Consider the following 287,053-nt stretch of genomic DNA (forward strand, 5'->3'; position numbering starts at 1 on the left):
ACTCCTGAGTTTGGTTCCGAGGTGCAGTGTTGTCCCTGAGAGCGTAGTTGCCTCTTTGTTTGTACCAAACAGCTTTTGGAGGGGCTCAGGTCTCCCCGAGCGAGAGTGAGGGCTGAACTGTGGAATGCTGAGGAGCTGCCCGAGGGGCACTGGGCAGGAAGCCTGAGGGGGTTTAATCCCTGCACGTAGGAGAGCCCCTGTTAACAATCAAAGCCAAAGGGCAGCGTGCTGGTCAGAGATCCTGCAAAGGTCCTTCTGCTGCGCTCTGAGCCAGCAAATCCCAGTCCCCAAGTCGGACCAGAGCTGCCTCCATTTCTGGAAGTTTCTGCTTCCTTGGGCTCGTGTTCAGGTTAAACTCAGGGTGGTGCTTTGTTTCTGTTGCAGAATGAAGCTGTTTCTTCTCAGCCTACAGTTAAAAGACCCAGAAGTTCTCTGCTGGAAGATGAAATGGTCCAAATTGGTAAGGCTGATGTCAGGTGGTGAGGTTGTTTCTCCTGCGCTCTTCCTGGCGTGTGGTGCAACTCTCCCCCTCGGCTCACGGACGGGCTGTGGCGGCATCGCCCCTCGGTAGCGTCTGGCAGTGCTGGAGTGGGAACTCAGTCTCTTCCCGGCATCCCTGCGCTGCTGCTGGGCTGGGGCCGGGCGTTTAGCTCGGCCTCTCAGTTCCGGAGCTGCCTGGGATGCAGCCAGCTCCAGCTGCGATACGGCCGCTGCCAGCTGGCCAGAAGGAAATTGGTTTGATTGGAGCTGTTAGATCCCCAGAACCCTTTTTGGGTTTGAATTTGGGGTTCAGCGTGGCGATACCTCGTGCCCAGCGCAACGTGCTGGAGTTGCCAATAAGAAAATCTGAGCCTGTTCTACAGTACTGGAACACAGGGAATGTGGGGACGTAGGGGAGAAAGGAAACACTGACCTTTGGGGAAGCTCTTCCCCGTCACCTCATCAAGCTCCTCAGTTCCCTTTTGCAGTGACTGATGGCTTACGCTCTTCTCTCCTAGATGAAATGCCTTGTGGGACTCCCTTGGGCAACGGAACACTGTCCATCCGGGAGAACACAGCTCCTTGTGCGAGGTAAAACCCTTCTGTTTTCTCTGACTTTCTTCTCTGAAAGGTTTGCTTTCGATTCCATTCTTGAGGAAAGCAGCAGCTGCACCTTGGTGCCAGTGCACCCGGCTCTTAGAAGAGCTGGGGGCCGGGTGGAGTGAGCGGGGCCCCGTGCGGCTCTTTAGCCTTTGGTATCGCCCAGGGCTTGTGCCCCAGGACCTGCAGCCAAGGCAGATGTTGGGATTTTCACTTGTGCTTCTCTCTCTCCTGTCCCACGGGCGGCTGGGGACGGCAGGTCTGGAAGTCGTAAAGGTCTCGTGTCTGTCCCCTTCCCGAGCAGGGCAGCTGCTTTAACAATCAGCTGGGGGGTTCTGGGGCGGGGAGGTGCGTGTTGGAACCTCCTCCTGAGGCTGTTTCTTTTGCCCTTGTTCTTAGCCCAAGCGGGTTGGATGAACACTCCGTGCAGCTGGCTCTGGGCAGCACCTCACTGCCAAGGCCTCCCGTTAAGGAGAACACTCGGCGAGGATCCAGCACTCCCGGAGGGACCAGAGCGGGGAGGCTTTCCTGTGCTGCTGAGGAGGTGTGCTGGGGGAGAGAGGCGCCTTTGGCAATGCAAGGGCCTGGCAGTTGGAAGGAAACTGGTAGTAGTGTGCTGGGGCAGGACCCTCCTGCCAGTGTCGCTGGGACAGGGCACTGTACTGCCGGCTCAGCGAGCGCGTGTTTGTGTCAGAGTCATTGCACAGGTTTGTCCTTAACCCAGCTCAGTGGTGGCCTTCAGAGAGCAACTCTAAAGTAATGGCACGGGCTTAAACCCACTCAGCTGCTCATAATCCAATTGAGGGGGCCTTTGCCTATCCTTTCCTTTCGATATCTGAAGCAACTCTTGGAACATTCCTGATAAACCTAGCTTATGTGGGAGAAGAACTGGAGCAGCAGGCCCTGGCCAGCTGTGGAGTCCCATTAAGATACCCTGGGGACTCAGAGCACCCAGACTTGGATTGACAGGAATGTGATTTGCCTGAATTATGAGGCAGAGCACAGCTGAAGAGAAGAGCCTCCCATTAGAGGAGAGAGTTGCAGAAGGGATTCTTGTGGTTTATAGGAGGACACAAGTTCCTAGAGCAGGGCTGACACAAAGTGAAGGTGCTGTAAAGTAAACTGGAATAAGGTGCCAGTATTTTGGGAACAGCCTGTGCAGTTTGCTCTGTCCCCAGATTACAGACGTTCACTTCACACACTGAGGTCCTGATCTCCTTTTCTTATTCTTTCCCCCCACCTGGGAACTCTGGCAGGATGTTCATCAAGGAGGAAAGAAGAAGTGCAAACGGCACCCCAAAATCCTGATGGGACAATCCCCTGGACGCCCGGCTGATCCACTGGGGACAAGAGCCAACAAGTAATGGCAGGGAGAATAAGCACTACCTTTTTGGTGGTGGAATTTCTCTTCCTCTTGTTTGACACTGATGAGTTTTGCCTTGGTGGGGAATCCTGTGTTATCTGGGAATGTGAAACGTAATGTAAACACAGGGGATGCCCGGATTTTCTCTCTTCCTTCCACCTCCCCTGGTCCTTCTCACACAACTTAGAGGATGTTTTCTCTCTGGGGTACACTAAGGTGACAAATTTGACTCCTGCCCCTTTGGTCTGCCCAATAACATTGCATTAACTCTGGCTCCCCACTCACATGTAGACATTTGTGTAGGAATAAACTGTCTCCTTTCTGGTGAACTGATCCGTGCTGATAACAAATGCCATGCTTACAAATGTTGTGGCTCTTTATTGTTTTCTCCTGCACCAAAGGGCTCCGGCCTCCTGCTATGCTCCAGCGTCCTGCTATGCTCCAGCGTCCTGCTATGCTCCAGCCTTCTGCAGTGCTCCAGCCTTCTACAGTGCTCCGGCCTTGCCCTCTGCTCTAGCCATGTCTACTGCACCAGCCTTGTCCACTGCTCAGGCGTCTTCGAGTGCTCTGTCCTTTCCCCCTGCTCCAGTCTACTGCCATGTTCCATCCTTGCTCCATCTTCCATCCTTGCCCCCTCTTCCAGAATTGTCCAGTCAGCCAGTGACAACCGTGTGCCAGCTGGACAAAGAAAGATATGGGGGAGATCCCTTTCCATCTGGGACTCCAAAGACAGGTGAGTATCTCCATGATTCCTGTCTGTCCCACGTGGTAGGTAGACTGTAGCTGCACCACACAGCAGGACAAGGTAGTACCTGGTGGTCTGGACTGGTGGAGGGTGACACATTAGTGCACCCTCTTAGGTGCCCACTACTTAACTCAAGCTTGCGGTTCCCTGGTGCTCTTTAGTCCTTTTTTCCTGCTGTTGGTGACTCTGTGTGACAGCAGAGCTTGGGATCCACGTCAGCTGGTGGCTGTAACACCAGGTGTTGGAGGGCAGACACCTCGTATTGTCCCAGCCCTCATTTCCCTGCCCGTTGCTAAGAGAGTTTTGCCTGGGGCCTTTATGCTGCAGTCCTGTGGGGATTGCAGTGATTTGGGAGCAGGTGCTAGAATTTGGGGAAAGCCGGTTTTGTTGTGGCAAATGGCTCGCTGTGCTGAGCCTGGAGGAGCATCTGGCTTTGCCAGCAATCTCTCCTGTAGCCACGTGCAGCCGGGCCTGGCAACGCACTAAATGCCCTGCTTCAGCTCTGGGAGGCTGGTGCGTGGCATTCAAAGCCTTTGCCAGAGGGTGAACTTCCTAATCACAGGGTTGTGGTTCCAAGCTGGTTTCTATTTTATCACCCAGAACGCAAGAGCCGGTGGCAACTGGGAGCTGACTCCTTGTTTTCCTGTTGCCACTCTTCTCTGCAGGTATCAAACATGCAGCCGTGTGCAGCCCACAGTGGTCCCAGAAAGATCAGATCAGGTGAGAGTCTCTTCTGCTCAGGGTTCTTGTGCCTTTGGGCTCTGTGTGCGTTTCCCTCAGCTCACTGTATCTGGGTGCAAGTGCAGCTGCAGATGGTCGCGTTGCGCCGTGCGTCCAGCACCCGCCGGGCAGTGTTTCTCACGGGGAGATCCCGAAGCGCTGGATCATCCAGGAAGGGCTGGTTGCTGCCCCGTTTTCCAATGAATGAAACCCATAAGGAGAAACAAGAGGAGCCTGGCGCCTGGAGAGGGCTGACTGCAGGCTGAATATGAGCCAGCAGTGTGCCCAGGCGGCCAGGAAGGCCAATGGCATCCTGGCTTGTATCAGAAATAGTGTGGCCAGCAGGTGTGGGGAGGGGGGTCTTGTCTGGAGGGGGACACATTCTGAGAATTAGGCAGGATCCACAGCTCACTCCTCTCTCTCTCTTTGTCTCTCCCCCTCCCCGCAGGGACTACACACCAAGAGAAAACACTGAGAAGAACGGAATAGCAAGGCAACCAGCCAGCGCGAGGGTAAGCGTGGGTTCCTGGTTATTGCCCTTTTCAGGACAGTGGGGCTGTTTGTGATCAGAAAGCTTTGTGCTCCTGGCGGTGCTGACTCAGCCATTTCTGTGTTTGTCCTGGTTGGTGTTTCCTGGGCTTGGAAACGCCAGCTCAAGCCAATCTCTCTGCCTCCCTTGGCTCCGTTTCGTTTGGGGTGCAGCTATACCCGGGCGCATGCTGGGACTGTCAATACAGAGTCCCTTTGGAGTTTGCCTGTTGGGTGTGTGTGTGCAAACCCACTCCCGGGTCTACGCACGAGCCAGAGTCTCTGCGCCGTCCCCCAGCAAACAAATCTCTGCTTGCTTGCTAGCTTGATGTCCTTTTGTCTGACAGAAACAGAATGGACCTGAAGCCGGCAAAGAGGGATTCCCAAATGTGCCACTTGCTGTGCCCAAAAAGCCACCTGCCCCTGAAGGGAAGAAGTCAACATCCTGCAGCAAACCAGAGCCCTTTGCTCTGCTCACCAAGGTAGCGTAGCTGACACGGGGTTACCCAAAGCAGAGGCTGTGGAACAGCTGCAGGGAGCTCTGGCTTGGGAACCTTAAGCACGTGCCAGGAACCTGCTGCGGAGCGTCCTGGCAGCTGGGACTTCACGCCACAAAGCTCAGCGCTGGCGCTGGTTTTAAGGACCTGTTGTGCCACACGCGCTCCTTGCGCTGTGCTAACCTGAGGGCTGGGGGGCTTCTGCCCCCAGGACAAAACTGAGTCTGGGTTCCAACAGCCCCCCCGCAGCGATGCCAGCCTGACTGGTGCGGTTCCACTGGCTCTGCCTGCCAGCCTCTCCTACTGGGGGAGAGGACTGGAAAATGAAGCTTTAGCTTATCCGTGACATTGCATCGCTCGTGGGGGACCTGAGGCAGATCTTGCAGAGCCCTGTATGCCCACTGGGCACAGTGTCTCCCCGTGTAACAGTGGTCAGGGGGTCGTGCTCAGTGCAAGGGAAAGCAGGTGCTTTTCTTCCTGTGCCAGCCCGGGTCCTAGCAAGGCGATGCTGCAGCGGGTCGGGGTGTTTCCTACGGCCAGAGCCAGCGGTTTCTTTGCATTCCTTAAGCCAACTCCGCTGGAAACATCCATATTCCAAGCAGCTGTGTGCACAGCCGGGACTCCCGATTGCCTGACTCCCGTGTCGCTGCCTCAGTTTCCCCCTGTGACGCCAGATTCTTGCAGGCTCCTGTCTTAGCTGCCCTGGTCTGGAGAATGCCTCCTGCAGTTGTTGTAGCCCTGGGCATTGCGAGGGCCGCAGCGTCCCGCGGGGAAGGTGTTTGCTGTCCGTCTGTCCGTTAGCGTGCTCAGCGCCCTGGTTCACGAGGCCTTCCCCATTTCACGGCTCCTTTCAGGCCATGGAGGAGGAGATCGCTGCCGCCTTGGGCGAGGGAAACCCCAATGAGATCCTGAGCAGCGCCTTCAAACTAAGGGTCACTCGCGAGGACATCCAAACGCTGGAGAAGCAGGAGTGGCTGAATAACACGGTGAGGCCTCGCAGTACGGGCTGTGACCTTTAACTGGGCGTTTATGTCAAACTCCCCCTTTGTGGGGACAGAAGTCTTGTCAGAATCATTTGGTGACCTTTAGAGCCTGGAAATCTCGGCACAGTTCTTACTGTAGGTACTGAAGGGCCGGGAGGTTCGGGGAGTGCCTTTACTACTGGCGTTGGGCAGCTCCCAGGAGTTAGTCCCAAGTGCCAAATTCTGTGAGCAAAGCAGCTGAGAGTGGTTTGGAGAAAACCCACAGCTGGGGTTGGAGTAAGGGTGGCCAGCCAAGGCATGGGGCTGTATTTTTTTCCTTGGGAAGCCAGCGTCTTATTTGACTTCTTGAATTTACTCTTTGTGGTGCAGGTCATAAATTTCTACATGGCTCTTCTGGTGGACAGAAGCAACAGGGAAAAAGGTCCATCAGTCTTTGCTTTCGACACCTACTTCTATGTGAAACTGTGTTCGAGAGGCTACAGCGCAGTGAGAAGGTCAAGCAGAGGAGTGGATCTCTTCAGCAAGGACATCCTTCTTGTCCCCGTTTTCTTGACGTGTCATTGGACGCTCGGGGTGAGTCAAACCCGGCTTTTTCCTTAGAGCTGGGTGGGGAGGAAAAGCCTGCAAGGAAAGTCATCTGGGTTTTGGGCTGCTGGGCCTCACCTGAGGGTCGTCTCTTACCGCCAGGTCATAGATGTCAGAAAGAAGAGCGTCAGGCACTATGACTCCCTGGGACAAGACGGTTCCAAGATCTGCCGGCTGTTATTGTGAGTAACCGCTCGGGCGCTGCTTTTCCCTTGGGAGTTGGGAGAAGGTTTGGGGCTTTTGCCCCCGGAACACGACCAGAGGTTTTCCTGCCTCTGGTCAAGAACCCAACAGAAATGTTGGATTGGCTCTCGCCAGTTGTGTGCCATCGAGTGCTTCCCCGCTCTGGCATCGTCCCCCTCCGCCCCGGCTCTTCATACGCTCTTCCTCTTCCTCGCTTCGCTCCTTCCTCGTTGTCCCGCGGGTTCAGCCTCTGTGCTGCAGCGAGCGCTGGGACACGCTCTGTCTCCGTGTCTCTGCACCTCTGCTCTCCTGTGCCGTGGCTAAAGCGAGCAGCGGTCCCTGCTTGCCTCCCGCTTGCCCCAGCCACCTCCCCTCCTGTCCTTACTGTGGGTGAGCTGTAGTGCCCACGTTGTGCCTCAAGACCAGTGTCTTGGAGCAGCTTTCCCTGGGACCACCCCCGGCCTGGGAACTTCCTCGGCCCAAAAGCTTTTGTATTTCCTCTTCCCGGAGGTGCTCCCGGGATGTGGGTACCCGCTGGGCATTGCAGTTCCTTGCTTGGTTCTCCTGTTCCTCCTCTGACAACACGGGATTTGGGGGGTTTCTAAAGGAGCTTCTGCTTTTGTGGGAGTCTCCTTCAGGAGCTGGCTTTTTGTGGGACTAAAGGATGGAGATAAAGAGGGATCTTTTGTTCTCTTGTGGTTTAAACAGCAAATTCCTGCAAGAAGAAAGCCTGGAGAAAAGAAAGGTGGAGCTGGATTGTTCCCAGTGGACTCTTCACAGCATGGAGCCCCACGTAAGGGAGCGCTGCTTGGGTTTGGAAAGTGAACTGTGGCTCCTGGTCGTGAGGGTCTGAACCCGTCCGAGTTCAGCCCAAGTCACCAGCCCGAAGCTTCTCCTGTCCTGACGGCACCACCTCCTCTGTCTTCCTCTGCCTTCTCTAGGAAATCCCTCAGCAAGAGAACAGCGACGACTGCGGGGTTTTCACCTGCAGATATGCAGAGTGCATCTCCCGAGATGCGCCCATGACCTTTACTCAGGTGAGAGAAGGGTTCCAGCAGCTCCAGAGCTTTTTGCCCCGCATTGTTCCACGGGGATAACAGAGCCGGGGGAGTTGAGGCAGCAGCCTGGGGCAGGGGCTGAGGGATTGTAGCTCTCCTTGGGTGAGCGCTTGTTGGGGTCAGCATTTGGGGGTGGCCTCAGCAGGGCAGAGCTGCGTTCCCCGTCCTTAACGAGCCGGGTGTTTGTGCCTCCTTTCCACCCTGACTCCCTCCACTAACGGCTTTCTCTCTCCTCCTCTTTGCAGGGACACATGCCATACTTCCGCAGGAGGATGGTGTGGGAAATCATCCATCAGCAGCTGCTGTGACAGGGGCACTCTCAGTTTTGGAGGCAGGAACTCCAGGCTGGAATTCGTTTTGTTGTTGTGTTTTTTATCTGTTAATTCTGAAAAGAGAAATATTTATTTATTTTATTACAGTAAATATTTAAGTTCTATAAAAAAAGCTGTGCTGGCGTGAAGCTCTTTGCTGGGAACCGGAGTGGCGTTGACCCATCAGTGGGACCCGGGCAGGACGGGTCTCGGAGCACAGACTCTTCCCTAAGGGATTCTCACCCAGCCTGCAGGGACCATGGGGATGTCGTCCGGCAGCTGAGGGCAATCCCCTCCCTGCCACGGGAGGAGGCGGGGATCCCCTCTTTGGGGGAACTCAGATTTGTTGGGAAGAGAAAGCCAAACCTGTCCTCTGCCCCAGGGCTGCTGAACGCTGCGCTGTTTGAGCTGGTGGGACTGTCCCCTCCTGCTGCAGGGTGGTCACAGGGCGGGGGGACTTGGGTCCTGGAGCCCCTGCAAGGTGGTGAGACAACCCCAGGGGGAGAGGTGGCCTCGTGACTGGGGGAGGATTTGGGTGCAGGACCCCGTGTCTCCATAGGAAATGTCCCTTCGGAGGTGAGGAGCTGGTGCTTTCCCACGCTGAGGGGAGAGCATGGCTGGCGGGGCAGGATGCTCCCCACTGGCTTTGCAGGTTGCCTGCCTGTGCAGAAAGGACACGGGGGGCTCAGCCTGTGAGTCGGGCTCAGAGCGAGCCCCCTCCATGGCGCTGGGGATGGGGGACTGCAGGAGCTTGGCCCCCACCCCAGACCTCGTTCTGGCCTTACCCCACCGGTGTTTCCCTTCCAGCTGTGATAGATGAGCCTTTGTTCAGTAAACCACATGTACCTTGAAACAGGTTGTAACGTTCTGATTTTGTAAGAATGATTGTGTAACGTATATTGTTAGTTGCTAACGAAGCACAGAACTGAGTTATAGGTAACTTAGAAGTGGAAACCATAGAAATTAAGTAGCCAATGAATGAGCTTGCTGTTAAAGATGACCAAATATGGGAGAGGGGTCAACTAAGGGACAAGTGAGGAAGAGGAGCAACTTCATCCCATCAACCACTAGAAGGTAGAAGACGACCCCCTAACAACAACTGGCGCATGTGCAGAAGAAGCCTCAGTGAAACAATCGGGACCCGGAACTAAAGGACTATAAAAACCTGAATTGGGAGAGGGACGGTGCGTGCCGTTGGTAGAGCTGAGACTCTCCGGCCGCCCAGCGCTGTTTGCTTAATTGCCGCCTGCTAAATTAATAAAATTAAGTTTGTAACTGAATTAACTGGTTTCCGACTGGTGACTGGGAAACCCACGATAACAATTTGGTGCCGTGACTGGGACGGAGAACAACCGGACGTGAGCCTCTGAGCAGGGAGGCGCCCCGCTGTATCAGCGGCCCTGCCAGAGTATCCGCTCGGCTCTCCACCGACGAACCGAAATTCTCGGCAATAAGCAAAGAAAAGCCGGCAAAGCCCCTTAATCTTTGTGCACGAAGCCCCGGACGAAGACGCAGGACGCGTGAGTATAGGCCAGTTTACCGTTCGGTTGGGGCCAGGATTCCCAGGGTGGGAGAGGTACGAACCCCAAGAGGTGGGTAAGAGTACAGACCCCGGATGATGGGACAGAGGAAAAGCAGGCCCACTGCCACCATGGGTGGGGGAGATCCTGTGAATCTTTCCCCAGTACCCCCGAGTAGTCCATTGGGACTGATGATTAAGTACTGGGATGCTCACCCTTCTAGGCGGGGTAAGAGTAAAGTAAAGATGATACATTAATGTATGGAAGTCTGGGCAGGACAACCCATAAGGGGTGAATCTGCTCGCTGGCCCAGGTTTGGTTCCTTTGAGGATTGGGTATGTCAAGCTCTAAATTTGTGTGTAAACGAAAAGGAACCCTTTAGTTTAGAAGAAAGTGAATATGCAGCCCTTTGGATAATTTCTGAAACAAGGGCAAATTTATACGCTTTAAGTGAAAGAGAACCCCTTACGAGAAGTGGCAATGGGGGGATGAGAAAATGTTTAAAGAAGACTAGGGGTGTCAAGAACTTTATTTGCTGGGGATAAGGAGTAAGACAGAGCCCCTGGTAAAACTGAAAGTATGTCCCCAGCAGTAAGAAATTGAGTTCCTCGTGGACTCAGGGACGGAAAGATCCACCATCCAAAGTTTACCCCCGGGGATGTAAAATTTCCTCGGAGACAGTACAGGTAATTGGCACAAAAGGGGAACCCTTTGCAGTACCCGTGGTCAAGGAAATATTATTTGAAAGCAACTCCAAAATTGGCTTAGAATCATTGTTGCTGGTGCCTGAAGCCGACTATAATTTACTGAGACGAGACTTAATGGTTAAACTAGGAATTTCTTTGGAAATAAATAAAAAACCAATTACGAGTTAAATTACGCTCCCTTAAAGTCGAAGACGAAAAGCAAATGAACCCTGAGGTATGGTATACCCCAGAGACCACGGGAAGATTAAATATTAAACCTTTTGTGATTGTGATTAAGGACCCTGAGGTCCCGGTACAAATTAAACAATGCCCACTACCTGAGGAGGGTAGGAAGGGATTGAAACCAGAAATTAAAAGACTAACAACTTTTACGGGAATATGAGCCGGGCCAAGGAGTAACCCTCGTCCAGTATGTGGACGACTTGTTGTTGGTCAGAGAAGATGAGGAAACAATTAGACGGGAGAGTATTAAACTTTTAAACTTTTTAGGCTTACAGGGTTTAAAGGTGTTTAAACAAAAATTACAGTCTGTAGAAGAAGTAGTAAAGTACCTAGGACACAGACTCAGTAAAGGAACTAAGAAATTGGATCGTGAAAGGGTTAATGGAATACTCTCTATGCCTCTGCCCAGAAATAAACGACAAGTGTAACAATTATTGGGACTTTTTGGGCATTGTAGACAATGGGTTGAGAATTTTAGTGGAAAAGCAAAATTTTTATATGCTAAATTAGCTCACGATGGGTTGCTAAAGTGGACTCCAGAGGATGGAGAAAAATTGGAAACACTTAAGAGGGAACTGACAAATGCCCCATGCTCAGTTTACCCGACTTGCGGAGACCCTTTTTCTTATTTGTTAATACAGAGGGAGGTGTCGCATACGGGGTATTGGCTCAGGAGTGGGCAGGAAGCAAAAACCTATAGCCTATCAAACTATTAGACCCGATTAGTAGGGGATGGCCCACTTGTCTGCAAATAATAGCAGCCACGGCACTGTTGGTGGAGGAAGCTCTCAAAACTACCTTTGGAGGAGAGTTGAAAGTAATCTCCCCACAGAACATCAGGGGAGTATTACAACAAAAAAAGCGGACAAATGGATATTAATTGCTTCTCCAACGTTGTCTCTAGAAACTACCTCTCTGCAGAATCCAGCCCAATTTTTATATCTTGAACCATATTCACACACTAATAGCTTATACATTTAGAAGATTTGGGAATAGAGAGGGTTAACAAATTTACAAAGAAAAGACTAATCCATCAAGAGCTTACAAGCCATAAGGGGCCTTAAGAAAATTGCAGTGGTACGCTTGAGGGGACACCAGAAAGGGTTAACCCCGCAAATAAGAGCAAATAATTTAGCTGACGAAGAAGCTAAAAGAGCTGCTTTACTAATTCTGGAGACTAGGGACACAGATATATCGGATAAGAGGCAGAAAGAACTAAATCCACGGGTACCGAAATTCATACCACAGGAGTAAGAAAAACTAATAAAGATGGGAATACAAAAGAATAGTTCAGGAACCTGAGAATTACCTGACAGCCGAGAGGTTTTTCCTAAAACAATGGCCCTCAAAATTTTACAAAGAATACACAGCGGTACACACTGGGGCACTCAAGCCTTAATTGACCAATTTGTAATTAAGTATATGTGCATTGGTTTATATGATCTGGCTAAGCAAATTTTAAGGGGATGTATAACGTGTCAAAGGGTCAATAGACAATATCTAAGAAAAATAAAGCAGCTGAATCCTGTAGTTTCACAAAATATTTTTAACTAGTATTTTTAACAGTACTGCTGCCTACAACAATAGTTTTCCTCCTCCCAGGCACTGTCCCCCTCCCCTGTGCTGGCATCTTGCTTGTGCCAGTGTATCTGCGGGGTGGACTTGGCCAGGGAGATCACAGAGTTACAGCTGCGTGGTGGTGTGCTGACTTAGCAGGCAGCTCAGCTGCTTCCCCTGGCTGGTTCACCAAGCAAGCATGGAAGCTGCTTGCACTGGCTGGAGGGAAGCACAAGATGCACATGGAAAAAGCAGGAGGAAGAATCCTGGCCCATAGACCCTTTTCTAATACACAAATTGATTTTACCGATTTGACAACACAAACCACGGCCTGGGTGGAGGTTAAAACATTATTAGAAAAAAAAAATAGTTACTCCCCGATGTGGGATTGTTGAAACTGTAGATTTGGAATTGAGTGACAACACCACACACCATGGCACCCACAAAGTTCTGGCAGAGTTGAAAGAATGAATGGAGAAATTAAAAAACAATTAACAAAATTAAAATTGGAAACAGGGATGTCCTGGATTAGGTGTTTACCGTTGGCTCTATTAAATATCTAAACACAGCCGAGAACTGATGTGGGTGTTTCTCCCTTTGAAATGTTATATGGGATGTCATATGACATGAGTAACCCGGGGAATCATCCGCGATTGGAGGATTCCCTAGTAGAAACTTATATAACACAGCTAATGGCAAGAAGAAAGGAGTTCATAAGAAAAGGAATATTGGCACAACGCCCCCCTTGGATATGGCGATACACAAGATAAAACCAGGTGACAAAGTCCTGATAAAGACTTGGAAAGAAACTTCTTTAACACCTCAAAGGGAGGGACCTTTTCTTGTCTTACAACAGATACAGCCATTAGGACTGCTGAGTGTGGATGGACACATGCCAGTCGAGTGAAGGGACCTATTTCAGATTCAACATTGCAAGAGCCATCCTGGAAGGTCGCCAATTCCCCTGGAAGTCTCAGAATGACCCTAAAGAGATCTTAAACACTGATGTTCTTATACAGCTAAGTGATGAAGGAGAAACTTGTAACTATAAGTGTGTAAAAATTTTACAGTTAAGTGTGGAGTCAAACGTTGTAATTGTTATCCTTTTGTGTGTTTTATTTGTAAAATCTGCCAAGGACGTTGGTGGTCTCATTGTTATGAAGGAACCCCTCCTAGGGGAATTTATGGGAATAATTACACACAAAAATTGAAATTGACACAAGAAATATTTGAGTATAAAACAGCTTAAGGGGAAATTGAAAAATGGTCACCACAGTGGTGGAATATATATAGGTTACCAGAATATTATTGTTTCCACCCAAACGAGCCTGTTCCTCTTTCAGTAACTATTGTCCAGGTGTGTTGCCGGAGAGACCTAAGTGGAGTATGGTGCAGCTCCCCAGAGTAAAACGAATAACTGGGAGAAATTCAAACAAAGATGCGCTAAGAGAAAAATCTCGGAGCCTCCTGAAGAATACCCCTGCTGCAGGGAAGATGGAACACCCCGTGACTCGAAGCAACCGAGCCGACGGGCGAGGCAGAGGTGTAAAAACTCTGGAGGACGGAACCCCGAGATTAGAGTAACGCGCAAGCCTCAGAGGAGCTGCCCTAGTGCAAATCCCGGCTTAACACTGCCTCAGGAACACACCCACCTAGGAAAAGAAAAAGGGGGGCTAGAGGGCAATAAATGGGATCAAGAAAAACCTTGTAGGAAATCAGAATACCACTACCCATCCTGGCTGATTATTTTAATTATTGTATGTATCTGGGAGCAATTAATTAGACCATGTCAAGGACCCTTGTTAGGTGGGAGGATTCAAAGGTCCTTAATGCTAACGGAAAAATCCCTAAGATCATGATCTGAGGTGGTGTTACAGAACAGGAGAGGTTTAGATCTCCTATTTTTAAAACAAGGGGGATTTTGTGTAGCCTTAGGAGAAGAATGCTGTATTTATGCAGGTCATACCGGCATTGTTAGAGATACTGTGGCTAAACTTAGGGAAGGGTTGGAAAAGAGATGACGAGAAAGAGAATCTCAACAAGGCTGGTATGAATCCTGGTTTAACTCTTCCCCCGGTTGACTAAACTCTTACACTAAGCCACCAAAAATTACAATGGTTTACTGAACAAAATGGTGATAAAAAGAAAAAGGGGGGATTGTGATAGATGAGCCTTTGTTCAGTAAACCACATGTACTTTGAAACAGGTTGTAACGTTCTGATTTTGTAAGAATGATTGTGTAACGTATATTGTTAGTTGCTAACGAAGCACAGAACTGAGTTATAGGTAACTTAGAAGTGGAAACCATAGAAATTAAGTAGCCAATGAATGAGCTTGCTGTTAAAGATGACCAAATATGGGAGAGGGGTCAACTAAGGGACAAGTGAGGAAGAGGAGCAACTTCATCCCATCGACCACTAGAAGGTAGAAGACGACCCCCTAACAACAACTGGCGCATGTGCAGAAGAAGCCTCAGTGAAACAATCGGGACCCGGAACTAAAGGACTATAAAAACCTGAATTCGGAGAGGGACGGCGCGTGCCGTTGGTAGAGCTGAGACTCTCCGGCCGCCCAGCGCTGTTTGCTTAATTGCCGCCTGCTAAATTAATAAAATTAAGTTTGTAACTGAATTAACTGGTTTCCGACTGGTGACTGGGAAACCCACGATAACAGAAATCATCCCCTGTGTCCCACGCCATGGTCTCTCCTCCTGCCAGCCAAGAGCTGGTGGCTGTTCCTTCAGAGAGAGCTCAAGAAATGATTAAAAAGGCCAAAAAAAAGGAAAGAAAAAAAAATAATAATCCAAATATCATTTAAAAACCCAATTAAACCATCCAGGAAGCCAGGGAAAGAGGAGGGATGGGGAGCAGCGTGGCCCGATGCCGCGTTTCCTTCTGTGGCACCCTCAGAAATAGCTCCAGCTGCCATGAGCCTGGGCTTGCTCTCTGCTGCTTTCTTTACCTGCTGACTTGGGGAAGAGTTGACCTCCTGCAGCCACCTTTCCCTGCTTAGTAAGGCCAGAAGGTTATTAGCGGATCACTAATTGGGCTGGTGGCTTCCAGCAGGGCAAGTGGAAGGGAAACAGCGGTGGGGTAAGGCCAGAACGGGGTCTAGGGTGGGGGCCAAGCTCCTGCAGTCCCCCATCCCCAGTGCCATGGAGGGGGCTCGCTCTGAGCCCGACTCACAGGCTGAGCCCCCCATGTCCTTTCTGCACAGGCAGGCAGCCTGCAAAGCCAGTGGGGAGCATCCTGCCCCGCCAGCCGCGCTCTCCCCTCAGCGTGGGAAAGCACCAGCTCCTCACCTCCGAAGGGACATTTCCTAAGGAGACACGGGGTCCTGCACCCAAATCCTCCCCCAGTCACGAGGCCACCTCTCCCCCTGGGGTTGTCTCACCACCTTGCAGGGGCTCCAGGACCCAAGTCCCCCCGCCCTGTGACCACCCCGCAGCAGGAGGGGACAGTCCCCCCAGCTCACACAGCGCAGCGTTCAGCAGCCCTGGGGCAGAGGACAGGTTTGGCTTTCTCTTCCCAACAAATCTAAGGAGTTCCCCCAAAGAGGGGATCCCCGCCTCCTCCCGTGGCAGGGAGGGGATTGCCCTCAGATGCCGGACGACAGCGCCTCTGGGAATCACATTTGGGTGGAAAAACCCTGCAGGCAGACGCATTTTACACCAGAGAAGGGAGTGAGAAGATGTAAGAAGCCGCGCGGACACCAAGGCCAGGCCCCAGGGAGAGGAGGGCCGGAAGAATGCAGAGAGAGAGATTCCCCTGCTGCCCCTGGAGAAGACCAGGGTGCAGCGGGTGTCCCCTCGCAGCCCATGGATAAGGACGGGGAGCAGAGACATCTACGGCCTGTCAAGAGACTGGTCCAGGCCACAGCAGGTTTCCCGGGGCACTTGTGACCCTGGGGGGGACCAGGCCGGAGCAGTCTGGGCCCGAAGGTCAGATCTGCAAAGGGAAAAGGTCGCTGGGGTGTGGCAGGAGGACGTTTTGAGAGCTTTCGGCTCTCCCGGGCAGGAGCAGGAACGGGTCTCTGCCCCTTGAGCTTTGTCACCTCAACTGTGTAACTACGGTGTGACCTCCTGAGAGTCAAGAGGGGAAATGTGGATACTGAGGCGGGGCCCTCTCAGGATGTATCGCCCCTGGGAATTCTGTACCTAAACTGCCTAATTCTAGGATGGCCACCCCTCAGGCAGTCAGTATCTCTGATGATGTCTCTTCCCTGGCCCAGGGGATACATCAGTTATACGATCTTGAGAGGCACCGATCCCGTCCCTCAGCCCAGGGACAGCACAGGCCAAAAAACTGCTGCTTCCACTGAATTCTCTGGGCTGGCTGAGTCAGTGCAGAAAGGCTGTGTGTATTCCAGCCATGGATGAGCCATGGAGGCAGGGCCTTCCCCTTGCCGCTCCAGGAGATCCGGTCCCCCTTCAACCACTGCTCAGGGGTCTCCCTGAAGCCTTGAAAATCTCTCTGCAAAGCCTGAAGGAAAAGATTCTGCCAGCAGCTGATCAGAACACTCGCTACCCCAACCAGCAGCAACAGCCTGTTTTAACATGGGGGGAACTACTGCAAGAAATTGTCATTTCTGGCAGGAAGATGGGATGGGCAGAGGAAGGGTCAAATTCCTAGCGCTGGGTCTGCCAGGCAGGGCTTGTTTTGGACAAGGATCCCCTACCATCTTGACAAAGCAATCCTCAGCCCAGGGATCTGTGCAGAAGCCCATTAGCACTCAGTATACTTCACCCAGCCCTACATGGGCAATTCACTGATTATTCACACACTGATCAACTTGGTGGAGAGGCCAATTAGCAACTTTATGGAATTTGCTGATACCTCCAAAACACAGGAGGGGAATTCTTCTGTGCCTGCCACTCAGTCCTTACTCAGACCTGAGGGAGGATCCGATGGATTTACACTAGGAAGCACGGGGGGAATTTCAGGCCCACCCACTGGTGCAACATCCACCTGAGAATGGCCTGACCAGCACACTGACCCACCTGTTCTGGTCACCGCTGGTCCCAGGCCCAGACCTGTGCATTTCACAACGGATACGGGAGCTCAAGGAAGTGTCAGCACTGAACAAACAGCCAAAAGGTCAGGACTGACCCCTACCCAGGAGAAAAGAAATTGAAGAGGAGCAACTGGAGTCCCTCAAACCACACCAATCACTACTCTGTGTGTTTGGTCTCCAGGGGAGAACCCAATGTCCAAGATAAAGGTTGTCATTGGTCCACACTGAAATCATAGACTGGGATTTGATGTCCTAGCACAGCCTGCAAACTGCCTAATAGAACAGTGTGGAGCCTTGGAGCATATGTTCCTTCCAGCACTTCTCTTCTCCTTTAATCACAGGACTGCTCCAGGAAGAAAAAGAAAAGGGACAGCTGAGAAGACATGGGGTGCAGACCTCAGAGGTGCAAGTCTGAAATAGGACCTGTACCTGCAAGGAAGTGAAATACTGAAACCTGAAGCACACACTGGGAGTTTTGCTCTTCTGCTCTTAGTTTTGTCTGTCTGTCTGTCTGTTTCAATAGGAGTGACTGTTTGCAACTCAACTTTTAATAACAAGTGCTACATCGTGGCTGTAGTTGTTAAAAATCTGGAATATGGAATATACAGCCTCCAGCTTTTGAACAACATGTCAATGGCTCTCCAGTTATAAATCACACTGAACCAGACACTCTGATCTATAAAATGATACCAGGTTTTGCTTGTATGCTTCACTTTTCTCATGTGACTACCTGTTTGCCTTTACCACATACCCCTACTCAAGGGATCCCTAGAACAGCTCTCCCTCTGCACATGGGTAAAAATTTACATTGGCTCTGGAACCAGAATAAGCCTGTCATTTGGGGAGATTTTGAATGCAAGTGGCCACTTAATAATACATTACATGGAACCTCTATTTGGAGCCTAAATTGTTCCTATGTTCCCTTTTGTTGGGACAGTAAAACTTTGGGATGCAGAGGCAAACAACCCTGATCCTTCCAACAGCCACGCTCCAGACACCCATGGGCAGGTCCAGGAGATGGGAATGAGCCCCACTGGGGAAAGCGCTCGGTCCTGAGCTGTGTGGAACCAGGAAACACACGGGGGGGTTCTGAATTCCCTTCAGCACCCAGCAATCCATGGACATGCTTCACTGGAAGCAAGGGCCACCTGCCAACTCTTTCTGGTCTCAAGCCCATGAGGAGAGGGCAGATGACAGCAGGGATTGCTGCCCCAGCGGCCTCCACACAGGGTGTCAACACACCCTGATGTGAAAACACCTGTGGAACTGCACAACCATTACAAATGGTACCACTGGTGGGGACACAGAAAACAGTTGGTTCTGCTTAACTCCTTCATTGCAGCATTTAGTCAGTGCCACCTGCTGTTGTCACAATTGCACAGAGCCATCCCCTCCAGCACTGAGATGGAACAGTAGCACAAGCTGTAAAGATTTACAACAGACTAAGAAATCTTCCTGTCAGATCCCTCCAGCTATGGGCAGTTATGAGGACTCACCTATTTATGTTCCACCTCAGCTAACTCGGATATGCTCAGATGGGACTATTACAGGGATGTTAAATCCTGTTAATCCCAGTCTGCAGTGGGAACACCATCATCATGTCCTTCTTACTACCATGAGAAACTCATCTCTCAAGGATTGGGGCACCCCCGTACCAAACAAAGTACAGACACTGGGGATTGGACTGTGTCTCAGAAATGAACAGGATGGGCTGAAAGATTCTTTGCATTGGGAAGAGCTCATTCTAAAACCAGAATGATGCTGCCCGGTTTAACTGCACCCCCTGGGGGCCCTTACTGATATGACACCTTTGACTTGCTCAATACACAAGTACAAGCTGTATTGGAGGTTGCACTTCAAAACCAGCTTATGCTAGATACAGTGTTACTGAAGGAGCAAGGAGTGTGTGGATTCCTGAAAGCAAAGCAGGAGCAAGAAGCAAGCAGAGAACTTCACTGTGGGAGGAGCACCTGTAGAGTACAGGACTCCTGGCACAAACTCCAGCACTGGAATTTGCAGTCCATCCTAGCCAACCTGGGGAATGGGTTCTGATTAAGTCAGGGAAGGAATCCAAGCTGCAGACTGAGTGGGAAGGCCCTTTCCAGCTTCTACTGACAACTGAAACTGCAGTGAGGACAGCTGAGAGGCCGGACTCATTACATCCGGCTCAAAGGACCGGTGGATCCTCTCTCTGAGGACAAACATTGGTCTGTACAGCCCACCAAGAATCCTCTGCTCATCTAACTGAGGAAGCAATGATTTAAAGACTCTCTGAAGTACTGTTTCAGTAGCAGAGATTTTGTTCAGCTTTTGTTGCACTAGTATTTATCTCTTGTGTTTGGGGCTGTAAAAGGATGAAAATGTTCAAAATAATGTTAATATGTTGTTTATCCTTCACTATAATGAAAACAGGAGTGCTGGGTCATGCTCAAACCCCCTTAATAATCACATGAACTGACAAGTCAGCATTCCAGAGGGGACCGGGCTCCAGAGCATCATGTTTGACTCTTGCCAGATTTTGGACTCTGGGGGTCTAGAGAACCAAAGGGCACTGAGCAGTACAGAAACGTCCACGTGTCCTGAGCCAGACACCACCAGCCTTTGGGCCCGGCCATCCAGTCAGTTTTTAACCCAGCTGAGGGGCCACCTGTCCAGGCCAGTGGGAGCCAGTTTCTCAGTCACAATGCTGTGAGAAACCGTGTCAAAGGCTTTCCTGAAGTCCAGGGAGACACATCCACAGCCTTCCCCTTGTCCATTAAGCAGGTCACCTTGTCATAGAAGGGGATCAGGTTAGTTTGACAGGATCTGCCTTTTGTAAACCCATGTTGCCTGGGCCTGATCCCCTGGCCATCACACATGTGCTGCATGACAGCTCCCAAAATGACCCTCTCCATGATCTTCCCTGGGGCTGAGGTCAGACTGACAGGCCTGGGTGTTCCCCGGATCCTCCTTCCAGCTGTTCTTATATATGGGTGTCACATCTGCCAGCCTCCAGTGCAGTGGAACTTCCCCAGTCTGCCAGGATTGCTGAGAGATGATGGAAAGGGGTTTGGCTGGCACATCTGACAGCTCTCTCAGCACCCTGGGGTGAATCCCATCAGGCCCCAGTGACTTGTTGGTATCTAACTGGCCAAGTAGGTCGCTAATCGTTTCCTCCTTAACCATGGGAATTTTGCTGTTCCTCCCCTCTCTGTCAGCCAGATCCTGAGGATGAATACTCAGGAAATATCCATCTTTACTATTATAGACTGAGGTAACGAAGGAATGAAGGACCTCAGCCTTGTCCTCATCCCTTGTCCCTAATGTTCCCTCAGCATCCAATAAGGGCTGGAGATTCTCCCTGACCCTCCTCTTACTGTTAATGTACCTAGAGAAGGACTTTTTATTCTCTTGTACAGAACTGGCCAGGCTGAGTTCCAGTTCAGCTTTAGCCCTTCTGACTTTCTCCCTACATGATCTCACTAAATTCCTATAGTGGTCCCAAGACACCTGCCCCTTCTCCCAAAGCTCGGATTTTTCCCTCTTTTCATCAGCTTCCTCATCCTGGCCAGGTGGTCTATAGCAGACTCCCAGCACTGGATCTCCCTCATTTCCTTCTCCTCTGAGAGTCACTCAACCCTGTCATCACCATACTCCAGCTCCAGGCTGGCAAAACACTGTCTGACATACAGGGCTACCCCACCTCCTCTCCTACCCAGCCTGTCACGCCTGTGACACACCACTACAAGGTTGGACACTTCATGGGGAGGGTCCCTGCCTCTCTCGGAGCAAAGTTTGGGGGACTACAGAGGTTAATGGATGGACAGCAGATGGGAATTGAGAAAGTTTGTACTGGGAACCCCTAAAAGAGATGGTTACAATCTCAACAGGACACACTACCCACAACTGCCAAGAAAGGGCATGTAATCCTATAGTAACTCCTATCAGTGATGCTAATAGAACTGTCACTCCAGCCTCTGGACTAGGGAGAGAGGTCACAGGAAAAGATCCATGAGGCCGATTCAGAGCAACGGTAGAGAAATCTGACAATAGAAATTCAAACAAGGAAGAAGAGTGGACAAGAGCACAGAAACCTAGGACAGAGGCAAGGGGACTTTTCAATGATCCTACAAGAGGAAAAGGAGTTGTAATTGAGGATGGGAGACAGACATTTGGAGTAGAAAGAGGATATGGAGACACGAATGCCTGGCTGGAAGGGATAAAACACACTGTGGAAAGGTGAAACAAGAGGGATCGCCGGGCATGGGCCTCAGGTCCACCTAAACCACAAGTTGGACCTTTTCCCCTAGGATGGCCCAGTGACTGCACAGGAATGGAGTGCATTACTGCACTGGATCAGGAAAGAACAGCCTGGGGAAATGATACCTGGAAAACACACTCCCTCCTGTTCCCAGCCTTGCTGCATAGGGACATTCAAACACCCCCTGTTCTCACAGGAGGAGTTGGAAACCACACGGCCGGTCTCTGACGACAGGGCAGGGTGGCTGCACCCTTGTGGGGGGAGTTCTCAGGATGGAAGAGAACACTGAAAGTGACAAATGAGTATGTATAGACTCAACTGGAGTTCCTCAAGGGGTTCCTGGTGAATTTGAGGCTGGGAATCACATTGCTGGGGGGTTTGAATCATTCCTTTTTCGGTGGGTCACAGTAAATAAAAATGTAGATTGGATCAATTAGCTCTATTATAATCAACAAAGATTCATAAATTACACCAGGGATGGGCCACAGGATGATGTATAAGCCCTTCTGTTAGGGGTCTAATACAGAGATTAACAGAAACTGCAATAACTAAGGGATGCCAAAGCTCAGAAGAACCGGGGCTATGAACTACCTCTGTCATGGGCGGCACCTGCTTGTAGCTGGGGTGGTTCCTGCCCGTCACCATGTTCAACAGGCGGCTGAGGGCTGAGGAAAGAACACACAGAACAGGGATTTACAACCACGGCTGAGCTTCACACAAGCAAACTTGCAAAGCTAATTGCTGTAGTTCCCCTTCCAAGCCCCCCCGGGACCATCTCAGACACACACACAGCCACCGCAGAGCATCCCCCGCCTCTCCCAGCCGAGGCACCGCTCCTTATCCTGACACAGGGGGACAATTCCCTTCTGAGAGCTCCGTGCCGGGACTCCCGCAGGGGGCCTGGGAACACCTTTGCCACCTCACAGCCCGTCGCAAAACCTCTTTGCAGCGGGAGAGCAGCTGAAGCACCTGACGCGCTTTCCCTCCACCCGCTTCGCCCGCCATTCCCAGCCAGGGCTCGCGGAGGGAACCCGCCTCTCCCGCTCCCATCGTGCCAGGACAGCCAGCAGCGCCTGCACAGGCACCTTCCTGCCCTGGCCCTGCGCTCTGCGCGGCTGCTGGGAGCTGCTCCTGCTGCAGCCGGCGGCTCTCGCCACAAGACGCTCCCTCTCCTCAGGGACACACAGGGATCTCCAAGGTCGGGCCGGGGAGAGACCGAGCCCCGCTCCCGCCCTGGGCTCGAACGCCCAGCAGAGGCGGCCGAGGCGCCGCGCTGCGGGCTGGCTCGGAGAGGAGGGGGGGAGAGGTCCCGCGGGCCGCACCCCGAGAGCCCGCGGGGACTCAGCGACGGGGCGAGGCCCTCGGGCGGCCCTACGGCGTCGGGGCGGCTCGCTGACCTGGGGGGCGGCCTCTGGAGCGGCGCCGAGGACCCCCAGCACCCATCGCTACACGGGCCCCGGCAGCCCGCGGCGGAAAGGCGCCCGGCCTGGGCGACGCCCGGCACGGCCCGGCCCGACCCGGCCGCCCCTCCCACGAGTGTGCGGAGCGGCCGCCTCCATTGGCTCCTCCCGCTGCCTGGCTGGGGAGGGAGAGCCCAGGGAAGCGAAGGGGCGGGGGCCAGGGCCGGACACGCATGCGCGGTGCTGCTCCCCCTCCCGCGGGCGGGGCCTCCTTCGCCAGCGCCGGGATGGGCTGGGCTGGGAGGGACTGGGCTGGGCTGGGCTGGGCGGGACTGGGCTGGGCTGGGCTGGACTGGGCGGGACTGGGCTGGACTGGGCGGGACTGGGCTGGGCTGGGCTGGGCGGGACTGGTCCGTCCCCACCGCCGGGCGGGGCTTCGGCGGGGAGGTGGGCGCCGAGCAGCCGCTCGGCCCGGCCCCTGGGCAGGTTCCCCCTCCGGTCTCCTCCCCCCGGCTCAGCGGGTGAGAGGACGGAGGCTCCGGGGCTTACCGAGCCCTTCGCTCAGCGCTCTCCCGGCGCTCGGTGCCGGTCTCCTCTCCCGCTCCCGCAGCACCGACCGGCTCAGCCATGGCCGAAGGCTCGACTGAGCGAGAGCGGCGGGTGGGCAGGACGCGTGTCCCGGGAAACGGAGCGGGGAGTTGGGAAGCGTTGAACGGCCGAACCGGCTGCCCGGGCAACGGCGACAGGGAACCGGCCGCCGAACCCCCCGGGAAGGGCCGAACACACCGAGAAGGACCGAACCCCCCCGCACGGTGGGTTTTCTGCCCAAGTTGGGAAAAAAATGGCTCTGGAGTGAGGGTGGAGAAGGAAACCATCCCCTGTGTCCCACGCCATGGTCTCTCCTGCCAGACAAGAGCTGGTGGCTGTTCCTTCAGAGAGAGACACGGGATCCTGCACCCAAATCCTCCCCCAGTCACGAGGCCACCTCTCCCCCTGGGGTTGTCTCACCACCTTGCAGGGGCTCCAGGACCCAAGTCCCCCCGCCCTGTGACCACTCGGCAGCAGGAGGGGACAGTCCCCCCAGCTCACACAGCGCAGCGTCCAGCAGCCCTGGGGCAGAGGACAGGTTTGGCTTTCCCTTCCCAACAAATCTAAGGAGTTCCCCCAAAGAGGGGATCCCCGCCTCCTCCCGTGGCAGGGAGGGGATTGCCCTCAGCTGCCGGACGACATCCCCATGGTCCCTGCAGGCTGGGTGAGAATCCCTTAGGGAAGAGTCTGTGCTCCGAGACCCATCCTGCCCGGGTCCCACTGATGGGTCAACGCCACTCCGGTCCCCAACAAAGAGCTTCAGGCCAGCACAGCTTTTTTTATAGAACTTAAATATTTACTGTAATAAAATAAATAAATATTTCTCTTTTCAGAATTAACAGATAAAAAACACAACAACAAAACGAATTCCAGCCTGGAGTTCCTGCCTCCAAAACTGAGAGTGCCCCTGTCACAGCAGCTGCTGATGGATGATTTCCCACACCATCCTCCTGCGGAAGTATGGCATGTGTCCCTGCAAAGAGGAGGAGAGAGAAAGCCGTTAGCGGAGGGAGTCAGGGCGGAAAGGAGGCACCAACACCCGGCTCGTTAAGGACGGGGAATGCAGCTCTGCCCTGCTGAGGCCACCCCCAAATGCTGAGCCCAGCAAGCGCTCACCCAAGGAGAGCTACAATCCCTCAGCCCCTGCCCCAGGCTGCTGCCTCAACTCCCCCGGCTCTGTTATCCCCGTGGAACAATGCGGGGCAAAAAGCTCTGGAGCTGCTGGAACCCTTCTCTCACCTGAGTAAAGGTCATGGGCGCATCTCGGGAGATGCACTCTGCATATCTGCAGGTGAAAACCCCGCAGTCGTCGCCGTTCTCTTGCTGAGGGATTTCCTAGAGAAGGCAGAGGAAGACAGAGGAGGTGGTGCCGTCAGGACAGGAGAAGCTTCGGGCTGGTGACTTGGGCTGAACTCGGATGGGTTCAGACCCTCGCGACCAGGAGCCACAGTTCACTTTCCAAACCCAAGCAGCGCTCACTTACGTGGGGCTCCATGCTGTGAAGAGTCCACTGGGAACAATCCAGCTCCACCTTTCTTTTCTCCAGGCTTTCTTCTTGCAGGAATTTGCTGTTTAAACCACAAGAGAACAAAAGATCCCTCTTCATCTCCATCCTTTAGTCCCACAAAAAGCCAGCTCCTGAAGGAGACTCCCACAAAAGCAGAAGCTCCTTTAGAAACCCCCCAAATCCCGTGTTGTCAGAGGAGGAACAGGAGAACCAAGCAAGGAACTGCAATGCCCAGCGGGTACCCACATCCCGGGAGCACCTCCGGGAAGAGGAAATACAAAAGCTTTTGGGCCGAGGAAGTTCCCAGGCCGGGGGTGGTCCCAGGGAAAGCTGCTCCAAGACACTGGTCTTGAGGCACAACGTGGGCACTACAGCTCACCCACAGTAAGGACAGGAGGGGAGGTGGCTGGGGCAAGCGGGAGGCAAGCAGGGACCGCTGCTCGCTTTAGCCACGGCACAGGAGAGCAGAGGTGCAGAGACACGGAGACAGAGCGTGTCCCAGCGCTCGCTGCAGCACAGAGGCTGAACCCGCGGGACAACGACGAAGGAGCGAAGCGAGGAAGAGGAAGAGCGTATGAAGAGCCAGGGCGGAGGGGGACGATGCCAGAGCAGGGAAGCACTCGATGGCACACAACTGGCGAGAGCCAATCCAACATTTCTGTTGGGTTCTTGACCAGAGGCAGGAAAACCTCTGGTCGTGTTCCGGGGGCAAAAGCCCCAAACCTTCTCCCAACTCCCAAGGGAAAAGCAGCGCCCGAGTGGTTACTCACAATAACAGCCGGCAGATCTTGGAACCGTCTTGTCCCAGGGAGTCATAGTGCCTGACACTCTTCTTTCTGACATCTATGACCTGGCGGTAAGAGACGACCCTCAGGTGAGGCCCAGCAGCCCAAAACCCAGATGACTTTCCTTGCAGGCTTTTCCTCCCCACCCAGCTCTAAGGAAAAAGCCGGGTTTGACTCACCCCGAGCGTCCAATGACACGTCAAGAAAACGGGGACAAGAAGGATGTCCTTGCTGAAGAGATCCACTCCTCTGCTCCACCTTCTCACTGCTCTGTAGCCTCCCGAACGCAGTTTCAAATAGAAGGAGGTGCTGAAAGCAAGGACTGATGGACCTTTTTCCCTGTTGCTTCTGTCCACCAGAAGAGCCATGTAGAAATTTATGACCTGCACCACAAAGAGTAAATTCAAGAAGTCAAATAAGACGCTGGCTTCCCAAAGAAAAAATACAGCCCCGTGCCTTGGCTGGCCACCCTTACTCCAACCCCAGCTGTGGGTTTTCTCCAAACCACTCTCAGCTGCTTTGCTCACAGAATTTGGCACTTGGTTATCATTTGGTGTCATAAAAGCACCTTCCGCCCTCTCCCATCACCTGGGACTAACTCCTGGGAGCTGCCCAACGCCAGTAGTAAAGGCACTCCCCGAACCTCCAGGCCCTTCAGTACCTACAGTAAGAACTGTGCCGAGATTTCCAGGCTCTAAAGGTCACCAAATGATTCTGACAAGACTTCTGTCCCCACAAAGGGGGAGTTTGACATAAACGCCCAGTTAAAGGTCACAGCCCGTGCTGCGAGGCCTCACCGTGTCAATCAGCCACTCCTGCTCCTCCAGCGTTCGGATGTCCTCGCGAGTGACCCTTAGTTTGAAGGCGCTGCTCAGGATCTCATCGGGGTTTCCCTCGCCCAAGGCGGCAGCGATCTCCTCCTCCATGGCCTGAAAGGAGCCGTGAAATGGGGAAGGCCTCGTGAACCAGGGCGCTGAGCACGCTAACGGACAGACGGACAGCAAACACCTTCCCCGCGGGACGCTGCGGCCCTCGCAATGCCCAGGGCTACAACAACTGCAGGAGGCATTCTCCAGACCAGGGCAGCTAAGACAGGAGCCTGCAAGAATCTGGCGTCACAGGGGGAAACTGAGGCAGCGACACGGGAGTCAGGCGATCGGGAGTCCCGGCTGTGCACACAGCTGCTTGGAATATGGATGTTTCCAGCGGAGTTGGCTTAAGGAATGCAAAGAAACCGCTGGCTCTGGCCGTAGGAAACACCCCGACCCGCTGCAGCATCGCCTTGCTAGGACCTGGGCTGGCACAGGAAGAAAAGCACCTGCTTTCCCTTGCACTGAGCATGACCCCCTGACCACTGTTACACGGGGAGACACCGTGCCCAGTGGGCATACAGGGCTCTGCAAGATCTGCCTCAGGTCCCCCACGAGCGATGCAATGTCACGGATAAGCTAAAGCTTCATTTCCCAGTCCTCTCCCCCGGTAGGAGAGGCTGGCAGGCAGAGCCAGTGGAACCGCACCAGTCAGGCTGGCATCGCTGCGGGGGGGCTGTTGGAACCCAGACTCAGTTTTGTCCTGGGGGCAGAAGCCCCCCAGCCCTCAGGTTAGCACAGCGCAAGGAGCGCGTGTGGCACAACAGGTCCTTAAAACCAGCGCCAGCGCTGAGCTTTGTGGCGTGAAGTCCCAGCTGCCAGGACGCTCCGCAGCAGGTTCCTGGCACGTGCTTAAGGTTCCCAAGCCAGAGCTCCCTGCAGCTGTTCCACAGCCTCTGCTTTGGGTAACCCAGTGTCAGCTACGCTACCTTGGTGAGCAGAGCAAAGGGCTCTGGTTTGCTGCAGGATGTTGATTTCTTCCCTTCAGGGGCAGGTGGCTTTTTGGGCACAGCAAGTGGCACATTTGGGAATCCCTCTTTGCCGGCTTCAGGTCCATTCTGTTTCTGTCAGACAAAAGGACATCAAGCTAGCAAGCAAGCAGAGATTTGTTTGCTGGGGGACGGCGCAGAGACTCTGGCTCGTGCGTAGACCCGGGAGTGGGTTTGCACACACACACCCAACAGGCAAACTCCAAAGGGACTCTGTATTGACAGTCCCAGCGTGCGCTCGGGTACAGCTGCACCCCAAACGAAACGGAGCCAAGGGAGGCAGAGAGATTGGCTTGAGCTGGCGTTTCCAAGCCCAGGAAACACCAACCAGGACAAACACAGAAATGGCTGAGTCAGCACCGCCAGGAGCACAAAGCTTTCTGATCACAAACAGCCCCACTGTCCTGAAAAGGGCAATAACCAGGAACCCACGCTTACCCTCGCGCTGGCTGCTTGCCTTGCTATTCCGTTCTTCTCAGTGTTTTCTCTTGGTGTGTAGTCCCTGCGGGGAGGGGGAGAGACAAAGAGAGAGAGAGGAGTGAGCTGTGGATCCTGCCTAATTCTCAGAATGTGTCCCCCTCCAGACAAGACCCCCCTCCCCACACCTGCTGGCCACACTATTTCTGATACAAGCCAGGATGCCATTGGCCTTCCTGGCCGCCTGGGCACACTGCTGGCTCATATTCAGCCTGCAGTCAGCCCTCTCCAGGCGCCAGGCTCCTCTTGTTTCTCCTTATGGGTTTCATTCATTGGAAAACGGGGCAGCAACCAGCCCTTCCTGGATGATCCAGCGCTTCGGGATCTCCCCGTGAGAAACACTGCCCGGCGGGTGCTGGACGCACAGCGCAACGCGACCATCTGCAGCTGCACTTGCACCCAGATACAGTGAGCTGAGGGAAACGCACACAGAGCCCAAAGGAACAAGAACCCTGAGCAGAAGAGACTCTCACCTGATCTGATCTTTCTGGGACCACTGTGGGCTGCACACGGCTGCATGTTTGATACCTGCAGAGAAGAGTGGCAACAGGAAAACAAGGGGTCAGCTCCCAGTTGCCACCGGCTCTCGCGTTCTGGGTGATAAAATAGAAACCAGCTTGGAACCACAACCCTGTGATTAGGAAGTTCACCCTCTGGCAAAGGCTTTGAATGCCACGCACCAGCCTCCCAGAGCTGAAGCAGGGCATTTAGTGCGTTGCCAGGCCCGGCTGCACGTGGCTACAGGAGAGATTGCTGGCAAAGCCAGATGCTCCTCCAGGCTCAGCACAGCGAGCCATTTGCCACAACAAAACCGGCTTTCCCCAAATTCTAGCACCTGCTCCCAAATCACTTCAATCCTTGTCCTGCTGTGTGGTGCAGCTACAGTCTACCTACCACGTAGGACAGACAGGAATCATGGAGATACTCACCTGCCTTTGGTGTCCCAGATGGAAAGGGATCTCCTCCATATCTTTCTTTGTCCAGCTGGCACACGGTTGTCACCGGCTGACTGGACAATTCTGGAAGAGGGGGCAAGGATGGAAGACGGAGCAAGGGTGGAACATGGGAGTAGGATGGAGCAGGGGGAAAGGCCGGAGCAGAGGGGAAGGCCAGAGCACTGCAGAAGCCTGGAGCACTGCAGAAGCCTGAAGCATAGCACGACGCTGGAGCATGCAAGGACGCTGGAGCATGCCAGGACGCTGGAGCGTAGCAGGAGGCTGGAGCGTAGCAGGAGGCTGGAGCCCTTTGGTGCAGGAAAACACAATAAAGAGCCACAACATTTGTAAGCATGGCATTTGTTATCAGCACGGATCAGTTCACCAGAAAGGAGAGTTTATTCCTACACAAATGTCTACATATGAGTGGGGAGCCAGAGCTAAAGCAATAGAAATACCTAAAGTACACCGAGACTGTTAAATCCCTGGACACAAACATCCTGCACTGGTGTCACCACAAAACACAGCGGGCATTGCTGTGCAGAGGCCCTTCATACTCAGCTGGGTGACTCTGAACCTCGGCAGACCAAAGGGGCAGGAGTCAAATTTGTCACCTTAGTGCACCCCAGAGAGAAAACGTCCTCTAATTTGTGGGAGAAGGACCAGGGGAGGTTGAAAGGAAGAGAGAAAATCCGGACATCCCCTGTGTTTACATTACGTTTCACGTTCCCAGATAACACAGGATTCCCCACCAAGGCAAAACTCATCAGTGTCAAACAAGAGGAAGAGAAATTCCACCACCAAAAAGGCAGTGCTTATTCTCCCTGCCATTACTTGTTGGCTCTTGTCCCCAGTGGATCAGCTGGGCGTCCAGGGGATTGTCCCATCAGGATTTTGAGGTGCCGTTTGCACTTCTTCTTTCTTCCTTGCTGAACATCCTGCCAGAGTGGAGGGGGGGAAAGAATTAAAGAAGGAGATCTGGACCTCAGCATGTGAAGTGAACGTCTGTAAGCTGGCCAGGGCCTGCTTCTCCAGTTCTTCTCCCACGTGAGCCAGGTTTATCCTCAGCTGCATGTGCCAGAGCAGAGCACGCAAACCCCAGTGAGGCAAACCCAGCACACAAAAGGCGCCTGCTGTCAGGGGAAAAGAACCACCTACGGCTGCACAGGGTCAGGAAAGTCTCTGCTGACCTCTCCTGAAGACGCTGCTCTTCCAGCAGCATCGCTGACGGAAGCCCGGCGTTTCTTTGCTTTCTTGGATGGAATCTTCACCTCAGCAGGAACCTCTTCAACATTCTCCTCATGCCCAGAGATGCCATCATCTAAACAACAAAGGCAAGCCACATGAGAGGGTCATTTAAGAGGGGGTTAGGATTGCCATTTGCACGGCAGCCCACCTCCTTCATCCCACCCAAAGCACTGCCATTCATTCCAAGCTGCACACCCTCCTGCACTTTCAGACACCCCTCAGTTTTACAAGGGATGCCAAAGCTCAGAAGAACCGGGGCTATGAACTACCTCTGTCATGGGCGACACCTGCTTGTAGCTGGGGTGGTTCCTGCCCGTCACCATGTTCCACAGGCGGCTGAGGGCTGAGGAAAGAACACACAGAACAGGGATTTACAACCACGGCTGAGCTTCACACAAGCAAACTTGCAAAGCTAATTGCTGTAGCTCCCCTTCCAAGCCCCCCCGGGACCATCTCAGACACACACACAGCCACCGCAGAGCATCCCCCGCCTCTCCCAGCCGAGGCACCACCTGTTATCCTGACACAGGGGGACAATTCCCTTCTCTTAATGCTCCCTCAGCTTTGACACTTGTTCCCACCACCAAACACATGGCTTCAGCTAACGTGCAACGGGCAGTTTTTTCACCTGCACAAATAAATAAGCCCCCAAAAGTCGCCCCCTGCCCTTCCCCACCAAAGCAAAACTGACGAGTTTTGCCTCGGTTGCAAACCAGAGGAAGAGAAATTCCCTTGAACGGTGCAACAGAACAGCCAGCGCTGGGGAGCCTTTACCTTCAAGTCACGCTGCCAGCACTAGAACTAGATGCTGCCTCTTAACACACAGCAGCAAAGATTAAGTCTCCAGTCCCATTTACACCAGCTACAAAGTCACCACCAAACAGGCAGTGCTTATTCTCCCTGCCATTACTTGTTGGCTCTTGTCCCCAGTGGATCAGCCGGGCATCTGGCACATTTGTCCATCCGATATTTGAGCCATTGGAACATCATCCTTGTTCTTTGCTGCACATCCTGCCAGAGTGGAGGGGGGGAAAATGAATTAAAGAAGGAGATCAGGACCTCGGTGTGTGAAGTGAACATCCGTAATGTGGGGACAGAGCAAATTGCACAGGCTGTTCCCAAAATACCGGCACCTTATTCCAGTTTACTTTAGCAGCACCTTCACTTTGTGTCAGTCCTGCTCTAGGAACTTGTGTCCTCCTATAAACCACAAGAATCCCTTCTGCAACTCTCTCCTCTAATGGGAGGCTCTTCTCTTCAGCTGTGCTCTGCTTCATAAGTCAGGCAAATTACATTCCTGTCAATCCAAGTTGTGATCGGGTGCTCTGAGTCCCCAGGGTATCTTAATGGGACTCCACAGCTGGCCAGGGCCTGCTTCTCCAGTTCTTCTCCGACGTAAGCTAGGTTTATCCTCAGCTCCACGTGCCAGAGCAGAGCACACAAACCCCAGTGAGGCAAACCCAGCACACAAGAGGCACCTGCTGTCAAGGGAAATGAACCACCTACGGCTGCACAGGGTCAGGAAAGTCTCTGCTGACCTGTTCCACAGATGCTGCTCTTCCAGCAGCATCGCTGACGGAAGCCCGGTGTCTCCTTCCTTCTTCTGATGGTACCTGCACAGCAGCAAGAACCTCTTCACGCCCAGAGATGCCATCACCTAAACAACAAAGACAGGCCACATGAGAGGGTCATTTAAGAAGGGTCAGGATTGCCATTTGCATGGAAGTCCATCTCCTTAATCCCACCCAAAGCATTGCCATTCATTCCAAGCTGCACACCCTTCTGCAGTTTCAGACACCCTGCAGGTTTCCAAGGCCCCAGCCCAGCAGCAGCGCAGGGATGCCGGGAAGAGACTGAGTTCCCTCTCCAGCACTGCCAGACGGTACCGAGGGGCGATGCCGCCACAGCCCGTCCGTGAGCCGAGGGGGAGAGTTGCACCACACGCCAGGAAGAGCGCAGGAGAAACAACCTCACCACCTGACATCAGCCTTACCAAGAGGCTCGAGTTCCTCATCTGGAACAGTACTACTTGGTTCCTCTACCTCAGGCTCAGAAGAAAGGGCCCGACTCTGAAACAGAAACAAACAAAGCACCACCCTGAGTTTAACCTGAACACGAGCCCAAGGAAGCAGAAACTTCCAGAAATGGAGGCAGCTCTGGTCCGACTTGGGGACCGGGATTTGCTGGCTCAGAGCGCAGCAGAAGGACCTTTGCAGGATCTCTGACCAGCACGCTGCCCTTTGGCTTTGATTGTTAACAGGGGCTCTCCTACGTGCAGGGATTAAACCCCCTCAGGCTTCCTGCCCAGTGCCCCTCGGGCAGCTCCTCAGCATTCCACAGTTCAGCCCTCACTCTGGCTTGGGGAGACCTGAGCCCCTCCAAAAGCTCTTTGGTACAAACAATGAGTCAAAAGCACTCTCAGGGACAACACTGCACCTCGGAACCAAACTCAGGGGTCAAGCAGCTCCTGACTCGGTTTTACAGAGCCAAAGTGCTACGGGAAACCTCTCCCGGACCGGTGGACACCGAACCCAGCAGAGAGGGCTTTATCCAGAGGAGGCGGGCGATTGTTCTCACAAGGGCACGTATTTTGGGTGCTCCTTCCTCAGCTCCACGTGCCAGAGCAGAGCACACAAACCCCAGTGAGGCAAACCCTGCACACAAGAGGCGCCTGCTGTCAAGGGAAATGAACCACCTACGGCTGCACAGGGTCAGGAAAGTCTCTGCTGACCTGTCCCGCAGACGCTGCTCTTCCAGCAGCATCGCTGACAGAAGCCCAGCATCTCCTTCCTTCTGATGGTACCTGCACAGCAGCAAGAACCTCTTCACGCCCAGAGATGCCATCACCTAAACAACAAAGACAGGCCACATGAGAGGGTCATTTAAGAAGGGTCAGGATTGCCACTTGCATGGAAGCCCACCTCCTTAATCCCACCCAAAGCACTGCCATTCATTCCAAGCTGCACACCCTTCTGCAGTTTCAGACACCCCTCAGTTTTACAAGGGATGCCAAAGCTCAGAAGAACCGGGGCTATGAACTACCTCTGCCATGGGCGGCACCTGCTTGTAGCTGGGGTGGTTCCTGCCCGTCACCATGTTCCACAGGCGGCTGAGGGCTGAGGAAAGAACACACAGAACAGGGATTTACAACCACGGCTGAGCTTCACACAAGCAAACTTGCAAAGCTAATTGCTGTAGTTCCCCTTCCAAGCCCCCCCGGGACCATCTCAGACACACACACAGCCACCGCAGAGCATCCCCCGCCTCTCCCAGCCGAGGCACCACCCGTTATCCTGACACAGGGGGACAATTCCCTTCTCTTAATGCTCCCTCATCTTTGACACTTGTTCCCACCACCAAACACATGGCTTCAGCTAACGTGGAACGGGCGGTTTTTTCACCTGCACAAATAAATAAGCCCCCCAAAAGTCGCCCCCTGCCCTTCCCCACCAAAGCAAAACTGACGAGTTTTGCCTCGGTTGCAAACCAGAGGAAGAGAAATTCCCTTGAACGGTGCAACAGAACAGCCAGCGCTGGGGAGCCTTTACCTTCAAGTCACGCTGCCAGCACTAGAACTAGATGCTGCCTCTCTTAACACACAGCAGCAAAGATTAAGTCTCCAGTCCCATTTACACCAGCTACAAAGTCACCACCAAAAAGGCAGTGCTTATTCTCCCTGCCATTACTTGTTGGCTCTTTTCCCCAGTGGATCATCCGGGCGTCCAGGCGATTGTCCGATCAGGATTTTGAGGTGCCGTTTGCACTTCTTCTTTCCTCTTTGCTGAACATCCTGCCAGAGTGGAGGGGGGGAAAGAATTAAAGAAGGAGATCAGGACCTCAGTGTGTGAAGTGAACGTTTGTAATGTGGGGACAGAGCAAACTGCACAGGCTGTTCCCAAAATACTGGCACCTTGTTCCAGTTTACTTTAGCAGCACCTTCACTTTGTGTCAGCCCTGCTCTAGCAACTTGTGTCCCGCTATGAACCACAAGAATCCCTTCTGCAACTCTCTCCTCTAATGGGAGGCTCTTCTCTTCAGCTGTGCTCTGCCTCATAATTCAGGCAAATCACATTCCTGTCAATCCAAGTCATGATCGGGTGCTCTGAGTCCCCAGGGTATCTTAATGGGACTCCACAGCTGGCCAGGGCCTGCTTCTCCAGTTCTTCTCCCATGTGAGCCAGGTTTATCCTCAGCTCCACATGCCAGAGCAGAGCACACAAACCCCAGTGAGGCAAACCCAGCACACAAGAGGCGCCTGCTGTCAAGGGAAAAGAACCACCTACGGCTGCACAGGGTCAGGAAAGTCTCTGCTGACCTGTCCTGCAGACGAAGCCCGGCGTTTCTTGGCTTTCTTGGAACGTTTCTTCACCTCAGCAGGAACCTCTTCACACCCAGAGATGGCAGCATCTAAACAACAAAGGCAATCACATGAGAGGATGATTTAAGAGGGGTTAGGATTGTCCTTTGCATCAAAGCCCACTGTCCCAGTTTTGCAAGCAGCAGCCAGAACCTCTCTGCAGGCCCCAGACTCTCAACATGGGCCAATTCAAGGCCAGAGTCGCTGCTGACCAGGGCCGAGCCCATCGGTGATGGTCACAGCGCCTCTGGGAATCACATTTGGCAGGAAAAACCCTGCAGGCAGACGCATTTTCCACCAGAGAAGGGAGTGAGAAGATGTAAGAAGCCGCGCGGACACCAAGGCCAGGCCCCAGGGAGAGGAGGGCCGGAAGAATGCAGAGAGAGAGATTCCCCTGCAGCCCCTGGAGAAGACCAGGGTGCAGCGGGTGTCCCCTCGCAGCCCATGGATAAGGACGGGGAGCAGAGACATCTACGGCCTGTCAAGAGACTGGTCCAGGCCACAGCAGGTTTCCCGGGGCACTTGTGACCCTGGGGGGGACCAGGCCGGAGCAGTCTGGGCCCGAAGGTCAGATCTGCAAAGGGAAAAGGTCGCTGGGGTGTGGCAGGAGGACGTTTTGAGAGCTTTCGGCTCTCCCGGGCAGGAGCAGGAACGGGTCTCTGCCCCTTGAGCTTTGTCACCTCAACTGTGTAACTACGGTGTGACCTCCTGAGAGTCAAGAGGGGAAATGTGGATACTGAGGCGGGGCCCTCTCAGGATGTATCGCCCCTGGGAATTCTGTACCTAAACTGCCTAATTCTAGGATGGCCACCCCTCAGGCAGTCAGTATCTCTGATGATGTCTCTTCCCTGGCCCAGGGGATACCATCAGTTATACGATCTTGAGAGGCACCGATCCCGTCCCTCAGCCCAGGGACAGCACAGGCCAAAAAACTGCTGCTTCCACTGAATTCTCTGGGCTGGCTGAGTCAGTGCAGAAAGGCTGTGTGTATTCCAGCCATGGATGAGCCATGGAGGCAGGGCCTTCCCCTTGCCGCTCCAGGAGATCCGGTCCCCCTTCAACCACTGCTCAGGGGTCTCCCTGAAGCCTTGAAAATCTCTCTGCAAAGCCTGAAGGAAAAGATTCTGCCAGCAGCTGATCAGAACACTCGCTACCCCAACCAGCAGCAACAGCCTGTTTTAACATGGGGGGAACTACTGCAAGAAATTGTCATTTCTGGCAGGAAGATGGGATGGGCAGAGGAAGGGTCAAATTCCTAGCGCTGGGTCTGCCAGGCAGGGCTTGTTTTGGACAAGGATCCCCTACCATCTTGACAAAGCAATCCTCAGCCCAGGGATCTGTGCAGAAGCCCATTAGCACTCAGTATACTTCACCCAGCCCTACATGGGCAATTCACTGATTATTCACACACTGATCAACTTGGTGGAGAGGCCAATTAGCAACTTTATGGAATTTGCTGATACCTCCAAATCACAGGAGGGGAATTCTTCTGTGCCTGCCACTCAGTCCTTACTCAGACCTGAGGGAGGATCCGATGGATTTACACTAGGAAGCACGGGGGGAATTTCAGGCCCACCCACTGGTGCAACATCCACCTGAGAATGGCCTGACCAGCACACTGACCCACCTGTTCTGGTCACCGCTGGTCCCAGGCCCAGACCTGTGCATTTCACAACGGATACGGGAGCTCAAGGAAGTGTCAGCACTGAACAAACAGCCAAAAGGTCAGGACTGACCCCTACCCAGGAGAAAAGAAATTGAAGAGGAGCAACTGGAGTCCCTCAAACCACACCAATCACTACTCTGTGTGTTTGGTCTCCAGGGGAGAACCCAATGTCCAAGATAAAGGTTGTCATTGGTCCACACTGAAATCATAGACTGGGATTTGATGTCCTAGCACAGCCTGCAAACTGCCTAATAGAACAGTGTGGAGCCTTGGAGCATATGTTCCTTCCAGCACTTCTCTTCTCCTTTAATCACAGGACTGCTCCAGGAAGAAAAAGAAAAGGGACAGCTGAGAAGACATGGGGTGCAGACCTCAGAGGTGCAAGTCTGAAATAGGACCTGTACCTGCAAGGAAGTGAAATACTGAAACCTGAAGCACAGACTGGGAGTTTTGCTCTTCTGCTCTTAGTTTTGTCTGTCTGTCTGTCTGTTTCAATAGGAGTGGCTGTTTGCAACTCAAGTTTTAATAACAAGTGCTACATCATGGCTGCAGTTGTTAAAAATCTGGAGTATGGAATATACAGCCTCCAGCTCTTGAACAACATGTTGATGGTTCTCCAGTTATAAATCACACTGAACCAGACACTCTGATCTATAAAATGATACCAGGTTTTGCTTGTATGCTTCACTTTTCTCATGTGACTACCTGTTTGCCTTTACCACACACAAGTACTCAAGGGATCCCTAGAACAGCTCTCCCTCTGCACATGGGTAAAAATTTACATTGGCTCTGGAACCAGAATAAGCCTGTCATTTGGGGAGATTTTGAATGCAAGTGGCCACTTAATAATACATTACATGGAACCTCTATTTGGAGCCTAAATTGTTCCTATGTTCCCTTTTGTTGGCACAGTGAGACTTTGGGATGCAGAGGCAAACAACCCTGATCCTTCCAACAGCCACGCTCCAGACACCCATGGGCAGGTCCAGGAGATGGGAATGAGCCCCACTGGGGAAAGCGCTCGGTCCTGAGCTGTGTGGAACCAGGAAACACACGGGGGGGTTCTGAATTCCCTTCAGCACCCAGCAATCCATGGACATGCTTCACTGGAAGCAAGGGCCACCTGCCAACTCTTTCTGGTCTCAAGCCCATGAGGAGAGGGCAGATGACAGCAGGGATTGCTGCCCCAGCGGCCTCCACACAGGGTGTCAACACACCCTGATGTGAAAACACCTGTGGAACTGCACAACCATTACAAATGGTACCACTGGTGGGGACACAGAAAACAGTTGGTTCTGCTCAATTCCTTCATTGCAGCATTTAGTCAGTGCCACCTGCTGCTGTCACAATTGCACAGAGCCATCCCCTCCAGCACTGAGATGGAACAGTAGCACAAGCTGTAAAGATTTACAACAGACTAAGAAATCTTCCTGTCAGATCCCTCCAGCTATGGGCAGTTATGAGGACTCACCTGTTTATGTTCCACCTCAGCTAAATTGGATATGCTCAGATGGGACTATTACAGGGATGTTAAATCCTGTTAATCCCAGTCTGCAGTGGGAATACCATCATCATGTCCTTCTTACTACCATGAGAAACTCATCTCTCAAGGATTGGGGCACCCCCGTACCAAACAAAGTACAGACACTGGGCACTGGACTGTGTCTCAGAAATGAGCAGGATGGGCTGAAAGATTCTTTGCATTGGGAAGAGCTCATTCTAAAACCAGAATGATGCTGTCCGGTTTAACTGCACCCCCTGGGGGCCCTTACTGATATGACACCTTTGACTTGCTCAATACACAAGTACAAGCTGTATTGGAGGTTGCACTTCAAAACCAGCTTGTGCTAGATACAGTGTTACTGAAGGAGCAAGGAGTGTGTGGATTCCTGAAAGCAAAGCAGGAGCAAGAAGCAAGCAGAGAACTTCCCTGTGGGAGGAGCACCTCTAGAGTACAGGACTCCTGGCACAAACTCCAGCACTGGAATTTGCAGTCCATCCTAGCCAACCTGGGGAATGGGTTCTGATTAAGTCAGGGAAGGAATCCAAGACTCTCTGAAATATTGTTTCAGTAGCAGAGATTTTGTTCAGCTTTTGTTGCACTAGTATTTATCTCTTGTGTTTGGGGCTGTAAAAGGATGAAAATGTTCAAAATAATGTTAATATGTTGTTTACTCTTCACTATAATGAAAACAGGAGTGCTGGGTCATGCTCAAACCCCCTTAATAATCACATGAACTGACAAGTCAGCATTCCAGAGGGGACCGGGCTCCAGAGCATCATGTTTGACTCTTGCCAGGTTTTGGACTCTGGGGTCTAGAGAACCAAAGGGCACTGAGCAGTACAGAAACGTCCACGTGTCCTGAGCCAGACACCACCAGCCTTTGGGCCCGGCCATCCAGCCAGTTTTTAACCCAGCTGAGGGGCCACCTGTCCAGGCCAGTGGCAGCCAGTTTCTCAGTCACAATGCTGTGAGAAACCGTGTCAAAGGCTTTCCTGAAGTCCAGGGAGACACATCCACAGCCTTCCCCTTGTCCATTCAGCAGGTCACCTTGTCATAGAAGGGGATCAGGTTAGTTTGACAGGATCTGCCTTTTGTAAACCCATGTTGCCTGGGCCTGATCCCCTGGCCATCACACATGTGCTGCATGACAGCTCCCAAGATGACCCTCTCCATGATCTTCCCTGGGGCTGAGGTCAGACTGACAGGCCTGGGTGTTCCCTGGATCCTCCTTCCAGCTGTTCTTATATATGGGTGTCACATCTGCCAGCCTCCAGTGCAGTGGAACTTCCCCAGTCTGCCAGGATTGCTGGGAGATGATGGAAAGGGGTTTGGCTGGCACATCTGACAGCTCTCTCAGCACCCTGGGGTGAATCCCATCAGGCCCCAGTGACTTGTTGGTATCTAACTGGCCAAGTAGGTCGCTAATCGTTTCCTCCTGAACCATGGGAATTTTGCTGTTCCTCCCCTCTCTGTCAGCCAGATCCTGAGGATGAGTACTCAGGGAATATCCATCTTTACTATTATGGACTGAAGTAAAGAAGGAATGAAGGACCTCAGCCTTGTCCTCATCCCTTGTCCCGAATGTTCCCTCGGCATCCAATGAGGGCTGGAGATTCTCCTTGACCCTCCTCTTACTGTTAATGTACCTAGAGAAGGACTTTTTATTCTCTTGTACAGAATCACAGAATCACAGAATTATCAAGGTTGGAAAAGACCTAGAAGATCATCCAGTCCAACCATTCACCTATTACTACTAGCTCCCACTAAACCATGTCCCTCAATACAACATCCAGTCTTTCCTTGAACACCCCCAGGGTCGGTGACTCCACCACCTCCCTGGGCAGTGCATTCCAGTGCCTGACTACCCTTTCAGAGAAGTAGTGCTTCCTAATGTCCAGCCTGAACCTCCCCTGGCGCAGCTTGATACCATTCCCTCTAGTTCTGTCACTGTCTACACGGGAGAAGAGGCCGACCCCCAGCTCACTACAACCTCCCTTCAGGAAGTTATAGAGAGCTATAAGGTCTCCCCTGAGCCTCCTCTTCTCCAGGCTGAACAATCCCAGCTCCCTCAGACGCTCATCTTAAGGCCTGTGTTCCAGACCCCTCACCAGCTCAGTAGCCCTCCTCTGAACGCGTTCCAGGGCCTCAATGTCTTTCCTGCAGTGAGGGGCCCAAAACTGAACACAGTACTCGAGATGCGGCCTCACAAGTGCTGAGTACAGGGGGACAATTACCTCCCTGTTCCTACTAGTAACACTGTTTTTGATGCAAGCCAGGATGCCGTTGGCCCTCTTGGCCACCCGCGCACACTGTCGGCTCATGTTCAGCCGGGCATCAATCAGTACCCCCAGGTCCATTTCCTCCACACAGTCCTCCAGCCACTCCGCCCCAAGCCTATAGCGCTGCCTGGGGTTGTTGTGGCCAAAGTGCAGGACTCGGCATTTGCTCAGTACAGAACTGGCCAGGCTGAGCTCCAGTTCAGCTTTAGTCCTTCTGACTTTCTCCCTACATGATCTCACTAAATTCCTATAGTAGTGGTCCCAAGACACCTGCCCCTTCTTCCAAAGCTCTGATTTTTCCCTTTTTTCATCAGCTTCCTCCTCCTGGCCAGGTGGTCTATAGCAGACTCCCAGCACTGGATCTCACTCATTTCCTTCTCCTCTGAGAGACACTCAACCCTGTCATCACCATACTCCAGCTCCAGGCTGGCAAAACACTGTCTGACATACAGGGCTACCCCACCTCCTCTCCTACCCAATCCTGTCACGCCTGTGACAAAACAGTACAAGGTTGGACACTTCATGGGGAGGGTCCCTGGCCCTCTTGGAGCAAAGTTTGGGGGACAACGCGGGTTAATGGATGGACAGCAGATGGGAATTGAGAAAGTTTGTACTGGGAACCCCTAAAAGAGATGGTTACAATCTCAACAGGACACACCACTCAGAGATTAATAGAAACTGCAATAACTAAGAAGATGCCTCTAGGACCACCACCTTCTAATATGCTTCTCCTAGAGCAACAAGAAACAGAGAAGAGAGAATCTCAGGAAAAATCATGTGAAGCAATGCTGGCCAGGTTAGTGCTGTGGTTCTGGTATTCATGAAAAGCTCTGAAACCTGACACGAGGCTGCTGCCTCAGCCAGGAGAGGGTATAAAAGTTTGCTCAGGTGGTATTAAAGGTCTCTTGGATCCACCACCATTGGAGTCTGGGCCCAACCACCACACCCACCTCCTTCATCCCACCCAAAGCACTGGCATTCATTCCAAGCTGCACACCCTCCTGCAGTTCCAGACACCCCTCAGTTTTACAAGGGATGCCAAAGCTCAGAAGAACCGGGGCTATGAACTACCTCTGCCATGGGCGGCACCTGCTTGTAGCTGGGGTGGTTCCTGCCCGTCACCATGTTCCACAGGCGGCTGAGGGCTGAGGAAAGAACACACAGAACAGGGATTTACAACCAGGGCAAACTTGCAAAGCTAATTGCTGTAGTTCCCCTTCCAAGCCCCCCCGGGACCATCTCAGACACACACACAGCCACCGCAGAGCATCCCCCGCCTCTCCCAGCCGAGGCACCGCTCGTTATCCTGACACAGGGGGACAATTCCCTTCTCTTAATGCTCCCTCATCAGCCTGCACAGGCACCTTCCTGCCCTGGCCCTGCGCTCTGCGCGGCTGCTGGGAGCTGCTCCTGCTGCAGCCGGCGGCTCTCGCCACAAGACGCTCCCTCTCCTCAGGGACACGCAGGGATCTCCAAGGTCGGGCCGGGGAGAGACCGAGCCCCGCTCCCGCCCTGGGCTCGAACGCCCAGCAGAGGCGGCCGAGGCGCCGCGCTCCGGGCTGGCTCGGAGAGGAGGGGGGGAGAGGTCCCGCGGGCCGCACCCCGAGAGCCCGCGGGGACTCAGCGACGGGGCGAGGCCCTCGGGCGGCCCTACGGCGTCGGGGCGGCTCGCTGACCTGGGGGGCGGCCTCTGGAGCGGCGCCGAGGACCCCCAGCACCCATCGCTACACGGGCCCCGGCAGCCCGCGGCGGAAAGGCGCCCGGCCTGGGCGACGCCCGGCACGGCCCGGCCCGACCCGGCCGCCCCTCCCACGAGTGTGCGGAGCGGCCGCCTCCATTGGCTCCTCCCGCTGCCTGGCTGGGGAGGGAGAGCCCAGGGAAGCGAAGGGGCGGGGGCCAGGACCGGACACGCATGCGCGGTGCTGCTCCCCCTCCCGCGGGCGGGGCCTCCTTCGCCAGCGCCGGGATGGGCTGGGCGGGACTGGGCAGGACTGGGCGGGACTGGGCGGGACTGGGCGGGACTGGGTAGGGCTGGTCCGTCCCCACCGCCGGGCGGGGCTTCGGCGGGGAGGTGGGCGCCGAGCAGCCGCTCGGCCCGGCCCCTGGGCAGGTTCCCCCTCCGGTCTCCTCCCCCCGGCTCAGCGGGTGAGAGGACGGAGGCTCCGGGGCTTACCGAGCCCTTCGCTCAGCGCTCTCCCGGCGCTCGGTGCCGGTCTCCTCTCCCGCTCCCGCAGCACCGACCGGCTCAGCCATGGCCGAAGGCTCGACTGAGCGAGAGCGGCGGGTGGGCAGGACGCGTGTCCCGGGAAACGGAGCGGGGAGTTGGGAAGCGTTGAACGGCCGAACCGGCTGCCCGGGCAACGGCGACAGGGAACCGGCCGCCGAACCCCCCGGGAAGGGCCGAACCCCCCGCACGGTGGGTTTTCTGCCCAAGGTGGGCAAAAAATGGCTCTGGAGTGAGGGGGGAGAAGGAAACCATCCCCTGTGTCCCACGCCATGGTCTCTCCTCCTGCCAGCCAAGAGCTGGTGGCTGTTCCTTCAGAGAGAGCTCAAGAAATGCTTAAAAAGGCCAAAAAAAAAGGAAAGAAAAATAAATAATAATCCAAATATCATTTAAAAACCCAATTAAACCATCCAGGAAGCCAGGGAAAGAGGAGGGATGGGGAGCAGCGTGGCCCGATGCCGCGTTTCCTTCTGTGGCGCCCTCAGAAATAGATCCAGCTGCCGTGAGCCTGGGCTTGCTCTCTGCTGCTTTCTTTACCTGCTGACTTGGGGAAGAGTTGACCTCCTGCAGCCACCTTTCCCTGCTTAGTAAGGCCAGAAGGTTATTAGCGGATCACTAATTGGGCTGGCGGCTTCCAGCAGGGCGGCTGGAAGGGAAACACCGGTGGGGTAAGGCCAGAACGGGGTCTGGGGTGGGGGCCAAGCTCCTGCAGTCCCCCATCCCCAGCGCCATGGAGGGGGCTCGCTCTGAGCCCGACTCACAGGCTGAGCCCCCCGTGTCCTTTCTGCACAGGCAGGCAGCCTGCAACGCCAGTGGGGAGCATCCTGCCCCGCCAGCCGCGCTCTCCCCTCAGCGTGGAAAAGCACCAGCTCCTCACCTCCGAAGGGACATTTCCTAAGGAGACACGGGGTCCTGCACCCAAATCCTCCCCCAGTCACGAGGGTTGTCTCACCACCTTGCAGGGGCTCCAGGACCCAGGTCCCCCCGCCCTGTGACCACTCCGCAGCAGGAGGGGACAGTCCCCCCAGCTCACACAGCGCAGCGTTCAGCAGCCCTGGGGCAGAGGACAGGTTTGGCTTTCTCTTCCCAACAAATCTAAGGAGTTCCCCCAAAGAGGGGCTCCCCGCCTCCTCCCGTGGCAGGGAGGGGATTGCCCTCAGCTGCCGGACGACATCCCCATGGTCCCTGCAGGCTGGGTGAGAATCCCTTAGGGAAGAGTCTGTGCTCCGAGACCCGTCCTGCCCGGGTCCCACTGATGGGTCAACGCCACTCCGGTCCCCAACAAAGAGCTTCACGCCAGCACAGCTTTTTTTATAGAACTTAAATATTTACTGTAATAAAATAAATAAATATTTCTCTTTTCAGAATTAACAGATAAAAAACACAATAAAACGAATTCCAGCCTGGAGTTCCTGCCTCCAAAACTGAGAGTGCCCCTGTCACAGCAGCTGCTGATGGATGATTTCCCACACCATCCTCCTGCGGAAGTATGGCATGTGTCCCTGCAAAGAGGAGGAGACAGAAAGCCGTTAGCGGAGGGAGTCAGGGCGGAAAGGAGGCACCAACACCCGGCTCGTTAAGGACGGGGAACGCAGCTCTGCCCTGCTGAGGCCACCCCCAAATGCTGAGCCCAGCAAGCGCTCACCCAAGGAGAGCTACAATCCCTCAGCCCCTGCCCCAGGCTGCTGCCTCAACTCCCCCGGCTCTGTTATCCCCGTGGAACAATGCGGGGCAAAAACTCTGGAGCTGCTGGAACCCTTCTCTCACCTGAGTAAAGGTCATGGGCGCATCTCGGGAGATGCACTCTGCATATCTGCAGGTGAAAACCCCGCAGTCGTCGCCGTTCTCTTGCTGAGGGATTTCCTAGAGAAGGCAGAGGAAGACAGAGGAGGTGGTGCCGTCAGGACAGGAGAAGCTTCGGGCTGGTGACTTGGGCTGAACCTCGGACGGGTTCAGACCCTCGCGACCAGGAGCCACAGTTCACTTTCCAAACCCAAGCAGCGCTCCCTTACGTGGGGCTCCATGCTGTGAAGCGTCCACTGGGAACAATCCAACTCCACCCTTCTCTCACCGCTGCTCGCTTTAGCCACGGCACAGGAGAGCAGAGGTGCAGAGACACGGAGACAGAGCGTGTCCCAGCGCTCGCTGCAGCACAGAGGCTGAACCCGCGGGACAACGACGAAGGAGCGAAGCGAGGAAGAGGAAGAGCGTACGAAGAGCCGGGGCGGAGGGGGACGATGCCAGAGCGGGGAAGCACTCGATGGCACACAACTGGCGAGAGCCAATCCAACATTTCTGTTGGGTTCTTGACCAGAGGCAGGAAAACCTCTGGTCGTGTTCCGGGGGCAAAAGCCCCAAACCTTCTCCCAACTCCCAAGGGAAAAGCAGCGCCCGAGCGGTTACTCACAATAACAGCCGGCAGATCTCGGCACCGTCTTGTCCCAGGGAGTCATAGTGCCTGACGCTCTTCTTTCTGACATCTATGACCTGGCGGTAAGAGACGACCCTCAGGTGAGGCCCAGCAGCCCAAAACCCAGATGACTTTCCTTGCAGGCTTTTCCTCCCCACCCAGCTCTAAGGAAAAAGCCGGGTTTGACTCACCCCGAGCGTCCAATGACACGTCAAGAAAACGGGGACAAGAAGGATGTCCTTGCTGAAGAGATCCACTCCTCTGCTCCACCTTCTCACTGCTCTGTAGCCTCCCGAACGCAGTTTCAAATAGAAGGAGGTGCTGAAAGCAAAGACTGATGGACCTTTTTCCCTGTTGCTTCTGTCCACCAGAAGAGCCATGTAGAAATTTATGACCTGCACCGCAAAGAGTAAATTCAAGAAGTCAAATAAGACGCTGGCTTCCCAAAGAAAAAATACAGCCCCGTGCCTTGGCTGGCCACCCTTACTCCAACCCCAGCTGTGGGTTTTCTCCAAACCACTCTCAGCTGCTTTGCTCACAGAATTTGGCACTTGGTTATCATTTGGTGTCATAAAAGCACCTTCCGCCCTCTCCCATCACCTGGGACTAACTCCTGGGAGCTGCCCAACGCCAGTAGTAAAGGCACTCCCCGAACCTCCAGGCCCTTCAGTACCTACAGTAAGAACTGTACTGAGATTTCCAGGCTCTAAAGGTCACCAAATGATTCTGACAAGACTTCTGTCCCCACAAAGGGGGAGTTTGACATAAACGCCCAGTTAAAGGTCACAGCCCGTGCTGCGAGGCCTCACCGTGTCAATCAGCCACTCCTGCTCCTCCAGCGTTCGGATGTCCTCGCGAGTGACCCTTAGTTTGAAGGCGCTGCTCAGGATCTCATCGGGGTTTCCCTCGCCCAAGGCGGCAGCGATCTCCTCCTCCATGGCCTGAAAGGAGCCGTGAAATGGGGAAGGCCTCGTGAACCAGGGCGCTGAGCACGCTAACGGACAGACGGACAGCAAACACCTTCCCCGCGGGACGCTGCGGCCCTCGCAATGCCCAGGGCTACAACAACTGCAGGAGGCATTCTCCAGACCAGGGCAGCTAAGACAGGAGCCTGCAAGAATCTGGCGTCACAGGGGGAAACTGAGGCAGCGACACGGGAGTCAGGCGATCGGGAGTCCCGGCTGTGCACACAGCTGCTTGGAATATGGGTGTTTCCAGCGGAGTTGGCTTAAGGAATGCAAAGAAACCGCTGGCTCTGGCCGTAGGAAACACCCCGACCCACTGCAGCATCGCCTTGCTAGGACCCGGGCTGGCACAGGAAGAAAAGCACCTGCTTTCCCTTGCACTGAGCACGACCCCCTGACCACTGTTACACGGGGAGACACTGTGCCCAGTGGGCATACAGGGCTCTGCAAGATCTGCCTCAGGTCCCCCACGAGCGATGCAATGTCACGGATAAGCTAAAGCTTCATTTTCCAGTCCTCTCCCCGAGTAGGAGAGGCTGGCAGGCAGAGCCAGTGGAACCGCACCAGTCAGGCTGGCATCGCTGCGGGGGGGCTGTTGGAACCCAGACTCAGTTTTGTCCTGGGGGCAGAAGCCCCCCAGCCCTCAGGTTAGCACAGCGCAAGGAGCGCGTGTGGCACAACAGGTCCTTAAAACCAGCGCCAGCGCTGAGCTTTGTGGCGTGAAGTCCCAGCTGCCAGGACGCTCCGCAGCAGGTTCCTGGCACGTGCTTAAGGTTCCCAAGCCAGAGCTCCCTGCAGCTGTTCCACAGCCTCTGCTTTGGGTAACCCAGTGTCAGCTACGCTACCTTGGTGAGCAGAGCAAAGGGCTCTGGTTTGCTGCAGGATGTTGACTTCTTCCCTTCAGGGGCAGGTGGCTTTTTGGGCACAGCAAGTGGCACATTTGGGAATCCCTCTTTGCCGGCTTCAGGTCCATTCTGTTTCTGTCAGACAAAAGGACATCAAGCTAGCAAGCAAGCAGAGATTTGTTTGCTGGGGGACGGCGCAGAGACTCTGGCTCGTGTGTAGACCCGGGAGTGGGTTTGCACACACACACCCAACAGGCAAACTCCAAAGGGACTCTGTATTGACAGTCCCAGCGTGCGCCCGGGTATAGCTGCACCCCAAACGAAACGGAGCCAAGGGAGGCAGAGAGATTGGCTTGAGCTGGCGTTTCCAAGCCCAGGAAACACCAACCAGGACAAACACAGAAATGGCTGAGTCAGCACCGCCAGGAGCACAAAGCTTTCTGATCACAAACAGCCCCACTGTCCTGAAAAGGGGATCCTGGAGCACTGCAGAAGGCTGGAGCATAGCACGACCCTGGAGCATAACAGGAGGCTGGAGTATGCCGGGAGGCTGGAGCGTAGCGGGAGGCTGGAGCGTAGCGGGAGGCTGGAGCGTAGCGGGAGGCTGGAGCGTTCCAGGAGGCCGGAGCCCTTTGGTGCAGGAAAACACAATAAAGAGTCACAAAATTTGTAAGCATGACATTTGTTATCAGCACGGATCAGTTCACCAGAAAGGAGACAGTTTATTCCTACACAAATGTCTACATGTGAGTGGGGAGCCAGAGCTAAAGCAATAGAAATACCTAAAGTACACCGAGACTGTTAAATCCCTGGACACAAACATCCTGCACTGGTGTCACCACAAAACACAGCGGGCATTGCTGTGCAGAGGCCCTTCATACTCAGCTGGGTGACTCTGAACCTCGGCAGACCAAAGGGGCAGGAGTGAAATTTGTCACCTTAGTGCACCCCAGAGAGAAAACGTCCTCTAAGTTGTGTAAGAAGGACCAGGGGAGGTGGAAAGGAAGAGAGAAAATCCGGGCATCCCCTGTGTTTACATTACTTTTCATGTTCCCAGATAACACAGGATTCCCCACCAAGGCAAAACTCATCAGTGTCAAACAAGAGGAAGAGAAATTCCACCACCACAAAGGCAGTGCTTATTCTCCCTGTCATTACTTGTTGGCTCTTGTCCCCAGTGGATCAGCCGGGCGTCCAGGGGATTGTCCCGTCAGGATTTTGAGGTGCCGTTTGCACTTCTTCTTTCCTCTTTGCTGAACATCCTGCCAGAGTGGAGGGGGGGAAAGAATTAAAAGGAGATCAGGAGCTCAGTGTGTGAGGTGAACTTTTGTAATGTGGAGACAGAGCAAACTGCACAGGCTGTTCCCAAAATACAGGCACATACAGCTGCACAGGGTCAGGAAAGTCTCTGCTGACCTGTCCCGCAGACGTTGCTCTTCCAGCAGCATCGCTGACGAAGCCCGGCGTTTCTTTGCTTTCTTGGATGGAATCTTCACCTCAGCAGGAACCTCTTCAACGTTCTCCTCAAGCCCAGAGATGCCATCATCTAAATAACAAAGACAGGACACATGAGGGGTTGGGATTGCCATTTGCATGGCAGCCCACCTCCTTAATCCCACCCAAAGCACTGGCATTCATTCCAAGCTGCACACCCTTCTGCAGTTTCAGACACCCCTCAGTTTTACAAGGGATGCCAAAGCTCAGAAGAACCGGGGCTATGAACTACCTCTGTCATGGGCGACACCTGCTTGTAGCTGGGGTGGTTCCTGCCCGTCACCATGTTCCACAGGCGGCTGAGGGCTGAGGAAAGAACACACAGAACAGGGATTTACAACCACGGCTGAGCTTCACACAAGCAAACTTGCAAAGCTAATTGCTGTAGTTCCCCTTCCAAGCCCCCCCGGGACCATCTCAGACACACACACAGCCACCGCAGAGCATCCCCCGCCTCTCCCAGCCGAGGCACCGCTCCTTATCCTGACACAGGGGGACAATTCCCTTCTCTTAATGCTCCCTCAGCTTTGACACTTGTTCCCAGCACCAAACACATGGCTTCAGCTAAATGGAACAGGCGGTTTTTTCACCTGCACAAATAAATAAGCCCCCAAAAGTCGCCCCCTGCCCTTCCCCACCAAAGCAAAACTGACGAGTTTTGCCTCGGTTGCAAACCAGAGGAAGAGAAATTCCCTTGAACGGTGCAACAGAACAGCCAGCGCTGGGGAGCCTTTACCTTCAAGTCACGCTGCCAGCACTAGAACTAGATGCTGCCTCTCTTAACACAGAGCAGCAAAGATTAAGTCTCCAGTCCCATTTACACCAGCTACAAAGCCACCACCAAACAGGCAGTGCTTATTCTCCCTGCCATTACTTGTTGGCTCTTGTCCCCAGTGGATCAGCCGGGCATCTGGCACATTTGTCCATCCGATATTTGAGCCGTTTGAACATCATCCTTGTTCCTTGCTGAACATCCTGCCAGAGTGGAGGGGGGGAAAATGAATTAAAGAAGGAGATCAGGACCTCGGTGTGTGAAGTGAACATCCGTAATGTGGGGACAGAGCAAATTGCACAGGCTGTTCCCAAAATACCGGCACCTTATTCCAGTTTACTTTAGCAGCACCTTCACTTTGTGTCAGCCCTGCTCTAGGAACTTGTGTCCTCCTATAAACCACAAGAATCCCTTCTGCAACTCTCTCCTCTAATGGGAGGCTCTGCTCTTCACCTGTGCTCTGCTTCATAAGTCAGGCAAATTACATTCCTGTCAATCCAAATTGTGATCGGGTGCTCTGAGTCCCCAGGGTATCTAAATGGGAATCCACAGCTGGCCAGGGCCTGCTTCTCCAGTTCTTCTCCCACGTAAGCCAGGTTTATCCTCAGCTCCACGTGCCAGAGCAGAGCACAGAAACCCCAGTGAGGCAAAGCCAGCACACAAAAGGCACCTGCTGTCAGGGGAAAAGAACCACCTACGGCTGCACAGGGTCAGGAAAGTCTCTGCTGACCTGTTCCACAGATGCTGCTCTTCCAGCAGCATCGCTGACGGAAGCCCGGTGTCTCCTTCCTTCTTCTGATGGTACCTGCACAGCAGCAAGAACCTCTTCACGCCCAGAGATGCCATCACCTAAACAACAAAGACAGGCCACATGAGAGGGTCATTTAAGAAGGGTCAGGATTGCCATCTGCATGGAAGCCCACCTCCTTAATCCCACCCAAAGCATTGCCATTCATTCCAAGCTGCAGACCCTTCTGCAGTTCCAGACACCCTGCAGGTTTCCAAGGCCCCAGCCCAGCACCAGCGCAGGGATGCCGGGAAGAGACTGAGTTCCCTCTCCAGCACTGCCAGACGCTACCGAGGGGCGATGCCGCCACAGCCCGTCCGTGAGCCGAGGGGGAGAGTTGCACCACACGCCAGGAAGAGCGCAGGAGAAACAACCTCACCACTTGACAGCAGCCTTACCAAGAGGCTCGAGCTCTTCATCTGGAACAGTACTACTTGGTTCCTCTACCTCAGGCTCAGAAGAAAGGACCCGACTCTGAAACAGAAACAAACAAAGCACCACCCTGAGTTTAACCTGAACACGAGCCCAAGGAAGCAGAAACTTCCAGAAATGGAGGCAGCTCTGGTCCAACTTGGGGACCGGGATTTGCTGGCTCAGAGCGCAGCAGAAGGACCTTTGCAGGATCTCTGACCAGCACGCTGCCCTTTGGCTTTGATTGTTAACAGGGGCTCTCCTACGTGCAGGGATTAAACCCCCTCAGGCTTCCTGCCCAGTGCCCCTCGGGCAGCTCCTCAGCATTCCACAGTTCAGCCCTGACTCTGGCTTGGGGAGACCTGAGCCGCTCCAAAAGCTCTTTGGTACAAACAAACAGGCAACTGCGCTCTCAGGGACAACACTGCTCCTCGGAACCAAACTCAGGGGTCAAGCAGCTCCTGACTCGGTTTTACAGAGCCAAAGTGCTACGGGAATCCTCTCCCGGACCGGTGGACACCGAACCCAGCAGAGAGGGCTTTATCCAGAGGAGGCGGGCGATTGTTCTCACAAGGGCACGTATTTTGGGTGCTCCTTCCTCAGCTCCACGTGCCAGAGCAGAGCACACAAACCCCAGTGAGGCAAACCCTGCACACAAGAGGCGCCTGCTGTCAAGGGAAAAGAACCACCTACAGCTGCACAGGGTCAGGAAAGTCTCTGCTGACCTCTCCTGAAGACGCTGCTCTTCCAGCAGCATCGCTGACAGAAGCCCAGCATCTCCTTCCTTCTGATGGTACCTTCATCGGAGCAGAAATGGCTTCATGCCCAGAGATGTCATCACCTAAACAACAAAGGCAAGCCACATGAGAGTGTGATTTAAGAGGGGGTTAGGATTGCCATTTGCATGAAATCCCACCTCCTTCATCCCACCCAAAGCACTGGCATTCATTCCAAGCTGCACACCCTCCTGCACTTTCAGACACCCCTCAGTTTTACAAGGGATGCCAAAGCTCAGAAGAACCGGGGCTATGAACTACCTCTGTCATGGGCGGCACCTGCTTGTAGCTGGGGTGGTTCCTGCCCGTCACCATGTTCCACAGGCGGCTGAGGGCTGAGGAAAGAACACACAGAACAGGGATTTACAACCACAGCTGAGCTTCACACACACAAACTTGCAAAGCTAATTGCTGTAGTTCCCCTTCCAAGCCCCCCCGGGACCATCTCAGACACACACACAGCCACTGCAGAGCATCCCCCGCCTCTCCCAGCCGAGGCACCGCTCCTTATCCTGACACAGGGGGACAATTCCCTTCTCTTAATGCTTCTTCATCTTTTTTCACTTCCAGACCTGCCGTCCCCAGCCGCCCGTGGGACAGGAGAGAGAGAAGCACAAGTGAAAATCCCAACATCTGCCTTGGCTGCAGGTCCTGGGGCACAAGCCCTGGGGCGATACCGAAGGCTAAAGAGCCATACGGGGCCCCGCTCACTCCACCCGGCCCCCAGCTCTTCTAAGAGCCGGGTGCGCTGGCACAAGGTGCAGCTGCTGCTTTCCTCACAGCCTCAACCACCTCTGGAGATCTTCTGGCCCAAAGCTAACTCAGAGGAGAAATGTAACTGCTACTGATGGGCTGGGTAATTTAACCAGCTGTCACTTGGGAAGCAAGGCTTCCCTACGGAGCAGATCAAGGTCAACAGACCAGATGAAGAGCATCTACACCAATGCACGCAGCATGGGCAATAAACAGGAGGAATTACAAGTCCTTGTTACTAAGGGAGACCATGATGTGATTGCCATCACTGAAACGTGGTGGGATAATTCACATGATTGGAGCACTGCAAGTGCTGGATACAAACTATACAGGCGTGACAGGCTGGGTAGGAGAGGAGGTGGGGTAGCCCTGTATGTCAGACAGTGTTTTGCCAGCCTGGAGCTGGAGTATGGTGATGACAGGGTTGAGTGACTCTCAGAGGAGAAGGAAATGAGGGAGATCCAGTGCTGGGAGTCTGCTATAGACCACCTGGCCAGGATGAGGAAGCTGATGAATCGTTTTTTAAACAACTGGGAGAAGTCTCATGATCACCAGCCCTCATCCTTATTGGGCACTTCAATTTACCAGATGTCTCCTGCAGGTACAGTACAGCAGGGAGGCAGCAGTCTAGCAGGTTCCTGGAGAGTTTGGAAGACAACTGCCTGACCCAGCTGGTGAATGAACCCACCAGGGAAGGTGCCCTGCAGGCCTCCTTGTTTGTAAACAGAGAAGGCCTAGTGGGGGATGTGAAGGTTGGAGGATGCCTGGGGCACAGTGATCATGAGCTGACAGAATTCTTAGTTCTGGCAGAAGTCAGGAAGGGAGACAGCAGAACAAGCACCTGAGGCTTCTGTAGGGCTGACTCTGGTCTGTTCAGGAAGCTGCTCAATAAGATTCCATGGGAGGCAGCCCTGGAGGGCAAAGGAGCCCAAGAGGGTTGGTTGCTCCTCAAGAAGGAAATCTTGGTGGCACAAGAACAGGCTGTCCCAGTGTGTCGGAAGAGGAGTCTGCGAGGAAGGAAGTCAGCTTGGCTGAGCAGGGAGATCCAGCAAGAACTTCGGGAAAAGAGGGAAAAATCCGAGCTTTGGGAGAAGGGGCAGGTGTCTTGGGACCACTATAGGAATTTAGTGAGATCATGTAGGGAGAAAGTTAGAAGGGCTAAAGCTGAACTGGAGCTCAGCCTGGCCAGTTCTGTACAAGAGAATAAAAAGTCCTTCTCTAGGTACATTAACAGTAAGAGGAGGGTCAGGGAGAATCTCCAGCCCTTATTGGATGCTGAGGGAACATTCGGGACAAGGGATGAGGACAAGGCTGAGGTCCTTCATTCCTTCGTTACCTCAGTCTATAATAGTAAAGATGGATATTTCCTGAGTCCTCATCCTCAGGAACTGGCTGACAGAGAGGGGAGGAACAGCAAAATTCCCATGGTTCAGGAGGAAACGATTAGCGACCTACTTGGCCAGTTAGATACCAACAAGTCACTGGGGCCTGATGGGATTCACCCCAGGGTGCTGAGAGAGCTGTCAGATGTGCCAGCCAAACCCCTTTCCATCATCTCCCAGCAATCCTGGCAGACTGGGGAAGTTCCACTGCACTGGAGGCTGGCAGATGTGACACCCATACATAAGAACAGCCAGAACAATGATGGGCTGAGACCAACGGGATGAAGTTTAACATGGCCAAGTGCAGAGTGTGCTGCACATGGGACAGAACAACCCCCTGCAGCGCTACAGGCTGGGGGAGACTGGCTGGAGAGCTGTCAGGCAGAGAAGGCCCTGGGGGTGCTGGGTGACTGCAGGCTGAATATGAGCCAGCAGTGTGCCCAGGCAGCCGAGAAGGCCAATGGCATCTTGGCTTGTATCAAAACCAGTGTGGCCAGTAGGTCTGGGGAGGGGATTGTGCCCCTGTACTGGGCATTGGTGAGGCCACACCTCAAGTGCTGGGTCCAGTTCTGGGCTCCTCACCATAAAAATGATGTTGAAGTCCTTGAGCAAGTGCAGAGAAGGGCAACGAGGCTGGGGAAGGGGCTGGAGGGCAAATCATATGAGGAGCAGCTGAGGGAGCTGGGGGTGTTCAGCCTGGAGAAGAGGAGGCTGAGGGGAGACCTTATCACCACCTACACTGACCTGAAGGGAGTTTGTAGAGCGGTTGGCGATGGTGTCTTCAGCCAGGGGACAGGAGATGGGACAAGGGGCAACGGGCTCAAGCTGGGCCAGGGCAGGGTTAGACTGGATAGTAGAAAAAAGTTTTGAACTGGAAGAGTTTTCAGGGCCTGGAACAGGCTACCCAGGGAGGGGGTTGAGTCACCATCCCTGGATGTGTTCTAAAAAAGGACTGATCAGGTACTTCAGGGATATGGTTTAGCATAGGATGGGAATGGTTGGACTTGATGATCTTCAAAGGTCTCTTCCAACCTTGTGATTCTGTGAAAGCCCCTCTCCAGCTCTGCGCTTCTCTTTGCTGGGGTGAAGTAAGCATCCCCCAACCAAGAACTCAAAACACCACCAACAGAAAGGCCAGTCCTTCTAGTAAACCAGAATCTGGTTTATGACAAACGTTACCCAAATTCCTTTCAGAACAGGTTTGTTGGGGTTTTTGCTTTCGCCTGATTAAAACAAACCTCTTTTCCTGTCAAAAACAATATCCAGGAGCTTTTCATACGCGTTCCTGGTCTCAGCCTCAAGTTCCACGCTCCCTCCTACCCACAGACCATTGCCCTGATCTAATCTCCCCCATCTATGAAGCATCTGGGTTTATAAAGAAAAAATTTAAAACGAGTTGTGAGGGGAGGGAGGAAAAATAAAAAGCTACTGAAGACCTCCCTTAGGATAGCGGCCCAGCAATCCTTGGAAAAACATCCCTGTGCAGACACAGAGACAGGTGTAAGGCAGCACAGAGCAAGTTCAGCAATGAAATGGAAAGCAAACCTTTCAGAGAAGAAAGTCAAAGAGAACAAATGGTTTTACCTCTCCCAAAGAGCCACCTTCTCCCAAATGGACAGTGGATAGCCGTCCCAGGGCAGTTCATCTAGGAGAGAAGAGCGTAAGCCATCAGTCACTGCAAAGGGGAACTGAGGAGCTTGATGAGGTGACGGGGAAGAGCTTCCCCAAAGGTCAGTGTTTCCTTTCTCCCCTACGTCCCCACATTCCCTGTGTTCCGGTACTGTAGAACAGGCTCAGATTTTCTTATTGGCAACTCCAGCACGTTGCGCTGGGCACGAGGCATCGCCAGGCTGAACCCCAAATTCAAACCCAAAAAGGGTTCTGGGGATCTAACAGCTCCACTCAAACCAATTTCCTTCTGGCCAGCTGGCAGCGGCCGTATCGCAGCTGGAGCTGGCTGCATCCCAGGCAGCTCCGGAACTGAGAGGCCGAGCTAAACGCCCGGCCCCAGCCCAGCAGCAGCGCAGGGATGCCGGGAAGAGACTGAGTTCCCTCTCCAGCACTGCCAGACGCTACCGAGGGGCGATGCCGCCACAGCCCGTCCGTGAGCCGAGGGGGAGAGTTGCACCACACGCCAGGAAGAGCGCAGGAGAAACAACCTCACCACTTGACAGCAGCCTTACCAAGAGGCTCGAGCTCTTCATCTGGAACAGTACTACTTGGTTCCTCTACCTCAGGCTCAGAAGAAAGGGCCCGACTCTGAAACAGAAACAAACAAAGCACCACCCTGAGTTTAACCTGAACACAAGCCCAAGGAAGCAGAAACTTCCAGAAATGGAGGCAGCTCTGGTCCGACTTGGGGACTGGGATTTGCTGGCTCAGAGCGCAGCAGAAAGACCTTTGCAGGATCTCTGACCAGCACGCTGCCCTTTGGCTTTGATTGTTAACAGGGGCTCTCCTACGTGCAGGGATTAAACCCCCTCAGGCTTCCTGCCCAGTGCCCCTCGGGCAGCTCCTCAGCATTCCACAGTTCAGCCCTGACTCTGGCTTGGGGAGACCTGAGCCGCTCCAAAAGCTCTTTGGTACAAACAATGAGTCAAAAGCACTCTCAGGGACAACACTGCACCTCGGAACCAAACTCAGGGGTCAAGCAGCTCCTGACTCGGTTTTACAGAGCCAAAGTGCTACGGGAATCCTCTCCCGGACCGGTGGATACCGAACCCAGCAGAGAGGGCTTTATCCAGAGGAGGCGGGCGATTGTTCTCACAAGGGCACGTATTTTGGGTGCTCCTTCCTCAGCTCCACGTGCCAGAGCAGAGCACACAAACCAGCACACAAGAGGCGCCTGCTGCCAAGAGAAAAGAACCACCTACGGCTGCACAGGGTCAGGAAAGTCTCTGCTGACCTGTCCCGCAGACGCTGCCCTTCCAGCAGCATCGCTGACAGAAGCCCAGCATCTCCTTCCTTCTGATGGTATCTGCACAGCAGCAAGAACCTCTTCACGCCCAGAGATGCCATCACCTAAACAACAAAGACAGGCCACATGAGAGGGTCATTTAAGAGGGGTCAGGATTGCCACTTGCATGGCAGCCCACCTCCTTCATCCCACCCAAAGCACTGCCATTCATTCCAAGCTGCACACCCTTCTGCAGTTTCAGACACTCCTCAGTTTTACAAGGGATGCCAAAGCTCAGAAGAACCGGGGCTATGAACTACCTCTGCCATGGGCGGCACCTGCTTGTAGCTGGGGTGGTTCCTGCCCGTCACCATGTTCCACAGGCGGCTGAGGGCTGAGGAAAGAACACACAGAACAGGGATTTACAACCAGGGCTGAGCTTCACACAAGCAAACTTGCAAAGCTAATTGCTGTAGTTCCCCTTCCAAGCCCCCCCGGGACCATCTCAGACACACACACAGCCACCGCAGAGCATCCCCCGCCTCTCCCAGCCGAGGCACCACCCGTTATCCTGACACAGGGGGACAATTCCCTTCTCTTAATGCTCCCTCAGCTTTGACACTTGTTCCCAGCACCAAACACATGGCTTCAGCTAACGTGCAACGGGCGGTTTTTTCACCTGCACAAATAAATAAGCCCCCCAAAGTCGCCCCCTGCCCTTCCCCACCAAAGCAAAACTGACGAGTTTTGCCTCGGTTGCAAACCAGAGGAAGAGAAATTCCCTTGAACGGTGCAACAGAACAGCCAGCGCTGGGGAGCCTTTACCTTCAAGTCACGCTCCCAGCACTAGAACTAGATGCTGCCTCTCTTAACACAGAGCAGCAAAGATTAAGTCTCCAGTCCCATTTACACCAGCTACAAAGTCACCACCAAAAAGGCAGTGCTTATTCTCCCTGCCATTACTTGTTGGCTCTTGTCCCCAGTCGATCAGCCGGGCGTCCAGGCGATTGTCCCGTCAGGATTTTGAGGTGCCATTTGCACTTCTTCTTTCCTCCTTGATGAACATCCTGCCAGAGTTCCCAGGTGGGGGGAAAGAATAAGAAAAGGAGATCAGGACCTCAGTGTGTGAAGTGAACGTCTGTAATCTGGGGACAGAGCAAACTGCACAGGCTGTTACCAAAATACTGGCACCTTTTTCCAGTTTACTTTAGCAGCACCTTCACTTTGTGTCAGCCCTGCTCTAGCAACTTGTGTCCCGCTATGAACCACAAGAATCCCTTCTGCAACTCTCTCCTCTAATGGGAGGCTCTGCTCTTCAGGCAAATCACATGCCTGTCAATCCAAGTCATGATCGGGTGCTCTGAGTCCCCAGGGTATCTTAATGGGACTCCACAGCTGGCCAGGGCCTGCTTCTCCAGTTCTTCTCCCACGTGAGCCAGGTTTATCCTCAGCTCCACATGCCAGAGCAGAGCACAGAAACCCCAGTGAGGCAAACCCAGCACACAAGTGGCGTCTGCTGTCAGAGGAAAAGAACCACCTACGGCTGCACAGGGTCAGGAAAGTCTCTGCTGACCTGTCCCGCAGACGAAGCCCGGCGTTTCTTGGCTTTCTTGGATCCTTTCTTCACCTCAGCAGGAACCTCTTCACACCCAGAGATGGCAGCATCTATAACAACAAAGGCAGCCACATGTGAGGGTGATTTAAGAGGGGTTAGGATTGTCTTTTGCTTCAAAGCCCACTGTCCCAGTTTTGCAAGCAGCAGCCAGAACCTCTCTGCAGGCCCCAGACTCTCAACATGGGCCAATTCAAGGCCAGAGTCGCTGCTGACCAGGGCCGAGCCCATCGGTGGTGGTCACAGCGCCTCTGGGAATCACATTTGGCAGGAAAAACCCTGCAGGCAGACGCATTTTCCACCAGAGAAGGGAGTGAGAAGATGTAAGAAGCCGCGCGGACACCAAGGCCAGGCCCCAAGGAGAGGAGGGCCGGAAGAATGCAGAGAGAGAGATTCCCCTGCAGCCCCTGGAGAAGACCAGGGTGCAGCGGGTGTCCCCTCGCAGCCCATGGATAAGGACGGGGAGCAGAGACATCTACGGCCTGTCAAGAGACTGGTCCAGGCCACAGCAGGTTTCCCGGGGCACTTGTGACCCTGGGGGGGACCAGGCCGGAGCAGTCTGGGCCCGAAGGTCAGATCTGCAAAGGGAAAAGGTCGCTGGGGTGTGGCAGGAGGACGTTTTGAGAGCTTTCGGCTCTCCCGGGCAGGAGCAGGAACGGGTCTCTGCCCCTTGAGCTTTGTCACCTCAACTGTGTAACTACGGTGTGACCTCCTGAGAGTCAAGAGGGGAAATGTGGATACTGAGGCGGGGCCCTCTCAGGATGTATCGCCCCTGGGAATTCTGTACCTGAACTGCCTAATTCTAGGAGTGCCACCCCTCAGGCAGTCAGTATCTCTGATGATGTCTCTTCCCTGGCCCAGGGGATACATCAGTTATACGATCTTGAGAGGCACCGATCCCGTCCCTCAGCCCAGGGACAGCACAGGCCAAAAAACTGCTGCTTCCACTGAATTCTCTGGGCTGGCTGAGTCAGTGCAGAAAGGCTGTGTGTATTCCAGCCATGGATGAGCCATGGAGGCAGGGCCTTCCCCTTGCCGCTCCAGGAGATCCGGTCCCCCTTCAACCACTGCTCAGGGGTCTCCCTGAAGCCTTGAAAATCTCTCTGCAAAGCCTGAAGGAAAAGATTCTGCCAGCAGCTGATCAGAACACTCGCTACCCCAACCAGCAGCAACAGCCTGTTTTAACATGGGGGGAACTACTGCAAGAAATTGTCATTTCTGGCAGGAAGATGGGATGGGCAGAGGAAGGGTCAAATTCCTAGTGCTGGGTCTGCCAGGCAGGGCTTGTTTTGGACAAGGATCCCCTACCATCTTGACAAAGCAATCCTCAGCCCAGGGATCTGTGCAGAAGCCCATTAGCACTCAGTATACTTCACCCAGCCCCACATGGGCAATTTACTGATCAACTTGGTGGAGAGGCCAATTAGCAACTTTATGGAATTTGCTGATACCTCCAAATCACAGGAGGGGAATTCTTCTGTGCCTGCCACTCAGTCCTTACTCAGACCTGAGGGAGGATCCGATGGATTTACACTAGGAAGCACGGGGGGAAATTCAGGCCCACCCACTGGTGCAACATCCACCTGAGAATGGCCTGACCAGCACACTGACCCACCTGTTCTGGTCACCGCTGGTCCCAGGCCCAGACCTGTGCATTTCACAACGGATACGGGAGCTCAAGGAAGTGTCAGCACTGAACAAACAGCCAAAAGGTCAGGACTGACCCCTACCCAGGAGAAAAGAAATTGAAGAGGAGCAACTGGAGTCCCTCAAACCACACCAATCACTACTCTGTGTGTTTGGTCTCCAGGGGAGAACCCAATGTCCAAGATAAAGGTTGTCATTGGTCCACACTGAAATCATAGACTGGGATTTGATGTCCTAGCACAGCCTGCAAACTGCCTAATGGAACAGTGTGGAGCCTTGGAGCATATGTTCCTTCCAGCACTTCTCCTTTAATCACAGGACTGCTCCAGGAAGAAAAAGAAAAGGGACAGCTGAGAAGACATGGGGTGCAGACCTCAGAGGTGCAGGTCTGAAATAGGACCTGTACCTGCAAGGAAGTGAAATACTGAAACCTGAAGCACACACTGGGAGTTTTGCTCTTCTGCTCTTAGTTTTGTCTGTCTGTCCGTCTGTTTCAATAGGAGTGACTGTTTGCAACTCAAGTTTTAATAACAAGTGCTACATCATGGCTGTAGTTGTTAAAAATCTGGAATACGGAATATACAGCCTCCAGCTTTTGAACAACATGTCAATGGCTCTCCAGTTATAAATCACACTGAACCAGACACTCTGATCTATAAAATGATACCAGGTTTTGCTTGTATGCTTCACTTTTCTCATGTGACTACCTGTTTGCCTTTACCACACACAACTACTCAAGGGATCCCTAGAACAGCTCTCCCTCTGCACATGGGTAAAAATTTAGATTGGCTCTGGAACCAGAATAAGCCTGTCATTTGGGGAGATTTTGAATGCAAGTGGCCACTTAATAATACATTACATTGAACCTCTATTTGGGGCCTAAATTGTTCCTATGTTCCCTTTTGTTGGCACAGTGAGACTTTGGGATGCAGAGGCAAACAACCCCGATCCTTCCAACAGCCACGCTCCAGACACCCATGGGCAGGTCCAGGAGATGGGAATGAGCCCCACTGGGGAAAGCGCTCGGTCCTGAGCTGTGTGGAACCAGGAAACACACGGGGGGGTTCTGAATTCCCTTCAGCACCCAGCAATCCATGGACATGCTTCACTGGAAGCAAGGGCCACCTGCCAACTCTTTCTGGTCTCAAGCCCATGAGGAGAGGGCAGATGACAGCAGGGATTGCTGCCCCAGCGGCCTCCACACAGGGTGTCAACACACCCTGATGTGAAAACACCTGTGGAACTGCACAACCATTACAAATGGTACCACTGGTGGGGACACAGAAAACAGTTGGTTCTGCTCAATTCCTTCATTGCAGCATTTAGTCAGTGCCACCTGCTGCTGTCACAATTGCACAGAGCCATCCCCTCCAGCAGTGAGATGGAACAGCAGCACAAGCCGTAAAGATTTACAACAGACTAAGAAATCTTCCTGTCAGATCCCTCCAGCTATGGGCAGTTATGAGGACTCACCTGTTTATGTTCCACCTCAGCTAACTCGGATATGCTCAGATGGGACTATTACAGGGATGTTAAATCCTGTTAATCCCAGTCTGCAGTGGGAACACCATCATCATGTCCTTCTTACTACCATGAGAAACTCATCTCTCAAGGATTGGGGCACCCCCGTACCAAACAAAGTACAGACACTGGGCACTGGACTGTGTCTCAGAAATGAGCAGGATGGGCTGAAAGATTCTTTGCATTGGGAAGAGCTCGTTCTAAAACCAGAATGATGCTGCCCGGTTTAACTGCACCCCCTGGGGGCCCTTACTGATATGACACCTTTGACTTGCTCAATACACAAGTACAAGCTGTCTTGAAGGTTGCACTTCAAAACCAGCTTGTGCTAGATACAGTGTTACTGAAGGAGCAAGGAGTGTGTGGATTCCTGAAAGCAAAGCAGGAGCAAGAAGCAAGCAGAGAACTTCCCTGTTGGAGGAGCACCTGTAGAGTACAGGACTCCTGGCACAAACTCCAGCACTGGAATTTGCAGTCCATCCTAGCCAACCTGGGGAATGGGTTCTGATTAAGTCAGGGAAGGAATCCAAGACTCTCTGAAACATTGTTTCAGTAGCAGAGATTTTGTTCAGCTTTTGTTGCACTAGTATTTATCTCTTGTGTTTGGGGCTGTAAAAGGATGAAAATGTTCAAAATAATGTTAATATGTTGTTTATCCTTCACTATAATGAAAACAGGAGTGCTGGGTCATGCTCAAACCCCCTTAATAATCACATGAACTGACAAGTCAGCATTCCAGAGGGGACCGGGCTCCAGAGCATCATGTTTGACTCTTGCCAGATTTTGGACTCTGGGGTTTAGAGAACCAAAGGGCACTGAGCACTACAGAAAAGTCCACGTGTCCTGAGCCAGAATCCCACAGAATCACAAGGTTGGAAGAGACCTTTGAAGATCATCAAGTCCAACCATTCCCATCCTATGCTAAACCATATCCCTGAAGTACCTGATCAGTCCTTTTTTTGAACACATCCAGGGATGGTGACTCAACCCCCTCCCTGGGCAGCCTGTTCCAGGCCCTGACAACTCTGCCAGTAAAAAACTTTTTTCTACTATCCAATCTAACCCTGCCCTGGCCCAGCTTGAGGCCATTGCCCCTTGTCCCATCTCCTGTCCCCTGGCTGAAGAGACCATCGCCCACCGCTCTACAACCTCCCTTCAGGTCAGTGGAGGTGGTGATAAGGTCTCTCCTCAGCCTCCTCTGCTCCAGGCTGAACACCCCCAGCTCCCTCAGCCGCTCCTCATATGATTTGCCCTCCAGCCCCTTCCCCAGCCTCGTTGCCCTTCTCTGCACTTACTCAAGGACCTCAGTGTCCTTTTTATGTTGAGGAGCCCAGAACTGGACCCAGCACTTGAGGTGCAGCCTCACCAATGCCCAGTACAGGGGCACAATCCCCTCCCCAGACTTACTGGCCACACTGGTTTTGATACAAGCCAAGATGCCATTGGCCTTCTCAGCTGCCTGGGCACACTGCTGGCTCATATTCAGCCTGCAGTCACCCAGCACCCCCAGGGCCTTCTCTGCCTGACAGCTCTCCAGCCAGTCTCCCCCAGCCTGTAGCGCTGCAGGGGGTTCTTCTGTCCCATGTGCAGCACACTCTGCACTTGCCCGTGTTAAACTTCATCCCGTTGGTCTCAGCCCATCAGTCCAGTCTGTTCAGATCCCTCTGAAGAGCCTCCCTACCCGCAGGCAGATCAACACTTCCTCCCAGCTCAGTGTCATCTGCAAACTGACTGAGGGAGCATCCAATCCCTTCATCCAGGTCACGGATAAAGATGTTGAACAAGACTGGACCCAGGAGTGAGCCCTGGGGGACGCCACTCGTGACCGGCCTCAGCTGGATTTGGTTCCACTCACCAGCACCCTTTGGGCCCGGCTCAACCCTGTCATCACCATACTCCAGCTCCAGGCTGGCAAAACACTGTCTGACATACAGGGCTACCCCACCTCCTCTCCTACCCAGCCTGTCACGCCTGTGACACACCACTACAAGGTTGGACACTTCATGGGGAGGGTCCCTGCCCCTCTTGGAGCAAAGTTGGGGGGACTACAGAGGTTAATGGATGGACAGCAGATGGGAATTGAGAAAGTTTGTACTGGGAACCCCTAAAAGAGATGGTTACAATCTCAACAGGACACACTACCCACAATTGTCAAGAAAGGGCGTGTAATCCTATAGTAACTCCTATCAGTGATGCTAATAGTACTGTCACTCCAGCCTCTGGACTAGGGAGAGAGGTCACAGGAAAAGATCCATGAGGCCGATTCAGAGCAACGGTAGAGAAATCTGAAAATAGAAATTCAAACAAGGAAGAAGAGTGGACAAGTGCACAGAAACCTAGGACAGAGGCAAGGGGACTTTTCAATGATCCTACAAGAGTAAAAGGAGTTGTAATTGAGGATGGGAGACAGACTTTTGGAGCAGAAACAGGATATGGAGACACGAATGCCTGGCTGGAAGGGATAAAACACACTGTGGAAAGGTGAAACAAGAGGGATTGCCGGGCATGGGCCTCAGGTCCACCTAAACCACAAGTTGGACCTTTTCCCCTAGGATGGCCCAGTGACTGCACAGGAATGGAGTGCATTACTGCACTGGATCAGGAAAGAACAGCCTGGGGAAATGATACCTGGAAAACACTCTCCCTCCTGTTCCCAGCCTTGATCAATAAGGACATTCAAACACCCCCTGTTCTCACAGGAGGAGTTGGAAACCCCGCGGCCTGTCTCTCACGACAGGGCAGGGTGGCTGCACCCTTGTGGGGGGAGTTCTCAGGATGGAAGAGAACACTGAAAGTGACAAATGAGAAAGGTGGGAACTATGCATCATTCCAGGCTCTGAGAGCTGACTTGTGGTGGTACTGCAGAGGAAGACTTTTGAGGAATATTCTCCTCTCCAACTGGAAAGGCACATGTGCTATTGCACAGTTGCCCATCCCGTTCACCCTGGCATTCCAAGAGGATGAGGTTTCTAGAGAGACAGTGATCAGGGCCACAAGAAGCATATTAGGAACTTCCTTTGATGACAGAGTATGTATAGACTCAACTGGAGTTCCTCAAGGGGTTCCTGGTGAATTTGAGGCTGGAAATCACACTGCTGGGGGTTTGAATCATTCCTTTTTTGGTGGGTCACAGTAAATAAAAATGTAGATTGGATCAATTAGCTCTATTATAATCAACAAAGATTCATAAATTACAGCAGGGATGGGCCACAGGATGATGTATAAGCCCTTCTGTTAGGGGTCTAATTCAGAGATTAATAGAAACTGCAATAACTAAGAAGATGCCTCTAGGACCACCACCTTCCAATATGCTTCTCCTAGAGGAACAAGAAACAGATAAGAGAGAATCTCAGGAAAAAACATGTGAAGCAATGCTGGCCAGGTTAGTGCTGTGGTTCTGGTATTCATGAAAAGCTCTGAAACCTGACACGAGGCTGCTGCCTCAGCCAGGAGAGGGTATAAAAGTTTGCTCAGGTGGTATTAAAGGTCTCTTGGATCCACCACCATCGGAGTCTGGGCCCAACCACCACACCCACCTCCTTCATCCCACCCAAAGCACTGGCATTCATTCCAAGCTGCACACCCTCCTGCAGTTCCAGACACCCCTCAGTTTTACAAGGGATGCCAAAGCTCAGAAGAACCGGGGCTATGAACTACCTCTGCCATGGGCGGCACCTGCTTGTAGCTGGGGTGGTTCCTGCCCGTCACCATGTTCCACAGGCGGCTGAGGGCTGAGGAAAGAACACACAGAACAGGGATTTACAACCACGGCTGAGCTTCACACAAGCAAACTTGCAAAGCTAATTGCTGTAGTTCCCCTTCCAAGCCCCCCCGGGACCATCTCAGACACACACACAGCCACCGCAGAGCATCCCCCGCCTCTCCCAGCCGAGGCACCGCCCGTTATCCTGCCACAGGGGGACAATTCCCTTCTGAGAGCTCCGTGCCGGGACTCCACAGGGGGCCTGGGAACACCTTTGCCACCTCACAGCCCGTCGCAAAACCTCTTTGCAGCGGGAGAGCAGCTGAAGCACCTGACGCGCTTTCCCTCCACCCGCTTCGCCCGCCATTCCCAGCCAGGGCTCGCGGAGGGAACCCGGCTCTCCCGCTCCCATCGTGCCAGGACAGCCAGCAGCGCCTGCACAGGCACCTTCCTGCCCTGGCCCTGCGCTCTGCGCGGCTGCTGGGAGCTGCTCCTGCTGCAGCCGGCGGCTCTCGCCACAAGACGCTCCCTCTCCTCAGGGACACGCAGGGATCTCCAAGGTCGGGCCGGGGAGAGACCGAGCCCCGCTCCCGCCCTGGGCTCGAACGCCCAGCAGAGGCGGCCGAGGCGCCGCGCTGCGGGCTGGCTCGGAGAGGAGGGGGGGAGAGGTCCCGCGGGCCGCACCCCGAGAGCCCGCGGGGACTCAGCGACGGGGCGAGGCCCTCGGGCGGCCCTACGGCGTCGGGGCGGCTCGCTGACCTGGGGGGCGGCCTCTGGAGCGGCGCCGAGGACCCCCAGCACCCATCGCTACACGGGCCCCGGCAGCCCGCGGCGGAAAGGCGCCCGGCCTGGGCGCCGCCCGGCACGGCCCGGCCCGACCCGGCCGCCCCTCCCACGAGTGTGCGGAGCGGCCGCCTCCATTGGCTCCTCCCGCTGCCTGGCTGGGGAGGGAGAGCCCAGGGAAGCGAAGGGGCGGGGGCCAGGGCCGGACACGCATGCGCGGTGCTGCTCCCCCTCCCGCGGGCGGGGCCTCCTTCGCCAGCGCCGGGATGGGCTGGGCTGGGAGGGACTGGGCTGGGCTGGGCTGGGCGGGACTGGGCTGGGCTGGGCTGGGCGGGACTGGGCTGGGCTGGGCTGGACTGGGCGGGACTGGGCTGGACTGGGCGGGACTGGGCTGGGCTGGGCTGGGCGGGACTGGTCCGTCCCCACCGCCGGGCGGGGCTTCGGCGGGGAGGTGGGCGTCGAGCAGCCGCTCGGCCCGGCCCCTGGGCAGGTTCCCCCTCCGGTCTCCTCCCCCCGGCTCAGCGGGTGAGAGGACGGAGGCTCCGGGGCTTACCGAGCCCTTCGCTCAGCGCTCTCCCGGCGCTCGGTGCCGGTCTCCTCTCCCGCTCCCGCAGCACCGACCGGCTCAGCCATGGCCGAAGGCTCGACTGAGCGAGAGCGGCGGGTGGGCAGGACGCGTGTCCCGGGAAACGGAGCGGGGAGTTGGGAAGCGTTGAACGGCCGAACCGGCTGCCCGGGCAACGGCGACAGGGAACCGGCCGCCGAACCCCCCGGGAAGGGCCGAACACACCGAGAAGGACCGAACCCCCCCGCACGGTGGGTTTTCTGCCCAAGTTGGGAAAAAAATGGCTCTGGAGTGAGGGTGGAGAAGGAAACCATCCCCTGTGTCCCACGCCATGGTCTCTCCTGCCAGACAAGAGCTGGTGGCTGTTCCTTCAGAGAGAGACACGGGATCCTGCACCCAAATCCTCCCCCAGTCACGAGGCCACCTCTCCCCCTGGGGTTGTCTCACCACCTTGCAGGGGCTCCAGGACCCAAGTCCCCCCGCCCTGTGACCACTCGGCAGCAGGAGGGGACAGTCCCCCCAGCTCACACAGCGCAGCGTCCAGCAGCCCTGGGGCAGAGGACAGGTTTGGCTTTCCCTTCCCAACAAATCTAAGGAGTTCCCCCAAAGAGGGGATCCCCGCCTCCTCCCGTGGCAGGGAGGGGATTGCCCTCAGCTGCCGGACGACATCCCCATGGTCCCTGCAGGCTGGGTGAGAATCCCTTAGGGAAGAGTCTGTGCTCCGAGACCCGTCCTGCCCGGGTCCCACTGATGGGTCAACGCCACTCCGGTCCCCAACAAAGAGCTTCACGCCAGCACAGCTTTTTTTATAGAACTTAAATATTTACTGTAATAAAATAAATAAATATTTCTCTTTTCAGAATTAACAGATAAAAAACACAACAACAAAACGAATTCCAGCCTGGAGTTCCTGCCTCCAAAACTGAGAGTGCCCCTGTCACAGCAGCTGCTGATGGATGATTTCCCACACCATCCTCCTGCGGAAGTATGGCATGTGTCCCTGCAAAGAGGAGGAGAGAGAAAGCCGTTAACGGAGGGAGTCAGGGCGGAAAGGAGGCACCAACACCCGGCTCGTTAAGGACGGGGAACGCAGCTCTGCCCTGCTGAGGCCACCCCCAAATGCTGAGCCCAGCAAGCGCTCACCCAAGGAGAGCTACAATCCCTCAGCCCCTGCCCCAGGCTGCTGCCTCAACTCCCCCGGCTCTGTTATCCCCGTGGAACAATGCAGGGCAAAAAGCTCTGGAGCTGCTGGAACCCTTCTCTCACCTGAGTAAAGGTCATGGGCGCATCTCGGGAGATGCACTCTGCATATCTGCAGGTGAAAACCCCGCAGTCGTCGCCGTTCTCTTGCTGAGGGATTTCCTAGAGAAGGCAGAGGAAGACAGAGGAGGTGGTGCCGTCAGGACAGGAGAAGCTTCGGGCTGGTGACTTGGGCTGAACTCGGATGGGTTCAGACCCTCGCGACCAGGAGCCACAGTTCACTTTCCAAACCCAAGCAGCGCTCACTTACGTGGGGCTCCATGCTGTGAAGAGTCCACTGGGAACAATCCAGCTCCACCTTTCTTTTCTCCAGGCTTTCTTCTTGCAGGAATTTGCTGTTTAAACCACAAGAGAACAAAAGATCCCTCTTCATCTCCATCCTTTAGTCCCACAAAAAGCCAGCTCCTGAAGGAGACTCCCACAAAAGCAGAAGCTCCTTTAGAAACCCCCCAAATCCCGTGTTGTCAGAGGAGGAACAGGAGAACCAAGCAAGGAACTGCAATGCCCAGCGGGTACCCACATCCCGGGAGCACCTCCGGGAAGAGGAAATACAAAAGCTTTTGGGCCGAGGAAGTTCCCAGGCCGGGGGTGGTCCCAGGGAAAGCTGCTCCAAGACACTGGTCTTGAGGCACAACGTGGGCACTACAGCTCACCCACAGTAAGGACAGGAGGGGAGGTGGCTGGGGCAAGCGGGAGGCAAGCAGGGACCGCTGCTCGCTTTAGCCACGGCACAGGAGAGCAGAGGTGCAGAGACACGGAGACAGAGCGTGTCCCAGCGCTCGCTGCAGCACAGAGGCTGAACCCGCGGGACAACGATGAAGGAGCGAAGCGAGGAAGAGGAAGAGCGTACGAAGAGCCGGGGCGGAGGGGGACGATGCCAGAGCGGGGAAGCACTCGATGGCACACAACTGGCGAGAGCCAATCCAACATTTCTGTTGGGTTCTTGACCAGAGGCAGGAAAACCTCTGGTCGTGTTCCGGGGGCAAAAGCCCCAAACCTTCTCCCAACTCCCAAGGGAAAAGCAGCGCCCGAGCGGTTACTCACAATAACAGCCGGCAGATCTTGGAACCGTCTTGTCCCAGGGAGTCATAGTGCCTGACACTCTTCTTTCTGACATCTATGACCTGGCGGTAAGAGACGACCCTCAGGTGAGGCCCAGCAGCCCAAAACCCAGATGACTTTCCTTGCAGGCTTTTCCTCCCCACCCAGCTCTAAGGAAAAAGCCGGGTTTGACTCACCCCGAGCGTCCAATGACACGTCAAGAAAACGGGGACAAGAAGGATGTCCTTGCTGAAGAGATCCACTCCTCTGCTCCACCTTCTCACTGCTCTGTAGCCTCCCGAACGCAGTTTCAAATAGAAGGAGGTGCTGAAAGCAAGGACTGATGGACCTTTTTCCCTTTTGCTTCTGTCCACCAGAAGAGCCATGTAGAAATTTATGACCTGCACCACAAAGAGTAAATTCAAGAAGTCAAATAAGACGCTGGCTTCCCAAAGAAAAAATACAGCCCCGTGCCTTGGCTGGCCACCCTTACTCCAACCCCAGCTGTGGGTTTTCTCCAAACCACTCTCAGCTGCTTTGCTCACAGAATTTGGCACTTGGTTATCATTTGGTGTCATAAAAGCACCTTCCGCCCTCTCCCATCACCTGGGACTAACTCCTGGGAGCTGCCCAACGCCAGTAGTAAAGGCACTCCCCAAACCTCCAGGCCCTTCAGTACCTACAGTAAGAACTGTGCCGAGATTTCCAGGCTCTAAAGGTCACCAAATGATTCTGACAAGACTTCTGTCCCCACAAAGGGGGAGTTTGACATAAACGCCCAGTTAAAGGTCACAGCCCGTGCTGCGAGGCCTCACCGTGTCAATCAGCCACTCCTGCTCCTCCAGCGTTCGGATGTCCTCGCGAGTGACCCTTAGTTTGAAGGCGCTGCTCAGGATCTCATCGGGGTTTCCCTCGCCCAAGGCGGCAGCGATCTCCTCCTCCATGGCCTGAAAGGAGCCGTGAAATGGGGAAGGCCTCGTGAACCAGGGCGCTGAGCACGCTAACGGACAGACGGACAGCAAACACCTTCCCCGCGGGACGCTGCGGCCCTCGCAATGCCCAGGGCTACAACAACTGCAGGAGGCATTCTCCAGACCAGGGCAGCTAAGACAGGAGCCTGCAAGAATCTGGCATCACAGGGGGAAACTGAGGCAGCGACACGGGAGTCAGGCGATCGGGAGTCCCGGCTGTGCACACAGCTGCTTGGAATATGGATGTTTCCAGCGGAGTTGGCTTAAGGAATGCAAAGAAACCGCTGGCTCTGGCCGTAGGAAACACCCCGACCCGCTGCAGCATCGCCTTGCTAGGACCTGGGCTGGCACAGGAAGAAAAGCACCTGCTTTCCCTTGCACTGAGCATGACCCCCTGACCACTGTTACACGGGGAGACACCGTGCCTAGTGGGCATACAGGGCTCTGCAAGATCTGCCTCAGGTCCCCCACGAGCGATGCCATGTCACGGATAAGCTAAAGCTTCATTTCCCAGTCCTCTCCCCCGGTAGGAGAGGCTGGGAGGCAGAGCCAGTGGAACCGCACCAGTCAGGCTGGCATCGCTGCGGGGGGGCTGTTGGAACCCAGACTCAGTTTTGTCCTGGGGGCAGAAGCCCCCCAGCCCTCAGGTTAGCACAGCGCAAGGAGCGTGTGTGGCACAACAGGTCCTTAAAACCAGCGCCAGCGCTGAGCTTTGTGGCGTGAAGTCCCAGCTGCCAGGACGCTCCGCAGCAGGTTCCTGGCACGTGCTTAAGGTTCCCAAGCCAGAGCTCCCTGCAGCTGTTCCACAGCCTCTGCTTTGGGTAACCCAGTGTCAGCTACGCTACCTTGGTGAGCAGAGCAAAGGGCTCTGGTTTGCTGCAGGATGTTGACTTCTTCCCTTCAGGGGCAGGTGGCTTTTTGGGCACAGCAAGTGGCACATTTGGGAATCCCTCTTGGGAGGCTTCAGGTCCATTCTGTTTCTGTCAGACAAAAGGACATCAAGCTAGCAAGCAAGCAGAGATTTGTTTGCTGGGGGACGGCGCAGAGACTCTGGCTCGTGCGTAGACCCGGGAGTGGGTTTGCACACACACACCCAACAGGCAAACTCCAAAGGGACTCTGTATTGACAGTCCCAGCGTGCGCCCGGGTAATAACCAGGACCCCACGCTTACCCTCGCGCTGGCTGGTTGCCTTGCTATTCCGTTCTTCTCAGTGTTTTCTCTTGGTGTGTAGTCCCTGCGGGGAGGGGGAGAGACAAAGAGAGAGAGAGGAGTGAGCTGTGGATCCTGCCTAATTCTCAGAATGTGTCCCCCTCCAGACAAGACCCCCCTCCCCACACCTGCTGGCCACACTATTTCTGATACAAGCCAGGATGCCATTGGCCTTCCTGGCCGCCTGGGCACACTGCTGGCTCATATTCAGCCTGCAGTCAGCCCTCTCCAGGCGCCAGGCTCCTCTTGTTTCTCCTTATGGGTTTCATTCATTGGAAAACGGGGCAGCAACCAGCCCTTCCTGGATGATCCAGCGCTTCGGGATCTCCCCGTGAGAAACACTGCCCGGCGGGTGCTGGACGCACAGCGCAACGCGACCATCTGCAGCTGCACTTGCACCCAGATACAGTGAGCTGAGGGAAACGCACACAGAGCCCAAAGGAACAAGAACCCTGAGCAGAAGAGACTCTCACCTGATCTGATCTTTCTGGGACCACTGTGGGCTGCACACGGCTGCATGTTTGATACCTGCAGAGAAGAGTGGCAACAGGAAAACAAGGGGTCAGCTCCCAGTTGCCACCGGCTCTCGCGTTCTGGGTGATAAAATAGAAACCAGCTTGGAACCACAACCCTGTGATTAGGAAGTTCACCCTCTGGCAAAGGCTTTGAATGCCACGCACCAGCCTCCCAGAGCTGAAGCAGGGCATTTAGTGCGTTGCCAGGCCCGGCTGCACGTGGCTACAGGAGAGATTGCTGGCAAAGCCAGATGCTCCTCCAGGCTCAGCACAGCGAGCCATTTGCCACAACAAAACCGGCTTTCCCCAAATTCTAGCACCTGCTCCCAAATCACTTCAATCCTTGTCCTGCTGTGTGGTGCAGCTACAGTCTACCTACCACGTGGGACAGACAGGAATCATGGAGATACTCACCTGCCTTTGGTGTCCCAGATGGAAAGGGATCTCCTCCATATCTTTCTTTGTCCAGCTGGCACACGGTTGTCACCGGCTGACTGGACAATTCTGGAAGAGGGGGCAAGGATGGAAGACGGAGCAAGGGTGGAACATGGGAGTAGGATGGAGCAGGGGGAAAGGCCGGAGCAGAGGGGAAGGCCAGAGCACTGCAGAAGCCTGGAGCACTGCAGAAGCCTGAAGCATAGCACGACGCTGGAGCATGCAAGGACGCTGGAGCATGCCAGGACGCTGGAGCGTAGCAGGAGGCTGGAGCGTAGCAGGAGGCTGGAGCCCTTTGGTGCAGGAAAACACAATAAAGAGCCACAACATTTGTAAGCATGGCATTTGTTATCAGCACGGATCAGTTCACCAGAAAGGAGAGTTTATTCCTACACAAATGTCTACATATGAGTGGGGAGCCAGAGCTAAAGCAATAGAAATACCTAAAGTACACAGAGACTGTTAAATCCCTGGACACAAACATCCTGCACTGGTGTCACCACAAAACACAGCGGGCATTGCTGTGCAGAGGCCCTTCATACTCAGCTGGGTGACTCTGAACCTCGGCAGACCAAAGGGGCAGGAGTCAAATTTGTCACCTTAGTGCACCCCAGAGAGAAAACGTCCTCTAATTTGTGGGAGAAGGACCAGGGGAGGTTGAAAGGAAGAGAGAAAATCCGGACATCCCCTGTGTTTACATTACGTTTCACGTTCCCAGATAACACAGGATTCCCCACCAAGGCAAAACTCATCAGTGTCAAACAAGAGGAAGAGAAATTCCACCACCAAAAAGGCAGTGCTTATTCTCCCTGCCATTACTTGTTGGCTCTTGTCCCCAGTGGATCAGCCGGGCGTCCAGGGGATTGTCCCATCAGGATTTTGAGGTGCCGTTTGCACTTCTTCTTTCTTCCTTGCTGAACATCCTGCCAGAGTGGAGGGGGGGAAAGAATTAAAGAAGGAGATCTGGACCTCAGCATGTGAAGTGAACGTCTGTAAGCTGGCCAGGGCCTGCTTCTCCAGTTCTTCTCCCACGTGAGCCAGGTTTATCCTCAGCTGCATGTGCCAGAGCAGAGCACGCAAACCCCAGTGAGGCAAACCCTGCACACAAAAGGCGCCTGCTGTCAGGGGAAAAGAACCACCTACGGCTGCACAGGGTCAGGAAAGTCTCTGCTGACCTCTCCTGAAGACGCTGCTCTTCCAGCAGCATCGCTGACGGAAGCCCGGCGTTTCTTTGCTTTCTTGGATGGAATCTTCACCTCAGCAGGAACCTCTTCAACATTCTCCTCATGCCCAGAGATGCCATCATCTAAACAACAAAGGCAAGCCACATGAGAGGGTCATTTAAGAGGGGGTTAGGATTGCCATTTGCACGGCAGCCCACCTCCTTCATCCCACCCAAAGCACTGGCATTCATTCCAAGCTGCACACCCTCCTGCACTTTCAGACACCCCTCAGTTTTACAAGGGATGCCAAAGCTCAGAAGAACCGGGGCTATGAACTACCTCTGTCATGGGCGACACCTGCTTGTAGCTGGGGTGGTTCCTGCCCGTCACCATGTTCCACAGGCGGCTGAGGGCTGAGGAAAGAACACACAGAACAGGGATTTACAACCAGGGCTGAGCTTCACACAAGCAAACTTGCAAAGCTAATTGCTGTAGTTCCCCTTCCAAGCCCCCCCGGGACCATCTCAGACACACACACAGCCACCGCAGAGCATCCCCCGCCTCTCCCAGCCGAGGCACCACCCGTTATCCTGACACAGGGGACAATTCCCTTCTCTTAATGCTCCCTCAGCTTTGACACTTGTTCCCAGCACCAAACACATGGCTTCAGCTAACGTGCAACGGGCAGTTTTTTCACCTGCACAAATAAATAAGCCCCCAAAAGTCGCCCCCTGCCCTTCCCCACCAAAGCAAAACTGACGAGTTTTGCCTCGGTTGCAAACCAGAGGAAGAGAAATTCCCTTGAACGGTGCAACAGAACAGCCAGCGCTGGGGAGCCTTTACCTTCAAGTCACGCTCCCAGCACTAGAACTAGATGCTGCCTCTTAACACACAGCAGCAAAGATTAAGTCTCCAGTCCCATTTACACCAGCTACAAAGTCACCACCACAAAGGCAGTGCTTATTCTCCCTGCCATTACTTGTTGGCTCTTGTCCCCAGTGGATCAGCCGGGCATCTGGCACATTTGTCCATCCGATATTTGAGCCATTTGAACATCATCCTTGTTCTTTGCTGCACATCCTGCCAGAGTGGAGGGGGGGAAAATGAATTAAAGAAGGAGATCAGGACCTCGGTGTGTGAAGTGAACATCCGTAATGTGGGGACAGAGCAAATTGCACAGGCTGTTCCCAAAATACCGGCACCTTATTCCAGTTTACTTTAGCAGCACCTTCACTTTGTGTCAGTCCTGCTCTAGGAACTTGTGTCCTCCTATAAACCACAAGAATCCCTTCTGCAACTCTCTCCTCTAATGGGAGGCTCTTCTCTTCAGCTGTGCTCTGCTTCATAAGTCAGGCAAATTACATTCCTGTCAATCCAAGTTGTGATCGGGTGCTCTGAGTCCCCAGGGTATCTTAATGGGACTCCACAGCTGGCCAGGGCCTGCTTCTCCAGTTCTTCTCCCACGTAAGCTAGGTTTATCCTCAGCTCCACGTGCCAGAGCAGAGCACACAAACCCCAGTGAGGCAAACCCAGCACACAAGAGGCACCTGCTGTCAAGGGAAAAGAACCACCTACGGCTGCACAGGGTCAGGAAAGTCTCTGCTGACCTGTTCCACAGATGCTGCTCTTCCAGCAGCATCGCTGACGGAAGCCCGGTGTCTCCTTCCATCTTCTGATGGTACCTGCACAGCAGCAAGAACCTCTTCACGCCCAGAGATGCCATCACCTAAACAACAAAGACAGGCCACATGAGAGGGTCATTTAAGAAGGGTCAGGATTGCCATTTGCATGGAAGTCCATCTCCTTAATCCCACCCAAAGCATTGCCATTCATTCCAAGCTGCACACCCTTCTGCAGTTTCGGACACCCTGCAGGTTTCCAAGGCCCCAGCCCAGCAGCAGCACAGGGATGCCGGGAAGAGACTGAGTTCCCACTCCAGCACTGCCAGACGCTACCGAGGGGCGATGCCGCCACAGCCCGTCCGTGAGCCGAGGGGGAGAGTTGCACCACACGCCAGGAAGAGCGCAGGAGAAACAACCTCACCACCTGACATCAGCCTTACCAAGAGGCTCGAGTTCCTCATCTGGAACAGTACTACTTGGTTCCTCTACCTCAGGCTCAGAAGAAAGGGCCCGACTCTGAAACAGAAACAAACAAAGCACCACCCTGAGTTTAACCTGAACACGAGCCCAAGGAAGCAGAAACTTCCAGAAATGGAGGCAGCTCTGGTCCGACTTGGGGACCGGGATTTGCTGGCTCAGAGCGCAGCAGAAGGACCTTTGCAGGATCTCTGACCAGCACGCTGCCCTTTGGCTTTGATTGTTAACAGGGGCTCTCCTACGTGCAGGGATTAAACCCCCTCAGGCTTCCTGCCCAGTGCCCCTCGGGCAGCTCCTCAGCATTCCACAGTTCAGCCCTGACTCTGGCTTGGGGAGACCTGAGCCCCTCCAAAAGCTCTTTGGTACAAACAATGAGTCAAAAGCACTCTCAGGGACAACACTGCACCTCGGAACCAAACTCAGGGGTCAAGCAGCTCCTGACTCGGTTTTACAGAGCCAAAGTGCTACGGGAAACCTCTCCCGGACCGGTGGATACCGAACCCAGCAGAGAGGGCTTTATCCAGAGGAGGCGGGCGATTGTTCTCACAAGGGCACGTATTTTGGGTGCTCCTTCCTCAGCTCCACGTGCCAGAGCAGAGCACACAAACCCCAGTGAGGCAAACCCTGCACACAAGAGGCACCTGCTGTCAAGGGAAAAGAACCACCTACGGCTGCACAGGGTCAGGAAAGTCTCTGCTGACCTGTCCCGCAGACGCTGCTCTTCCAGCAGCATCGCTGACAGAAGCCCAGCATCTCCTTCCTTCTGATGGTATCTGCACAGCAGCAAGAACCTCTTCACGCCCAGAGATGCCATCACCTAAACAACAAAGACAGGCCACATGAGAGGGTGATTTAAGAAGGGTCAGGATTGCCACTTGCATGGAAGCCCACCTCCTTCATCCCACCCAAAGCACTGGCATTCATTCCAAGCTGCACACCCTTCTGCAGTTTCAGACACCCCTCAGTTTTACAAGGGATGCCAAAGCTCAGAAGAACCGGGGCTATGAACTACCTCTGCCATGGGCGGCACCTGCTTGTAGCTGGGGTGGTTCCTGCCCGTCACCATGTTCCACAGGCGGCTGAGGGCTGAGGAAAGAACACACAGAACAGGGATTTACAACCACGGCTGAGCTTCACACAAGCAAACTTGCAAAGCTAATTGCTGTAGTTCCCCTTCCAAGCCCCCCCGGGACCATCTCAGACACACACACAGCCACCGCAGAGCATCCCCCGCCTCTCCCAGCCGAGGCACCACCCGTTATCCTGACACAGGGGGACAATTCCCTTCTCTTAATGCTCCCTCATCTTTGACACTTGTTCCCAGCACCAAACACATGGCTTCAGCTAACGTGGAACGGGCGGTTTTTTCACCTGCACAAATAAATAAGCCCCCCAAAAGTCGCCCCCTGCCCTTCCCCACCAAAGCAAAACTGACGAGTTTTGCCTCGGTTGCAAACCAGAGGAAGAGAAATTCCCTTGAACGGTGCAACAGAACAGCCAGCGCTGGGGAGCCTTTACCTTCAAGTCACGCTCCCAGCACTAGAACTAGATGCTGCCTCTCTTAACACAGAGCAGCAAAGATTAAGTCTCCAGTCCCATTTACACCAGCTACAAAGTCACCACCAAAAAGGCAGTGCTTATTCTCCCTGCCATTACTTGTTGGCTCTTTTCCCCAGTGGATCATCCGGGCGTCCAGGCGATTGTCCGATCAGGATTTTGAGGTGCCGTTTGCACTTCTTCTTTCCTCTTTGCTGAACATCCTGCCAGAGTGGAGGGGGGGAAAGAATTAAAGAAGGAGATCAGGACCTCAGTGTGTGAAGTGAACGTTTGTAATGTGGGGACAGAGCAAACTGCACAGGCTGTTCCCAAAATACTGGCACCTTGTTCCAGTTTACTTTAGCAGCACCTTCACTTTGTGTCAGCCCTGCTCTAGCAACTTGTGTCCCGCTATGAACCACAAGAATCCCTTCTGCAACTCTCTCCTCTAATGGGAGGCTCTTCTCTTCAGCTGTGCTCTGCCTCATAATTCAGGCAAATCACATTCCTGTCAATCCAAGTCATGATCGGGTGCTCTGAGTCCCCAGGGTATCTTAATGGGACTCCACAGCTGGCCAGGGCCTGCTTCTTCAGTTCTTCTCCCACGTGAGCCAGGTTTATCCTCAGCTCCACATGCCAGAGCAGAGCACAGAAACCCCAGTGAGGCAAACCCAGCACACAAGAGGCGCCTGCTGTCAAGGGAAAAGAACCACCTACGGCTGCACAGGGTCAGGAAAGTCTCTGCTGACCTGTCCTGCAGACGAAGCCCGGCGTTTCTTGGCTTTCTTGGAACGTTTCTTCACCTCAGCAGGAACCTCTTCACACCCAGAGATGGCAGCATCTAAACAACAAAGGCAATCACATGAGAGGATGATTTAAGAGGGGTTAGGATTGTCCTTTGCATCAAAGCCCACTGTCCCAGTTTTGCAAGCAGCAGCCAGAACCTCTCTGCAGGCCCCAGACTCTCAACATGGGCCAATTCAAGGCCAGAGTCGCTGCTGACCAGGGCCGAGCCCATCGGTGATGGTCACAGCGCCTCTGGGAATCACATTTGGCAGGAAAAACCCTGCAGGCAGACGCATTTTCCACCAGAGAAGGGAGTGAGAAGATGTAAGAAGCCGCGCGGACACCAAGGCCAGGCCCCAAGGAGAGGAGGGCCGGAAGAATGCAGAGAGAGAGATTCCCCTGCAGCCCCTGGAGAAGACCAGGGTGCAGCGGGTGTCCCCTCGCAGCCCATGGATAAGGACGGGGAGCAGAGACATCTACGGCCTGTCAAGAGACTGGTCCAGGCCACAGCAGGTTTCCCGGGGCACTTGTGACCCTGGGGGGGACCAGGCCGGAGCAGTCTGGGCCCAAAGGTCAGATCTGCAAAGGGAAAAGGTCGCTGGGGTGTGGCAGGAGGACGTTTTGAGAGCTTTCGGCTCTCCCGGGCAGGAGCAGGAACGGGTCTCTGCCCCTTGAGCTTTGTCACCTCAACTGTGTAACTACGGTGTGACCTCCTGAGAGTCAAGAGGGGAAATGTGGATACTGAGGCGGGGCCCTCTCAGGATGTATCGCCCCTGGGAATTCTGTACCTAAACTGCCTAATTCTAGGATGGCCACCCCTCAGGCAGTCAGTATCTCTGATGATGTCTCTTCCCTGGCCCAGGGGATACATCAGTTATACGATCTTGAGAGGCACCGATCCCGTCCCTCAGCCCAGGGACAGCACAGGCCAAAAAACTGCTGCTTCCACTGAATTCTCTGGGCTGGCTGAGTCAGTGCAGAAAGGCTGTGTGTATTCCAGCCATGGATGAGCCATGGAGGCAGGGCCTTCCCCTTGCCGCTCCAGGAGATCCGGTCCCCCTTCAACCACTGCTCAGGGGTCTCTCTGAAGCCTTGAAAATCTCTCTGCAAAGCCTGAAGGAAAAGATTCTGCCAGCAGCTGATCAGAACACTCGCTACCCCAACCAGCAGCAACAGCCTGTTTTAACATGGGGGGAACTACTGCAAGAAATTGTCATTTCTGGCAGGAAGATGGGATGGGCAGAGGAAGGGTCAAATTCCTAGTGCTGGGTCTGCCAGGCAGGGCTTGTTTTGGACAAGGATCCCCTACCATCTTGACAAAGCAATCCTCAGCCCAGGGATCTGTGCAGAAGCCCATTAGCACTCAGTATACTTCACCCAGCCCCACATGGGCAATTCACTGATTATTCACACCCTGATCAACTTGGTGGAGAAGCCAATTAGCAACTTTATGGAATTTGCTGATACCTCCAAATCACAGGAGGGGAATTCTTCTGTGCCTGCCACTCAGTCCTTACTCAGACCTGAGGGAGGATCCGATGGATTTACACTAGGAAGCACGGGGGGAATTTCAGGCCCACCCACTGGTGCAACATCCACCTGAGAATGGCCTGACCAGCACACTGACCCACCTGTTCTGGTCACCGCTGGTCCCAGGCCCAGACCTGTGCATTTCACAACGGATACGGGAGCTCAAGGAAGTGTCAGCACTGAACAAACAGCCAAAAGGTCAGGACTGACCCCTACCCAGGAGAAAAGAAATTGAAGAGGAGCAACTGGAGTCCCTCAAAACACACCAATCACTACTCTGTGTGTTTGGTCTCCAGGGGAGAACCATGTGTCCAAGATAAAGGTTGTCATTGGTCCAAACTGAAATCATAGACTGGGATTTGATGTCCTAGCACAGCCTGCAAACTGCCTAATGGAACAGTGTGGAGCCTTGGAGCATATGTTCCTTCCAGCACTTCTCCTTTAATCACAGGACTGCTCCAGGAAGAAATAGAAAAGGGACAGCTGAGAAGACATGGGGTGCAGACCTCAGAGGTGCAAGTCTGAAATAGGACCTGTACCTGCAAGGAAGTGAAATACTGAAACCTGAAGCACAGACTGGGAGTTTTGCTCTTCTGCTCTTAGTTTTGTCTGTCTGTCTGTCTGTCTGTTTCAATAGGAGTGACTGTTTGCAACTCAACTTTTAATAACAAGTGCTACATCATGGCTGCAGTTGTTAAAAATCTGGAATACGGAATATACAGCCTCCAGCTTTTGAACAACATGTCAATGGCTCTCCAGTTATAAATCACACTGAACCAGACACTCTGATCTATAAAATGATACCAGGTTTTGCTTGTATGCTTCACTTTTCTCATGTGACTACCTGTTTGCCTTTACCACACACAACTACTCAAGGGATCCCTAGAACAGCTCTCCCTCTGCACATGGGTAAAAATTTACATTGGCTCTGGAACCAGAATAAGCCTGTCATTTGGGGAGATTTTGAATGGAAGTGGCCACTTAATAATACATTACATGGAACCTCTATTTGGAGCCTAAATTGTTCCTATGTTCCCTTTTGTTGGGACAGTAAAACTTTGGGATGCAGAGGCAAACAACCCTGATCCTTCCAACAGCCACGCTCCAGACACCCATGGGCAGGTCCAGGAGATGGGAATGAGCCCCACTGGGGAAAGCGCTCGGTCCTGAGCTGTGTGGAACCAGGAAACACACGGGGGGGTTCTGAATTCCCTTCAGCACCCAGCAATCCATGGACATGCTTCACTGGAAGCAAGGGCCACCTGCCAACTCTTTCTGGTCTCAAGCCCATGAGGAGAGGGCAGATGACAGCAGGGATTGCTACCCCAGCGGCCTCCACACAGGGTGTCAACACACCCTGATGTGAAAACACCTGTGGAACTGCACAACCATTACAAATGGTACCACTGGTGGGGACACAGAAAACAGTTGGTTCTGCTTAACTCCTTCATTGCAGCATTTAGTCAGTGCCACCTGCTGTTGTCACAATTGCACAGAGCCATCCCCTCCAGCACTGAGATGGAACAGCAGCACAAGCTGTAAAGATTTACAATAGACTAAGAAATCTTCCTGTCAGATCCCTCCAGCTATGGGCAGTTATGAGGACTCACCTATTTATGTTCCACCTCAGCTAACTTGGATATGCTCAGATGGGACTATTACAGGGATGTTAAAACCTGTTAATCCCAGTCTGCAGTGGGAACACCATCATCATGTCCTTCTTACTACCATGAGAAACTCATCTCTCAAGGATTGGGGCACCCCCGTACCAAACAAAGTACAGACACTGGGCACTGGACTGTGTCTCAGAAATGAACAGGGTGGGCTGAAAGATTCTTTGCATTGGGAAGAGCTCATTCTAAAACCAGAATGATGCTGCCCGGTTTAACTGCACCCCCTGGGGGCCCTTACTGATATGACACCTTTGACTTGCTCAATACACAAGTACAAGCTGTATTGGAGGTTGCACTTCAAAACCAGCTTGTGCTAGATACAGTGTTACTGAAGGAGCAAGGAGTGTGCGGATTCCTGAAAGCAAAGCAGGAGCAAGAAGCAAGCAGAGAACTTCCCTGTGGGAGGAGCACCTCTAGAGTACAGGACTCCTGGCACAAACTCCAGCACTGGAATTTGCAGTCCATCCTAGCCAACCTGGGGAATGGGTTCTGATTAAGTCAGGGAAGGAATCCAAGACTCTCTGAAACATTGTTTCAGTAGCAGAGATTTTGTTCAGCTTTTGTTGCACTAGTATTTATCTCTTGTGTTTGGGGCTGTAAAAGGATGAAAATGTTCAAAATAATGTTAATATGTTGTTTATCCTTCACTATAATGAAAACAGGAGTGCTGGGTCATGCTCAAACCCCCTTAATAATCACATGAACTGACAAGTCAGCATTCCAGAGGGGACCGGGCTCCAGAGCATCATGTTTGACTCTTGCCAGATTTTGGACTCTGGGGTTTAGAGAACCAAAGGGCACTGAGCACTACAGAAAAGTCCACGTGTCCTGAGCCAGAATCCCACAGAATCACAAATTGGAAGAGACCTTTGAAGATCATCAAGTCCAACCATTCCCATCCTATGCTAAACCATATCCCTGAAGTACCTGATCAGTCCTTTTTTTGAACACATCCAGGGATGGTGACTCAACCCCCTCCCTGGGCAGCCTGTTCCAGGCCCTGACAACTCTGCCAGTAAAAAACTTTTTTCTACTATCCAATCTAACCCTGCCCTGGCCCAGCTTGAGGCCATTGCCCCTTGTCCCATCTCCTGTCCCCTGGCTGAAGAGACCATCGCCCACCGCTCTACAACCTCCCTTCAGGTCAGTGGAGGTGGTGATAAGGTCTCTCCTCAGCCTCCTCTGCTCCAGGCTGAACACCCCCAGCTCCCTCAGCCGCTCCTCATATGATTTGCCCTCCAGCCCCTTCCCCAGCCTCGTTGCCCTTCTCTGCACTTACTCAAGGACCTCAGTGTCCTTTTTATGTTGAGGAGCCCAGAACTGGACCCAGCACTTGAGGTGCAGCCTCACCAATGCCCAGTACAGGGGCACAATCCCCTCCCCAGACTTACTGGCCACACTGGTTTTGATACAAGCCAAGATGCCATTGGCCTTCTCAGCTGCCTGGGCACACTGCTGGCTCATATTCAGCCTGCAGTCACCCAGCACCCCCAGGGCCTTCTCTGCCTGACAGCTCTCCAGCCAGTCTCCCCCAGCCTGTAGCGCTGCAGGGGGTTCTTCTGTCCCATGTGCAGCACTCTGCACTTGCCCATGTTAAACTTCATCCCGTTGGTCTCAGCCCATCAGTCCAGTCTGTTCAGATCCCTCTGAAGAGCCTCCCTACCCGCAGGCAGATCAACACTTCCTCCCAGCTCAGTGTCATCTGCAAACTGACTGAGGGAGCATCCAATCCCTTCATCCAGGTCACGGATAAAGATGTTGAACAAGACTGGACCCAGGAGTGAGCCCTGGGGGACGCCACTCGTGACCGGCCTCAGCTGGATTTGGTTCCACTCACCAGCACCCTTTGGGCCCGGCTCAACCCTGTCATCACCATACTCCAGCTCCAGGCTGGCAAAACACTGTCTGACATACAGGGCTACCCCACCTCCTCTCCTACCCAGCCTGTCACGCCTGTGACACACCACTACAAGGTTGGACACTTCATGGGGAGGGTCCCTGCCCCTCTTGGAGCAAAGTTGGGGGGACTACAGAGGTTAATGGATGGACAGCAGATGGGAATTGAGAAAGTTTGTACTGGGAACCCCTAAAAGAGATGGTTACAATCTCAACAGGACACACTACCCACAATTGTCAAGAAAGGGCGTGTAATCCTATAGTAACTCCTATCAGTGATGCTAATAGTACTGTCACTCCAGCCTCTGGACTAGGGAGAGAGGTCACAGGAAAAGATCCATGAGGCCGATTCAGAGCAACGGTAGAGAAATCTGACAATAGAAATTCAAACAAGGAAGAAGAGTGGACAAGTGCACAGAAACCTAGGACAGAGGCAAGGGGACTTTTCAATGATCCTACAAGAGTAAAAGGAGTTGTAATTGAGGATGGGAGACAGACTTTTGGAGCAGAAACAGGATATGGAGACACGAATGCCTGGCTGGAAGGGATAAAACACACTGTGGAAAGGTGAAACAAGAGGGATTGCCGGGCATGGGCCTCAGGTCCACCTAAACCACAAGTTGGACCTTTTCCCCTAGGATGGCCCAATGACTGCACAGGAATGGAGTGCATTACTGCACTGGATCAGGAAAGAACAGCCTGGGGAAATGATACCTGGAAAACACACTCCCTCCTGTTCCCAGCCTTGATCAATAAGGACATTCAAACACCCCCTGTTCTCACAGGAGGAGTTGGAAACCCCGCGGCCTGTCTCTCACGACAGGGCAGGGTGGCTGCACCCTTGTGGGGGGAGTTCTCAGGATGGAAGAGAACACTGAAAGTGACAAATGAGAAAGGTGGGAACTATGCATCATTCCAGGCTCTGAGAGCTGACTTGTGGTGGTACTGCAGAGGAAGACTTTTGAGGAATATTCTCCTCTCCAACTGGAAAGGCACATGTGCTATTGCACAGTTGCCCATCCCGTTCACCCTGGCATTCCAAGAGGATGAGGTTTCTAGAGAGACAGTGATCAGGGCCACAAGAAGCACATTAGGAACTTCCTTTGATGACAGAGTATGTATAGACTCAACTGGAGTTCCTCAAGGGGTTCCTGGTGAATTTGAGGCTGGAAATCACACTGCTGGGGGTTTTGAATCATTCCTTTTTTGGTGGGTCACAGTAAATAAAAATGTAAATTGGATCAATTAGCTCTATTATAATCAACAAAGATTCATAAATTACAGCAGGGATGGGCCACAGGATGATGTATAAGCCCTTCTGTTAGGGGTCTAATTCAGAGATTAATAGAAACTGCAATAACTAAGAAGATGCCTCTAGGACCACCACCTTCCAATATGCTTCTCCTAGAGGAACAAGAAACAGATAAGAGAGAATCTCAGGAAAAAACATGTGAAGCAATGCTGGCCAGGTTAGTGCTGTGGTTCTGGTATTCATGAAAAGCTCTGAAACCTGACACGAGGCTGCTGCCTCAGCCAGGAGAGGGTATAAAAGTTTGCTCAGGTGGTATTAAAGGTCTCTTGGATCCACCACCATTGGAGTCTGGGCCCAACCACCACACCCACCTCCTTCATCCCACCCAAAGCACTGGCATTCATTCCAAGCTGCACACCCTCCTGCAGTTCCAGACACCCCTCAGTTTTACAAGGGATGCCAAAGCTCAGAAGAACCGGGGCTATGAACTACCTCTGCCATGGGCGGCACCTGCTTGTAGCTGGGGTGGTTCCTGCCCGTCACCATGTTCCACAGGCGGCTGAGGGCTGAGGAAAGAACACACAGAACAGGGATTTACAACCACGGCTGAGCTTCACACAAGCAAACTTGCAAAGCTAATTGCTGTAGTTCCCCTTCCAAGCCCCCCCGGGACCATCTCAGACACACACACAGCCACCGCAGAGCATCCCCCGCCTCTCCCAGCCGAGGCACCGCTCCTTATCCTGACACAGGGGGGCAATTCCCTTCTGAGAGCTCCGTGCCGGGACTCCCGCAGGGGGCCTGGGAACACCTTTGCCACCTCACAGCCCGTCGCAAAACCTCTTTGCAGCGGGAGAGCAGCTGAAGCACCTGACGCGCTTTCCCTCCACCCGCTTCGCCCGCCATTCCCAGCCAGGGCTCGCGGAGGGAACCCGGCTCTCCCGCTCCCATCGTGCCAGGACAGCCAGCAGCGCCTGCACAGGCACCTTCCTGCCCTGGCCCTGCGCTCTGCGCGGCTGCTGGGAGCTGCTCCTGCTGCAGCCGGCGGCTCTCGCCACAAGACGCTCCCTCTCCTCAGGGACACGCAGGGATCTCCAAGGTCGGGCCGGGGAGAGACCGAGCCCCGCTCCCGCCCTGGGCTCGAACGCCCAGCAGAGGCGGCCGAGGCGCCGCGCTGCGGGCTGGCTCGGAGAGGAGGGGGGGAGAGGTCCCGCGGGCCGCACCCCGAGAGCCCGCGGGGACTCAGCGACGGGGCGAGGCCCTCGGGCGGCCCTACGGCGTCGGGGCGGCTCGCTGACCTGGGGGGCGGCCTCTGGAGCGGCGCCGAGGACCCCCAGCACCCATCGCTACACGGGCCCCGGCAGCCCGCGGCGGAAAGGCGCCCGGCCTGGGCGACGCCCGGCACGGCCCGGCCCGACCCGGCCGCCCCTCCCACGAGTGTGCGGAGCGGCCGCCTCCATTGGCTCCTCCCGCTGCCTGGCTGGGGAGGGAGAGCCCAGGGAAGCGAAGGGGCGGGGGCCAGGGCCGGACACGCATGCGCGGTGCTGCTCCCCCTCCCGCGGGCGGGGCCTCCTTCGCCAGCGCCGGGATGGGCTGGGCTGGGAGGGACTGGGCTGGGCTGGGCTGGGCGGGACTGGGCTGGGCTGGGCTGGACTGGGCGGGACTGGGCTGGACTGGGCGGGACTGGGCTGGGCTGGGCTGGGCGGGACTGGGCCGTCCCCACCGCCGGGCGGGGCTTCGGCGGGGAGGTGGGCGTCGAGCAGCCGCTCGGCCCGGCCCCTGGGCAGGTTCCCCCTCCGGTCTCCTCCCCCCGGCTCAGCGGGTGAGAGGACGGAGGCTCCGGGGCTTACCGAGCCCTTCGCTCAGCGCTCTCCCGGCGCTCGGTGCCGGTCTCCTCTCCCGCTCCCGCAGCACCGACCGGCTCAGCCATGGCCGAAGGCTCGACTGAGCGAGAGCGGCGGGTGGGCAGGACGCGTGTCCCGGGAAACGGAGCGGGGAGTTGGGAAGCGTTGAACGGCCGAACCGGCTGCCCGGGCAACGGCGACAGGGAACCGGCCGCCGAACCCCCCGGGAAGGGCCGAACACACCGAGAAGGACCGAACCCCCCCGCACGGTGGGTTTTCTGCCCAAGTTGGGAAAAAAATGGCTCTGGAGTGAGGGTGGAGAAGGAAACCATCCCCTGTGTCCCACGCCATGGTCTCTCCTGCCAGACAAGAGCTGGTGGCTGTTCCTTCAGAGAGAGACACGGGATCCTGCACCCAAATCCTCCCCCAGTCACGAGGCCACCTCTCCCCCTGGGGTTGTCTCACCACCTTGCAGGGGCTCCAGGACCCAAGTCCCCCCGCCCTGTGACCACTCGGCAGCAGGAGGGGACAGTCCCCCCAGCTCACACAGCGCAGCGTCCAGCAGCCCTGGGGCAGAGGACAGGTTTGGCTTTCCCTTCCCAACAAATCTAAGGAGTTCCCCCAAAGAGGGGATCCCCGCCTCCTCCCGTGGCAGGGAGGGGATTGCCCTCAGCTGCCGGACGACATCCCCATGGTCCCTGCAGGCTGGGTGAGAATCCCTTAGGGAAGAGTCTGTGCTCCGAGACCCGTCCTGCCCGGGTCCCACTGATGGGTCAACGCCACTCCGGTCCCCAACAAAGAGCTTCACGCCAGCACAGCTTTTTTTATAGAACTTAAATATTTACTGTAATAAAATAAATAAATATTTCTCTTTTCAGAATTAACAGATAAAAAACACAACAACAAAACGAATTCCAGCCTGGAGTTCCTGCCTCCAAAACTGAGAGTGCCCCTGTCACAGCAGCTGCTGATGGATGATTTCCCACACCATCCTCCTGCGGAAGTATGGCATGTGTCCCTGCAAAGAGGAGGAGAGAGAAAGCCATTAACGGAGGGAGTCAGGGCGGAAAGGAGGCACCAACACCCGGCTCGTGAAGGACGGGGAATGCAGCTCTGCCCTGCTGAGGCCACCCCCAAATGCTGAGCCCAGCAAGCGCTCACCCAAGGAGAGCTACAGTCCCTCAGCCCCTGCCCCAGGCTGCTGCCTCAACTCCCCCGGCTCTGTTATCCCCGTGGAACAATGCAGGGCAAAAAGCTCTGGAGCTGCTGGAACCCTTCTCTCACCTGAGTAAAGGTCATGGGCGCATCTCGGGAGATGCACTCTGCATATCTGCAGGTGAAAACCCCGCAGTCGTCGCCGTTCTCTTGCTGAGGGATTTCCTAGAGAAGGCAGAGGAAGACAGAGGAGGTGGTGCCGTCAGGACAGGAGAAGCTTCGGGCTGGTGACTTGGGCTGAACTCGGATGGGTTCAGACCCTCGCGACCAGGAGCCACAGTTCACTTTCCAAACCCAAGCAGCGCTCACTTACGTGGGGCTCCATGCTGTGAAGAGTCCACTGGGAACAATCCAGCTCCACCTTTCTTTTCTCCAGGCTTTCTTCTTGCAGGAATTTGCTGTTTAAACCACAAGAGAACAAAAGATCCCTCTTCATCTCCATCCTTTAGTCCCACAAAAAGCCAGCTCCTGAAGGAGACTCCCACAAAAGCAGAAGCTCCTTTAGAAACCCCCCAAATCCCGTGTTGTCAGAGGAGGAACAGGAGAACCAAGCAAGGAACTGCAATGCCCAGCGGGTACCCACATCCCGGGAGCACCTCCGGGAAGAGGAAATACAAAAGCTTTTGGGCCGAGGAAGTTCCCAGGCCGGGGGTGGTCCCAGGGAAAGCTGCTCCAAGACACTGGTCTTGAGGCACAACGTGGGCACTACAGCTCACCCACAGTAAGGACAGGAGGGGAGGTGGCTGGGGCAAGCGGGAGGCAAGCAGGGACCGCTGCTCGCTTTAGCCACGGCACAGGAGAGCAGAGGTGCAGAGACACGGAGACAGAGCGTGTCCCAGCGCTCGCTGCAGCACAGAGGCTGAACCCGCGGGACAACGATGAAGGAGCGAAGCGAGGAAGAAGAAGAGCGTATGAAGAGCCGGGGCGGAGGGGGACGATGCCAGAGCAGGGAAGCACTCGATGGCACACAACTGGCGAGAGCCAATCCAACATTTCTGTTGGGTTCTTGACCAGAAGCAGGAAAACCTCTGGTCGTGTTCCGGGGGCCAAAGCCCCAAACCTTCTCCCAACTCCCAAGGGAAAAGCAGCGCCCGAGCGGTTACTCACAATAACAGCCGGCAGATCTTGGAACCGTCTTGTCCCAGGGAGTCATAGTGCCTGACACTCTTCTTTCTGACATCTATGACCTGGCGGTAAGAGACGACCCTCAGGTGAGGCCCAGCAGCCCAAAACCCAGATGACTTTCCTTGCAGGCTTTTCCTCCTCACCCAGCTCTAAGGAAAAAGCCGGGTTTGACTCACCCCGAGCGTCCAATGACACGTCAAGAAAACGGGGACAAGAAGGATGTCCTTGCTGAAGAGATCCACTCCTCTGCTCCACCTTCTCACTGCTCTGTAGCCTCCCGAACGCAGTTTCAAATAGAAGGAGGTGCTGAAAGCAAGGACTGATGGACCTTTTTCCCTGTTGCTTCTGTCCACCAGAAGAGCCATGTAGAAATTTATGACCTGCACCACAAAGAGTAAATTCAAGAAGTCAAATAAGACGCTGGCTTCCCAAAGAAAAAATACAGCCCCGTGCCTTGGCTGGCCACCCTTACTCCAACCCCAGCTGTGGGTTTTCTCCAAACCACTCTCAGCTGCTTTGCTCACAGAATTTGGCACTTGGTTATCATTTGGTGTCATAAAAGCACCTTCCGCCCTCTCCCATCACCTGGGACTAACTCCTGGGAGCTGCCCAACGCCAGTAGTAAAGGCACTCCCCGAACCTCCAGGCCCTTCAGTACCTACAGTAAGAACTGTGCCGAGATTTCCAGGCTCTAAAGGTCACCAAATGATTCTGACAAGACTTCTGTCCCCACAAAGGGGGAGTTTGACATAAACGCCCAGTTAAAGGTCACAGCCCGTGCTGCGAGGCCTCACCGTGTCAATCAGCCACTCCTGCTCCTCCAGCGTTCGGATGTCCTCGCGAGTGACCCTTAGTTTGAAGGCGCTGCTCAGGATCTCATCGGGGTTTCCCTCGCCCAAGGCGGCAGCGATCTCCTCCTCCATGGCCTGAAAGGAGCCGTGAAATGGGGAAGGCCTCGTGAACCAGGGCGCTGAGCACGCTAACGGACAGACGGACAGCAAACACCTTCCCCGCGGGACGCTGCGGCCCTCGCAATGCCCAGGGCTACAACAACTGCAGGAGGCATTCTCCAGACCAGGGCAGCTAAGACAGGAGCCTGCAAGAATCTGGCGTCACAGGGGGAAACTGAGGCAGCGACACGGGAGTCAGGCGATCGGGAGTCCCGGCTGTGCACACAGCTGCTTGGAATATGGATGTTTCCAGCGGAGTTGGCTTAAGGAATGCAAAGAAACCGCTGGCTCTGGCCGTAGGAAACACCCCGACCCGCTGCAGCATCGCCTTGCTAGGACCCGGGCTGGCACAGGAAGAAAAGCACCTGCTTTCCCTTGCACTGAGCATGACCCCCTGACCACTGTTCCACGGGGAGACACCGCACCAGTCAGGCTGGCATCGCTGCGGGGGGGCTGTTGGAACCCAGACTCAGTTTTGTCCTGGGGGCAGAAGCCCCCCAGCCCTCAGGTTAGCACAGCGCAAGGAGCGCGTGTGGCACAACAGGTCCTTAAAACCAGCGCCAGCGCTGAGCTTTGTGGCGTGAAGTCCCAGCTGCCAGGACGCTCCGCAGCAGGTTCCTGGCACGTGCTTAAGGTTCCCAAGCCAGAGCTCCCTGCAGCTGTTCCACAGCCTCTGCTTTGGGTAACCCAGTGTCAGCTACGCTACCTTGGTGAGCAGAGCAAAGGGCTCTGGTTTGCTGCAGGATGTTGATTTCTTCCCTTCAGGGGCAGGTGGCTTTTTGGGCACAGCAAGTGGCACATTTGGGAATCCCTCTTGGGAGGCTTCAGGTCCATTCTGTTTCTGTCAGACAAAAGGACATCAAGCTAGCAAGCAAGCAGAGATTTGTTTGCTGGGGGACGGCGCAGAGACTCTGGCTCGTGCGTAGACCCGGGAGTGGGTTTGCACACACACACACCCAACAGGCAAACTCCAAAGGGACTCTGTATTGACAGTCCCAGCGTGCGCCCGGGTACAGCTGCACCCCAAACGAAACGGAGCCAAGGGAGGCAGAGAGATTGGCTTGAGCTGGCGTTTCCAAGCCCAGGAAACACCAACCAGGACAAACACAGAAATGGCTGAGTCAGCACCGCCAGGAGCACAAAGCTTTCTGATCACAAACAGCCCCACTGTCCTGAAAAGGGCAATAACCAGGAACCCACGCTTACCCTCGCGCTGGCTGGTTGCCTTGCTATTCCGTTCTTCTCAGTGTTTTCTCTTGGTGTGTAGTCCCTGCGGGGAGGGGGAGAGACAAAGAGAGAGAGAGGAGTGAGCTGTGGATCCTGCCTAATTCTCAGAATGTGTCCCCCTCCAGACAAGACCCCCCTCCCCACACCTGCTGGCCACACTATTTCTGATACAAGCCAGGATGCCATTGGCCTTCCTGGCCGCCTGGGCACACTGCTGGCTCATATTCAGCCTGCAGTCAGCCCTCTCCAGGCGCCAGGCTCCTCTTGTTTCTCCTTATGGGTTTCATTCATTGGAAAACGGGGCAGCAACCAGCCCTTCCTGGATGATCCAGCGCTTCGGGATCTCCCCGTGAGAAACACTGCCCGGCGGGTGCTGGACGCACGGCGCAACGCGACCATCTGCAGCTGCACTTGCACCCAGATACAGTGAGCTGAGGGAAACGCACACAGAGCCCAAAGGAACAAGAACCCTGAGCAGAAGAGACTCTCACCTGATCTGATCTTTCTGGGACCACTGTGGGCTGCACACGGCTGCATGTTTGATACCTGCAGAGAAGAGTGGCAACAGGAAAACAAGGGGTCAGCTCCCAGTTGCCACCGGCTCTCGCGTTCTGGGTGATAAAATAGAAACCAGCTTGGAACCACAACCCTGTGATTAGGAAGTTCACCCTCTGGCAAAGGCTTTGAATGCCACGCACCAGCCTCCCAGAGCTGAAGCAGGGCATTTAGTGCGTTGCCAGGCCCGGCTGCACGTGGCTACAGGAGAGATTGCTGGCAAAGCCAGATGCTCCTCCAGGCTCAGCACAGCGAGCCATTTGCCACAACAAAACCGGCTTTCCCCAAATTCTAGCACCTGCTCCCAAATCACTTCAATCCTTGTCCTGCTGTGTGGTGCAGCTACAGTCTACCTACCACGTGGGACAGACAGGAATCATGGAGATACTCACCTGCCTTTGGTGTCCCAGATGGAAAGGGATCTCCTCCATATCTTTCTTTGTCCAGCTGGCACACGGTTGTCACCGGCTGACTGGACAATTCTGGAAGAGGGGGCAAGGATGGAAGACGGAGCAAGGGTGGAACATGGGAGTAGGATGGAGCAGGGGGAAAGGCCGGAGCAGAGGGGAAGGCCAGAGCACTGCAGAAGCCTGGAGCACTGCAGAAGGCTGAAGCATAGCACGACGCTGGAGCATGCAAGGACGCTGGAGCATGCCAGGAGGCTGGAGCGTAGCAGGACGCTGGAGCGTAGCAGGAGGCTGGAGCGTAGCAGGAGGCTGGAGCCCTTTGGTGCAGGAAAACACAATAAAGAGCCACAACATTTGTAAGCATGGCATTTGTTATCAGCACGGATCAGTTCACCAGAAAGGAGACAGTTTATTCCTACACAAATGTCTACATGTGAGTGGGGAGCCAGAGCTAAAGCAATAGAAATACCTAAAGTACACCGAGACTGTTAAATCCCTGGACACAAACATCCTGCACTGGTGTCACCACAAAACACAGCGGGCATTGCTGTGCAGAGGCCCTTCATACTCAGCTGGGTGACTCTGAACCTCGGCAGACCAAAGGGGCAGGAGTCAAATTTGTCACCTTAGTGCACCCCAGAGAGAAAACGTCCTCTAATTTGTGGGAGAAGGACCAGGGGAGGTTGAAAGGAAGAGAGAAAATCCGGACATCCCCTGTGTTTACATTACGTTTCACGTTCCCAGATAAAACAGGATTCCCCACCAAGGCAAAACTCATCAGTGTCAAACAAGAGGAAGAGAAATTCCACCACCAAAAAGGCAGTGCTTATTCTCCCTGCCATTACTTGTTGGCTCTTGTCCCCAGTGGATCAGCCGGGCGTCCAGGGGATTGTCCCATCAGGATTTTGAGGTGCCGTTTGCACTTCTTCTTTCTTCCTTGCTGAACATCCTGCCAGAGTGGAGGGGGGGAAAGAATTAAAGAAGGAGATCTGGACCTCAGCATGTGAAGTGAACGTCTGTAAGCTGGCCAGGGCCTGCTTCTCCAGTTCTTCTCCCACGTGAGCCAGGTTTATCCTCAGCTGCATGTGCCAGAGCAGAGCACGCAAACCCCAGTGAGGCAAACCCAGCACACAAGAGGCGCCTGCTGTCAGGGGAAAAGAACCACCTACGGCTGCACAGGGTCAGGAAAGTCTCTGCTGACCTGTCCCGCAGACGTTGCTCTTCCAGCAGCATCGCTGACGGAAGCCCGGCGTTTCTTTGCTTTCTTGGATGGAATCTTCACCTCAGCAGGAACCTCTTCAACATTCTCCTCATGCCCAGAGATGCCATCATCTAAACAACAAAGGCAAGCCACATGAGAGGGTGATTTAAGAGGGGGTTAGGATTGCCATTTGCATGGCAGCCCACCTCCTTCATCCCACCCAAAGCACTGCCATTCATTCCAAGCTGCACACCCTCCTGCACTTTCAGACACCCCTCAGTTTTACAAGGGATGCCAAAGCTCAGAAGAACCGGGGCTATGAACTACCTCTGTCATGGGCGACACCTGCTTGTAGCTGGGGTGGTTCCTGCCCGTCACCATGTTCCACAGGCGGCTGAGGGCTGAGGAAAGAACACACAGAACAGGGATTTACAACCACAGCTGAGCTTCACACAAGCAAACTTGCAAAGCTAATTGCTGTAGTTCCCCTTCCAAGCCCCCCCGGGACCATCTCAGACACACACTCAGCCACCGCAGAGCATCCCCCGCCTCTCCCAGCCGAGGCACCACCCGTTATCCTGACACAGGGGGACAATTCCCTTCTCTTAATGCTCCCTCAGCTTTGACACTTGTTCCCACCACCAAACACATGGCTTCAGCTAACGTGCAACGGGCAGTTTTTTCACCTGCACAAATAAATAAGCCCCCAAAAGTCGCCCCCTGCCCTTCCCCACCAAAGCAAAACTGACGAGTTTTGCCTCGGTTGCAAACCAGAGGAAGAGAAATTCCCTTGAACGGTGCAACAGAACAGCCAGCGCTGGGGAGCCTTTACCTTCAAGTCACGCTGCCAGCACTAGAACTAGATGCTGCCTCTTAACACACAGCAGCAAAGATTAAGTCTCCAGTCCCATTTACACCAGCTACAAAGTCACCACCACAAAGGCAGTGCTTATTCTCCCTGCCATTACTTGTTGGCTCTTGTCCCCAGTGGATCAGCCGGGCATCTGGCACATTTGTCCATCCGATATTTGAGCCATTGGAACATCATCCTTGTTCTTTGCTGCACATCCTGCCAGAGTGGAGGGGGGGAAAATGAATTAAAGAAGGAGATCAGGACCTCGGTGTGTGAAGTGAACATCCGTAATGTGGGGACAGAGCAAATTGCACAGGCTGTTCCCAAAATACCGGCACCTTATTCCAGTTTACTTTAGCAGCACCTTCACTTTGTGTCAGTCCTGCTCTAGGAACTTGTGTCCTCCTATAAACCACAAGAATCCCTTCTGCAACTCTCTCCTCTAATGGGAGGCTCTTCTCTTCAGCTGTGCTCTGCTTCATAAGTCAGGCAAATTACATTCCTGTCAACCCAAATTGTGATCGGGTGCTCTGAGTCCCCAGGGTATCTAAATGGGAATCCACAGCTGGCCAGGGCCTGCTTCTCCAGTTCTTCTCCCACGTAAGCTAGGTTTATCCTCAGCTCCACGTGCCAGAGCAGAGCACACAAACCCCAGTGAGGCAAACCCAGCACACAAGAGGCACCTGCTGTCAAGGGAAAAGAACCACCTACAGCTGCACAGGGTCAGGAAAGTCTCTGCTGACCTGTTCCACAGATGCTGCTCTTCCAGCAGCATCGCTGACGGAAGCCCGGTATCTCCTTCCTTCTTCTGATGGTACCTGCACAGCAGCAAGAACCTCTTCACGCCCAGAGATGCCATCACCTAAACAACAAAGACAGGCCACATGAGAGGGTGATTTAAGAAGGGTCAGGATTGCCACTTGCATGGAAGCCCACCTCCTTAATCCCACCCAAAGCACTGCCATTCATTCCAAGCTGCACACCCTTCTGCAGTTTCAGACACCCCTCAGTTTTACAAGGGATGCCAAAGCTCAGAAGAACCGGGGCTATGAACTACCTCTGCCATGGGCGGCACCTGCTTGTAGCTGGGGTGGTTCCTGCCCGTCACCATGTTCCACAGGCGGCTGAGGGCTGAGGAAAGAACACACAGAACAGGGATTTACAACCACGGCTGAGCTTCACACAAGCAAACTTGCAAAGCTAATTGCTGTAGTTCCCCTTCCAAGCCCCCCCGGGACCATCTCAGACACACACACAGCCACCGCAGAGCATCCCCCGCCTCTCCCAGCCGAGGCACCGCCCGTTATCCTGACACAGGGGGACAATTCCCTTCTCTTAATGCTCCCTCATCTTTGACACTTGTTCCCACCACCAAACACATGGCTTCAGCTAACGTGGAACGGGCGGTTTTTTCACCTGCACAAATAAATAAGCCCCCAAAAGTCGCCCCCTGCCCTTCCCCACCAAAGCAAAACTGACGAGTTTTGCCTCGGTTGCAAACCAGAGGAAGAGAAATTCCCTTGAACGGTGCAACAGAACAGCCAGCGCTGGGGAGCCTTTACCTTCAAGTCACGCTCCCAGCACTAGAACTAGATGCTGCCTCTCTTAACACACAGCAGCAAAGATTAAGTCTCCAGTCCCATTTACACCAGCTACAAAGTCACCACCAAACAGGCAGTGCTTATTCTCCCTGCCATTACTTGTTGGCTCTTTTCCCCAGTGGATCATCCGGGCGTCCAGGCGATTGTCCGATCAGGATTTTGAGGTGCCGTTTGCACTTCTTCTTTCCTCTTTGCTGAACATCCTGCCAGAGTGGAGGGGGGGAAAGAATTAAAGAAGGAGATCAGGACCTCAGTGTGTGAAGTGAACGTTTGTAATGTGGGGACAGAGCAAACTGCACAGGCTGTTCCCAAAATACTGGCACCTTGTTCCAGTTTACTTTAGCAGCACCTTCACTTTGTGTCAGCCCTGCTCTAGCAACTTGTGTCCCGCTATGAACCACAAGAATCCCTTCTGCAACTCTCTCCTCTAATGGGAGGCTCTGCTCTTCAGGCAAATCACATTCCTGTCAATCCAAGTCATGATCGGGTGCTCTGAGTCCCCAGGGTATCCTAATGGGACTCCACAGCTGGCCAGGGCCTGCTTCTCCAGTTCTTCTCCCATGTGAGCCAGGTTTATCCTCAGCTCCACATGCCAGAGCAGAGCACACAAACCCCAGTGAGGCAAACCCAGCACACAAGAGGCGCCTGCTGTCAAGGGAAAAGAACCACCTACGGCTGCACAGGGTCAGGAAAGTCTCTGCTGACCTGTCCCGCAGACGAAGCCCGGCGTTTCTTGGCTTTCTTGGATCCTTTCTTCACCTCAGCAGGAACCTCTTCACACCCAGAGATGGCAGCATCTATAACAACAAAGGCAGCCACATGTGAGGGTGATTTAAGAGGGGTTAGGATTGTCTTTTGCTTCAAAGCCCACTGTCCCAGTTTTGCAAGCAGCAGCCAGAACCTCTCTGCAGGCCCCAGACTCTCAACATGGGCCAATTCAAGGCCAGAGTCGCTGCTGACCAGGGCCGAGCCCATCGGTGGTGGTCACAGCGCCTCTGGGAATCACATTTGGCAGGAAAAACCCTGCAGGCAGACGCATTTTCCACCAGAGAAGGGAGTGAGAAGATGTAAGAAGCCGCGCGGACACCAAGGCCAGGCCCCAGGGAGAGGAGGGCCGGAAGAATGCAGAGAGAGAGATTCCCCTGCAGCCCCTGGAGAAGACCAGGGTGCAGCGGGTGTCCCCTCGCAGCCCATGGATAAGGACGGGGAGCAGAGACATCTACGGCCTGTCAAGAGACTGGTCCAGGCCACAGCAGGTTTCCCGGGGCACTTGTGACCCTGGGGGGGACCAGGCCGGAGCAGTCTGGGCCCGAAGGTCAGATCTGCAAAGGGAAAAGGTCGCTGGGGTGTGGCAGGAGGACGTTTTGAGAGCTTTCGGCTCTCCCGGGCAGGAGCAGGAACGGGTCTCTGCCCCTTGAGCTTTGTCACCTCAACTGTGTAACTACGGTGTGACCTCCTGAGAGTCAAGAGGGGAAATGTGGATACTGAGGCGGGGCCCTCTCAGGATGTATCGCCCCTGGGAATTCTGTACCTAAACTGCCTAATTCTAGGATGGCCACCCCTCAGGCAGTCAGTATCTCTGATGATGTCTCTTCCCTGGCCCAGGGGATACATCAGTTATACGATCTTGAGAGGCACCGATCCCGTCCCTCAGCCCAGGGACAGCACAGGCCAAAAAACTGCTGCTTCCACTGAATTCTCTGGGCTGGCTGGATCAGTGCAGAAAGGCTGTGTGTATTCCAGCCATGGATGAGCCATGGAGGCAGGGCCTTCCCCTTGCCGCTCCAGGAGATCCGGTCCCCCTTCAACCACTGCTCAGGGGTCTCTCTGAAGCCTTGAAAATCTCTCTGCAAAGCCTGAAGGAAAAGATTCTGCCAGCAGCTGATCAGAACACTCGCTACCCCAACCAGCAGCAACAGCCTGTTTTAACATGGGGGGAACTACTGCAAGAAATTGTCATTTCTGGCAGGAAGATGGGATGGGCAGAGGAAGGGTCAAATTCCTAGTGCTGGGTCTGCCAGGCAGGGCTTGTTTTGGACAAGGATCCCCTACCATCTTGACAAAGCAATCCTCAGCCCAGGGATCTGTGCAGAAGCCCATTAGCACTCAGTATACTTCACCCAGCCCCACATGGGCAATTTACTGATCAACTTGGTGGAGAGGCCAATTAGCAACTTTATGGAATTTGCTGATACCTCCAAAACACAGGAGGGGAATTCTTCTGTGCCTGCCACTCAGTCCTTACTCAGACCTGAGGGAGGATCCGATGGATTTACACTGGGAACCGCGGGGGGAAATTCAGGCCCACCCACTGGTGCAACATCCACCTGAGAATGGCCTGACCAGCACACTGACACACCTGTTCTGGTCACCGCTGGTCCCAGGCTCAGACCTGTGCATTTCACAACGGATACGGGAGCTCAAGGAAGTGTCAGCACTGAACAAACAGCCAAAAGGTCAGGACTGACCCCTACCCAGGAGAAAAGAAATTGAAGAGGAGCAACTGGAGTCCCTCAAACCACACCAATCACTACTCTGTGTGTTTGGTCTCCAGGGGAGAACCCAATGTCCAAGATAAAGGTTGTCATTGGTCCACACTGAAATCATAGACTGGGATTTGATGTCCTAGCACAGCCTGCAAACTGCCTAATAGAACAGTGTGGAGCCTTGGAGCATATGTTCCTTCCAGCACTTCTCTTCTCCTTTAATCACAGGACTGCTCCAGGAAGAAAAAGAAAAGGGACAGCTGAGAAGACATGGGGTGCAGACCTCAGAGGTGCAAGTCTGAAATAGGACCTGTACCTGCAAGGAAGTGAAATACTGAAACCTGAAGCACAGACTGGGAGTTTTGCTCTTCTGCTCTTAGTTTTGTCTGTCTATCTGTCTGTTTCAATAGGAGTGGCTGTTTGCAACTCAAGTTTTAATAACAAGTGCTACATCATGGCTGCAGTTGTTAAAAATCTGGAGTATGGAATATACAGCCTCCAGCTCTTGAACAACATGTTGATGGTTCTCCAGTTATAAATCACACTGAACCAGACACTCTGATCTATAAAATGATACCAGGTTTTGCTTGTATGCTTCACTTTTCTCATGTGACTACCTGTTTGCCTTTACCACACACAACTACTCAAGGGATCCCTAGAACAGCTCTCCCTCTGCACATGGGTAAAAATTTACATTGGCTCTGGAACCAGAATAAGCCTGTCATTTGGGGAGATTTTGAATGCAAGTGGCCACTTAATAATACATTACATTGAACCTCTATTTGGAGCCTAAATTGTTCCTATGTTCCCTTTTGTTGGCACAGTGAGACTTTGGGATGCAGAGGCAAACAACCCTGATCCTTCCAACAGCCACGCTCCAGACACCCATGGGCAGGTCCAGGAGATGGGAATGAGCCCCACTGGGGAAAGCGCTCGGTCCTGAGCTGTGTGGAACCAGGAAACACACGGGGGGGTTCTGAATTCCCTTCAGCACCCAGCAATCCATGGACATGCTTCACTGGAAGCAAGGGCCACCTGCCAACTCTTTCTGGTCTCAAGCCCATGAGGAGAGGGCAGATGACAGCAGGGATTGCTGCCCCAGCGGCCTCCACACAGGGTGTCAACACACCCTGATGTGAAAACACCTGTGGAACTGCACAACCATTACAAATGGTACCACTGGTGGGGACACAGAAAACAGTTGGTTCTGCTTAACTCCTTCATTGCAGCATTTAGTCAGTGCCACCTGCTGCTGTCACAATTGCACAGAGCCATCCCCTCCAGCACTGAGATGGAACAGTAGCACAAGCTGTAAAGATTTACAACAGACTAAGAAATCTTCCTGTCAGATCCCTCCAGCTATGGGCAGTTATGAGGACTCACCTGTTTATGTTCCACCTCAGCTAAATTGGATATGCTCAGATGGGACTATTACAGGGATGTTAAATCCTGTTAATCCCAGTCTGCAGTGGGAACACCATCATCATGTCCTTCTTACTACCATGAGAAACTCATCTCTCAAGGATTGGGGCACCCCCGTACCAAACAAAGTACAGACACTGGGCACTGGACTGTGTCTCAGAAATGAGCAGGATGGGCTGAAAGATTCTTTGCATTGGGAAGAGCTCATTCTAAAACCAGAATGATGCTGTCCGGTTTAACTGCACCCCCTGGGGGCCCTTACTGATATGACACCTTTGACTTGCTCAATACACAAGTACAAGCTGTATTGGAGGTTGCACTTCAAAACCAGCTTGTGCTAGATACAGTGTTACTGAAGGAGCAAGGAGTGTGTGGATTCCTGAAAGCAAAGCAGGAGCAAGAAGCAAGCAGAGAACTTCCCTGTGGGAGGAGCACCTCTAGAGTACAGGACTCCTGGCACAAACTCCAGCACTGGAATTTGCAGTCCATCCTAGCCAACCTGGGGAATGGGTTCTGATTAAGTCAGGGAAGGAATCCAAGACTCTCTGAAATATTGTTTCAGTAGCAGAGATTTTGTTCATCTTTTGTTGCACTAGTATTTATCTCTTGTGTTTGGGGCTGTAAAAGGATGAAAATGTTCAAAATAATGTTAATATGTTGTTTACTCTTCACTATAATGAAAACAGGAGTGCTGGGTCATGCTCAAACCCCCTTAATAATCACATGAACTGACAAGTCAGCATTCCAGAGGGGACCGGGCTCCAGAGCATCATGTTTGACTCTTGCCAGGTTTTGGACTCTGGGGTCTAGAGAACCAAAGGGCACTGAGCACTACAGAAACGTCCACGTGTCCTGAGCCAGACACCACCAGCCTTTGGGCCCGGCCATCCAGCCAGTTTTTAACCCAGCTGAGGGGCCACCTGTCCAGGCCAGTGGCAGCCAGTTTCTCAGTCACAATGCTGTGAGAAACCGTGTCAAAGGCTTTCCTGAAGTCCAGGGAGACACATCCACAGCCTTCCCCTTGTCCATTCAGCAGGTCACCTTGTCATAGAAGGGGATCAGGTTAGTTTGACAGGATCTGCCTTTTGTAAACCCATGTTGCCTGGGCCTGATCCCCTGGCCATCACACATGTGCTGCATGACAGCTCCCAAAATGACCCTCTCCATGATCTTCCCTGGGGCTGAGGTCAGACTGACAGGCCTGGGTGTTCCCTGGATCCTCCTTCCAGCTGTTCTTATATATGGGTGTCACATCTGCCAGCCTCCAGTGCAGTGGAACTTCCCCAGTCTGCCAGGATTGCTGGGAGATGATGGAAAGGGGTTTGGCTGGCACATCTGACAGCTCTCTCAGCACCCTGGGGTGAATCCCATCAGGCCCCAGTGACTTGTTGGTATCTAACTGGCCAAGTAGGTCGCTAATCGTTTCCTCCTGAACCATGGGAATTTTGCTGTTCCTCCCCTCTCTGTCAGCCAGATCCTGAGGATGAGTACTCAGGGAATATCCATCTTTACTATTATGGACTGAAGTAAAGAAGGAATGAAGGACCTCAGCCTTGTCCTCATCCCTTGTCCCGAATGTTCCCTCGGCATCCAATGAGGGCTGGAGATTCTCCTTGACCCTCCTCTTACTGTTAATGTACCTAGAGAAGGACTTTTTATTCTCTTGTACAGAATCACAGAATCACAGAATTATCAAGGTTGGAAAAGACCTAAAAGATCATCCAGTCCAACCATTCACCTATTACTACTAGCTCCCACTAAACCATGTCCCTCAATACAACATCCAGTCTTTCCTTGAACACCCCCAGGGTCGGTGACTCCACCACCTCCCTGGGCAGTGCATTCCAGTGCCTGACTACCCTTTCAGAGAAGTAGTGCTTCCTAATGTCCAGCCTGAACCTCCCCTGGCGCAGCTTGATACCATTCCCTCTAGTTCTGTCACTGTCTACACGGGAGAAGAGGCCGACCCCCAGCTCACTACAACCTCCCTTCAGGAAGTTATAGAGAGCTATAAGGTCTCCTCTGAGCCTCCTCTTCTCCAGGCTGAACAATCCCAGCTCCCTCAGACGCTCATCTTAAGGCCTGTGTTCCAGACCCCTCACCAGCTCAGTAGCCCTCCTCTGAACGCGTTCCAGGGCCTCAATGTCTTTCCTGTAGTGAGGGGCCCAAAACTGAACACAGTACTCGAGATGCGGCCTCACAAGTGCTGAGTACAGGGGGACAATTACCTCCCTGTTCCTACTAGTAACACTGTTTTTGATGCAAGCCAGGATGCCGTTGGCCCTCTTGGCCACCCGCGCACACTGTCGGCTCATGTTCAGCCGGGCATCAATCAGTACCCCCAGGTCCATTTCCTCCACACAGTCCTCCAGCCACTCCGCCCCAAGCCTATAGCGCTGCCTGGGGTTGTTGTGGCCAAAGTGCAGGACTCGGCATTTGCTCAGTACAGAACTGGCCAGGCTGAGCTCCAGTTCAGCTTTAGTCCTTCTGACTTTCTCCCTACATGATCTCACTAAATTCCTATAGTAGTGGTCCCAAGACACCTGCCCCTTCTTCCAAAGCTCTGATTTTTCCCTCTTTTCATCAGCTTCCTCCTCCTGGCCAGGTGGTCTATAGCAGACTCCCAGCTCTGGATCTCACTCATTTCCTTCTCCTCTGAGAGACACTCGACCCTGTCATCACCATACTCCAGCTCCAGGCTGGCAAAACACTGTCTGACATACAGGGCTACCCCACCTCCTCTCCTACCCAATCCTGTCACGCCTGTGACAAAACAGTACAAGGTTGGCCACTTCATGGGGAGGGTCCCTGGCCCTCTTGGAGCAAAGTTTGGGGGACAACGCGGGTTAATGGATGGACAGCAGATGGGAATTGAGAAAGTTTGTACTGGGAACCCCTAAAAGAGATGGTTACAATCTCAACAGGACACACCACTCAGAGATTAATAGAAACTGCAATAACTAAGAAGATGCCTCTAGGACCACCACCTTCTAATATGCTTCTCCTAGAGCAACAAGAAACAGAGAAGAGAGAATCTCAGGAAAAATCATGTGAAGCAATGCTGGCCAGGTTAGTGCTGTGGTTCTGGTATTCATGAAAAGCTCTGAAACCTGACACGAGGCTGCTGCCTCAGCCAGGAGAGGGTATAAAAGTTTGCTCAGGTGGTATTAAAGGTCTCTTGGATCCACCACCATCGGAGTCTGGGCCCAACCACCACACCCACCTCCTTAATCCCACCCAAAGCACTGGCATTCATTCCAAGCTGCACACCCTCCTGCAGTTCCAGACACCCCTCAGTTTTACAAGGGATGCCAAAGCTCAGAAGAACCGGGGCTATGAACTACCTCTGCCATGGGCGGCACCTGCTTGTAGCTGGGGTGGTTCCTGCCCGTCACCATGTTCCACAGGCGGCTGAGGGCTGAGGAAAGAACACACAGAACAGGGATTTACAACCAGGGCAAACTTGCAAAGCTAATTGCTGTAGTTCCCCTTCCAAGCCCCCCCGGGACCATCTCAGACACACACACAGCCACCGCAGAGCATCCCCCGCCTCTCCCAGCCGAGGCACCGCTCCTTATCCTGACACAGGGGGACAATTCCCTTCTCTTAATGCTCCCTCATCAGCCTGCACAGGCACCTTCCTGCCCTGGCCCTGCGCTCTGCGCGGCTGCTGGGAGCTGCTCCTGCTGCAGCCGGCGGCTCTCGCCACAAGACGCTCCCTCTCCTCAGGGACACGCAGGGATCTCCAAGGTCGGGCCGGGGAGGCACCGAGCCCCGCTCCCGCCCTGGGCTCGAACGCCCAGCAGAGGCGGCCGAGGCGCCGCGCTCCGGGCTGGCTCGGAGAGGAGGGGGGGAGAGGTCCCGCGGGCCGCACCCCGAGAGCCCGCGGGGACTCAGCGACGGGGCGAGGCCCTCGGGCGGCCCTACGGCGTCGGGGCGGCTCGCTGACCTGGGGGGCGGCCTCTGGAGCGGCGCCGAGGACCCCCAGCACCCATCGCTACACGGGCCCCGGCAGCCCGCGGCGGAAAGGCGCCCGGCCTGGGCGACGCCCGGCACGGCCCGGCCCGACCCGGCCGCCCCTCCCACGAGTGTGCGGAGCGGCCGCCTCCATTGGCTCCTCCCGCTGCCTGGCTGGGGAGGGAGAGCGCAGGGAAGCGAAGGGGCGGGGGCCAGGGGCGGACACGCATGCGCGGTGCTGCTCCCCCTCCCGCGGGCGGGGCCTCCTTCGCCAGCGCCGGGATGGGCTGGGCGGGACTGGGCAGGACTGGGCGGGACTGGGCAGGACTGGGCTGGGCGGGACTGGGCTGGACTGGGCGGGACTGGGCGGGACTGGGTAGGGCTGGTCCGTCCCCACCGCCGGGCGGGGCTTCGGCGGGGAGGTGGGCGCCGAGCAGCCGCTCGGCCCGGCCCCTGGGCAGGTTCCCCCTCCGGTCTCCTCCCCCCGGCTCAGCGGGTGAGAGGACGGAGGCTCCGGGGCTTACCGAGCCCTTCGCTCAGCGCTCTCCCGGCGCTCGGTGCCGGTCTCCTCTCCCGCTCCCGCAGCACCGACCGGCTCAGCCATGGCCGAAGGCTCGACTGAGCGAGAGCGGCGGGTGGGCAGGACGCGTGTCCCGGGAAACGGAGCGGGGAGTTGGGAAGCGTTGAACGGCCGAACCGGCTGCCCGGGCAACGGCGACAGGGAACCGGCCGCCGAACCCCCCGGGAAGGGCCGAACCCCCCGCACGGTGGGTTTTCTGCCCAAAGTGGGCAAAAAATGGCTCTGGAGTGAGGGGGGAGAAGGAAACCATCCCCTGTGTCCCACGCCATGGTCTCTCCTCCTGCCAGCCAAGAGCTGGTGGCTGTTCCTTCAGAGAGAGCTCAAGAAATGCTTAAAAAGGCCAAAAAAAAAGGAAAGAAAAATAAATAATAATCCAAATATCATTTAAAAACCCAATTAAACCATCCAGGAAGCCAGGGAAAGAGGAGGGATGGGGAGCAGCGTGGCCCGATGCCGCGTTTCCTTCTGTGGCGCCCTCAGAAATAGCTCCAGCTGCCATGAGCCTGGGCTTGCTCTCTGCTGCTTTCTTTACCTGCTGACTTGGGGAAGAGTTGACCTCCTGCAGCCACCTTTCCCTGCTTAGTAAGGCCAGAAGGTTATTAGCGGATCACTAATTGGGCTGGCGGCTTCCAGCAGGGCGGCTGGAAGGGAAACACCGGTGGGGTAAGGCCAGAACGGGGTCTGGGGTGGGGGCCAAGCTCCTGCAGTCCCCCATCCCCAGCGCCATGGAGGGGGCTCGCTCTGAGCCCGACTCACAGGCTGAGCCCCCCGTGTCTTTTCTGCACAGGCAGGCAGCCTGCAACGCCAGTGGGGAGCATCCTGCCCCGCCAGCCGCGCTCTCCCCTCAGTGTGGAAAAGCACCAGCTCCTCACCTCCGAAGGGACATTTCCTAAGGAGACACGGGGTCCTGCACCCAAATCCTCCCCCAGTCACGAGGGTTGTCTCACCACCTTGCAGGGGCTCCAGGACCCAGGTCCCCCCGCCCTGTGACCACTCCGCAGCAGGAGGGGACAGTCCCCCCAGCTCACACAGCGCAGCGTTCAGCAGCCCTGGGGCAGAGGACAGGTTTGGCTTTCTCTTCCCAACAAATCTAAGGAGTTCCCCCAAAGAGGGGCTCCCCGCCTCCTCCCGTGGCAGGGAGGGGATTGCCCTCAGCTGCCGGACGACATCCCCATGGTCCCTGCAGGCTGGGTGAGAATCCCTTAGGGAAGAGTCTGTGCTCCGAGACCCGTCCTGCCCGGGTCCCACTGATGGGTCAACGCCACTCCGGTCCCCAACAAAGAGCTTCACGCCAGCACAGCTTTTTTTATAGAACTTAAATATTTACTGTAATAAAATAAATAAATATTTCTCTTTTCAGAATTAACAGATAAAAAACACAATAACAAAACGAATTCCAGCCTGGAGTTCCTGCCTCCAAAACTGAGAGTGCCCCTGTCACAGCAGCTGCTGATGGATGATTTCCCACACCATCCTCCTGCGGAAGTATGGCATGTGTCCCTGCAAAGAGGAGGAGAGAGAAAGCCGTTAGCGGAGGGAGTCAGGGCGGAAAGGAGGCACCAACACCCGGCTCGTGAAGGACAGGGAATGCAGCTCTGCCCTGCTGAGGCCACCCCCAAATGCTGACCCCAGCAAGCGCTCACCCGAGGAGAGCTACAATCCCTCAGCCCCTGCCCCAGGCTGCTGCCTCAACTCCCCCGGCTCTGTTATCCCCGTGGAACAATGCGGGGCAAAAACTCTGGAGCTGCTGGAACCCTTCTCTCACCTGAGTAAAGGTCATGGGCGCATCTCGGGAGATGCACTCTGCATATCTGCAGGTGAAAACCCCGCAGTCGTCGCCGTTCTCTTGCTGAGGGATTTCCTAGAGAAGGCAGAGGAAGACAGAGGAGGTGGTGCCGTCAGGACAGGAGAAGCTTCGGGCTGGTGACTTGGGCTGAACCTCGGACGGGTTCAGACCCTCGCGACCAGGAGCCACAGTTCACTTTCCAAACCCAAGCAGCGCTCCCTTACGTGGGGCTCCATGCTGTGAAGCGTCCACTGGGAACAATCCAACTCCACCCTTCTCTCACCGCTGCTCGCTTTAGCCACGGCACAGGAGAGCAGAGGTGCAGAGACACGGAGACAGAGCGTGTCCCAGCGCTCGCTGCAGCACAGAGGCTGAACCCGCGGGACAACGACGAAGGAGCGAAGCGAGGAAGAGGAAGAGCGTATGAAGAGCCGGGGCGGAGGGGGACGATGCCAGAGCGGGGAAGCACTCGATGGCACACAACTGGCGAGAGCCAATCCAACATTTCTGTTGGGTTCTTGACCAGAAGCAGGAAAACCTCTGGTCGTGTTCCGGGGGCAAAAGCCCCAAACCTTCTCCCAACTCCCAAGGGAAAAGCAGCGCCCGAGCGGTTACTCACAATAACAGCCGGCAGATCTCGGCACCGTCTTGTCCCAGGGAGTCATAGTGCCTGACGCTCTTCTTTCTGACATCTATGACCTGGCGGTAAGAGACGACCCTCAGGTGAGGCCCAGCAGCCCAAAACCCAGATGACTTTCCTTGCAGGCTTTTCCTCCCCACCCAGCTCTAAGGAAAAAGCCGGGTTTGACTCACCCCGAGCGTCCAATGACACGTCAAGAAAACGGGGACAAGAAGGATGTCCTTGCTGAAGAGATCCACTCCTCTGCTCCACCTTCTCACTGCTCTGTAGCCTCCCGAACGCAGTTTCAAATAGAAGGAGGTGCTGAAAGCAAAGACTGATGGACCTTTTTCCCTGTTGCTTCTGTCCACCAGAAGAGCCATGTAGAAATTTATGACCTGCACCGCAAAGAGTAAATTCAAGAAGTCAAATAAGACGCTGGCTTCCCAAAGAAAAAATACAGCCCCGTGCCTTGGCTGGCCACCCTTACTCCAACCCCAGCTGTGGGTTTTCTCCAAACCACTCTCAGCTGCTTTGCTCACAGAATTTGGCACTTGGTTATCATTTGGTGTCATAAAAGCACCTTCCGCCCTCTCCCATCATCTGGGACTAACTCCTGGGAGCTGCCCAACGCCAGTAGTAAAGGCACTCCCCGAACCTCCAGGCCCTTCAGTACCTACAGTAAGAACTGTACTGAGATTTCCAGGCTCTAAAGGTCACCAAATGATTCTGACAAGACTTCTGTCCCCACAAAGGGGGAGTTTGACATAAACGCCCAGTTAAAGGTCACAGCCCGTGCTGTGAGGCCTCACCGTGTCAATCAGCCACTCCTGCTCCTCCAGCGTTCGGATGTCCTCGCGAGTGACCCTTAGTTTGAAGGCGCTGCTCAGGATCTCATCGGGGTTTCCCTCGCCCAAGGCGGCAGCGATCTCCTCCTCCATGGCCTGAAAGGAGCCGTGAAATGGGGAAGGCCTCGTGAACCAGGGCGCTGAGCACGCTAACGGACAGACGGACAGCAAACACCTTCCCCGCGGGACGCTGCGGCCCTCGCAATGCCCAGGGCTACAACAACTGCAGGAGGCATTCTCCAGACCAGGGCAGCTAAGACAGGAGCCTGCAAGAATCTGGCGTCACAGGGGGAAACTGAGGCAGCGACACGGGAGTCAGGCGATCGGGAGTCCCGGCTGTGCACACAGCTGCTTGGAATATGGGTGTTTCCAGCGGAGTTGGCTTAAGGAATGCAAAGAAACCGCTGGCTCTGGCCGTAGGAAACACCCCGACCCGCTGCAGCATCGCCTTGCTAGGACCCGGGCTGGCACAGGAAGAAAAGCACCTGCTTTCCCTTGCACTGAGCATGACCCCCTGACCACTGTTACACGGGGAGACACCGCGCCCAGTGGGCATACAGGGCTCTGCAAGATCTGCCTCAGGTCCCCCACGAGCGATGCAATGTCACGGATAAGCTAAAGCTTCATTTTCCAGTCCTCTCCCCCGGTAGGAGAGGCTGGGAGGCAGAGCCAGTGGAACCGCACCAGTCAGGCTGGCATCGCTGCGGGGGGGCTGTTGGAACCCAGACTCAGTTTTGTCCTGGGGGCAGAAGCCCCCCAGCCCTCAGGTTAGCACAGCGCAAGGAGCGCGTGTGGCACAACAGGTCCTTAAAACCAGCGCCAGCGCTGAGCTTTGTGGCGTGAAGTCCCAGCTGCCAGGACGCTCCGCAGCAGGTTCCTGGCACGTGCTTAAGGTTCCCAAGCCAGAGCTCCCTGCAGCTGTTCCACAGCCTCTGCTTTGGGTAACCCAGTGTCAGCTACGCTACCTTGGTGAGCAGAGCAAAGGGCTCTGGTTTGCTGCAGGATGTTGACTTCTTCCCTTCAGGGGCAGGTGGCTTTTTGGGCACAGCAAGTGGCACATTTGGGAATCCCTCTTTGCCGGCTTCAGGTCCATTCTGTTTCTGTCAGACAAAAGGACATCAAGCTAGCAAGCAAGCAGAGATTTGTTTGCTGGGGGACGGCGCAGAGACTCTGGCTCGTGTGTAGACCCGGGAGTGGGTTTGCACACACACACCCAACAGGCAAACTCCAAAGGGACTCTGTATTGACAGTCCCAGCGTGCGCCCGGGTATAGCTGCACCCCAAACGAAACGGAGCCAAGGGAGGCAGAGAGATTGGCTTGAGCTGGCGTTTCCAAGCCCAGGAAACACCAACCAGGACAAACACAGAAATGGCTGAGTCAGCACCGCCAGGAGCACAAAGCTTTCTGATCACAAACAGCCCCACTGTCCTGAAAAGGGGATCCTGGAGCACTGCAGAAGGCTGGAGCATAGCACGACCCTGGAGCATAACAGGAGGCTGGAGTATGCCGGGAGGCTGGAGCATAGCGGGAGGCTGGAGCGTAGCGGGAGGCTGGAGCGTAGCGGGAGGCTGGAGCGTAGCAGGAGGCTGGAGCATTCCAGGAGGCCGGAGCCCTTTGGTGCAGGAAAACACAATAAAGAGTCACAAAATTTGTAAGCATGACATTTGTTATCAGCATGGATCAGTTCACCAGAAAGGAGACAGTTTATTCCTACACAAATGTCTACATGTGAGTGGGGAGCCAGAGCTAAAGCAATAGAAATACCTAAAGTACACCGAGACTGTTAAATCCCTGGACACAAACATCCTGCACTGGTGTCACCACAAAACACAGCGGGCATTGCTGTGCAGAGGCCCTTCATACTCAGCTGGGTGACTCTGAACCTCGGCAGACCAAAGGGGCAGGAGTGAAATTTGTCACCTTAGTGTACCCCAGAGAGAAAACGTCCTCTAAGTTGTGTAAGAAGGACCAGGGGAGGTGGAAAGGAAGAGAGAAAATCCGGGCATCCCCTGTGTTTACATTACTTTTCATGTTCCCAGATAACACAGGATTCCCCACCAAGGCAAAACTCATCAGTGTCAAACAAGAGGAAGAGAAATTCCACCACCACAAAGGCAGTGCTTATTCTCCCTGTCATTACTTGTTGGCTCTTGTCCCCAGTGGATCAGCCGGGCGTCCAGGGGATTGTCCCGTCAGGATTTTGAGGTGCCGTTTGCACTTCTTCTTTCCTCTTTGCTGAACATCCTGCCAGAGTGGAGGGGGGGAAAGAATTAAAAGGAGATCAGGAGCTCAGTGTGTGAGGTGAACTTTTGTAATGTGGAGACAGAGCAAACTGCACAGGCTGTTCCCAAAATACAGGCACATACAGCTGCACAGGGTCTCTGCTGACCTGTCCCGCAGACGCTGCTCTTCCAGCAGCATCGCTGACGAAGCCCGGCGTTTCTTTGCTTTCTTGGATGGAATCTTCACCTCAGCAGGAACCTCTTCAACGTTCTCCTCAAGCCCAGAGATGCCATCATCTAAATAACAAAGACAGGACACATGAGGGGTTCGGATTGCCATTTGCATGGCAGCCCACCTCCTTAATCCCACCCAAAGCACTGCCATTCATTCCAAGCTGCACACCCTTCTGCAGTTCCAGACACCCCTCAGTTTTACAAGGGATGCCAAAGCTCAGAAGAACCGGGGCTATGAACTACCTCTGTCATGGGCGACACCTGCTTGTAGCTGGGGTGGTTCCTGCCCGTCACCATGTTCCACAGGCGGCTGAGGGCTGAGGAAAGAACACACAGAACAGGGATTTACAACCACGGCTGAGCTTCACACAAGCAAACTTGCAAAGCTAATTGCTGTAGCTCCCCTTCCAAGCCCCCCCGGGACCATCTCAGACACACACACAGCCACCGCAGAGCATCCCCCGCCTCTCCCAGCCGAGGCACCACCCGTTATCCTGACACAGGGGGACAATTCCCTTCTCTTAATGCTCCCTCAGCTTTGACACATGTTCGAAGCACCAAACACATGGCTTCAGCTAACGTGCAACGGGCAGTTTTTTCACCTGCACAAATAAATAAGCCCCCAAAAGTCGCCCCCTGCCCTTCCCCACCAAAGCAAAACTGACGAGTTTTGCCTCGGTTGCAAACCAGAGGAAGAGAAATTCCCTTGAACGGTGCAACAGAACAGCCAGCGCTGGGGAGCCTTTACCTTCAAGTCACGCTGCCAGCACTAGAACTAGATGCTGCCTCTTAACACACAGCAGCAAAGATTAAGTCTCCAGTCCCATTTACACCAGCTACAAAGCCACCACTAAAAAGGCAGTGCTTATTCTCCCTGCCATTACTTGTTGGCTCTTGTCCCAAGTGGATCAGCCGGGCGTCCAGGGGATTGTCCCATCAGGATTTTGGGGTGCCGTTTGCACTTCTTCTTTCCTCCGTGATGAACATCCTGCCACAGTGGAGGGGGGGAAAGAATTAAAGAAGATCTGGACCTCAGCGTGTGAAGTGAACGTCTGTAAGCTGGCCAGGGCCTGCTTCTCCAGTTCTTCTGCCACGTGAGCCAGGTTTATCCTCAGCTGCATGTGCCAGAGCAGAGCACGCAAACCCCAGTGAGGCAAACCCAGCACACAAGAGGCGCCTGCTCTCAAGGGAAAAGAACCACCTACGGCTGCACAGGGTCAGGAAAGTCTCTGCTGACCTCTCCTGAAGACGCTGCTCTTCCAGCAGCATCGCCGACGGAAGCCCGGCGTTTATTTGCTTTCTTGGATGGAATCTTCACCTCAGCAGGAACCTCTTCAACAATTCTCCTCATGCCCAGAGATGTCATCATCTAAACAACAAAGGCAAGCCACATGAGAGGGTGATTTAAGAGGGGGTTAGGATTGCCATTTGCATGGCAGCCCACCTCCTTCATCCCACCCAAAGCACTGGCATTCATTCCAAGCTGCACACCCTCCTGCAGTTTCAGACACCCCTCAGTTTTACAAGGGATGCCAAAGCTCAGAAGAACCGGGGCTATGAACTACCTCTGTCATGGGCGGCACCTGCTTGTAGCTGGGGTGGTTCCTGCCCGTCACCATGTTCCACAGGCGGCTGAGGGCTGAGGAAAGAACACACAGAACAGGGATTTACAACCACGGCTGAGCTTCACACAAGCAAACTTGCAAAGCTAATTGCTGTAGTTCCCCTTCCAAGCCCCCCCGGGACCATCTCAGACACACACACAGCCACCGCAGAGCATCCCCCGCCTCTCCCAGCCGAGGCACCGCCCGTTATCCTGCCACAGGGGACAACTCCCTTCTCTTAATGCTCCCTCAGCTTTGACACTTGTTCCCAGCACCAAACACATGGATTCAGCTAAATGGAACAGGCGGTTTTTTCACCTGCACAAATAAATAAGCCCCCAAAAGTCGCCCCCTGCCCTTCCCCACCAAAGCAAAACTGACGAGTTTTGCCTCGGTTGCAAACCAGAGGAAGAGAAATTCCCTTGAACGGTGCAACAGAACAGCCAGCGCTGGGGAGCCTTTACCTTCAAGTCACGCTGCCAGCACTAGAACTAGATGCTGCCTCTCTTAACACAGAGCAGCAAAGATTAAGTCTCCAGTCCCATTTACACCAGCTACAAAGCCACCACCAAACAGGCAGTGCTTATTCTCCCTGCCATTACTTGTTGGCTCTTGTCCCCAGTGGATCAGCCGGGCATCTGGCACATTTGTCCATCCGATATTTGAGCCGTTTGAACATCATCCTTGTTCCTTGCTGAACATCCTGCCAGAGTGGAGGGGGGGAAAATGAATTAAAGAAGGAGATCAGGACCTCGGTGTGTGAAGTGAACATCCGTAATGTGGGGACAGAGCAAATTGCACAGGCTGTTCCCAAAATACCGGCACCTTATTCCAGTTTACTTTAGCAGCACCTTCACTTTGTGTCAGCCCTGCTCTAGGAACTTGTGTCCTCCTATAAACCACAAGAATCCCTTCTGCAACTCTCTCCTCTAATGGGAGGCTCTGCTCTTCACCTGTGCTCTGCTTCATAAGTCAGGCAAATTACATTCCTGTCAATCCAAATTGTGATCGGGTGCTCTGAGTCCCCAGGGTATCTAAATGGGAATCCACAGCTGGCCAGGGCCTGCTTCTCCAGTTCTTCTCCCACGTAAGCCAGGTTTATCCTCAGCTCCACGTGCCAGAGCAGAGCACAGAAACCCCAGTGAGGCAAAGCCAGCACACAAAAGGCACCTGCTGTCAGGGGAAAAGAACCACCTACGGCTGCACAGGGTCAGGAAAGTCTCTGCTGACCTGTTCCACAGATGCTGCTCTTCCAGCAGCATCGCTGACGGAAGCCCGGTGTCTCCTTCCTTCTTCTGATGGTACCTGCACAGCAGCAAGAACCTCTTCACGCCCAGAGATGCCATCACCTAAACAACAAAGACAGGCCACATGAGAGGGTCATTTAAGAAGGGTCAGGATTGCCATCTGCATGGAAGCCCACCTCCTTAATCCCACCCAAAGCATTGCCATTCATTCCAAGCTGCACACCCTTCTGCAGTTCCAGACACCCTGCAGGTTTCCAAGGCCCCAGCCCAGCACCAGCGCAGGGATGCCGGGAAGAGACTGAGTTCCCTCTCCAGCACTGCCAGACGCTACCGAGGGGCGATGCCGCCACAGCCCGTCCGTGAGCCGAGGGGGAGAGTTGCACCACACGCCAGGAAGAGCGCAGGAGAAACATCCTCACCACTTGACAGCAGCCTTACCAAGAGGCTCGAGCTCTTCATCTGGAACAGTACTACTTGGTTCCTCTACCTCAGGCTCAGAAGAAAGGACCCGACTCTGAAACAGAAACAAACAAAGCACCACCCTGAGTTTAACCTGAACACGAGCCCAAGGAAGCAGAAACTTCCAGAAATGGAGGCAGCTCTGGTCCAACTTGGGGACCGGGATTTGCTGGCTCAGAGCGCAGCAGAAGGACCTTTGCAGGATCTCTGACCAGCACGCTGCCCTTTGGCTTTGATTGTTAACAGGGGCTCTCCTACGTGCAGGGATTAAACCCCCTCAGGCTTCCTGCCCAGTGCCCCTCGGGCAGCTCCTCAGCATTCCACAGTTCAGCCCTGACTCTGGCTTGGGGAGACCTGAGCCGCTCCAAAAGCTCTTTGGTACAAACAAACAGGCAACTGCGCTCTCAGGGACAACACTGCACCTCGGAACCAAACTCAGGGGTCAAGCAGCTCCTGACTCGGTTTTACAGAGCCAAAGTGCTACGGGAATCCTCTCCCGGACCGGTGGACACCGAACCCAGCAGAGAGGGCTTTATCCAGAGGAGGCGGGCGATTGTTCTCACAAGGGCACGTATTTTGGGTGCTCCTTCCTCAGCTCCACGTGCCAGAGCAGAGCACACAAACCCCAGTGAGGCAAACCCAGCACACAAGAGGCGCCTGCTGTCAAGGGAAAAGAACCACCTACAGCTGCACAGGGTCAGGAAAGTCTCTGCTGACCTCTCCTGAAGACGCTGCTCTTCCAGCAGCATCGCTGACAGAAGCCCAGCATCTCCTTCCTTCTGATGGTACCTTCATCGGAGCAGAAATGGCTTCATGCCCAGAGATGTCATCACCTAAACAACAAAGGCAAGCCACATGAGAGTGTGATTTAAGAGGGGGTTAGGATTGCCATTTGCATGAAATCCCACCTCCTTCATCCCACCCAAAGCACTGGCATTCATTCCAAGCTGCACACCCTCCTGCACTTTCAGACACCCCTCAGTTTTACAAGGGATGCCAAAGCTCAGAAGAACCGGGGCTATGAACTACCTCTGTCATGGGCGGCACCTGCTTGTAGCTGGGGTGGTTCCTGCCCGTCACCATGTTCCACAGGCGGCTGAGGGCTGAGGAAAGAACACACAGAACAGGGATTTACAACCACAGCTGAGCTTCACACACGCAAACTTGCAAAGCTAATTGCTGTAGTTCCCCTTCCAAGCCCCCCCGGGACCATCTCAGACACACACACAGCCACTGCAGAGCATCCCCCGCCTCTCCCAGCCGAGGCACCGCTCCTTATCCTGACACAGGGGGACAATTCCCTTCTCTTAATGCTTCTTCATCTTTTTTCACTTCCAGACCTGCCGTCCCCAGCCGCCCGTGGGACAGGAGAGAGAGAAGCACAAGTGAAAATCCCAACAACTGCCTTGGCTGCAGGTCCTGGGGCAGAAGCCCTGGGGCGATACCAAAGGCTAAAGAGCCATACGGGGCCCCGCTCACTCCACCCGGCCCCCAGCTCTTCTAAGAGCCGGGTGCGCTGGCACAAGGTGCAGCTGCTGCTTTCCTCACAGCCTCAACCACCTCTGGAGATCTTCTGGCCCAAAGCTAACTCAGAGGAGAAATGTAACTGCTACTGATGGGCTGGGTAATTTAACCAGCTGTCACTTGGGAAGCAAGGCTTCCCTACGGAGCAGATCAAGGTCAACAGACCAGATGAAGAGCATCTACACCAATGCACGCAGCATGGGCAATAAACAGGAGGAATTACAAGTCCTTGTTACTAAGGGAGACCATGATGTGATTGCCATCACTGAAACGTGGTGGGATAATTCACATGATTGGAGCACTGCAAGTGCTGGATACAAACTATACAGGCGTGACAGGCTGGGTAGGAGAGGAGGTGGGGTAGCCCTGTATGTCAGACAGTGTTTTGCCAGCCTGGAGCTGGAGTATGGTGATGACAGGGTTGAGTGACTCTCAGAGGAGAAGGAAATGAGGGAGATCCAGTGCTGGGAGTCTGCTATAGACCACCTGGCCAGGATGAGGAAGCTGATGAATCGTTTTTTAAACAACTGGGAGAAGTCTCATGATCACCAGCCCTCATCCTTATTGGGCACTTCAATTTACCAGATGTCTCCTGCAGGTACAGTACAGCAGGGAGGCAGCAGTCTAGCAGGTTCCTGGAGAGTTTGGAAGACAACTGCCTGACCCAGCTGGTGAATGAACCCACCAGGGAAGGTGCCCTGCAGGCCTCCTTGTTTGTAAACAGAGAAGGCCTAGTGGGGGATGTGAAGGTTGGAGGATGCCTGGGGCACAGTGATCATGAGCTGACAGAATTCTTAGTTCTGGCAGAAGTCAGGAAGGGAGACAGCAGAACAAGCACCTGAGGCTTCTGTAGGGCTGACTCTGGTCTGTTCAGGAAGCTGCTCAATAAGATTCCATGGGAGGCAGCCCTGGAGGGCAAAGGAGCCCAAGAGGGTTGGTTGCTCCTCAAGAAGGAAATCTTGGTGGCACAAGAACAGGCTGTCCCAGTGTGTCGGAAGAGGAGTCTGCGAGGAAGGAAGTCAGCTTGGCTGAGCAGGGAGATCCAGCAAGAACTTCGGGAAAAGAGGGAAAAATCCGAGCTTTGGGAGAAGGGGCAGGTGTCTTGGGACCACTATAGGAATTTAGTGAGATCATGTAGGGAGAAAGTTAGAAGGGATAAAGCTGAACTGGAGCTCAGCCTGGCCAGTTCTGTACAAGAGAATAAAAAGTCCTTCTCTAGGTACATTAACAGTAAGAGGAGGGTCAGGGAGAATCTCCAGCCCTTATTGGATGCTGAGGGAACATTCGGGACAAGGGATGAGGACAAGGCTGAGGTCCTTCATTCCTTCGTTACCTCAGTCTATAATAGTAAAGATGGATATTTCCTGAGTCCTCATCCTCAGGATCTGGCTGACAGAGAGGGGAGGAACAGCAAAATTCCCATGGTTAAGGAGGAAACGATTAGCGACCTACTTGGCCAGTTAGATACCAACAAGTCACTGGGGCCTGATGGGATTCACCCCAGGGTGCTGAGAGAGCTGTCAGATGTGCCAGCCAAACCCCTTTCCATCATCTCCCAGCAATCCTGGCAGACTGGGGAAGTTCCACTGCACTGGAGGCTGGCAGATGTGACACCCATACATAAGAACAGCCAGAACAATGATGGGCTGAGACCAACGGGATGAAGTTTAACATGGCCAAGTGCAGAGTGTGCTGCACATGGGACAGAACAACCCCCTGCAGCGCTACAGGCTGGGGGAGACTGGCTGGAGAGCTGTCAGGCAGAGAAGGCCCTGGGGGTGCTGGGTGACTGCAGGCTGAATATGAGCCAGCAGTGTGCCCAGGCAGCCGAGAAGGCCAATGGCATCTTGGCTTGTATCAAAACCAGTGTGGCCAGTAGGTCTGGGGAGGGGATTGTGCCCCTGTACTGGGCATTGGTGAGGCCACACCTCAAGTGCTGGGTCCAGTTCTGGGCTCCTCACCATAAAAATGATGTTGAAGTCCTTGAGCAAGTGCAGAGAAGGGCAACGAGGCTGGGGAAGGGGCTGGAGGGCAAATCATATGAGGAGCAGCTGAGGGAGCTGGGGGTGTTCAGCCTGGAGAAGAGGAGGCTGAGGGGAGACCTTATCACCACCTACACTGACCTGAAGGGAGTTTGTAGAGCGGTTGGCGATGGTGTCTTCAGCCAGGGGACAGGAGATGGGACAAGGGGCAACGGGCTCAAGCTGGGCCAGGGCAGGGTTAGACTGGATAGTAGAAAAAAGTTTTGAACTGGAAGAGTTTTCAGGGCCTGGAACAGGCTACCCAGGGAGGGGGTTGAGTCACCATCCCTGGATGTGTTCTAAAAAAGGACTGATCAGGTACTTCAGGGATATGGTTTAGCATAGGATGGGAATGGTTGGACTTGATGATCTTCAAAGGTCTCTTCCAACCTTGTGATTCTGTGAAAGCCCCTCTCCAGCTCTGCGCTTCTCTTTGCTGGGGTGAAGTAAGCATCCCCCAACCAAGAACTCAAAACACCACCAACAGAAAGGCCAGTCCTTCTAGTAAACCAGAATCTGGTTTATGACAAACGTTACCCAAATTCCTTTCAGAACAGGTTTGTTGGGGTTTTTGCTTTCGCCTGATTAAAACAAACCTCTTTTCCTGTCAAAAACAATATCCAGGAGCTTTTCATACGCGTTCCTGGTCTCAGCCTCAAGTTCCACGCTCCCTCCTACCCACAGACCATTGCCCTGATCTAATCTCCCCCATCTATGAAGCATCTGGGTTTATAAAGAAAAAATTTAAAACGAGTTGTGAGGGGAGGGAGGAAAAATAAAAAGCTACTGAAGACCTCCCTTAGGATAGCGGCCCAGCAATCCTTGGAAAAACATCCCTGTGCAGACACAGAGACAGGTGTAAGGCAGCACAGAGCAAGTTCAGCAATGAAATGGAAAGCAAACCTTTCAGAGAAGAAAGTCAAAGAGAACAAATGGTTTTACCTCTCCCAAAGAGCCACCTTCTCCCAAATGGACAGTGGATAGCCGTCCCAGGGCAGTTCATCTAGGAGAGAAGAGCGTAAGCCATCAGTCACTGCAAAGGGGAACTGAGGAGCTTGATGAGGTGACGGGGAAGAGCTTCCCCAAAGGTCAGTGTTTCCTTTCTCCCCTACGTCCCCACATTCCCTGTGTTCTGGTACTGTAGAACAGGCTCAGATTTTCTTATTGGCAACTCCAGCACGTTGCGCTGGGCACGAGGCATCGCCAGGCTAAACCCCAAATTCAAACCCAAAAAGGGTTCTGGGGATCTAACAGCTCCACTCAAACCAATTTCCTTCTGGCCAGCTGGCAGCGGCCGTATCGCAGCTGGAGCTGGCTGCATCCCAGGCAGCTCCGGAACTGAGAGGCCGAGCTAAACGCCCGGCCCCAGCCCAGCAGCAGCGCAGGGATGCCGGGAAGAGACTGAGTTCCCTCTCCAGCACTGCCAGACGCTACCGAGGGGCGATGCCGCCACAGCCCGTCCGTGAGCCGAGGGGGAGAGTTGCACCACACGCCAGGAAGAGCGCAGGAGAAACAACCTCACCACTTGACAGCAGCCTTACCAAGAGGCTCGAGCTCTTCATCTGGAACAGTACTACTTGGTTCCTCTACCTCAGGCTCAGAAGAAAGGGCCCGACTCTGAAACAGAAACAAACAAAGCACCACCCTGAGTTTAACCTGAACACAAGCCCAAGGAAGCAGAAACTTCCAGAAATGGAGGCAGCTCTGGTCCGACTTGGGGACTGGGATTTGCTGGCTCAGAGCGCAGCAGAAAGACCTTTGCAGGATCTCTGACCAGCACGCTGCCCTTTGGCTTTGATTGTTAACAGGGGCTCTCCTACGTGCAGGGATTAAACCCCCTCAGGCTTCCTGCCCAGTGCCCCTCGGGCAGCTCCTCAGCATTCCACAGTTCAGCCCTGACTCTGGCTTGGGGAGACCTGAGCCGCTCCAAAAGCTCTTTGGTACAAACAATGAGTCAAAAGCACTCTCAGGGACAACACTGCACCTCGGAACCAAACTCAGGGGTCAAGCAGCTCCTGACTCGGTTTTACAGAGCCAAAGTGCTACGGGAATCCTCTCCCGGACCGGTGGATACCGAACCCAGCAGAGAGGGCTTTATCCAGAGGAGGCGGGCGATTGTTCTCACAAGGGCACGTATTTTGGGTGCTCCTTCCTCAGCTCCACATGCCAGAGCAGAGCACACAAACCAGCACACAAGAGGCGCCTGCTGCCAAGAGAAAAGAACCACCTACGGCTGCACAGGGTCAGGAAAGTCTCTGCTGACCTGTCCCGCAGACGCTGCTCTTCCAGCAGCATCGCTGACAGAAGCCCAGCATCTCCTTCCTTCTGATGGTATCTGCACAGCAGCAAGAACCTCTTCACGCCCAGAGATGCCATCACCTAAACAACAAAGACAGGCCACATGAGAGGGTCATTTAAGAGGGGTCAGGATTGCCACTTGCATGGCAGCCCACCTCCTTCATCCCACCCAAAGCACTGGCATTCATTCCAAGCTGCACACCCTTCTGCAGTTTCAGACACTCCTCAGTTTTACAAGGGATGCCAAAGCTCAGAAGAACCGGGGCTATGAACTACCTCTGCCATGGGCGGCACCTGCTTGTAGCTGGGGTGGTTCCTGCCCGTCACCATGTTCCACAGGCGGCTGAGGGCTGAGGAAAGAACACACAGAACAGGGATTTACAACCAGGGCTGAGCTTCACACAAGCAAACTTGCAAAGCTAATTGCTGTAGTTCCCCTTCCAAGCCCCCCCGGGACCATCTCAGACACACACACAGCCACCGCAGAGCATCCCCCGCCTCTCCCAGCCGAGGCACCACCCGTTATCCTGACACAGGGGGACAATTCCCTTCTCTTAATGCTCCCTCAGCTTTGACACTTGTTCCCACCACCAAACACATGGCTTCAGCTAACGTGCAACGGGCAGTTTTTTCACCTGCACAAATAAATAAGCCCCCAAAAGTCGCCCCCTGCCCTTCCCCACCAAAGCAAAACTGACGAGTTTTGCCTCGGTTGCAAACCAGAGGAAGAGAAATTCCCTTGAACGGTGCAACAGAACAGCCAGCGCTGGGGAGCCTTTACCTTCAAGTCACGCTGCCAGCACTAGAACTAGATGCTGCCTCTCTTAACACAGAGCAGCAAAGATTAAGTCTCCAGTCCCATTTACACCAGCTACAAAGCCACCACCAAAAAGGCAGTGCTTATTCTCCCTGCCATTACTTGTTGGCTCTTGTCCCCAGTCGATCAGCCGGGCGTCCAGGCGATTGTCCCGTCAGGATTTTGAGGTGCCATTTGCACTTCTTCTTTCCTCCTTGATGAACATCCTGCCAGAGTTCCCAGGTGGGGGGAAAGAATAAGAAAAGGAGATCAGGACCTCAGTGTGTGAAGTGAACGTCTGTAATCTGGGGACAGAGCAAACTGCACAGGCTGTTACCAAAATACTGGCACCTTTTTCCAGTTTACTTTAGCAGCACCTTCACTTTGTGTCAGCCCTGCTCTAGGAACTTGTGTCCCGCTATGAACCACAAGAATCCCTTCTCCAACTCTCTCCTCTAATGGGAGGCTCTGCTCTTCAGGCAAATCACATGCCTGTCAATCCAAGTCGTGATCGGGTGCTCTGAGTCCCCAGGGTATCTTAATGGGACTCCACAGCTGGCCAGGGCCTGCTTCTCCAGTTCTTCTCCCACGTGAGCCAGGTTTATCCTCAGCTCCACATGCCAGAGCAGAGCACACAAACCCCAGTGAGGCAAACCCAGCACACAAGAGGCGCCTGCTGTCAGGGGATAAGAACCACCTACGGCTGCACAGGGTCAGGAAAGTCTCTGCTGACCTGTCCTGCAGACGAAGCCCGGCGTTTCTTGGCTTTCTTGGATCCTTTCTTCACCTCAGCAGGAACCTCTTCACACCCAGAGATGGCAGCATCTATAACAACAAAGGCAGCCACATGAGAGGGTGATTTAAGAGGGGTTAGGATTGTCTTTTGCTTCAAAGCCCACTGTCCCAGTTTTGCAAGCAGCAGCCAGAACCTCTCTGCAGGCCCCAGACTCTCAACATGGGCCAATTCAAGGCCAGAGTCGCTGCTGACCAGGGCCGAGCCCATCGGTGGTGGTCACAGCGCCTCTGGGAATCACATTTGGCAGGAAAAACCCTGCAGGCAGACGCATTTTCCACCAGAGAAGGGAGTGAGAAGATGTAAGAAGCCGCGCGGACACCAAGGCCAGGCCCCAGGGAGAGGAGGGCCGGAAGAATGCAGAGAGAGAGATTCCCCTGCAGCCCCTGGAGAAGACCAGGGTGCAGCAGGTGTCCCCTCGCAGCCCATGGATAAGGACGGGGAGCAGAGACATCTACGGCCTGTCAAGAGACTGGTCCAGGCCACAGCAGGTTTCCCGGGGCACTTGTGACCCTGGGGGGGACCAGGCCGGAGCAGTCTGGGCCCGAAGGTCAGATCTGCAAAGGGAAAAGGTCGCTGGGGTGTGGCAGGAGGACGTTTTGAGAGCTTTCGGCTCTCCCGGGCAGGAGCAGGAACGGGTCTCTGCCCCTTGAGCTTTGTCACCTCAACTGTGTAACTACGGTGTGACCTCCTGAGAGTCAAGAGGGGAAATGTGGATACTGAGGCGGGGCCCTCTCAGGATGTATCGCCCCTGGGAATTCTGTACCTAAACTGCCTAATTCTAGGATGGCCACCCCTCAGGCAGTCAGTATCTCTGATGATGTCTCTTCCCTGGCCCAGGGGATACATCAGTTATACGATCTTGAGAGGCACCGATCCCGTCCCTCAGCCCAGGGACAGCACAGGCCAAAAAACTGCTGCTTCCACTGAATTCTCTGGGCTGGCTGAGTCAGTGCAGAAAGGCTGTGTGTATTCCAGCCATGGATGAGCCATGGAGGCAGGGCCTTCCCCTTGCCGCTCCAGGAGATCCGGTCCCCCTTCAACCACTGCTCAGGGGTCTCCCTGAAGCCTTGAAAATCTCTCTGCAAAGCCTGAAGGAAAAGATTCTGCCAGCAGCTGATCAGAACACTCGCTACCCCAACCAGCAGCAACAGCCTGTTTTAACATGGGGGGAACTACTGCAAGAAATTGTCATTTCTGGCAGGAAGATGGGATGGGCAGAGGAAGGGTCAAATTCCTAGTGCTGGGTCTGCCAGGCAGGGCTTGTTTTGGACAAGGATCCCCTACCATCTTGACAAAGCAATCCTCAGCCCAGGGATCTGTGCAGAAGCCCATTAGCACTCAGTATACTTCACCCAGCTCTAAATGGGAAATTCACAGATTATTCACACCCTGATCAACTTGGTGGAGAGGCCAATTAGCAACTTTATGGAATTTGCTGATACCTCCAAAACACAGGAGGGGAATTCTTCTGTGCCTGCCACTCAGTCCTTACTCAGACCTGAGGGAGGATCCGATGGATTTACACTGGGAACCGAGGGGGGAAATTCAGGCCCACCCACTGGTGCAACATCCACCTGAGAATGGCCTGACCAGCACACTGACCCACCTGTTCTGGTCACCACTGGTCCCAGGCCCAGACCTGTGCATTTCACAACGGATACGGGAGCTCAAGGAAGTGTCAGCACTGAACAAACAGCCAAAAGGTCGGGACTGACCCCTACCCAGGAGAAAAGAAATTGAAGAGGAGCAACTGGAGTCCCTCAAACCACACCAATCACTACTCTGTGTGTTTGGTCTCCAGGGGAGAACCCAATGTCCAAGATAAAGGTTGTCATTGGTCCACACTGAAATCATAGACTGGGATTTGATGTCCTAGCACAGCCTGCAAACTGCCTAATAGAACAGTGTGGAGCCTTGGAGCATATGTTCCTTCCAGCACTTCTCTTCTCCTTTAATCACAGGACTGCTCCAGGAAGAAAAAGAAAAGGGACAGCTGAGAAGACATGGGGTGCAGACCTCAGAGGTGCAAGTCTGAAATAGGACCTGTACCTGCAAGGAAGTGAAATACTGAAACCTGAAGCACAGACTGGGAGTTTTGCTCTTCTGCTCTTAGTTTTGTCTGTCTGTCTGTTTCAATAGGAGTGACTGTTTGCAACTCAAGTTTTAATAACAAGTGCTACATCATGGCTGTAGGTGTTAAAAATCTGGAATATGGAATATACAGCCTCCAGCTTTTGAACAACATGTCAATGGCTCTCCAGTTATAAATCACACTGAACCAGACACTCTGATCTATAAAATGATACCAGGTTTTGCTTGTATGCTTCACTTTTCTCATGTGACTACCTGTTTGCCTTTACCACATACCCCTACTCAAGGGATCCCTAGAACAGCTCTCCCTCTGCACATGGGTAAAAATTTACATTGGCTCTGGAACCAGAATAAGCCTGTCATTTGGGGAGATTTTGAATGCAAGTGGCCACTTAATAATACATTACATTGAACCTCTATTTGGGGCCTAAATTGTTCCTATGTTCCCTTTTGTTGGCACAGTGAGACTTTGGGATGCAGAGGCAAACAACCCCGATCCTTCCAACAGCCACGCTCCAGACACCCATGGGCAGGTCCAGGAGATGGGAATGAGCCCCACTGGGGAAAGCGCTCGGTCCTGAGCTGTGTGGAACCAGGAAACACACGGGGGGGTTCTGAATTCCCTTCAGCACCCAGCAATCCATGGACATGCTTCACTGGAAGCAAGGGCCACCTGCCAACTCTTTCTGGTCTCAAGCCCATGAGGAGAGGGCAGATGACAGCAGGGATTGCTGCCCCAGCGGCCTCCACACAGGGTGTCAACACACCCTGATGTGAAAACACCTGTGGAACTGCACAACCATTACAAATGGTACCACTGGTGGGGACACAGAAAACAGTTGGTTCTGCTCAATTCCTTCATTGCAGCATTTAGTCAGTGCCACCTGCTGCTGTCACAATTGCACAGAGCCATCCCCTCCAGCAGTGAGATGGAACAGCAGCACAAGCCGTAAAGATTTACAACAGACTAAGAAATCTTCCTGTCAGATCCCTCCAGCTATGGGCAGTTATGAGGACTCACCTGTTTATGTTCCACCTCAGCTAACTCGGATATGCTCAGATGGGACTATTACAGGGATGTTAAATCCTGTTAATCCCAGTCTGCAGTGGGAACACCATCATCATGTCCTTCTTACTACCATGAGAAACTCATCTCTCAAGGATTGGGGCACCCCCGTACCAAACAAAGTACAGACACTGGGCACTGGACTGTGTCTCAGAAATGAGCAGGATGGGCTGAAAGATTCTTTGCATTGGGAAGAGCTCATTCTAAAACCAGAATGATGCTGCCCGGTTTAACTGCACCCCCTGGGGGCCCTTACTGATATGACACCTTTGACTTGCTCAATACACAAGTACAAGCTGTCTTGAAGGTTGCACTTCAAAACCAGCTTGTGCTAGATACAGTGTTACTGAAGGAGCAAGGAGTGTGTGGATTCCTGAAAGCAAAGCAGGAGCAAGAAGCAAGCAGAGAACTTCACTGTGGGAGGAGCACCTCTAGAGTACAGGACTCCTGGCACAAACTCCAGCACTGGAATTTGCAGTCCATACTAGCCAACCTGGGGAATGGGTTCTGATTAAGTCAGGGAAGGAATCCAAGACTCTCTGAAATATTGTTTCAGTAGCAGAGATTTTGTTCAGCTTTTGTTGCACTAGTATTTATCTCTTGTGTTTGGGGGTGTAAAAGGATGAAAATGTTCAAAATAATGTTAATATGTTGTTTATCCTTCACTATAATGAAAACAGGAGTGCTGGGTCATGCTCAAACCCCCTTAATAATCACATGAACTGACAAGTCAGCATTCCAGAGGGGACCGGGCTCCAGAGCATCATGTTTGACTCTTGCCAGGTTTTGGACTCTGGGGGTCTAGAGAACCAAAGGGCACTGAGCACTACAGAAAAGTCCACGTGTCCTGAGCCAGACACCACCAGCCTTTGGGCCCGACCATCCAGCCAGTTTTTAACCCAGGTGAGGGGCCACCTGTCCAGGCCAGTGGCAGCCAGTTTCTCAGTCAGAATGCTGTGAGAAACCGTGTCAAAGGCTTTCCTGAAGTCCAGGGAGACACATCCACAGCCTTCCCCTTGTCCATTAAGCAGGTCACCTTGTCATAGAAGGGGATCAGGTTAGTTTGACAGGATCTACCTTTTGTAAACCCATGTTGCCTGGGCCTGATCCCCTGGCCATCACACATGTGCTGCATGACAGCTCCCAAAATGACCCTCTCCATGATCTTCCCTGGGGCTGAGGTCAGACTGACAGGCCTGGAGTTCCCCGGATCCTCCTTCCAGCTGTTCTTATATATGGGTGTCACATCTGCCAGCTTCCAGTGCAGTGGAACTTCCCCAGTCTGCCAGGATTGCTGAGAGATGATGGAAAGGGGTTTGGCCTGCACATCTGACAGCTCTCTCAGCACCCTGGGGTGAATCCCATCAGGCCCCAGTGACTTGTTGGTATCTAACTGGCCAAGTAGGTCGCTAATCGTTTCCTCCTTAACCATGGGAATTTTGCTGTTCCTCCCCTCTCTGTCAGCCAGATCCTGAGGATGAATACTCAGGAAATATCCATCTTTACTATTATAGACTGAGGTAACGAAGGAATGAAGGACCTCAGCCTTGTCCTCATCCCTTGTCCCTAATGTTCCCTCAGCATCCAATAAGGGCTGGAGATTCTCCTTGACCCTCCTCTTACTGTTAATGTACCTAGAGAAGGACTTTTTATTCTCTTGTACAGAACTGGCCAGGCTGAGTTCCAGTTCAGCTTTAGCCCTTCTGACTTTCTCCCTACATGATCTCACTAAATTCCTATAGTGGTCCCAAGACACCTGCCCCTTCTCCCAAAGCTCGGATTTTTCCCTCTTTTCATCAGCTTCCTCATCCTGGCCAGGTGGTCTATAGCAGACTCCCAGCACTGGATCTCCCTCATTTCCTTCTCCTCTGAGAGTCACTCAACCCTGTCATCACCATACTCCAGCTCCAGGCTGGCAAAACACTGTCTGACATACAGGGCTACCCCACCTCCTCTCCTACCCAGCCTGTCACGCCTGTGACACACCACTACAAGGTTGGACACTTCATGGGGAGGGTCCCTGCCTCTCTTGGAGCAAAGTTTGGGGGACTACAGAGGTTAATGGATGGACAGCAGATGGGAATTAAGAAAGTTTGTACTGGGAACCCCTAAAAGAGATGGTTACAATCTCAACAGGACACACTACCCACAACTGCCAAGAAAGGGCATGTAATCCTATAGTAACTCCTATCAGTGATGCTAATAGAACTGTCACTCCAGCCTCTGGACTAGGGAGAGAGGTCACAGGAAAAGATCCATGAGGCCGATTCAGAGCAACGGTAGAGAAATCTGACAATAGAAATTCAAACAAGGAAGAAGAGTGGACAAGAGCACAGAAACCTAGGACAGAGGCAAGGGGACTTTTCAATGATCCTACAAGAGTAAAAGGAGTTAGAATTGAGGATGGGAGACAGACATTTGGAGTAGAAAGAGGATATGGAGACACGAATGCCTGGCTGGAAGGGATAAAACACACTGTGGAAAGGTGAAACAAGAGGGATTGCCGGGCATGGGCCTCAGGTCCACCTAAACCACAAGTTGGACCTTTTCCCCTAGGATGGCCCAGTGACTGCACAGGAATGGAGTGCATTACTGCACTGGATCAGGAAAGAACAGCCTGGGGAAATGATACCTGGAAAACACACTCCCTCCTGTTCCCAGCCTTGCTGCATAGGGACATTCAAACACCCCCTGTTCTCACAGGAGGAGTTGGAAACCACACGGCCGGTCTCTGACGACAGGGCAGGGTGGCTGCACCCTTGTGGGGGGAGTTCTCAGGATGGAAGAGAACACTGAAAGTGACAAATGAGAAAGGTGGGAACTATGCATCATTCCAGGCTCTGAGAGCTGACTTGTGGTGGTACTGCAGAGGAAGAGTTTGGAGGAATATTCTCCTCTCCAACTGGAAAGGCACATGTGCTATTGCACAGTTGCCCATCCCGTTCACCCTGGCATTCCAAGAGGATGAGGTTTCTAGAGAGACAGTGATCAGGGCCACAAGAAGCATATTAGGAACTTCCTTTGATGACAGAGTATGTATAGACTCAACTGGAGTTCCTCAAGGGGTTCCTGGTGAATTTGAGGCTGGGAATCACATTGCTGGGGGGTTTGAATCATTCCTTTTTCGGTGGGTCACAGTAAATAAAAATGTAGATTGGATCAATTAGCTCTATTATAATCAACAAAGATTCATAAATTACACCAGGGATGGGCCACAGGATGATGTATAAGCCCTTCTGTTAGGGGTCTAATACAGAGATTAACAGAAACTGCAATAACTAAGGGATGCCAAAGCTCAGAAGAACCGGGGCTATGAACTACCTCTGTCATGGGCAGCACCTGCTTGTAGCTGGGGTGGTTCCTGCCCGTCACCATGTTCCACAGGCGGCTGAGGGCTGAGGAAAGAACACACAGAACAGGGATTTACAACCACGGCTGAGCTTCACACAAGCAAACTTGCAAAGCTAATTGCTGTAGTTCCCCTTCCAAGCCCCCCCGGGACCATCTCAGACACACACACAGCCACCGCAGAGCATCCCCCGCCTCTCCCAGCCGAGGCACCGCCCGTTATCCTGACACAGGGGGACAATTCCCTTCTGAGAGCTCCGTGCCGGGACTCCACAGGGGGCCTGGGAACACCTTTGCCACCTCACAGCCCGTCGCAAAACCTCTTTGCAGCGGGAGAGCAGCTGAAGCACCTGACGCGCTTTCCCTCCACCCGCTTCGCCCGCCATTCCCAGCCAGGGCTCGCGGAGGGAACCCGGCTCTCCCGCTCCCATCGTGCCAGGACAGCCAGCAGCGCCTGCACAGGCACCTTCCTGCCCTGGCCCTGCGCTCTGCGCGGCTGCTGGGAGCTGCTCCTGCTGCAGCCGGCGGCTCTCGCCACAAGACGCTCCCTCTCCTCAGGGACACGCAGGGATCTCCAAGGTCGGGCCGGGGAGAGACCGAGCCCCGCTCCCGCCCTGGGCTCGAACGCCCAGCAGAGGCGGCCGAGGCGCCGCGCTGCGGGCTGGCTCGGAGAGGAGGGGGGGAGAGGTCCCGCGGGCCGCACCCCGAGAGCCCGCGGGGACTCAGCGACGGGGCGAGGCCCTCGGGCGGCCCTACGGCGTCGGGGCGGCTCGCTGACCTGGGGGGCGGCCTCTGGAGCGGCGCCGAGGACCCCCAGCACCCATCGCTACACGGGCCCCGGCAGCCCGCGGCGGAAAGGCGCCCGGCCTGGGCGACGCCCGGCACGGCCCGGCCCGACCCGGCCGCCCCTCCCACGAGTGTGCGGAGCGGCCGCCTCCATTGGCTCCTCCCGCTGCCTGGCTGGGGAGGGAGAGCCCAGGGAAGCGAAGGGGCGGGGGCCAGGGCCGGACACGCATGCGCGGTGCTGCTCCCCCTCCCGCGGGCGGGGCCTCCTTCGCCAGCGCCGGGATGGGCTGGGCTGGGAGGGACTGGGCTGGGCTGGGCTGGGCGGGACTGGGCTGGGCTGGGCTGGACTGGGCGGGACTGGGCTGGACTGGGCGGGACTGGGCTGGGCTGGGCTGGGCGGGACTGGTCCGTCCCCACCGCCGGGCGGGGCTTCGGCGGGGAGGTGGGCGCCGAGCAGCCGCTCGGCCCGGCCCCTGGGCAGGTTCCCCCTCCGGTCTCCTCCCCCCGGCTCAGCGGGTGAGAGGACGGAGGCTCCGGGGCTTACCGAGCCCTTCGCTCAGCGCTCTCCCGGCGCTCGGTGCCGGTCTCCTCTCCCGCTCCCGCAGCACCGACCGGCTCAGCCATGGCCGAAGGCTCGACTGAGCGAGAGCGGCGGGTGGGCAGGACGCGTGTCCCGGGAAACGGAGCGGGGAGTTGGGAAGCGTTGAACGGCCGAACCGGCTGCCCGGGCAACGGCGACAGGGAACCGGCCGCCGAACCCCCCGGGAAGGGCCGAACACACCGAGAAGGACCGAACCCCCCCGCACGGTGGGTTTTCTGCCCAAGTTGGGAAAAAAATGGCTCTGGAGTGAGGGTGGAGAAGGAAACCATCCCCTGTGTCCCACGCCATGGTCTCTCCTGCCAGACAAGAGCTGGTGGCTGTTCCTTCAGAGAGAGACACGGGATCCTGCACCCAAATCCTCCCCCAGTCACGAGGCCACCTCTCCCCCTGGGGTTGTCTCACCACCTTGCAGGGGCTCCAGGACCCAAGTCCCCCCGCCCTGTGACCACTCGGCAGCAGGAGGGGACAGTCCCCCCAGCTCACACAGCGCAGCGTCCAGCAGCCCTGGGGCAGAGGACAGGTTTGGCTTTCCCTTCCCAACAAATCTAAGGAGTTCCCCCAAAGAGGGGATCCCCGCCTCCTCCCGTGGCAGGGAGGGGATTGCCCTCAGCTGCCGGACGACATCCCCATGGTCCCTGCAGGCTGGGTGAGAATCCCTTAGGGAAGAGTCTGTGCTCCGAGACCCGTCCTGCCCGGGTCCCACTGATGGGTCAACGCCACTCCGGTCCCCAACAAAGAGCTTCAGGCCAGCACAGCTTTTTTTATAGAACTTAAATATTTACTGTAATAAAATAAATAAATATTTCTCTTTTCAGAATTAACAGATAAAAAACACAATAACAAAACGAATTCCAGCCTGGAGTTCCTGCCTCCAAAACTGAGAGTGCCCCTGTCACAGCAGCTGCTGATGGATGATTTCCCACACCATCCTCCTGCGGAAGTATGGCATGTGTCCCTGCAAAGAGGAGGAGAGAGAAAGCCGTTAGCGGAGGGAGTCAGGGCGGAAAGGAGGCACCAACACCCGGCTCGTTAAGGACGGGGAATGCAGCTCTGCCCTGCTGAGGCCACCCCCAAATGCTGAGCCCAGCAAGCGCTCACCCAAGGAGAGCTACAGTCCCTCAGCCCCTGCCCCAGGCTGCTGCCTCAACTCCCCCGGCTCTGTTATCCCCGTGGAACAATGCGGGGCAAAAAGCTCTGGAGCTGCTGGAACCCTTCTCTCACCTGAGTAAAGGTCATGGGCGCATCTCGGGAGATGCACTCTGCATATCTGCAGGTGAAAACCCCGCAGTCGTCGCCGTTCTCTTGCTGAGGGATTTCCTAGAGAAGGCAGAGGAAGACAGAGGAGGTGGTGCCATCAGGACAGGAGAAGCTTCGGGCTGGTGACTTGGGCTGAACTCGGATGGGTTCAGACCCTCGCGACCAGGGTTCACTTTCCAAACCCAAGCAGCGCTCCCTTACGTGGGGCTCCATGCTGTGAAGAGTCCACTGGGAACAATCCAGCTCCACCTTTCTTTTCTCCAGGCTTTCTTCTTGCAGGAATTTGCTGGTTAAACCACAAGAGAACAAAAGATCCCTCTTTATCTCCAGCATTTAGTCCCACAAAAAGCCAGCTCCTGAAGGAGACTCCCACAAAAGCAGAAGCTCCTTTAGAAACCCCCCAAATCCCGTGTTGTCAGAGGAGGAACAGGAGAACCAAGCAAGGAACTGCAATGCCCAGCGGGTACCCACATCCCGGGAGCACCTCCGGGAAGAGGAAATACAAAAGCTTTTGGGCCGAGGAAGTTCCCAGGCCGGGGGTGGTCCCAGGGAAAGCTGCTCCAAGACACTGGTCTTGAGGCACAACGTGGGCACTACAGCTCACCCACAGTAAGGACAGGAGGGGAGGTGGCTGGGGCAAGCGGGAGGCAAGCAGGGACCGCTGCTCGCTTTAGCCACGGCACAGGAGAGCAGAGGTGCAGAGACACGGAGACAGAGCGTGTCCCAGCGCTCGCTGCAGCACAGAGGCTGAACCCGCGGGACAACGACGAAGGAGCGAAGCGAGGAAGAGGAAGAGCGTACGAAGAGCCAGGGCGGAGGGGGACGATGCCAGAGCAGGGAAGCACTCGATGGCACACAACTGGCGAGAGCCAATCCAACATTTCTGTTGGGTTCTTGACCAGAGGCAGGAAAACCTCTGGTCGTGTTCCGGGGGCCAAAGCCCCAAACCTTCTCCCAACTCCCAAGGGAAAAGCAGCGCCCGAGCGGTTACTCACAATAACAGCCGGCAGATCTTGGAACCGTCTTGTCCCAGGGAGTCATAGTGCCTGACACTCTTCTTTCTGACATCTATGACCTGGCGGTAAGAGACGACCCTCAGGTGAGGCCCAGCAGCCCAAAACCCAGATGACTTTCCTTGCAGGCTTTTCCTCCCCACCCAGCTCTAAGGAAAAAGCCGGGTTTGACTCACCCCGAGCGTCCAATGACACGTCAAGAAAACGGGGACAAGAAGGATGTCCTTGCTGAAGAGATCCACTCCTCTGCTCCACCTTCTCACTGCTCTGTAGCCTCCCGAACGCAGTTTCAAATAGAAGGAGGTGCTGAAAGCAAGGACTGATGGACCTTTTTCCCTGTTGCTTCTGTCCACCAGAAGAGCCATGTAGAAATTTATGACCTGCACCACAAAGAGTAAATTCAAGAAGTCAAATAAGACGCTGGCTTCCCAAAGAAAAAATACAGCCCCGTGCCTTGGCTGGCCACCCTTACTCCAACCCCAGCTGTGGGTTTTCTCCAAACCACTCTCAGCTGCTTTGCTCACAGAATTTGGCACTTGGTTATCATTTGGTGTCATAAAAGCACCTTCCGCCCTCTCCCATCACCTGGGACTAACTCCTGGGAGCTGCCCAACGCCAGTAGTAAAGGCACTCCCCGAACCTCCAGGCCCTTCAGTACCTACAGTAAGAACTGTGCCGAGATTTCCAGGCTCTAAAGGTCACCAAATGATTCTGACAAGACTTCTGTCCCCACAAAGGGGGAGTTTGACATAAACGCCCAGTTAAAGGTCACAGCCCGTGCTGCGAGGCCTCACCGTGTCAATCAGCCACTCCTGCTCCTCCAGCGTTCGGATGTCCTCGCGAGTGACCCTTAGTTTGAAGGCGCTGCTCAGGATCTCATCGGGGTTTCCCTCGCCCAAGGCGGCAGCGATCTCCTCCTCCATGGCCTGAAAGGAGCCGTGAAATGGGGAAGGCCTCGTGAACCAGGGCGCTGAGCACGCTAACGGACAGACGGACAGCAAACACCTTCCCCGCGGGACGCTGCGGCCCTCGCAATGCCCAGGGCTACAACAACTGCAGGAGGCATTCTCCAGACCAGGGCAGCTAAGACAGGAGCCTGCAAGAATCTGGCGTCACAGGGGGAAACTGAGGCAGCGACACGGGAGTCAGGCGATCGGGAGTCCCGGCTGTGCACACAGCTGCTTGGAATATGGATGTTTCCAGCGGAGTTGGCTTAAGGAATGCAAAGAAACCGCTGGCTCTGGCCGTAGGAAACACCCCGACCCGCTGCAGCATCGCCTTGCTAGGACCTGGGCTGGCACAGGAAGAAAAGCACCTGCTTTCCCTTGCACTGAGCATGACCCCCTGACCACTGTTCCACGGGGAGACACTGTGCCCAGTGGGCATACAGGGCTCTGCAAGATCTGCCTCAGGTCCCCCACGAGCGATGCAATGTCACGGATAAGCTAAAGCTTCATTTTCCAGTCCTCTCCCCCGGTAGGAGAGGCTGGGAGGCAGAGCCAGTGGAACCGCACCAGTCAGGCTGGCATCGCTGCGGGGGGGCTGTTGGAACCCAGACTCAGTTTTGTCCTGGGGGCAGAAGCCCCCCAGCCCTCAGGTTAGCACAGCGCAAGGAGCGCGTGTGGCACAACAGGTCCTTAAAACCAGCGCCAGCGCTGAGCTTTGTGGCGTGAAGTCCCAGCTGCCAGGACGCTCCGCAGCAGGTTCCTGGCACGTGCTTAAGGTTCCCAAGCCAGAGCTCCCTGCAGCTGTTCCACAGCCTCTGCTTTGGGTAACCCAGTGTCAGCTACGCTACCTTGGTGAGCAGAGCAAAGGGCTCTGGTTTGCTGCAGGATGTTGATTTCTTCCCTTCAGGGGCAGGTGGCTTTTTGGGCACAGCAAGTGGCACATTTGGGAATCCCTCTTTGCCGGCTTCAGGTCCATTCTGTTTCTGTCAGACAAAAGGACATCAAGCTAGCAAGCAAGCAGAGATTTGTTTGCTGGGGGACGGCGCAGAGACTCTGGCTCGTGCGTAGACCCGGGAGTGGGTTTGCACACACACACCCAACAGGCAAACTCCAAAGGGACTCTGTATTGACAGTCCCAGCGTGCGCCCGGGTACAGCTGCACCCCAAACGAAACGGAGCCAAGGGAGGCAGAGAGATTGGCTTGAGCTGGCGTTTCCAAGCCCAGGAAACACCAACCAGGACAAACACAGAAATGGCTGAGTCAGCACCGCCAGGAGCACAAAGCTTTCTGATCACAAACAGCCCCACTGTCCTGAAAAGGGCAATAACCAGGAACCCACGCTTACCCTCGCGTTGGCTGCTTGCCTTGCTATTCCGTTCTTCTCAGTGTTTTCTCTTGGTGTGTAGTCCCTGCGGGGAGGGGGAGAGACAAAGAGAGAGAGAGGAGTGAGCTGTGGATCCTGCCTAATTCTCAGAATGTGTCCCCCTCCAGACAAGACCCCCCTCCCCACACCTGCTGGCCACACTATTTCTGATACAAGCCAGGATGCCATTGGCCTTCCTGGCCGCCTGGGCACACTGCTGGCTCATATTCAGCCTGCAGTCAGCCCTCTCCAGGCGCCAGGCTCCTCTTGTTTCTCCTTATGGGTTTCATTCATTGGAAAACGGGGCAGCAACCAGCCCTTCCTGGATGATCCAGCGCTTCGGGATCTCCCCGTGAGAAACACTGCCCGGCGGGTGCTGGACGCACGGCGCAACGCGACCATCTGCAGCTGCACTTGCACCCAGATACAGTGAGCTGAGGGAAACGCACACAGAGCCCAAAGGAACAAGAACCCTGAGCAGAAGAGACTCTCACCTGATCTGATCTTTCTGGGACCACTGTGGGCTGCACACGGCTGCATGTTTGATACCTGCAGAGAAGAGTGGCAACAGGAAAACAAGGGGTCAGCTCCCAGTTGCCACCGGCTCTCGCGTTCTGGGTGATAAAATAGAAACCAGCTTGGAACCACAACCCTGTGATTAGGAAGTTCACCCTCTGGCAAAGGCTTTGAATGCCACGCACCAGCCTCCCAGAGCTGAAGCAGGGCATTTAGTGCGTTGCCAGGCCCGGCTGCACGTGGCTACAGGAGAGATTGCTGGCAAAGCCAGATGCTCCTCCAGGCTCAGCACAGCGAGCCATTTGCCACAACAAAACCAGCTTTCCCCAAATTCTAGCACCTGCTCCCAAATCACTTCAATCCTTGTCCTGCTGTGTGGTGCAGCTACAGTCTACCTACCACGTGGGACAGACAGGAATCATGGAGATACTCACCTGCCTTTGGTGTCCCAGATGGAAAGGGATCTCCTCCATATCTTTCTTTGTCCAGCTGGCACACGGTTGTCACCGGCTGACTGGACAATTCTGGAAGAGGGGGCAAGGATGGAAGACGGAGCAAGGGTGGAACATGGGAGTAGGATGGAGCAGGGGGAAAGGCCGGAGCAGAGGGGAAGGCCAGAGCACTGCAGAAGCCTGGAGCACTGCAGAAGGCTGAAGCATAGCACGACGCTGGAGCATGCAAGGACGCTGGAGTATGCCAGGAGGCTGGAGCGTAGCAGGACGCTGGAGCGTAGCAGGAGGCTGGAGCGTAGCAGGAGGCTGGAGCCCTTTGGTGCAGGAAAACACAATAAAGAGCCACAACATTTGTAAGCATGGCATTTGTTATCAGCACGGATCAGTTCACCAGAAAGGAGACAGTTTATTCCTACACAAATGTCTACATATGAGTGGGGAGCCAGAGCTAAAGCAATAGAAATACCTAAAGTACACCGAGACTGTTAAATCCCTGGACACAAACATCCTGCACTGGTGTCACCACAAAACACAGCGGGCATTGCTGTGCAGAGGCCCTTCATACTCAGCTGGGTGACTCTGAACCTCGGCAGACCAAAGGGGCAGGAGTCAAATTTGTCACCTTAGTGCACCCCAGAGAGAAAACGTCCTCTAATTTGTGGGAGAAGGACCAGGGGAGGTTGAAAGGAAGAGAGAAAATCCGGACATCCCCTGTGTTTACATTACGTTTCACGTTCCCAGATAACACAGGATTCCCCACCAAGGCAAAACTCATCAGTGTCAAACAAGAGGAAGAGAAATTCCACCACCAAAAAGGCAGTGCTTATTCTCCCTGCCATTACTTGTTGGCTCTTGTCCCCAGTGGATCAGCCGGGCGTCCAGGGGATTGTCCCATCAGGATTTTGAGGTGCCGTTTGCACTTCTTCTTTCTTCCTTGCTGAACATCCTGCCAGAGTGGAGGGGGGGAAAGAATTAAAAAAGGAGATCTGGACCTCAGCATGTGAAGTGAACGTCTGTAAGCTGGCCAGGGCCTGCTTCTCCAGTTCTTCTCCCACGTGAGCCAGGTTTATCCTCAGCTGCATGTGCCAGAGCAGAGCACGCAAACCCCAGTGAGGCAAACCCAGCACACAAGAGGCGCCTGCTGTCAGGGGAAAAGAACCACCTACGGCTGCACAGGGTCAGGAAAGTCTCTGCTGACCTGTCCCGCAGACGTTGCTCTTCCAGCAGCATCGCTGACGGAAGCCCGGCGTTTCTTTGCTTTCTTGGATGGAATCTTCACCTCAGCAGGAACCTCTTCAACATTCTCCTCATGCCCAGAGATGCCATCATCTAAACAACAAAGGCAAGCCACATGAGAGGGTGATTTAAGAGGGGGTTAGGATTGCCATTTGCATGGCAGCCCACCTCCTTCATCCCACCCAAAGCACTGCCATTCATTCCAAGCTGCACACCCTCCTGCACTTTCAGACACCCCTCAGTTTTACAAGGGATGCCAAAGCTCAGAAGAACCGGGGCTATGAACTACCTCTGTCATGGGCGACACCTGCTTGTAGCTGGGGTGGTTCCTGCCCGTCACCATGTTCCACAGGCGGCTGAGGGCTGAGGAAAGAACACACAGAACAGGGATTTACAACCAGGGCTGAGCTTCACACAAGCAAACTTGCAAAGCTAATTGCTGTAGTTCCCCTTCCAAGCCCCCCCGGGACCATCTCAGACACACACTCAGCCACCGCAGAGCATCCCCCGCCTCTCCCAGCCGAGGCACCACCCGTTATCCTGACACAGGGGGACAATTCCCTTCTCTTAATGCTCCCTCAGCTTTGACACTTGTTCCCACCACCAAACACATGGCTTCAGCTAACGTGCAACGGGCAGTTTTTTCACCTGCACAAATAAATAAGCCCCCAAAAGTCGCCCCCTGCCCTTCCCCACCAAAGCAAAACTGACGAGTTTTGCCTCGGTTGCAAACCAGAGGAAGAGAAATTCCCTTGAACGGTGCAACAGAACAGCCAGCGCTGGGGAGCCTTTACCTTCAAGTCACGCTGCCAGCACTAGAACTAGATGCTGCCTCTTAACACACAGCAGCAAAGATTAAGTCTCCAGTCCCATTTACACCAGCTACAAAGTCACCACCACAAAGGCAGTGCTTATTCTCCCTGCCATTACTTGTTGGCTCTTGTCCCCAGTGGATCAGCCGGGCATCTGGCACATTTGTCCATCCGATATTTGAGCCATTGGAACATCATCCTTGTTCTTTGCTGCACATCCTGCCAGAGTGGAGGGGGTAAAATGAATTAAAGAAGGAGATCAGGACCTCGGTGTGTGAAGTGAACATCCGTAATGTGGGGACAGAGCAAATTGCACAGGCTGTTCCCAAAATACCGGCACCTTATTCCAGTTTACTTTAGCAGCACCTTCACTTTGTGTCAGTCCTGCTCTAGGAACTTGTGTCCTCCTATAAACCACAAGAATCCCTTCTGCAACTCTCTCCTCTAATGGGAGGCTCTTCTCTTCAGCTGTGCTCTGCTTCATAAGTCAGGCAAATTACATTCCTGTCAATCCAAGTTGTGATCGGGTGCTCTGAGTCCCCAGGGTATCTAAATGGGACTCCACAGCTGGCCAGGGCCTGCTTCTCCAGTTCTTCTCCCACGTAAGCCAGGTTTATCCTCAGCTCCACGTGCCAGAGCAGAGCACACAAACCCCAGTGAGGCAAACCCAGCACACAAGAGGCACCTGCTGTCAAGGGAAAAGAACCACCTACAGCTGCACAGGGTCAGGAAAGTCTCTGCTGACCTGTTCCACAGATGCTGCTCTTCCAGCAGCATCGCTGACGGAAGCCCGGTGTCTCCTTCCTTCTTCTGATGGTACCTGCACAGCAGCAAGAACCTCTTCACGCCCAGAGATGCCATCACCTAAACAACAAAGACAGGCCACATGAGAGGGTCATTTAAGAAGGGTCAGGATTGCCATTTGCATGGAAGCCCATCTCCTTAATCCCACCCAAAGCATTGCCATTCATTCCAAGCTGCACACCCTTCTGCAGTTTCAGACACCCTGCAGGTTTCCAAGGCCCCAGCCCAGCAGCAGCGCAGGGATGCCGGGAAGAGACTGAGTTCCCACTCCAGCACTGCCAGACGCTACCGAGGGGCGATGCCGCCACAGCCCGTCCGTGAGCCGAGGGGGAGAGTTGCACCACACGCCAGGAAGAGCGCAGGAGAAACAACCTCACCACCTGACATCAGCCTTACCAAGAGGCTCGAGTTCCTCATCTGGAACAGTACTACTTGGTTCCTCTACCTCAGGCTCAGAAGAAAGGGCCCGACTCTGAAACAGAAACAAACAAAGCACCACCCTGAGTTTAACCTGAACACGAGCCCAAGGAAGCAGAAACTTCCAGAAATGGAGGCAGCTCTGGTCCGACTTGGGGACCGGGATTTGCTGGCTCAGAGCGCAGCAGAAGGACCTTTGCAGGATCTCTGACCAGCACGCTGCCCTTTGGCTTTGATTGTTAACAGGGGCTCTCCTACGTGCAGGGATTAAACCCCCTCAGGCTTCCTGCCCAGTGCCCCTCGGGCAGCTCCTCAGCATTCCACAGTTCAGCCCTGACTCTGGCTTGGGGAGACCTGAGCCCCTCCAAAAGCTCTTTGGTACAAACAATGAGTCAAAAGCACTCTCAGGGACAACACTGCACCTCGGAACCAAACTCAGGGGTCAAGCAGCTCCTGACTCGGTTTTACAGAGCCAAAGTGCTACGGGAAACCTCTCCCGGACCGGTGGATACCGAACCCAGCAGAGAGGGCTTTATCCAGAGGAGGCGGGCGATTGTTCTCACAAGGGCACGTATTTTGGGTGCTCCTTCCTCAGCTCCACGTGCCAGAGCAGAGCACACAAACCCCAGTGAGGCAAACCCAGCACACAAGAGGCGCCTGCTGTCAAGGGAAATGAACCACCTACGGCTGCACAGGGTCAGGAAAGTCTCTGCTGACCTGTCCCGCAGACGCTGCTCTTCCAGCAGCATCGCTGACAGAAGCCCAGCATCTCCTTCCTTCTGATGGTATCTGCACAGCAGCAAGAACCTCTTCACGCCCAGAGATGCCATCACCTAAACAACAAAGACAGGCCACATGAGAGGGTCATTTAAGAAGGGTCAGGATTGCCACTTGCATGGAAGCCCACCTCCTTAATCCCACCCAAAGCACTGCCATTCATTCCAAGCTGCACACCCTTCTGCACTTTCAGACACCCCTCAGTTTTACAAGGGATGCCAAAGCTCAGAAGAACCGGGGCTATGAACTACCTCTGCCATGGGCGGCACCTGCTTGTAGCTGGGGTGGTTCCTGCCCGTCACCATGTTCCACAGGCGGCTGAGGGCTGAGGAAAGAACACACAGAACAGGGATTTACAACCACGGCTGAGCTTCACACAAGCAAACTTGCAAAGCTAATTGCTGTAGTTCCCCTTCCAAGCCCCCCCGGGACCATCTCAGACACACACACAGCCACCGCAGAGCATCCCCCGCCTCTCCCAGCCGAGGCACCACCCGTTATCCTGACACAGGGGGACAATTCCCTTCTCTTAATGCTCCCTCATCTTTGACACTTGTTCCCACCACCAAACACATGGCTTCAGCTAACGTGCAACGGGCGGTTTTTTCACCTGCACAAATAAATAAGCCCCCAAAAGTCGCCCCCTGCCCTTCCCCACCAAAGCAAAACTGACGAGTTTTGCCTCGGTTGCAAACCAGAGGAAGAGAAATTCCCTTGAACGGTGCAACAGAACAGCCAGCGCTGGGGAGCCTTTACCTTCAAGTCACGCTCCCAGCACTAGAACTAGATGCTGCCTCTCTTAACACACAGCAGCAAAGATTAAGTCTCCAGTCCCATTTACACCAGCTACAAAGTCACCACCAAAAAGGCAGTGCTTATTCTCCCTGCCATTACTTGTTGGCTCTTTTCCCCAGTGGATCAGCCGGGCGTCCAGGCGATTGTCCGATCAGGATTTTGAGGTGCCATTTGCACTTCTTCTTTCCTCTTTGCTGAACATCCTGCCAGAGTGGAGGGGGGGAAAGAATTAAAGAAGGAGATCAGGACCTCAGTGTGTGAAGTGAACGTTTGTAATGTGGGGACAGAGCAAACTGCACAGGCTGTTCCCAAAATACTGGCACCTTGTTCCAGTTTACTTTAGCAGCACCTTCACTTTGTGTCAGCCCTGCTCTAGCAACTTGTGTCCCGCTATGAACCACAAGAATCCCTTCTGCAACTCTCTCCTCTAATGGGAGGCTCTTCTCTTCAGCTGTGCTCTGCCTCATAATTCAGGCAAATCACATTCCTGTCAATCCAAGTCATGATCGGGTGTTCTGAGTCCCCAGGGTATCTTAATGGGACTCCACAGCTGGCCAGGGCCTGCTTCTCCAGTTCTTCTCCCATGTGAGCCAGGTTTATCCTCAGCTCCACATGCCAGAGCAGAGCACACAAACCCCAGTGAGGCAAACCCAGCACACAAGAGGCGCCTGCTGTCAAGGGAAAAGAACCACCTACGGCTGCACAGGGTCAGGAAAGTCTCTGCTGACCTGTCCTGCAGACGAAGCCCGGCGTTTCTTGGCTTTCTTGGAACGTTTCTTCACCTCAGCAGGAACCTCTTCACACCCAGAGATGGCAGCATCTAAACAACAAAGGCAATCACATGAGAGGATGATTTAAGAGGGGTTAGGATTGTCCTTTGCATCAAAGCCCACTGTCCCAGTTTTGCAAGCAGCAGCCAGAACCTCTCTGCAGGCCCCAGACTCTCAACATGGGCCAATTCAAGGCCAGAGTCGCTGCTGACCAGGGCCGAGCCCATCGGTGATGGTCACAGCGCCTCTGGGAATCACATTTGGCAGGAAAAACCCTGCAGGCAGACGCATTTTCCACCAGAGGAGGGAGTGAGAAGATGTAAGAAGCCGCGCGGACACCAAGGCCAGGCCCCAAGGAGAGGAGGGCCGGAAGAATGCAGAGAGAGAGATTCCCCTGCAGCCCCTGGAGAAGACCAGGGTGCAGCAGGTGTCCCCTCACAGCCCATGGATAAGGACGGGGAGCAGAGACATCTACGGCCTGTCAAGAGACTGGTCCAGGCCACAGCAGGTTTCCCGGGGCACTTGTGACCCTGGGGGGGACCAGGCCGGAGCAGTCTGGGCCCGAAGGTCAGATCTGCAAAGGGAAAAGGTCGCTGGGGTGTGGCAGGAGGACGTTTTGAGAGCTTTCGGCTCTCCCGGGCAGGAGCAGGAACGGGTCTCTGCCCCTTGAGCTTTGTCACCTCAACTGTGTAACTACGGTGTGACCTCCTGAGAGTCAAGAGGGGAAATGTGGATACTGAGGCGGGGCCCTCTCAGGATGTATCGCCCCTGGGAATTCTGTACCTGAACTGCCTAATTCTAGGATGGCCACCCCTCAGACAGTCAGTATCTCTGATGATGTCTCTTCCCTGGCCCAGGGGATACCATCAGTTATACGATCTTGAGAGGCACCGATCCCGTCCCTCAGCCCAGGGACAGCACAGGCCAAAAAACTGCTGCTTCCACTGAATTCTCTGGGCTGGCTGGATCAGTGCAGAAAGGCTGTGTGTATTCCAGCCATGGATGAGCCATGGAGGCAGGGCCTTCCCCTTGCCGCTCCAGGAGATCCGGTCCCCCTTCAACCACTGCTCAGGGGTCTCTCTGAAGCCTTGAAAATCTCTCTGCAAAGCCTGAAGGAAAAGATTCTGCCAGCAGCTGATCAGAACACTCGCTACCCCAACCAGCAGCAACAGCCTGTTTTAACATGGGGGGAACTACTGCAAGAAATTGTCATTTCTGGCAGGAAGATGGGATGGGCAGAGGAAGGGTCAAATTCCTAGTGCTGGGTCTGCCAGGCAGGGCTTGTTTTGGACAAGGATCCCCTACCATCTTGACAAAGCAATCCTCAGCCCAGGGATCTGTGCAGAAGCCCATTAGCACTCAGTATACTTCACCGAGCCCTACATGGGCAATTTACTGATCAACTTGGTGGAGAGGCCAATTAGCAACTTTATGGAATTTGCTGATACCTCCAAAACACAGGAGGGGAATTCTTCTGTGCCTGCCACTCAGTCCTTACTCAGACCTGAGGGAGGATCCGATGGATTTACACTAGGAAGCACGGGGGGAATTTCAGGCCCACCCACTGGTGCAACATCCACCTGAGAATGGCCTGACCAGCACACTGACCCACCTGTTCTGGTCACCGCTGGTCCCAGGCCCAGACCTGTGCATTTCACAACGGATACGGGAGCTCAAGGAAGTGTCAGCACTGAACAAACAGCCAAAAGGTCAGGACTGACCCCTACCCAGGAGAAAAGAAATTGAAGAGGAGCAACTGGAGTCCCTCAAAACACACCAATCACTACTCTGTGTGTTTGGTCTCCAGGGGAGAACCCAATGTCCAAGATAAAGGTTGTCATTGGTCCACACTGAAATCATAGACTGGGATTTGATGTCCTAGCACAGCCTGCAAACTGCCTAATGGAACAGTGTGGAGCCTTGGAGCATATGTTCCTTCCAGCACTTCTCCTTTAATCACAGGACTGCTCCAGGAAGAAAAAGAAAAGGGACAGCTGAGAAGACATGGGATGCAGACCTCAGAGGTGCAGGTCTGAAATAGGACCTGTACCTGCAAGGAAGTGAAATACTGAAACCTGAAGCACACACTGGGAGTTTTGCTCTTCTGCTCTTAGTTTTGTCTGTCTGTCCGTCTGTTTCAATAGGAGTGACTGTTTGCAACTCAAGTTTTAATAACAAGTGCTACATCATGGCTGCAGTTGTTAAAAATCTGGAATACGGAATATACAGCCTCCAGCTTTTGAACAACATGTCAATGGCTCTCCAGTTATAAATCACACTGAACCAGACACTCTGATCTATAAAATGATACCAGGTTTTGCTTGTATGCTTCACTTTTCTCATGTGACTACCTGTTTGCCTTTACCACACACAACTACTCAAGGGATCCCTAGAACAGCTCTCCCTCTGCACATGGGTAAAAATTTACATTGGCTCTGGAACCAGAATAAGCCTGTCATTTGGGGAGATTTTGAATGCAAGTGGCCACTTAATAATACATTACATTGAACCTCTATTTGGGGCCTAAATTGTTCCTATGTTCCCTTTTGTTGGCACAGTGAGACTTTGGGATGCAGAGGCAAACAACCCCGATCCTTCCAACAGCCACGCTCCAGACACCCATGGGCAGGTCCAGGAGATGGGAATGAGCCCCACTGGGGAAAGCGCTCGGTCCTGAGCTGTGTGGAACCAGGAAACACACGGGGGGGTTCTGAATTCCCTTCAGCACCCAGCAATCCATGGACATGCTTCACTGGAAGCAAGGGCCACCTGCCAACTCTTTCTGGTCTCAAGCCCATGAGGAGAGGGCAGATGACAGCAGGGATTGCTGCCCCAGCGGCCTCCACACAGGGTGTCAACACACCCTGATGTGAAAACACCTGTGGAACTGCACAACCATTACAAATGGTACCACTGGTGGGGACACAGAAAACAGTTGGTTCTGCTCAATTCCTTCATTGCAGCATTTAGTCAGTGCCACCTGCTGTTGTCACAATTGCACAGAGCCATCCCCTCCAGCACTGAGATGGAACAGCAGCACAAGCCGTAAAGATTTACAACAGACTAAGAAATCTTCCTGTCAGATCCCTCCAGCTATGGGCAGTTATGAGGACTCACCTGTTTATGTTCCACCTCAGCTAACTTGGATATGCTCAGATGGGACTATTACAGGGATGTTAAATCCTGTTAATCCCAGTCTGCAGTGGGAACACCATCATCATGTCCTTCTTACTACCATGAGAAACTCATCTCTCAAGGATTGGGGCACCCCCGTACCAAACAAAGTACAGACACTGGGCACTGGACTGTGTCTCAGAAATGAGCAGGATGGGCTGAAAGATTCTTTGCATTGGGAAGAGCTCATTCTAAAACCAGAATGATGCTGCCCGGTTTAACTGCACCCCCTGGGGGCCCTTACTGATATGACACCTTTGACTTGCTCAATACACAAGTACAAACTGTCTTGAAGGTTGCACTTCAAAACCAGCTTGTGCTAGATACAGTGTTACTGAAGGAGCAAGGAGTGTGTGGATTCCTGAAAGCAAAGCAGGAGCAAGAAGCAAGCAGAGAACTTCCCTGTTGGAGGAGCACCTGTAGAGTACAGGACTCCTGGCACAAACTCCAGCACTGGAATTTGCAGTCCATCCTAGCCAACCTGGGGAATGGGTTCTGATTAAGTCAGGGAAGGAATCCAAGACTCTCTGAAACATTGTTTCAGTAGTAGAGATTTTGTTCAGCTTTTGTTGCACTAGTATTTATCTCTTGTGTTTGGGGCTGTAAAAGGATGAAAATGTTCAAAATAATGTTAATATGTTGTTTATCCTTCACTATAATGAAAACAGGAGTGCTGGGTCATGCTCAAACCCCCTTAATAATCACATGAACTGACAAGTCAGCATTCCAGAGGGGACCGGGCTCCAGAGCATCATGTTTGACTCTTGCCAGATTTTGGACTCTGGGGTTTAGAGAACCAAAGGGCACTGAGCACTACAGAAAAGTCCACGTGTCCTGAGCCAGAATCCCACAGAATCACAAGGTTGGAAGAGACCTTTGAAGATCATCAAGTCCAACCATTCCCATCCTATGCTAAACCATATCCCTGAAGTACCTGATCAGTCCTTTTTTTGAACACATCCAGGGATGGTGACTCAACCCCCTCCCTGGGCAGCCTGTTCCAGGCCCTGACAACTCTGCCAGTAAAAAACTTTTTTCTACTATCCAATCTAACCCTGCCCTGGCCCAGCTTGAGGCCATTGCCCCTTGTCCCATCTCCTGTCCCCTGGCTGAAGAGACCATCGCCCACCGCTCTACAACCTCCCTTCAGGTCAGTGGAGGTGGTGATAAGGTCTCTCCTCAGCCTCCTCTGCTCCAGGCTGAACACCCCCAGCTCCCTCAGCCGCTCCTCATATGATTTGCCCTCCAGCCCCTTCCCCAGCCTCGTTGCCCTTCTCTGCACTTACTCAAGGACCTCAGTGTCCTTTTTATGTTGAGGAGCCCAGAACTGGACCCAGCACTTGAGGTGCAGCCTCACCAATGCCCAGTACAGGGGCACAATCCCCTCCCCAGACTTACTGGCCACACTGGTTTTGATACAAGCCAAGATGCCATTGGCCTTCTCGGCTGCCTGGGCACACTGCTGGCTCATATTCAGCCTGCAGTCACCCAGCACCCCCAGGGCCTTCTCTGCCTGACAGCTCTCCAGCCAGTCTCCCCCAGCCTGTAGCGCTGCAGGGGGTTGTTCTGTCCCATGTGCAGCACACTCTGCACTTGCCCATGTTAAACTCCATCCCGTTGGTCTCAGCCCATGGGTCCAGTCTGTTCAGATCCCTCTGAAGAGCCTCCCTACCCGCAGGCAGATCAACACTTCCTCCCAGCTCAGTGTCATCTGCAAACTGACTGAGGGAGCATCCAATCCCTTCATCCAGGTCACGGATAAAGATGTTGAACAAGACTGGACCCAGGAGTGAGCCCTGGGGGACGCCACTCGTGACCGGCCTCAGCTGGATTTGGTTCCACTCACCAGCACCCTTTGGGCCCGGCTCAACCCTGTCATCACCATACTCCAGCTCCAGGCTGGCAAAACACTGTCTGACATACAGGGCTACCCCACCTCCTCTCCTACCCAGCCTGTCACGCCTGTGACACACCACTACAAGGTTGGACACTTCATGGGGAGGGTCCCTGCCCCTCTTGGAGCAAAGTTGGGGGGACTACAGAGGTTAATGGATGGACAGCAGATGGGAATTGAGAAAGTTTGTACTGGGAACCCCTAAAAGAGATGGTTACAATCTCAACAGGACACACTACCCACAATTGTCAAGAAAGGGCGTGTAATCCTATAGTAACTCCTATCAGTGATGCTAATAGAACTGTCACTCCAGCCTCTGGACTAGGGAGAGAGGTCACAGGAAAAGATCCATGAGGCCGATTCAGAGCAACGGTAGAGAAATCTGAAAATAGAAATTCAAACAAGGAAGAAGAGTGGACAAGTGCACAGAAACCTAGGACAGAGGCAAGGGGACTTTTCAATGATCCTACAAGAGTAAAAGGAGTTGTAATTGAGGATGGGAGACAGACTTTTGGAGCAGAAACAGGATATGGAGACACGAATGCCTGGCTGGAAGGGATAAAACACACTGTGGAAAGGTGAAACAAGAGGGATTGCCGGGCATGGGCCTCAGGTCCACCTAAACCACAAGTTGGACCTTTTCCCGTAGGATGGCCCAATGACTGCACAGGAATGGAGTGCATTACTGCACTGGATCAGGAAAGAACAGCCTGGGGAAATGATACCTGGAAAACACTCTCCCTCCTGTTCCCAGCCTTGATCAATAAGGACATTCAAACACCCCCTGTTCTCACAGGAGGAGTTGGAAACCCCGCGGCCTGTCTCTGACGACAGGGCAGGGTGGCTGCACCCTTGTGGGGGGAGTTCTCAGGATGGAAGAGAACACTGAAAGTGACAAATGAGAAAGGTGGGAACTATGCATCATTCCAGGCTCTGAGAGCTGACTTGTGGTGGTACTGCAGAGGAAGACTTTTGAGGAATATTCTCCTCTCCAACTGGAAAGGCACATGTGCTATTGCACAGTTGCCCATCCCGTTCACCCTGGCATTCCAAGAGGATGAGGTTTCTAGAGAGACAGTGATCAGGGCCACAAGAAGCATATTAGGAACTTCCTTTGATGACAGAGTATGTATAGACTCAACTGGAGTTCCTCAAGGGGTTCCTGGTGAATTTGAGGCTGGAAATCACACTGCTGGGGGTTTTGAATCATTCCTTTTTTGGTGGGTCACAGTAAATAAAAATGTAGATTGGATCAATTAGATCTATTATAATCAACAAAGATTCATAAATTACACCAGGGACGGGCCACAGGGTGATGTATAAGCCCTTCTGTTAGGGGTCTAATACAGAGATTAATAGAAACTGCAATAACTAAGAAGATGCCTCTAGGACCACCACCTTCCAATATGCTTCTCCTAGAGGAACAAGAAACAGACAAGAGAGAATCTCAGGAAAAACCACGAGAAGCAATGCTGGCCAGGTTAGTGCTGTGGTTCTGGTATTCATGAAAAGCTCTGAAACCTGACACGAGGCTGCTGCCTCAGCCAGGAGAGGGTATAAAAGTTTGCTCAGGTGGTATTAAAGGTCTCTTGGATCCACCACCATCGGAGTCTGGGCCCAACCACCACACCCACCTCCTTCATCCCACCCAAAGCACTGGCATTCATTCCAAGCTGCACACCCTCCTGCAGTTCCAGACACCCCTCAGTTTTACAAGGGATGCCAAAGCTCAGAAGAACCGGGGCTATGAACTACCTCTGCCATGGGCGGCACCTGCTTGTAGCTGGGGTGGTTCCTGCCCGTCACCATGTTCCACAGGCGGCTGAGGGCTGAGGAAAGAACACACAGAACAGGGATTTACAACCACGGCTGAGCTTCACACAAGCAAACTTGCAAAGCTAATTGCTGTAGTTCCCCTTCCAAGCCCCCCCGGGACCATCTCAGACACACACACAGCCACCGCAGAGCATCCCCCGCCTCTCCCAGCCGAGGCACCGCTCCTTATCCTGACACAGGGGGACAATTCCCTTCTGAGAGCTCCGTGCCGGGACTCCACAGGGGGCCTGGGAACACCTTTGCCACCTCACAGCCCGTCGCAAAACCTCTTTGCAGCGGGAGAGCAGCTGAAGCACCTGACGCGCTTTCCCTCCACCCGCTTCGCCCGCCATTCCCAGCCAGGGCTCGCGGAGGGAACCCGGCTCTCCCGCTCCCATCGTGCCAGGACAGCCAGCAGCGCCTGCACAGGCACCTTCCTGCCCTGGCCCTGCGCTCTGCGCGGCTGCTGGGAGCTGCTCCTGCTGCAGCCGGCGGCTCTCGCCACAAGACGCTCCCTCTCCTCAGGGACACGCAGGGATCTCCAAGGTCGGGCCGGGGAGAGACCGAGCCCCGCTCCCGCCCTGGGCTCGAACGCCCAGCAGAGGCGGCCGAGGCGCCGCGCTGCGGGCTGGCTCGGAGAGGAGGGGGGGAGAGGTCCCGCGGGCCGCACCCCGAGAGCCCGCGGGGACTCAGCGACGGGGCGAGGCCCTCGGGCGGCCCTACGGCGTCGGGGCGGCTCGCTGACCTGGGGGGCGGCCTCTGGAGCGGCGCCGAGGACCCCCAGCACCCATCGCTACACGGGCCCCGGCAGCCCGCGGCGGAAAGGCGCCCGGCCTGGGCGCCGCCCGGCACGGCCCGGCCCGACCCGGCCGCCCCTCCCACGAGTGTGCGGAGCGGCCGCCTCCATTGGCTCCTCCCGCTGCCTGGCTGGGGAGGGAGAGCGCAGGGAAGCGAAGGGGCGGGGGCCAGGGCCGGACACGCATGCGCGGTGCTGCTCCCCCTCCCGCGGGCGGGGCCTCCTTCGCCAGCGCCGGGATGGGCTGGGCTGGGAGGGACTGGGCTGGGCTGGGCTGGGCGGGACTGGGCTGGGCTGGGCTGGACTGGGCGGGACTGGGCTGGACTGGGCGGGACTGGGCTGGGCTGGGCTGGGCGGGACTGGTCCGTCCCCACCGCCGGGCGGGGCTTCGGCGGGGAGGTGGGCGCCGAGCAGCCGCTCGGCCCGGCCCCTGGGCAGGTTCCCCCTCCGGTCTCCTCCCCCCGGCTCAGCGGGTGAGAGGACGGAGGCTCCGGGGCTTACCGAGCCCTTCGCTCAGCGCTCTCCCGGCGCTCGGTGCCGGTCTCCTCTCCCGCTCCCGCAGCACCGACCGGCTCAGCCATGGCCGAAGGCTCGACTGAGCGAGAGCGGCGGGTGGGCAGGACGCGTGTCCCGGGAAACGGAGCGGGGAGTTGGGAAGCGTTGAACGGCCGAACCGGCTGCCCGGGCAACGGCGACAGGGAACCGGCCGCCGAACCCCCCGGGAAGGGCCGAACACACCGAGAAGGACCGAACCCCCCCGCACGGTGGGTTTTCTGCCCAAGTTGGGAAAAAAATGGCTCTGGAGTGAGGGTGGAGAAGGAAACCATCCCCTGTGTCCCACGCCATGGTCTCTCCTGCCAGACAAGAGCTGGTGGCTGTTCCTTCAGAGAGAGACACGGGATCCTGCACCCAAATCCTCCCCCAGTCACGAGGCCACCTCTCCCCCTGGGGTTGTCTCACCACCTTGCAGGGGCTCCAGGACCCAAGTCCCCCCGCCCTGTGACCACTCGGCAGCAGGAGGGGACAGTCCCCCCAGCTCACACAGCGCAGCGTCCAGCAGCCCTGGGGCAGAGGACAGGTTTGGCTTTCCCTTCCCAACAAATCTAAGGAGTTCCCCCAAAGAGGGGATCCCCGCCTCCTCCCGTGGCAGGGAGGGGATTGCCCTCAGCTGCCGGACGACATCCCCATGGTCCCTGCAGGCTGGGTGAGAATCCCTTAGGGAAGAGTCTGTGCTCCGAGACCCGTCCTGCCCGGGTCCCACTGATGGGTCAACGCCACTCCGGTCCCCAACAAAGAGCTTCAGGCCAGCACAGCTTTTTTTATAGAACTTAAATATTTACTGTAATAAAATAAATAAATATTTCTCTTTTCAGAATTAACAGATAAAAAACACAATAACAAAACGAATTCCAGCCTGGAGTTCCTGCCTCCAAAACTGAGAGTGCCCCTGTCACAGCAGCTGCTGATGGATGATTTCCCACACCATCCTCCTGCGGAAGTATGGCATGTGTCCCTGCAAAGAGGAGGAGAGAGAAAGCCGTTAGCGGAGGGAGTCAGGGCGGAAAGGAGGCACCAACACCCGGCTCGTTAAGGACGGGGAATGCAGCTCTGCCCTGCTGAGGCCACCCCCAAATGCTGAGCCCAGCAAGCGCTCACCCAAGGAGAGCTACAATCCCTCAGCCCCTGCCCCAGGCTGCTGCCTCAACTCCCCCGGCTCTGTTATCCCCGTGGAACAATGCAGGGCAAAAAGCTCTGGAGCTGCTGGAACCCTTCTCTCACCTGAGTAAAGGTCATGGGCGCATCTCGGGAGATGCACTCTGCATATCTGCAGGTGAAAACCCCGCAGTCGTCGCCGTTCTCTTGCTGAGGGATTTCCTAGAGAAGGCAGAGGAAGACAGAGGAGGTGGTGCCGTCAGGACAGGAGAAGCTTCGGGCTGGTGACTTGGGCTGAACTCGGATGGGTTCAGACCCTCGCGACCAGGGTTCACTTTCCAAACCCAAGCAGCGCTCCCTTACGTGGGGCTCCATGCTGTGAAGAGTCCACTGGGAACAATCCAGCTCCACCTTTCTTTTCTCCAGGCTTTCTTCTTGCAGGAATTTGCTGGTTAAACCACAAGAGAACAAAAGATCCCTCTTTATCTCCATCCTTTAGTCCCACAAAAAGCCAGCTCCTGAAGGAGACTCCCACAAAAGCAGAAGCTCCTTTAGAAACCCCCCAAATCCCGTGTTGTCAGAGGAGGAACAGGAGAACCAAGCAAGGAACTGCAATGCCCAGCGGGTACCCACATCCCGGGAGCACCTCCGGGAAGAGGAAATACAAAAGCTTTTGGGCCGAGGAAGTTCCCAGGCCGGGGGTGGTCCCAGGGAAAGCTGCTCCAAGACACTGGTCTTGAGGCACAACGTGGGCACTACAGCTCACCCACAGTAAGGACAGGAGGGGAGGTGGCTGGGGCAAGCGGGAGGCAAGCAGGGACCGCTGCTCGCTTTAGCCACGGCACAGGAGAGCAGAGGTGCAGAGACACGGAGACAGAGCGTGTCCCAGCGCTCGCTGCAGCACAGAGGCTGAACCCGCGGGACAACGACGAAGGAGCGAAGCGAGGAAGAGGAAGAGCGTACGAAGAGCCGGGGCGGAGGGGGACGATGCCAGAGCAGGGAAGCACTCGATGGCACACAACTGGCGAGAGCCAATCCAACATTTCTGTTGGGTTCTTGACCAGAGGCAGGAAAACCTCTGGTCGTGTTCCGGGGGCCAAAGCCCCAAACCTTCTCCCAACTCCCAAGGGAAAAGCAGCGCCCGAGCGGTTACTCACAATAACAGCCGGCAGATCTTGGAACCGTCTTGTCCCAGGGAGTCATAGTGCCTGACACTCTTCTTTCTGACATCTATGACCTGGCGGTAAGAGACGACCCTCAGGTGAGGCCCAGCAGCCCAAAACCCAGATGACTTTCCTTGCAGGCTTTTCCTCCCCACCCAGCTCTAAGGAAAAAGCCGGGTTTGACTCACCCCGAGCGTCCAATGACACGTCAAGAAAACGGGGACAAGAAGGATGTCCTTGCTGAAGAGATCCACTCCTCTGCTCCACCTTCTCACTGCTCTGTAGCCTCCCGAACGCAGTTTCAAATAGAAGGAGGTGCTGAAAGCAAGGACTGATGGACCTTTTTCCCTGTTGCTTCTGTCCACCAGAAGAGCCATGTAGAAATTTATGACCTGCACCACAAAGAGTAAATTCAAGAAGTCAAATAAGACGCTGGCTTCCCAAAGAAAAAATACAGCCCCGTGCCTTGGCTGGCCACCCTTACTCCAACCCCAGCTGTGGGTTTTCTCCAAACCACTCTCAGCTGCTTTGCTCACAGAATTTGGCACTTGGTTATCATTTGGTGTCATAAAAGCACCTTCCGCCCTCTCCCATCACCTGGGACTAACTCCTGGGAGCTGCCCAACGCCAGTAGTAAAGGCACTCCCCGAACCTCCAGGCCCTTCAGTACCTACAGTAAGAACTGTGCCGAGATTTCCAGGCTCTAAAGGTCACCAAATGATTCTGACAAGACTTCTGTCCCCACAAAGGGGGAGTTTGACATAAACGCCCAGTTAAAGGTCACAGCCCGTGCTGCGAGGCCTCACCGTGTCAATCAGCCACTCCTGCTCCTCCAGCGTTCGGATGTCCTCGCGAGTGACCCTTAGTTTGAAGGCGCTGCTCAGGATCTCATCGGGGTTTCCCTCGCCCAAGGCGGCAGCGATCTCCTCCTCCATGGCCTGAAAGGAGCCGTGAAATGGGGAAGGCCTCGTGAACCAGGGCGCTGAGCACGCTAACGGACAGACGGACAGCAAACACCTTCCCCGCGGGACGCTGCGGCCCTCGCAATGCCCAGGGCTACAACAACTGCAGGAGGCATTCTCCAGACCAGGGCAGCTAAGACAGGAGCCTGCAAGAATCTGGCGTCACAGGGGGAAACTGAGGCAGCGACACGGGAGTCAGGCGATCGGGAGTCCCGGCTGTGCACACAGCTGCTTGGAATATGGATGTTTCCAGCGGAGTTGGCTTAAGGAATGCAAAGAAACCGCTGGCTCTGGCCGTAGGAAACACCCCGACCCGCTGCAGCATCGCCTTGCTAGGACCTGGGCTGGCACAGGAAGAAAAGCACCTGCTTTCCCTTGCACTGAGCATGACCCCCTGACCACTGTTCCACGGGGAGACACTGTGCCCAGTGGGCATACAGGGCTCTGCAAGATCTGCCTCAGGTCCCCCACGAGCGATGCAATGTCACGGATAAGCTAAAGCTTCATTTTCCAGTCCTCTCCCCCGGTAGGAGAGGCTGGGAGGCAGAGCCAGTGGAACCGCACCAGTCAGGCTGGCATCGCTGCGGGGGGGCTGTTGGAACCCAGACTCAGTTTTGTCCTGGGGGCAGAAGCCCCCCAGCCCTCAGGTTAGCACAGCGCAAGGAGCGCGTGTGGCACAACAGGTCCTTAAAACCAGCGCCAGCGCTGAGCTTTGTGGCGTGAAGTCCCAGCTGCCAGGACGCTCCGCAGCAGGTTCCTGGCACGTGCTTAAGGTTCCCAAGCCAGAGCTCCCTGCAGCTGTTCCACAGCCTCTGCTTTGGGTAACCCAGTGTCAGCTACGCTACCTTGGTGAGCAGAGCAAAGGGCTCTGGTTTGCTGCAGGATGTTGATTTCTTCCCTTCAGGGGCAGGTGGCTTTTTGGGCACAGCAAGTGGCACATTTGGGAATCCCTCTTTGCCGGCTTCAGGTCCATTCTGTTTCTGTCAGACAAAAGGACATCAAGCTAGCAAGCAAGCAGAGATTTGTTTGCTGGGGGACGGCGCAGAGACTCTGGCTCGTGCGTAGACCCGGGAGTGGGTTTGCACACACACACCCAACAGGCAAACTCCAAAGGGACTCTGTATTGACAGTCCCAGCGTGCGCCCGGGTACAGCTGCACCCCAAACGAAACGGAGCCAAGGGAGGCAGAGAGATTGGCTTGAGCTGGCGTTTCCAAGCCCAGGAAACACCAACCAGGACAAACACAGAAATGGCTGAGTCAGCACCGCCAGGAGCACAAAGCTTTCTGATCACAAACAGCCCCACTGTCCTGAAAAGGGCAATAACCAGGAACCCACGCTTACCCTCGCGTTGGCTGCTTGCCTTGCTATTCCGTTCTTCTCAGTGTTTTCTCTTGGTGTGTAGTCCCTGCGGGGAGGGGGAGAGACAAAGAGAGAGAGAGGAGTGAGCTGTGGATCCTGCCTAATTCTCAGAATGTGTCCCCCTCCAGACAAGACCCCCCTCCCCACACCTGCTGGCCACACTATTTCTGATACAAGCCAGGATGCCATTGGCCTTCCTGGCCGCCTGGGCACACTGCTGGCTCATATTCAGCCTGCAGTCAGCCCTCTCCAGGCGCCAGGCTCCTCTTGTTTCTCCTTATGGGTTTCATTCATTGGAAAACGGGGCAGCAACCAGCCCTTCCTGGATGATCCAGCGCTTCGGGATCTCCCCGTGAGAAACACTGCCCGGCGGGTGCTGGACGCACAGCGCAACGCGACCATCTGCAGCTGCACTTGCACCCAGATACAGTGAGCTGAGGGAAACGCACACAGAGCCCAAAGGAACAAGAACCCTGAGCAGAAGAGACTCTCACCTGATCTGATCTTTCTGGGACCACTGTGGGCTGCACACGGCTGCATGTTTGATACCTGCAGAGAAGAGTGGCAACAGGAAAACAAGGGGTCAGCTCCCAGTTGCCACCGGCTCTCGCGTTCTGGGTGATAAAATAGAAACCAGCTTGGAACCACAACCCTGTGATTAGGAAGTTCACCCTCTGGCAAAGGCTTTGAATGCCACGCACCAGCCTCCCAGAGCTGAAGCAGGGCATTTAGTGCGTTGCCAGGCCCGGCTGCACGTGGCTACAGGAGAGATTGCTGGCAAAGCCAGATGCTCCTCCAGGCTCAGCACAGCGAGCCATTTGCCACAACAAAACCGGCTTTCCCCAAATTCTAGCACCTGCTCCCAAATCACTTCAATCCTTGTCCTGCTGTGTGGTGCAGCTACAGTCTACCTACCACGTGGGACAGACAGGAATCATGGAGATACTCACCTGCCTTTGGTGTCCCAGATGGAAAGGGATCTCCTCCATATCTTTCTTTGTCCAGCTGGCACACGGTTGTCACCGGCTGACTGGACAATTCTGGAAGAGGGGGCAAGGATGGAAGACGGAGCAAGGGTGGAACATGGGAGTAGGATGGAGCAGGGGGAAAGGCCGGAGCAGAGGGGAAGGCCAGAGCACTGCAGAAGCCTGGAGCACTGCAGAAGCCTGAAGCATAGCACGACGCTGGAGCATGCAAGGACGCTGGAGCATGCCAGGAGGCTGGAGCGTAGCAGGAGGCTGGAGCGTAGCAGGAGGCTGGAGCCCTTTGGTGCAGGAAAACACAATAAAGAGCCACAACATTTGTAAGCATGGCATTTGTTATCAGCACGGATCAGTTCACCAGAAAGGAGACAGTTTATTCCTACACAAATGTCTACATATGAGTGGGGAGCCAGAGCTAAAGCAATAGAAATACCTAAAGTACACCGAGACTGTTAAATCCCTGGACACAAACATCCTGCACTGGTGTCACCACAAAACACAGCGGGCATTGCTGTGCAGAGGCCCTTCATACTCAGCTGGGTGACTCTGAACCTCGGAGGACCAAAGGGGCAGGAGTCAAATTTGTCACCTTAGTGCACCCCAGAGAGAAAACGTCCTCTAATTTGTGGGAGAAGGACCAGGGGAGGTTGAAAGGAAGAGAGAAAATCCGGACATCCCCTGTGTTTACATTACGTTTCACGTTCCCAGATAACACAGGATTCCCCACCAAGGCAAAACTCATCAGTGTCAAACAAGAGGAAGAGAAATTCCACCACCAAAAAGGCAGTGCTTATTCTCCCTGCCATTACTTGTTGGCTCTTGTCCCCAGTGGATCAGCCGGGCGTCCAGGGGATTGTCCCATCAGGATTTTGAGGTGCCGTTTGCACTTCTTCTTTCTTCCTTGCTGAACATCCTGCCAGAGTGGAGGGGGGGAAAGAATTAAAGAAGATCTGGACCTCAGCGTGTGAAGTGAACGTCTGTAAGCTGGCCAGGGCCTGCTTCTCCAGTTCTTCTCCCACGTGAGCCAGGTTTATCCTCAGCTGCATGTGCCAGAGCAGAGCACGCAAACCCCAGTGAGGCAAACCCAGCACACAAAAGGCGCCTGCTGTCAGGGGAAAAGAACCACCTACGGCTGCACAGGGTCAGGAAAGTCTCTGCTGACCTCTCCTGAAGACGCTGCTCTTCCAGCAGCATCGCTGACGGAAGCCCGGCGTTTCTTTGCTTTCTTGGATGGAATCTTCACCTCAGCAGGAACCTCTTCAACATTCTCCTCATGCCCAGAGATGCCATCATCTAAACAACAAAGGCAAGCCACATGAGAGGGTGATTTAAGAGGGGGTTAGGATTGCCATTTGCACGGCAGCCCACCTCCTTCATCCCACCCAAAGCACTGCCATTCATTCCAAGCTGCACACCCTCCTGCACTTTCAGACACCCCTCAGTTTTACAAGGGATGCCAAAGCTCAGAAGAACCGGGGCTATGAACTACCTCTGTCATGGGCGACACCTGCTTGTAGCTGGGGTGGTTCCTGCCCGTCACCATGTTCCACAGGCGGCTGAGGGCTGAGGAAAGAACACACAGAACAGGGATTTACAACCACGGCTGAGCTTCACACAAGCAAACTTGCAAAGCTAATTGCTGTAGCTCCCCTTCCAAGCCCCCCCGGGACCATCTCAGACACACACACAGCCACCGCAGAGCATCCCCCGCCTCTCCCAGCCGAGGCACCACCTGTTATCCTGACACAGGGGGACAATTCCCTTCTCTTAATGCTCCCTCAGCTTTGACACTTGTTCCCACCACCAAACACATGGCTTCAGCTAACGTGCAACGGGCAGTTTTTTCACCTGCACAAATAAATAAGCCCCCAAAAGTCGCCCCCTGCCCTTCCCCACCAAAGCAAAACTGACGAGTTTTGCCTCGGTTGCAAACCAGAGGAAGAGAAATTCCCTTGAACGGTGCAACAGAACAGCCAGCGCTGGGGAGCCTTTACCTTCAAGTCACGCTGCCAGCACTAGAACTAGATGCTGCCTCTCTTAACACACAGCAGCAAAGATTAAGTCTCCAGTCCCATTTACACCAGCTACAAAGCCACCACCACAAAGGCAGTGCTTATTCTCCCTGCCATTACTTGTTGGCTCTTGTCCCCAGTGGATCAGCCGGGCATCTGGCACATTTGTCCATCCGATATTTGAGCCATTTGAACATCATCCTTGTTCTTTGCTGCACATCCTGCCAGAGTGGAGGGGGGGAAAATGAATTAAAGAAGGAGATCAGGACCTCGGTGTGTGAAGTGAACATCCGTAATGTGGGGACAGAGCAAATTGCACAGGCTGTTCCCAAAATACCGGCACCTTATTCCAGTTTACTTTAGCAGCACCTTCACTTTGTGTCAGTCCTGCTCTAGGAACTTGTGTCCTCCTATAAACCACAAGAATCCCTTCTGCAACTCTCTCCTCTAATGGGAGGCTCTTCTCTTCAGCTGTGCTCTGCTTCATAAGTCAGGCAAATTACATTCCTGTCAATCCAAGTTGTGATCGGGTGCTCTGAGTCCCCAGGGTATCTTAATGGGACTCCACAGCTGGCCAGGGCCTGCTTCTCCAGTTCTTCTCCCACGTAAGCTAGGTTTATCCTCAGCTCCACGTGCCAGAGCAGAGCACACAAACCCCAGTGAGGCAAACCCAGCACACAAGAGGCACCTGCTGTCAAGGGAAATGAACCACCTACGGCTGCACAGGGTCAGGAAAGTCTCTGCTGACCTGTTCCACAGATGCTGCTCTTCCAGCAGCATCGCTGACGGAAGCCCGGTGTCTCCTTCCATCTTCTGATGGTACCTGCACAGCAGCAAGAACCTCTTCACGCCCAGAGATGCCATCACCTAAACAACAAAGACAGGCCACATGAGAGGGTCATTTAAGAAGGGTCAGGATTGCCATTTGCATGGAAGTCCATCTCCTTAATCCCACCCAAAGCATTGCCATTCATTCCAAGCTGCACACCCTTCTGCAGTTCCAGACACCCTGCAGGTTTCCAAGGCCCCAGCCCAGCACCAGCGCAGGGATGCCGGGAAGAGACTGAGTTCCCTCTCCAGCACTGCCAGACGCTACCGAGGGGCGATGCCGCCACAGCCCGTCCGTGAGCCGAGGGGGAGAGTTGCACCACACGCCAGGAAGAGCGCAGGAGAAACAACCTCACCACCTGACATCAGCCTTACCAAGAGGCTCGAGTTCCTCATCTGGAACAGTACTACTTGGTTCCTCTACCTCAGGCTCAGAAGAAAGGGCCCGACTCTGAAACAGAAACAAACAAAGCACCACCCTGAGTTTAACCTGAACACGAGCCCAAGGAAGCAGAAACTTCCAGAAATGGAGGCAGCTCTGGTCCGACTTGGGGACCGGGATTTGCTGGCTCAGAGCGCAGCAGAAGGACCTTTGCAGGATCTCTGACCAGCACGCTGCCCTTTGGCTTTGATTGTTAACAGGGGCTCTCCTACGTGCAGGGATTAAACCCCCTCAGGCTTCCTGCCCAGTGCCCCTCGGGCAGCTCCTCAGCATTCCACAGTTCAGCCCTGACTCTGGCTTGGGGAGACCTGAGCCCCTCCAAAAGCTCTTTGGTACAAACAATGAGTCAAAAGCACTCTCAGGGACAACACTGCACCTCGAAACCAAACTCAGGGGTCAAGCAGCTCCTGACTCGGTTTTACAGAGCCGAAGTGCTACGGGAAACCTCTCCCGGACCGGTGGACACCGAACCCAGCAGAGAGGGCTTTATCCAGAGGAGGCGGGCGATTGTTCTCACAAGGGCACGTATTTTGGGTGCTCCTTCCTCAGCTCCACGTGCCAGAGCAGAGCACACAAACCCCAGTGAGGCAAACCCTGCACACAAGAGGCGCCTGCTGTCAAGGGAAATGAACCACCTACGGCTGCACAGGGTCAGGAAAGTCTCTGCTGACCTGTCCCGCAGACGCTGCTCTTCCAGCAGCATCGCTGACAGAAGCCCAGCATCTCCTTCCTTCTGATGGTACCTGCACAGCAGCAAGAACCTCTTCACGCCCAGAGATGCCATCACCTAAACAACAAAGACAGGCCACATGAGAGGGTCATTTAAGAAGGGTCAGGATTGCCACTTGCATGGAAGCCCACCTCCTTAATCCCACCCAAAGCACTGCCATTCATTCCAAGCTGCACACCCTTCTGCAGTTTCAGACACCCCTCAGTTTTACAAGGGATGCCAAAGCTCAGAAGAACCGGGGCTATGAACTACCTCTGCCATGGGCGGCACCTGCTTGTAGCTGGGGTGGTTCCTGCCCGTCACCATGTTCCACAGGCGGCTGAGGGCTGAGGAAAGAACACACAGAACAGGGATTTACAACCACGGCTGAGCTTCACACAAGCAAACTTGCAAAGCTAATTGCTGTAGTTCCCCTTCCAAGCCCCCCCGGGACCATCTCAGACACACACACAGCCACCGCAGAGCATCCCCCGCCTCTCCCAGCCGAGGCACCACCCGTTATCCTGACACAGGGGGACAATTCCCTTCTCTTAATGCTCCCTCAGCTTTGACACATGTTCGAAGCACCAAACACATGGCTTCAGCTAACGTGGAACGGGCGGTTTTTTCACCTGCACAAATAAATAAGCCCCCCAAAAGTCGCCCCCTGCCCTTCCCCACCAAAGCAAAACTGACGAGTTTTGCCTCGGTTGCAAACCAGAGGAAGAGAAATTCCCTTGAACGGTGCAACAGAACAGCCAGCGCTGGGGAGCCTTTACCTTCAAGTCACGCTCCCAGCACTAGAACTAGATGCTGCCTCTCTTAACACACAGCAGCAAAGATTAAGTCTCCAGTCCCATTTACACCAGCTACAAAGTCACCACCAAAAAGGCAGTGCTTATTCTCCCTGCCATTACTTGTTGGCTCTTTTCCCCAGTGGATCATCCGGGCGTCCAGGCGATTGTCCGATCAGGATTTTGAGGTGCCATTTGCACTTCTTCTTTCCTCTTTGCTGAACATCCTGCCAGAGTGGAGGGGGGGAAAGAATTAAAGAAGGAGATCAGGACCTCAGTGTGTGAAGTGAACGTTTGTAATGTGGGGACAGAGCAAACTGCACAGGCTGTTCCCAAAATACTGGCACCTTGTTCCAGTTTACTTTAGCAGCACCTTCACTTTGTGTCAGCCCTGCTCTAGCAACTTGTGTCCCGCTATGAACCACAAGAATCCCTTCTGCAACTCTCTCCTCTAATGGGAGGCTCTTCTCTTCAGCTGTGCTCTGCCTCATAATTCAGGCAAATCACATTCCTGTCAATCCAAGTTGTGATCGGGTGCTCTGAGTCCCCAGGGTATCTTAATGGGACTCCACAGCTGGCCAGGGCCTGCTTCTCCAGTTCTTCTCCCATGTGAGCCAGGTTTATCCTCAGCTCCACATGCCAGAGCAGAGCACAGAAACCCCAGTGAGGCAAACCCAGCACACAAGAGGCGCCTGCTGTCAAGGGAAAAGAACCACCTACGGCTGCACAGGGTCAGGAAAGTCTCTGCTGACCTGTCCCGCAGACGAAGCCCGGCGTTTCTTGGCTTTCTTGGAACGTTTCTTCACCTCAGCAGGAACCTCTTCACACCCAGAGATGGCAGCATCTAAACAACAAAGGCAATCACATGAGAGGATGATTTAAGAGGGGTTAGGATTGTCCTTTGCATCAAAGCCCACTGTCCCAGTTTTGCAAGCAGCAGCCAGAACCTCTCTGCAGGCCCCAGACTCTCAACATGGGCCAATTCAAGGCCAGAGTCGCTGCTGACCAGGGCCGAGCCCATCGGTGATGGTCACAGCGCCTCTGGGAATCACATTTGGCAGGAAAAACCCTGCAGGCAGACGCATTTTCCACCAGAGAAGGGAGTGAGAAGATGTAAGAAGCCGCGCGGACACCAAGGCCAGGCCCCAAGGAGAGGAGGGCCGGAAGAATGCAGAGAGAGAGATTCCCCTGCAGCCCCTGGAGAAGACCAGGGTGCAGCGGGTGTCCCCTCGCAGCCCATGGATAAGGACGGGGAGCAGAGACATCTACGGCCTGTCAAGAGACTGGTCCAGGCCACAGCAGGTTTCCCGGGGCACTTGTGACCCTGGGGGGGACCAGGCCGGAGCAGTCTGGGCCCAAAGGTCAGATCTGCAAAGGGAAAAGGTCGCTGGGGTGTGGCAGGAGGACGTTTTGAGAGCTTTCGGCTCTCCCGGGCAGGAGCAGGAACGGGTCTCTGCCCCTTGAGCTTTGTCACCTCAACTGTGTAACTACGGTGTGACCTCCTGAGAGTCAAGAGGGGAAATGTGGATACTGAGGCGGGGCCCTCTCAGGATGTATCGCCCCTGGGAATTCTGTACCTGAACTGCCTAATTCTAGGAGTGCCACCCCTCAGGCAGTCAGTATCTCTGATGATGTCTCTTCCCTGGCCCAGGGGATACCATCAGTTATACGATCTTGAGAGGCACCGATCCCGTCCCTCAGCCCAGGGACAGCACAGGCCAAAAAACTGCTGCTTCCACTGAATTCTCTGGGCTGGCTGGATCAGTGCAGAAAGGCTGTGTGTATTCCAGCCATGGATGAGCCATGGAGGCAGGGCCTTCCCCTTGCCGCTCCAGGAGATCCGGTCCCCCTTCAACCACTGCTCAGGGGTCTCTCTGAAGCCTTGAAAATCTCTCTGCAAAGCCTGAAGGAAAAGATTCTGCCAGCAGCTGATCAGAACACTCGCTACCCCAACCAGCAGCAACAGCCTGTTTTAACATGGGGGGAACTACTGCAAGAAATTGTCATTTCTGGCAGGAAGATGGGATGGGCAGAGGAAGGGTCAAATTCCTAGTGCTGGGTCTGCCAGGCAGGGCTTGTTTTGGACAAGGATCCCCAACCCCCTTGACAAAGCAATCCTCAGCCCAGGGATCTGTGCAGAAGCCCATTAGCACTCAGTATACTTCACCCAGCCCCACATGGGCAATTCACTGATTATTCACACACTGATCAACTTGGTGGAGAGGCCAATTAGCAACTTTATGGAATTTGCTGATACCTCCAAATCACAGGAGGGGAATTCTTCTGTGCCTGCCACTCAGTCCTTACTCAGACCTGAGGGAGGATCCGATGGATTTACACTAGGAAGCACGGGGGGAATTTCAGGCCCACCCACTGGTGCAACATCCACCTGAGAATGGCCTGACCAGCACACTGACCCACCTGTTCTGGTCACCGCTGGTCCCAGGCCCAGACCTGTGCATTTCACAATGGATACGGGAGCTCAAGGAAGTGTCAGCACTGAACAAACAGCCAAAAGGTCAGGACTGACCCCTACCCAGGAGAAAAGAAATTGAAGAGGAGCAACTGGAGTCCCTCAAAACACACCAATCACTACTCTGTGTGTTTGGTCTCCAGGGGAGAACCATGTGTCCAAGATAAAGGTTGTCATTGGTCCAAACTGAAATCATAGACTGGGATTTGATGTCCTAGCACAGCCTGCAAACTGCCTAATGGAACAGTGTGGAGCCTTGGAGCATATGTTCCTTCCAGCACTTCTCCTTTAATCACAGGACTGCTCCAGGAAGAAATAGAAAAGGGACAGCTGAGAAGACATGGGGTGCAGACCTCAGAGGTGCAAGTCTGAAATAGGACCTGTACCTGCAAGGAAGTGAAATACTGAAACCTGAAGCACAGACTGGGAGTTTTGCTCTTCTGCTCTTAGTTTTGTCTGTCTGTCTGTCTGTTTCAATAGGAGTGACTGTTTGCAACTCAACTTTTAATAACAAGTGCTACATTGTGGCTGTAGTTGTTAAAAATCTGGAATACGGAATATACAGCCTCCAGCTTTTGAACAACATGTCAATGGCTCTCCAGTTATAAATCACACTGAACCAGACACTCTGATCTATAAAATGATACCAGGTTTTGCTTGTATGCTTCACTTTTCTCATGTGACTACCTGTTTGCCTTTACCACATACCCCTACTCAAGGGATCCCTAGAACAGCTCTCCCTCTGCACATGGGTAAAAATTTACATTGGCTCTGGAACCAGAATAAGCCTGTCATTTGGGGAGATTTTGAATGGAAGTGGCCACTTAATAATACATTACATGGAACCTCTATTTGGAGCCTAAATTGTTCCTATGTTCCCTTTTGTTGGGACAGTAAAACTTTGGGATGCAGAGGCAAACAACCCTGATCCTTCCAACAGCCACGCTCCAGACACCCATGGGCAGGTCCAGGAGATGGGAATGAGCCCCACTGGGGAAAGCGCTCGGTCCTGAGCTGTGTGGAACCAGGAAACACACGGGGGGGTTCTGAATTCCCTTCAGCACCCAGCAATCCATGGACATGCTTCACTGGAAGCAAGGGCCACCTGCCAACTCTTTCTGGTCTCAAGCCCATGAGGAGAGGGCAGATGACAGCAGGGATTGCTGCCCCAGCGGCCTCCACACAGGGTGTCAACACACCCTGATGTGAAAACACCTGTGGAACTGCACAACCATTACAAATGGTACCACTGGTGGGGACACAGAAAACAGTTGGTTCTGCTTAATTCCTTCACTGCAGCATTTAGTCAGTGCCACCTGCTGCTGTCACAATTGCACAGAGCCATCCCCTCCAGCAGTGAGATGGAACAGCAGCACAAGCCGTAAAGATTTACAACAGACTAAGAAATCTTCCTGTCAGATCCCTCCAGCTATGGGCAGTTATGAGGACTCACCTGTTTATGTTCCACCTCAGCTAACTCGGATATGCTCAGATGGGACTATTACAGGGATGTTAAATCCTGTTAATCCCAGTCTGCAGTGGGAACACCATCATCATGTCCTTCTTACTACCATGAGAAACTCATCTCTCAAGGATTGGGGCACCCCCGTACCAAACAAAGTACAGACACTGGGGATTGGACTGTGTCTCAGAAATGAACAGGATGGGCTGAAAGATTCTTTGCATTGGGAAGAGCTCATTCTAAAACCAGAATGATGCTGCCCGGTTTAACTGCACCCCCTGGGGGCCCTTACTGATATGACACCTTTGACTTGCTCAATACACAAGTACAAGCTGTATTGGAGGTTGCACTTCAAAACCAGCTTGTGCTAGATACAGTGTTACTGAAGGAGCAAGGAGTGTGTGGATTCCTGAAAGCAAAGCAGGAGCAAGAAGCAAGCAGAGAACTTCACTGTGGGAGGAGCACCTGTAGAGTACAGGACTCCTGGCACAAACTCCAGCACTGGAATTTGCAGTCCATCCTAGCCAACCTGGGGAATGGGTTCTGATTAAGTCAGGGAAGGAATCCAAGCTGCAGACTGAGTGGGAAGGCCCTTTCCAGCTTCTCCTGACAACTGAAACTGCAGTGAGGACAGCTGAGAGGCCGGACTCATTACATCCGGCTCAAAGGACCGGTGGATCCTCTCTCTGAGGACAAACATTGGTCTGTACAGCCCACCAAGAATCATCTGCTCATCTAACTGAGGAAGCAATGATTTAAAGACTCTCTGAAGTACTGTTTCAGTAGCAGAGATTTTGTTCAGCTTTTGTTGCACTAGTATTTATCTCTTGTGTTTGGGGCTGTAAAAGGATGAAAATGTTCAAAATAATGTTAATATGTTGTTTATCCTTCACTATAATGAAAACAGGAGTGCTGGGTCATGCTCAAACCCCCTTAATAATCACATGAACTGACAAGTCAGCATTCCAGAGGGGACCGGGCTCCAGAGCATCATGTTTGACTCTTGCCAGATTTTGGACTCTGGGGGTCTAGAGAACCAAAGGGCACTGAGCACTACAGAAACGTCCACGTGTCCTGAGCCAGACACCACCAGCCTTTGGGCCCGGCCATCCAGCCAGTTTTTAACCCAGCTGAGGGGCCACCTGTCCAGGCCAGTGGGAGCCAGTTTCTCAGTCAGAATGCTGTGAGAAACCGTGTCAAAGGCTTTCCTGAAGTCCAGGGAGACACATCCACAGCCTTCCCCTTGTCCATTAAGCAGGTCACCTTGTCATAGAAGGGGATCAGGTTAGTTTGACAGGATCTGCCTTTTGTAAACCCATGTTGCCTGGGCCTGATCCCCTGGCCATCACACATGTGCTGCATGACAGCTCCCAAAATGACCCTCTCCATGATCTTCCCTGGGGCTGAGGTCAGACTGACAGGCCTGGAGTTCCCTGGATCCTCCTTCCAGCTGTTCTTATATATGGGTGTCACATCTGCCAGCCTCCAGTGCAGTGGAACTTCCCCAGTCTGCCAGGATTGCTGGGAGATGATGGAAAGGGGTTTGGCTGGCACATCTGACAGCTCTCTCAGCACCCTGGGGTGAATCCCATCAGGCCCCAGTGACTTGTTGGTATCTAACTGGCCAAGTAGGTCGCTAATCGTTTCCTCCTGAACCATGGGAATTTTGCTATTCCTCCCCTCTCTGTCAGCCAGATCCTGAGGATGAGTACTCAGGGAATATCCATCTCTAGTATTATGGACTGAGGTAACGAAGGAATGAAGGACCTCAGCCTTGTCCTCATCCCTTGTCCCGAATGTTCCCTCAGCATCCAATAAGGGCTGGAGATTCTCCCTGACCCTCCTCTTACTGTTAATGTACCTAGAGAAGGACTTTTTATTCTCTTGTACAGAACTGGCCAGGCTGAGTTCCAGTTCAGCTTTAGCCCTTCTGACTTTCTCCCTACATGATCTCACTAAATTCCTATAGTGGTCCCAAGACACCTGCCCCTTCTCCCAAAGCTCGGATTTTTCCCTCTTTTCATCAGCTTCCTCATCCTGGCCAGGTGGTCTATAGCAGACTCCCAGCACTGGATCTCCCTCATTTCCTTCTCCTCTGAGAGTCACTCAACCCTGTCATCACCATACTCCAGCTCCAGGCTGGCAAAACACTGTCTGACATACAGGGCTACCCCACCTCCTCTCCTACCCAGCCTGTCACGCCTGTGACACACCACTACAAGGTTGGACACTTCATGGGGAGGGTCCCTGCCTCTCTTGGAGCAAAGTTTGGGGGACTACAGAGGTTAATGGATGGACAGCAGATGGGAATTGAGAAAGTTTGTACTGGGAACCCCTAAAAGAGATGGTTACAATCTCAACAGGACACACTACCCACAACTGCCAAGAAAGGGCATGTAATCCTATAGTAACTCCTATCAGTGATGCTAATAGAACTGTCACTCCAGCCTCTGGACTAGGGAGAGAGGTCACAGGAAAAGATCCATGAGGCCGATTCAGAGCAACGGTAGAGAAATCTGACAATAGAAATTCAAACAAGGAAGAAGAGTGGACAAGTGCACAGAAACCTAGGACAGAGGCAAGGGGACTTTTCAATGATCCTACAAGAGGAAAAGGAGTTAGAATTGAGGATGGGAGACAGACATTTGGAGTAGAAAGAGGATATGGAGACACGAATGCCTGGCTGGAAGGGATAAAACACACTGTGGAAAGGTGAAACAAGAGGGATTGCCGGGCATGGGCCTCAGGTCCACCTAAACCACAAGTTGGACCTTTTCCCCTAGGATGGCCCAGTGACTGCACAGGAATGGAGTGCATTACTGCACTGGATCAGGAAAGAACAGCCTGGGGAAATGATACCTGGAAAACACACTCCCTCCTGTTCCCAGCCTTGCTGCATAGGGACATTCAAACACCCCCTGTTCTCACAGGAGGAGTTGGAAACCACACGGCCGGTCTCTGACGACAGGGCAGGGTGGCTGCACCCTTGTGGGGGGAGTTCTCAGGATGGAAGAGAACACTGAAAGTGACAAATGAGAAAGGTGGGAACTATGCATCATTCCAGGCTCTGAGAGCTGACTTGTGGTGGTACTGCAGAGGAAGAGTTTGGAGGAATATTCTCCTCTCCAACTGGAAAGGCACATGTGCTATTGCACAGTTGCCCATCCCGTTCACCCTGGCATTCCAAGAGGATGAGGTTTCTAGAGAGACAGTGATCAGGGCCACAAGAAGCATATTAGGAACTTCCTTTGATGACAGAGTATGTATAGACTCAACTGGAGTTCCTCAAGGGGTTCCTGGTGAATTTGAGGCTGGGAATCACATTGCTGGGGGGTTTGAATCATTCCTTTTTCGGTGGGTCACAGTAAATAAAAATGTAGATTGGATCAATTAGCTCTATTATAATCAACAAAGATTCATAAATTACACCAGGGATGGGCCACAGGATGATGTATAAGCCCTTCTGTTAGGGGTCTAATACAGAGATTAACAGAAACTGCAATAACTAAGGGATGCCAAAGCTCAGAAGAACCGGGGCTATGAACTACCTCTGTCATGGGCAGCACCTGCTTGTAGCTGGGGTGGTTCCTGCCCGTCACCATGTTCCACAGGCGGCTGAGGGCTGAGGAAAGAACACACAGAACAGGGATTTACAACCACGGCTGAGCTTCACACAAGCAAACTTGCAAAGCTAATTGCTGTAGTTCCCCTTCCAAGCCCCCCCGGGACCATCTCAGACACACACACAGCCACCGCAGAGCATCCCCCGCCTCTCCCAGCCGAGGCACCGCCCGTTATCCTGACACAGGGGGACAATTCCCTTCTGAGAGCTCCGTGCCGGGACTCCACAGGGGGCCTGGGAACACCTTTGCCACCTCACAGCCCGTCGCAAAACCTCTTTGCAGCGGGAGAGCAGCTGAAGCACCTGACGCGCTTTCCCTCCACCCGCTTCGCCCGCCATTCCCAGCCAGGGCTCGCGGAGGGAACCCGGCTCTCCCGCTCCCATCGTGCCAGGACAGCCAGCAGCGCCTGCACAGGCACCTTCCTGCCCTGGCCCTGCGCTCTGCGCGGCTGCTGGGAGCTGCTCCTGCTGCAGCCGGCGGCTCTCGCCACAAGACGCTCCCTCTCCTCAGGGACACGCAGGGATCTCCAAGGTCGGGCCGGGGAGAGACCGAGCCCCGCTCCCGCCCTGGGCTCGAACGCCCAGCAGAGGCGGCCGAGGCGCCGCGCTGCGGGCTGGCTCGGAGAGGAGGGGGGGAGAGGTCCCGCGGGCCGCACCCCGAGAGCCCGCGGGGACTCAGCGACGGGGCGAGGCCCTCGGGCGGCCCTACGGCGTCGGGGCGGCTCGCTGACCTGGGGGGCGGCCTCTGGAGCGGCGCCGAGGACCCCCAGCACCCATCGCTACACGGGCCCCGGCAGCCCGCGGCGGAAAGGCGCCCGGCCTGGGCGCCGCCCGGCACGGCCCGGCCCGACCCGGCCGCCCCTCCCACGAGTGTGCGGAGCGGCCGCCTCCATTGGCTCCTCCCGCTGCCTGGCTGGGGAGGGAGAGCGCAGGGAAGCGAAGGGGCGGGGGCCAGGGCCGGACACGCATGCGCGGTGCTGCTCCCCCTCCCGCGGGCGGGGCCTCCTTCGCCAGCGCCGGGATGGGCTGGGCTGGGAGGGACTGGGCTGGGCTGGGCTGGGCGGGACTGGGCTGGGCTGGGCTGGGCGGGACTGGGCTGGGCTGGGCTGGACTGGGCGGGACTGGGCTGGACTGGGCGGGACTGGGCTGGACTGGGCGGGACTGGGCTGGGCTGGGCTGGGCGGGACTGGTCCGTCCCCACCGCCGGGCGGGGCTTCGGCGGGGAGGTGGGCGCCGAGCAGCCGCTCGGCCCGGCCCCTGGGCAGGTTCCCCCTCCGGTCTCCTCCCCCCGGCTCAGCGGGTGAGAGGACGGAGGCTCCGGGGCTTACCGAGCCCTTCGCTCAGCGCTCTCCCGGCGCTCGGTGCCGGTCTCCTCTCCCGCTCCCGCAGCACCGACCGGCTCAGCCATGGCCGAAGGCTCGACTGAGCGAGAGCGGCGGGTGGGCAGGACGCGTGTCCCGGGAAACGGAGCGGGGAGTTGGGAAGCGTTGAACGGCCGAACCGGCTGCCCGGGCAACGGCGACAGGGAACCGGCCGCCGAACCCCCCGGGAAGGGCCGAACACACCGAGAAGGACCGAACCCCCCCGCACGGTGGGTTTTCTGCCCAAGTTGGGAAAAAAATGGCTCTGGAGTGAGGGTGGAGAAGGAAACCATCCCCTGTGTCCCACGCCATGGTCTCTCCTGCCAGACAAGAGCTGGTGGCTGTTCCTTCAGAGAGAGACACGGGATCCTGCACCCAAATCCTCCCCCAGTCACGAGGCCACCTCTCCCCCTGGGGTTGTCTCACCACCTTGCAGGGGCTCCAGGACCCAAGTCCCCCCGCCCTGTGACCACTCGGCAGCAGGAGGGGACAGTCCCCCCAGCTCACACAGCGCAGCGTCCAGCAGCCCTGGGGCAGAGGACAGGTTTGGCTTTCCCTTCCCAACAAATCTAAGGAGTTCCCCCAAAGAGGGGATCCCCGCCTCCTCCCGTGGCAGGGAGGGGATTGCCCTCAGCTGCCGGACGACATCCCCATGGTCCCTGCAGGCTGGGTGAGAATCCCTTAGGGAAGAGTCTGTGCTCCGAGACCCGTCCTGCCTGGGTCCCACTGATGGGTCAACGCCACTCCGGTCCCCAACAAAGAGCTTCACGCCAGCACAGCTTTTTTTATAGAACTTAAATATTTACTGTAATAAAATAAATAAATATTTCTCTTTTCAGAATTAACAGATAAAAAACACAACAACAAAACGAATTCCAGCCTGGAGTTCCTGCCTCCAAAACTGAGAGTGCCCCTGTCACAGCAGCTGCTGATGGATGATTTCCCACACCATCCTCCTGCGGAAGTATGGCATGTGTCCCTGCAAAGAGGAGGAGAGAGAAAGCCGTTAGCGGAGGGAGTCAGGGCGGAAAGGAGGCACCAACACCCGGCTCGTTAAGGACGGGGAATGCAGCTCTGCCCTGCTGAGGCCACCCCCAAATGCTGAGCCCAGCAAGCGCTCACCCAAGGAGAGCTACAATCCCTCAGCCCCTGCCCCAGGCTGCTGCCTCAACTCCCCCGGCTCTGTTATCCCCGTGGAACAATGCAGGGCAAAAAGCTCTGGAGCTGCTGGAACCCTTCTCTCACCTGAGTAAAGGTCATGGGCGCATCTCGGGAGATGCACTCTGCATATCTGCAGGTGAAAACCCCGCAGTCGTCGCCGTTCTCTTGCTGAGGGATTTCCTAGAGAAGGCAGAGGAAGACAGAGGAGGTGGTGCCGTCAGGACAGGAGAAGCTTCGGGCTGGTGACTTGGGCTGAACTCGGATGGGTTCAGACCCTCGCGACCAGGGTTCACTTTCCAAACCCAAGCAGCGCTCCCTTACGTGGGGCTCCATGCTGTGAAGAGTCCACTGGGAACAATCCAGCTCCACCTTTCTTTTCTCCAGGCTTTCTTCTTGCAGGAATTTGCTGGTTAAACCACAAGAGAACAAAAGATCCCTCTTTATCTCCATCCTTTAGTCCCACAAAAAGCCAGCTCCTGAAGGAGACTCCCACAAAAGCAGAAGCTCCTTTAGAAACCCCCCAAATCCCGTGTTGTCAGAGGAGGAACAGGAGAACCAAGCAAGGAACTGCAATGCCCAGCGGGTACCCACATCCCGGGAGCACCTCCGGGAAGAGGAAATACAAAAGCTTTTGGGCCGAGGAAGTTCCCAGGCCGGGGGTGGTCCCAGGGAAAGCTGCTCCAAGACACTGGTCTTGAGGCACAACGTGGGCACTACAGCTCACCCACAGTAAGGACAGGAGGGGAGGTGGCTGGGGCAAGCGGGAGGCAAGCAGGGACCGCTGCTCGCTTTAGCCACGGCACAGGAGAGCAGAGGTGCAGAGACACGGAGACAGAGCGTGTCCCAGCGCTCGCTGCAGCACAGAGGCTGAACCCGCGGGACAACGACGAAGGAGCGAAGCGAGGAAGAGGAAGAGCGTACGAAGAGCCGGGGCGGAGGGGGACGATGCCAGAGCAGGGAAGCACTCGATGGCACACAACTGGCGAGAGCCAATCCAACATTTCTGTTGGGTTCTTGACCAGAGGCAGGAAAACCTCTGGTCGTGTTCCGGGGGCCAAAGCCCCAAACCTTCTCCCAACTCCCAAGGGAAAAGCAGCGCCCGAGCGGTTACTCACAATAACAGCCGGCAGATCTTGGAACCGTCTTGTCCCAGGGAGTCATAGTGCCTGACGCTCTTCTTTCTGACATCTATGACCTGGCGGTAAGAGACGACCCTCAGGTGAGGCCCAGCAGCCCAAAACCCAGATGACTTTCCTTGCAGGCTTTTCCTCCCCACCCAGCTCTAAGGAAAAAGCCGGGTTTGACTCACCCCGAGCGTCCAATGACACGTCAAGAAAACGGGGACAAGAAGGATGTCCTTGCTGAAGAGATCCACTCCTCTGCTCCACCTTCTCACTGCTCTGTAGCCTCCCGAACGCAGTTTCAAATAGAAGGAGGTGCTGAAAGCAAGGACTGATGGACCTTTTTCCCTGTTGCTTCTGTCCACCAGAAGAGCCATGTAGAAATTTATGACCTGCACCACAAAGAGTAAATTCAAGAAGTCAAATAAGACGCTGGCTTCCCAAAGAAAAAATACAGCCCCGTGCCTTGGCTGGCCACCCTTACTCCAACCCCAGCTGTGGGTTTTCTCCAAACCACTCTCAGCTGCTTTGCTCACAGAATTTGGCACTTGGTTATCATTTGGTGTCATAAAAGCACCTTCCGCCCTCTCCCATCACCTGGGACTAACTCCTGGGAGCTGCCCAACGCCAGTAGTAAAGGCACTCCCCGAACCTCCAGGCCCTTCAGTACCTACAGTAAGAACTGTGCCGAGATTTCCAGGCTCTAAAGGTCACCAAATGATTCTGACAAGACTTCTGTCCCCACAAAGGGGGAGTTTGACATAAACACCCAGTTAAAGGTCACAGCCCGTGCTGCGAGGCCTCACCGTGTCAATCAGCCACTCCTGCTCCTCCAGCGTTCGGATGTCCTCGCGAGTGACCCTTAGTTTGAAGGCGCTGCTCAGGATCTCATCGGGGTTTCCCTCGCCCAAGGCGGCAGCGATCTCCTCCTCCATGGCCTGAAAGGAGCCGTGAAATGGGGAAGGCCTCGTGAACCAGGGCGCTGAGCACGCTAACGGACAGACGGACAGCAAACACCTTCCCCGCGGGACGCTGCGGCCCTCGCAATGCCCAGGGCTACAACAACTGCAGGAGGCATTCTCCAGACCAGGGCAGCTAAGACAGGAGCCTGCAAGAATCTGGCGTCACAGGGGGAAACTGAGGCAGCGACACGGGAGTCAGGCGATCGGGAGTCCCGGCTGTGCACACAGCTGCTTGGAATATGGATGTTTCCAGCGGAGTTGGCTTAAGGAATGCAAAGAAACCGCTGGCTCTGGCCGTAGGAAACACCCCGACCCGCTGCAGCATCGCCTTGCTAGGACCTGGGCTGGCACAGGAAGAAAAGCACCTGCTTTCCCTTGCACTGAGCATGACCCCCTGACCACTGTTCCACGGGGAGACACTGTGCCCAGTGGGCATACAGGGCTCTGCAAGATCTGCCTCAGGTCCCCCACGAGCGATGCAATGTCACGGATAAGCTAAAGCTTCATTTTCCAGTCCTCTCCCCCGGTAGGAGAGGCTGGGAGGCAGAGCCAGTGGAACCGCACCAGTCAGGCTGGCATCGCTGCGGGGGGGCTGTTGGAACCCAGACTCAGTTTTGTCCTGGGGGCAGAAGCCCCCCAGCCCTCAGGTTAGCACAGCGCAAGGAGCGCGTGTGGCACAACAGGTCCTTAAAACCAGCGCCAGCGCTGAGCTTTGTGGCGTGAAGTCCCAGCTGCCAGGACGCTCCGCAGCAGGTTCCTGGCACGTGCTTAAGGTTCCCAAGCCAGAGCTCCCTGCAGCTGTTCCACAGCCTCTGCTTTGGGTAACCCAGTGTCAGCTACGCTACCTTGGTGAGCAGAGCAAAGGGCTCTGGTTTGCTGCAGGATGTTGATTTCTTCCCTTCAGGGGCAGGTGGCTTTTTGGGCACAGCAAGTGGCACATTTGGGAATCCCTCTTTGCCGGCTTCAGGTCCATTCTGTTTCTGTCAGACAAAAGGACATCAAGCTAGCAAGCAAGCAGAGATTTGTTTGCTGGGGGACGGCGCAGAGACTCTGGCTCGTGCGTAGACCCGGGAGTGGGTTTGCACACACACACCCAACAGGCAAACTCCAAAGGGACTCTGTATTGACAGTCCCAGCGTGCGCCCGGGTACAGCTGCACCCCAAACGAAACGGAGCCAAGGGAGGCAGAGAGATTGGCTTGAGCTGGCGTTTCCAAGCCCAGGAAACACCAACCAGGACAAACACAGAAATGGCTGAGTCAGCACCGCCAGGAGCACAAAGCTTTCTGATCACAAACAGCCCCACTGTCCTGAAAAGGGCAATAACCAGGAACCCACGCTTACCCTCGCGCTGGCTGGTTGCCTTGCTATTCCGTTCTTCTCAGTGTTTTCTCTTGGTGTGTAGTCCCTGCGGGGAGGGGGAGAGACAAAGAGAGAGAGAGGAGTGAGCTGTGGATCCTGCCTAATTCTCAGAATGTGTCCCCCTCCAGACAAGACCCCCCTCCCCACACCTGCTGGCCACACTATTTCTGATACAAGCCAGGATGCCATTGGCCTTCCTGGCCGCCTGGGCACACTGCTGGCTCATATTCAGCCTGCAGTCAGCCCTCTCCAGGCGCCAGGCTCCTCTTGTTTCTCCTTATGGGTTTCATTCATTGGAAAACGGGGCAGCAACCAGCCCTTCCTGGATCATCCAGCGCTTCGGGATCTCCCCGTGAGAAACACTGCCCGGCGGGTGCTGGACGCACGGCGCAACGCGACCATCTGCAGCTGCACTTGCACCCAGATACAGTGAGCTGAGGGAAACGCACACAGAGCCCAAAGGAACAAGAACCCTGAGCAGAAGAGACTCTCACCTGATCTGATCTTTCTGGGACCACTGTGGGCTGCACACGGCTGCATGTTTGATACCTGCAGAGAAGAGTGGCAACAGGAAAACAAGGGGTCAGCTCCCAGTTGCCACCGGCTCTCGCGTTCTGGGTGATAAAATAGAAACCAGCTTGGAACCACAACCCTGTGATTAGGAAGTTCACCCTCTGGCAAAGGCTTTGAATGCCACGCACCAGCCTCCCAGAGCTGAAGCAGGGCATTTAGTGCGTTGCCAGGCCCGGCTGCACGTGGCTACAGGAGAGATTGCTGGCAAAGCCAGATGCTCCTCCAGGCTCAGCACAGCGAGCCATTTGCCACAACAAAACCGGCTTTCCCCAAATTCTAGCACCTGCTCCCAAATCACTTCAATCCTTGTCCTGCTGTGTGGTGCAGCTACAGTCTACCTACCACGTGGGACAGACAGGAATCATGGAGATACTCACCTGCCTTTGGTGTCCCAGATGGAAAGGGATCTCCTCCATATCTTTCTTTGTCCAGCTGGCACACGGTTGTCACCGGCTGACTGGACAATTCTGGAAGAGGGGGCAAGGATGGAAGACGGAGCAAGGGTGGAACATGGGAGTAGGATGGAGCAGGGGGAAAGGCCGGAGCAGAGGGGAAGGCCAGAGCACTGCAGAAGCCTGGAGCACTGCAGAAGGCTGAAGCATAGCACGACGCTGGAGCATGCAAGGACGCTGGAGTATGCCAGGAGGCTGGAGCGTAGCAGGAGGCTGGAGCGTAGCAGGAGGCTGGAGCCCTTTGGTGCAGGAAAACACAATAAAGAGCCACAACATTTGTAAGCATGGCATTTGTTATCAGCACGGATCAGTTCACCAGAAAGGAGAGTTTATTCCTACACAAATGTCTACATATGAGTGGGGAGCCAGAGCTAAAGCAATAGAAATACCTAAAGTACACCGAGACTGTTAAATCCCTGGACACAAACATCCTGCACTGGTGTCACCACAAAACACAGCGGGCATTGCTGTGCAGAGGCCCTTCATACTCAGCTGGGTGACTCTGAACCTCGGCAGACCAAAGGGGCAGGAGTCAAATTTGTCACCTTAGTGCACCCCAGAGAGAAAACGTCCTCTAATTTGTGGGAGAAGGACCAGGGGAGGTTGAAAGGAAGAGAGAAAATCCGGACATCCCCTGTGTTTACATTACGTTTCACGTTCCCAGATAACACAGGATTCCCCACCAAGGCAAAACTCATCAGTGTCAAACAAGAGGAAGAGAAATTCCACCACCAAAAAGGCAGTGCTTATTCTCCCTGCCATTACTTGTTGGCTCTTGTCCCCAGTGGATCAGCCGGGCGTCCAGGGGATTGTCCCATCAGGATTTTGAGGTGCCGTTTGCACTTCTTCTTTCTTCCTTGCTGAACATCCTGCCAGAGTGGAGGGGGGGAAAGAATTAAAGAAGGAGATCTGGACCTCAGCATGTGACGTGAACGTCTGTAAGCTGGCCAGGGCCTGCTTCTCCAGTTCTTCTCCCACGTGAGCCAGGTTTATCCTCAGCTGCATGTGCCAGAGCAGAGCACGCAAACCCCAGTGAGGCAAACCCAGCACACAAGAGGCGCCTGCTGTCAGGGGAAAAGAACCACCTACGGCTGCACAGGGTCAGGAAAGTCTCTGCTGACCTGTCCCGCAGACGTTGCTCTTCCAGCAGCATCGCTGACGGAAGCCCGGCGTTTCTTTGCTTTCTTGGATGGAATCTTCACCTCAGCAGGAACCTCTTCAACATTCTCCTCATGCCCAGAGATGCCATCATCTAAACAACAAAGGCAAGCCACATGAGAGGGTGATTTAAGAGGGGGTTAGGATTGCCATTTGCACGGCAGCCCACCTCCTTCATCCCACCCAAAGCACTGGCATTCATTCCAAGCTGCACACCCTCCTGCACTTTCAGACACCCCTCAGTTTTACAAGGGATGCCAAAGCTCAGAAGAACCGGGGCTATGAACTACCTCTGTCATGGGCGACACCTGCTTGTAGCTGGGGTGGTTCCTGCCCGTCACCATGTTCCACAGGCGGCTGAGGGCTGAGGAAAGAACACACAGAACAGGGATTTACAACCAGGGCTGAGCTTCACACAAGCAAACTTGCAAAGCTAATTGCTGTAGTTCCCCTTCCAAGCCCCCCCGGGACCATCTCAGACACACACTCAGCCACCGCAGAGCATCCCCCGCCTCTCCCAGCCGAGGCACCACCCGTTATCCTGACACAGGGGGACAATTCCCTTCTCTTAATGCTCCCTCAGCTTTGACACTTGTTCCCACCACCAAACACATGGCTTCAGCTAACGTGCAACGGGCAGTTTTTTCACCTGCACAAATAAATAAGCCCCCAAAAGTCGCCCCCTGCCCTTCCCCACCAAAGCAAAACTGACGAGTTTTGCCTCGGTTGCAAACCAGAGGAAGAGAAATTCCCTTGAACGGTGCAACAGAACAGCCAGCGCTGGGGAGCCTTTACCTTCAAGTCACGCTGCCAGCACTAGAACTAGATGCTGCCTCTTAACACACAGCAGCAAAGATTAAGTCTCCAGTCCCATTTACACCAGCTACAAAGTCACCACCACAAAGGCAGTGCTTATTCTCCCTGCCATTACTTGTTGGCTCTTGTCCCCAGTGGATCAGCCGGGCATCTGGCACATTTGTCCATCCGATATTTGAGCCATTTGAACATCATCCTTGTTCTTTGCTGCACATCCTGCCAGAGTGGAGGGGGGGACAATGAATTAAAGAAGGAGATCAGGACCTCGGTGTGTGAAGTGAACATCCGTAATGTGGGGACAGAGCAAATTGCACAGGCTGTTCCCAAAATACCGGCACCTTATTCCAGTTTACTTTAGCAGCACCTTCACTTTGTGTCAGTCCTGCTCTAGGAACTTGTGTCCTCCTATAAACCACAAGAATCCCTTCTGCAACTCTCTCCTCTAATGGGAGGCTCTTCTCTTCAGCTGTGCTCTGCTTCATAAGTCAGGCAAATTACATTCCTGTCAATCCAAATTGTGATCGGGTGCTCTGAGTCCCCAGGGTATCTAAATGGGAATCCACAGCTGGCCAGGGCCTGCTTCTCCAGTTCTTCTCCCACGTAAGCTAGGTTTATCCTCAGCTCCACGTGCCAGAGCAGAGCACACAAACCCCAGTGAGGCAAACCCAGCACACAAGAGGCACCTGCTGTCAAGGGAAAAGAACCACCTACAGCTGCACAGGGTCAGGAAAGTCTCTGCTGACCTGTTCCACAGATGCTGCTCTTCCAGCAGCATCGCTGACGGAAGCCCGGTGTCTCCTTCCTTCTTCTGATGGTACCTGCACAGCAGCAAGAACCTCTTCACGCCCAGAGATGCCATCACCTAAACAACAAAGACAGGCCACATGAGAGGGTCATTTAAGAAGGGTCAGGATTGCCATTTGCATGGAAGCCCATCTCCTTAATCCCACCCAAAGCATTGCCATTCATTCCAAGCTGCACACCCTTCTGCAGTTTCAGACACCCTGCAGGTTTCCAAGGCCCCAGCCCAGCAGCAGCGCAGGGATGCCGGGAAGAGACTGAGTTCCCGCTCCAGCACTGCCAGACGCTACCGAGGGGCGATGCCGCCACAGCCCGTCCGTGAGCCGAGGGGGAGAGTTGCACCACACGCCAGGAAGAGCGCAGGAGAAACAACCTCACCACCTGACATCAGCCTTACCAAGAGGCTCGAGTTCCTCATCTGGAACAGTACTACTTGGTTCCTCTACCTCAGGCTCAGAAGAAAGGGCCCGACTCTGAAACAGAAACAAACAAAGCACCACCCTGAGTTTAACCTGAACACGAGCCCAAGGAAGCAGAAACTTCCAGAAATGGAGGCAGCTCTGGTCCGACTTGGGGACCGGGATTTGCTGGCTCAGAGCGCAGCAGAAGGACCTTTGCAGGATCTCTGACCAGCACGCTGCCCTTTGGCTTTGATTGTTAACAGGGGCTCTCCTACGTGCAGGGATTAAACCCCCTCAGGCTTCCTGCCCAGTGCCCCTCGGGCAGCTCCTCAGCATTCCACAGTTCAGCCCTGACTCTGGCTTGGGGAGACCTGAGCCCCTCCAAAAGCTCTTTGGTACAAACAATGAGTCAAAAGCACTCTCAGGGACAACACTGCACCTCGGAACCAAACTCAGGGGTCAAGCAGCTCCTGACTCGGTTTTACAGAGCCAAAGTGCTACGGGAAACCTCTCCCGGACCGGTGGACACCGAACCCAGCAGAGAGGGCTTTATCCAGAGGAGGCGGGCGATTGTTCTCACAAGGGCACGTATTTTGGGTGCTCCTTCCTCAGCTCCACGTGCCAGAGCAGAGCACACAAACCCCAGTGAGGCAAACCCTGCACACAAGAGGCGCCTGCTGTCAAGGGAAATGAACCACCTACGGCTGCACAGGGTCAGGAAAGTCTCTGCTGACCTGTCCCACAGACGCTGCTCTTCCAGCAGCATCGCTGACAGAAGCCCAGCATCTCCTTCCTTCTGATGGTATCTGCACAGCAGCAAGAACCTCTTCACGCCCAGAGATGCCATCACCTAAACAACAAAGACAGGCCACATGAGAGGGTCATTTAAGAGGGGTCAGGATTGCCACTTGCATGGCAGCCCACCTCCTTAATCCCACCCAAAGCACTGCCATTCATTCCAAGCTGCACACCCTTCTGCAGTTTCAGACACCCCTCAGTTTTACAAGGGATGCCAAAGCTCAGAAGAACCGGGGCTATGAACTACCTCTGCCATGGGCGGCACCTGCTTGTAGCTGGGGTGGTTCCTGCCCGTCACCATGTTCCACAGGCGGCTGAGGGCTGAGGAAAGAACACACAGAACAGGGATTTATAACCACGGCTGAGCTTCACACAAGCAAACTTGCAAAGCTAATTGCTGTAGTTCCCCTTCCAAGCCCCCCCGGGACCATCTCAGACACACACACAGCCACCGCAGAGCATCCCCCGCCTCTCCCAGCCGAGGCACCGCCCGTTATCCTGACACAGGGGGACAATTCCCTTCTCTTAATGCTCCCTCATCTTTGACACTTGTTCCCAGCACCAAACACATGGCTTCAGCTAACGTGGAACGGGCGGTTTTTTCACCTGCACAAATAAATAAGCCCCCAAAAGTCGCCCCCTGCCCTTCCCCACCAAAGCAAAACTGACGAGTTTTGCCTCGGTTGCAAACCAGAGGAAGAGAAATTCCCTTGAACGGTGCAACAGAACAGCCAGCGCTGGGGAGCCTTTACCTTCAAGTCACGCTGCCAGCACTAGAACTAGATGCTGCCTCTCTTAACACACAGCAGCAAAGATTAAGTCTCCAGTCCCATTTACACCAGCTACAAAGTCACCACCAAAAAGGCAGTGCTTATTCTCCCTGCCATTACTTGTTGGCTCTTTTCCCCAGTGGATCATCCGGGCGTCCAGGCGATTGTCCGATCAGGATTTTGAGGTGCCATTTGCACTTCTTCTTTCCTCTTTGCTGAACATCCTGCCAGAGTGGAGGGGGGGAAAGAATTAAAGAAGGAGATCAGGACCTCAGTGTGTGAAGTGAACGTTTGTAATGTGGGGACAGAGCAAACTGCACAGGCTGTTCCCAAAATACTGGCACCTTGTTCCAGTTTACTTTAGCAGCACCTTCACTTTGTGTCAGCCCTGCTCTAGCAACTTGTGTCCCGCTATGAACCACAAGAATCCCTTCTGCAACTCTCTCCTCTAATGGGAGGCTCTTCTCTTCAGCTGTGCTCTGCCTCATAATTCAGGCAAATCACATTCCTGTCAATCCAAGTCATGATCGGGTGCTCTGAGTCCCCAGGGTATCTTAATGGGACTCCACAGCTGGCCAGGGCCTGCTTCTCCAGTTCTTCTCCCATGTGAGCCAGGTTTATCCTCAGCTCCACATGCCAGAGCAGAGCACAGAAACCCCAGTGAGGCAAACCCAGCACACAAGAGGCGCCTGCTGTCAAGGGAAAAGAACCACCTACGGCTGCACAGGGTCAGGAAAGTCTCTGCTGACCTGTCCTGCAGACGAAGCCCGGCGTTTCTTGGCTTTCTTGGAACGTTTCTTCACCTCAGCAGGAACCTCTTCACACCCAGAGATGGCAGCATCTAAACAACAAAGGCAATCACATGAGAGGATGATTTAAGAGGGGTTAGGATTGTCCTTTGCATCAAAGCCCACTGTCCCAGTTTTGCAAGCAGCAGCCAGAACCTCTCTGCAGGCCCCAGACTCTCAACATGGGCCAATTCAAGGCCAGAGTCGCTGCTGACCAGGGCCGAGCCCATCGGTGATGGTCACAGCGCCTCTGGGAATCACATTTGGCAGGAAAAACCCTGCAGGCAGACGCATTTTCCACCAGAGGAGGGAGTGAGAAGATGTAAGAAGCCGCGCGGACACCAAGGCCAGGCCCCAAGGAGAGGAGGGCCGGAAGAATGCAGAGAGAGAGATTCCCCTGCAGCCCCTGGAGAAGACCAGGGTGCAGCGGGTGTCCCCTCGCAGCCCATGGATAAGGACGGGGAGCAGAGACATCTACGGCCTGTCAAGAGACTGGTCCAGGCCACAGCAGGTTTCCCGGGGCACTTGTGACCCTGGGGGGGACCAGGCCGGAGCAGTCTGGGCCCAAAGGTCAGATCTGCAAAGGGAAAAGGTCGCTGGGGTGTGGCAGGAGGACGTTTTGAGAGCTTTCGGCTCTCCCGGGCAGGAGCAGGAACGGGTCTCTGCCCCTTGAGCTTTGTCACCTCAACTGTGTAACTACGGTGTGACCTCCTGAGAGTCAAGAGGGGAAATGTGGATACTGAGGCGGGGCCCTCTCAGGATGTATCGCCCCTGGGAATTCTGTACCTAAACTGCCTAATTCTAGGATGGCCACCCCTCAGGCAGTCAGTATCTCTGATGATGTCTCTTCCCTGGCCCAGGGGATACCATCAGTTATACGATCTTGAGAGGCACCGATCCCGTCCCTCAGCCCAGGGACAGGACAGGCCAAAAAACTGCTGCTTCCACTGAATTCTCTGGGCTGGCTGAGTCAGTGCAGAAAGGCTGTGTGTATTCCAGCCATGGATGAGCCATGGAGGCAGGGCCTTCCCCTTGCCGCTCCAGGAGATCCGGTCCCCCTTCAACCACTGCTCAGGGGTCTCCCTGAAGCCTTGAAAATCTCTCTGCAAAGCCTGAAGGAAAAGATTCTGCCAGCAGCTGATCAGAACACTCGCTACCCCAACCAGCAGCAACAGCCTGTTTTAACATGGGGGGAACTACTGCAAGAAATTGTCATTTCTGGCAGGAAGATGGGATGGGCAGAGGAAGGGTCAAATTCCTAGTGCTGGGTCTGCCAGGCAGGGCTTGTTTTGGACAAGGATCCCCTACCATCTTGACAAAGCAATCCTCAGCCCAGGGATCTGTGCAGAAGCCCATTAGCACTCAGTATACTTCACCCAGCCCCACATGGGCAATTCACTGATTATTCACACACTGATCAACTTGGTGGAGAAGCCAATTAGCAACTTTATGGAATTTGCTGATACCTCCAAATCACAGGAGGGGAATTCTTCTGTGCCTGCCACTCAGTCCTTACTCAGACCTGAGGGAGGATCCGATGGATTTACACTAGGAAGCACGGGGGGAATTTCAGGCCCACCCACTGGTGCAACATCCACCTGAGAATGGCCTGACCAGCACACTGACCCACCTGTTCTGGTCACTGCTGGTCCCAGGCCCAGACCTGTGCATTTCACAACGGATACGGGAGCTCAAGGAAGTGTCAGCACTGAACAAACAGCCAAAAGGTCAGGACTGACCCCTACCCAGGAGAAAAGAAATTGAAGAGGAGCAACTGGAGTCCCTCAAAACACACCAATCACTACTCTGTGTGTTTGGTCTCCAGGGGAGAACCCAATGTCCAAGATAAAGGTTGTCATTGGTCCACACTGAAATCATAGACTGGGATTTGATGTCCTAGCACAGCCTGCAAACTGCCTAATGGAACAGTGTGGAGCCTTGGAGCATATGTTCCTTCCAGCACTTCTCCTTTAATCACAGGACTGCTCCAGGAAGAAATAGAAAAGGGACAGCTGAGAAGACATGGGGTGCAGACCTCAGAGGTGCAAGTCTGAAATAGGACCTGTACCTGCAAGGAAGTGAAATACTGAAACCTGAAGCACAGACTGGGAGTTTTGCTCTTCTGCTCTTAGTTTTGTCTGTCTGTCTGTCTGTTTCAATAGGAGTGACTGTTTGCAACTCAAGTTTTAATAACAAGTGCTACATCGTGGCTGTAGTTGTTAAAAATCTGGAATACGGAATATACAGCCTCCAGCTTTTGAACAACATGTCAATGGCTCTCCAGTTATAAATCACACTGAACCAGACACTCTGATCTATAAAATGATACCAGGTTTTGCTTGTATGCTTCACTTTTCTCATGTGACTACCTGTTTGCCTTTACCACATACCCCTACTCAAGGGATCCCTAGAACAGCTCTCCCTCTGCACATGGGTAAAAATTTACATTGGCTCTGGAACCAGAATAAGCCTGTCATTTGGGGAGATTTTGAATGCAAGTGGCCACTTAATAATACATTACATGGAACCTCTATTTGGAGCCTAAATTGTTCCTATGTTCCCTTTTGTTGGGACAGTAAAACTTTGGGATGCAGAGGCAAACAACCCTGATCCTTCCAACAGCCACGCTCCAGACACCCATGGGCAGGTCCAGGAGATGGGAATGAGCCCCACTGGGGAAAGCGCTCGGTCCTGAGCTGTGTGGAACCAGGAAACACACGGGGGGGTTCTGAATTCCCTTCAGCACCCAGCAATCCATGGACATGCTTCACTGGAAGCAAGGGCCACCTGCCAACTCTTTCTGGTCTCAAGCCCATGAGGAGAGGGCAGATGACAGCAGGGATTGCTACCCCAGCGGCCTCCACACAGGGTGTCAACACACCCTGATGTGAAAACACCTGTGGAACTGCACAACCATTACAAATGGTACCACTGGTGGGGACACAGAAAACAGTTGGTTCTGCTTAACTCCTTCATTGCAGCATTTAGTCAGTGCCACCTGCTGTTGTCACAATTGCACAGAGCCATCCCCTCCAGCAGTGAGATGGAACAGCAGCACAAGCTGTAAAGATTTACAACAGACTAAGAAATCTTCCTGTCAGATCCCTCCAGCTATGGGCAGTTATGAGGACTCACCTATTTATGTTCCACCTCAGCTAACTCGGATATGCTCAGATGGGACTATTACAGGGATGTTAAATCCTGTTAATCCCAGTCTGCAGTGGGAACACCATCATCATGTCCTTCTTACTACCATGAGAAACTCATCTCTCAAGGATTGGGGCACCCCCGTACCAAACAAAGTACAGACACTGGGGATTGGACTGTGTCTCAGAAATGAGCAGGATGGGCTGAAAGATTCTTTGCATTGGGAAGAGCTCATTCTAAAACCAGAATGATGCTGCCCGGTTTAACTGCACCCCCTGGGGGCCCTTACTGATATGACACCTTTGACTTGCTCAATACACAAGTACAAGCTGTATTGGAGGTTGCACTTCAAAACCAGCTTATGCTAGATACAGTGTTACTGAAGGAGCAAGGAGTGTGTGGATTCCTGAAAGCAAAGCAGGAGCAAGAAGCAAGCAGAGAACTTCACTGTGGGAGGAGCACCTGTAGAGTACAGGACTCCTGGCACAAACTCCAGCACTGGAATTTGCAGTCCATCCTAGCCAACCTGGGGAATGGGTTCTGATTAAGTCAGGGAAGGAATCCAAGCTGCAGACTGAGTGGGAAGGCCCTTTCCAGCTTCTCCTGACAACTGAAACTGCAGTGAGGACAGCTGAGAGGCCGGACTCATTACATCCGGCTCAAAGGACCGGTGGATCCTCTCTCTGAGGACAAACATTGGTCTGTACAGCCCACCAAGAATCCTCTGCTCATCTAACTGAGGAAGCAATGATTTAAAGACTCTCTGAAGTACTGTTTCAGTAGCAGAGATTTTGTTCAGCTTTTGTTGCACTAGTATTTATCTCTTGTGTTTGGGGCTGTAAAAGGATGAAAATGTTCAAAATAATGTTAATATGTTGTTTATCCTTCACTATAATGAAAACAGGAGTGCTGGGTCATGCTCAAACCCCCTTAATAATCACATGAACTGACAAGTCAGCATTCCAGAGGGGACCGGGCTCCAGAGCATCATGTTTGACTCTTGCCAGATTTTGGACTCTGGGGGTCTAGAGAACCAAAGGGCACTGAGCAGTACAGAAACGTCCACGTGTCCTGAGCCAGACACCACCAGCCTTTGGGCCCGGCCATCCAGCCAGTTTTTAACCCAGCTGAGGGGCCACCTGTCCAGGCCAGTGGGAGCCAGTTTCTCAGTCAGAATGCTGTGAGAAACCGTGTCAAAGGCTTTCCTGAAGTCCAGGGAGACACATCCACAGCCTTCCCCTTGTCCATTAAGCAGGTCACCTTGTCATAGAAGGGGATCAGGTTAGTTTGACAGGATCTGCCTTTTGTAAACCCATGTTGCCTGGGCCTGATCCCCTGGCCATCACACATGTGCTGCATGACAGCTCCCAAAATGACCCTCTCCATGATCTTCCCTGGGGCTGAGGTCAGACTGACAGGCCTGGAGTTCCCTGGATCCTCCTTCCAGCTGTTCTTATGTATGGGTGTCACATCTGCCAGCTTCCAGTGCAGTGGAACTTCCCCAGTCTGCCAGGATTGCTGAGAGATGATGGAAAGGGGTTTGGCTGGCACATCTGACAGCTCTTTCAGCACCCTGGGGTGAATCCCATCAGGCCCCAGTGACTTGTTGGTATCTAACTGGCCAAGTAGGTCGCTAATCGTTTCCTCCTGAACCATGGGAATTTTGCTATTCCTCCCCTCTCTGTCAGCCAGATCCTGAGGATGAGTACTCAGGGAATATCCATCTCTAGTATTATGGACTGAGGTAACGAAGGAATGAAGGACCTCAGCCTTGTCCTCATCCCTTGTCCCGAATGTTCCCTCAGCATCCAATAAGGGCTGGAGATTCTCCCTGACCCTCCTCTTACTGTTAATGTACCTAGAGAAGGACTTTTTATTCTCTTGTACAGAACTGGCCAGGCTGAGTTCCAGTTCAGCTTTAGCCCTTCTGACTTTCTCCCTACATGATCTCACTAAATTCCTATAGTGGTCCCAAGACACCTGCCCCTTCTCCCAAAGCTTGGATTTTTCCCTCTTTTCATCAGCTTCCTCATCCTGGCCAGGTGGTCTATAGCAGACTCCCAGCACTGGATCTCCCTCATTTCCTTCTCCTCTGAGAGTCACTCAACCCTGTCATCACCATACTCCAGCTCCAGGCTGGCAAAACACTGTCTGACATACAGGGCTACCCCACCTCCTCTCCTACCCAGCCTGTCACGCCTGTGACACACCACTACAAGGTTGGACACTTCATGGGGAGGGTCCCTGCCTCTCTTGGAGCAAAGTTTGGGGGACTACAGAGGTTAATGGATGGACAGCAGATGGGAATTGAGAAAGTTTGTACTGGGAACCCCTAAAAGAGATGGTTACAATCTCAACAGGACACACTACCCACAACTGCCAAGAAAGGGCATGTAATCCTATAGTAACTCCTATCAGTGATGCTAATAGAACTGTCACTCCAGCCTCTGGACTAGGGAGAGAGGTCACAGGAAAAGATCCATGAGGCCGATTCAGAGCAACGGTAGAGAAATCTGACAATAGAAATTCAAACAAGGAAGAAGAGTGGACAAGAGCACAGAAACCTAGGACAGAGGCAAGGGGACTTTTCAATGATCCTACAAGAGGAAAAGGAGTTAGAATTGAGGATGGGAGACAGACATTTGGAGTAGAAAGAGGATATGGAGACACGAATGCCTGGCTGGAAGGGATAAAACACACTGTGGAAAGGTGAAACAAGAGGGATTGCTGGGCATGGGCCTCAGGTCCACCTAAACCACAAGTTGGACCTTTTCCCCTAGGATGGCCCAGTGACTGCACAGGAATGGAGTGCATTACTGCACTGGATCAGGAAAGAACAGCCTGGGGAAATGATACCTGGAAAACACACTCCCTCCTGTTCCCAGCCTTGCTGCATAGGGACATTCAAACACCCCCTGTTCTCACAGGAGGAGTTGGAAACCACACGGCCGGTCTCTGACGACAGGGCAGGGTGGCTGCACCCTTGTGGGGGGAGTTCTCAGGATGGAAGAGAACACTGAAAGTGACAAATGAGAAAGGTGGGAACTATGCATCATTCCAGGCTCTGAGAGCTGACTTGTGGTGGTACTGCAGAGGAAGAGTTTGGAGGAATATTCTCCTCTCCAACTGGAAAGGCACATGTGCTATTGCACAGTTGCCCATCCCGTTCACCCTGGCATTCCAAGAAGATGAGGTTTCTAGAGAGACAGTGATCAGGGCCACAAGAAGCATATTAGGAACTTCCTTTGATGACAGAGTATGTATAGACTCAACTGGAGTTCCTCAAGGGGTTCCTGGTGAATTTGAGGCTGGGAATCACATTGCTGGGGGGTTTGAATCATTCCTTTTTCGGTGGGTCACAGTAAATAAAAATGTAGATTGGATCAATTAGCTCTATTATAATCAACAAAGATTCATAAATTACACCAGGGATGGGCCACAGGATGATGTATAAGCCCTTCTGTTAGGGGTCTAATACAGAGATTAACAGAAACTGCAATAACTAAGGGATGCCAAAGCTCAGAAGAACCGGGGCTATGAACTACCTCTGTCATGGGCAGCACCTGCTTGTAGCTGGGGTGGTTCCTGCCCGTCACCATGTTCCACAGGCGGCTGAGGGCTGAGGAAAGAACACACAGAACAGGGATTTACAACCACGGCTGAGCTTCACACAAGCAAACTTGCAAAGCTAATTGCTGTAGTTCCCCTTCCAAGCCCCCCCGGGACCATCTCAGACACACACACAGCCACTGCAGAGCATCCCCCGCCTCTCCCAGCCGAGGCACCGCCCGTTATCCTGACACAGGGGGACAATTCCCTTCTGAGAGCTCCGTGCCGGGACTCCACAGGGGGCCTGGGAACACCTTTGCCACCTCACAGCCCGTCGCAAAACCTCTTTGCAGCGGGAGAGCAGCTGAAGCACCTGACGCGCTTTCCCTCCACCCGCTTCGCCCGCCATTCCCAGCCAGGGCTCGCGGAGGGAACCCGGCTCTCCCGCTCCCATCGTGCCAGGACAGCCAGCAGCGCCTGCACAGGCACCTTCCTGCCCTGGCCCTGCGCTCTGCGCGGCTGCTGGGAGCTGCTCCTGCTGCAGCCGGCGGCTCTCGCCACAAGACGCTCCCTCTCCTCAGGGACACGCAGGGATCTCCAAGGTCGGGCCGGGGAGAGACCGAGCCCCGCTCCCGCCCTGGGCTCGAACGCCCAGCAGAGGCGGCCGAGGCGCCGCGCTGCGGGCTGGCTCGGAGAGGAGGGGGGGAGAGGTCCCGCGGGCCGCACCCCGAGAGCCCGCGGGGACTCAGCGACGGGGCGAGGCCCTCGGGCGGCCCTACGGCGTCGGGGCGGCTCGCTGACCTGGGGGGCGGCCTCTGGAGCGGCGCCGAGGACCCCCAGCACCCATCGCTACACGGGCCCCGGCAGCCCGCGGCGGAAAGGCGCCCGGCCTGGGCGCCGCCCGGCACGGCCCGGCCCGACCCGGCCGCCCCTCCCACGAGTGTGCGGAGCGGCCGCCTCCATTGGCTCCTCCCGCTGCCTGGCTGGGGAGGGAGAGCGCAGGGAAGCGAAGGGGCGGGGGCCAGGGCCGGACACGCATGCGCGGTGCTGCTCCCCCTCCCGCGGGCGGGGCCTCCTTCGCCAGCGCCGGGATGGGCTGGGCTGGGAGGGACTGGGCTGGGCTGGGCTGGGCGGGACTGGGCTGGGCTGGGCTGGACTGGGCGGGACTGGGCTGGACTGGGCGGGGCTGGGCTGGGCTGGGCTGGGCGGGACTGGTCCGTCCCCACCGCCGGGCGGGGCTTCGGCGGGGAGGTGGGCGCCGAGCAGCCGCTCGGCCCGGCCCCTGGGCAGGTTCCCCCTCCGGTCTCCTCCCCCCGGCTCAGCGGGTGAGAGGACGGAGGCTCCGGGGCTTACCGAGCCCTTCGCTCAGCGCTCTCCCGGCGCTCGGTGCCGGTCTCCTCTCCCGCTCCCGCAGCACCGACCGGCTCAGCCATGGCCGAAGGCTCGACTGAGCGAGAGCGGCGGGTGGGCAGGACGCGTGTCCCGGGAAACGGAGCGGGGAGTTGGGAAGCGTTGAACGGCCGAACCGGCTGCCCGGGCAACGGCGACAGGGAACCGGCCGCCGAACCCCCCGGGAAGGGCCGAACACACCGAGAAGGACCGAACCCCCCCGCACGGTGGGTTTTCTGCCCAAGTTGGGAAAAAAATGGCTCTGGAGTGAGGGTGGAGAAGGAAACCATCCCCTGTGTCCCACGCCATGGTCTCTCCTGCCAGACAAGAGCTGGTGGCTGTTCCTTCAGAGAGAGACACGGGATCCTGCACCCAAATCCTCCCCCAGTCACGAGGCCACCTCTCCCCCTGGGGTTGTCTCACCACCTTGCAGGGGCTCCAGGACCCAAGTCCCCCCGCCCTGTGACCACTCGGCAGCAGGAGGGGACAGTCCCCCCAGCTCACACAGCGCAGCGTCCAGCAGCCCTGGGGCAGAGGACAGGTTTGGCTTTCCCTTCCCAACAAATCTAAGGAGTTCCCCCAAAGAGGGGATCCCCGCCTCCTCCCGTGGCAGGGAGGGGATTGCCCTCAGCTGCCGGACGACATCCCCATGGTCCCTGCAGGCTGGGTGAGAATCCCTTAGGGAAGAGTCTGTGCTCCGAGACCCGTCCTGCCCGGGTCCCACTGATGGGTCAACGCCACTCCGGTCCCCAACAAAGAGCTTCACGCCAGCACAGCTTTTTTTATAGAACTTAAATATTTACTGTAATAAAATAAATAAATATTTCTCTTTTCAGAATTAACAGATAAAAAACACAACAACAAAACGAATTCCAGCCTGGAGTTCCTGCCTCCAAAACTGAGAGTGCCCCTGTCACAGCAGCTGCTGATGGATGATTTCCCACACCATCCTCCTGCGGAAGTATGGCATGTGTCCCTGCAAAGAGGAGGAGAGAGAAAGCCGTTAACGGAGGGAGTCAGGGCGGAAAGGAGGCACCAACACCCGGCTCGTGAAGGACGGGGAATGCAGCTCTGCCCTGCTGAGGCCACCCCCAAATGCTGAGCCCAGCAAGCGCTCACCCAAGGAGAGCTACAGTCCCTCAGCCCCTGCCCCAGGCTGCTGCCTCAACTCCCCCGGCTCTGTTATCCCCGTGGAACAATGCAGGGCAAAAAGCTCTGGAGCTGCTGGAACCCTTCTCTCACCTGAGTAAAGGTCATGGGCGCATCTCGGGAGATGCACTCTGCATATCTGCAGGTGAAAACCCCGCAGTCGTCGCCGTTCTCTTGCTGAGGGATTTCCTAGAGAAGGCAGAGGAAGACAGAGGAGGTGGTGCCGTCAGGACAGGAGAAGCTTCGGGCTGGTGACTTGGGCTGAACTCGGATGGGTTCAGACCCTCGCGACCAGGAGCCACAGTTCACTTTCCAAACCCAAGCAGCGCTCACTTACGTGGGGCTCCATGCTGTGAAGAGTCCACTGGGAACAATCCAGCTCCACCTTTCTTTTCTCCAGGCTTTCTTCTTGCAGGAATTTGCTGTTTAAACCACAAGAGAACAAAAGATCCCTCTTCATCTCCATCCTTTAGTCCCACAAAAAGCCAGCTCCTGAAGGAGACTCCCACAAAAGCAGAAGCTCCTTTAGAAACCCCCCAAATCCCGTGTTGTCAGAGGAGGAACAGGAGAACCAAGCAAGGAACTGCAATGCCCAGCGGGTACCCACATCCCGGGAGCACCTCCGGGAAGAGGAAATACAAAAGCTTTTGGGCCGAGGAAGTTCCCAGGCCGGGGGTGGTCCCAGGGAAAGCTGCTCCAAGACACTGGTCTTGAGGCACAACGTGGGCACTACAGCTCACCCACAGTAAGGACAGGAGGGGAGGTGGCTGGGGCAAGCGGGAGGCAAGCAGGGACCGCTGCTCGCTTTAGCCACGGCACAGGAGAGCAGAGGTGCAGAGACACGGAGACAGAGCGTGTCCCAGCGCTCGCTGCAGCACAGAGGCTGAACCCGCGGGACAACGATGAAGGAGCGAAGCGAGGAAGAAGAAGAGCGTATGAAGAGCCGGGGCGGAGGGGGACGATGCCAGAGCAGGGAAGCACTCGATGGCACACAACTGGCGAGAGCCAATCCAACATTTCTGTTGGGTTCTTGACCAGAAGCAGGAAAACCTCTGGTCGTGTTCCGGGGGCCAAAGCCCCAAACCTTCTCCCAACTCCCAAGGGAAAAGCAGCGCCCGAGCGGTTACTCACAATAACAGCCGGCAGATCTTGGAACCGTCTTGTCCCAGGGAGTCATAGTGCCTGACACTCTTCTTTCTGACATCTATGACCTGGCGGTAAGAGACGACCCTCAGGTGAGGCCCAGCAGCCCAAAACCCAGATGACTTTCCTTGCAGGCTTTTCCTCCTCACCCAGCTCTAAGGAAAAAGCCGGGTTTGACTCACCCCGAGCGTCCAATGACACGTCAAGAAAACGGGGACAAGAAGGATGTCCTTGCTGAAGAGATCCACTCCTCTGCTCCACCTTCTCACTGCTCTGTAGCCTCCCGAACGCAGTTTCAAATAGAAGGAGGTGCTGAAAGCAAGGACTGATGGACCTTTTTCCCTGTTGCTTCTGTCCACCAGAAGAGCCATGTAGAAATTTATGACCTGCACCACAAAGAGTAAATTCAAGAAGTCAAATAAGACGCTGGCTTCCCAAAGAAAAAATACAGCCCCGTGCCTTGGCTGGCCACCCTTACTCCAACCCCAGCTGTGGGTTTTCTCCAAACCACTCTCAGCTGCTTTGCTCACAGAATTTGGCACTTGGTTATCATTTGGTGTCATAAAAGCACCTTCCGCCCTCTCCCATCACCTGGGACTAACTCCTGGGAGCTGCCCAACGCCAGTAGTAAAGGCACTCCCCGAACCTCCAGGCCCTTCAGTACCTACAGTAAGAACTGTGCCGAGATTTCCAGGCTCTAAAGGTCACCAAATGATTCTGACAAGACTTCTGTCCCCACAAAGGGGGAGTTTGACATAAACGCCCAGTTAAAGGTCACAGCCCGTGCTGCGAGGCCTCACCGTGTCAATCAGCCACTCCTGCTCCTCCAGCGTTCGGATGTCCTCGCGAGTGACCCTTAGTTTGAAGGCGCTGCTCAGGATCTCATCGGGGTTTCCCTCGCCCAAGGCGGCAGCGATCTCCTCCTCCATGGCCTGAAAGGAGCCGTGAAATGGGGAAGGCCTCGTGAACCAGGGCGCTGAGCACGCTAACGGACAGACGGACAGCAAACACCTTCCCCGCGGGACGCTGCGGCCCTCGCAATGCCCAGGGCTACAACAACTGCAGGAGGCATTCTCCAGACCAGGGCAGCTAAGACAGGAGCCTGCAAGAATCTGGCGTCACAGGGGGAAACTGAGGCAGCGACACGGGAGTCAGGCGATCGGGAGTCCCGGCTGTGCACACAGCTGCTTGGAATATGGATGTTTCCAGCGGAGTTGGCTTAAGGAATGCAAAGAAACCGCTGGCTCTGGCCGTAGGAAACACCCCGACCCGCTGCAGCATCGCCTTGCTAGGACCCGGGCTGGCACAGGAAGAAAAGCACCTGCTTTCCCTTGCACTGAGCATGACCCCCTGACCACTGTTCCACGGGGAGACACCGCACCAGTCAGGCTGGCATCGCTGCGGGGGGGCTGTTGGAACCCAGACTCAGTTTTGTCCTGGGGGCAGAAGCCCCCCAGCCCTCAGGTTAGCACAGCGCAAGGAGCGCGTGTGGCACAACAGGTCCTTAAAACCAGCGCCAGCGCTGAGCTTTGTGGCGTGAAGTCCCAGCTGCCAGGACGCTCCGCAGCAGGTTCCTGGCACGTGCTTAAGGTTCCCAAGCCAGAGCTCCCTGCAGCTGTTCCACAGCCTCTGCTTTGGGTAACCCAGTGTCAGCTACGCTACCTTGGTGAGCAGAGCAAAGGGCTCTGGTTTGCTGCAGGATGTTGATTTCTTCCCTTCAGGGGCAGGTGGCTTTTTGGGCACAGCAAGTGGCACATTTGGGAATCCCTCTTGGGAGGCTTCAGGTCCATTCTGTTTCTGTCAGACAAAAGGACATCAAGCTAGCAAGCAAGCAGAGATTTGTTTGCTGGGGGACGGCGCAGAGACTCTGGCTCGTGCGTAGACCCGGGAGTGGGTTTGCACACACACACACCCAACAGGCAAACTCCAAAGGGACTCTGTATTGACAGTCCCAGCGTGCGCCCGGGTACAGCTGCACCCCAAACGAAACGGAGCCAAGGGAGGCAGAGAGATTGGCTTGAGCTGGCGTTTCCAAGCCCAGGAAACACCAACCAGGACAAACACAGAAATGGCTGAGTCAGCACCGCCAGGAGCACAAAGCTTTCTGATCACAAACAGCCCCACTGTCCTGAAAAGGGCAATAACCAGGAACCCACGCTTACCCTCGCGCTGGCTGGTTGCCTTGCTATTCCGTTCTTCTCAGTGTTTTCTCTTGGTGTGTAGTCCCTGCGGGGAGGGGGAGAGACAAAGAGAGAGAGAGGAGTGAGCTGTGGATCCTGCCTAATTCTCAGAATGTGTCCCCCTCCAGACAAGACCCCCCTCCCCACACCTGCTGGCCACACTATTTCTGATACAAGCCAGGATGCCATTGGCCTTCCTGGCCGCCTGGGCACACTGCTGGCTCATATTCAGCCTGCAGTCAGCCCTCTCCAGGCGCCAGGCTCCTCTTGTTTCTCCTTATGGGTTTCATTCATTGGAAAACGGGGCAGCAACCAGCCCTTCCTGGATGATCCAGCGCTTCGGGATCTCCCCGTGAGAAACACTGCCCGGCGGGTGCTGGACGCACGGCGCAACGCGACCATCTGCAGCTGCACTTGCACCCAGATACAGTGAGCTGAGGGAAACGCACACAGAGCCCAAAGGAACAAGAACCCTGAGCAGAAGAGACTCTCACCTGATCTGATCTTTCTGGGACCACTGTGGGCTGCACACGGCTGCATGTTTGATACCTGCAGAGAAGAGTGGCAACAGGAAAACAAGGGGTCAGCTCCCAGTTGCCACCGGCTCTCGCGTTCTGGGTGATAAAATAGAAACCAGCTTGGAACCACAACCCTGTGATTAGGAAGTTCACCCTCTGGCAAAGGCTTTGAATGCCACGCACCAGCCTCCCAGAGCTGAAGCAGGGCATTTAGTGCGTTGCCAGGCCCGGCTGCACGTGGCTACAGGAGAGATTGCTGGCAAAGCCAGATGCTCCTCCAGGCTCAGCACAGCGAGCCATTTGCCACAACAAAACCGGCTTTCCCCAAATTCTAGCACCTGCTCCCAAATCACTTCAATCCTTGTCCTGCTGTGTGGTGCAGCTACAGTCTACCTACCACGTGGGACAGACAGGAATCATGGAGATACTCACCTGCCTTTGGTGTCCCAGATGGAAAGGGATCTCCTCCATATCTTTCTTTGTCCAGCTGGCACACGGTTGTCACCGGCTGACTGGACAATTCTGGAAGAGGGGGCAAGGATGGAAGACGGAGCAAGGGTGGAACATGGGAGTAGGATGGAGCAGGGGGAAAGGCCGGAGCAGAGGGGAAGGCCAGAGCACTGCAGAAGCCTGGAGCACTGCAGAAGGCTGAAGCATAGCACGACGCTGGAGCATGCAAGGACGCTGGAGCATGCCAGGAGGCTGGAGCGTAGCAGGACGCTGGAGCGTAGCAGGAGGCTGGAGCGTAGCAGGAGGCTGGAGCCCTTTGGTGCAGGAAAACACAATAAAGAGCCACAACATTTGTAAGCATGGCATTTGTTATCAGCACGGATCAGTTCACCAGAAAGGAGACAGTTTATTCCTACACAAATGTCTACATGTGAGTGGGGAGCCAGAGCTAAAGCAATAGAAATACCTAAAGTACACCGAGACTGTTAAATCCCTGGACACAAACATCCTGCACTGGTGTCACCACAAAACACAGCGGGCATTGCTGTGCAGAGGCCCTTCATACTCAGCTGGGTGACTCTGAACCTCGGCAGACCAAAGGGGCAGGAGTCAAATTTGTCACCTTAGTGCACCCCAGAGAGAAAACGTCCTCTAATTTGTGGGAGAAGGACCAGGGGAGGTTGAAAGGAAGAGAGAAAATCCGGACATCCCCTGTGTTTACATTACGTTTCACGTTCCCAGATAAAACAGGATTCCCCACCAAGGCAAAACTCATCAGTGTCAAACAAGAGGAAGAGAAATTCCACCACCAAAAAGGCAGTGCTTATTCTCCCTGCCATTACTTGTTGGCTCTTGTCCCCAGTGGATCAGCCGGGCGTCCAGGGGATTGTCCCATCAGGATTTTGAGGTGCCGTTTGCACTTCTTCTTTCTTCCTTGCTGAACATCCTGCCAGAGTGGAGGGGGGGAAAGAATTAAAGAAGGAGATCTGGACCTCAGCATGTGAAGTGAACGTCTGTAAGCTGGCCAGGGCCTGCTTCTCCAGTTCTTCTCCCACGTGAGCCAGGTTTATCCTCAGCTGCATGTGCCAGAGCAGAGCACGCAAACCCCAGTGAGGCAAACCCAGCACACAAGAGGCGCCTGCTGTCAGGGGAAAAGAACCACCTACGGCTGCACAGGGTCAGGAAAGTCTCTGCTGACCTGTCCCGCAGACGTTGCTCTTCCAGCAGCATCGCTGACGGAAGCCCGGCGTTTCTTTGCTTTCTTGGATGGAATCTTCACCTCAGCAGGAACCTCTTCAACATTCTCCTCATGCCCAGAGATGCCATCATCTAAACAACAAAGGCAAGCCACATGAGAGGGTGATTTAAGAGGGGGTTAGGATTGCCATTTGCATGGCAGCCCACCTCCTTCATCCCACCCAAAGCACTGCCATTCATTCCAAGCTGCACACCCTCCTGCACTTTCAGACACCCCTCAGTTTTACAAGGGATGCCAAAGCTCAGAAGAACCGGGGCTATGAACTACCTCTGTCATGGGCGACACCTGCTTGTAGCTGGGGTGGTTCCTGCCCGTCACCATGTTCCACAGGCGGCTGAGGGCTGAGGAAAGAACACACAGAACAGGGATTTACAACCACGGCTGAGCTTCACACAAGCAAACTTGCAAAGCTAATTGCTGTAGTTCCCCTTCCAAGCCCCCCCGGGACCATCTCAGACACACACTCAGCCACCGCAGAGCATCCCCCGCCTCTCCCAGCCGAGGCACCACCCGTTATCCTGACACAGGGGGACAATTCCCTTCTCTTAATGCTCCCTCAGCTTTGACACTTGTTCCCACCACCAAACACATGGCTTCAGCTAACGTGCAACGGGCAGTTTTTTCACCTGCACAAATAAATAAGCCCCCAAAAGTCGCCCCCTGCCCTTCCCCACCAAAGCAAAACTGACGAGTTTTGCCTCGGTTGCAAACCAGAGGAAGAGAAATTCCCTTGAACGGTGCAACAGAACAGCCAGCGCTGGGGAGCCTTTACCTTCAAGTCACGCTGCCAGCACTAGAACTAGATGCTGCCTCTTAACACACAGCAGCAAAGATTAAGTCTCCAGTCCCATTTACACCAGCTACAAAGTCACCACCACAAAGGCAGTGCTTATTCTCCCTGCCATTACTTGTTGGCTCTTGTCCCCAGTGGATCAGCCGGGCATCTGGCACATTTGTCCATCCGATATTTGAGCCATTGGAACATCATCCTTGTTCTTTGCTGCACATCCTGCCAGAGTGGAGGGGGGGAAAATGAATTAAAGAAGGAGATCAGGACCTCGGTGTGTGAAGTGAACATCCGTAATGTGGGGACAGAGCAAATTGCACAGGCTGTTCCCAAAATACCGGCACCTTATTCCAGTTTACTTTAGCAGCACCTTCACTTTGTGTCAGTCCTGCTCTAGGAACTTGTGTCCTCCTATAAACCACAAGAATCCCTTCTGCAACTCTCTCCTCTAATGGGAGGCTCTTCTCTTCAGCTGTGCTCTGCTTCATAAGTCAGGCAAATTACATTCCTGTCAATCCAAATTGTGATCGGGTGCTCTGAGTCCCCAGGGTATCTAAATGGGAATCCACAGCTGGCCAGGGCCTGCTTCTCCAGTTCTTCTCCCACGTAAGCTAGGTTTATCCTCAGCTCCACGTGCCAGAGCAGAGCACACAAACCCCAGTGAGGCAAACCCAGCACACAAGAGGCACCTGCTGTCAAGGGAAAAGAACCACCTACAGCTGCACAGGGTCAGGAAAGTCTCTGCTGACCTGTTCCACAGATGCTGCTCTTCCAGCAGCATCGCTGACGGAAGCCCGGTATCTCCTTCCTTCTTCTGATGGTACCTGCACAGCAGCAAGAACCTCTTCACGCCCAGAGATGCCATCACCTAAACAACAAAGACAGGCCACATGAGAGGGTGATTTAAGAAGGGTCAGGATTGCCACTTGCATGGAAGCCCACCTCCTTAATCCCACCCAAAGCACTGCCATTCATTCCAAGCTGCACACCCTTCTGCAGTTTCAGACACCCCTCAGTTTTACAAGGGATGCCAAAGCTCAGAAGAACCGGGGCTATGAACTACCTCTGCCATGGGCGGCACCTGCTTGTAGCTGGGGTGGTTCCTGCCCGTCACCATGTTCCACAGGCGGCTGAGGGCTGAGGAAAGAACACACAGAACAGGGATTTACAACCACGGCTGAGCTTCACACAAGCAAACTTGCAAAGCTAATTGCTGTAGTTCCCCTTCCAAGCCCCCCCGGGACCATCTCAGACACACACACAGCCACCGCAGAGCATCCCCCGCCTCTCCCAGCCGAGGCACCGCCCGTTATCCTGACACAGGGGGACAATTCCCTTCTCTTAATGCTCCCTCATCTTTGACACTTGTTCCCACCACCAAACACATGGCTTCAGCTAACGTGGAACGGGCGGTTTTTTCACCTGCACAAATAAATAAGCCCCCAAAAGTCGCCCCCTGCCCTTCCCCACCAAAGCAAAACTGACGAGTTTTGCCTCGGTTGCAAACCAGAGGAAGAGAAATTCCCTTGAACGGTGCAACAGAACAGCCAGCGCTGGGGAGCCTTTACCTTCAAGTCACGCTCCCAGCACTAGAACTAGATGCTGCCTCTCTTAACACACAGCAGCAAAGATTAAGTCTCCAGTCCCATTTACACCAGCTACAAAGTCACCACCAAACAGGCAGTGCTTATTCTCCCTGCCATTACTTGTTGGCTCTTTTCCCCAGTGGATCATCCGGGCGTCCAGGCGATTGTCCGATCAGGATTTTGAGGTGCCGTTTGCACTTCTTCTTTCCTCTTTGCTGAACATCCTGCCAGAGTGGAGGGGGGGAAAGAATTAAAGAAGGAGATCAGGACCTCAGTGTGTGAAGTGAACGTTTGTAATGTGGGGACAGAGCAAACTGCACAGGCTGTTCCCAAAATACTGGCACCTTGTTCCAGTTTACTTTAGCAGCACCTTCACTTTGTGTCAGCCCTGCTCTAGCAACTTGTGTCCCGCTATGAACCACAAGAATCCCTTCTGCAACTCTCTCCTCTAATGGGAGGCTCTGCTCTTCAGGCAAATCACATTCCTGTCAATCCAAGTCATGATCGGGTGCTCTGAGTCCCCAGGGTATCCTAATGGGACTCCACAGCTGGCCAGGGCCTGCTTCTCCAGTTCTTCTCCCATGTGAGCCAGGTTTATCCTCAGCTCCACATGCCAGAGCAGAGCACACAAACCCCAGTGAGGCAAACCCAGCACACAAGAGGCGCCTGCTGTCAAGGGAAAAGAACCACCTACGGCTGCACAGGGTCAGGAAAGTCTCTGCTGACCTGTCCCGCAGACGAAGCCCGGCGTTTCTTGGCTTTCTTGGATCCTTTCTTCACCTCAGCAGGAACCTCTTCACACCCAGAGATGGCAGCATCTATAACAACAAAGGCAGCCACATGTGAGGGTGATTTAAGAGGGGTTAGGATTGTCTTTTGCTTCAAAGCCCACTGTCCCAGTTTTGCAAGCAGCAGCCAGAACCTCTCTGCAGGCCCCAGACTCTCAACATGGGCCAATTCAAGGCCAGAGTCGCTGCTGACCAGGGCCGAGCCCATCGGTGGTGGTCACAGCGCCTCTGGGAATCACATTTGGCAGGAAAAACCCTGCAGGCAGACGCATTTTCCACCAGAGAAGGGAGTGAGAAGATGTAAGAAGCCGCGCGGACACCAAGGCCAGGCCCCAGGGAGAGGAGGGCCGGAAGAATGCAGAGAGAGAGATTCCCCTGCAGCCCCTGGAGAAGACCAGGGTGCAGCGGGTGTCCCCTCGCAGCCCATGGATAAGGACGGGGAGCAGAGACATCTACGGCCTGTCAAGAGACTGGTCCAGGCCACAGCAGGTTTCCCGGGGCACTTGTGACCCTGGGGGGGACCAGGCCGGAGCAGTCTGGGCCCGAAGGTCAGATCTGCAAAGGGAAAAGGTCGCTGGGGTGTGGCAGGAGGACGTTTTGAGAGCTTTCGGCTCTCCCGGGCAGGAGCAGGAACGGGTCTCTGCCCCTTGAGCTTTGTCACCTCAACTGTGTAACTACGGTGTGACCTCCTGAGAGTCAAGAGGGGAAATGTGGATACTGAGGCGGGGCCCTCTCAGGATGTATCGCCCCTGGGAATTCTGTACCTAAACTGCCTAATTCTAGGATGGCCACCCCTCAGGCAGTCAGTATCTCTGATGATGTCTCTTCCCTGGCCCAGGGGATACATCAGTTATACGATCTTGAGAGGCACCGATCCCGTCCCTCAGCCCAGGGACAGGACAGGCCAAAAAACTGCTGCTTCCACTGAATTCTCTGGGCTGGCTGGATCAGTGCAGAAAGGCTGTGTGTATTCCAGCCATGGATGAGCCATGGAGGCAGGGCCTTCCCCTTGCCGCTCCAGGAGATCCGGTCCCCCTTCAACCACTGCTCAGGGGTCTCTCTGAAGCCTTGAAAATCTCTCTGCAAAGCCTGAAGGAAAAGATTCTGCCAGCAGCTGATCAGAACACTCGCTACCCCAACCAGCAGCAACAGCCTGTTTTAACATGGGGGGAACTACTGCAAGAAATTGTCATTTCTGGCAGGAAGATGGGATGGGCAGAGGAAGGGTCAAATTCCTAGTGCTGGGTCTGCCAGGCAGGGCTTGTTTTGGACAAGGATCCCCTACCATCTTGACAAAGCAATCCTCAGCCCAGGGATCTGTGCAGAAGCCCATTAGCACTCAGTATACTTCACCCAGCCCCACATGGGCAATTTACTGATCAACTTGGTGGAGAGGCCAATTAGCAACTTTATGGAATTTGCTGATACCTCCAAAACACAGGAGGGGAATTCTTCTGTGCCTGCCACTCAGTCCTTACTCAGACCTGAGGGAGGATCCGATGGATTTACACTGGGAACCGCGGGGGGAAATTCAGGCCCACCCACTGGTGCAACATCCACCTGAGAATGGCCTGACCAGCACACTGACACACCTGTTCTGGTCACCGCTGGTCCCAGGCTCAGACCTGTGCATTTCACAACGGATACGGGAGCTCAAGGAAGTGTCAGCACTGAACAAACAGCCAAAAGGTCAGGACTGACCCCTACCCAGGAGAAAAGAAATTGAAGAGGAGCAACTGGAGTCCCTCAAACCACACCAATCACTACTCTGTGTGTTTGGTCTCCAGGGGAGAACCCAATGTCCAAGATAAAGGTTGTCATTGGTCCACACTGAAATCATAGACTGGGATTTGATGTCCTAGCACAGCCTGCAAACTGCCTAATAGAACAGTGTGGAGCCTTGGAGCATATGTTCCTTCCAGCACTTCTCTTCTCCTTTAATCACAGGACTGCTCCAGGAAGAAAAAGAAAAGGGACAGCTGAGAAGACATGGGGTGCAGACCTCAGAGGTGCAAGTCTGAAATAGGACCTGTACCTGCAAGGAAGTGAAATACTGAAACCTGAAGCACAGACTGGGAGTTTTGCTCTTCTGCTCTTAGTTTTGTCTGTCTATCTGTCTGTTTCAATAGGAGTGGCTGTTTGCAACTCAAGTTTTAATAACAAGTGCTACATCATGGCTGCAGTTGTTAAAAATCTGGAGTATGGAATATACAGCCTCCAGCTCTTGAACAACATGTTGATGGTTCTCCAGTTATAAATCACACTGAACCAGACACTCTGATCTATAAAATGATACCAGGTTTTGCTTGTATGCTTCACTTTTCTCATGTGACTACCTGTTTGCCTTTACCACACACAACTACTCAAGGGATCCCTAGAACAGCTCTCCCTCTGCACATGGGTAAAAATTTAGATTGGCTCTGGAACCAGAATAAGCCTGTCATTTGGGGAGATTTTGAATGCAAGTGGCCACTTAATAATACATTACATTGAACCTCTATTTGGAGCCTAAATTGTTCCTATGTTCCCTTTTGTTGGCACAGTGAGACTTTGGGATGCAGAGGCAAACAACCCTGATCCTTCCAACAGCCACGCTCCAGACACCCATGGGCAGGTCCAGGAGATGGGAATGAGCCCCACTGGGGAAAGCGCTCGGTCCTGAGCTGTGTGGAACCAGGAAACACACGGGGGGGTTCTGAATTCCCTTCAGCACCCAGCAATCCATGGACATGCTTCACTGGAAGCAAGGGCCACCTGCCAACTCTTTCTGGTCTCAAGCCCATGAGGAGAGGGCAGATGACAGCAGGGATTGCTGCCCCAGCGGCCTCCACACAGGGTGTCAACACACCCTGATGTGAAAACACCTGTGGAACTGCACAACCATTACAAATGGTACCACTGGTGGGGACACAGAAAACAGTTGGTTCTGCTTAACTCCTTCATTGCAGCATTTAGTCAGTGCCACCTGCTGCTGTCACAATTGCACAGAGCCATCCCCTCCAGCACTGAGATGGAACAGTAGCACAAGCTGTAAAGATTTACAACAGACTAAGAAATCTTCCTGTCAGATCCCTCCAGCTATGGGCAGTTATGAGGACTCACCTGTTTATGTTCCACCTCAGCTAAATTGGATATGCTCAGATGGGACTATTACAGGGATGTTAAATCCTGTTAATCCCAGTCTGCAGTGGGAACACCATCATCATGTCCTTCTTACTACCATGAGAAACTCATCTCTCAAGGATTGGGGCACCCCCGTACCAAACAAAGTACAGACACTGGGCACTGGACTGTGTCTCAGAAATGAGCAGGATGGGCTGAAAGATTCTTTGCATTGGGAAGAGCTCATTCTAAAACCAGAATGATGCTGTCCGGTTTAACTGCACCCCCTGGGGGCCCTTACTGATATGACACCTTTGACTTGCTCAATACACAAGTACAAGCTGTATTGGAGGTTGCACTTCAAAACCAGCTTGTGCTAGATACAGTGTTACTGAAGGAGCAAGGAGTGTGTGGATTCCTGAAAGCAAAGCAGGAGCAAGAAGCAAGCAGAGAACTTCCCTGTGGGAGGAGCACCTCTAGAGTACAGGACTCCTGGCACAAACTCCAGCACTGGAATTTGCAGTCCATCCTAGCCAACCTGGGGAATGGGTTCTGATTAAGTCAGGGAAGGAATCCAAGACTCTCTGAAATATTGTTTCAGTAGCAGAGATTTTGTTCATCTTTTGTTGCACTAGTATTTATCTCTTGTGTTTGGGGCTGTAAAAGGATGAAAATGTTCAAAATAATGTTAATATGTTGTTTACTCTTCACTATAATGAAAACAGGAGTGCTGGGTCATGCTCAAACCCCCTTAATAATCACATGAACTGACAAGTCAGCATTCCAGAGGGGACCGGGCTCCAGAGCATCATGTTTGACTCTTGCCAGGTTTTGGACTCTGGGGTCTAGAGAACCAAAGGGCACTGAGCAGTACAGAAACGTCCACGTGTCCTGAGCCAGACACCACCAGCCTTTGGGCCCGGCCATCCAGCCAGTTTTTAACCCAGCTGAGGGGCCACCTGTCCAGGCCAGTGGGAGCCAGTTTCTCAGTCAGAATGCTGTGAGAAACCGTGTCAAAGGCTTTCCTGAAGTCCAGGGAGACACATCCACAGCCTTCCCCTTGTCCATTCAGCAGGTCACCTTGTCATAGAAGGGGATCAGGTTAGTTTGACAGGATCTGCCTTTTGTAAACCCATGTTGCCTGGGCCTGATCCCCTGGCCATCACACATGTGCTGCATGACAGCTCCCAAGATGACCCTCTCCATGATCTTCCCTGGGGCTGAGGTCAGACTGACAGGCCTGGGTGTTCCCTGGATCCTCCTTCCAGCTGTTCTTATATATGGGTGTCACATCTGCCAGCTTCCAGTGCAGTGGAACTTCCCCAGTCTGCCAGGATTGCTGGGAGATGATGGAAAGGGGTTTGGCTGGCACATCTGACAGCTCTCTCAGCACCCTGGGGTGAATCCCATCAGGCCCCAGTGACTTGTTGGTATCTAACTGGCCAAGTAGGTCGCTAATCGTTTCCTCCTGAACCATGGGAATTTTGCTGTTCCTCCCCTCTCTGTCAGCCAGATCCTGAGGATGAGTACTCAGGGAATATCCATCTTTACTATTATGGACTGAAGTAAAGAAGGAATGAAGGACCTCAGCCTTGTCCTCATCCCTTGTCCCGAATGTTCCCTCGGCATCCAATGAGGGCTGGAGATTCTCCTTGACCCTCCTCTTACTGTTAATGTACCTAGAGAAGGACTTTTTATTCTCTTGTACAGAATCACAGAATCACAGAATTATCAAGGTTGGAAAAGACCTAAAAGATCATCCAGTCCAACCATTCACCTATTACTACTAGCTCCCACTAAACCATGTCCCTCAATACAACATCCAGTCTTTCCTTGAACACCCCCAGGGTCGGTGACTCCACCACCTCCCTGGGCAGTGCATTCCAGTGCCTGACTACCCTTTCAGAGAAGTAGTGCTTCCTAATGTCCAGCCTGAACCTCCCCTGGCGCAGCTTGATACCATTCCCTCTAGTTCTGTCACTGTCTACACGGGAGAAGAGGCCGACCCCCAGCTCACTACAACCTCCCTTCAGGAAGTTATAGAGAGCTATAAGGTCTCCTCTGAGCCTCCTCTTCTCCAGGCTGAACAATCCCAGCTCCCTCAGACGCTCATCTTAAGGCCTGTGTTCCAGACCCCTCACCAGCTCAGTAGCCCTCCTCTGAACGCGTTCCAGGGCCTCAATGTCTTTCCTGTAGTGAGGGGCCCAAAACTGAACACAGTACTCGAGATGCGGCCTCACAAGTGCTGAGTACAGGGGGACAATTACCTCCCTGTTCCTACTAGTAACACTGTTTTTGATGCAAGCCAGGATGCCGTTGGCCCTCTTGGCCACCCGCGCACACTGTCGGCTCATGTTCAGCCGGGCATCAATCAGTACCCCCAGGTCCATTTCCTCCACACAGTCCTCCAGCCACTCCGCCCCAAGCCTATAGCGCTGCCTGGGGTTGTTGTGGCCAAAGTGCAGGACTCGGCATTTGCTCAGTACAGAACTGGCCAGGCTGAGCTCCAGTTCAGCTTTAGTCCTTCTGACTTTCTCCCTACATGATCTCACTAAATTCCTATAGTAGTGGTCCCAAGACACCTGCCCCTTCTTCCAAAGCTCTGATTTTTCCCTCTTTTCATCAGCTTCCTCCTCCTGGCCAGGTGGTCTATAGCAGACTCCCAGCTCTGGATCTCACTCATTTCCTTCTCCTCTGAGAGACACTCGACCCTGTCATCACCATACTCCAGCTCCAGGCTGGCAAAACACTGTCTGACATACAGGGCTACCCCACCTCCTCTCCTACCCAATCCTGTCACGCCTGTGACAAAACAGTACAAGGTTGGCCACTTCATGGGGAGGGTCCCTGGCCCTCTTGGAGCAAAGTTTGGGGGACAACGCGGGTTAATGGATGGACAGCAGATGGGAATTGAGAAAGTTTGTACTGGGAACCCCTAAAAGAGATGGTTACAATCTCAACAGGACACACCACTCAGAGATTAATAGAAACTGCAATAACTAAGAAGATGCCTCTAGGACCACCACCTTCTAATATGCTTCTCCTAGAGCAACAAGAAACAGAGAAGAGAGAATCTCAGGAAAAATCATGTGAAGCAATGCTGGCCAGGTTAGTGCTGTGGTTCTGGTATTCATGAAAAGCTCTGAAACCTGACACGAGGCTGCTGCCTCAGCCAGGAGAGGGTATAAAAGTTTGCTCAGGTGGTATTAAAGGTCTCTTGGATCCACCACCATCGGAGTCTGGGCCCAACCACCACACCCACCTCCTTAATCCCACCCAAAGCACTGGCATTCATTCCAAGCTGCACACCCTCCTGCAGTTCCAGACACCCCTCAGTTTTACAAGGGATGCCAAAGCTCAGAAGAACCGGGGCTATGAACTACCTCTGCCATGGGCGGCACCTGCTTGTAGCTGGGGTGGTTCCTGCCCGTCACCATGTTCCACAGGCGGCTGAGGGCTGAGGAAAGAACACACAGAACAGGGATTTACAACCAGGGCAAACTTGCAAAGCTAATTGCTGTAGTTCCCCTTCCAAGCCCCCCCGGGACCATCTCAGACACACACACAGCCACCGCAGAGCATCCCCCGCCTCTCCCAGCCGAGGCACCGCTCGTTATCCTGACACAGGGGGACAATTCCCTTCTCTTAATGCTCCCTCATCAGCCTGCACAGGCACCTTCCTGCCCTGGCCCTGCGCTCTGCGCGGCTGCTGGGAGCTGCTCCTGCTGCAGCCGGCGGCTCTCGCCACAAGACGCTCCCTCTCCTCAGGGACACGCAGGGATCTCCAAGGTCGGGCCGGGGAGGCACCGAGCCCCGCTCCCGCCCTGGGCTCGAACGCCCAGCAGAGGCGGCCGAGGCGCCGCGCTCCGGGCTGGCTCGGAGAGGAGGGGGGGAGAGGTCCCGCGGGCCGCACCCCGAGAGCCCGCGGGGACTCAGCGACGGGGCGAGGCCCTCGGGCGGCCCTACGGCGTCGGGGCGGCTCGCTGACCTGGGGGGCGGCCTCTGGAGCGGCGCCGAGGACCCCCAGCACCCATCGCTACACGGGCCCCGGCAGCCCGCGGCGGAAAGGCGCCCGGCCTGGGCGACGCCCGGCACGGCCCGGCCCGACCCGGCCGCCCCTCCCACGAGTGTGCGGAGCGGCCGCCTCCATTGGCTCCTCCCGCTGCCTGGCTGGGGAGGGAGAGCGCAGGGAAGCGAAGGGGCGGGGGCCAGGGCCGGACACGCATGCGCGGTGCTGCTCCCCCTCCCGCGGGCGGGGCCTCCTTCGCCAGCGCCGGGATGGGCTGGGCGGGACTGGGCAGGACTGGGCGGGACTGGGCAGGACTGGGCTGGGCGGGACTGGGCTGGACTGGGCGGGACTGGGCGGGACTGGGTAGGGCTGGTCCGTCCCCACCGCCGGGCGGGGCTTCGGCGGGGAGGTGGGCGCCGAGCAGCCGCTCGGCCCGGCCCCTGGGCAGGTTCCCCCTCCGGTCTCCTCCCCCCGGCTCAGCGGGTGAGAGGACGGAGGCTCCGGGGCTTACCGAGCCCTTCGCTCAGCGCTCTCCCGGCGCTCGGTGCCGGTCTCCTCTCCCGCTCCCGCAGCACCGACCGGCTCAGCCATGGCCGAAGGCTCGACTGAGCGAGAGCGGCGGGTGGGCAGGACGCGTGTCCCGGGAAACGGAGCGGGGAGTTGGGAAGCGTTGAACGGCCGAACCGGCTGCCCGGGCAACGGCGACAGGGAACCGGCCGCCGAACCCCCCGGGAAGGGCCGAACCCCCCGCACGGTGGGTTTTCTGCCCAAAGTGGGCAAAAAATGGCTCTGGAGTGAGGGGGGAGAAGGAAACCATCCCCTGTGTCCCACGCCATGGTCTCTCCTCCTGCCAGCCAAGAGCTGGTGGCTGTTCCTTCAGAGAGAGCTCAAGAAATGCTTAAAAAGGCCAAAAAAAAAGGAAAGAAAAATAAATAATAATCCAAATATCATTTAAAAACCCAATTAAACCATCCAGGAAGCCAGGGAAAGAGGAGGGATGGGGAGCAGCGTGGCCCGATGCCGCGTTTCCTTCTGTGGCGCCCTCAGAAATAGCTCCAGCTGCCATGAGCCTGGGCTTGCTCTCTGCTGCTTTCTTTACCTGCTGACTTGGGGAAGAGTTGACCTCCTGCAGCCACCTTTCCCTGCTTAGTAAGGCCAGAAGGTTATTAGCGGATCACTAATTGGGCTGGCGGCTTCCAGCAGGGCGGCTGGAAGGGAAACACCGGTGGGGTAAGGCCAGAACGGGGTCTGGGGTGGGGGCCAAGCTCCTGCAGTCCCCCATCCCCAGCGCCATGGAGGGGGCTCGCTCTGAGCCCGACTCACAGGCTGAGCCCCCCGTGTCTTTTCTGCACAGGCAGGCAGCCTGCAACGCCAGTGGGGAGCATCCTGCCCCGCCAGCCGCGCTCTCCCCTCAGTGTGGAAAAGCACCAGCTCCTCACCTCCGAAGGGACATTTCCTAAGGAGACACGGGGTCCTGCACCCAAATCCTCCCCCAGTCACGAGGGTTGTCTCACCACCTTGCAGGGGCTCCAGGACCCAGGTCCCCCCGCCCTGTGACCACTCCGCAGCAGGAGGGGACAGTCCCCCCAGCTCACACAGCGCAGCGTTCAGCAGCCCTGGGGCAGAGGACAGGTTTGGCTTTCTCTTCCCAACAAATCTAAGGAGTTCCCCCAAAGAGGGGCTCCCCGCCTCCTCCCGTGGCAGGGAGGGGATTGCCCTCAGCTGCCGGACGACATCCCCATGGTCCCTGCAGGCTGGGTGAGAATCCCTTAGGGAAGAGTCTGTGCTCCGAGACCCGTCCTGCCCGGGTCCCACTGATGGGTCAACGCCACTCCGGTCCCCAACAAAGAGCTTCACGCCAGCACAGCTTTTTTTATAGAACTTAAATATTTACTGTAATAAAATAAATAAATATTTCTCTTTTCAGAATTAACAGATAAAAAACACAATAACAAAACGAATTCCAGCCTGGAGTTCCTGCCTCCAAAACTGAGAGTGCCCCTGTCACAGCAGCTGCTGATGGATGATTTCCCACACCATCCTCCTGCGGAAGTATGGCATGTGTCCCTGCAAAGAGGAGGAGAGAGAAAGCCGTTAGCGGAGGGAGTCAGGGCGGAAAGGAGGCACCAACACCCGGCTCGTGAAGGACAGGGAATGCAGCTCTGCCCTGCTGAGGCCACCCCCAAATGCTGACCCCAGCAAGCGCTCACCCGAGGAGAGCTACAATCCCTCAGCCCCTGCCCCAGGCTGCTGCCTCAACTCCCCCGGCTCTGTTATCCCCGTGGAACAATGCGGGGCAAAAACTCTGGAGCTGCTGGAACCCTTCTCTCACCTGAGTAAAGGTCATGGGCGCATCTCGGGAGATGCACTCTGCATATCTGCAGGTGAAAACCCCGCAGTCGTCGCCGTTCTCTTGCTGAGGGATTTCCTAGAGAAGGCAGAGGAAGACAGAGGAGGTGGTGCCGTCAGGACAGGAGAAGCTTCGGGCTGGTGACTTGGGCTGAACCTCGGACGGGTTCAGACCCTCGCGACCAGGAGCCACAGTTCACTTTCCAAACCCAAGCAGCGCTCCCTTACGTGGGGCTCCATGCTGTGAAGCGTCCACTGGGAACAATCCAACTCCACCCTTCTCTCACCGCTGCTCGCTTTAGCCACGGCACAGGAGAGCAGAGGTGCAGAGACACGGAGACAGAGCGTGTCCCAGCGCTCGCTGCAGCACAGAGGCTGAACCCGCGGGACAACGACGAAGGAGCGAAGCGAGGAAGAGGAAGAGCGTATGAAGAGCCGGGGCGGAGGGGGACGATGCCAGAGCGGGGAAGCACTCGATGGCACACAACTGGCGAGAGCCAATCCAACATTTCTGTTGGGTTCTTGACCAGAAGCAGGAAAACCTCTGGTCGTGTTCCGGGGGCAAAAGCCCCAAACCTTCTCCCAACTCCCAAGGGAAAAGCAGCGCCCGAGCGGTTACTCACAATAACAGCCGGCAGATCTCGGCACCGTCTTGTCCCAGGGAGTCATAGTGCCTGACGCTCTTCTTTCTGACATCTATGACCTGGCGGTAAGAGACGACCCTCAGGTGAGGCCCAGCAGCCCAAAACCCAGATGACTTTCCTTGCAGGCTTTTCCTCCCCACCCAGCTCTAAGGAAAAAGCCGGGTTTGACTCACCCCGAGCGTCCAATGACACGTCAAGAAAATGGGGACAAGAAGGATGTCCTTGCTGAAGAGATCCACTCCTCTGCTCCACCTTCTCACTGCTCTGTAGCCTCCCGAACGCAGTTTCAAATAGAAGGAGGTGCTGAAAGCAAAGACTGATGGACCTTTTTCCCTGTTGCTTCTGTCCACCAGAAGAGCCATGTAGAAATTTATGACCTGCACCGCAAAGAGTAAATTCAAGAAGTCAAATAAGACGCTGGCTTCCCAAAGAAAAAATACAGCCCCGTGCCTTGGCTGGCCACCCTTACTCCAACCCCAGCTGTGGGTTTTCTCCAAACCACTCTCAGCTGCTTTGCTCACAGAATTTGGCACTTGGTTATCATTTGGTGTCATAAAAGCACCTTCCGCCCTCTCCCATCATCTGGGACTAACTCCTGGGAGCTGCCCAACGCCAGTAGTAAAGGCACTCCCCGAACCTCCAGGCCCTTCAGTACCTACAGTAAGAACTGTACTGAGATTTCCAGGCTCTAAAGGTCACCAAATGATTCTGACAAGACTTCTGTCCCCACAAAGGGGGAGTTTGACATAAACGCCCAGTTAAAGGTCACAGCCCGTGCTGTGAGGCCTCACCGTGTCAATCAGCCACTCCTGCTCCTCCAGCGTTCGGATGTCCTCGCGAGTGACCCTTAGTTTGAAGGCGCTGCTCAGGATCTCATCGGGGTTTCCCTCGCCCAAGGCGGCAGCGATCTCCTCCTCCATGGCCTGAAAGGAGCCGTGAAATGGGGAAGGCCTCGTGAACCAGGGCGCTGAGCACGCTAACGGACAGACGGACAGCAAACACCTTCCCCGCGGGACGCTGCGGCCCTCGCAATGCCCAGGGCTACAACAACTGCAGGAGGCATTCTCCAGACCAGGGCAGCTAAGACAGGAGCCTGCAAGAATCTGGCGTCACAGGGGGAAACTGAGGCAGCGACACGGGAGTCAGGCGATCGGGAGTCCCGGCTGTGCACACAGCTGCTTGGAATATGGGTGTTTCCAGCGGAGTTGGCTTAAGGAATGCAAAGAAACCGCTGGCTCTGGCCGTAGGAAACACCCCGACCCGCTGCAGCATCGCCTTGCTAGGACCCGGGCTGGCACAGGAAGAAAAGCACCTGCTTTCCCTTGCACTGAGCATGACCCCCTGACCACTGTTACACGGGGAGACACCGCGCCCAGTGGGCATACAGGGCTCTGCAAGATCTGCCTCAGGTCCCCCACGAGCGATGCAATGTCACGGATAAGCTAAAGCTTCATTTTCCAGTCCTCTCCCCCGGTAGGAGAGGCTGGGAGGCAGAGCCAGTGGAACCGCACCAGTCAGGCTGGCATCGCTGCGGGGGGGCTGTTGGAACCCAGACTCAGTTTTGTCCTGGGGGCAGAAGCCCCCCAGCCCTCAGGTTAGCACAGCGCAAGGAGCGCGTGTGGCACAACAGGTCCTTAAAACCAGCGCCAGCGCTGAGCTTTGTGGCGTGAAGTCCCAGCTGCCAGGACGCTCCGCAGCAGGTTCCTGGCACGTGCTTAAGGTTCCCAAGCCAGAGCTCCCTGCAGCTGTTCCACAGCCTCTGCTTTGGGTAACCCAGTGTCAGCTACGCTACCTTGGTGAGCAGAGCAAAGGGCTCTGGTTTGCTGCAGGATGTTGACTTCTTCCCTTCAGGGGCAGGTGGCTTTTTGGGCACAGCAAGTGGCACATTTGGGAATCCCTCTTTGCCGGCTTCAGGTCCATTCTGTTTCTGTCAGACAAAAGGACATCAAGCTAGCAAGCAAGCAGAGATTTGTTTGCTGGGGGACGGCGCAGAGACTCTGGCTCGTGTGTAGACCCGGGAGTGGGTTTGCACACACACACCCAACAGGCAAACTCCAAAGGGACTCTGTATTGACAGTCCCAGCGTGCGCCCGGGTATAGCTGCACCCCAAACGAAACGGAGCCAAGGGAGGCAGAGAGATTGGCTTGAGCTGGCGTTTCCAAGCCCAGGAAACACCAACCAGGACAAACACAGAAATGGCTGAGTCAGCACCGCCAGGAGCACAAAGCTTTCTGATCACAAACAGCCCCACTGTCCTGAAAAGGGGATCCTGGAGCACTGCAGAAGGCTGGAGCATAGCACGACCCTGGAGCATAACAGGAGGCTGGAGTATGCCGGGAGGCTGGAGCATAGCGGGAGGCTGGAGCGTAGCGGGAGGCTGGAGCGTAGCGGGAGGCTGGAGCGTAGCAGGAGGCTGGAGCATTCCAGGAGGCCGGAGCCCTTTGGTGCAGGAAAACACAATAAAGAGTCACAAAATTTGTAAGCATGACATTTGTTATCAGCATGGATCAGTTCACCAGAAAGGAGACAGTTTATTCCTACACAAATGTCTACATGTGAGTGGGGAGCCAGAGCTAAAGCAATAGAAATACCTAAAGTACACCGAGACTGTTAAATCCCTGGACACAAACATCCTGCACTGGTGTCACCACAAAACACAGCGGGCATTGCTGTGCAGAGGCCCTTCATACTCAGCTGGGTGACTCTGAACCTCGGCAGACCAAAGGGGCAGGAGTGAAATTTGTCACCTTAGTGTACCCCAGAGAGAAAACGTCCTCTAAGTTGTGTAAGAAGGACCAGGGGAGGTGGAAAGGAAGAGAGAAAATCCGGGCATCCCCTGTGTTTACATTACTTTTCATGTTCCCAGATAACACAGGATTCCCCACCAAGGCAAAACTCATCAGTGTCAAACAAGAGGAAGAGAAATTCCACCACCACAAAGGCAGTGCTTATTCTCCCTGTCATTACTTGTTGGCTCTTGTCCCCAGTGGATCAGCCGGGCGTCCAGGGGATTGTCCCGTCAGGATTTTGAGGTGCCGTTTGCACTTCTTCTTTCCTCTTTGCTGAACATCCTGCCAGAGTGGAGGGGGGGAAAGAATTAAAAGGAGATCAGGAGCTCAGTGTGTGAGGTGAACTTTTGTAATGTGGAGACAGAGCAAACTGCACAGGCTGTTCCCAAAATACAGGCACATACAGCTGCACAGGGTCTCTGCTGACCTGTCCCGCAGACGCTGCTCTTCCAGCAGCATCGCTGACGAAGCCCGGCGTTTCTTTGCTTTCTTGGATGGAATCTTCACCTCAGCAGGAACCTCTTCAACGTTCTCCTCAAGCCCAGAGATGCCATCATCTAAATAACAAAGACAGGACACATGAGGGGTTCGGATTGCCATTTGCATGGCAGCCCACCTCCTTAATCCCACCCAAAGCACTGCCATTCATTCCAAGCTGCACACCCTTCTGCAGTTCCAGACACCCCTCAGTTTTACAAGGGATGCCAAAGCTCAGAAGAACCGGGGCTATGAACTACCTCTGTCATGGGCGACACCTGCTTGTAGCTGGGGTGGTTCCTGCCCGTCACCATGTTCCACAGGCGGCTGAGGGCTGAGGAAAGAACACACAGAACAGGGATTTACAACCACGGCTGAGCTTCACACAAGCAAACTTGCAAAGCTAATTGCTGTAGCTCCCCTTCCAAGCCCCCCCGGGACCATCTCAGACACACACACAGCCACCGCAGAGCATCCCCCGCCTCTCCCAGCCGAGGCACCACCCGTTATCCTGACACAGGGGGACAATTCCCTTCTCTTAATGCTCCCTCAGCTTTGACACATGTTCGAAGCACCAAACACATGGCTTCAGCTAACGTGCAACGGGCAGTTTTTTCACCTGCACAAATAAATAAGCCCCCAAAAGTCGCCCCCTGCCCTTCCCCACCAAAGCAAAACTGACGAGTTTTGCCTCGGTTGCAAACCAGAGGAAGAGAAATTCCCTTGAACGGTGCAACAGAACAGCCAGCGCTGGGGAGCCTTTACCTTCAAGTCACGCTGCCAGCACTAGAACTAGATGCTGCCTCTTAACACACAGCAGCAAAGATTAAGTCTCCAGTCCCATTTACACCAGCTACAAAGCCACCACTAAAAAGGCAGTGCTTATTCTCCCTGCCATTACTTGTTGGCTCTTGTCCCAAGTGGATCAGCCGGGCGTCCAGGGGATTGTCCCATCAGGATTTTGGGGTGCCGTTTGCACTTCTTCTTTCCTCCGTGATGAACATCCTGCCACAGTGGAGGGGGGGAAAGAATTAAAGAAGATCTGGACCTCAGCGTGTGAAGTGAACGTCTGTAAGCTGGCCAGGGCCTGCTTCTCCAGTTCTTCTGCCACGTGAGCCAGGTTTATCCTCAGCTGCATGTGCCAGAGCAGAGCACGCAAACCCCAGTGAGGCAAACCCAGCACACAAGAGGCGCCTGCTCTCAAGGGAAAAGAACCACCTACGGCTGCACAGGGTCAGGAAAGTCTCTGCTGACCTCTCCTGAAGACGCTGCTCTTCCAGCAGCATCGCCGACGGAAGCCCGGCGTTTATTTGCTTTCTTGGATGGAATCTTCACCTCAGCAGGAACCTCTTCAACAATTCTCCTCATGCCCAGAGATGTCATCATCTAAACAACAAAGGCAAGCCACATGAGAGGGTGATTTAAGAGGGGGTTAGGATTGCCATTTGCATGGCAGCCCACCTCCTTCATCCCACCCAAAGCACTGGCATTCATTCCAAGCTGCACACCCTCCTGCAGTTTCAGACACCCCTCAGTTTTACAAGGGATGCCAAAGCTCAGAAGAACCGGGGCTATGAACTACCTCTGTCATGGGCGGCACCTGCTTGTAGCTGGGGTGGTTCCTGCCCGTCACCATGTTCCACAGGCGGCTGAGGGCTGAGGAAAGAACACACAGAACAGGGATTTACAACCACGGCTGAGCTTCACACAAGCAAACTTGCAAAGCTAATTGCTGTAGTTCCCCTTCCAAGCCCCCCCGGGACCATCTCAGACACACACACAGCCACCGCAGAGCATCCCCCGCCTCTCCCAGCCGAGGCACCGCCCGTTATCCTGCCACAGGGGACAACTCCCTTCTCTTAATGCTCCCTCAGCTTTGACACTTGTTCCCAGCACCAAACACATGGATTCAGCTAAATGGAACAGGCGGTTTTTTCACCTGCACAAATAAATAAGCCCCCAAAAGTCGCCCCCTGCCCTTCCCCACCAAAGCAAAACTGACGAGTTTTGCCTCGGTTGCAAACCAGAGGAAGAGAAATTCCCTTGAACGGTGCAACAGAACAGCCAGCGCTGGGGAGCCTTTACCTTCAAGTCACGCTGCCAGCACTAGAACTAGATGCTGCCTCTCTTAACACAGAGCAGCAAAGATTAAGTCTCCAGTCCCATTTACACCAGCTACAAAGCCACCACCAAACAGGCAGTGCTTATTCTCCCTGCCATTACTTGTTGGCTCTTGTCCCCAGTGGATCAGCCGGGCATCTGGCACATTTGTCCATCCGATATTTGAGCCGTTTGAACATCATCCTTGTTCCTTGCTGAACATCCTGCCAGAGTGGAGGGGGGGAAAATGAATTAAAGAAGGAGATCAGGACCTCGGTGTGTGAAGTGAACATCCGTAATGTGGGGACAGAGCAAATTGCACAGGCTGTTCCCAAAATACCGGCACCTTATTCCAGTTTACTTTAGCAGCACCTTCACTTTGTGTCAGCCCTGCTCTAGGAACTTGTGTCCTCCTATAAACCACAAGAATCCCTTCTGCAACTCTCTCCTCTAATGGGAGGCTCTGCTCTTCACCTGTGCTCTGCTTCATAAGTCAGGCAAATTACATTCCTGTCAATCCAAATTGTGATCGGGTGCTCTGAGTCCCCAGGGTATCTAAATGGGAATCCACAGCTGGCCAGGGCCTGCTTCTCCAGTTCTTCTCCCACGTAAGCCAGGTTTATCCTCAGCTCCACGTGCCAGAGCAGAGCACAGAAACCCCAGTGAGGCAAAGCCAGCACACAAAAGGCACCTGCTGTCAGGGGAAAAGAACCACCTACGGCTGCACAGGGTCAGGAAAGTCTCTGCTGACCTGTTCCACAGATGCTGCTCTTCCAGCAGCATCGCTGACGGAAGCCCGGTGTCTCCTTCCTTCTTCTGATGGTACCTGCACAGCAGCAAGAACCTCTTCACGCCCAGAGATGCCATCACCTAAACAACAAAGACAGGCCACATGAGAGGGTCATTTAAGAAGGGTCAGGATTGCCATCTGCATGGAAGCCCACCTCCTTAATCCCACCCAAAGCATTGCCATTCATTCCAAGCTGCACACCCTTCTGCAGTTCCAGACACCCTGCAGGTTTCCAAGGCCCCAGCCCAGCACCAGCGCAGGGATGCCGGGAAGAGACTGAGTTCCCTCTCCAGCACTGCCAGACGCTACCGAGGGGCGATGCCGCCACAGCCCGTCCGTGAGCCGAGGGGGAGAGTTGCACCACACGCCAGGAAGAGCGCTGGAGAAACATCCTCACCACTTGACAGCAGCCTTACCAAGAGGCTCGAGCTCTTCATCTGGAACAGTACTACTTGGTTCCTCTACCTCAGGCTCAGAAGAAAGGACCCGACTCTGAAACAGAAACAAACAAAGCACCACCCTGAGTTTAACCTGAACACGAGCCCAAGGAAGCAGAAACTTCCAGAAATGGAGGCAGCTCTGGTCCAACTTGGGGACCGGGATTTGCTGGCTCAGAGCGCAGCAGAAGGACCTTTGCAGGATCTCTGACCAGCACGCTGCCCTTTGGCTTTGATTGTTAACAGGGGCTCTCCTACGTGCAGGGATTAAACCCCCTCAGGCTTCCTGCCCAGTGCCCCTCGGGCAGCTCCTCAGCATTCCACAGTTCAGCCCTGACTCTGGCTTGGGGAGACCTGAGCCGCTCCAAAAGCTCTTTGGTACAAACAAACAGGCAACTGCGCTCTCAGGGACAACACTGCACCTCGGAACCAAACTCAGGGGTCAAGCAGCTCCTGACTCGGTTTTACAGAGCCAAAGTGCTACGGGAATCCTCTCCCGGACCGGTGGACACCGAACCCAGCAGAGAGGGCTTTATCCAGAGGAGGCAGGCGATTGTTCTCACAAGGGCACGTATTTTGGGTGCTCCTTCCTCAGCTCCACGTGCCAGAGCAGAGCACACAAACCCCAGTGAGGCAAACCCAGCACACAAGAGGCGCCTGCTGTCAAGGGAAAAGAACCACCTACAGCTGCACAGGGTCAGGAAAGTCTCTGCTGACCTCTCCTGAAGACGCTGCTCTTCCAGCAGCATCGCTGACAGAAGCCCAGCATCTCCTTCCTTCTGATGGTACCTTCATCGGAGCAGAAATGGCTTCATGCCCAGAGATGTCATCACCTAAACAACAAAGGCAAGCCACATGAGAGTGTGATTTAAGAGGGGGTTAGGATTGCCATTTGCATGAAATCCCACCTCCTTCATCCCACCCAAAGCACTGGCATTCATTCCAAGCTGCACACCCTCCTGCACTTTCAGACACCCCTCAGTTTTACAAGGGATGCCAAAGCTCAGAAGAACCGGGGCTATGAACTACCTCTGTCATGGGCGGCACCTGCTTGTAGCTGGGGTGGTTCCTGCCCGTCACCATGTTCCACAGGCGGCTGAGGGCTGAGGAAAGAACACACAGAACAGGGATTTACAACCACAGCTGAGCTTCACACACGCAAACTTGCAAAGCTAATTGCTGTAGTTCCCCTTCCAAGCCCCCCCGGGACCATCTCAGACACACACACAGCCACTGCAGAGCATCCCCCGCCTCTCCCAGCCGAGGCACCGCTCCTTATCCTGACACAGGGGGACAATTCCCTTCTCTTAATGCTTCTTCATCTTTTTTCACTTCCAGACCTGCCGTCCCCAGCCGCCCGTGGGACAGGAGAGAGAGAAGCACAAGTGAAAATCCCAACAACTGCCTTGGCTGCAGGTCCTGGGGCGGAAGCCCTGGGGCGATACCAAAGGCTAAAGAGCCATACGGGGCCCCGCTCACTCCACCCGGCCCCCAGCTCTTCTAAGAGCCGGGTGCGCTGGCACAAGGTGCAGCTGCTGCTTTCCTCACAGCCTCAACCACCTCTGGAGATCTTCTGGCCCAAAGCTAACTCAGAGGAGAAATGTAACTGCTACTGATGGGCTGGGTAATTTAACCAGCTGTCACTTGGGAAGCAAGGCTTCCCTACGGAGCAGATCAAGGTCAACAGACCAGATGAAGAGCATCTACACCAATGCACGCAGCATGGGCAATAAACAGGAGGAATTACAAGTCCTTGTTACTAAGGGAGACCATGATGTGATTGCCATCACTGAAACGTGGTGGGATAATTCACATGATTGGAGCACTGCAAGTGCAAACTATACAGGCGTGACAGGCTGGGTAGGAGAGGAGGTGGGGTAGCCCTGTATGTCAGACAGTGTTTTGCCAGCCTGGAGCTGGAGTATGGTGATGACAGGGTTGAGTGACTCTCAGAGGAGAAGGAAATGAGGGAGATCCAGTGCTGGGAGTCTGCTATAGACCACCTGGCCAGGATGAGGAAGCTGATGAATCGTTTTTTAAACAACTGGGAGAAGTCTCATGATCACCAGCCCTCATCCTTATTGGGCACTTCAATTTACCAGATGTCTCCTGCAGGTACAGTACAGCAGGGAGGCAGCAGTCTAGCAGGTTCCTGGAGAGTTTGGAAGACAACTGCCTGACCCAGCTGGTGAATGAACCCACCAGGGAAGGTGCCCTGCAGGCCTCCTTGTTTGTAAACAGAGAAGGCCTAGTGGGGGATGTGAAGGTTGGAGGATGCCTGGGGCACAGTGATCATGAGCTGACAGAATTCTTAGTTCTGGCAGAAGTCAGGAAGGGAGACAGCAGAACAAGCACCTGAGGCTTCTGTAGGGCTGACTCTGGTCTGTTCAGGAAGCTGCTCAATAAGATTCCATGGGAGGCAGCCCTGGAGGGCAAAGGAGCCCAAGAGGGTTGGTTGCTCCTCAAGAAGGAAATCTTGGTGGCACAAGAACAGGCTGTCCCAGTGTGTCGGAAGAGGAGTCTGCGAGGAAGGAAGTCAGCTTGGCTGAGCAGGGAGATCCAGCAAGAACTTCGGGAAAAGAGGGAAAAATCCGAGCTTTGGGAGAAGGGGCAGGTGTCTTGGGACCACTATAGGAATTTAGTGAGATCATGTAGGGAGAAAGTTAGAAGGGATAAAGCTGAACTGGAGCTCAGCCTGGCCAGTTCTGTACAAGAGAATAAAAAGTCCTTCTCTAGGTACATTAACAGTAAGAGGAGGGTCAGGGAGAATCTCCAGCCCTTATTGGATGCTGAGGGAACATTCGGGACAAGGGATGAGGACAAGGCTGAGGTCCTTCATTCCTTCGTTACCTCAGTCTATAATAGTAAAGATGGATATTTCCTGAGTCCTCATCCTCAGGATCTGGCTGACAGAGAGGGGAGGAACAGCAAAATTCCCATGGTTAAGGAGGAAACGATTAGCGACCTACTTGGCCAGTTAGATACCAACAAGTCACTGGGGCCTGATGGGATTCACCCCAGGGTGCTGAGAGAGCTGTCAGATGTGCCAGCCAAACCCCTTTCCATCATCTCCCAGCAATCCTGGCAGACTGGGGAAGTTCCACTGCACTGGAGGCTGGCAGATGTGACACCCATACATAAGAACAGCCAGAACAATGATGGGCTGAGACCAACGGGATGAAGTTTAACATGGCCAAGTGCAGAGTGTGCTGCACATGGGACAGAACAACCCCCTGCAGCGCTACAGGCTGGGGGAGACTGGCTGGAGAGCTGTCAGGCAGAGAAGGCCCTGGGGGTGCTGGGTGACTGCAGGCTGAATATGAGCCAGCAGTGTGCCCAGGCAGCCGAGAAGGCCAATGGCATCTTGGCTTGTATCAAAACCAGTGTGGCCAGTAGGTCTGGGGAGGGGATTGTGCCCCTGTACTGGGCATTGGTGAGGCCACACCTCAAGTGCTGGGTCCAGTTCTGGGCTCCTCACCATAAAAATGATGTTGAAGTCCTTGAGCAAGTGCAGAGAAGGGCAACGAGGCTGGGGAAGGGGCTGGAGGGCAAATCATATGAGGAGCAGCTGAGGGAGCTGGGGGTGTTCAGCCTGGAGAAGAGGAGGCTGAGGGGAGACCTTATCACCACCTACACTGACCTGAAGGGAGTTTGTAGAGCGGTTGGCGATGGTGTCTTCAGCCAGGGGACAGGAGATGGGACAAGGGGCAACGGGCTCAAGCTGGGCCAGGGCAGGGTTAGACTGGATAGTAGAAAAAAGTTTTGAACTGGAAGAGTTTTCAGGGCCTGGAACAGGCTACCCAGGGAGGGGGTTGAGTCACCATCCCTGGATGTGTTCTAAAAAAGGACTGATCAGGTACTTCAGGGATATGGTTTAGCATAGGATGGGAATGGTTGGACTTGATGATCTTCAAAGGTCTCTTCCAACCTTGTGATTCTGTGAAAGCCCCTCTCCAGCTCTGCGCTTCTCTTTGCTGGGGTGAAGTAAGCATCCCCCAACCAAGAACTCAAAACACCACCAACAGAAAGGCCAGTCCTTCTAGTAAACCAGAATCTGGTTTATGACAAACGTTACCCAAATTCCTTTCAGAACAGGTTTGTTGGGGTTTTTGCTTTCGCCTGATTAAAACAAACCTCTTTTCCTGTCAAAAACAATATCCAGGAGCTTTTCATACGCGTTCCTGGTCTCAGCCTCAAGTTCCACGCTCCCTCCTACCCACAGACCATTGCCCTGATCTAATCTCCCCCATCTATGAAGCATCTGGGTTTATAAAGAAAAAATTTAAAACGAGTTGTGAGGGGAGGGAGGAAAAATAAAAAGCTACTGAAGACCTCCCTTAGGATAGCGGCCCAGCAATCCTTGGAAAAACATCCCTGTGCAGACACAGAGACAGGTGTAAGGCAGCACAGAGCAAGTTCAGCAATGAAATGGAAAGCAAACCTTTCAGAGAAGAAAGTCAAAGAGAACAAATGGTTTTACCTCTCCCAAAGAGCCACCTTCTCCCAAATGGACAGTGGATAGCCGTCCCAGGGCAGTTCATCTAGGAGAGAAGAGCGTAAGCCATCAGTCACTGCAAAGGGGAACTGAGGAGCTTGATGAGGTGACGGGGAAGAGCTTCCCCAAAGGTCAGTGTTTCCTTTCTCCCCTACGTCCCCACATTCCCTGTGTTCTGGTACTGTAGAACAGGCTCAGATTTTCTTATTGGCAACTCCAGCACGTTGCGCTGGGCACGAGGCATCGCCAGGCTAAACCCCAAATTCAAACCCAAAAAGGGTTCTGGGGATCTAACAGCTCCACTCAAACCAATTTCCTTCTGGCCAGCTGGCAGCGGCCGTATCGCAGCTGGAGCTGGCTGCATCCCAGGCAGCTCCGGAACTGAGAGGCCGAGCTAAACGCCCGGCCCCAGCCCAGCAGCAGCGCAGGGATGCCGGGAAGAGACTGAGTTCCCTCTCCAGCACTGCCAGACGCTACCGAGGGGCGATGCCGCCACAGCCCGTCCGTGAGCCGAGGGGGAGAGTTGCACCACACGCCAGGAAGAGCGCAGGAGAAACAACCTCACCACTTGACAGCAGCCTTACCAAGAGGCTCGAGCTCTTCATCTGGAACAGTACTACTTGGTTCCTCTACCTCAGGCTCAGAAGAAAGGGCCCGACTCTGAAACAGAAACAAACAAAGCACCACCCTGAGTTTAACCTGAACACAAGCCCAAGGAAGCAGAAACTTCCAGAAATGGAGGCAGCTCTGGTCCGACTTGGGGACTGGGATTTGCTGGCTCAGAGCGCAGCAGAAAGACCTTTGCAGGATCTCTGACCAGCACGCTGCCCTTTGGCTTTGATTGTTAACAGGGGCTCTCCTACGTGCAGGGATTAAACCCCCTCAGGCTTCCTGCCCAGTGCCCCTCGGGCAGCTCCTCAGCATTCCACAGTTCAGCCCTGACTCTGGCTTGGGGAGACCTGAGCCGCTCCAAAAGCTCTTTGGTACAAACAATGAGTCAAAAGCACTCTCAGGGACAACACTGCACCTCGGAACCAAACTCAGGGGTCAAGCAGCTCCTGACTCGGTTTTACAGAGCCAAAGTGCTACGGGAATCCTCTCCCGGACCGGTGGATACCGAACCCAGCAGAGAGGGCTTTATCCAGAGGAGGCGGGCGATTGTTCTCACAAGGGCACGTATTTTGGGTGCTCCTTCCTCAGCTCCACATGCCAGAGCAGAGCACACAAACCAGCACACAAGAGGCGCCTGCTGCCAAGAGAAAAGAACCACCTACGGCTGCACAGGGTCAGGAAAGTCTCTGCTGACCTGTCCCGCAGACGCTGCTCTTCCAGCAGCATCGCTGACAGAAGCCCAGCATCTCCTTCCTTCTGATGGTATCTGCACAGCAGCAAGAACCTCTTCACGCCCAGAGATGCCATCACCTAAACAACAAAGACAGGCCACATGAGAGGGTCATTTAAGAGGGGTCAGGATTGCCACTTGCATGGCAGCCCACCTCCTTCATCCCACCCAAAGCACTGGCATTCATTCCAAGCTGCACACCCTTCTGCAGTTTCAGACACTCCTCAGTTTTACAAGGGATGCCAAAGCTCAGAAGAACCGGGGCTATGAACTACCTCTGCCATGGGCGGCACCTGCTTGTAGCTGGGGTGGTTCCTGCCCGTCACCATGTTCCACAGGCGGCTGAGGGCTGAGGAAAGAACACACAGAACAGGGATTTACAACCAGGGCTGAGCTTCACACAAGCAAACTTGCAAAGCTAATTGCTGTAGTTCCCCTTCCAAGCCCCCCCGGGACCATCTCAGACACACACACAGCCACCGCAGAGCATCCCCCGCCTCTCCCAGCCGAGGCACCACCCGTTATCCTGACACAGGGGGACAATTCCCTTCTCTTAATGCTCCCTCAGCTTTGACACTTGTTCCCACCACCAAACACATGGCTTCAGCTAACGTGCAACGGGCAGTTTTTTCACCTGCACAAATAAATAAGCCCCCAAAAGTCGCCCCCTGCCCTTCCCCACCAAAGCAAAACTGACGAGTTTTGCCTCGGTTGCAAACCAGAGGAAGAGAAATTCCCTTGAACGGTGCAACAGAACAGCCAGCGCTGGGGAGCCTTTACCTTCAAGTCACGCTGCCAGCACTAGAACTAGATGCTGCCTCTCTTAACACAGAGCAGCAAAGATTAAGTCTCCAGTCCCATTTACACCAGCTACAAAGCCACCACCAAAAAGGCAGTGCTTATTCTCCCTGTCATTACTTGTTGGCTCTTGTCCCCAGTCGATCAGCCGGGCGTCCAGGCGATTGTCCCGTCAGGATTTTGAGGTGCCATTTGCACTTCTTCTTTCCTCCTTGATGAACATCCTGCCAGAGTTCCCAGGTGGGGGGAAAGAATAAGAAAAGGAGATCAGGACCTCAGTGTGTGAAGTGAACGTCTGTAATCTGGGGACAGAGCAAACTGCACAGGCTGTTACCAAAATACTGGCACCTTTTTCCAGTTTACTTTAGCAGCACCTTCACTTTGTGTCAGCCCTGCTCTAGGAACTTGTGTCCCGCTATGAACCACAAGAATCCCTTCTCCAACTCTCTCCTCTAATGGGAGGCTCTGCTCTTCAGGCAAATCACATGCCTGTCAATCCAAGTCGTGATCGGGTGCTCTGAGTCCCCAGGGTATCTTAATGGGACTCCACAGCTGGCCAGGGCCTGCTTCTCCAGTTCTTCTCCCACGTGAGCCAGGTTTATCCTCAGCTCCACATGCCAGAGCAGAGCACACAAACCCCAGTGAGGCAAACCCAGCACACAAGAGGCGCCTGCTGTCAGGGGATAAGAACCACCTACGGCTGCACAGGGTCAGGAAAGTCTCTGCTGACCTGTCCTGCAGACGAAGCCCGGCGTTTCTTGGCTTTCTTGGATCCTTTCTTCACCTCAGCAGGAACCTCTTCACACCCAGAGATGGCAGCATCTATAACAACAAAGGCAGCCACATGAGAGGGTGATTTAAGAGGGGTTAGGATTGTCTTTTGCTTCAAAGCCCACTGTCCCAGTTTTGCAAGCAGCAGCCAGAACCTCTCTGCAGGCCCCAGACTCTCAACATGGGCCAATTCAAGGCCAGAGTCGCTGCTGACCAGGGCCGAGCCCATCGGTGGTGGTCACAGCGCCTCTGGGAATCACATTTGGCAGGAAAAACCCTGCAGGCAGACGCATTTTCCACCAGAGAAGGGAGTGAGAAGATGTAAGAAGCCGCGCGGACACCAAGGCCAGGCCCCAGGGAGAGGAGGGCCGGAAGAATGCAGAGAGAGAGATTCCCCTGCAGCCCCTGGAGAAGACCAGGGTGCAGCAGGTGTCCCCTCGCAGCCCATGGATAAGGACGGGGAGCAGAGACATCTACGGCCTGTCAAGAGACTGGTCCAGGCCACAGCAGGTTTCCCGGGGCACTTGTGACCCTGGGGGGGACCAGGCCGGAGCAGTCTGGGCCCGAAGGTCAGATCTGCAAAGGGAAAAGGTCGCTGGGGTGTGGCAGGAGGACGTTTTGAGAGCTTTCGGCTCTCCCGGGCAGGAGCAGGAACGGGTCTCTGCCCCTTGAGCTTTGTCACCTCAACTGTGTAACTACGGTGTGACCTCCTGAGAGTCAAGAGGGGAAATGTGGATACTGAGGCGGGGCCCTCTCAGGATGTATCGCCCCTGGGAATTCTGTACCTAAACTGCCTAATTCTAGGATGGCCACCCCTCAGTGGGGTCAGTATCTCTGATGATGTCTCTTCCCTGGCCCAGGGGATACATCAGTTATACGATCTTGAGAGGCACCGATCCCGTCCCTCAGCCCAGGGACAGCACAGGCCAAAAAACTGCTGCTTCCACTGAATTCTCTGGGCTGGCTGAGTCAGTGCAGAAAGGCTGTGTGTATTCCAGCCATGGATGAGCCATGGAGGCAGGGCCTTCCCCTTGCCGCTCCAGGAGATCCGGTCCCCCTTCAACCACTGCTCAGGGGTCTCCCTGAAGCCTTGAAAATCTCTCTGCAAAGCCTGAAGGAAAAGATTCTGCCAGCAGCTGATCAGAACACTCGCTACCCCAACCAGCAGCAACAGCCTGTTTTAACATGGGGGGAACTACTGCAAGAAATTGTCATTTCTGGCAGGAAGATGGGATGGGCAGAGGAAGGGTCAAATTCCTAGTGCTGGGTCTGCCAGGCAGGGCTTGTTTTGGACAAGGATCCCCTACCATCTTGACAAAGCAATCCTCAGCCCAGGGATCTGTGCAGAAGCCCATTAGCACTCAGTATACTTCACCCAGCTCTAAATGGGAAATTCACAGATTATTCACACCCTGATCAACTTGGTGGAGAGGCCAATTAGCAACTTTATGGAATTTGCTGATACCTCCAAAACACAGGAGGGGAATTCTTCTGTGCCTGCCACTCAGTCCTTACTCAGACCTGAGGGAGGATCCGATGGATTTACACTGGGAACCGAGGGGGGAAATTCAGGCCCACCCACTGGTGCAACATCCACCTGAGAATGGCCTGACCAGCACACTGACCCACCTGTTCTGGTCACCACTGGTCCCAGGCCCAGACCTGTGCATTTCACAACGGATACGGGAGCTCAAGGAAGTGTCAGCACTGAACAAACAGCCAAAAGGTCGGGACTGACCCCTACCCAGGAGAAAAGAAATTGAAGAGGAGCAACTGGAGTCCCTCAAACCACACCAATCACTACTCTGTGTGTTTGGTCTCCAGGGGAGAACCCAATGTCCAAGATAAAGGTTGTCATTGGTCCACACTGAAATCATAGACTGGGATTTGATGTCCTAGCACAGCCTGCAAACTGCCTAATAGAACAGTGTGGAGCCTTGGAGCATATGTTCCTTCCAGCACTTCTCTTCTCCTTTAATCACAGGACTGCTCCAGGAAGAAAAAGAAAAGGGACAGCTGAGAAGACATGGGGTGCAGACCTCAGAGGTGCAAGTCTGAAATAGGACCTGTACCTGCAAGGAAGTGAAATACTGAAACCTGAAGCACAGACTGGGAGTTTTGCTCTTCTGCTCTTAGTTTTGTCTGTCTGTCTGTTTCAATAGGAGTGACTGTTTGCAACTCAAGTTTTAATAACAAGTGCTACATCATGGCTGTAGGTGTTAAAAATCTGGAATATGGAATATACAGCCTCCAGCTTTTGAACAACATGTCAATGGCTCTCCAGTTATAAATCACACTGAACCAGACACTCTGATCTATAAAATGATACCAGGTTTTGCTTGTATGCTTCACTTTTCTCATGTGACTACCTGTTTGCCTTTACCACACACAACTACTCAAGGGATCCCTAGAACAGCTCTCCCTCTGCACATGGGTAAAAATTTACATTGGCTCTGGAACCAGAATAAGCCTGTCATTTGGGGAGATTTTGAATGCAAGTGGCCACTTAATAATACATTACATTGAACCTCTATTTGGGGCCTAAATTGTTCCTATGTTCCCTTTTGTTGGCACAGTGAGACTTTGGGATGCAGAGGCAAACAACCCCGATCCTTCCAACAGCCACGCTCCAGACACCCATGGGCAGGTCCAGGAGATGGGAATGAGCCCCACTGGGGAAAGCGCTCGGTCCTGAGCTGTGTGGAACCAGGAAACACACGGGGGGGTTCTGAATTCCCTTCAGCACCCAGCAATCCATGGACATGCTTCACTGGAAGCAAGGGCCACCTGCCAACTCTTTCTGGTCTCAAGCCCATGAGGAGAGGGCAGATGACAGCAGGGATTGCTGCCCCAGCGGCCTCCACACAGGGTGTCAACACACCCTGATGTGAAAACACCTGTGGAACTGCACAACCATTACAAATGGTACCACTGGTGGGGACACAGAAAACAGTTGGTTCTGCTCAATTCCTTCATTGCAGCATTTAGTCAGTGCCACCTGCTGCTGTCACAATTGCACAGAGCCATCCCCTCCAGCAGTGAGATGGAACAGCAGCACAAGCCGTAAAGATTTACAACAGACTAAGAAATCTTCCTGTCAGATCCCTCCAGCTATGGGCAGTTATGAGGACTCACCTGTTTATGTTCCACCTCAGCTAACTCGGATATGCTCAGATGGGACTATTACAGGGATGTTAAATCCTGTTAATCCCAGTCTGCAGTGGGAACACCATCATCATGTCCTTCTTACTACCATGAGAAACTCATCTCTCAAGGATTGGGGCACCCCCGTACCAAACAAAGTACAGACACTGGGCACTGGACTGTGTCTCAGAAATGAGCAGGATGGGCTGAAAGATTCTTTGCATTGGGAAGAGCTCATTCTAAAACCAGAATGATGCTGCCCGGTTTAACTGCACCCCCTGGGGGCCCTTACTGATATGACACCTTTGACTTGCTCAATACACAAGTACAAGCTGTCTTGAAGGTTGCACTTCAAAACCAGCTTGTGCTAGATACAGTGTTACTGAAGGAGCAAGGAGTGTGTGGATTCCTGAAAGCAAAGCAGGAGCAAGAAGCAAGCAGAGAACTTCACTGTGGGAGGAGCACCTCTAGAGTACAGGACTCCTGGCACAAACTCCAGCACTGGAATTTGCAGTCCATACTAGCCAACCTGGGGAATGGGTTCTGATTAAGTCAGGGAAGGAATCCAAGACTCTCTGAAATATTGTTTCAGTAGCAGAGATTTTGTTCAGCTTTTGTTGCACTAGTATTTATCTCTTGTGTTTGGGGGTGTAAAAGGATGAAAATGTTCAAAATAATGTTAATATGTTGTTTATCCTTCACTATAATGAAAACAGGAGTGCTGGGTCATGCTCAAACCCCCTTAATAATCACATGAACTGACAAGTCAGCATTCCAGAGGGGACCGGGCTCCAGAGCATCATGTTTGACTCTTGCCAGGTTTTGGACTCTGGGGGTCTAGAGAACCAAAGGGCACTGAGCACTACAGAAAAGTCCACGTGTCCTGAGCCAGACACCACCAGCCTTTGGGCCCGACCATCCAGCCAGTTTTTAACCCAGCTGAGGGGCCACCTGTCCAGGCCAGTGGCAGCCAGTTTCTCAGTCACAATGCTGTGAGAAACCGTGTCAAAGGCTTTCCTGAAGTCCAGGGAGACACATCCACAGCCTTCCCCTTGTCCATTAAGCAGGTCACCTTGTCATAGAAGGGGATCAGGTTAGTTTGACAGGATCTACCTTTTGTAAACCCATGTTGCCTGGGCCTGATCCCCTGGCCATCACACATGTGCTGCATGACAGCTCCCAAAATGACCCTCTCCATGATCTTCCCTGGGGCTGAGGTCAGACTGACAGGCCTGGAGTTCCCCGGATCCTCCTTCCAGCTGTTCTTATATATGGGTGTCACATCTGCCAGCTTCCAGTGCAGTGGAACTTCCCCAGTCTGCCAGGATTGCTGAGAGATGATGGAAAGGGGTTTGGCCTGCACATCTGACAGCTCTCTCAGCACCCTGGGGTGAATCCCATCAGGCCCCAGTGACTTGTTGGTATCTAACTGGCCAAGTAGGTCGCTAATCGTTTCCTCCTTAACCATGGGAATTTTGCTGTTCCTCCCCTCTCTGTCAGCCAGATCCTGAGGATGAATACTCAGGAAATATCCATCTTTACTATTATAGACTGAGGTAACGAAGGAATGAAGGACCTCAGCCTTGTCCTCATCCCTTGTCCCTAATGTTCCCTCAGCATCCAATAAGGGCTGGAGATTCTCCTTGACCCTCCTCTTACTGTTAATGTACCTAGAGAAGGACTTTTTATTCTCTTGTACAGAACTGGCCAGGCTGAGTTCCAGTTCAGCTTTAGCCCTTCTGACTTTCTCCCTACATGATCTCACTAAATTCCTATAGTGGTCCCAAGACACCTGCCCCTTCTCCCAAAGCTCGGATTTTTCCCTCTTTTCATCAGCTTCCTCATCCTGGCCAGGTGGTCTATAGCAGACTCCCAGCACTGGATCTCCCTCATTTCCTTCTCCTCTGAGAGTCACTCAACCCTGTCATCACCATACTCCAGCTCCAGGCTGGCAAAACACTGTCTGACATACAGGGCTACCCCACCTCCTCTCCTACCCAGCCTGTCACGCCTGTGACACACCACTACAAGGTTGGACACTTCATGGGGAGGGTCCCTGCCTCTCTTGGAGCAAAGTTTGGGGGACTACAGAGGTTAATGGATGGACAGCAGATGGGAATTGAGAAAGTTTGTACTGGGAACCCCTAAAAGAGATGGTTACAATCTCAACAGGACACACTACCCACAACTGCCAAGAAAGGGCATGTAATCCTATAGTAACTCCTATCAGTGATGCTAATAGAACTGTCACTCCAGCCTCTGGACTAGGGAGAGAGGTCACAGGAAAAGATCCATGAGGCCGATTCAGAGCAACGGTAGAGAAATCTGACAATAGAAATTCAAACAAGGAAGAAGAGTGGACAAGAGCACAGAAACCTAGGACAGAGGCAAGGGGACTTTTCAATGATCCTACAAGAGTAAAAGGAGTTAGAATTGAGGATGGGAGACAGACATTTGGAGTAGAAAGAGGATATGGAGACACGAATGCCTGGCTGGAAGGGATAAAACACACTGTGGAAAGGTGAAACAAGAGGGATTGCCGGGCATGGGCCTCAGGTCCACCTAAACCACAAGTTGGACCTTTTCCCCTAGGATGGCCCAGTGACTGCACAGGAATGGAGTGCATTACTGCACTGGATCAGGAAAGAACAGCCTGGGGAAATGATACCTGGAAAACACACTCCCTCCTGTTCCCAGCCTTGCTGACTAAGGACATTCAAACACCCCCTGTTCTCACAGGAGGAGTTGGAAACCACACGGCCGGTCTCTGACGACAGGGCAGGGTGGCTGCACCCTTGTGGGGGGAGTTCTCAGGATGGAAGAGAACACTGAAAGTGACAAATGAGAAAGGTGGGAACTATGCATCATTCCAGGCTCTGAGAGCTGACTTGTGGTGGTACTGCAGAGGAAGAGTTTGGAGGAATATTCTCCTCTCCAACTGGAAAGGCACATGTGCTATTGCACAGTTGCCCATCCCGTTCACCCTGGCATTCCAAGAGGATGAGGTTTCTAGAGAGACAGTGATCAGGGCCACAAGAAGCATATTAGGAACTTCCTTTGATGACAGAGTATGTATAGACTCAACTGGAGTTCCTCAAGGGGTTCCTGGTGAATTTGAGGCTGGGAATCACATTGCTGGGGGGTTTGAATCATTCCTTTTTCGGTGGGTCACAGTAAATAAAAATGTAGATTGGATCAATTAGCTCTATTATAATCAACAAAGATTCATAAATTACACCAGGGATGGGCCACAGGATGATGTATAAGCCCTTCTGTTAGGGGTCTAATACAGAGATTAACAGAAACTGCAATAACTAAGGGATGCCAAAGCTCAGAAGAACCGGGGCTATGAACTACCTCTGTCATGGGCAGCACCTGCTTGTAGCTGGGGTGGTTCCTGCCCGTCACCATGTTCCACAGGCGGCTGAGGGCTGAGGAAAGAACACACAGAACAGGGATTTACAACCACGGCTGAGCTTCACACAAGCAAACTTGCAAAGCTAATTGCTGTAGTTCCCCTTCCAAGCCCCCCCGGGACCATCTCAGACACACACACAGCCACCGCAGAGCATCCCCCGCCTCTCCCAGCCGAGGCACCGCCCGTTATCCTGACACAGGGGGACAATTCCCTTCTGAGAGCTCCGTGCCGGGACTCCACAGGGGGCCTGGGAACACCTTTGCCACCTCACAGCCCGTCGCAAAACCTCTTTGCAGCGGGAGAGCAGCTGAAGCACCTGACGCGCTTTCCCTCCACCCGCTTCGCCCGCCATTCCCAGCCAGGGCTCGCGGAGGGAACCCGGCTCTCCCGCTCCCATCGTGCCAGGACAGCCAGCAGCGCCTGCACAGGCACCTTCCTGCCCTGGCCCTGCGCTCTGCGCGGCTGCTGGGAGCTGCTCCTGCTGCAGCCGGCGGCTCTCGCCACAAGACGCTCCCTCTCCTCAGGGACACGCAGGGATCTCCAAGGTCGGGCCGGGGAGAGACCGAGCCCCGCTCCCGCCCTGGGCTCGAACGCCCAGCAGAGGCGGCCGAGGCGCCGCGCTGCGGGCTGGCTCGGAGAGGAGGGGGGGAGAGGTCCCGCGGGCCGCACCCCGAGAGCCCGCGGGGACTCAGCGACGGGGCGAGGCCCTCGGGCGGCCCTACGGCGTCGGGGCGGCTCGCTGACCTGGGGGGCGGCCTCTGGAGCGGCGCCGAGGACCCCCAGCACCCATCGCTACACGGGCCCCGGCAGCCCGCGGCGGAAAGGCGCCCGGCCTGGGCGACGCCCGGCACGGCCCGGCCCGACCCGGCCGCCCCTCCCACGAGTGTGCGGAGCGGCCGCCTCCATTGGCTCCTCCCGCTGCCTGGCTGGGGAGGGAGAGCCCAGGGAAGCGAAGGGGCGGGGGCCAGGGCCGGACACGCATGCGCGGTGCTGCTCCCCCTCCCGCGGGCGGGGCCTCCTTCGCCAGCGCCGGGATGGGCTGGGCTGGGAGGGACTGGGCTGGGCTGGGCTGGGCGGGACTGGGCTGGGCTGGGCTGGACTGGGCGGGACTGGGCTGGACTGGGCGGGACTGGGCTGGGCTGGGCTGGGCGGGACTGGTCCGTCCCCACCGCCGGGCGGGGCTTCGGCGGGGAGGTGGGCGCCGAGCAGCCGCTCGGCCCGGCCCCTGGGCAGGTTCCCCCTCCGGTCTCCTCCCCCCGGCTCAGCGGGTGAGAGGACGGAGGCTCCGGGGCTTACCGAGCCCTTCGCTCAGCGCTCTCCCGGCGCTCGGTGCCGGTCTCCTCTCCCGCTCCCGCAGCACCGACCGGCTCAGCCATGGCCGAAGGCTCGACTGAGCGAGAGCGGCGGGTGGGCAGGACGCGTGTCCCGGGAAACGGAGCGGGGAGTTGGGAAGCGTTGAACGGCCGAACCGGCTGCCCGGGCAACGGCGACAGGGAACCGGCCGCCGAACCCCCCGGGAAGGGCCGAACACACCGAGAAGGACCGAACCCCCCCGCACGGTGGGTTTTCTGCCCAAGTTGGGAAAAAAATGGCTCTGGAGTGAGGGTGGAGAAGGAAACCATCCCCTGTGTCCCACGCCATGGTCTCTCCTGCCAGACAAGAGCTGGTGGCTGTTCCTTCAGAGAGAGACACGGGATCCTGCACCCAAATCCTCCCCCAGTCACGAGGCCACCTCTCCCCCTGGGGTTGTCTCACCACCTTGCAGGGGCTCCAGGACCCAAGTCCCCCCGCCCTGTGACCACTCGGCAGCAGGAGGGGACAGTCCCCCCAGCTCACACAGCGCAGCGTCCAGCAGCCCTGGGGCAGAGGACAGGTTTGGCTTTCCCTTCCCAACAAATCTAAGGAGTTCCCCCAAAGAGGGGATCCCCGCCTCCTCCCGTGGCAGGGAGGGGATTGCCCTCAGCTGCCGGACGACATCCCCATGGTCCCTGCAGGCTGGGGGAGAATCCCTTAGGGAAGAGTCTGTGCTCCGAGACCCGTCCTGCCCGGGTCCCACTGATGGGTCAACGCCACTCCGGTCCCCAACAAAGAGCTTCAGGCCAGCACAGCTTTTTTTATAGAACTTAAATATTTACTGTAATAAAATAAATAAATATTTCTCTTTTCAGAATTAACAGATAAAAAACACAACAACAAAACGAATTCCAGCCTGGAGTTCCTGCCTCCAAAACTGAGAGTGCCCCTGTCACAGCAGCTGCTGATGGATGATTTCCCACACCATCCTCCTGCGGAAGTATGGCATGTGTCCCTGCAAAGAGGAGGAGAGAGAAAGCCGTTAGCGGAGGGAGTCAGGGCGGAAAGGAGGCACCAACACCCGGCTCGTTAAGGACGGGGAATGCAGCTCTGCCCTGCTGAGGCCACCCCCAAATGCTGAGCCCAGCAAGCGCTCACCCAAGGAGAGCTACAGTCCCTCAGCCCCTGCCCCAGGCTGCTGCCTCAACTCCCCCGGCTCTGTTATCCCCGTGGAACAATGCGGGGCAAAAAGCTCTGGAGCTGCTGGAACCCTTCTCTCACCTGAGTAAAGGTCATGGGCGCATCTCGGGAGATGCACTCTGCATATCTGCAGGTGAAAACCCCGCAGTCGTCGCCGTTCTCTTGCTGAGGGATTTCCTAGAGAAGGCAGAGGAAGACAGAGGAGGTGGTGCCATCAGGACAGGAGAAGCTTCGGGCTGGTGACTTGGGCTGAACTCGGATGGGTTCAGACCCTCGCGACCAGGGTTCACTTTCCAAACCCAAGCAGCGCTCCCTTACGTGGGGCTCCATGCTGTGAAGAGTCCACTGGGAACAATCCAGCTCCACCTTTCTTTTCTCCAGGCTTTCTTCTTGCAGGAATTTGCTGGTTAAACCACAAGAGAACAAAAGATCCCTCTTTATCTCCAGCATTTAGTCCCACAAAAAGCCAGCTCCTGAAGGAGACTCCCACAAAAGCAGAAGCTCCTTTAGAAACCCCCCAAATCCCGTGTTGTCAGAGGAGGAACAGGAGAACCAAGCAAGGAACTGCAATGCCCAGCGGGTACCCACATCCCGGGAGCACCTCCGGGAAGAGGAAATACAAAAGCTTTTGGGCCGAGGAAGTTCCCAGGCCGGGGGTGGTCCCAGGGAAAGCTGCTCCAAGACACTGGTCTTGAGGCACAACGTGGGCACTACAGCTCACCCACAGTAAGGACAGGAGGGGAGGTGGCTGGGGCAAGCGGGAGGCAAGCAGGGACCGCTGCTCGCTTTAGCCACGGCACAGGAGAGCAGAGGTGCAGAGACACGGAGACAGAGCGTGTCCCAGCGCTCGCTGCAGCACAGAGGCTGAACCCGCGGGACAACGACGAAGGAGCGAAGCGAGGAAGAGGAAGAGCGTACGAAGAGCCAGGGCGGAGGGGGACGATGCCAGAGCAGGGAAGCACTCGATGGCACACAACTGGCGAGAGCCAATCCAACATTTCTGTTGGGTTCTTGACCAGAGGCAGGAAAACCTCTGGTCGTGTTCCGGGGGCCAAAGCCCCAAACCTTCTCCCAACTCCCAAGGGAAAAGCAGCGCCCGAGCGGTTACTCACAATAACAGCCGGCAGATCTTGGAACCGTCTTGTCCCAGGGAGTCATAGTGCCTGACACTCTTCTTTCTGACATCTATGACCTGGCGGTAAGAGACGACCCTCAGGTGAGGCCCAGCAGCCCAAAACCCAGATGACTTTCCTTGCAGGCTTTTCCTCCCCACCCAGCTCTAAGGAAAAAGCCGGGTTTGACTCACCCCGAGCGTCCAATGACACGTCAAGAAAACGGGGACAAGAAGGATGTCCTTGCTGAAGAGATCCACTCCTCTGCTCCACCTTCTCACTGCTCTGTAGCCTCCCGAACGCAGTTTCAAATAGAAGGAGGTGCTGAAAGCAAGGACTGATGGACCTTTTTCCCTGTTGCTTCTGTCCACCAGAAGAGCCATGTAGAAATTTATGACCTGCACCACAAAGAGTAAATTCAAGAAGTCAAATAAGACGCTGGCTTCCCAAAGAAAAAATACAGCCCCGTGCCTTGGCTGGCCACCCTTACTCCAACCCCAGCTGTGGGTTTTCTCCAAACCACTCTCAGCTGCTTTGCTCACAGAATTTGGCACTTGGTTATCATTTGGTGTCATAAAAGCACCTTCCGCCCTCTCCCATCACCTGGGACTAACTCCTGGGAGCTGCCCAACGCCAGTAGTAAAGGCACTCCCCGAACCTCCAGGCCCTTCAGTACCTACAGTAAGAACTGTGCCGAGATTTCCAGGCTCTAAAGGTCACCAAATGATTCTGACAAGACTTCTGTCCCCACAAAGGGGGAGTTTGACATAAACGCCCAGTTAAAGGTCACAGCCCGTGCTGCGAGGCCTCACCGTGTCAATCAGCCACTCCTGCTCCTCCAGCGTTCGGATGTCCTCGCGAGTGACCCTTAGTTTGAAGGCGCTGCTCAGGATCTCATCGGGGTTTCCCTCGCCCAAGGCGGCAGCGATCTCCTCCTCCATGGCCTGAAAGGAGCCGTGAAATGGGGAAGGCCTCGTGAACCAGGGCGCTGAGCACGCTAACGGACAGACGGACAGCAAACACCTTCCCCGCGGGACGCTGCGGCCCTCGCAATGCCCAGGGCTACAACAACTGCAGGAGGCATTCTCCAGACCAGGGCAGCTAAGACAGGAGCCTGCAAGAATCTGGCGTCACAGGGGGAAACTGAGGCAGCGACACGGGAGTCAGGCGATCGGGAGTCCCGGCTGTGCACACAGCTGCTTGGAATATGGATGTTTCCAGCGGAGTTGGCTTAAGGAATGCAAAGAAACCGCTGGCTCTGGCCGTAGGAAACACCCCGACCCGCTGCAGCATCGCCTTGCTAGGACCTGGGCTGGCACAGGAAGAAAAGCACCTGCTTTCCCTTGCACTGAGCATGACCCCCTGACCACTGTTCCACGGGGAGACACTGTGCCCAGTGGGCATACAGGGCTCTGCAAGATCTGCCTCAGGTCCCCCACGAGCGATGCAATGTCACGGATAAGCTAAAGCTTCATTTTCCAGTCCTCTCCCCCGGTAGGAGAGGCTGGGAGGCAGAGCCAGTGGAACCGCACCAGTCAGGCTGGCATCGCTGCGGGGGGGCTGTTGGAACCCAGACTCAGTTTTGTCCTGGGGGCAGAAGCCCCCCAGCCCTCAGGTTAGCACAGCGCAAGGAGCGCGTGTGGCACAACAGGTCCTTAAAACCAGCGCCAGCGCTGAGCTTTGTGGCGTGAAGTCCCAGCTGCCAGGACGCTCCGCAGCAGGTTCCTGGCACGTGCTTAAGGTTCCCAAGCCAGAGCTCCCTGCAGCTGTTCCACAGCCTCTGCTTTGGGTAACCCAGTGTCAGCTACGCTACCTTGGTGAGCAGAGCAAAGGGCTCTGATTTGCTGCAGGATGTTGATTTCTTCCCTTCAGGGGCAGGTGGCTTTTTGGGCACAGCAAGTGGCACATTTGGGAATCCCTCTTTGCCGGCTTCAGGTCCATTCTGTTTCTGTCAGACAAAAGGACATCAAGCTAGCAAGCAAGCAGAGATTTGTTTGCTGGGGGACGGCGCAGAGACTCTGGCTCGTGCGTAGACCCGGGAGTGGGTTTGCACACACACACCCAACAGGCAAACTCCAAAGGGACTCTGTATTGACAGTCCCAGCGTGCGCCCGGGTACAGCTGCACCCCAAACGAAACGGAGCCAAGGGAGGCAGAGAGATTGGCTTGAGCTGGCGTTTCCAAGCCCAGGAAACACCAACCAGGACAAACACAGAAATGGCTGAGTCAGCACCGCCAGGAGCACAAAGCTTTCTGATCACAAACAGCCCCACTGTCCTGAAAAGGGCAATAACCAGGAACCCACGCTTACCCTCGCGTTGGCTGCTTGCCTTGCTATTCCGTTCTTCTCAGTGTTTTCTCTTGGTGTGTAGTCCCTGCGGGGAGGGGGAGAGACAAAGAGAGAGAGAGGAGTGAGCTGTGGATCCTGCCTAATTCTCAGAATGTGTCCCCCTCCAGACAAGACCCCCCTCCCCACACCTGCTGGCCACACTATTTCTGATACAAGCCAGGATGCCATTGGCCTTCCTGGCCGCCTGGGCACACTGCTGGCTCATATTCAGCCTGCAGTCAGCCCTCTCCAGGCGCCAGGCTCCTCTTGTTTCTCCTTATGGGTTTCATTCATTGGAAAACGGGGCAGCAACCAGCCCTTCCTGGATGATCCAGCGCTTCGGGATCTCCCCGTGAGAAACACTGCCCGGCGGGTGCTGGACGCACGGCGCAACGCGACCATCTGCAGCTGCACTTGCACCCAGATACAGTGAGCTGAGGGAAACGCACACAGAGCCCAAAGGAACAAGAACCCTGAGCAGAAGAGACTCTCACCTGATCTGATCTTTCTGGGACCACTGTGGGCTGCACACGGCTGCATGTTTGATACCTGCAGAGAAGAGTGGCAACAGGAAAACAAGGGGTCAGCTCCCAGTTGCCACCGGCTCTCGCGTTCTGGGTGATAAAATAGAAACCAGCTTGGAACCACAACCCTGTGATTAGGAAGTTCACCCTCTGGCAAAGGCTTTGAATGCCACGCACCAGCCTCCCAGAGCTGAAGCAGGGCATTTAGTGCGTTGCCAGGCCCGGCTGCACGTGGCTACAGGAGAGATTGCTGGCAAAGCCAGATGCTCCTCCAGGCTCAGCACAGCGAGCCATTTGCCACAACAAAACCGGCTTTCCCCAAATTCTAGCACCTGCTCCCAAATCACTTCAATCCTTGTCCTGCTGTGTGGTGCAGCTACAGTCTACCTACCACGTGGGACAGACAGGAATCATGGAGATACTCACCTGCCTTTGGTGTCCCAGATGGAAAGGGATCTCCTCCATATCTTTCTTTGTCCAGCTGGCACACGGTTGTCACCGGCTGACTGGACAATTCTGGAAGAGGGGGCAAGGATGGAAGACGGAGCAAGGGTGGAACATGGGAGTAGGATGGAGCAGGGGGAAAGGCCGGAGCAGAGGGGAAGGCCAGAGCACTGCAGAAGCCTGGAGCACTGCAGAAGGCTGAAGCATAGCACGACGCTGGAGCATGCAAGGACGCTGGAGTATGCCAGGAGGCTGGAGCGTAGCAGGACGCTGGAGCGTAGCAGGAGGCTGGAGCGTAGCAGGAGGCTGGAGCCCTTTGGTGCAGGAAAACACAATAAAGAGCCACAACATTTGTAAGCATGGCATTTGTTATCAGCACGGATCAGTTCACCAGAAAGGAGACAGTTTATTCCTACACAAATGTCTACATATGAGTGGGGAGCCAGAGCTAAAGCAATAGAAATACCTAAAGTACACCGAGACTGTTAAATCCCTGGACACAAACATCCTGCACTGGTGTCACCACAAAACACAGCGGGCATTGCTGTGCAGAGGCCCTTCATACTCAGCTGGGTGACTCTGAACCTCGGCAGACCAAAGGGGCAGGAGTCAAATTTGTCACCTTAGTGCACCCCAGAGAGAAAACGTCCTCTAATTTGTGGGAGAAGGACCAGGGGAGGTTGAAAGGAAGAGAGAAAATCCGGACATCCCCTGTGTTTACATTACGTTTCACGTTCCCAGATAACACAGGATTCCCCACCAAGGCAAAACTCATCAGTGTCAAACAAGAGGAAGAGAAATTCCACCACCAAAAAGGCAGTGCTTATTCTCCCTGCCATTACTTGTTGGCTCTTGTCCCCAGTGGATCAGCCGGGCGTCCAGGGGATTGTCCCATCAGGATTTTGAGGTGCCGTTTGCACTTCTTCTTTCTTCCTTGCTGAACATCCTGCCAGAGTGGAGGGGGGGAAAGAATTAAAAAAGGAGATCTGGACCTCAGCATGTGAAGTGAACGTCTGTAAGCTGGCCAGGGCCTGCTTCTCCAGTTCTTCTCCCACGTGAGCCAGGTTTATCCTCAGCTGCATGTGCCAGAGCAGAGCACGCAAACCCCAGTGAGGCAAACCCAGCACACAAGAGGCGCCTGCTGTCAGGGGAAAAGAACCACCTACGGCTGCACAGGGTCAGGAAAGTCTCTGCTGACCTGTCCCGCAGACGTTGCTCTTCCAGCAGCATCGCTGACGGAAGCCCGGCGTTTCTTTGCTTTCTTGGATGGAATCTTCACCTCAGCAGGAACCTCTTCAACATTCTCCTCATGCCCAGAGATGCCATCATCTAAACAACAAAGGCAAGCCACATGAGAGGGTGATTTAAGAGGGGGTTAGGATTGCCATTTGCATGGCAGCCCACCTCCTTCATCCCACCCAAAGCACTGCCATTCATTCCAAGCTGCACACCCTCCTGCACTTTCAGACACCCCTCAGTTTTACAAGGGATGCCAAAGCTCAGAAGAACCGGGGCTATGAACTACCTCTGTCATGGGCGACACCTGCTTGTAGCTGGGGTGGTTCCTGCCCGTCACCATGTTCCACAGGCGGCTGAGGGCTGAGGAAAGAACACACAGAACAGGGATTTACAACCAGGGCTGAGCTTCACACAAGCAAACTTGCAAAGCTAATTGCTGTAGTTCCCCTTCCAAGCCCCCCCGGGACCATCTCAGACACACACTCAGCCACCGCAGAGCATCCCCCGCCTCTCCCAGCCGAGGCACCACCCGTTATCCTGACACAGGGGGACAATTCCCTTCTCTTAATGCTCCCTCAGCTTTGACACTTGTTCCCACCACCAAACACATGGCTTCAGCTAACGTGCAACGGGCAGTTTTTTCACCTGCACAAATAAATAAGCCCCCAAAAGTCGCCCCCTGCCCTTCCCCACCAAAGCAAAACTGACGAGTTTTGCCTCGGTTGCAAACCAGAGGAAGAGAAATTCCCTTGAACGGTGCAACAGAACAGCCAGCGCTGGGGAGCCTTTACCTTCAAGTCACGCTGCCAGCACTAGAACTAGATGCTGCCTCTTAACACACAGCAGCAAAGATTAAGTCTCCAGTCCCATTTACACCAGCTACAAAGTCACCACCACAAAGGCAGTGCTTATTCTCCCTGCCATTACTTGTTGGCTCTTGTCCCCAGTGGATCAGCCGGGCATCTGGCACATTTGTCCATCCGATATTTGAGCCATTGGAACATCATCCTTGTTCTTTGCTGCACATCCTGCCAGAGTGGAGGGGGTAAAATGAATTAAAGAAGGAGATCAGGACCTCGGTGTGTGAAGTGAACATCCGTAATGTGGGGACAGAGCAAATTGCACAGGCTGTTCCCAAAATACCGGCACCTTATTCCAGTTTACTTTAGCAGCACCTTCACTTTGTGTCAGTCCTGCTCTAGGAACTTGTGTCCTCCTATAAACCACAAGAATCCCTTCTGCAACTCTCTCCTCTAATGGGAGGCTCTTCTCTTCAGCTGTGCTCTGCTTCATAAGTCAGGCAAATTACATTCCTGTCAATCCAAGTTGTGATCAGGTGCTCTGAGTCCCCAGGGTATCTAAATGGGACTCCACAGCTGGCCAGGGCCTGCTTCTCCAGTTCTTCTCCCACGTAAGCCAGGTTTATCCTCAGCTCCACGTGCCAGAGCAGAGCACACAAACCCCAGTGAGGCAAACCCAGCACACAAGAGGCACCTGCTGTCAAGGGAAAAGAACCACCTACAGCTGCACAGGGTCAGGAAAGTCTCTGCTGACCTGTTCCACAGATGCTGCTCTTCCAGCAGCATCGCTGACGGAAGCCCGGTGTCTCCTTCCTTCTTCTGATGGTACCTGCACAGCAGCAAGAACCTCTTCACGCCCAGAGATGCCATCACCTAAACAACAAAGACAGGCCACATGAGAGGGTCATTTAAGAAGGGTCAGGATTGCCATTTGCATGGAAGCCCATCTCCTTAATCCCACCCAAAGCATTGCCATTCATTCCAAGCTGCACACCCTTCTGCAGTTTCAGACACCCTGCAGGTTTCCAAGGCCCCAGCCCAGCAGCAGCGCAGGGATGCCGGGAAGAGACTGAGTTCCCACTCCAGCACTGCCAGACGCTACCGAGGGGCGATGCCGCCACAGCCCGTCCGTGAGCCGAGGGGGAGAGTTGCACCACACGCCAGGAAGAGCGCAGGAGAAACAACCTCACCACCTGACATCAGCCTTACCAAGAGGCTCGAGTTCCTCATCTGGAACAGTACTACTTGGTTCCTCTACCTCAGGCTCAGAAGAAAGGGCCCGACTCTGAAACAGAAACAAACAAAGCACCACCCTGAGTTTAACCTGAACACGAGCCCAAGGAAGCAGAAACTTCCAGAAATGGAGGCAGCTCTGGTCCGACTTGGGGACCGGGATTTGCTGGCTCAGAGCGCAGCAGAAGGACCTTTGCAGGATCTCTGACCAGCACGCTGCCCTTTGGCTTTGATTGTTAACAGGGGCTCTCCTACGTGCAGGGATTAAACCCCCTCAGGCTTCCTGCCCAGTGCCCCTCGGGCAGCTCCTCAGCATTCCACAGTTCAGCCCTGACTCTGGCTTGGGGAGACCTGAGCCCCTCCAAAAGCTCTTTGGTACAAACAATGAGTCAAAAGCACTCTCAGGGACAACACTGCACCTCGGAACCAAACTCAGGGGTCAAGCAGCTCCTGACTCGGTTTTACAGAGCCAAAGTGCTACGGGAAACCTCTCCCGGACCGGTGGATACCGAACCCAGCAGAGAGGGCTTTATCCAGAGGAGGCGGGCGATTGTTCTCACAAGGGCACGTATTTTGGGTGCTCCTTCCTCAGCTCCACGTGCCAGAGCAGAGCACACAAACCCCAGTGAGGCAAACCCAGCACACAAGAGGCGCCTGCTGTCAAGGGAAATGAACCACCTACGGCTGCACAGGGTCAGGAAAGTCTCTGCTGACCTGTCCCGCAGACGCTGCTCTTCCAGCAGCATCGCTGACAGAAGCCCAGCATCTCCTTCCTTCTGATGGTATCTGCACAGCAGCAAGAACCTCTTCACGCCCAGAGATGCCATCACCTAAACAACAAAGACAGGCCACATGAGAGGGTCATTTAAGAAGGGTCAGGATTGCCACTTGCATGGAAGCCCACCTCCTTAATCCCACCCAAAGCACTGCCATTCATTCCAAGCTGCACACCCTTCTGCACTTTCAGACACCCCTCAGTTTTACAAGGGATGCCAAAGCTCAGAAGAACCGGGGCTATGAACTACCTCTGCCATGGGCGGCACCTGCTTGTAGCTGGGGTGGTTCCTGCCCGTCACCATGTTCCACAGGCGGCTGAGGGCTGAGGAAAGAACACACAGAACAGGGATTTACAACCACGGCTGAGCTTCACACAAGCAAACTTGCAAAGCTAATTGCTGTAGTTCCCCTTCCAAGCCCCCCCGGGACCATCTCAGACACACACACAGCCACCGCAGAGCATCCCCCGCCTCTCCCAGCCGAGGCACCACCCGTTATCCTGACACAGGGGGACAATTCCCTTCTCTTAATGCTCCCTCATCTTTGACACTTGTTCCCACCACCAAACACATGGCTTCAGCTAACGTGCAACGGGCGGTTTTTTCACCTGCACAAATAAATAAGCCCCCAAAAGTCGCCCCCTGCCCTTCCCCACCAAAGCAAAACTGACGAGTTTTGCCTCGGTTGCAAACCAGAGGAAGAGAAATTCCCTTGAACGGTGCAACAGAACAGCCAGCGCTGGGGAGCCTTTACCTTCAAGTCACGCTCCCAGCACTAGAACTAGATGCTGCCTCTCTTAACACACAGCAGCAAAGATTAAGTCTCCAGTCCCATTTACACCAGCTACAAAGTCACCACCAAAAAGGCAGTGCTTATTCTCCCTGCCATTACTTGTTGGCTCTTTTCCCCAGTGGATCATCCGGGCGTCCAGGCGATTGTCCGATCAGGATTTTGAGGTGCCATTTGCACTTCTTCTTTCCTCTTTGCTGAACATCCTGCCAGAGTGGAGGGGGGGAAAGAATTAAAGAAGGAGATCAGGACCTCAGTGTGTGAAGTGAACGTTTGTAATGTGGGGACAGAGCAAACTGCACAGGCTGTTCCCAAAATACTGGCACCTTGTTCCAGTTTACTTTAGCAGCACCTTCACTTTGTGTCAGCCCTGCTCTAGCAACTTGTGTCCCGCTATGAACCACAAGAATCCCTTCTGCAACTCTCTCCTCTAATGGGAGGCTCTTCTCTTCAGCTGTGCTCTGCCTCATAATTCAGGCAAATCACATTCCTGTCAATCCAAGTCATGATCGGGTGTTCTGAGTCCCCAGGGTATCTTAATGGGACTCCACAGCTGGCCAGGGCCTGCTTCTCCAGTTCTTCTCCCATGTGAGCCAGGTTTATCCTCAGCTCCACATGCCAGAGCAGAGCACACAAACCCCAGTGAGGCAAACCCAGCACACAAGAGGCGCCTGCTGTCAAGGGAAAAGAACCACCTACGGCTGCACAGGGTCAGGAAAGTCTCTGCTGACCTGTCCTGCAGACGAAGCCCGGCGTTTCTTGGCTTTCTTGGAACGTTTCTTCACCTCAGCAGGAACCTCTTCACACCCAGAGATGGCAGCATCTAAACAACAAAGGCAATCACATGAGAGGATGATTTAAGAGGGGTTAGGATTGTCCTTTGCATCAAAGCCCACTGTCCCAGTTTTGCAAGCAGCAGCCAGAACCTCTCTGCAGGCCCCAGACTCTCAACATGGGCCAATTCAAGGCCAGAGTCGCTGCTGACCAGGGCCGAGCCCATCGGTGATGGTCACAGCGCCTCTGGGAATCACATTTGGCAGGAAAAACCCTGCAGGCAGACGCATTTTCCACCAGAGGAGGGAGTGAGAAGATGTAAGAAGCCGCGCGGACACCAAGGCCAGGCCCCAAGGAGAGGAGGGCCGGAAGAATGCAGAGAGAGAGATTCCCCTGCAGCCCCTGGAGAAGACCAGGGTGCAGCAGGTGTCCCCTCACAGCCCATGGATAAGGACGGGGAGCAGAGACATCTACGGCCTGTCAAGAGACTGGTCCAGGCCACAGCAGGTTTCCCGGGGCACTTGTGACCCTGGGGGGGACCAGGCCGGAGCAGTCTGGGCCCGAAGGTCAGATCTGCAAAGGGAAAAGGTCGCTGGGGTGTGGCAGGAGGACGTTTTGAGAGCTTTCGGCTCTCCCGGGCAGGAGCAGGAACGGGTCTCTGCCCCTTGAGCTTTGTCACCTCAACTGTGTAACTACGGTGTGACCTCCTGAGAGTCAAGAGGGGAAATGTGGATACTGAGGCGGGGCCCTCTCAGGATGTATCGCCCCTGGGAATTCTGTACCTGAACTGCCTAATTCTAGGATGGCCACCCCTCAGACAGTCAGTATCTCTGATGATGTCTCTTCCCTGGCCCAGGGGATACCATCAGTTATACGATCTTGAGAGGCACCGATCCCGTCCCTCAGCCCAGGGACAGCACAGGCCAAAAAACTGCTGCTTCCACTGAATTCTCTGGGCTGGCTGGATCAGTGCAGAAAGGCTGTGTGTATTCCAGCCATGGATGAGCCATGGAGGCAGGGCCTTCCCCTTGCCGCTCCAGGAGATCCGGTCCCCCTTCAACCACTGCTCAGGGGTCTCTCTGAAGCCTTGAAAATCTCTCTGCAAAGCCTGAAGGAAAAGATTCTGCCAGCAGCTGATCAGAACACTCGCTACCCCAACCAGCAGCAACAGCCTGTTTTAACATGGGGGGAACTACTGCAAGAAATTGTCATTTCTGGCAGGAAGATGGGATGGGCAGAGGAAGGGTCAAATTCCTAGTGCTGGGTCTGCCAGGCAGGGCTTGTTTTGGACAAGGATCCCCTACCATCTTGACAAAGCAATCCTCAGCCCAGGGATCTGTGCAGAAGCCCATTAGCACTCAGTATACTTCACCGAGCCCTACATGGGCAATTTACTGATCAACTTGGTGGAGAGGCCAATTAGCAACTTTATGGAATTTGCTGATACCTCCAAAACACAGGAGGGGAATTCTTCTGTGCCTGCCACTCAGTCCTTACTCAGACCTGAGGGAGGATCCGATGGATTTACACTAGGAAGCACGGGGGGAATTTCAGGCCCACCCACTGGTGCAACATCCACCTGAGAATGGCCTGACCAGCACACTGACCCACCTGTTCTGGTCACCGCTGGTCCCAGGCCCAGACCTGTGCATTTCACAACGGATACGGGAGCTCAAGGAAGTGTCAGCACTGAACAAACAGCCAAAAGGTCAGGACTGACCCCTACCCAGGAGAAAAGAAATTGAAGAGGAGCAACTGGAGTCCCTCAAAACACACCAATCACTACTCTGTGTGTTTGGTCTCCAGGGGAGAACCCAATGTCCAAGATAAAGGTTGTCATTGGTCCACACTGAAATCATAGACTGGGATTTGATGTCCTAGCACAGCCTGCAAACTGCCTAATGGAACAGTGTGGAGCCTTGGAGCATATGTTCCTTCCAGCACTTCTCCTTTAATCACAGGACTGCTCCAGGAAGAAAAAGAAAAGGGACAGCTGAGAAGACATGGGATGCAGACCTCAGAGGTGCAGGTCTGAAATAGGACCTGTACCTGCAAGGAAGTGAAATACTGAAACCTGAAGCACACACTGGGAGTTTTGCTCTTCTGCTCTTAGTTTTGTCTGTCTGTCCGTCTGTTTCAATAGGAGTGACTGTTTGCAACTCAAGTTTTAATAACAAGTGCTACATCATGGCTGCAGTTGTTAAAAATCTGGAATACGGAATATACAGCCTCCAGCTTTTGAACAACATGTCAATGGCTCTCCAGTTATAAATCACACTGAACCAGACACTCTGATCTATAAAATGATACCAGGTTTTGCTTGTATGCTTCACTTTTCTCATGTGACTACCTGTTTGCCTTTACCACACACAACTACTCAAGGGATCCCTAGAACAGCTCTCCCTCTGCACATGGGTAAAAATTTACATTGGCTCTGGAACCAGAATAAGCCTGTCATTTGGGGAGATTTTGAATGCAAGTGGCCACTTAATAATACATTACATTGAACCTCTATTTGGGGCCTAAATTGTTCCTATGTTCCCTTTTGTTGGCACAGTGAGACTTTGGGATGCAGAGGCAAACAACCCCGATCCTTCCAACAGCCACGCTCCAGACACCCATGGGCAGGTCCAGGAGATGGGAATGAGCCCCACTGGGGAAAGCGCTCGGTCCTGAGCTGTGTGGAACCAGGAAACACACGGGGGGGTTCTGAATTCCCTTCAGCACCCAGCAATCCATGGACATGCTTCACTGGAAGCAAGGGCCACCTGCCAACTCTTTCTGGTCTCAAGCCCATGAGGAGAGGGCAGATGACAGCAGGGATTGCTGCCCCAGCGGCCTCCACACAGGGTGTCAACACACCCTGATGTGAAAACACCTGTGGAACTGCACAACCATTACAAATGGTACCACTGGTGGGGACACAGAAAACAGTTGGTTCTGCTCAATTCCTTCATTGCAGCATTTAGTCAGTGCCACCTGCTGTTGTCACAATTGCACAGAGCCATCCCCTCCAGCAGTGAGATGGAACAGCAGCACAAGCCGTAAAGATTTACAACAGACTAAGAAATCTTCCTGTCAGATCCCTCCAGCTATGGGCAGTTATGAGGACTCACCTGTTTATGTTCCACCTCAGCTAACTTGGATATGCTCAGATGGGACTATTACAGGGATGTTAAATCCTGTTAATCCCAGTCTGCAGTGGGAACACCATCATCATGTCCTTCTTACTACCATGAGAAACTCATCTCTCAAGGATTGGGGCACCCCCGTACCAAACAAAGTACAGACACTGGGCACTGGACTGTGTCTCAGAAATGAGCAGGATGGGCTGAAAGATTCTTTGCATTGGGAAGAGCTCATTCTAAAACCAGAATGATGCTGCCCGGTTTAACTGCACCCCCTGGGGGCCCTTACTGATATGACACCTTTGACTTGCTCAATACACAAGTACAAACTGTCTTGAAGGTTGCACTTCAAAACCAGCTTGTGCTAGATACAGTGTTACTGAAGGAGCAAGGAGTGTGTGGATTCCTGAAAGCAAAGCAGGAGCAAGAAGCAAGCAGAGAACTTCCCTGTTGGAGGAGCACCTGTAGAGTACAGGACTCCTGGCACAAACTCCAGCACTGGAATTTGCAGTCCATCCTAGCCAACCTGGGGAATGGGTTCTGATTAAGTCAGGGAAGGAATCCAAGACTCTCTGAAACATTGTTTCAGTAGTAGAGATTTTGTTCAGCTTTTGTTGCACTAGTATTTATCTCTTGTGTTTGGGGCTGTAAAAGGATGAAAATGTTCAAAATAATGTTAATATGTTGTTTATCCTTCACTATAATGAAAACAGGAGTGCTGGGTCATGCTCAAACCCCCTTAATAATCACATGAACTGACAAGTCAGCATTCCAGAGGGGACCGGGCTCCAGAGCATCATGTTTGACTCTTGCCAGATTTTGGACTCTGGGGTTTAGAGAACCAAAGGGCACTGAGCACTACAGAAAAGTCCACGTGTCCTGAGCCAGAATCCCACAGAATCACAAGGTTGGAAGAGACCTTTGAAGATCATCAAGTCCAACCATTCCCATCCTATGCTAAACCATATCCCTGAAGTACCTGATCAGTCCTTTTTTTGAACACATCCAGGGATGGTGACTCAACCCCCTCCCTGGGCAGCCTGTTCCAGGCCCTGACAACTCTGCCAGTAAAAAACTTTTTTCTACTATCCAATCTAACCCTGCCCTGGCCCAGCTTGAGGCCATTGCCCCTTGTCCCATCTCCTGTCCCCTGGCTGAAGAGACCATCGCCCACCGCTCTACAACCTCCCTTCAGGTCAGTGGAGGTGGTGATAAGGTCTCTCCTCAGCCTCCTCTGCTCCAGGCTGAACACCCCCAGCTCCCTCAGCCGCTCCTCATATGATTTGCCCTCCAGCCCCTTCCCCAGCCTCGTTGCCCTTCTCTGCACTTACTCAAGGACCTCAGTGTCCTTTTTATGTTGAGGAGCCCAGAACTGGACCCAGCACTTGAGGTGCAGCCTCACCAATGCCCAGTACAGGGGCACAATCCCCTCCCCAGACTTACTGGCCACACTGGTTTTGATACAAGCCAAGATGCCATTGGCCTTCTCGGCTGCCTGGGCACACTGCTGGCTCATATTCAGCCTGCAGTCACCCAGCACCCCCAGGGCCTTCTCTGCCTGACAGCTCTCCAGCCAGTCTCCCCCAGCCTGTAGCGCTGCAGGGGGTTGTTCTGTCCCATGTGCAGCACACTCTGCACTTGCCCATGTTAAACTCCATCCCGTTGGTCTCAGCCCATGGGTCCAGTCTGTTCAGATCCCTCTGAAGAGCCTCCCTACCCGCAGGCAGATCAACACTTCCTCCCAGCTCAGTGTCATCTGCAAACTGACTGAGGGAGCATCCAATCCCTTCATCCAGGTCACGGATAAAGATGTTGAACAAGACTGGACCCAGGAGTGAGCCCTGGGGGACGCCACTCGTGACCGGCCTCAGCTGGATTTGGTTCCACTCACCAGCACCCTTTGGGCCCGGCTCAACCCTGTCATCACCATACTCCAGCTCCAGGCTGGCAAAACACTGTCTGACATACAGGGCTACCCCACCTCCTCTCCTACCCAGCCTGTCACGCCTGTGACACACCACTACAAGGTTGGACACTTCATGGGGAGGGTCCCTGCCCCTCTTGGAGCAAAGTTGGGGGGACTACAGAGGTTAATGGATGGACAGCAGATGGGAATTGAGAAAGTTTGTACTGGGAACCCCTAAAAGAGATGGTTACAATCTCAACAGGACACACTACCCACAATTGTCAAGAAAGGGCGTGTAATCCTATAGTAACTCCTATCAGTGATGCTAATAGAACTGTCACTCCAGCCTCTGGACTAGGGAGAGAGGTCACAGGAAAAGATCCATGAGGCCGATTCAGAGCAACGGTAGAGAAATCTGAAAATAGAAATTCAAACAAGGAAGAAGAGTGGACAAGTGCACAGAAACCTAGGACAGAGGCAAGGGGACTTTTCAATGATCCTACAAGAGTAAAAGGAGTTGTAATTGAGGATGGGAGACAGACTTTTGGAGCAGAAACAGGATATGGAGACACGAATGCCTGGCTGGAAGGGATAAAACACACTGTGGAAAGGTGAAACAAGAGGGATTGCCGGGCATGGGCCTCAGGTCCACCTAAACCACAAGTTGGACCTTTTCCCCTAGGATGGCCCAATGACTGCACAGGAATGGAGTGCATTACTGCACTGGATCAGGAAAGAACAGCCTGGGGAAATGATACCTGGAAAACACTCTCCCTCCTGTTCCCAGCCTTGATCAATAAGGACATTCAAACACCCCCTGTTCTCACAGGAGGAGTTGGAAACCCCGCGGCCTGTCTCTGACGACAGGGCAGGGTGGCTGCACCCTTGTGGGGGGAGTTCTCAGGATGGAAGAGAACACTGAAAGTGACAAATGAGAAAGGTGGGAACTATGCATCATTCCAGGCTCTGAGAGCTGACTTGTGGTGGTACTGCAGAGGAAGACTTTTGAGGAATATTCTCCTCTCCAACTGGAAAGGCACATGTGCTATTGCACAGTTGCCCATCCCGTTCACCCTGGCATTCCAAGAGGATGAGGTTTCTAGAGAGACAGTGATCAGGGCCACAAGAAGCATATTAGGAACTTCCTTTGATGACAGAGTATGTATAGACTCAACTGGAGTTCCTCAAGGGGTTCCTGGTGAATTTGAGGCTGGAAATCACACTGCTGGGGGTTTTGAATCATTCCTTTTTTGGTGGGTCACAGTAAATAAAAATGTAGATTGGATCAATTAGATCTATTATAATCAACAAAGATTCATAAATTACACCAGGGACGGGCCACAGGGTGATGTATAAGCCCTTCTGTTAGGGGTCTAATACAGAGATTAATAGAAACTGCAATAACTAAGAAGATGCCTCTAGGACCACCACCTTCCAATATGCTTCTCCTAGAGGAACAAGAAACAGACAAGAGAGAATCTCAGGAAAAACCACGAGAAGCAATGCTGGCCAGGTTAGTGCTGTGGTTCTGGTATTCATGAAAAGCTCTGAAACCTGACACGAGGCTGCTGCCTCAGCCAGGAGAGGGTATAAAAGTTTGCTCAGGTGGTATTAAAGGTCTCTTGGATCCACCACCATCGGAGTCTGGGCCCAACCACCACACCCACCTCCTTCATCCCACCCAAAGCACTGGCATTCATTCCAAGCTGCACACCCTCCTGCAGTTCCAGACACCCCTCAGTTTTACAAGGGATGCCAAAGCTCAGAAGAACCGGGGCTATGAACTACCTCTGCCATGGGCGGCACCTGCTTGTAGCTGGGGTGGTTCCTGCCCGTCACCATGTTCCACAGGCGGCTGAGGGCTGAGGAAAGAACACACAGAACAGGGATTTACAACCAGGGCTGAGCTTCACACAAGCAAACTTGCAAAGCTAATTGCTGTAGTTCCCCTTCCAAGCCCCCCCGGGACCATCTCAGACACACACACAGCCACCGCAGAGCATCCCCCGCCTCTCCCAGCCGAGGCACCGCTCCTTATCCTGACACAGGGGGACAATTCCCTTCTGAGAGCTCCGTGCCGGGACTCCACAGGGGGCCTGGGAACACCTTTGCCACCTCACAGCCCGTCGCAAAACCTCTTTGCAGCGGGAGAGCAGCTGAAGCACCTGACGCGCTTTCCCTCCACCCGCTTCGCCCGCCATTCCCAGCCAGGGCTCGCGGAGGGAACCCGGCTCTCCCGCTCCCATCGTGCCAGGACAGCCAGCAGCGCCTGCACAGGCACCTTCCTGCCCTGGCCCTGCGCTCTGCGCGGCTGCTGGGAGCTGCTCCTGCTGCAGCCGGCGGCTCTCGCCACAAGACGCTCCCTCTCCTCAGGGACACGCAGGGATCTCCAAGGTCGGGCCGGGGAGAGACCGAGCCCCGCTCCCGCCCTGGGCTCGAACGCCCAGCAGAGGCGGCCGAGGCGCCGCGCTGCGGGCTGGCTCGGAGAGGAGGGGGGGAGAGGTCCCGCGGGCCGCACCCCGAGAGCCCGCGGGGACTCAGCGACGGGGCGAGGCCCTCGGGCGGCCCTACGGCGTCGGGGCGGCTCGCTGACCTGGGGGGCGGCCTCTGGAGCGGCGCCGAGGACCCCCAGCACCCATCGCTACACGGGCCCCGGCAGCCCGCGGCGGAAAGGCGCCCGGCCTGGGCGACGCCCGGCACGGCCCGGCCCGACCCGGCCGCCCCTCCCACGAGTGTGCGGAGCGGCCGCCTCCATTGGCTCCTCCCGCTGCCTGGCTGGGGAGGGAGAGCCCAGGGAAGCGAAGGGGCGGGGGCCAGGGCCGGACACGCATGCGCGGTGCTGCTCCCCCTCCCGCGGGCGGGGCCTCCTTCGCCAGCGCCGGGATGGGCTGGGCTGGGAGGGACTGGGCTGGGCTGGGCTGGGCGGGACTGGGCTGGGCTGGGCTGGACTGGGCGGGACTGGGCTGGACTGGGCGGGACTGGGCTGGGCTGGGCTGGGCGGGACTGGTCCGTCCCCACCGCCGGGCGGGGCTTCGGCGGGGAGGTGGGCGCCGAGCAGCCGCTCGGCCCGGCCCCTGGGCAGGTTCCCCCTCCGGTCTCCTCCCCCCGGCTCAGCGGGTGAGAGGACGGAGGCTCCGGGGCTTACCGAGCCCTTCGCTCAGCGCTCTCCCGGCGCTCGGTGCCGGTCTCCTCTCCCGCTCCCGCAGCACCGACCGGCTCAGCCATGGCCGAAGGCTCGACTGAGCGAGAGCGGCGGGTGGGCAGGACGCGTGTCCCGGGAAACGGAGCGGGGAGTTGGGAAGCGTTGAACGGCCGAACCGGCTGCCCGGGCAACGGCGACAGGGAACCGGCCGCCGAACCCCCCGGGAAGGGCCGAACACACCGAGAAGGACCGAACCCCCCCGCACGGTGGGTTTTCTGCCCAAGTTGGGAAAAAAATGGCTCTGGAGTGAGGGTGGAGAAGGAAACCATCCCCTGTGTCCCACGCCATGGTCTCTCCTGCCAGACAAGAGCTGGTGGCTGTTCCTTCGGAGAGAGACACGGGATCCTGCACCCAAATCCTCCCCCAGTCACGAGGCCACCTCTCCCCCTGGGGTTGTCTCACCACCTTGCAGGGGCTCCAGGACCCAAGTCCCCCCGCCCTGTGACCACTCGGCAGCAGGAGGGGACAGTCCCCCCAGCTCACACAGCGCAGCGTCCAGCAGCCCTGGGGCAGAGGACAGGTTTGGCTTTCCCTTCCCAACAAATCTAAGGAGTTCCCCCAAAGAGGGGATCCCCGCCTCCTCCCGTGGCAGGGAGGGGATTGCCCTCAGCTGCCGGACGACATCCCCATGGTCCCTGCAGGCTGGGTGAGAATCCCTTAGGGAAGAGTCTGTGCTCCGAGACCCGTCCTGCCCGGGTCCCACTGATGGGTCAACGCCACTCCGGTCCCCAACAAAGAGCTTCAGGCCAGCACAGCTTTTTTTATAGAACTTAAATATTTACTGTAATAAAATAAATAAATATTTCTCTTTTCAGAATTAACAGATAAAAAACACAATAACAAAACGAATTCCAGCCTGGAGTTCCTGCCTCCAAAACTGAGAGTGCCCCTGTCACAGCAGCTGCTGATGGATGATTTCCCACACCATCCTCCTGCGGAAGTATGGCATGTGTCCCTGCAAAGAGGAGGAGAGAGAAAGCCGTTAGCGGAGGGAGTCAGGGCGGAAAGGAGGCACCAACACCCGGCTCGTTAAGGACGGGGAATGCAGCTCTGCCCTGCTGAGGCCACCCCCAAATGCTGAGCCCAGCAAGCGCTCACCCAAGGAGAGCTACAATCCCTCAGCCCCTGCCCCAGGCTGCTGCCTCAACTCCCCCGGCTCTGTTATCCCCGTGGAACAATGCAGGGCAAAAAGCTCTGGAGCTGCTGGAACCCTTCTCTCACCTGAGTAAAGGTCATGGGCGCATCTCGGGAGATGCACTCTGCATATCTGCAGGTGAAAACCCCGCAGTCGTCGCCGTTCTCTTGCTGAGGGATTTCCTAGAGAAGGCAGAGGAAGACAGAGGAGGTGGTGCCGTCAGGACAGGAGAAGCTTCGGGCTGGTGACTTGGGCTGAACTCAGATGGGTTCAGACCCTCGCGACCAGGGTTCACTTTCCAAACCCAAGCAGCGCTCCCTTACGTGGGGCTCCATGCTGTGAAGAGTCCACTGGGAACAATCCAGCTCCACCTTTCTTTTCTCCAGGCTTTCTTCTTGCAGGAATTTGCTGGTTAAACCACAAGAGAACAAAAGATCCCTCTTTATCTCCAGCATTTAGTCCCACAAAAAGCCAGCTCCTGAAGGAGACTCCCACAAAAGCAGAAGCTCCTTTAGAAACCCCCCAAATCCCGTGTTGTCAGAGGAGGAACAGGAGAACCAAGCAAGGAACTGCAATGCCCAGCGGGTACCCACATCCCGGGAGCACCTCCGGGAAGAGGAAATACAAAAGCTTTTGGGCCGAGGAAGTTCCCAGGCCGGGGGTGGTCCCAGGGAAAGCTGCTCCAAGACACTGGTCTTGAGGCACAACGTGGGCACTACAGCTCACCCACAGTAAGGACAGGAGGGGAGGTGGCTGGGGCAAGCGGGAGGCAAGCAGGGACCGCTGCTCGCTTTAGCCACGGCACAGGAGAGCAGAGGTGCAGAGACACGGAGACAGAGCGTGTCCCAGCGCTCGCTGCAGCACAGAGGCTGAACCCGCGGGACAACGACGAAGGAGCGAAGCGAGGAAGAGGAAGAGCGTACGAAGAGCCGGGGCGGAGGGGGACGATGCCAGAGCAGGGAAGCACTCGATGGCACACAACTGGCGAGAGCCAATCCAACATTTCTGTTGGGTTCTTGACCAGAGGCAGGAAAACCTCTGGTCGTGTTCCGGGGGCCAAAGCCCCAAACCTTCTCCCAACTCCCAAGGGAAAAGCAGCGCCCGAGCGGTTACTCACAATAACAGCCGGCAGATCTTGGAACCGTCTTGTCCCAGGGAGTCATAGTGCCTGACACTCTTCTTTCTGACATCTATGACCTGGCGGTAAGAGACGACCCTCAGGTGAGGCCCAGCAGCCCAAAACCCAGATGACTTTCCTTGCAGGCTTTTCCTCCCCACCCAGCTCTAAGGAAAAAGCCGGGTTTGACTCACCCCGAGCGTCCAATGACACGTCAAGAAAACGGGGACAAGAAGGATGTCCTTGCTGAAGAGATCCACTCCTCTGCTCCACCTTCTCACTGCTCTGTAGCCTCCCGAACGCAGTTTCAAATAGAAGGAGGTGCTGAAAGCAAGGACTGATGGACCTTTTTCCCTGTTGCTTCTGTCCACCAGAAGAGCCATGTAGAAATTTATGACCTGCACCACAAAGAGTAAATTCAAGAAGTCAAATAAGACGCTGGCTTCCCAAAGAAAAAATACAGCCCCGTGCCTTGGCTGGCCACCCTTACTCCAACCCCAGCTGTGGGTTTTCTCCAAACCACTCTCAGCTGCTTTGCTCACAGAATTTGGCACTTGGTTATCATTTGGTGTCATAAAAGCACCTTCCGCCCTCTCCCATCACCTGGGACTAACTCCTGGGAGCTGCCCAACGCCAGTAGTAAAGGCACTCCCCGAACCTCCAGGCCCTTCAGTACCTACAGTAAGAACTGTGCCGAGATTTCCAGGCTCTAAAGGTCACCAAATGATTCTGACAAGACTTCTGTCCCCACAAAGGGGGAGTTTGACATAAACACCCAGTTAAAGGTCACAGCCCGTGCTGCGAGGCCTCACCGTGTCAATCAGCCACTCCTGCTCCTCCAGCGTTCGGATGTCCTCGCGAGTGACCCTTAGTTTGAAGGCGCTGCTCAGGATCTCATCGGGGTTTCCCTCGCCCAAGGCGGCAGCGATCTCCTCCTCCATGGCCTGAAAGGAGCCGTGAAATGGGGAAGGCCTCGTGAACCAGGGCGCTGAGCACGCTAACGGACAGACGGACAGCAAACACCTTCCCCGCGGGACGCTGCGGCCCTCGCAATGCCCAGGGCTACAACAACTGCAGGAGGCATTCTCCAGACCAGGGCAGCTAAGACAGGAGCCTGCAAGAATCTGGCGTCACAGGGGGAAACTGAGGCAGCGACACGGGAGTCAGGCGATCGGGAGTCCCGGCTGTGCACACAGCTGCTTGGAATATGGATGTTTCCAGCGGAGTTGGCTTAAGGAATGCAAAGAAACCACTGGCTCTGGCCGTAGGAAACACCCCGACCCGCTGCAGCATCGCCTTGCTAGGACCTGGGCTGGCACAGGAAGAAAAGCACCTGCTTTCCCTTGCACTGAGCATGACCCCCTGACCACTGTTCCACGGGGAGACACTGTGCCCAGTGGGCATACAGGGCTCTGCAAGATCTGCCTCAGGTCCCCCACGAGCGATGCAATGTCACGGATAAGCTAAAGCTTCATTTTCCAGTCCTCTCCCCCGGTAGGAGAGGCTGGGAGGCAGAGCCAGTGGAACCGCACCAGTCAGGCTGGCATCGCTGCGGGGGGGCTGTTGGAACCCAGACTCAGTTTTGTCCTGGGGGCAGAAGCCCCCCAGCCCTCAGGTTAGCACAGCGCAAGGAGCGCGTGTGGCACAACAGGTCCTTAAAACCAGCGCCAGCGCTGAGCTTTGTGGCGTGAAGTCCCAGCTGCCAGGACGCTCCGCAGCAGGTTCCTGGCACGTGCTTAAGGTTCCCAAGCCAGAGCTCCCTGCAGCTGTTCCACAGCCTCTGCTTTGGGTAACCCAGTGTCAGCTACGCTACCTTGGTGAGCAGAGCAAAGGGCTCTGGTTTGCTGCAGGATGTTGATTTCTTCCCTTCAGGGGCAGGTGGCTTTTTGGGCACAGCAAGTGGCACATTTGGGAATCCCTCTTTGGAGCCTTCAGGTCCATTCTGTTTCTGTCAGACAAAAGGACATCAAGCTAGCAAGCAAGCAGAGATTTGTTTGCTGGGGGACGGCGCAGAGACTCTGGCTCGTGCGTAGACCCGGGAGTGGGTTTGCACACACACACCCAACAGGCAAACTCCAAAGGGACTCTGTATTGACAGTCCCAGCGTGCGCCCGGGTACAGCTGCACCCCAAACGAAACGGAGCCAAGGGAGGCAGAGAGATTGGCTTGAGCTGGCGTTTCCAAGCCCAGGAAACACCAACCAGGACAAACACAGAAATGGCTGAGTCAGCACCGCCAGGAGCACAAAGCTTTCTGATCACAAACAGCCCCACTGTCCTGAAAAGGGCAATAACCAGGAACCCACGCTTACCCTCGCGCTGGCTGGTTGCCTTGCTATTCCGTTCTTCTCAGTGTTTTCTCTTGGTGTGTAGTCCCTGCGGGGAGGGGGAGAGACAAAGAGAGAGAGAGGAGTGAGCTGTGGATCCTGCCTAATTCTCAGAATGTGTCCCCCTCCAGACAAGACCCCCCTCCCCACACCTGCTGGCCACACTATTTCTGATACAAGCCAGGATGCCATTGGCCTTCCTGGCCGCCTGGGCACACTGCTGGCTCATATTCAGCCTGCAGTCAGCCCTCTCCAGGCGCCAGGCTCCTCTTGTTTCTCCTTATGGGTTTCATTCATTGGAAAACGGGGCAGCAACCAGCCCTTCCTGGATCATCCAGCGCTTCGGGATCTCCCCGTGAGAAACACTGCCCGGCGGGTGCTGGACGCACGGCGCAACGCGACCATCTGCAGCTGCACTTGCACCCAGATACAGTGAGCTGAGGGAAACGCACACAGAGCCCAAAGGAACAAGAACCCTGAGCAGAAGAGACTCTCACCTGATCTGATCTTTCTGGGACCACTGTGGGCTGCACACGGCTGCATGTTTGATACCTGCAGAGAAGAGTGGCAACAGGAAAACAAGGGGTCAGCTCCCAGTTGCCACCGGCTCTCGCGTTCTGGGTGATAAAATAGAAACCAGCTTGGAACCACAACCCTGTGATTAGGAAGTTCACCCTCTGGCAAAGGCTTTGAATGCCACGCACCAGCCTCCCAGAGCTGAAGCAGGGCATTTAGTGCGTTGCCAGGCCCGGCTGCACGTGGCTACAGGAGAGATTGCTGGCAAAGCCAGATGCTCCTCCAGGCTCAGCACAGCGAGCCATTTGCCACAACAAAACCGGCTTTCCCCAAATTCTAGCACCTGCTCCCAAATCACTTCAATCCTTGTCCTGCTGTGTGGTGCAGCTACAGTCTACCTACCACGTGGGACAGACAGGAATCATGGAGATACTCACCTGCCTTTGGTGTCCCAGATGGAAAGGGATCTCCTCCATATCTTTCTTTGTCCAGCTGGCACACGGTTGTCACCGGCTGACTGGACAATTCTGGAAGAGGGGGCAAGGATGGAAGACGGAGCAAGGGTGGAACATGGGAGTAGGATGGAGCAGGGGGAAAGGCCGGAGCAGAGGGGAAGGCCAGAGCACTGCAGAAGCCTGGAGCACTGCAGAAGGCTGAAGCATAGCACGACGCTGGAGCATGCAAGGACGCTGGAGTATGCCAGGAGGCTGGAGCGTAGCAGGAGGCTGGAGCGTAGCAGGAGGCTGGAGCCCTTTGGTGCAGGAAAACACAATAAAGAGCCACAACATTTGTAAGCATGGCATTTGTTATCAGCACGGATCAGTTCACCAGAAAGGAGAGTTTATTCCTACACAAATGTCTACATATGAGTGGGGAGCCAGAGCTAAAGCAATAGAAATACCTAAAGTACACCGAGACTGTTAAATCCCTGGACACAAACATCCTGCACTGGTGTCACCACAAAACACAGCGGGCATTGCTGTGCAGAGGCCCTTCATACTCAGCTGGGTGACTCTGAACCTCGGCAGACCAAAGGGGCAGGAGTCAAATTTGTCACCTTAGTGCACCCCAGAGAGAAAACGTCCTCTAATTTGTGGGAGAAGGACCAGGGGAGGTTGAAAGGAAGAGAGAAAATCCGGACATCCCCTGTGTTTACATTACGTTTCACGTTCCCAGATAACACAGGATTCCCCACCAAGGCAAAACTCATCAGTGTCAAACAAGAGGAAGAGAAATTCCACCACCAAAAAGGCAGTGCTTATTCTCCCTGCCATTACTTGTTGGCTCTTGTCCCCAGTGGATCAGCCGGGCGTCCAGGGGATTGTCCCATCAGGATTTTGAGGTGCCGTTTGCACTTCTTCTTTCTTCCTTGCTGAACATCCTGCCAGAGTGGAGGGGGGGAAAGAATTAAAGAAGGAGATCTGGACCTCAGCATGTGACGTGAACGTCTGTAAGCTGGCCAGGGCCTGCTTCTCCAGTTCTTCTCCCACGTGAGCCAGGTTTATCCTCAGCTGCATGTGCCAGAGCAGAGCACGCAAACCCCAGTGAGGCAAACCCAGCACACAAGAGGCGCCTGCTGTCAGGGGAAAAGAACCACCTACGGCTGCACAGGGTCAGGAAAGTCTCTGCTGACCTGTCCCGCAGACGTTGCTCTTCCAGCAGCATCGCTGACGGAAGCCCGGCGTTTCTTTGCTTTCTTGGATGGAATCTTCACCTCAGCAGGAACCTCTTCAACATTCTCCTCATGCCCAGAGATGCCATCATCTAAACAACAAAGGCAAGCCACATGAGAGGGTGATTTAAGAGGGGGTTAGGATTGCCATTTGCACGGCAGCCCACCTCCTTCATCCCACCCAAAGCACTGGCATTCATTCCAAGCTGCACACCCTCCTGCACTTTCAGACACCCCTCAGTTTTACAAGGGATGCCAAAGCTCAGAAGAACCGGGGCTATGAACTACCTCTGTCATGGGCGACACCTGCTTGTAGCTGGGGTGGTTCCTGCCCGTCACCATGTTCCACAGGCGGCTGAGGGCTGAGGAAAGAACACACAGAACAGGGATTTACAACCAGGGCTGAGCTTCACACAAGCAAACTTGCAAAGCTAATTGCTGTAGTTCCCCTTCCAAGCCCCCCCGGGACCATCTCAGACACACACTCAGCCACCGCAGAGCATCCCCCGCCTCTCCCAGCCGAGGCACCACCCGTTATCCTGACACAGGGGGACAATTCCCTTCTCTTAATGCTCCCTCAGCTTTGACACTTGTTCCCACCACCAAACACATGGCTTCAGCTAACGTGCAACGGGCAGTTTTTTCACCTGCACAAATAAATAAGCCCCCAAAAGTCGCCCCCTGCCCTTCCCCACCAAAGCAAAACTGACGAGTTTTGCCTCGGTTGCAAACCAGAGGAAGAGAAATTCCCTTGAACGGTGCAACAGAACAGCCAGCGCTGGGGAGCCTTTACCTTCAAGTCACGCTGCCAGCACTAGAACTAGATGCTGCCTCTTAACACACAGCAGCAAAGATTAAGTCTCCAGTCCCATTTACACCAGCTACAAAGTCACCACCACAAAGGCAGTGCTTATTCTCCCTGCCATTACTTGTTGGCTCTTGTCCCCAGTGGATCAGCCGGGCATCTGGCACATTTGTCCATCCGATATTTGAGCCATTTGAACATCATCCTTGTTCTTTGCTGCACATCCTGCCAGAGTGGAGGGGGGGACAATGAATTAAAGAAGGAGATCAGGACCTCGGTGTGTGAAGTGAACATCCGTAATGTGGGGACAGAGCAAATTGCACAGGCTGTTCCCAAAATACCGGCACCTTATTCCAGTTTACTTTAGCAGCACCTTCACTTTGTGTCAGTCCTGCTCTAGGAACTTGTGTCCTCCTATAAACCACAAGAATCCCTTCTGCAACTCTCTCCTCTAATGGGAGGCTCTTCTCTTCAGCTGTGCTCTGCTTCATAAGTCAGGCAAATTACATTCCTGTCAATCCAAGTTGTGATCGGGTGCTCTGAGTCCCCAGGGTATCTAAATGGGAATCCACAGCTGGCCAGGGCCTGCTTCTCCAGTTCTTCTCCCACGTAAGCTAGGTTTATCCTCAGCTCCACGTGCCAGAGCAGAGCACACAAACCCCAGTGAGGCAAACCCAGCACACAAGAGGCACCTGCTGTCAAGGGAAAAGAACCACCTACAGCTGCACAGGGTCAGGAAAGTCTCTGCTGACCTGTTCCACAGATGCTGCTCTTCCAGCAGCATCGCTGACGGAAGCCCGGTGTCTCCTTCCTTCTTCTGATGGTACCTGCACAGCAGCAAGAACCTCTTCACGCCCAGAGATGCCATCACCTAAACAACAAAGACAGGCCACATGAGAGGGTCATTTAAGAAGGGTCAGGATTGCCATTTGCATGGAAGCCCATCTCCTTAATCCCACCCAAAGCATTGCCATTCATTCCAAGCTGCACACCCTTCTGCAGTTTCAGACACCCTGCAGGTTTCCAAGGCCCCAGCCCAGCAGCAGCGCAGGGATGCCGGGAAGAGACTGAGTTCCCGCTCCAGCACTGCCAGACGCTACCGAGGGGCGATGCCGCCACAGCCCGTCCGTGAGCCGAGGGGGAGAGTTGCACCACACGCCAGGAAGAGCGCAGGAGAAACAACCTCACCACCTGACATCAGCCTTACCAAGAGGCTCGAGTTCCTCATCTGGAACAGTACTACTTGGTTCCTCTACCTCAGGCTCAGAAGAAAGGGCCCGACTCTGAAACAGAAACAAACAAAGCACCACCCTGAGTTTAACCTGAACACGAGCCCAAGGAAGCAGAAACTTCCAGAAATGGAGGCAGCTCTGGTCCGACTTGGGGACCGGGATTTGCTGGCTCAGAGCGCAGCAGAAGGACCTTTGCAGGATCTCTGACCAGCACGCTGCCCTTTGGCTTTGATTGTTAACAGGGGCTCTCCTACGTGCAGGGATTAAACCCCCTCAGGCTTCCTGCCCAGTGCCCCTCGGGCAGCTCCTCAGCATTCCACAGTTCAGCCCTGACTCTGGCTTGGGGAGACCTGAGCCCCTCCAAAAGCTCTTTGGTACAAACAATGAGTCAAAAGCACTCTCAGGGACAACACTGCACCTCGGAACCAAACTCAGGGGTCAAGCAGCTCCTGACTCGGTTTTACAGAGCCGAAGTGCTACGGGAAACCTCTCCCGGACCGGTGGACACCGAACCCAGCAGAGAGGGCTTTATCCAGAGGAGGCGGGCGATTGTTCTCACAAGGGCACGTATTTTGGGTGCTCCTTCCTCAGCTCCACGTGCCAGAGCAGAGCACACAAACCCCAGTGAGGCAAACCCTGCACACAAGAGGCGCCTGCTGTCAAGGGAAATGAACCACCTACGGCTGCACAGGGTCAGGAAAGTCTCTGCTGACCTGTCCCACAGACGCTGCTCTTCCAGCAGCATCGCTGACAGAAGCCCAGCATCTCCTTCCTTCTGATGGTATCTGCACAGCAGCAAGAACCTCTTCACGCCCAGAGATGCCATCACCTAAACAACAAAGACAGGCCACATGAGAGGGTCATTTAAGAGGGGTCAGGATTGCCACTTGCATGGCAGCCCACCTCCTTAATCCCACCCAAAGCACTGCCATTCATTCCAAGCTGCACACCCTTCTGCAGTTTCAGACACCCCTCAGTTTTACAAGGGATGCCAAAGCTCAGAAGAACCGGGGCTATGAACTACCTCTGCCATGGGCGGCACCTGCTTGTAGCTGGGGTGGTTCCTGCCCGTCACCATGTTCCACAGGCGGCTGAGGGCTGAGGAAAGAACACACAGAACAGGGATTTATAACCACGGCTGAGCTTCACACAAGCAAACTTGCAAAGCTAATTGCTGTAGTTCCCCTTCCAAGCCCCCCCGGGACCATCTCAGACACACACACAGCCACCGCAGAGCATCCCCCGCCTCTCCCAGCCGAGGCACCGCCCGTTATCCTGACACAGGGGGACAATTCCCTTCTCTTAATGCTCCCTCATCTTTGACACTTGTTCCCAGCACCAAACACATGGCTTCAGCTAACGTGGAACGGGCGGTTTTTTCACCTGCACAAATAAATAAGCCCCCAAAAGTCGCCCCCTGCCCTTCCCCACCAAAGCAAAACTGACGAGTTTTGCCTCGGTTGCAAACCAGAGGAAGAGAAATTCCCTTGAACGGTGCAACAGAACAGCCAGCGCTGGGGAGCCTTTACCTTCAAGTCACGCTGCCAGCACTAGAACTAGATGCTGCCTCTCTTAACACACAGCAGCAAAGATTAAGTCTCCAGTCCCATTTACACCAGCTACAAAGTCACCACCAAAAAGGCAGTGCTTATTCTCCCTGCCATTACTTGTTGGCTCTTTTCCCCAGTGGATCATCCGGGCGTCCAGGCGATTGTCCGATCAGGATTTTGAGGTGCCATTTGCACTTCTTCTTTCCTCTTTGCTGAACATCCTGCCAGAGTGGAGGGGGGGAAAGAATTAAAGAAGGAGATCAGGACCTCAGTGTGTGAAGTGAACGTTTGTAATGTGGGGACAGAGCAAACTGCACAGGCTGTTCCCAAAATACTGGCACCTTGTTCCAGTTTACTTTAGCAGCACCTTCACTTTGTGTCAGCCCTGCTCTAGCAACTTGTGTCCCGCTATGAACCACAAGAATCCCTTCTGCAACTCTCTCCTCTAATGGGAGGCTCTTCTCTTCAGCTGTGCTCTGCCTCATAATTCAGGCAAATCACATTCCTGTCAATCCAAGTCATGATCGGGTGCTCTGAGTCCCCAGGGTATCTTAATGGGACTCCACAGCTGGCCAGGGCCTGCTTCTCCAGTTCTTCTCCCATGTGAGCCAGGTTTATCCTCAGCTCCACATGCCAGAGCAGAGCACAGAAACCCCAGTGAGGCAAACCCAGCACACAAGAGGCGCCTGCTGTCAAGGGAAAAGAACCACCTACGGCTGCACAGGGTCAGGAAAGTCTCTGCTGACCTGTCCTGCAGACGAAGCCCGGCGTTTCTTGGCTTTCTTGGAACGTTTCTTCACCTCAGCAGGAACCTCTTCACACCCAGAGATGGCAGCATCTAAACAACAAAGGCAATCACATGAGAGGATGATTTAAGAGGGGTTAGGATTGTCCTTTGCATCAAAGCCCACTGTCCCAGTTTTGCAAGCAGCAGCCAGAACCTCTCTGCAGGCCCCAGACTCTCAACATGGGCCAATTCAAGGCCAGAGTCGCTGCTGACCAGGGCCGAGCCCATCGGTGATGGTCACAGCGCCTCTGGGAATCACATTTGGCAGGAAAAACCCTGCAGGCAGACGCATTTTCCACCAGAGGAGGGAGTGAGAAGATGTAAGAAGCCGCGCGGACACCAAGGCCAGGCCCCAAGGAGAGGAGGGCCGGAAGAATGCAGAGAGAGAGATTCCCCTGCAGCCCCTGGAGAAGACCAGGGTGCAGCGGGTGTCCCCTCGCAGCCCATGGATAAGGACGGGGAGCAGAGACATCTACGGCCTGTCAAGAGACTGGTCCAGGCCACAGCAGGTTTCCCGGGGCACTTGTGACCCTGGGGGGGACCAGGCCGGAGCAGTCTGGGCCCAAAGGTCAGATCTGCAAAGGGAAAAGGTCGCTGGGGTGTGGCAGGAGGACGTTTTGAGAGCTTTCGGCTCTCCCGGGCAGGAGCAGGAACGGGTCTCTGCCCCTTGAGCTTTGTCACCTCAACTGTGTAACTACGGTGTGACCTCCTGAGAGTCAAGAGGGGAAATGTGGATACTGAGGCGGGGCCCTCTCAGGATGTATCGCCCCTGGGAATTCTGTACCTAAACTGCCTAATTCTAGGAGTGCCACCCCTCAGGCAGTCAGTATCTCTGATGATGTCTCTTCCCTGGCCCAGGGGATACCATCAGTTATACGATCTTGAGAGGCACCGATCCCGTCCCTCAGCCCAGGGACAGGACAGGCCAAAAAACTGCTGCTTCCACTGAATTCTCTGGGCTGGCTGAGTCAGTGCAGAAAGGCTGTGTGTATTCCAGCCATGGATGAGCCATGGAGGCAGGGCCTTCCCCTTGCCGCTCCAGGAGATCCGGTCCCCCTTCAACCACTGCTCAGGGGTCTCCCTGAAGCCTTGAAAATCTCTCTGCAAAGCCTGAAGGAAAAGATTCTGCCAGCAGCTGATCAGAACACTCGCTACCCCAACCAGCAGCAACAGCCTGTTTTAACATGGGGGGAACTACTGCAAGAAATTGTCATTTCTGGCAGGAAGATGGGATGGGCAGAGGAAGGGTCAAATTCCTAGTGCTGGGTCTGCCAGGCAGGGCTTGTTTTGGACAAGGATCCCCTACCATCTTGACAAAGCAATCCTCAGCCCAGGGATCTGTGCAGAAGCCCATTAGCACTCAGTATACTTCACCCAGCCCCACATGGGCAATTCACTGATTATTCACACACTGATCAACTTGGTGGAGAAGCCAATTAGCAACTTTATGGAATTTGCTGATACCTCCAAATCACAGGAGGGGAATTCTTCTGTGCCTGCCACTCAGTCCTTACTCAGACCTGAGGGAGGATCCGATGGATTTACACTAGGAAGCACGGGGGGAATTTCAGGCCCACCCACTGGTGCAACATCCACCTGAGAATGGCCTGACCAGCACACTGACCCACCTGTTCTGGTCACTGCTGGTCCCAGGCCCAGACCTGTGCATTTCACAACGGATACGGGAGCTCAAGGAAGTGTCAGCACTGAACAAACAGCCAAAAGGTCAGGACTGACCCCTACCCAGGAGAAAAGAAATTGAAGAGGAGCAACTGGAGTCCCTCAAAACACACCAATCACTACTCTGTGTGTTTGGTCTCCAGGGGAGAACCCAATGTCCAAGATAAAGGTTGTCATTGGTCCACACTGAAATCATAGACTGGGATTTGATGTCCTAGCACAGCCTGCAAACTGCCTAATGGAACAGTGTGGAGCCTTGGAGCATATGTTCCTTCCAGCACTTCTCCTTTAATCACAGGACTGCTCCAGGAAGAAATAGAAAAGGGACAGCTGAGAAGACATGGGGTGCAGACCTCAGAGGTGCAAGTCTGAAATAGGACCTGTACCTGCAAGGAAGTGAAATACTGAAACCTGAAGCACAGACTGGGAGTTTTGCTCTTCTGCTCTTAGTTTTGTCTGTCTGTCTGTCTGTTTCAATAGGAGTGACTGTTTGCAACTCAAGTTTTAATAACAAGTGCTACATCGTGGCTGTAGTTGTTAAAAATCTGGAATACGGAATATACAGCCTCCAGCTTTTGAACAACATGTCAATGGCTCTCCAGTTATAAATCACACTGAACCAGACACTCTGATCTATAAAATGATACCAGGTTTTGCTTGTATGCTTCACTTTTCTCATGTGACTACCTGTTTGCCTTTACCACATACCCCTACTCAAGGGATCCCTAGAACAGCTCTCCCTCTGCACATGGGTAAAAATTTACATTGGCTCTGGAACCAGAATAAGCCTGTCATTTGGGGAGATTTTGAATGGAAGTGGCCACTTAATAATACATTACATGGAACCTCTATTTGGAGCCTAAATTGTTCCTATGTTCCCTTTTGTTGGGACAGTAAAACTTTGGGATGCAGAGGCAAACAACCCTGATCCTTCCAACAGCCACGCTCCAGACACCCATGGGCAGGTCCAGGAGATGGGAATGAGCCCCACTGGGGAAAGCGCTCGGTCCTGAGCTGTGTGGAACCAGGAAACACACGGGGGGGTTCTGAATTCCCTTCAGCACCCAGCAATCCATGGACATGCTTCACTGGAAGCAAGGGCCACCTGCCAACTCTTTCTGGTCTCAAGCCCATGAGGAGAGGGCAGATGACAGCAGGGATTGCTACCCCAGCGGCCTCCACACAGGGTGTCAACACACCCTGATGTGAAAACACCTGTGGAACTGCACAACCATTACAAATGGTACCACTGGTGGGGACACAGAAAACAGTTGGTTCTGCTTAACTCCTTCATTGCAGCATTTAGTCAGTGCCACCTGCTGTTGTCACAATTGCACAGAGCCATCCCCTCCAGCAGTGAGATGGAACAGCAGCACAAGCCGTAAAGATTTACAACAGACTAAGAAATCTTCCTGTCAGATCCCTCCAGCTATGGGCAGTTATGAGGACTCACCTATTTATGTTCCACCTCAGCTAACTCGGATATGCTCAGATGGGACTATTACAGGGATGTTAAATCCTGTTAATCCCAGTCTGCAGTGGGAACACCATCATCATGTCCTTCTTACTACCATGAGAAACTCATCTCTCAAGGATTGGGGCACCCCCGTACCAAACAAAGTACAGACACTGGGGATTGGACTGTGTCTCAGAAATGAGCAGGATGGGCTGAAAGATTCTTTGCATTGGGAAGAGCTCATTCTAAAACCAGAATGATGCTGCCCGGTTTAACTGCACCCCCTGGGGGCCCTTACTGATATGACACCTTTGACTTGCTCAATACACAAGTACAAGCTGTATTGGAGGTTGCACTTCAAAACCAGCTTATGCTAGATACAGTGTTACTGAAGGAGCAAGGAGTGTGTGGATTCCTGAAAGCAAAGCAGGAGCAAGAAGCAAGCAGAGAACTTCACTGTGGGAGGAGCACCTGTAGAGTACAGGACTCCTGGCACAAACTCCAGCACTGGAATTTGCAGTCCATCCTAGCCAACCTGGGGAATGGGTTCTGATTAAGTCAGGGAAGGAATCCAAGCTGCAGACTGAGTGGGAAGGCCCTTTCCAGCTTCTCCTGACAACTGAAACTGCAGTGAGGACAGCTGAGAGGCCGGACTCATTACATCCGGCTCAAAGGACCGGTGGATCCTCTCTCTGAGGACAAACATTGGTCTGTACAGCCCACCAAGAATCCTCTGCTCATCTAACTGAGGAAGCAATGATTTAAAGACTCTCTGAAGTACTGTTTCAGTAGCAGAGATTTTGTTCAGCTTTTGTTGCACTAGTATTTATCTCTTGTGTTTGGGGCTGTAAAAGGATGAAAATGTTCAAAATAATGTTAATATGTTGTTTATCCTTCACTATAATGAAAACAGGAGTGCTGGGTCATGCTCAAACCCCCTTAATAATCACATGAACTGACAAGTCAGCATTCCAGAGGGGACCGGGCTCCAGAGCATCATGTTTGACTCTTGCCAGATTTTGGACTCTGGGGGTCTAGAGAACCAAAGGGCACTGAGCAGTACAGAAACGTCCACGTGTCCTGAGCCAGACACCACCAGCCTTTGGGCCCGGCCATCCAGCCAGTTTTTAACCCAGCTGAGGGGCCACCTGTCCAGGCCAGTGGGAGCCAGTTTCTCAGTCAGAATGCTGTGAGAAACCGTGTCAAAGGCTTTCCTGAAGTCCAGGGAGACACATCCACAGCCTTCCCCTTGTCCATTAAGCAGGTCACCTTGTCATAGAAGGGGATCAGGTTAGTTTGACAGGATCTGCCTTTTGTAAACCCATGTTGCCTGGGCCTGATCCCCTGGCCATCACACATGTGCTGCATGACAGCTCCCAAAATGACCCTCTCCATGATCTTCCCTGGGGCTGAGGTCAGACTGACAGGCCTGGAGTTCCCTGGATCCTCCTTCCAGCTGTTCTTATGTATGGGTGTCACATCTGCCAGCTTCCAGTGCAGTGGAACTTCCCCAGTCTGCCAGGATTGCTGAGAGATGATGGAAAGGGGTTTGGCTGGCACATCTGACAGCTCTTTCAGCACCCTGGGGTGAATCCCATCAGGCCCCAGTGACTTGTTGGTATCTAACTGGCCAAGTAGGTCGCTAATCGTTTCCTCCTGAACCATGGGAATTTTGCTATTCCTCCCCTCTCTGTCAGCCAGATCCTGAGGATGAGTACTCAGGGAATATCCATCTCTAGTATTATGGACTGAGGTAACGAAGGAATGAAGGACCTCAGCCTTGTCCTCATCCCTTGTCCCGAATGTTCCCTCAGCATCCAATAAGGGCTGGAGATTCTCCCTGACCCTCCTCTTACTGTTAATGTACCTAGAGAAGGACTTTTTATTCTCTTGTACAGAACTGGCCAGGCTGAGTTCCAGTTCAGCTTTAGCCCTTCTGACTTTCTCCCTACATGATCTCACTAAATTCCTATAGTGGTCCCAAGACACCTGCCCCTTCTCCCAAAGCTTGGATTTTTCCCTCTTTTCATCAGCTTCCTCATCCTGGCCAGGTGGTCTATAGCAGACTCCCAGCACTGGATCTCCCTCATTTCCTTCTCCTCTGAGAGTCACTCAACCCTGTCATCACCATACTCCAGCTCCAGGCTGGCAAAACACTGTCTGACATACAGGGCTACCCCACCTCCTCTCCTACCCAGCCTGTCACGCCTGTGACACACCACTACAAGGTTGGACACTTCATGGGGAGGGTCCCTGCCTCTCTTGGAGCAAAGTTTGGGGGACTACAGAGGTTAATGGATGGACAGCAGATGGGAATTGAGAAAGTTTGTACTGGGAACCCCTAAAAGAGATGGTTACAATCTCAACAGGACACACTACCCACAACTGCCAAGAAAGGGCATGTAATCCTATAGTAACTCCTATCAGTGATGCTAATAGAACTGTCACTCCAGCCTCTGGACTAGGGAGAGAGGTCACAGGAAAAGATCCATGAGGCCGATTCAGAGCAACGGTAGAGAAATCTGACAATAGAAATTCAAACAAGGAAGAAGAGTGGACAAGAGCACAGAAACCTAGGACAGAGGCAAGGGGACTTTTCAATGATCCTACAAGAGGAAAAGGAGTTAGAATTGAGGATGGGAGACAGACATTTGGAGTAGAAAGAGGATATGGAGACACGAATGCCTGGCTGGAAGGGATAAAACACACTGTGGAAAGGTGAAACAAGAGGGATTGCTGGGCATGGGCCTCAGGTCCACCTAAACCACAAGTTGGACCTTTTCCCCTAGGATGGCCCAGTGACTGCACAGGAATGGAGTGCATTACTGCACTGGATCAGGAAAGAACAGCCTGGGGAAATGATACCTGGAAAACACACTCCCTCCTGTTCCCAGCCTTGCTGCATAGGGACATTCAAACACCCCCTGTTCTCACAGGAGGAGTTGGAAACCACACGGCCGGTCTCTGACGACAGGGCAGGGTGGCTGCACCCTTGTGGGGGGAGTTCTCAGGATGGAAGAGAACACTGAAAGTGACAAATGAGAAAGGTGGGAACTATGCATCATTCCAGGCTCTGAGAGCTGACTTGTGGTGGTACTGCAGAGGAAGAGTTTGGAGGAATATTCTCCTCTCCAACTGGAAAGGCACATGTGCTATTGCACAGTTGCCCATCCCGTTCACCCTGGCATTCCAAGAAGATGAGGTTTCTAGAGAGACAGTGATCAGGGCCACAAGAAGCATATTAGGAACTTCCTTTGATGACAGAGTATGTATAGACTCAACTGGAGTTCCTCAAGGGGTTCCTGGTGAATTTGAGGCTGGGAATCACATTGCTGGGGGGTTTGAATCATTCCTTTTTTGGTGGGTCACAGTAAATAAAAATGTAGATTGGATCAATTAGCTCTATTATAATCAACAAAGATTCATAAATTACACCAGGGATGGGCCACAGGATGATGTATAAGCCCTTCTGTTAGGGGTCTAATACAGAGATTAACAGAAACTGCAATAACTAAGGGATGCCAAAGCTCAGAAGAACCGGGGCTATGAACTACCTCTGTCATGGGCAGCACCTGCTTGTAGCTGGGGTGGTTCCTGCCCGTCACCATGTTCCACAGGCGGCTGAGGGCTGAGGAAAGAACACACAGAACAGGGATTTACAACCACGGCTGAGCTTCACACAAGCAAACTTGCAAAGCTAATTGCTGTAGTTCCCCTTCCAAGCCCCCCCGGGACCATCTCAGACACACACACAGCCACTGCAGAGCATCCCCCGCCTCTCCCAGCCGAGGCACCGCCCGTTATCCTGACACAGGGGGACAATTCCCTTCTGAGAGCTCCGTGCCGGGACTCCACAGGGGGCCTGGGAACACCTTTGCCACCTCACAGCCCGTCGCAAAACCTCTTTGCAGCGGGAGAGCAGCTGAAGCACCTGACGCGCTTTCCCTCCACCCGCTTCGCCCGCCATTCCCAGCCAGGGCTCGCGGAGGGAACCCGGCTCTCCCGCTCCCATCGTGCCAGGACAGCCAGCAGCGCCTGCACAGGCACCTTCCTGCCCTGGCCCTGCGCTCTGCGCGGCTGCTGGGAGCTGCTCCTGCTGCAGCCGGCGGCTCTCGCCACAAGACGCTCCCTCTCCTCAGGGACACGCAGGGATCTCCAAGGTCGGGCCGGGGAGGCACCGAGCCCCGCTCCCGCCCTGGGCTCGAACGCCCAGCAGAGGCGGCCGAGGCGCCGCGCTGCGGGCTGGCTCGGAGAGGAGGGGGGGAGAGGTCCCGCGGGCCGCACCCCGAGAGCCCGCGGGGACTCAGCGACGGGGCGAGGCCCTCGGGCGGCCCTACGGCGTCGGGGCGGCTCGCTGACCTGGGGGGCGGCCTCTGGAGCGGCGCCGAGGACCCCCAGCACCCATCGCTACACGGGCCCCGGCAGCCCGCGGCGGAAAGGCGCCCGGCCTGGGCGACGCCCGGCACGGCCCGGCCCGACCCGGCCGCCCCTCCCACGAGTGTGCGGAGCGGCCGCCTCCATTGGCTCCTCCCGCTGCCTGGCTGGGGAGGGAGAGCCCAGGGAAGCGAAGGGGCGGGGGCCAGGGCCGGACACGCATGCGCGGTGCTGCTCCCCCTCCCGCGGGCGGGGCCTCCTTCGCCAGCGCCGGGATGGGCTGGGCTGGGAGGGACTGGGCTGGGCTGGGCTGGGCGGGACTGGGCTGGGCTGGGCTGGACTGGGCGGGACTGGGCTGGACTGGGCGGGGCTGGGCTGGGCGGGACTGGTCCGTCCCCACCGCCGGGCGGGGCTTCGGCGGGGAGGTGGGCGTCGAGCAGCCGCTCGGCCCGGCCCCTGGGCAGGTTCCCCCTCCGGTCTCCTCCCCCCGGCTCAGCGGGTGAGAGGACGGAGGCTCCGGGGCTTACCGAGCCCTTCGCTCAGCGCTCTCCCGGCGCTCGGTGCCGGTCTCCTCTCCCGCTCCCGCAGCACCGACCGGCTCAGCCATGGCCGAAGGCTCGACTGAGCGAGAGCGGCGGGTGGGCAGGACGCGTGTCCCGGGAAACGGAGCGGGGAGTTGGGAAGCGTTGAACGGCCGAACCGGCTGCCCGGGCAACGGCGACAGGGAACCGGCCGCCGAACCCCCCGGGAAGGGCCGAACACACCGAGAAGGACCGAACCCCCCCGCACGGTGGGTTTTCTGCCCAAGTTGGGAAAAAAATGGCTCTGGAGTGAGGGTGGAGAAGGAAACCATCCCCTGTGTCCCACGCCATGGTCTCTCCTGCCAGACAAGAGCTGGTGGCTGTTCCTTCAGAGAGAGACACGGGATCCTGCACCCAAATCCTCCCCCAGTCACGAGGCCACCTCTCCCCCTGGGGTTGTCTCACCACCTTGCAGGGGCTCCAGGACCCAAGTCCCCCCGCCCTGTGACCACTCGGCAGCAGGAGGGGACAGTCCCCCCAGCTCACACAGCGCAGCGTCCAGCAGCCCTGGGGCAGAGGACAGGTTTGGCTTTCCCTTCCCAACAAATCTAAGGAGTTCCCCCAAAGAGGGGATCCCCGCCTCCTCCCGTGGCAGGGAGGGGATTGCCCTCAGCTGCCGGACGACATCCCCATGGTCCCTGCAGGCTGGGTGAGAATCCCTTAGGGAAGAGTCTGTGCTCCGAGACCCGTCCTGCCCGGGTCCCACTGATGGGTCAACGCCACTCCGGTCCCCAACAAAGAGCTTCAGGCCAGCACAGCTTTTTTTATAGAACTTAAATATTTACTGTAATAAAATAAATAAATATTTCTCTTTTCAGAATTAACAGATAAAAAACACAACAACAAAACGAATTCCAGCCTGGAGTTCCTGCCTCCAAAACTGAGAGTGCCCCTGTCACAGCAGCTGCTGATGGATGATTTCCCACACCATCCTCCTGCGGAAGTATGGCATGTGTCCCTGCAAAGAGGAGGAGAGAGAAAGCCGTTAACGGAGGGAGTCAGGGCGGAAAGGAGGCACCAACACCCGGCTCGTTAAGGACGGGGAACGCAGCTCTGCCCTGCTGAGGCCACCCCCAAATGCTGAGCCCAGCAAGCGCTCACCCAAGGAGAGCTACAATCCCTCAGCCCCTGCCCCAGGCTGCTGCCTCAACTCCCCCGGCTCTGTTATCCCCGTGGAACAATGCAGGGCAAAAAGCTCTGGAGCTGCTGGAACCCTTCTCTCACCTGAGTAAAGGTCATGGGCGCATCTCGGGAGATGCACTCTGCATATCTGCAGGTGAAAACCCCGCAGTCGTCGCCGTTCTCTTGCTGAGGGATTTCCTAGAGAAGGCAGAGGAAGACAGAGGAGGTGGTGCCGTCAGGACAGGAGAAGCTTCGGGCTGGTGACTTGGGCTGAACTCGGATGGGTTCAGACCCTCGCGACCAGGGTTCACTTTCCAAACCCAAGCAGCGCTCACTTACGTGGGGCTCCATGCTGTGAAGAGTCCACTGGGAACAATCCAGCTCCACCTTTCTTTTCTCCAGGCTTTCTTCTTGCAGGAATTTGCTGGTTAAACCACAAGAGAACAAAAGATCCCTCTTTATCTCCATCCTTTAGTCCCACAAAAAGCCAGCTCCTGAAGGAGACTCCCACAAAAGCAGAAGCTCCTTTAGAAACCCCCCAAATCCCGTGTTGTCAGAGGAGGAACAGGAGAACCAAGCAAGGAACTGCAATGCCCAGCGGGTACCCACATCCCGGGAGCACCTCCGGGAAGAGGAAATACAAAAGCTTTTGGGCCGAGGAAGTTCCCAGGCCGGGGGTGGTCCCAGGGAAAGCTGCTCCAAGACACTGGTCTTGAGGCACAACGTGGGCACTACAGCTCACCCACAGTAAGGACAGGAGGGGAGGTGGCTGGGGCAAGCGGGAGGCAAGCAGGGACCGCTGCTCGCTTTAGCCACGGCACAGGAGAGCAGAGGTGCAGAGACACGGAGACAGAGCGTGTCCCAGCGCTCGCTGCAGCACAGAGGCTGAACCCGCGGGACAACGACGAAGGAGCGAAGCGAGGAAGAGGAAGAGCGTACGAAGAGCCAGGGCGGAGGGGGACGATGCCAGAGCAGGGAAGCACTCGATGGCACACAACTGGCGAGAGCCAATCCAACATTTCTGTTGGGTTCTTGACCAGAGGCAGGAAAACCTCTGGTCGTGTTCCGGGGGCCAAAGCCCCAAACCTTCTCCCAACTCCCAAGGGAAAAGCAGCGCCCGAGCGGTTACTCACAATAACAGCCGGCAGATCTTGGAACCGTCTTGTCCCAGGGAGTCATAGTGCCTGACGCTCTTCTTTCTGACATCTATGACCTGGCGGTAAGAGACGACCCTCAGGTGAGGCCCAGCAGCCCAAAACCCAGATGACTTTCCTTGCAGGCTTTTCCTCCCCACCCAGCTCTAAGGAAAAAGCCGGGTTTGACTCACCCCGAGCGTCCAATGACACGTCAAGAAAACGGGGACAAGAAGGATGTCCTTGCTGAAGAGATCCACTCCTCTGCTCCACCTTCTCACTGCTCTGTAGCCTCCCGAACGCAGTTTCAAATAGAAGGAGGTGCTGAAAGCAAGGACTGATGGACCTTTTTCCCTGTTGCTTCTGTCCACCAGAAGAGCCATGTAGAAATTTATGACCTGCACCACAAAGAGTAAATTCAAGAAGTCAAATAAGACGCTGGCTTCCCAAAGAAAAAATACAGCCCCGTGCCTTGGCTGGCCACCCTTACTCCAACCCCAGCTGTGGGTTTTCTCCAAACCACTCTCAGCTGCTTTGCTCACAGAATTTGGCACTTGGTTATCATTTGGTGTCATAAAAGCACCTTCCGCCCTCTCCCATCACCTGGGACTAACTCCTGGGAGCTGCCCAACGCCAGTAGTAAAGGCACTCCCCGAACCTCCAGGCCCTTCAGTACCTACAGTAAGAACTGTGCCGAGATTTCCAGGCTCTAAAGGTCACCAAATGATTCTGACAAGACTTCTGTCCCCACAAAGGGGGAGTTTGACATAAACGCCCAGTTAAAGGTCACAGCCCGTGCTGCGAGGCCTCACCGTGTCAATCAGCCACTCCTGCTCCTCCAGCGTTCGGATGTCCTCGCGAGTGACCCTTAGTTTGAAGGCGCTGCTCAGGATCTCATCGGGGTTTCCCTCGCCCAAGGCGGCAGCGATCTCCTCCTCCATGGCCTGAAAGGAGCCGTGAAATGGGGAAGGCCTCGTGAACCAGGGCGCTGAGCACGCTAACGGACAGACGGACAGCAAACACCTTCCCCGCGGGACGCTGCGGCCCTCGCAATGCCCAGGGCTACAACAACTGCAGGAGGCATTCTCCAGACCAGGGCAGCTAAGACAGGAGCCTGCAAGAATCTGGCGTCACAGGGGGAAACTGAGGCAGCGACACGGGAGTCAGGCGATCGGGAGTCCCGGCTGTGCACACAGCTGCTTGGAATATGGATGTTTCCAGCGGAGTTGGCTTAAGGAATGCAAAGAAACCACTGGCTCTGGCCGTAGGAAACACCCCGACCCGCTGCAGCATCGCCTTGCTAGGACCTGGGCTGGCACAGGAAGAAAAGCACCTGCTTTCCCTTGCACTGAGCATGACCCCCTGACCACTGTTCCACGGGGAGACACTGTGCCCAGTGGGCATACAGGGCTCTGCAAGATCTGCCTCAGGTCCCCCACGAGCGATGCAATGTCACGGATAAGCTAAAGCTTCATTTTCCAGTCCTCTCCCCCGGTAGGAGAGGCTGGGAGGCAGAGCCAGTGGAACCGCACCAGTCAGGCTGGCATCGCTGCGGGGGGGCTGTTGGAACCCAGACTCAGTTTTGTCCTGGGGGCAGAAGCCCCCCAGCCCTCAGGTTAGCACAGCGCAAGGAGCGCGTGTGGCACAACAGGTCCTTAAAACCAGCGCCAGCGCTGAGCTTTGTGGCGTGAAGTCCCAGCTGCCAGGACGCTCCGCAGCAGGTTCCTGGCACGTGCTTAAGGTTCCCAAGCCAGAGCTCCCTGCAGCTGTTCCACAGCCTCTGCTTTGGGTAACCCAGTGTCAGCTACGCTACCTTGGTGAGCAGAGCAAAGGGCTCTGGTTTGCTGCAGGATGTTGATTTCTTCCCTTCAGGGGCAGGTGGCTTTTTGGGCACAGCAAGTGGCACATTTGGGAATCCCTCTTTGGAGGCTTCAGGTCCATTCTGTTTCTGTCAGACAAAAGGACATCAAGCTAGCAAGCAAGCAGAGATTTGTTTGCTGGGGGACGGCGCAGAGACTCTGGCTCGTGCGTAGACCCGGGAGTGGGTTTGCACACACACACCCAACAGGCAAACTCCAAAGGGACTCTGTATTGACAGTCCCAGCGTGCGCCCGGGTACAGCTGCACCCCAAACGAAACGGAGCCAAGGGAGGCAGAGAGATTGGCTTGAGCTGGCGTTTCCAAGCCCAGGAAACACCAACCAGGACAAACACAGAAATGGCTGAGTCAGCACCGCCAGGAGCACAAAGCTTTCTGATCACAAACAGCCCCACTGTCCTGAAAAGGGCAATAACCAGGAACCCACGCTTACCCTCGCGCTGGCTGCTTGCCTTGCTATTCCGTTCTTCTCAGTGCTTTCTCTTGGTGTGTAGTCCCTGCGGGGAGGGGGAGAGACAAAGAGAGAGAGAGGAGTGAGCTGTGGATCCTGCCTAATTCTCAGAATGTGTCCCCCTCCAGACAAGACCCCCCTCCCCACACCTGCTGGCCACACTATTTCTGATACAAGCCAGGATGCCATTGGCCTTCCTGGCCGCCTGGGCACACTGCTGGCTCATATTCAGCCTGCAGTCAGCCCTCTCCAGGCGCCAGGCTCCTCTTGTTTCTCCTTATGGGTTTCATTCATTGGAAAACGGGGCAGCAACCAGCCCTTCCTGGATGATCCAGCGCTTCGGGATCTCCCCGTGAGAAACACTGCTCGGCGGGTGCTGGACGCACGGCGCAACGCGACCATCTGCAGCTGCACTTGCACCCAGATACAGTGAGCTGAGGGAAACGCACACAGAGCCCAAAGGAACAAGAACCCTGAGCAGAAGAGACTCTCACCTGATCTGATCTTTCTGGGACCACTGTGGGCTGCACACGGCTGCATGTTTGATACCTGCAGAGAAGAGTGGCAACAGGAAAACAAGGGGTCAGCTCCCAGTTGCCACCGGCTCTCGCGTTCTGGGTGATAAAATAGAAACCAGCTTGGAACCACAACCCTGTGATTAGGAAGTTCACCCTCTGGCAAAGGCTTTGAATGCCACGCACCAGCCTCCCAGAGCTGAAGCAGGGCATTTAGTGCGTTGCCAGGCCCGGCTGCACGTGGCTACAGGAGAGATTGCTGGCAAAGCCAGATGCTCCTCCAGGCTCAGCACAGCGAGCCATTTGCCACAACAAAACCGGCTTTCCCCAAATTCTAGCACCTGCTCCCAAATCACTTCAATCCTTGTCCTGCTGTGTGGTGCAGCTACAGTCTACCTACCACGTGGGACAGACAGGAATCATGGAGATACTCACCTGCCTTTGGTGTCCCAGATGGAAAGGGATCTCCTCCATATCTTTCTTTGTCCAGCTGGCACACGGTTGTCACCGGCTGACTGGACAATTCTGGAAGAGGGGGCAAGGATGGAAGACGGAGCAAGGGTGGAACATGGGAGTAGGATGGAGCAGGGGGAAAGGCCGGAGCAGAGGGGAAGGCCAGAGCACTGCAGAAGCCTGGAGCACTGCAGAAGGCTGAAGCATAGCACGACGCTGGAGCATGCAAGGACGCTGGAGTATGCCAGGAGGCTGGAGCGTAGCAGGACGCTGGAGCGTAGCAGGAGGCTGGAGCGTAGCAGGAGGCTGGAGCCCTTTGGTGCAGGAAAACACAATAAAGAGCCACAACATTTGTAAGCATGGCATTTGTTATCAGCACGGATCAGTTCACCAGAAAGGAGACAGTTTATTCCTACACAAATGTCTACATGTGAGTGGGGAGCCAGAGCTAAAGCAATAGAAATACCTAAAGTACACCGAGACTGTTAAATCCCTGGACACAAACATCCTGCACTGGTGTCACCACAAAACACAGCGGGCATTGCTGTGCAGAGGCCCTTCATACTCAGCTGGGTGACTCTGAACCTCGGCAGACCAAAGGGGCAGGAGTCAAATTTGTCACCTTAGTGCACCCCAGAGAGAAAACGTCCTCTAATTTGTGGGAGAAGGACCAGGGGAGGTTGAAAGGAAGAGAGAAAATCCGGACATCCCCTGTGTTTACATTACGTTTCACGTTCCCAGATAACACAGGATTCCCCACCAAGGCAAAACTCATCAGTGTCAAACAAGAGGAAGAGAAATTCCACCACCAAAAAGGCAGTGCTTATTCTCCCTGCCATTACTTGTTGGCTCTTGTCCCCAGTGGATCAGCCGGGCGTCCAGGGGATTGTCCCATCAGGATTTTGAGGTGCCGTTTGCATTTCTTCTTTCTTCCTTGCTGAACATCCTGCCAGAGTGGAGGGGGGGAAAGAATTAAAAAAGGAGATCTGGACCTCAGCATGTGAAGTGAACGTCTGTAAGCTGGCCAGGGCCTGCTTCTCCAGTTCTTCTCCCACGTGAGCCAGGTTTATCCTCAGCTGCATGTGCCAGAGCAGAGCACGCAAACCCCAGTGAGGCAAACCCAGCACACAAGAGGCGCCTGCTGTCAGGGGAAAAGAACCACCTACGGCTGCACAGGGTCAGGAAAGTCTCTGCTGACCTGTCCCGCAGACGTTGCTCTTCCAGCAGCATCGCTGACGGAAGCCCGGCGTTTCTTTGCTTTCTTGGATGGAATCTTCACCTCAGCAGGAACCTCTTCAACATTCTCCTCATGCCCAGAGATGCCATCATCTAAACAACAAAGGCAAGCCACATGAGAGGGTGATTTAAGAGGGGGTTAGGATTGCCATTTGCATGGCAGCCCACCTCCTTCATCCCACCCAAAGCACTGCCATTCATTCCAAGCTGCACACCCTCCTGCACTTTCAGACACCCCTCAGTTTTACAAGGGATGCCAAAGCTCAGAAGAACCGGGGCTATGAACTACCTCTGTCATGGGCGACACCTGCTTGTAGCTGGGGTGGTTCCTGCCCGTCACCATGTTCCACAGGCGGCTGAGGGCTGAGGAAAGAACACACAGAACAGGGATTTACAACCAGGGCTGAGCTTCACACAAGCAAACTTGCAAAGCTAATTGCTGTAGTTCCCCTTCCAAGCCCCCCCGGGACCATCTCAGACACACACTCAGCCACCGCAGAGCATCCCCCGCCTCTCCCAGCCGAGGCACCACCCGTTATCCTGACACAGGGGGACAATTCCCTTCTCTTAATGCTCCCTCAGCTTTGACACTTGTTCCCACCACCAAACACATGGCTTCAGCTAACGTGCAACGGGCAGTTTTTTCACCTGCACAAATAAATAAGCCCCCAAAAGTCGCCCCCTGCCCTTCCCCACCAAAGCAAAACTGACGAGTTTTGCCTCGGTTGCAAACCAGAGGAAGAGAAATTCCCTTGAACGGTGCAACAGAACAGCCAGCGCTGGGGACCCTTTACCTTCAAGTCACGCTGCCAGCACTAGAACTAGATGCTGCCTCTTAACACACAGCAGCAAAGATTAAGTCTCCAGTCCCATTTACACCAGCTACAAAGTCACCACCACAAAGGCAGTGCTTATTCTCCCTGCCATTACTTGTTGGCTCTTGTCCCCAGTGGATCAGCCGGGCATCTGGCACATTTGTCCATCCGATATTTGAGCCATTTGAACATCATCCTTGTTCTTTGCTGCACATCCTGCCAGAGTGGAGGGGGGGAAAATGAATTAAAGAAGGAGATCAGGACCTCGGTGTGTGAAGTGAACATCCGTAATGTGGGGACAGAGCAAATTGCACAGGCTGTTCCCAAAATACCGGCACCTTATTCCAGTTTACTTTAGCAGCACCTTCACTTTGTGTCAGTCCTGCTCTAGGAACTTGTGTCCTCCTATAAACCACAAGAATCCCTTCTGCAACTCTCTCCTCTAATGGGAGGCTCTTCTCTTCAGCTGTGCTCTGCTTCATAAGTCAGGCAAATTACATTCCTGTCAATCCAAGTTGTGATCGGGTGCTCTGAGTCCCCAGGGTATCTAAATGGGAATCCACAGCTGGCCAGGGCCTGCTTCTCCAGTTCTTCTCCCACGTAAGCTAGGTTTATCCTCAGCTCCACGTGCCAGAGCAGAGCACACAAACCCCAGTGAGGCAAACCCAGCACACAAGAGGCACCTGCTGTCAAGGGAAATGAACCACCTACAGCTGCACAGGGTCAGGAAAGTCTCTGCTGACCTGTTCCACAGATGCTGCTCTTCCAGCAGCATCGCTGACGGAAGCCCGGTGTCTCCTTCCTTCTTCTGATGGTACCTGCACAGCAGCAAGAACCTCTTCACGCCCAGAGATGCCATCACCTAAACAACAAAGACAGGCCACATGAGAGGGTCATTTAAGAAGGGTCAGGATTGCCATCTGCATGGAAGCCCACCTCCTTAATCCCACCCAAAGCATTGCCATTCATTCCAAGCTGCACACCCTTCTGCAGTTTCAGACACCCTGCAGGTTTCCAAGGCCCCAGCCCAGCAGCAGCGCAGGGATGCCGGGAAGAGACTGAGTTCCCTCTCCAGCACTGCCAGACGCTACCGAGGGGCGATGCCGCCACAGCCCGTGTGTGAGCCGAGGGGGAGAGTTGCACCACACGCCAGGAAGAGCGCAGGAGAAACAACCTCACCACCTGACATCAGCCTTACCAAGAGGCTCGAGTTCCTCATCTGGAACAGTACTACTTGGTTCCTCTACCTCAGGCTCAGAAGAAAGGGCCCGACTCTGAAACAGAAACAAACAAAGCACCACCCTGAGTTTAACCTGAACACGAGCCCAAGGAAGCAGAAACTTCCAGAAATGGAGGCAGCTCTGGTCCGACTTGGGGACCGGGATTTGCTGGCTCAGAGCGCAGCAGAAGGACCTTTGCAGGATCTCTGACCAGCACGCTGCCCTTTGGCTTTGATTGTTAACAGGGGCTCTCCTACGTGCAGGGATTAAACCCCCTCAGGCTTCCTGCCCAGTGCCCCTCGGGCAGCTCCTCAGCATTCCACAGTTCAGCCCTGACTCTGGCTTGGGGAGACCTGAGCCCCTCCAAAAGCTCTTTGGTACAAACAATGAGTCAAAAGCACTCTCAGGGACAACACTGCACCTCGGAACCAAACTCAGGGGTCAAGCAGCTCCTGACTCGGTTTTACAGAGCCAAAGTGCTACGGGAAACCTCTCCCGGACCGGTGGATACCGAACCCAGCAGAGAGGGCTTTATCCAGAGGAGGCGGGCGATTGTTCTCACAAGGGCACGTATTTTGGGTGCTCCTTCCTCAGCTCCACGTGCCAGAGCAGAGCACACAAACCCCAGTGAGGCAAACCCTGCACACAAGAGGCGCCTGCTGTCAAGGGAAAAGAACCACCTACAGCTGCACAGGGTCAGGAAAGTCTCTGCTGACCTGTCCCGCAGACGCTGCTCTTCCAGCAGCATCGCTGACAGAAGCCCAGCATCTCCTTCCTTCTGATGGTATCTGCACAGCAGCAAGAACCTCTTCACGCCCAGAGATGCCATCACCTAAACAACAAAGACAGGCCACATGAGAGGGTCATTTAAGAAGGGTCAGGATTGCCACTTGCATGGAAGCCCACCTCCTTAATCCCACCCAAAGCACTGCCATTCATTCCAAGCTGCACACCCTTCTGCAGTTTCAGACACCCCTCAGTTTTACAAGGGATGCCAAAGCTCAGAAGAACCGGGGCTATGAACTACCTCTGCCATGGGCGGCACCTGCTTGTAGCTGGGGTGGTTCCTGCCCGTCACCATGTTCCACAGGCGGCTGAGGGCTGAGGAAAGAACACACAGAACAGGGATTTACAACCACGGCTGAGCTTCACACAAGCAAACTTGCAAAGCTAATTGCTGTAGTTCCCCTTCCAAGCCCCCCCGGGACCATCTCAGACACACACACAGCCACCGCAGAGCATCCCCCGCCTCTCCCAGCCGAGGCACCACCCGTTATCCTGACACAGGGGGACAATTCCCTTCTCTTAATGCTCCCTCAGCTTTGACACTTGTTCCCACCACCAAACACATGGCTTCAGCTAACGTGGAACGGGCGGTTTTTTCACCTGCACAAATAAATAAGCCCCCAAAAGTCGCCCCCTGCCCTTCCCCACCAAAGCAAAACTGACGAGTTTTGCCTCGGTTGCAAACCAGAGGAAGAGAAATTCCCTTGAACGGTGCAACAGAACAGCCAGTGCTGGGGAGCCTTTACCTTCAAGTCACGCTGCCAGCACTAGAACTAGATGCTGCCTCTCTTAACACACAGCAGCAAAGATTAAGTCTCCAGTCCCATTTACACCAGCTACAAAGTCACCACCAAAAAGGCAGTGCTTATTCTCCCTGCCATTACTTGTTGGCTCTTTTCCCCAGTGGATCATCCGGGCGTCCAGGCGATTGTCCGATCAGGATTTTGAGGTGCCATTTGCACTTCTTCTTTCCTCCTTGATGAACATCCTGCCAGAGTGGAGGGGGGGAAAGAATTAAAGAAGGAGATCAGGACCTCAGTGTGTGAAGTGAACGTTTGTAATGTGGGGACAGAGCAAACTGCACAGGCTGTTCCCAAAATACTGGCACCTTGTTCCAGTTTACTTTAGCAGCACCTTCACTTTGTGTCAGCCCTGCTCTAGCAACTTGTGTCCCGCTATGAACCACAAGAATCCCTTCTGCAACTCTCTCCTCTAATGGGAGGCTCTTCTCTTCAGCTGTGCTCTGCCTCATAATTCAGGCAAATCACATTCCTGTCAATCCAAGTCATGATCGGGTGCTCTGAGTCCCCAGGGTATCTTAATGGGACTCCACAGCTGGCCAGGGCCTGCTTCTCCAGTTCTTCTCCCACGTGAGCCAGGTTTATCCTCAGCTCCACATGCCAGAGCAGAGCACAGAAACCCCAGTGAGGCAAACCCAGCACACAAGAGGCGCCTGCTGTCAAGGGAAAATAACCACCAACGGCTGCACAGGGTCAGGAAAGTCTCTGCTGACCTGTCCTGCAGACGAAGCCCGGCGTTTCTTGGCTTTCTTGGAACGTTTCTTCACCTCAGCAGGAACCTCTTCACACCCAGAGATGGCAGCATCTAAACAACAAAGGCAATCACATGAGAGGATGATTTAAGAGGGGTTAGGATTGTCCTTTGCATCAAAGCCCACTGTCCCAGTTTTGCAAGCAGCAGCCAGAACCTCTCTGCAGGCCCCAGACTCTCAACATGGGCCAATTCAAGGCCAGAGTCGCTGCTGACCAGGGCCGAGCCCATCAGTGATGGTCACAGCGCCTCTGGGAATCACATTTGGCAGGAAAAACCCTGCAGGCAGACGCATTTTCCACCAGAGAAGGGAGTGAGAAGATGTAAGAAGCCGCGCGGACACCAAGGCCAGGCCCCAAGGAGAGGAGGGCCGGAAGAATGCAGAGAGAGAGATTCCCCTGCAGCCCCTGGAGAAGACCAGGGTGCAGCGGGTGTCCCCTCGCAGCCCATGGATAAGGACGGGGAGCAGAGACATCTACGGCCTGTCAAGAGACTGGTCCAGGCCACAGCAGGTTTCCCGGGGCACTTGTGACCCTGGGGGGGACCAGGCCGGAGCAGTCTGGGCCCGAAGGTCAGATCTGCAAAGGGAAAAGGTCGCTGGGGTGTGGCAGGAGGACGTTTTGAGAGCTTTCGGCTCTCCCGGGCAGGAGCAGGAACGGGTCTCTGCCCCTTGAGCTTTGTCACCTCAACTGTGTAACTACGGTGTGACCTCCTGAGAGTCAAGAGGGGAAATGTGGATACTGAGGCGGGGCCCTCTCAGGATGTATCGCCCCTGGGAATTCTGTACCTAAACTGCCTAATTCTAGGATGGCCACCCCTCAGGCAGTCAGTATCTCTGATGATGTCTCTTCCCTGGCCCAGGGGATACCATCAGTTATACGATCTTGAGAGGCACCGATCCCGTCCCTCAGCCCAGGGACAGCACAGGCCAAAAAACTGCTGCTTCCACTGAATTCTCTGGGCTGGCTGAGTCAGTGCAGAAAGGCTGTGTGTATTCCAGCCATGGATGAGCCATGGAGGCAGGGCCTTCCCCTTGCCGCTCCAGGAGATCCGGTCCCCCTTCAACCACTGCTCAGGGGTCTCTCTGAAGCCTTGAAAATCTCTCTGCAAAGCCTGAAGGAAAAGATTCTGCCAGCAGCTGATCAGAACACTCGCTACCCCAACCAGCAGCAACAGCCTGTTTTAACATGGGGGGAACTACTGGAAGAAATTGTCATTTCTGGCAGGAAGATGGGATGGGCAGAGGAAGGGTCAAATTCCTAGTGCTGGGTCTGCCAGGCAGGGCTTGTTTTGGACAAGGATCCCCTACCATCTTGACAAAGCAATCCTCAGCCCAGGGATCTGTGCAGAAGCCCATTAGCACTCAGTATACTTCACCCAGCCCCACATGGGCAATTCACTGATTATTCACACACTGATCAACTTGGTGGAGAAGCCAATTAGCAACTTTATGGAATTTGCTGATACCTCCAAATCACAGGAGGGGAATTCTTCTGTGCCTGCCACTCAGTCCTTACTCAGACCTGAGGGAGGATCCGATGGATTTACACTAGGAAGCACGGGGGGAATTTCAGGCCCACCCACTGGTGCAACATCCACCTGAGAATGGCCTGACCAGCACACTGACCCACCTGTTCTGGTCACTGCTGGTCCCAGGCCCAGACCTGTGCATTTCACAACGGATACGGGAGCTCAAGGAAGTGTCAGCACTGAACAAACAGCCAAAAGGTCAGGACTGACCCCTACCCAGGAGAAAAGAAATTGAAGAGGAGCAACTGGAGTCCCTCAAACCACACCAATCACTACTCTGTGTGTTTGGTCTCCAGGGGAGAACCCAATGTCCAAGATAAAGGTTGTCATTGGTCCACACTGAAATCATAGACTGGGATTTGATGTCCTAGCACAGCCTGCAAACTGCCTAATGGAACAGTGTGGAGCCTTGGAGCATATGTTCCTTCCAGCACTTCTCCTTTAATCACAGGACTGCTCCAGGAAGAAAAAGAAAAGGGACAGCTGAGAAGACATGGGGTGCAGACCTCAGAGGTGCAGGTCTGAAATAGGACCTGTACCTGCAAGGAAGTGAAATACTGAAACCTGAAGCACACACTGGGAGTTTTGCTCTTCTGCTCTTAGTTTTGTCTGTCTGTCCGTCTGTTTCAATAGGAGTGACTGTTTGCAACTCAAGTTTTAATAACAAGTGCTACATCATGGCTGTAGTTGTTAAAAATCTGGAATATGGAATATACAGCCTCCAGCTTTTGAACAACATGTCAATGGCTCTCCAGTTATAAATCACACTGAACCAGACACTCTGATCTATAAAATGATACCAGGTTTTGCTTGTATGCTTCACTTTTCTCATGTGACTACCTGTTTGCCTTTACCACACACAACTACTCAAGGGATCCCTAGAACAGCTCTCCCTCTGCACATGGGTAAAAATTTACATTGGCTCTGGAACCAGAATAAGCCTGTCATTTGGGGAGATTTTGAATGCAAGTGGCCACTTAATAATACATTACATTGAACCTCTATTTGGGGCCTAAATTGTTCCTATGTTCCCTTTTGTTGGCACAGTGAGACTTTGGGATGCAGAGGCAAACAACCCTGATCCTTCCAACAGCCACGCTCCAGACACCCATGGGCAGGTCCAGGAGATGGGAATGAGCCCCACGGGGGAAAGCGCTCGGTCCTGAGCTGTGTGGAACCAGGAAACACACGGGGGGGTTCTGAATTCCCTTCAGCACCCAGCAATCCATGGACATGCTTCACTGGAAGCAAGGGCCACCTGCCAACTCTTTCTGGTCTCAAGCCCATGAGGAGAGGGCAGATGACAGCAGGGATTGCTGCCCCAGCGGCCTCCACACAGGGTGTCAACACACCCTGATGTGAAAACACCTGTGGAACTGCACAACCATTACAAATGGTACCACTGGTGGGGACACAGAAAACAGTTGGTTCTGCTCAATTCCTTCATTGCAGCATTTAGTCAGTGCCACCTGCTGCTGTCACAATTGCACAGAGCCATCCCCTCCAGCAGTGAGATGGAACAGCAGCACAAGCCGTAAAGATTTACAACAGACTAAGAAATCTTCCTGTCAGATCCCTCCAGCTATGGGCAGTTATGAGGACTCACCTGTTTATGTTCCACCTCAGCTAACTCGGATATGCTCAGATGGGACTATTACAGGGATGTTAAATCCTGTTAATCCCAGTCTGCAGTGGGAACACCATCATCATGTCCTTCTTACTACCATGAGAAACTCATCTCTCAAGGATTGGGGCACCCCCGTACCAAACAAAGTACAGACACTGGGCACTGGACTGTGTCTCAGAAATGAGCAGGATGGGCTGAAAGATTCTTTGCATTGGGAAGAGCTCATTCTAAAACCAGAATGATGCTGCCCGGTTTAACTGCACCCCCTGGGGGCCCTTACTGATATGACACCTTTGACTTGCTCAATACACAAGTACAAACTGTCTTGAAGGTTGCACTTCAAAACCAGCTTGTGCTAGATACAGTGTTACTGAAGGAGCAAGGAGTGTGTGGATTCCTGAAAGCAAAGCAGGAGCAAGAAGCAAGCAGAGAACTTCCCTGTGGGAGGAGCACCTCTAGAGTACAGGACTCCTGGCACAAACTCCAGCACTGGAATTTGCAGTCCATCCTAGCCAACCTGGGGAATGGGTTCTGATTAAGTCAGGGAAGGAATCCAAGACTCTCTGAAACATTGTTTCAGTAGCAGAGATTTTGTTCAGCTTTTGTTGCACTAGTATTTATCTCTTGTGTTTGGGGCTGTAAAAGGATGAAAATGTTCAAAATAATGTTAATATGTTGTTTATCCTTCACTATAATGAAAACAGGAGTGCTGGGTCATGCTCAAACCCCCTTAATAATCAAATGAACTGACAAGTCAGCATTCCAGAGGGGACCGGGCTCCAGAGCATCATGTTTGACTCTTGCCAGATTTTGGACTCTGGGGTTTAGAGAACCAAAGGGCACTGAGCACTACAGAAAAGTCCACGTGTCCTGAGCCAGAATCCCACAGAATCACAAGGTTGGAAGAGACCTTTGAAGATCATCAAGTCCAACCATTCCCATCCTATGCTAAACCATATCCCTGAAGTACCTGATCAGTCCTTTTTTTGAACACATCCAGGGATGGTGACTCAACCCCCTCCCTGGGCAGCCTGTTCCAGGCCCTGACAACTCTGCCAGTAAAAAACTTTTTTCTACTATCCAATCTAACCCTGCCCTGGCCCAGCTTGAGGCCATTGCCCCTTGTCCCATCTCCTGTCCCCTGGCTGAAGAGACCATCGCCCACCGCTCTACAACCTCCCTTCAGGTCAGTGGAGGTGGTGATAAGGTCTCTCCTCAGCCTCCTCTGCTCCAGGCTGAACACCCCCAGCTCCCTCAGCCGCTCCTCATATGATTTGCCCTCCAGCCCCTTCCCCAGCCTCGTTGCCCTTCTCTGCACTTACTCAAGGACCTCAGTGTCCTTTTTATGTTGAGGAGCCCAGAACTGGACCCAGCACTTGAGGTGCAGCCTCACCAATGCCCAGTACAGGGGCACAATCCCCTCCCCAGACTTACTGGCCACACTGGTTTTGATACAAGCCAAGATGCCATTGGCCTTCTCAGCTGCCTGGGCACACTGCTGGCTCATATTCAGCCTGCAGTCACCCAGCACCCCCAGGGCCTTCTCTGCCTGACAGCTCTCCAGCCAGTCTCCCCCAGCCTGTAGCGCTGCAGGGGGTTGTTCTGTCCCATGTGCAGCACACTCTGCACTTGGCCATGTTAAACTTCATCCCGTTGGTCTCAGCCCATCAGTCCAGTCTGTTCAGATCCCTCTGAAGAGCCTCCCTACCCGCAGGCAGATCAACACTTCCTCCCAGCTCAGTGTCATCTGCAAACTGACTGAGGGAGCATCCAATCCCTTCATCCAGGTCACGGATAAAGATGTTGAACAAGACTGGACCCAGGAGTGAGCCCTGGGGGACGCCACTCGTGACCGGCCTCAGCTGGATTTGGTTCCACTCACCAGCACCCTTTGGGCCCGGCTCAACCCTGTCATCACCATACTCCAGCTCCAGGCTGGCAAAACACTGTCTGACATACAGGGCTACCCCACCTCCTCTCCTACCCAGCCTGTCACGCCTGTGACACACCACTACAAGGTTGGACACTTCATGGGGAGGGTCCCTGCCCCTCTTGGAGCAAAGTTGGGGGGACTACAGAGGTTAATGGATGGACAGCAGATGGGAATTGAGAAAGTTTGTACTGGGAACCCCTAAAAGAGATGGTTACAATCTCAACAGGACACACTACCCACAATTGTCAAGAAAGGGCGTGTAATCCTATAGTAACTCCTATCAGTGATGCTAATAGTACTGTCACTCCAGCCTCTGGACTAGGGAGAGAGGTCACAGGAAAAGATCCATGAGGCCGATTCAGAGCAACGGTAGAGAAATCTGAAAATAGAAATTCAAACAAGGAAGAAGAGTGGACAAGTGCACAGAAACCTAGGACAGAGGCAAGGGGACTTTTCAATGATCCTACAAGAGTAAAAGGAGTTGTAATTGAGGATGGGAGACAGACTTTTGGAGCAGAAACAGGATATGGAGACACGAATGCCTGGCTGGAAGGGATAAAACACACTGTGGAAAGGTGAAACAAGAGGGATTGCCGGGCATGGGCCTCAGGTCCACCTAAACCACAAGTTGGACCTTTTCCCCTAGGATGGCCCAATGACTGCACAGGAATGGAGTGCATTACTGCACTGGATCAGGAAAGAACAGCCTGGGGAAATGATACCTGGAAAACACTCTCCCTCCTGTTCCCAGCCTTGATCAATAAGGACATTCAAACACCCCCTGTTCTCACAGGAGGAGTTGGAAACCCCGCGGCCTGTCTCTCACGACAGGGCAGGGTGGCTGCACCCTTGTGGGGGGAGTTCTCAGGATGGAAGAGAACACTGAAAGTGACAAATGAGAAAGGTGGGAACTATGCATCATTCCAGGCTCTGAGAGCTGACTTGTGGTGGTACTGCAGAGGAAGAGTTTGGAGGAATATTCTCCTCTCCAACTGGAAAGGCACATGTGCTATTGCACAGTTGCCCATCCCGTTCACCCTGGCATTCCAAGAGGATGAGGTTTCTAGAGAGACAGTGATCAGGGCCACAAGAAGCATATTAGGAACTTCCTTTGATGACAGAGTATGTATAGACTCAACTGGAGTTCCTCAAGGGGTTCCTGGTGAATTTGAGGCTGGAAATCACACTGCTGGGGGTTTTGAATCATTCCTTTTTTGGTGGGTCACAGTAAATAAAAATGTAAATTGGATCAATTAGCTCTATTATAATCAACAAAGATTCATAAATTACAGCAGGGATGGGCCACAGGATGATGTATAAGCCCTTCTGTTAGGGGTCTAATTCAGAGATTAATAGAAACTGCAATAACTAAGAAGATGCCTCTAGGACCACCACCTTCCAATATGCTTCTCCTAGAGGAACAAGAAACAGATAAGAGAGAATCTCAGGAAAAAACATGTGAAGCAATGCTGGCCAGGTTAGTGCTGTGGTTCTGGTATTCATGAAAAGCTCTGAAACCTGACACGAGGCTTCTGCCTCAGCCAGGAGAGGGTATAAAAGTTTGCTCAGGTGGTATTAAAGGAGTCTTGGATCCACCACCATCGGAGTCTGGGCCCAACCACCACACCCACCTCCTTCATCCCACCCAAAGCACTGCCATTCATTCCAAGCTGCACACCCTCCTGCAGTTTCAGACACCCCTCAGTTTTACAAGGGATGCCAAAGCTCAGAAGAACCGGGGCTATGAACTACCTCTGCCATGGGCGGCACCTGCTTGTAGCTGGGGTGGTTCCTGCCCGTCACCATGTTCCACAGGCGGCTGAGGGCTGAGGAAAGAACACACAGAACAGGGATTTACAACCACGGCTGAGCTTCACACAAGCAAACTTGCAAAGCTAATTGCTGTAGTTCCCCTTCCAAGCCCCCCCGGGACCATCTCAGGCACACACACAGCCACCGCAGAGCATCCCCCGCCTCTCCCAGCCGAGGCACCGCCCGTTATCCTGACACAGGGGGACAATTCCCTTCTGAGAGCTCCGTGCCGGGACTCCCGCAGGGGGCCTAGGAACACCTTTGCCACCTCACAGCCCGTCGCAAAACCTCTTTGCAGCGGGAGAGCAGCTGAAGCACCTGACGCGCTTTCCCTCCACCCGCTTCGCCCGCCATTCCCAGCCAGGGCTCGCGGAGGGAACCCGGCTCTCCCGCTCCCATCGTGCCAGGACAGCCAGCAGCGCCTGCACAGGCACCTTCCTGCCCTGGCCCTGCGCTCTGCGCGGCTGCTGGGAGCTGCTCCTGCTGCAGCCGGCGGCTCTCGCCACAAGACGCTCCCTCTCCTCAGGGACACGCAGGGATCTCCAAGGTCGGGCCGGGGAGGCACCGAGCCCCGCTCCCGCCCTGGGCTCGAACGCCCAGCAGAGGCGGCCGAGGCGCCGCGCTCCGGGCTGGCTCGGAGAGGAGGGGGGGAGAGGTCCCGCGGGCCGCACCCCGAGAGCCCGCGGGGACTCAGCGACGGGGCGAAGCCCTCGGGCGGCCCTACGGCGTCGGGGCGGCTCGCTGACCTGGGGGGCGGCCTCTGGAGCGGCGCCGAGGACCCCCAGCACCCATCGCTACACGGGCCCCGGCAGCCCGCGGCGGAAAGGCGCCCGGCCTGGGCGACGCCCGGCACGGCCCGGCCCGACCCGGCCGCCCCTCCCACGAGTGTGCGGAGCGGCCGCCTCCATTGGCTCCTCCCGCTGCCTGGCTGGGGAGGGAGAGCCCAGGGAAGCGAAGGGGCGGGGGCCAGGGCTGGACACGCATGCGCGGTGCTGCTCCCCCTCCCGCGGGCGGGGCCTCCTTCGCCAGCGCCGGGATGGGCTGGGCTGGGAGGGACTGGGCTGGGCTGGGCTGGGCGGGACTGGGCTGGGCTGGGCTGGACTGGGCGGGACTGGGCTGGACTGGGCGGGACTGGGCTGGGCTGGGCTGGGCGGGACTGGTCCGTCCCCACCGCCGGGCGGGGCTTCGGCGGGGAGGTGGGCGCCGAGCAGCCGCTCGGCCCGGCCCCTGGGCAGGTTCCCCCTCCGGTCTCCTCCCCCCGGCTCAGCGGGTGAGAGGACGGAGGCTCCGGGGCTTACCGAGCCCTTCGCTCAGCGCTCTCCCGGCGCTCGGTGCCGGTCTCCTCTCCCGCTCCCGCAGCACCGACCGGCTCAGCCATGGCCGAAGGCTCGACTGAGCGAGAGCGGCGGGTGGGCAGGACGCGTGTCCCGGGAAACGGAGCGGGGAGTTGGGAAGCGTTGAACGGCCGAACCGGCTGCCCGGGCAACGGCGACAGGGAACCGGCCGCCGAACCCCCCGGGAAGGGCCGAACACACCGAGAAGGACCGAACCCCCCCGCACGGTGGGTTTTCTGCCCAAGTTGGGAAAAAAATGGCTCTGGAGTGAGGGTGGAGAAGGAAACCATCCCCTGTGTCCCACGCCATGGTCTCTCCTGCCAGACAAGAGCTGGTGGCTGTTCCTTCAGAGAGAGACACGGGATCCTGCACCCAAATCCTCCCCCAGTCACGAGGCCACCTCTCCCCCTGGGGTTGTCTCACCACCTTGCAGGGGCTCCAGGACCCAAGTCCCCCCGCCCTGTGACCACTCGGCAGCAGGAGGGGACAGTCCCCCCAGCTCACACAGCGCAGCGTCCAGCAGCCCTGGGGCAGAGGACAGGTTTGGCTTTCCCTTCCCAACAAATCTAAGGAGTTCCCCCAAAGAGGGGATCCCCGCCTCCTCCCGTGGCAGGGAGGGGATTGCCCTCAGCTGCCGGACGACATCCCCATGGTCCCTGCAGGCTGGGGGAGAATCCCTTAGGGAAGAGTCTGTGCTCCGAGACCCGTCCTGCCCGGGTCCCACTGATGGGTCAACGCCACTCCGGTCCCCAACAAAGAGCTTCAGGCCAGCACAGCTTTTTTTATAGAACTTAAATATTTACTGTAATAAAATAAATAAATATTTCTCTTTTCAGAATTAACAGATAAAAAACACAACAACAAAACGAATTCCAGCCTGGAGTTCCTGCCTCCAAAACTGAGAGTGCCCCTGTCACAGCAGCTGCTGATGGATGATTTCCCACACCATCCTCCTGCGGAAGTATGGCATGTGTCCCTGCAAAGAGGAGGAGAGAGAAAGCCGTTAGCGGAGGGAGTCAGGGCGGAAAGGAGGCACCAACACCCGGCTCGTTAAGGACGGGGAATGCAGCTCTGCCCTGCTGAGGCCACCCCCAAATGCTGACCCCAGCAAGCGCTCACCCAAGGAGAGCTACAGTCCCTCAGCCCCTGCCCCAGGCTGCTGCCTCAACTCCCCCGGCTCTGTTATCCCCGTGGAACAATGCGGGGCAAAAAGCTCTGGAGCTGCTGGAACCCTTCTCTCACCTGAGTAAAGGTCATGGGCGCATCTCGGGAGATGCACTCTGCATATCTGCAGGTGAAAACCCCGCAGTCGTCGCCGTTCTCTTGCTGAGGGATTTCCTAGAGAAGGCAGAGGAAGACAGAGGAGGTGGTGCCGTCAGGACAGGAGAAGCTTCGGGCTGGTGACTTGGGCTGAACTCGGATGGGTTCAGACCCTCGCGACCAGGAGCCACAGTTCACTTTCCAAACCCAAGCAGCGCTCACTTACGTGGGGCTCCATGCTGTGAAGAGTCCACTGGGAACAATCCAGCTCCACCTTTCTTTTCTCCAGGCTTTCTTCTTGCAGGAATTTGCTGTTTAAACCACAAGAGAACAAAAGATCCCTCTTCATCTCCATCCTTTAGTCCCACAAAAAGCCAGCTCCTGAAGGAGACTCCCACAAAAGCAGAAGCTCCTTTAGAAACCCCCCAAATCCCGTGTTGTCAGAGGAGGAACAGGAGAACCAAGCAAGGAACTGCAATGCCCAGCGGGTACCCACATCCCGGGAGCACCTCCGGGAAGAGGAAATACAAAAGCTTTTGGGCCGAGGAAGTTCCCAGGCCGGGGGTGGTCCCAGGGAAAGCTGCTCCAAGACACTGGTCTTGAGGCACAACGTGGGCACTACAGCTCACCCACAGTAAGGACAGGAGGGGAGGTGGCTGGGGCAAGCGGGAGGCAAGCAGGGACCGCTGCTCGCTTTAGCCACGGCACAGGAGAGCAGAGGTGCAGAGACACGGAGACAGAGCGTGTCCCAGCGCTCGCTGCAGCACAGAGGCTGAACCCGCGGGACAACGACGAAGGAGCGAAGCGAGGAAGAGGAAGAGCGTACGAAGAGCCGGGGCGGAGGGGGACGATGCCAGAGCAGGGAAGCACTCGATGGCACACAACTGGCGAGAGCCAATCCAACATTTCTGTTGGGTTCTTGACCAGAGGCAGGAAAACCTCTGGTCGTGTTCCGGGGGCCAAAGCCCCAAACCTTCTCCCAACTCCCAAGGGAAAAGCAGCGCCCGAGTGGTTACTCACAATAACAGCCGGCAGATCTTGGAACCGTCTTGTCCCAGGGAGTCATAGTGCCTGACACTCTTCTTTCTGACATCTATGACCTGGCGGTAAGAGACGACCCTCAGGTGAGGCCCAGCAGCCCAAAACCCAGATGACTTTCCTTGCAGGCTTTTCCTCCCCACCCAGCTCTAAGGAAAAAGCCGGGTTTGACTCACCCCGAGCGTCCAATGACACGTCAAGAAAACGGGGACAAGAAGGATGTCCTTGCTGAAGAGATCCACTCCTCTGCTCCACCTTCTCACTGCTCTGTAGCCTCCCGAACGCAGTTTCAAATAGAAGGAGGTGCTGAAAGCAAGGACTGATGGACCTTTTTCCCTGTTG

Source organism: Gallinula chloropus (genome assembly GCF_964237585.1).
Source record: "Gallinula chloropus genome assembly, chromosome: 8".
Lineage (NCBI taxonomy): Eukaryota > Metazoa > Chordata > Aves > Gruiformes > Rallidae > Gallinula > Gallinula chloropus.